The 288,358-nt window shown below is 43.0% G+C and overlaps 7 protein-coding genes across 8 annotated transcripts; 5 read left to right on the forward strand and 2 right to left on the reverse strand.

Moving 5' to 3' along the window:
- Window positions 1–26,753: 26,753 nt before the first annotated feature.
- On the reverse strand, window positions 26,754–101,930 carry LOC115138373 (EARP-interacting protein homolog). 2 transcript variants are annotated; one of them, XM_029675166.2, is made up of 10 exons: window positions 101,811–101,930; window positions 101,621–101,681; window positions 101,352–101,435; window positions 89,510–89,642; window positions 74,686–74,848; window positions 70,420–70,519; window positions 66,946–67,082; window positions 40,602–40,769; window positions 34,724–34,891; window positions 26,754–30,222 (listed from the first exon to the last, which is right to left on the reverse strand). In XM_029675166.2, exons 2-10 carry the CDS (start codon window positions 101,660–101,662, stop codon window positions 30,048–30,050), a joined length of 1,170 nt encoding a protein of 389 aa, XP_029531026.1. In that variant the 5' UTR covers window positions 101,663–101,681; window positions 101,811–101,930; the 3' UTR covers window positions 26,754–30,047. The 2 variants fall into 2 exon arrangements, with proteins under 2 accessions (XP_029531026.1, XP_064881723.1); XM_065025651.1 differs by lacking the exons at window positions 34,724–34,891; window positions 101,811–101,930 and having other exon boundaries at window positions 101,621–101,803.
- Window positions 101,905–120,128, forward strand: trappc12 (trafficking protein particle complex subunit 12). The gene is made up of 12 exons (XM_029675165.2): window positions 101,905–102,001; window positions 102,350–103,695; window positions 103,813–103,929; window positions 111,586–111,699; window positions 112,023–112,161; window positions 113,289–113,401; window positions 113,541–113,613; window positions 114,450–114,523; window positions 115,888–115,986; window positions 116,075–116,175; window positions 116,462–116,549; window positions 119,206–120,128. Exons 2-12 carry the CDS (start codon window positions 102,361–102,363, stop codon window positions 119,446–119,448), a joined length of 2,496 nt encoding a protein of 831 aa, XP_029531025.1. The 5' UTR covers window positions 101,905–102,001; window positions 102,350–102,360; the 3' UTR covers window positions 119,449–120,128.
- Window positions 120,129–120,210: 82 nt separating this feature from the next.
- adi1 (acireductone dioxygenase 1) lies at window positions 120,211–124,124 on the reverse strand. The gene is made up of 4 exons (XM_029675167.2): window positions 123,908–124,124; window positions 123,250–123,369; window positions 122,907–123,086; window positions 120,211–120,675 (listed from the first exon to the last, which is right to left on the reverse strand). Exons 1-4 carry the CDS (start codon window positions 124,031–124,033, stop codon window positions 120,559–120,561), a joined length of 543 nt encoding a protein of 180 aa, XP_029531027.1. The 5' UTR covers window positions 124,034–124,124; the 3' UTR covers window positions 120,211–120,558.
- Window positions 124,125–134,533: 10,409 nt separating this feature from the next.
- Window positions 134,534–162,743, forward strand: LOC115138375 (filamin-A-interacting protein 1-like). The gene is made up of 6 exons (XM_029675168.2): window positions 134,534–134,716; window positions 148,563–148,853; window positions 149,245–149,415; window positions 149,700–149,878; window positions 158,682–161,538; window positions 162,014–162,743. Exons 2-6 carry the CDS (start codon window positions 148,566–148,568, stop codon window positions 162,209–162,211), a joined length of 3,693 nt encoding a protein of 1,230 aa, XP_029531028.2. The 5' UTR covers window positions 134,534–134,716; window positions 148,563–148,565; the 3' UTR covers window positions 162,212–162,743.
- A 6,377-nt stretch (window positions 162,744–169,120) lies between these two features.
- Window positions 169,121–179,279, forward strand: LOC115138377 (cell cycle control protein 50A-like). The gene is made up of 7 exons (XM_029675169.2): window positions 169,121–169,615; window positions 169,780–169,899; window positions 176,576–176,683; window positions 176,803–176,890; window positions 177,216–177,359; window positions 177,444–177,653; window positions 177,962–179,279. Exons 1-7 carry the CDS (start codon window positions 169,367–169,369, stop codon window positions 178,153–178,155), a joined length of 1,113 nt encoding a protein of 370 aa, XP_029531029.1. The 5' UTR covers window positions 169,121–169,366; the 3' UTR covers window positions 178,156–179,279.
- Window positions 179,280–179,738: 459 nt separating this feature from the next.
- On the forward strand, window positions 179,739–186,833 carry LOC115138378 (cytochrome c oxidase subunit 7A2, mitochondrial-like). Its single transcript, XM_029675170.2, has 4 exons — window positions 179,739–179,846; window positions 183,199–183,288; window positions 186,326–186,410; window positions 186,610–186,833. Exons 1-4 carry the CDS (start codon window positions 179,829–179,831, stop codon window positions 186,663–186,665), a joined length of 249 nt encoding a protein of 82 aa, XP_029531030.1. The 5' UTR covers window positions 179,739–179,828; the 3' UTR covers window positions 186,666–186,833.
- A 4,304-nt stretch (window positions 186,834–191,137) lies between these two features.
- On the forward strand, window positions 191,138–259,571 carry LOC115138379 (collagen alpha-1(XII) chain-like). The gene is made up of 66 exons (XM_029675171.2): window positions 191,138–191,316; window positions 192,308–192,416; window positions 196,796–196,912; window positions 197,032–197,175; window positions 197,528–197,584; window positions 198,652–198,915; window positions 199,183–199,347; window positions 199,508–199,681; window positions 199,884–200,174; window positions 200,320–200,922; window positions 201,892–202,170; window positions 202,380–202,655; window positions 202,789–203,064; window positions 215,333–215,602; window positions 218,380–218,646; window positions 218,951–219,143; window positions 220,432–220,553; window positions 224,301–224,450; window positions 224,620–224,739; window positions 225,092–225,256; window positions 225,526–225,672; window positions 226,567–226,706; window positions 227,371–227,500; window positions 228,208–228,353; window positions 228,967–229,096; window positions 229,305–229,441; window positions 231,207–231,336; window positions 231,497–231,636; window positions 231,819–231,951; window positions 232,077–232,100; window positions 232,290–232,429; window positions 234,093–234,222; window positions 234,499–234,638; window positions 234,869–234,998; window positions 236,982–237,124; window positions 238,754–238,883; window positions 238,990–239,132; window positions 239,285–239,414; window positions 239,931–240,050; window positions 240,229–240,375; window positions 240,464–240,580; window positions 241,237–241,389; window positions 241,561–241,635; window positions 241,754–241,893; window positions 242,053–242,176; window positions 242,384–242,527; window positions 242,804–242,968; window positions 243,091–243,129; window positions 243,264–243,402; window positions 244,385–244,527; window positions 245,034–245,143; window positions 250,344–250,502; window positions 250,856–250,933; window positions 251,808–251,894; window positions 252,457–252,510; window positions 253,040–253,135; window positions 253,492–253,545; window positions 254,795–254,848; window positions 255,293–255,346; window positions 255,827–255,898; window positions 256,179–256,214; window positions 256,300–256,366; window positions 256,467–256,649; window positions 257,176–257,253; window positions 258,624–258,794; window positions 259,226–259,571. Exons 2-66 carry the CDS (start codon window positions 192,347–192,349, stop codon window positions 259,234–259,236), a joined length of 9,216 nt encoding a protein of 3,071 aa, XP_029531031.2. The 5' UTR covers window positions 191,138–191,316; window positions 192,308–192,346; the 3' UTR covers window positions 259,237–259,571.
- The last annotated feature ends 28,787 nt before the right edge of the window (window positions 259,572–288,358 follow it).

Raw genomic sequence — 288,358 nt, forward strand, 5'->3', positions numbered from 1 at the left:
TTTAGGATGCCATCAGGTCCGCAATAAGCGAGGGGGTCCAATCCGGCCCGCGAGTGGTTTGACTAAAAAATGTATTTAAAAAAGTAATAATCATCATCATAATCATTTCAAAATTATTATTATTATTATTTATTTTAAATGGGGGGGACTCAATATACATTAAAATGACTAAAACCAAATTGACACTGTGTAGGCATGATAATGGACCCACATTCAGACATTTCTTGACTGAGTCCAGCTGCTAATAATCACTCAAATGAAAGCGTGACAGCCATTTTCAGTGCCGCCCTCCAGACCTCGTTGAAGACTGAATGTAGCCCCCAGCCTTTGTTTTGCATGTTCATACTGCAGAGATTTCCACCTGAGGAAACATATGGAATTATGTTTTCTCCCAATGCACGAGTAGACACACACACACACACACACACACACACACACACACACACACACACACACACACACACACACACACACACACACACACACACACACACACACACACACACACACACACACAGGTCTGAGCAGAACCCAACTGAATATTCACATGATATAAATACTGCAGAGAGAACACTGGTCATGGAGTGCTGCTTTGGTGTAGCTGCATCCATTTTTTGAGTTATTTAACTTAATAGGCTTCATCAATGCTGGTTAGCATATTTTATGGATGAGTGGAAATACATACAAATGTCATGTCATTCATAAGATCTAGAGATGCCAGTACACACACTCACACCACACACATCTGCAGAACAGAGCAGAATGTGCGCAACGAGATACAAATAATGCATGCAGATGCACATAGTGAAACAAAGCCACACTGAGACAGGTGTGAGACTGCTCTTCATAGACTACCATGCTAGGTAGAGGATTCAGCAGTGGTTAGCCAACAGCCATTGAAACAGGTGCAAAGCTTTGCCTTACTTTGAGCTCCATCTGATAAACTGGACTAAAGTACATACTGCTGTCATCCACCTGTATCTCAAAAACACAATGACCTGAGTAGCTCGGTGCTGTCTGTCTGTCTGCCTGTTGTGTTGTGTTGAGAGTGAGGGAGTGAGTGAGTGAGAGTGAGATGTGTACAGTATTGTGTTGCGAGTGAGCACGAGCTGTGTTGTAGTGATGCTCTTCACAGAGCAGAGGGCAGATCAGATAGAACAGAGAGCGGCTGTACCCGTTAATAAGCCATTACAATCCAATTTAGTCCTTGTTAAAATACATCTAAAAACAAAACACATTAAAGCTCAGTCAGAAAGCAAAGAAATTATATATACTCTATGTCAACCTCTGATGTCAGAAAAAACCTTAACATGTACTGTAGAAACACACCCACACAAACAGAGATAAGATAAAGGAACACCTCATACTCAAGGAACACCTCATACTAATCACCGGGTACACACACGCACACACACACACACACACACACACACACACACACACACACACACACACACACATGCACCCGCACACACACACACACACACACACACACACACACACACACACACACACACACACACACACACACACACCACCACCACCACCACCACCACCACCACCACCACGACTCCCCCACCCCATGTAAGAGATGGGTGTGAATCTCCTTGTTTTTCCCCTTGTTTAATTAAACCATGCAGTAAGTGTGAAATTAACTCTCTCCTACACTGTGGCTGACAGCTCTGAGTGGGAGGGAGAATCCGCCACCTTTGTCTGGGCCGTAATTAGTGAGAGGGGAGGTTGAGAGAGCAGGGCAGAAGGGGGGCAACAAAAAAAAGGGTGTGGGAGATAGAGAGAAGGGGGTGATTGGGAGAGGAAGAGAGATGGGGGTGAAGGGGAGAGAAAGAGAGGGGGGCTGTTAGTCATTACCACCTGCAAAAAAAGCCCAGCCTCTCACAGCCTCGGGATAATTTGACGATCCACTGCCACTCTGTCTCCTGCAGAAAGAGGGAGAGAGAGAGAGGACAGGAGGGAGAGGAAGGGAAGAGAAGGGGAGCTGGCTGATAGATGGTACAATTTGGAGAGTGAGAGAGGCAAGGAGTCTTATGAGTTTAAGAATTGATGAAGATGAATGTCGGCCTGACTGCGGTAATAACGTGTGTAGGCTCATCCTGATCCTTATGAGCGGTGTCTCTGTGTTTCTGTCTGCTGCAACGTTCTGATGCACTGCTTCCCCTTGCAGACTCACCCTGCCATCCAACACAACCTGACTGACTACTGTAGGAGGGACTGAATAGGCAATCTACTGTACCCCAAAACACATCGTCATGATATATTCATCTCAATGACCTCGGCTAGAACTGGGATAATCAAGCCGACCTGATTCCAATTTTGATGCCTGAAAAGGAGGGAAAATTGTAAATGAATGTGATTTTCATTAAACACGTTTAACCCATTAGAGTCTAAGCCCTGTCTATACCAGGGGAGGGGGAGGGGGGTTCTACGAAGGAATTGTGTAAATGTAAAAAATGTAAATGTAAATGTAAATTGTATTAAGAAGGTCATACCAATGATAATTCAGCTATTTAATTTACAATTTTAAGACCCCTTGAAGTATTCACTACATGGAACAACAGTCCCTACAGAAAATCAAAAGGAAGTTTGTTCTGAAGTGTCCTATATCTGAGAGATATAAGAAAGATCAAGAGACATTTGTATATTTCTTTTTTACATATATTTAACTGCTTATTTTTTGCACTAAACAAAGTCCATATATACTTCCATACATTCTTTCAACTGGTACCGGGGGACCTACAGACAAGTCTTGTGAGGCCTGTGGGCGTCCTAGAGAAAAATATCTAGGTGCTCGTGAGAGTCTCGTTTTAACAGGGGGGGGTCACTGAGGTGTGTAGCCCAAACTGTTCAGACTCTACGGACAGAAGTTGGCAGATCGGCTGTACTGACTTCAGATGAGTCCCAAGATGCTCGTGGGGGTCGTAGAGAGAAATGGGGAACACCATCGTGTTCGTGAGAGTGTCCTCATTCGGACGCTACAGACGAATTTGTGTGGGCCACCTCATGGTCTGACAAACACCACTCTAGCTTGTCACCTTTCACGGCTGATGTAGAATTGCGACATAGGCAGGTGTGGTGGATTGAGACGAGTCCAATGCTTTTTTGAAATATATCTGTAACTTAATCTGACAGATTGTTATGGGGATGATTTTATTATGCTAATTATATTTCCACGATGGGGGTGGACATCGACCTTAGGTTAACAGGTAAATCACCAGGTTCCAAAACTACGGGAGGCACCAGCATGAGATTTGCTGAAAGATATGAGTCTTAGGAATCTCAATGTAAATGAGATGAGAACTGTTTTTCAATTCAGCATTTGAATACCTCTCTACTCAACGTCATCTATAAAAGGCTTTTAGTCTTAACCTTAACCCTAACTTTGTCCTCATCTGCAAAACCCTTTGTTTCTTATCTACTGCAGCATTTAACTACAACACCACGCAGTGTAGCCTCTCTCAGGTCCCATTAACTTTCAGCTGTTCAATTTTTTTTCTGCATCCATCTCACAACTATTGTCCAGTACATTGGCAATAACAGTATGTTGAGGGAAATGGATGCGTTATATTTATAGGTATTTTACAATACAAATTCAAGTCATTCAGCCATCGTTCAATACCTCATTAGGGACTTGGTACAGCGCAGAGCCATCACTATCGACCTAAAGTATGCCACAAGAATCTATTTGACTCTTTGAGGTTGTCCTCAGGTCTACTAGGAGAGAATTCTTAGGTAACGGTTTGCTTTTACAATCTTAAAAATGCAGCAGGTTCAAGTGATGTATTCGACTTAAGAAGAAGAAAAGAGTTTACTGTACATCCAATATACGCAGAGTATTCAAAACATTAGGAACACCTGCTCTTTCCATGACATAGACTGACCAGGTGAATCCAGGTGAAAGCTATGATCCCTTATTGATGTCACCTCTCAAATCCACTTCAATCGGTGTAGACGAAGTGGAGGAGACAGTTTAAAGAAGGATTTTAAGGCTTTGAGACAATTGAGACGCGGATTGTGTATGTGTGCCATTCAGAGGGTGAACGGGCAAGACAAACATATTTAAGTGCCTTTGAACTGAACATGGTATCAGGTGCCAGGCACATCGGTTTGAGTGTGTCAAGAGCTGCAATGCTGCTGGGTTTTTCATGCTCAACAGTTTCCCGTGTGTATCAAGAATGGTCCACCAGCCAAAGGACATCCAGCCAACTTGACACAACTGTGGGAAGCATTGGAGTCAACATGGGCCAGCATCCCTGTGGAACACTTTTGACACCTTGTAGTCCATGCCCCTGATGAATTGAGGCTGTTCTGAGGACTAAAGGGGGTACACTCAATGTATTATCTATAATGCTGCAGCACAGTTAAATGTTCCAGCTTACAAGGACACTCTGCTTCACATACTGAGGTATTGATGTGACCTTGAGTAGGGACATGGTCTTTTGTCAGGCTACAACTACAGTAGATACGTCCACAGCATATATAAGATACAACCAATAGAATTGTGCTCATACTACAGGCATAAACATGGGAAGGGCTGGAGAGAGAGAGGGAGAGGGAGAGAGAGAGAGAGAGAGAGAGAGAGAGAGAGAGGGGCAGAGAGTGAAAGACAGAAAGAGAAAGATGTTGAGTGATGAATAATGATGAATGGGGGGGTGTCCGGGAGATAATACCGTGCAATAAGGACCCCGGGGCACCAGTTTTTAAAAAATGATCTATTCGGACATGATTAAATTAATAGAAATACAATGAATCTAACGAGAATCCCCATACAATCAATTGATTCATCCAATCTATACATTCTATTTAATCCTATCCGATATGCGAAATCCAGATAGATAACTTTTGAAAAACTGGGCACAGAGGGCAATAACCTGCGGCAAGTAGAGAAACCCTCCTTCCACTGTCTGTCTGGCCAGAGAGGTGCCGGATCCCTAAACCATTTCCTTGTCCACATCAACTGTCACAAGTATCAACAACCAGTATTCATGATGTACAGCCTCCTGAAAAATACCCACAAACATTAAACAAAACTGAAAGTGAAACATTTAAAACAAGAGCTTCGCTATTTTCTGATTGAGGCAGTAAAGACTCCCATGGCGATCATCTCACCACCACAACGGTTGTCACATTTACAATCTTCAAGGTGAAACCTTTTAATCCTGACGTCCTGTAACCATATTTATCTGACGGGTCAGTCTATCTGTCCGTCAAAGAAGAGCGGTGAGCCCGCCCCCCTCCATTAGAACCCATGTAACCCCTAGTGGCACAGGGGCAGACATTAAGTCTCTCTGACTCCGGCTATTGATTGGCCCTTATGGTAATGGACATCTTTCTCGCTATCTCGTAATTGGCTAAGTGAAGTGATTGATCCTGAGATTGTTCCGTAAATTCATTTGCTGGGCTGGCTGAGACTGTGGCCACCAGTGAGCACATCACATAGTCCCCATGTTTGACCCACGGGAGCGGTGGGAGACACAGCCTGCTGTAATGGCCCTGTTATTTATTAGTCTAACTGGGAAGCAGGAGGAGGGGCTGGATTAGTGTTGAGGAAACGTTGAGGGAGTGTTGATTATGGGTTATTACAGCGATCACAATGTGATCACACTTTACACAGAACACTCTAAGATTGTGTTTTCCTTCTCGGTGTAGCAGTCAATGACCTAAAGCGCCCTCTTTCACCTCATGGGTAGAATGTACTAATCATTTTTATCATTAAATCATTAATAAAGATGTTTAAATAAAACTGTGTTTCAATGTCAAATAGTTGTGTTATATTTCTTCTGTGATGTAAAGTGTAATATTTGGATGCAAACTCCAAATTGAACACGTCTACTCTATATCCGACATGGTACAGGTACAGTGCCTTGCGAAAGTATTCGGCCCCCTTGAACTTTGCAACCTTTTGCCACATTTCAGGCTTCAACCATAAAGATATAAAACTGTATTTTTTTGTGAAGAATCAACAACAAGTGGGACACAATCATCAAGTGGAACAACATTTATTGGATATTTCAAACTTTTTTTAACAAATCAAAAACTGAAAAATTGGGCGTGCAAAATTATTCAGCCCCTTTACTTTCAGTGCAGCAAACTCTCTCCAGAAGTTCAGTGAGGATCTCTGAATGATCCAATGTTGACCTAAATGACTAATGATGATAAATACAATCCACCTGTGTGTAATCAAGTCTCCGTATAAATGCACCTGCACTGTGATAGTCTCAGAGGTCCGTTAAAAGTGCAGAGAGCATCATGAAGAACAAGGAACACACCAGGCAGGTCCGAGATACTGTTGTGAAGAAGTTTAAAGCCGGATTTGGATACAAAAAGATTTCCCAAGCTTTAAACATCCCAAGGAGCACTGTGCAAGTGATAATATTGAAATGGAAGGAGTATCAGACCACTGCAAATCTACCAAGACCTGGCCGTCCCTCTAAACTTTCAGCTCATACAAGGAGAAGACTGATCAGAGATGCAGCCAAGAGGCCCATGATCACTCTGGATGAACTGCAGAGATCTACAGCTGAGGTGGGAGACTCTGTCCATAGGACAACAATCAGTCGTATATTGCACAAATCTGGCCTTTATGGAAGAGTGGCAAGAAGAAAGCCATGTCTTAAAGATATCTATAAAAAGTGTTGTTTAAAGTTTGCCACAAGCCACCTGGGAGACACACCAAACATGTGGAAGAAGGTGCTCTGGTCAGATGAAACCAAAATTGAACTTTTTGGCAACAATGCAAAACGTTATGTTTGGCGTAAAAGCAACACAGCTCATCACCCTAAACACACCATCCCCACTGTCAAACATGGTGGTGGCAGCATCATGGTTTGGGCCTGCTTTTCTTCAGCAGGGACAGGGAAGATGGTTAAAATTGATGGGAAGATGGATGGAGCCAAATACAGGACCATTCTGGAAGAAAACCTGATGGAGTCTGCAAAAGACCTGAGACTGGGACGGAGATTTGTCTTCCAACAAGACAATGATCCAAAACATAAAGCAACATCTACAATGGAATGGTTCAAAAATTAACATATCCAGGTGTTAGAATGGCCAAGTCAAAGTCCAGACCTGAATCCAATCGAGAATCTGTGGAAAGAACTGAAAACTGATGTTCACAAATGCTCTCCATCCAACCTCACTGAGTTCGAGCTGTTTTGCAAGGAGGAATGGGAAAAAATGTCAGTCTCTCGATGTGCAAAACTGATAGAATGGGAAAAAATGTCAGTCTCTCGATGTGCAAAACTGATAGAGACATACCCCAAGCGACTTACAGCTGTAATCGCAGCAAAAGGTGGCGCTACAAAGTATTAACTTAAGGGGGCTGAATAATTTTGCACGCCCAATTTTTCAGTTTTTGAATTGTTAAAAAAGTTTGAAATATCCAATAAATGTCGTTCCACTTCATGATTGTGTCCCACTTGTTGTTGATTCTTCACAAAAATACAGTTTTATATCTTTATGTTTGAAGCCTGAAATCTGGCAAAAGGTCGCAAAGTTCAAGGGGGCAGAATACTTTCGCAAGGCACTGTATCTTCTTTTTAAGCCCTTTTGTTTCAAAGTAAATTTGTTTAAGACTACCAAGAATCACCCTATGTGACCCTGATTTAGACCACTGCAGTAAAAGGTTAAAAACACAGAATGTGAACCAAGAGAGCCAGCTTATCAAACCCTGCAAACTGAAGGCCAAGAAGACCGTCAGAAGCAATATAATGTACTGTCCATTCTGCTACAAATGCTGAATATTGATTAAAAAAATCCCCAATACAGTCTCTGTAGTATTCACCGAATATCTATTTCTATTCATACAAATATTCACATCACACTCCTCCTCTCTCTCTCCTGTGTGTAGTAGAGGTTATAGTAGGCTGAAGGGTTGCAGGGTCTGTGAGAGAGAGTGTCTGTCCGGAAGGTTCTGCACAGCGCAGAGTGTTATCTCCTTCCCATATGTTTACCCCAGGGCCATTCCACTCCTTGTAATTGACTGTCTAGCATGGAGCCTGGGCCCAAGCCTCAGCCTGCACTGGAAGGAATACTTTAGTCCACTTGTTTCTCCTGTCTGTCACTCTGATCAAACAATTAAAACACTACCGTAGTGCCCCGCAGTGCCCCACAGTGACAGCATAGCTGCAACCCAGCTCTAGGAAGAGGCCAGAGTTCCCGATTTGGAATTCCAAATTGGATGACCGTTCAAAATATATTTTCCCAGTCAGAGCTAGTTTTTTTTCCCAGAGTTCCCAGTTATCTTGAACTCACTTAAGTCTGAGATTCCCCAGTTCCGAGTTTACAGTCGTTTTGAACGCGGCAGATGTCATGCTGGATTGACAGCATGGCCAATCTATTCAACCTTTTCTGGCCCATGGTGTTGTGTGTGAGTGTTTATTCTTTCAAGATTGGAAAATATACCCTTAATCCCAGACTTGTACCACACACTCTCTCCACTGAATAGCAGGGGAAGCAAAATAGTGATGGCTTTGCAACACTTGCAATTAGCCACTGATTCCATCAAACCACTGATTTTTGAACTTGTTGTGTGATGTTTATGTTCAATGGCTGATCATTTATCTTCATATGACTTTTTGAAAAGGATTTGCCAGTAGATTGTTGATGTGATTCATGATGATGACTGCTTGTCAGCTTGCTAGGTAAGATTTTGAAAGTATGACGTTGACACCAGTCCAATCAAAGCTACGTTAGATATATTTTGTGTCATTTTATCTGTGGTCAATGACCTTGAGCCTTCTTGGATTGGCACTTCTAATGTAAATCTATGGCAGCACCCAAGGAGGCTTGAATTTTCAAGCTCTTCCTGTAAATTTGGCGGTGATGTGGTGTCCCCATGAGTGACAGAACACTGAGCCAATCATGGCACAAATAGAGAAGATTACCAACCCCTATGCTCTGTATTTTCCGCTGGCTGACCCTCCACATGTGAAACACCTGCATTTCTGAGCCGCTTTACTCAAGAAAACAAAAAAGAGACCATGTTTGTATGCGGCTTTATTAAGTCAAAAAAATTTAAATTGTTTTTAAAGGTTGATTTTAAACTGATATGTGACATGTATTAATGTCAAAATAACACGCAAGACAGGCAACAAAACAACAAATACATCCATGTGTATTTTATTTTTATAATGTTTTTGCTAAACAGGTAAGGCTCAAAACAGGTGGGTCTCTCATCGTGGTTCTTACTTTGCCTGTAATGTGGTAGCCTCTGACTCTTGAGTATCAGACTACCAAAGGTTGCATCTTTGCACAAAACTGCATGTCCGGCAGCTCCCAGGCTGTCAATGATAGCTCGCAATTGAGAAATGATCAGTAGGCCTAAAATGACATCATTATATCTGTTGAATGACTGTTAGTTACAAAACGAACAGTCCTGGGTAGCCCCATATGCAAGCGGACCTTGGCCGCTTTGCGGTTACAATCCAGCCAAGCTGTGTACAGTATGTGCACCAAATTAAAAAGCACAGGATCATTTGTATCCCAATTAAACAAACAGCTCTGCTTGGCTTGGTAAGTCATATCGACAAAATAAGTCATTTCTACCCTTTTTGAATCAAATACGTATGCTGTCTTTTACATTGGCATTTACTGTGTTTCAATATTAACAAAGTAAGCATTTACATTTGTCAGGAGTTATAATATGATGTAGAGGAAATGAAATATACAAGTCAATTAAAAAAATAAAATAATAATGGTGACAGTGCTTCAAAACAATGGCGCCAATAAAAGTCCATGTTGGAGGAAAAGCAGAATGGTCCATTGGTGTGCTTGTTGAGAATACACTTTTTTTCATTCATCTTTTGTTATTCCTCATACTTTTGATGATTATTCTGTTTCTTCACAATTTGTTGTCAGATACGTAGCCCACTCACTTTGGTTGTTGTTCAAAATGACAATCATTTATGGTAGCCTAGCTGCATGCTACATATTTGTTCAAATGAAAAAAAAAAATCTCAAGGTAGAGTACAGTCAAATAATTTTTTGTTCCAAATGTGTGGTTTTAAGAACCAAAACTCAATGACATTATATATGTAGTGCTGTTCTTTGTTTCTATTGATCAAATTAGGCCTAAACAATAACAACATATGCAGGCTGTATATGAGTAGCTCACAATTATTGTTGTTGTTGTATGAAGTAGCCTTTATGAAAGAAATGGTAGGAGACAGGGTTCATGTTGAAATATGACCCACATTACTGTTATTATTTCTATTGCATATTCGGGGCCGCATTTATCATATGTTTGCAACATCATTTTTATGTGAACATAATCAATGACCAAATTTAAAAGCAAAACTCCAATTTGCTTTTTCAAGTTGAGAGTTCTTGTTCATTGCCCTTCCAGATAACACTGTCGTATTGAGAAAGAAAATTGTTCAAAGATAAAGTTAATTTGAAAATTGTACTACATTATTGTGGAAGGAGAAGGATGTTTGTCAGTCACAGGGTTGGTAGGGGTTCAGACCTGTCAATAAATAGACGGAAGGGAGTAGATTAGTAATCTAGTCACTAAAACACTTTTTCAGTGTCATTTATTGTGTCAAAACCTAAGAAAAATAGCTGCGTTCTGTAAATATGGATTCCCCCTGTTAAGAAACAGCACAGCATTGCAGGAAAACTTACCCCCCAGCGTTTGCACCCCCATTTTCAGACAAAGTCAGGCGCACATGGGGGTGGGAGGAGGTGTGTGTGTGTGTTGACATTATTATGATTTTCCACTATCAGCCTCAACGAACCATGAATCATAACTACTACACAGTATGCGGAACTGCCTCAGTAGCTTCCATTCAGATAAAACGTGTGTTTTTCAGGTGAACATATCTAGCCTCTATGTCTCTATGTCAAACAAGAAGCTATAAGTCACATCTAATGACAGCTAAATCCTATGTGTTACCGAGGCTCAGATGAAACCATTGGCCTTCTATGACACCTGATACAGCAGATGAACAAACAACAATACAATGCTCTACGTTACAGCCATCCATATCAGTCCCATCAGGTAGCTAGTGTACATACGGAGCCTGAAGGATCGACAGTCCCATAGGAATCACTGCGGAGAGGCAGAAAGAGCAGGAATGATACCGTGCCTCCCAGTTAAAAAGGTTAATCCGTTTATCATTGTACATTCAGAACCATCCTGTGAGTCAGTGTATGGTGCTATGGAATGCCGTAGCCTTTGGGCTCGTCTTTCCCCATTGGCTTATAGCATTGTTATACTGTATAACGTTGTCAAGGCCACAGGATGTTCAACTGTCATTATAAATGAATGCATAGATTGAATATACACTGCTCAAAAAAATAAAGGGGACACTAAAATAACACATCCTAGATCTGAATGAATGAAATATTCTTATTAAGTACTTTTTTCTTTACATAGTTGAATGTGCTGACAACAAAATCACACAAAAATTATCAATTGAAATCAAACTTATCAACCCATGGAGGTCTGGATTTGGAGTCACACTCAAAATTAAAGTGGAAAACCACACTACAGGCTGATCCAACTTTGATGTAATGTCCTTAAAACAAGTGAAAATGAGGCTCAGTAGTGTGTGTGGCCTCCACGTGCCTGTATGACCTCCCTAAAACGCCTGGGCATGCTCCTGATGAGGTGGCGGATGGTCTTCTGAGGGATCTCCTCCCAGACCTGGACTAAAGCATCCGCCAACTCCTGGACAGTCTGTGGTGCAACGTGGCGTTGGTGGATGGAGCGAGACATGATGTCCCAGATGTGCTCAATTGGATTCAGGTCTGGGGAACGGGCGGGCCAGTCCATAGCATCAATGCTGTCCTCTTGCAGGAACTGCTGACACACTCCAGCCACATGAGGTCTAGCATTGTCTTGCATTAGGAAGAACCCAGGGCCAACCGCACCAGCATATGGTCTCACAAGGGGTCTGAGGATCTCATCTCGGTACCTAATGGCAGTCAGGCTACCTCTGGCGAGCACATGGAGGGCTGTGCGGCCCCCCAAAGAAATGCCACAACCACACCATGACTGACCCACCGCCAAACCGGTCATGTTGGAGGATGTTGCAGGCAGCAGAACGTTCTCCACGGCATCTCCAGACTCTGTCACGTCTGTCACATGTGCTCAGTGTGAACCTGCTTTCATCTGTGAAGAGCAAAGGGCGCCAGTGGCGAATTTGCCAATCTTGGTGTTCTCTGGCAAATGCCAAACGTCCTGCACGGTGTTGGGCTGTAAGCACAACCCCCACCTGTGGAAGTCGGGCCCTCATACCAAATCAAATCAAATTTTATTTGTCACATACACATGGTTAGCAGATGTTAATGCGAGTGTAGCGAAATGCTTGTGCTTCTAGTTCCGACAATGCAGTAATAACCAACAAGTAATCTAGGTAACAATTCCAAAACTACTACCTTATAGACACTAGTGTAAGGGGATAAAGAATATGTACATAAAGATATATGAATGGGTGATGGTACAGAGCGGCATAGGCAAGATACAGTAGATGGTATTGAGTGCAGTATATACATATGAGATGAGTATGTAAACAAAGTGGCATAGTTAAAGTGGCTAGTGATACATGTGTTACATAAAGATGCAGTAGATGATATAGAGTACAGTATATACATATACATATGAGATGAATAATGTAAGGTATGTAAACATTATATTAGGTAGCATTGTTTAAAGTGGCTAGTGATATATTTTACATAATTTCCCATCAATTCCCATTATTAAAGTGGCTGGAGTTGAGTCAGTGTGTTGGCAGCAGCCACTCAATGTTAGTGGTGGCTGTTTAACAGTCTGATGGCCTTGAGATAGAAGCTGTTTTTCAGTCTCTCGGTCCCAGCTTTGATGCACCTGTACTGACCTCGCCTTCTGGATGATAGCGGGGTGAACAGGCAGTGGCTCGGGTGGTTGTTGTCCTTGATGATCTTTATGGCCTTCCTGTGACATCGGGTGGTGTAGGTGTCCTGGAGGGCAGGTAGTTTGCCCCCGGTGATGCGTTGTGCAGACCTCACTACCCTCTGGAGAGCCTTACGGTTGTGGGCGGAGCAGTTGCCATACCAGGCGGTGATACAGCCCGACAGGATGCTCTCGATTGTGCATCTGTAGAAGTTTGTGAGTGCTTTTGGTGACAAGCCAAATTTCTTCAGCCTCCTGAGGTTGAAGAGGCGCTGCTGCGCCTTCTTCACGATGCTGTCTGTGTGGGTGGATCAATTCAGTTTGTCTGTGATGTGTACGCCGAGGAACTTAAAACTTACTACCCTCTCCACTACTGTTCCATCAATGTGGATAGGGGGGTGTTCCCTCTGCTGTTTCCTGAAGTCCACAATCATCTCCTTAGTTTTGTTGACGTTGAGTGTGAGGTTATTTTCCTGACACCACACTCCGAGGGCCCTCACCTCCTCCCTGTAGGCCGTCTCGTCGTTGTTGGTAATCAAGCCTACCACTGTTGTGTCGTCTGCAAACTTGATGATTGAGTTGGAGGCGTGCGTGGCCACGCAGTCGTGGGTGAACAGGGAGTACAGGAGAGGGCTCAGAACGCACCCTTGTGGGACCCCAGTATTGAGGATCAGCGGGGTGGAAATGTTGTTGCCTACCCTCACCACCTGGGGGCGGCCCGTCAGGAAGTCCAGTACCCAGTTGCACAGGGTGGGGTCGAGACCCAGGGTCTCGAGCTTGATGACGAGCTTGGAGGGCACTATGGTGTTAAATGCCGAGCTGTAGTCGATGAACAGCATTCTCACATAGGTATTCCTCTTGTCCAGATGGGTTAGGGCAGTGTGCAGTGTGGTTGAGATTGCATCGTCTGTGGACCTATTTGGGCGGTAAGCAAATTGGAGTGGGTCTAGGGTTTCAGGTAGGGTGGAGGTGATATGGTCCTTGACTAGTCTCTCAAAGCACTTCATGATGACGGAAGTGAGTGCTGGGCGGTAGTCGTTTAGCTCAGTTACCTTAGCTTTCTTGGGAACAGGAACAATGGTGGCCCTCTTGAAGCATGTGGGAACAACAGACTGGGATAGGGATTGATTGAATATGTTCGTAAACACACCAGCCAGCTGGTCTGCGGATGCTCTGAGGGCGCGGCTGGGGATGCCGTCTGGGCCTGCAGCCTTGCGAGGGTTGACATGTTTAAATGTTTTCCTCACGTCGGCTGCAGTGAAGGAGAGTCCGCATGTTTTAGTTGCTGGCCGTGTCAGTGGCACTGTATTGTCCTCAAAGCGGGCAAAAAAGTTATTTAGTCTGCCTGGGAGCAAGACATCCTGGTCCGTGATGGGGCTGGTTTTCTTTTTGTAATCCGTGATTGACTGTAGACCCTGCCACATACCTCTTGTGTCTGAGCCGTTGAATTGAGATTCTACTTTGTCTCTATACTGACGCTTAGCTTGTTTGATTGCCTTGCGGAGGGAATAGTTACACTGTTTGTATTCGGTCATGTTTCCGGTCACCTTGTCCTGATTAAACGCAGTGGTTCGGGCTTTCAGTTTCACGCGAATGCTGCCATCAATCCACGGTTTCTGGTTTGGGAATGTTTTAATCGTTGCTATGGGAACGACATCTTCAATGCACGTTCCAATGAACTAGCTCACCGAATCAGCGTATTCGTCAATGTTGTTGTCTGACGCAATATGAAACATATCCCAGTCCACGTGATGGAAGCAGTCTTGGAGTGTGGAATCAGATTGGTCGGACCAGCGTTGAACAGACCTCAGCGCGGGAGCTTCTTGTTTTAGTTTCTGTCTGTAGGCAGGGATCAACAAAATGGAGTCGTGGTCAGCTTTTCCGAAAGGAGGGCGGGGCAGGGCCTTATATGCGTCGCGGAAGTTAGAATAGCAGTGATCCAAGGTTTTTCCAGCCCTGGTTGCGCAATCGATATGCTGATAAAATTTAGGGAGTCTTCTTTTCAGATTAGCCTTGTTAAAATCCCCAGCTACAATGAATGCAGCCTCCGGATAAATGGATTCCAGTTTGCAAAGAGTCAAATAAAGTTCGTTCAGAGCCATCAATGTGTCTGCTTGGGGGGGAATATATACGGCTGTGATTATAAATCGAAGAGAATTCTCTTGGTAGATAATGCGGTCGATATTTGATTGTGAGGAATTCTAAATCAGGTGAACAGAAGGACTTGAGTACCTGTATGTTGTTATGATCACACAACGTCACGTTAACCATGAAGCATACGCCCCCGCCACTCTTCTTACCAGAAATATTTTGTTATGTTTGTTTCTGTCTGCGCGATGCGTGGAGAAACCAGTTGGCTGCACCGACTCCGATAGCGTCTCTCCAGTGAGCCATGTTTCCGTGAAGCAAAGAACGTTACAGTCTCTGATGTCCCTCTGGAATGCTACCCTTGCTCGGATTTCATCAACCTTGTTGTCTAGAGACTGGACATTGGCGAGAAGAATGCTAGGGAGTGGTGCACGATGTGCCCGTCTCCGGAGTCTGACCAGAAGACCGCTCCGTTTCCCCCTTTTACGAAGTCGTTTTTTTGGGTCGCCGGCTGGGATCCATTCCGTTGTCCTGGGTGAAAGGCAGAACACAGGATCCGCTTCGCGAAAGTCATATTCTTGGTCGTACTGATGGTGAGTTGACGCTGCTCTTATGTTCAGTAGTTCTTCTCGACTGTATGTAATGAAACCTAAGATGACCTGGGGTACCACTGTAAGAAATAACACGTAAAAAACAAAAAACTGCATAGTTTCCTAGGAACGCGAAGCGAGGCGGCCATCTCTGTCGGTGCCGGAAGTGGGTTTACCACCCTCATGGAGTCTGTTTCTGACCGTTTGAGCAGACACATGCACATTTGTGGCCTGCTGGAGGTCATTTTGTAGGGCTCTGGCAGTGCTCCTCCTGCTCCTCCTTGCACAAAGGCGGAGGTAGCGGTCCTGCTGCTGGGTTGTTGCCCTCCTACGGCCTCCTCCACGTCTCCTGATGTACTGGCCTGTCTCCTGGTAGCGCCTCCATGCTCTGGACACTACGCTGACAGACACAGCAAACCTTCTTGCCACATCTCGCATTGATGTGCCATCCTGGAAGAGCTGCACTACCTGAGCCACTTGTGTGGGTTGTAGACTCCGTCTCATGCTACCACTAGAGTGAAAGAACCGCCAGCATTCAAAAGTGACCAAAACATCAGCCAGGAAGCATAGGAACTGAGAAGTGGTCTGTGGTCCCCACCTGCAGAACCACTCCTTTATTGGGGGTGTCTTGCTAAATGCCTATAATTTCCACCTGTTGTCTATTCCATTTGCACTACAGCATGTGAAATGTATTGTCAATCAGTGTTGCTTCCTAAGTGGACAGTTTGATTTCACAGAAGTGTGATTGACTTGGAGTTACATTGTGTTGATTAAGTGTTCCCTTTATTTTTTTGAGCAGTGTATATGTAGGCTATTGTCTGGGCTATAAGGGTTCTCTGTTGTCATCTGAGATCAAAAGATAATTGAATGAATATCCCATAATGATCCATGTCTCGTTATGATCTTGTATGTCTTGTTATAAAGGCTCCTATCCTGCATTCCAGTAAAACATCCATTCGGGCCTGGGCTTGGTTCACCGAGCAGGGTGAGGTTAAATAGCAGGAGTAGCAGGGAGATGCGGTGAGAACGTCAACACATTGCAGTGACCTCTCCCACTTTCCTCCAGCACATACAGTGAGTCTCCAGGGAGGAAACATCACATGCATCACCACAAATGCAAGCCAGTATGACTACTATGGGGTGTGAGGATAGGGTCAAGGGTTGGAGTGTGACCCATTACTACAGCAAGCAGCCCAGACTTGGTCCAATTATAGTGAGAGAACCACCATGCACAGGTCAACGATGGTATGATAGCAGTGGCCATCTCCACACTGGATGTTATGTGTGTAGCTCATTAGAGTGGTGTTCTACCATTACTACTCATTCCCCTATAAAGGGGTCTCACATCATGTCATCCAGCCCGGCAAACATCATTACAGTGTGTGTGTGTGTGTGTGTGTGGTAGAGGGAGCTGTTGCTGTTGCTGTTCCCAGTCCATGATAAAAGCTGCAAATTGACACCACCTTCGCTGGAGAAGCAGGGGTCATTTTAGATTGCCTAATGGATGGGAATATCCATAACAGTATGGGGGATACCATTTCCCATTATGTCCAGGGCCTACCATTAATGCCTCCAATCTTTTTCATATGGTGGGAGATGAGGAAACATATTCTGAGTTAAAGGTGGATGAGATTGCCAATATTGAAGATGCACTTCTGAAAATACTTGACTTGTTCTTCAAAGAAAGGTTGAATTCACTTACTGTGAGAGGTGGGGGACCACTCAATTGCCAGGTAAAACGTACAGTCATTGACATAGAGATAAATTCACACATCTTTTATGACTGCGTACACTCACCAAATAGGATGGCCTACCTCTTTGAAAGCTAATTTACGAGAGTCCTTCTTGTTCCAAGTCCAGCTTTTAATAAGACGACTTAGGAGGGATAAATAACTATGGGCGTTCCCTAAATCATCAGCCATTAGCAAGTTAGTATGCAGTGTTAACAAGGCACTGTCTATAGGAGCTTTATGTCTGTTTATAGGTCCCTGTCTTAAAGAGGCCCTTAGAAAGTGGAGTCAATCAATAGCTTTTCCTTACCGGTTGTTTACTTCTGCCTTAAATCATCGAACATCTCAGTCAAGTAAAACTTCTTCTCAAACCTACACAAAACAATATGGACGCCTGAATAAAAACATCGCTCCAAGTTGTGAAATAGTGGCCATTGTTATGGGGGATATGAGTAAATGTCACAGACACGATTAATGACTGGCGTCTGGCTGCCATTTCCGCAGGTGTTAAGGATTGGGTAGCCTATCCACAGCGGGTGAGATCCTGTTGTCCCGCTTGTTTAAAAGTCATTACCACCTTGTGTCTGCCTGACCAGTCTGGTGACTCATCTCCATACTTTTCCCAGCTCAGTGTGGACCCTGGTTATAGTTATTACTGTGTCTGCAGCTGGATGTAATGTGAACGAGCCCTAGTCTGACCACAGTCTTGGAGACGAATGTAGATAGACATGTCACATGGTAGACTATTGTAGGTGCTTCTGCTGATCACAGACGCTGTTCTTCGGGGGAGGAGGGGAGAGAACTCTAAGTCTGTGTGTCTTATCTCCTCAGCACCAAGCAGCTTTAACCAGACTAGATTTTCAGAGTGCTTGTGAGCAAACTATTCACCCAGAGATTGACAGGGTGGAGGGCTTTTCCCTCCCTTTCTTATCCAAAAGGCTGAGTGAGCGAGGGGGGCTGAGGAACGAGGCTGAGCGAGGGAGGCTGAGCGAGCAAAGGAGTGTAGACAGAGCGAAGATATAGGGACAGTGCAAACGGTGTGGGCAGTAAGCCATGAGAAACACTCCAATCTCCATCTATTCTCTAATTACCATGGTGTTTGCAAGGCAATGCAATTTGTATAGGAGACGACTAACATTAGAACACCATCATATCCACATTCAGCTCCACGGTTAGAGCAGTAAAAAGAAGAGATTGAATATATAGGTTATTCTTTAAATGTAATCCGTTACAGTAGTGCAATCCAAAATTATAATCAGTAAGGTCATTTTGGATTACCCAAACTCAGTAACGTAGTCTGATTACTTTCAGTTACTGTTGGATTTATTAGGCATTAGAAGAGGACAAAAGGATCCATCTAATGCATTTGGTGTGTCATCATAATGGTCTCTGACTTGTGGTCAGACTCGCTCTGGTGTAACAAACTTAAACTTCAATGCTGAATTGAATATCATTGAGAAAAGAGAAAGGTCTCATAATGTATCTTTCTAATGTGACATACTTTCTGAAATGAAAAGTAATCCAAGAAGTAATATAGTTTTCAAATGAATTTGTAATCTGATTACAATATTTTAGCTGGTAACGTAGATTGCAGCTACATTTTATAAAATCAGATTACTTATAAATGATTACATTTAATCAATAACTCCCCGACCCTCGTCATGACATATCCTCAGTGATGCCTGCTCAACACCAGTGGTTTACTAAATCAAGACAAATGTTCATGTTGTTGACATGTTACTGCCTGAAACAAGGCCTTCCCCCTGAGCAGAGCATTTAAAATGACCCCCTCCCCCTCCCCCTAGCCCCTTTTGCCATTCCAATTCTCAGTCATTTTCTGATTTGAATAATCATTCAACTAAGCTGTCAGTCACAAACCCTCCTTATTTGGGGAAAGTCGAGATATTGTTAGATCACAAACTAGATGGACCCAACTTCCCTTATTTACCATTTAAATATCCCCCATAAACTCTGCATGCTTGAGACCAGCAACACTACGCACATGTGCAGTCCATATTCAGCAGTCTAAATACATCTGCATCTCATATTACTACGTCTATCAAAGCCTGTGCTGTACGGTGGGCTGAGCCTCAGTCGTAAGATCATTCTGTCCTCTGAACCTTGTATGAAAACCCAGTCTTTGGCACAGTGAACATCATGCAGCACAGAAACCTCAACAGAAATGTGCCCAGATGCACACAGTGTACAAAGACACACAGACATACAGGCTCCTGTTGAAATAGCTCCAGTATACCTATCATTTAACCCTGCAAATCTGACTGTATACAATACCTAACAGGCACTACCTATTCTCCACATCTACATACTTTCCAGATAACCCAGTTGTTGTCCCTACTCCTCATACCTAACCTATCACCAGAACTGATACTTCAGTGTTGGTCCAGAAGTTGTGTGAGCTACTGTGGCTGGCTGGTATGATGGTGGACATGCTGTGGCCGTTCATCATAGCCAGGGATATGGCAGACAGCCTGTCAGGCCAGTGACTCGTGTGTGCCAGTTGTGGCCCCTACGGGGTGGGTGTCTCTGGGTAGGGTGAGACTGAGCATCCATCAATGTCCAACACACTGGGACTGAACCGCACAATATGGAGCTCTCTGTAGGCTGGGATTGGGTTGGAATGATTGTAGCCTGGGAGAATATTATCTGGAAGTTCAAAAAGCTTCCAAAAGAAAGTAAGCCAACAAAATACACAGCATTTACTACTGACTGTAACCAAAAAAACTCCTGCCATGGCACGGTCAAACTCACAACCCCCCTGAAAAATGTATTAGTGTATTCTCCACACAATAACACCCCCAGGTCTCCCGTACATACTAGGTATGGCTGTCAGTTCTCTGCAGTTCCTAGAGCTTTCATGTACTTTTCAAAGTTTCATTTATCACCTAGGGCAACCTTGCCTTTGCCCAGGGCAATGGCATTGCTCTGTGCCACCGCACACCTCATACACACAGACACACAGACACACACGCACGTACATCCTCTTCGATTGTCTCAGCGCCTCACTGTCATTAACACTCATTGAGGATGGGTTTATTGAAGGCAGCGGTGTTGAGGCATCCTCTGTGTTATTCATAGGAGCAGGCAGCTGGAGCTGGATGGGGCTGGGGACAGCTTCCTATTTAGGTCACTTCCTCCTTCTCCCTCTCGCTCACTCTCTCTCTCCACCCGCATGGCAGGAAAGTGAAAGTGAAGGAGGAAGGGAAGGAGATGGAGGGAGGGAGGGGAAGGGAGGGAGGGAGGGAGGGGAAGGCTTATTTTATCAGGTGCACACATGCAGATATACACACATTCACAAACACACACACACTGTACAGTCACACGCCACAGCAGATAAAGCAGCATACGCTACAGAGTAGATTTTTGCAGTCATGATTGGAGGGGGGGAGGCTGGATGTACTGTATTAATAGATACAAAATTATATGCAATTACACAATTTTGATAATGCCTTCAATCAAATATTCATAACATATAATTAGGGTTAAATATGCATGATGGTAGAAACAATGGTAATCAAGAGCGAACCCAAGCACTGGGGGTAAGTACACAATGTATGAAAAGGTAATGTAAACATATTCCCTGGAGTGAAAATATAAATATGAAGGAACTAAGACAAAAAAACAAGTAGAATACTACTGCAGAATAATGATGATGTTCATGACAAGGATGATGATGATGATGAAGGTGATACTGAGCTTTCTGCTAAGGACTGACTGTTATAATGGTAATAATGTTTCCTCTCAAAGTCTCTTCCTGTTCTTTCAACCAATGAGAGTCATTCCTTACTACTGTCTCTGTCAATCCTGGTCTTTCTATTGGAGGGTTAAGTTCCAGGCTTCCTCTCAAGAGTACATTTAACATTTACATTTAAGTCATTTAGCAGACGCTCTTATCCAGAGCGACTTACAAATTGGTGCGTTCACCTTAAGACATCCAGTGGAACAGCCACTTTACAATAGTGCATCTAAATCTTTTAAGGGGGGGGGGGGGGGGGTGAGAAGGATTACTTTATCCTATCCTAGGTATTCCTGAAAGAGGTGGGGTTTCAGGTGTCTCCGGAAGGTGGTGATTGACTCCGCTGTCCTGGCGTCGTGAGGGAGTTTGTTCCACCATTGGGGGGCCAGAGCAACTTGAGCAATGACTTTGTGAAAATAACTACACAAATTGAACTACATTGAGACAAGTTGTATTGACTTTAAAAGCTTTCGAAAGCCGGTGAAGAAATCGTATGTCCTTCTCTATCATTCAGACCACAGAAATCACAAAACAGCATGGAAAGAAGAGTGTGTGTGTGTGTGTGTGTGTGATCCAACCTTGTTTCCCAACAGCCTCCTGTCTAGAGGTGAATGCCACAGTGACGGTTCACTGCCCCTTTGTATGACCTAGGTCATACAGTCCTCACCTAACGTCTTGTCAATGACCCACATCTCAGGCGTGTGTGTGTTTGTCTGCCGCTCGGCTGGGTGGGAGGAGGAGACAGATCTGGGTCAGGGAGTTCCCATGAGCCTGTCTGAGACAAGTGTTCTATTCAATCACACATCTGACATGGACGAGGGAGCAGAGAGCAGAGAACACTGTGGACACACACACACACCCACTAGAACAACACACACATGTACAGTATACAGTGCCTTCAGAAAGTATTCAGACCCCTTGACTTTTTCCACATTTTGTTACGTTACAGCCTCAATCTAAAATTGCTTAAATTAAAAATGTTCCACAGCAATCTACACACAATACCAAAACATGACAAAGCGAAAACAGGTTAAGACACTTTTGCAAATGTATTAAAATAAAAAAAACAGAAATACCTTATTTATATAAGTATTCAGACCCTTTGCTATGAGACTTGAAAATGACCTCATTTCCATTGATCATTCTTGAGATGTTTCTACAACTTGATTGGAGTCCACCTGTGGTAAATTAATTTGATTGGACATGATCTGGAAAGGCATACACAGTTGAGAGTGCATGTCAGAGCAAAAGCCAAGCCATGAGGTCAAAGGAAGACAGGATTGTGTCGAGGCATAGATCTGGTCACTCTGACAGAGCTCTAGAGTTCCTCTGTGGAGATGGGAGAACTTTCCAGAAGGACAAACATCTCTGCAGCACTCCACCAATCAGGCCTTCATGGTAGAGTGGCCAGACGGAAGCCACTCCTCAGTAAAAGACACGTGACAGCCTGTTTGGAGTTTTCCAAAAGACAACTAAAGGACTCTCAGACCCAGAGAAACAAGATTCTCTGGTCTAATGAAACCACGATTTAACTCTTTGGTGTGAATGCCAAGCATCACGTCTGGAGGAAACCTGGCACCATCCCTACAGTGAAGCATGGTGGTGGCAGCATTATGCTGTGGGGATGTTTTTCAGGGGCAGGGACTGGGAGACTAGTCAGGATCGAGGCAAAGATGAACAGAGCAAAGTACAGAGAGATCCTTGATGTAAACCTGCTCCAGAGCGCTCAGGACCTCAGACTGGGGCGAAGTTTCACCTTCCAACGGGACAATGACCCAAAGCACACTGCCAAGACAATGCAGGAGTAGCTTCCGTCTCTGAATGTCCTTGAGTGGCTCAGCCAGAGCCCAGACTTGAACCCGATTGAGCATCTCTTGAGAGACCTGAAAATAGCTGTGCAGCTACGCTCCCCATCTCAACTGACAGAGCTTGCGAGGATCTGCAGAGAGGAATGGGAGAAACTCCCCAAATACAGGTGTGCCAAGCATGTAGTGTCAAGAAGACTTGAGGCTATAATCGCTCACAAAGGTGCTTCATCAAAGTACTGAGTAAAGGGTCTGAATAATGATGTAATTTTAGCATGTAAATCTTGGTGGGGCAACCGAAGTTAGTTTGCAGGAGCCCGGCCCGCCACAAGTAGTGACTAGAACAGAATGAGAGAAGGACATCCCAATCGGCCAAACCCTCCCCTAACTTGGACGACGCTGGGCCAATTGTGTGCCGCATCATGGGTCTCCCGGTCACAGCTGGCTGTGACACAGCCTGGGTTCGAACCAGGGGCAGCAGTGGCGCTTTAGTACTCATTGTTAAATTTGTGATTTCCAACTTGTTGTGAAATGTTTATGTCCAATGGCTGATGAGCACTGATACGTTTTATCTATATCTTGTCTGCATGTGACAAGGATTGAAAAGGATTTGCCAGTAGATTGCCGACTTTATGCATGATGATGACTGCTTGTCTAGCTTGCTAGCTGATGTTGTATGATGTTGACATGATCAGTCCAATCAAAGCTACGTTTGATATAGCATATAGATATAGCATTTGACATCATTTTATCTGTGGCCAATGATCTTGAGCCTTCTTGGATGGTCACTTCTAATGTAAAACTCTATGCCAGTACCCAAGGGGCTTGAATATTCGAGCTCTACCCGTAGGTTTTACGGTGACGTAGTGTCCCAATGAGTGACAGAGCACTGAGCCAATCACAGCGCAACTAGAGAACATTACCAACCCCTATGCGCCATATTTTCTGCTGTCTGCACCACCACCACAGAAAGGTCTCTAGGTTTCTTCCTAGGTTTTGGCCTTTCTAGGGAGTTTTTCCTAGCCACCGTGCTTCTACACCTGCATTGCTTGCTGTTTGGGGTTTTAGGCTGGGTTTCTGTACAGCACTTTGAGATATCAGCTGATGTACGAAGGGCTATATAAATACATTTGATTTGAAAGTACTGAGCTAGGCTGAAACACCTGCATTTTGGAACTGCCTTACTCAAAAAAGCAAAAGAGACCATGTTTGTATGCAGCTTTATTAACTCAATGATTATAATTTTTTTTTACATTGTTTGCAAACTGTAATGTGACACGTAACAATGCCCAAATACGTATGTATATATCAAATACGTATGTATATATATATATATACATACGTATTTGGGCATTGTTACGTGTCACATATACGTGTTATATATATATATATATATATATAATTTTAGCTAAACTGAATGACGCGTCACCCATGTGTAAATGTGAGGGGGGGTTGCAAAAATGTATAAAGAACAGTTTTCGCTGTGTCCTTGTGGAGTACTGTGTGTAGTACTGTGTGTAGATTGAAGAAGGGGGAAAAAACATTTAATCAATTTTAGAATAAGGCTGTAACATAACACAATGTGGAAAAAGTCATGCACTGTATTTGATAACATTTGCGGTGATGACTCAAATCCATCCTTTAATTTCTCCCCCTACAGTAATGGACACAGTATAATAAACTTTAATTACAATCAAATATTGTATTTCTAACAATGACAAATGGCAACCAGAGTTGAAAACAACAGTTTAGAAATAACTTTGATGACCAAAGTTTTGAAAATCTATTTACTAATTCAATCCTTATTGATTGAAATGCTCAAATATCTGGGAGGCGTTTGGGGAGGAACTAAATTGGTTTTAATGGATTTCATGGTGTGACAGTTTCTAGCCAGACTGTGTGACTGACACACAAGTTGTGAGTGGCTGTAACCTCTGCCTCTGTCATGTTCTTAAGTTGTGCTCCATTGATCGAACATACTCAAGCTGCCACATCACATTGCCATAAGACTAGTGACGAACTCAGCATAAACTCTAATCATATCAATCAGCCCTCTATGAAATTCCACCATCATGGGACCTATACCCATTCAATAGAAGCTATTGTTTGACAGACTGTGTTTCATTTACGTTATCAGCACAAATAAAGCTTGCCACTGTAGGCTTTATTCAGAATAGGAATGAGTCACAAATAATATGTATTCATGTACCTTAAAATCAGCACTGTACAACCAACATCGCAAATGTCAAATAGTATAGTACAGTTTCTACACACACACAAAGCAACCACAACATACCCACACTCCTCTCCAGTGTGGGCAACCTCATGACTTCAACGTCCCTCATCAAGCATGGCCACTCCATCTCCATGGAGACACAGACGGCAGTGCGGGAGTTTGCCACTGGACATGAGAGACGAACGCAATTACAGCTTTTGAGAAGCAATTATATATATTGCCATGTTGTAGCAAAGCCCCATAAATAACAGCACATCCACTGGTGCTTGTTCTGTGACGGAGGAATAATATGGTTGAGAAAAGCTGTTGACTGTGTGGAAGGTCGCACGCTCCACGTGACCTTCTGTGATGTCCAGGGCCATTGTGCTCTGTTGTTCCATAAGAAAGAGGGTCAATCTGTTTGACAAAGGCTTAATGATATCAAACATGAGGACTATTTCTCTGGATTTGACACTGAGCTACAATACCGAAGCATGGAGATATATATATTTTTTTTAACAAGTCTGCTAAGAAGAGCATGTTGGGCCTTTTGTCTGGTTTTTGTAAGACATACAGAAAATCGTATAAATGTAAATCTGCCAGCACTGGTGCTTGACTGTGTGAAGTCCCTATATCCATGAGAGACCGGTGAGGGGTGGGGGGCACATTTAAATCAGAGATTCAGAAATGGTACAAGAAGACAAAGGGATAAATAATCATTTCCTAAATATAGACTGTGCCTGTGATTTCAGTGAGGGCTTGATAGTCTCGTTCGCCCCAGCTAAAGCACTTGATCTGCTGAGAAGGATGCTAAATAAGCAGCTTATGACACAAGCGCTAGCTAGCTTCCCCGGTCTATGGGGTGTTTGTCAGCGTAAGTAGTTATGCGAGTTAAGCATCAAAGAGCTCGGACCACGTTTCAATGTGGCAACACCACTTCCACCACCATCTAGCTAAAAAGCCTAGGAAATTCCTTTAGTGTACGCAATGCCGGGACACAGAGACAGCATAGATGTATGCATGTATGAATACGGTTTGTCCTGTATTTTTCCTGCATGATTGATGGATCAGAGACTTTACAATTACAAGAACACGCATATAAACACGTGAACGTTGGATGTGATGCTGCCTGCAGGCAAGCCAGGCTCCGGCATTCAGTAAGAGCTTCCTGAGGATAGACCATCCCTGGGGTTTTCCCATTAATGTCAGGCATAATTCCCTCCACATATCCAACCACCTCCCAACCCTCAGGACAACCTCTCGCAGGTTCCACAATGGTCTCAGTCTTTGCCAGTTGTTCACTCCTTCCGCAACATTCCCAACCTTTTCCAAATGCTCAGACAACCTACCACGGGTCCTTCCAATGTCTCTCTGATGTTTTTCCCGGAGAAAGTGTCCGTTTCTCTCTCCACCCTTCTTGGATCGCCTGCCTGGTGTTTGCGCATTGTTTGTTTTTCAAGGGATTGTGATCATTTTCTGAATGCAAATGAGGGGGCCTCTTGAAGGTAATAATCACCTGGGTTGCTCTCTTGCTCCGAACACATGAATAAGTCATTAAATGAAATCTAATTTAATTTACTTCATTTACAGAGCAGCTGAATCCAATTCCGCCTGCGTCCTCGGAGGAGGGCATCCGTATGACCCTCAGGTTTTTTAGGACTATTTAAAACATCACACAGAAATTAATATTTATTTTACCTTTATTTAACTTGCAAGTCAGTTAAAGAACAAATTCTTACTTTCAATGACGGCCTATGAATAGTTGGTTAGCTGCCTTGTTCAGTGGGCAGAACGACAGATTTTTACCTTGTCAGCTCGGGATTCAATCTTGCAACCTTTGGTTACTAGTCCAACGCTCTAACCACTGGGCTACCTGCATATGTGAAGAAATTTAGGGTATTTTGAATTCATGCCAAGATAACAAAGGAGAAATCGAGGCAATGGAGATGAAAGCAGGAAACATAGTGAGGCATGACTCCATGGGGGGGTTTAGACAAGCAGCTGCCATTCTGCATAATATTTAGATTGCATAGGACACACAATAAAGGCTCAGGCTTTACTTGAAGTGTTCTTCCTCTACTCTGTACGTCTCTTGCTAGGATTTAAGTTCAGTACATATTTGAACTTGAACCAACTTTCAAATATACAGTGTAGACTGACACATCTCAATGACATGTAAACTGGGGACACCGTAAGAAATGTATCTTGATTCATCCAGGTTATTTTCAAGAGATACTTGACCCTTTTAACCAACAACAAACCTCAGAGGTTAAGTACAGTAACATAACGCATCTAGAGTTCACATGTAAAGTGTGTAATTGACTATTTGCTGTTCTCAATAAAACACTGAAGACAACTCTTTTTAAAACCGTTTGTAAATCTCAGCCTTGCCCATCCAGTGGATACAGTATCTGCCAGTCACATGTGATATCAACCATGACGCCATCTGGGTTTGGAGATCCGGGTTCTTGACTTGAAGATGCTCGTCACCACCGCTGACAGGTACACTGCACTAGGGGTCATGTGACTGTGTGACACAGACGATAGTTGTCAGTCGTGCCGGGCAAAACAGTTGAACTCTGGGAGCTCGACGTGAGAATAAGACCTTTCCCTCGGCTGTTTCCCCAGATATTTAAAGCACAGTCAACAGCCCAAAAAACACCCCCACCGCTCCTGATTCACACTGGAATCACATGTTTTTACAGTAGAGCAGAGCTGGGGCCAGGGCTGGATGGTAATGTGGTGTAGCCTGTGGATATCAGTGGTACAGAGCACAGCAGCAGAGTATTTCAGTCATCTGCATTGTCAGCAGTCCTCTTCTGTCTCCAGAGGTGAACATTGTACACGGAATATCAATGCATCATGCTTAGTTTAATCCGCTAATATTCAATCAGATCAAATTTTATTTGTCACATGCGCCGAATACAACCGTTGTAGACCGTACAGTGAAATGCTTACTTAGAAGCTTTTAACCAACTGTGCAGTTTTAAGAAAAATAAGAGTTAAGAAAAGATTGACTAAATAAGCTGAAGTAGAAAAAGAAAAGAGTAACAATAAAATAAAACAACGAGGGTATATACAGGGGGCACCGGTACGAGTCAATGTGCTGAGGCACAGGTTAGTTGTCGAGGTAATTGAGGTAATATTACATGTAGGTAGGGGTAAAGTGACTATAGATAAGAAACAGCGAGGAGCATTACTGTGAATGTATTCATAGGAAGGCAACTGAGCAGGCGAAGGCGTCAATCAGGACTAACACATCTGCAGTTGTGATGGAGATAGTTGAATTATTCTAATATTGATCTCATCCAACTATCAATGCCGATCCAACCATCTGGCCATCCACGTTTTACCCATCTATATTTGTGTCTTTCTGTCCCTAGCATGCAGCCTTCCACACAGTCAACAGCATACACAGAGACCGTGCGCACGCACGCACGCACACACACGCGTAGTGAGTCCTAAAGGAATACAACGAACATGCAACATGCCACATGGCTGCAAGCTTGTCACACCACCAGCATCTTAGTCAAAAGAGGGAACAGAGGGATGTGGTGTGTGTCTCTGGGACATGGCATGTGTGCGTTTCTAATTGGGTGACAACTGACAAGCATCACAATCTCAAATTAAAGACAGGATAGAGGGACAGGTTTGGGGAAGATTATGTTTTCAGCTTCTAAACCACATTAGACCCACGCCCCAATCCCCTTTTCAATAATTCACTGAGCTATAATGAGGGTTGTGGATGTGAGCTGCCTTCTAGAGGAGGGGAAGGGTGCTAGTCTGCATTCAAGCCCTGGGCGCCAACCTGGGCATGGTTAATGAAGACCCACAGTCTCTCAGGGTTCTCCTGGCACCATGGAGCTCTGCCTGGAGAAGGAGCCCTGAGCAGAGTCAAGCTGCAATTAAAAAGGCTGTCAGTGGATCTAAAGAAGGCTACCATTGTCACTACAGACCAACGTCAACACACACTGTACAGAAAGACAGGGACGGAGGAGACAGAGGGTATGGGAGGAGGAGAACAGAGGGGATGATATATGAGGAAGTGGAAAAAGGGTATTAGTGAGGAGGGAGGTGTAGGAAGAGAAAAAAATATCAGGAGAGGGTTTGGGGGGGGGGTGATTTTCCGAGCTACCTCTTGGCTTCAACCTGTCATCTAGGAACCATAGTGCCCTGGATACACCTCCTGTCATTCCCCAGGGTGAGGCTGCCATTGAGGCATGCAAGGAACCCCCAGTCTCTGACTAGACTACCTATGGGCTCCCAGTCTCTGACTAGAATACCTATGGGCTCCCAGTCTCTGACTAGACTACCTATGGGCTCCCAGTCTCTGACTAGACTACCTATGGGCTCCCAGTCTCTGACTAGACTACCTATGGGCTCCCAGTCTCTGACTAGACTACCTATGGGCTCCCAGTCTCTGACTAGGCTACCTATGGGCTCCCAGTCTCTGACTAGGCTACCTATGGGCTCCCAGTCTCTGACTAGAATACCTATGGGCTCCCAGTCTCTGACTAGACTACCTTTGGGCTCCCAGTCAAGAGAAAATCCTTCAGAAGATCCCCAAAAGCTCAGTAAAGTAACTGTTCACCAAAAATAATAAACAAAATCTAGTTGACATAAATAGCATTTACTTGACAATATACAGAATAGATTACCGGCAGTTTTGTATTTTCTCTGTCTTAGCAAACAGAGTCAGATGCATCATTAAGGGGAATGTGTAACGTAATCAGTTATTTTGTAGAAAGGGTGAGGGAGAGAAAAATAAAATGAGAGAGACAGAGAGAGAGAGAGAGAGAGAGAGAGAGAGGGATGGATGGAAAGTGAGAAAAAAAGAGAGAAAGAGAGAGTTTGTGTGCAGGGTCTGCCGACGGGTGTCGGACACGGTCGGCTCCCCTCCTCATCGCTCCTCCTTCCTCGCCCTCTTCTCCGTCACTCTATGATGAGTCCAGTCGTCGGTCCAGTGTGTAGTCTGTCTAGAGCAGGATATGGTATTTGAGTGCACGGGGGACCCTGTTGATGACTAGTCTGCCATCGTAGCTGAGAGAGGCAAAGAGCCATGGGTCTGCTGAGGACCACTCTACTGCGTACACACTGTCCTCATGCTCCTCGTAGGTAGAGATGATACTGTCCTGCAGGGGCTCCTTGCTCCTAGAAAACACACATGTACACAAACACACAGCGATTCACACACACAAATTCATGCACACGCGTGCGAACGCACACACAGTGTGAAAAGGGAGTTGAACATGGAGAGTTTCTATTTTTGAGACGGTAGATCAGCTTTAATACTGCAGACAGATAGTCACTTCCATCAACGTAATTGTCTGCATCATTTCCAATCCCCCATATACAGTGCATTCGGAAAGTTTTCAGACCCATTCACTTTTGCCAAATTTTGTTCAATTACAGCCTTATTCAAAATAGATGAAATATAATTTGTTTTCATCATCCCACACACAATACCCCATAATGACAAAGCGAAAACTTTTTTGTTGTTGTATTTTTTGCTAATTGAGCTCAGGTGCATCCTGTTTCCATTGATCATCCTTGAGATGTTTCTACAACTTGATTGGAGTCCACCTGTGGTAAATTCAATTGATTGGACATGATTTGGAAAGGAACACACCTGTCTATATAAGGTTACAGTTGACAGTGCAGGTCAGAGCAGAAACCAAACACAGGATTGTGTCGAGGCACAGATCTGGGGAAGGGTACCAAAAAAATTTCTGCAGCATTGAAGGTCCCCAAGAACACAGTGGCCTCCATCATTCTTAAATGGGAGAAGTTTGGAACCAACAAGACTCTTCCTAGAGCTGGCCGCCCAGCCATACTGAGCAAATTGGGGGTAAGGACCTTGATCGGGGAGGTGACAAAGAACCCAATGGCCACTCTGACAGAGCTCCAGAGTTACTCTGTGTAGATGGGAGAACCTTCCAAAAGGACAACCATCTCTGCAGCACTCCACCAATCAGGCATTTAGGGTAGAGTGGCCAGACAGAAGCCACTACTCAGTAATAGGCACATGTCAGCCAGCTTGGCGTTTGCCAAAAGGCACCTAAAGGACTCTCAGACCATGAGAAACAAGATTCTCCGGTCTGATGAAACCAAGAATGAACTCTTAAGCCTGAATGCCAAGCGTCACGTCTGGAGGAAACCTGGCAGCATCATGCTGTGGGGATGTTTTGATGAAAACCTGCTGCAGAGCGCTCAGGACCTTAGATCGGGTGAAATTTCACCTTCCAACAGGGCAAAGACCCCAACCACATAGAAAAGACAACGCAGGAGTGGCTTCGGGACAAGTCTCTGAATGTCCTTGAGCGGCTCAGCCAGAGCCCGGACTTGAACCCGATCGAACATCTCTGGAAAGACCTGAAAATAGCTGTGCAGTGATGCTCCCAATTCAACCTGACAGAGCTTGAGAGGATCTGCAGAGAAGAATGGGAGAAACTCCCCAAATACAGGTGTGCCAAGCTTGTAGTGTCATACTCAATTCCTCGCAGGGAACAGCCTTAATTTCTCAGAACAAGAATAGACTGATGAGTTTCAGTAGAAAGGTCTTTGTTTCGGGACATTTTGAGCCTGTAATCGAACCCACAAATGCTGATGCTCCAGATACTCAACTAGTCTAAAGAAGGCCAATTGTATTGCTTCTTTAAACAGAACAACAGTTTTCAGCTATGCTAACATAATTGCAAAAGGGCTTTCAAATGATCAATTAGCCTTTTAAAATGACAAACTTGGATTAGCTAACACAACGTGCCGTTGGAACACAGGAGTGATGGTTGCTGATTCCATTAAAAGTCAGCCGTTTCCAGCTACAATAGTCATTTACAACATTAACAATGTCTACACTGTATTTCTGATCAATTTGATGTTATTAAAAATGTGCTATTCTTTCAAAAACAAAGACATTTCTAAGTGACCCAAACTTTTGAACGGAAGTGTATTTTTATACATTTTCTTTTATTATTTTCCCCTAACCCTACCACCCCTCCCCTAATTGGAGTAAACGAATGTACAACAACACTTAGGCTTCTACATCCAGCGTATACACACAGCTGAAGTCGGAAGTTTACATACACCTTAGCCAAATACATTTAAACTCAGTTTTTCACAATTCCTGACATTGAATCCTAGTAAAAATTATCTGTCTTCGGTCCGTTAGAATCACCATTTTATTTTAAGAATGTGAAATGTCAAAATAATAGTAGAGAATTATTTATTTCAGCTTTTATTTATTTCATCACATTCCCAGTGGGTCAGAAGTTTACATACACTCAATTAGTATTTGGTAGCATTGCCTTTTAAATTGTTTACTTGGGTTAAATGTTTCAGGTAGCCTCCACAAGCAATACCTTGACTTGCAAGCCTCCCCCTTTTTCCTCCAAACATAACGACGGTCATTATGGCCAAACAGTTCTATTTTTGTTTCATCAGACCAGAGGACATTTCTCCAAAAAGTATGATCTTTGTCCCCATGTGCAGTTGCAAACTGTAGTCTGGCTTTTTGTATGGCGGTTTTGGAGCAGTGGCTTCTTCCTTGCTGAGCGGCCTTTCAGGTTATGTCGATAAAGGACTCGTTTTACTGTGGATATAGATACTTTTGTACCTGTTTCCCCCAGAAACTTCACAAGGTCCTTTGCTGTTGTTCTGGGATTGATTTGCACTTTTCTCACCAATGTACATTCATCTCTAGGAGACAGAACGCGTCTCCTTCCTGAGTGGTACGATGGCTGCGTGGTCCCATGGTGTTTATACTTGTGTACTATTGTTTGTACAGATGAACGTGTTACTTTCAGGCGTTTTGGAAATTGCTCCCAAGGATGAACCAAACTTGTGGAGGTCTACAATTTTTTTCCTGAGGTCTTGGCTGATTTCTTTTGATGTTCCCATGATGTCAAGCGAAGAGGCACTGAGTTTGAAGGTAGGCCTTGAAATACATCCACAGGTACACATCCAACTGACTAAAATTATGTCAATTAGCCTATCAGAAGCTTCTAAAGCCATGACATAATTTTCTGGAATTGTCTAAGCTGTTTAAAGGCACAGTCAACTTAGTGTATGTACACTTCTGAACCACTGGAATTATGATACAGTGAATTATAAATGAAATAATCTGTCTGTAAACAATTGTTGGGAAAATTATTCCGGTCATGCACAAAGTAGATGTCCTAACCGACTTGCCACAGACCACACACTGGACTCATCATAGAGTGACGGAGAAATTTGTGGAGTGGTTGAAAAATGTGTTTTAACGACTCCAACCTAAGTGTATGTAAATGTCTGACTTCAACTGTTGTACACACATTTTACGGGCTAACTATATTTGACATTAGTTATCTTGTTGTTTTTAGTCCACCCTTCAGCTACATTAAACCCCTCCCTTCTATCTCTGGACACCATCCAATTTTGATTTCTATTTGGACAAGGCTACAGACAAACACACACAAAAGGTCTAGTTACATTACTCATGACCTCCACTCATAGTCTCTGGCCTGGTTGTGATAACACTCCTCTACCCTGGCTTCCTTTACATACAATAGGCTATTTACTGCACTCTCTGAAAAAAAGGGTTTGGCTACAGTATTGTTCCCTGGGGTAGAAAAATATCTAAATACACAATGTACCTTCATAGGTGGACATAAGGATCTCACATGATACTGTTCGGTACGTTTCAGGGTACATGTGTGAATAGTATAATGGTACTAATTATTTTTGTACTCAATATTTCATATATGAAGGTACAATCATTGGAGGTGTGGCTTAGTGGGGGTGTGGCTTTCAGTTAGTTATTTTTGGCCACCTGGGAGGGGAAGTGTTGGACCAGTTTAAGTGGTCTATGGCAGTGTTAATTAAAGTTTGATCATGTCCGCTGCCAGTTCTGGAGTCTTTATAAAGGCTTGCATAAGAGTATATGACAATAAAGAGCTGTAATTAATATTGCAGTGCGCTTAATACAACACTGGGGGACCTAGTCAAGAGGTTGGCGTAATGGTTAAGGTGTTTGACTGTCGCTGGACCCTGGTTCCAGTCCCGGTCGGGGCTACTGAAATTGCTACACTGGTGTCAGAAGTGAGATGGCGAAGAGGTGTGTACAAGTGAGGGACTTTTTATAGAGAAAAGGAAAACATTTTGCCACTTAAAAGGAACAAACGGTGGTACCCTAAAAAGGTAAACACGTTTGGCTCTTTTAAGGTACAAACTGCAAGAGGACAATGATGCACTTCTAACTAATGGTACAATGGACGTAACTACTACAGTGACAAGCGTTTGTACCCCTTTAAGTACAATTTGGTTACTTTTTTTCTGAGAGAGTGCATGCTGTTCATAATGTGTAGTGACAGTTATTTGGCACAGAAATTGAACCATCACAAAATAGGGCATGGCAAAGAGTTGGTGAAGTTCAAGGCCAGAGAACTAGAATCAGAGCACGAACTCTAGATTGAATTGATAAAATAATCATAATGATTAGTAACTGTTGCATTGAAAATCTGATGAAAGATTGACAGTGGACAGTTATGGTTGAGATTGGTCCAGTATGGCTATAAGTGGGGACAGGTCTGGACAAATATGTCAGAAAGTGGACCGTGTTGACAGTCATGAGTAAGTGGACAGATATGTCATAGAGGTTTTGACTTAGTGTCCATACTTGTCGTACTGGTGGTTGTCCTCTCCGTCGCTGAGGTCATCGTCGTCCACCAGGTGACCGAAGGGCTCGGAGGAGATGGACACCATGTTGGACAGAATCACCCTGCTGTCACTGCTGCCGGTCAGCACCAGCTGATCATGAGAGTGGTTGTAGCGAACGCTCCACACCCTGGGTGGTGGGCACACACACATGCACACACACACACACAAAGAGAATCAGTGAATGGGTGTTTTTAATCCATCTGTATATCCTCTTTCCTTTTGTCTCTTATCCTTTTGGCTCCTCAATCCATGTACGTGTGTGGTAATTGAGATGGATCTGGGCTTTGTTTCCCTGCTGCTTAGTTTGTACTGCCGTGAGGTGTTGTGTAATTATGGTTAGCTAATAAAGGTAATCATTCTGTAAACTCCTAAGCCGTCTCTCTCCTGCACTCTCTTTTCCTTCTTTCACTTGCTGTCCTTCCCTCCCAATCACTATATCCTCTCTCTATATCACGGTCTCTCTCAAAGCCTAGGGCAGAGCTCAGTGGTGGAGCTCCTCATAGAGAGGGATTGAAGGATAACTGGGCTGTTGACATAAAATCTGGCTCAGCGCACCCTTTCCCTGCGTTCGGCTAATCTTCTTCCCTCCTGAAAAATAGTTCCTAATACCCAGAGCCCCAAGGCCCTCGGAGCACTGCTCAGAAATCACACACTGTAGACTACTATCAGAATGGGATCACATCTACACTGCTCTGGATACATTTGGCCAGTCTACTGTGTGTGTGTGTGTGTGTGTGTGTGTGTGTGTGTGTGTGTGTGTGGGTGGGTTGGGGGAGTGAGAGGGGTTGTAGGGTGTATGTACAGTAATGCAATGTACTTAATCTCAGAACGTATGTTGGTAGCAGCAACAAACTTCTCCACAGTCATTATCTATTCAGCTCACACCAGAGAGAGAAAGAGAGCCAGAGCGTGTCTCCACACACACACACACACACACACACACACGCCTGAATACTGCAGTGCACTGTGTTCAGCTACTTACATAGCCCTGAGCACTGCAGCTCATCACAGAATAGCTACAGTAACCCACACCTGAACACGGCAGTGCAATGTAATTAACCATCACAGAATGTATGTTTGTAGCAGCAACAAGCTTCTCGTCATACAGTAACAACACACACATTGTGACAGGGTCAGTATAAAATAAGCTAAAAGCACACGTATATCAGCGGAATATGACTGTTTTGCAAACTGATGCTAATTGGTAGGAATGTTGTTCATGTTCTCAAATCAAATTTTATTGGTCACATATACATGGTTAGCAGATGTTAATGTGAGTGTAGTGAAATGCTTGTGCTTCTAGTTCCGACCATGCAGTAATATCTAACAAGTAATCTAACCTAACAATTTCACAACAACTAGCTTATACACACACACAAGTGTAAAGGAATGAATAAGAATATGTACATAAAAGTATATGAATGAGTGATGGCCAACGGCATAGGCAAGATGCAGTAGATGGTATAGAGTACAGTACATACATATGAGATGAGTAATGTAGGGTATGTAAAGATTACATAAAGTGGCATTGTTTAAAGGGGCTAGTGATACATTTATTACTTCAATTTTTCCATTATTAAAGTGGCTAGAGTTGAGTCAGTATGTTGGCAGCAGCCACTCAATGTTAGTGATGGCTGTTTAACAGTCTGATGGCCTTGAGATTGAAAAACAGCTTCTGTCTCTCGGTCCCCGCTTTGATGCACCTGTACTGACCTCACCTTCTGGATGATTGTAGGGTGAACAGGCAGTGGTTCGGGTGGTTGATGTCCTTGATGATCTTTTTGGCCTTCCTGTGACATCAGGTGGTGTAGGTGTCCTGGGGGGCAGGTAGTTTGCTCCCGGTGATGCGTTGTGCAGACCTCACTACCCTCTGGAGAGCCTTATGGTTATGGGCGGAGCAGTTGCCGTACCAGGCGGTGATACAGCCCGACAGGATGCTCTCGATTGTGCATCTGTAAAAGCTTGTGAGTGTTTTTGGTGACAAGCCAAATTTCTTCAGCCTCCTGAGGTTGAAGAGGCGCCGCTGCGCCTTCTTCACCATGCTGTCTGTGTGGGTGAACCATTTCAGTATGTCCGTGATGTGTACTCCGAGAAATTTAAAACTTTCAAACCTCTCCACTACTGTCCCGTCGATGTGGATAGGGGGCTGCTCCCTCTGCTGTTTCCTGAAGTCCACAATCATCTCCTTTGTTTTGTTGACATTGAGTGTGAGGTGATTTTCCTGACACCACACTCCGAGGACCCTCACCTCCTCCCTGTAGACCGTCTCCTCGTTGTTGGTAATCAAGCCTACCACTGTAGTGTTGTCTGCAAACTTGATGATTGAGTTGGAGGAATGCATGGCCACGCAGTCATGGGTGAACAGGGAGTACAGGAGAGGGCTGAGAACGCACCCTTGTGGGGCCCCAGTGTTGAGGGTCAGCGGGGTGGAGATGTTGTTACCTACACTCACCACCTGGTTGCACATGGCGTTAAATGCTGAGCTGTAGTCGATTAACAGCATTCTTACAAAGGTATTCCTCTTGTCCAGATGGGTTAGGGCAGTGTGCAGTGTGATTGCGTCGTCTGTGGACCTATTGGGGCGAAAAGCTAATTGGAGTGGGTCTATGGTGTCAGGTAGGGTGGAGGTGATATGGTCCTTCACTAGTCTCTCAAAGCACTTCATGATGTCGGAAGTGAGTGCTATGGGGCGGTAGTCATTTAGCTCAATTACCTTAGCTTTCTTGGGAACGGGAGCAATGGTGGCCCTCTTGAAGCATGTGGGAACAGCAGACTGGGATAGGGATTGATTGAATATGTCCAAAAACACACCAGCCAGCTGGTCTGCGCATGCTATGAGGACGCGGCCGGGAAAGCTGTCTGGGCCTGCAGCCTTGTGAGGGTTAACATGTTTAAATGTTTTACTCATGTTGGCTGCAGTGAAGGAGAGCCCGCAGGTTTTGGTAGCTGGCCGTGTCAGTGCCACTGTATTGCCCTCAAAGCGAGCAAAGAAGTTGTCTGTCTGGGAGCAAGACATGGTGGTCCGCGACGGGGCAGGTTTTTCTTTTGTAGTCCGTGATTGACTGTAGACCCTGCCACATACCTCTCATGTCTGAGCCGCTGAATTGCGACTCTACTTTGTCTCTATACTGACGCTTAGCTTGTTTGATTGCCATGCGGAGGGAATAGCTACACTGTTTGTATTCGGTCATGTTTCCGGTCACCTTGCCCTGATTAAAACAGTGGTTCGCACTTTCAGTTTTGCGCAAATGCTGCCATCAATCCACGGTTTCTGGTTGGGGAATGTTTTAATAGACGCTGTGGGTACAACATTACCGATGCACTTGCTAATAAACTCACTCACCGAATCAGTGTATTCATCAGTGTTGTTGTTCGATGCTATGTGGGAAACATATCCCAGTCCACGTCATCGAAGCAATCTTGAAGCGTGGAAACCGATTGGTCGGACCAGCGTTGAACAGATCTGAGCTTGGGTGCTTCCTGTTTTAGTTTCTGTCTATGGGCTGGGAGCAACAAAATGGAGTCGTGGTCAGCTTTTCTGCAAGGATGGCGGGGGAGGGCCTTATATGCGTCGCAGAAGTTAGAATAACAATGATCCAGGGTTTTGCCAGCCCGGGTTGCGCAATCGATATGCTGATAGAATTTAGGAAGCCTTGTTTTCAGATTAGCCTTGTTAAAATCCCCAGCTTCAATGAATGTAGCCTCAGGATATGTGGTTTCCAGTTTACATAGAGTCAAATGAAGTTCGTTCAGGGCCGTCGATGTGTCTGCTTGGGGGGGAATATACACGACTGTGATTATGATCAAAGAGAATTCTCTTGGTAGAAAATGCGGTCGGCATTTGATTGTGAGGAATTCTAAGTCAGGTGAACAAAAGGACTTGAGTTCCTGTATGTTGTTATGATCACACCACGTTTCGTTAATCATAAGGCATACCCCCCCCCGCCCTTCTTCTTACCAGAGAGATGCTTGTTTCTGTCGGCGCAATGCGTGAAGAAGCCAGGTGGCTGTACCGACTCCGAAAGCGTGTTTCGAGTGAGCCATGTTTCCGTGAAACAAAGAACGTTACAGTCTCTGATGTCTCTCTGGAAGGCATCCCTTGCTCGGATTTTGTCTACCTTGTCAAGAGACTGAACATTGGCGAGTAGTATGCTCGGGAGCGGTGCGTGATGTGCCCGTCTACAGCACATCCCCCAGATTTCCTGGGGGTAACAATGTAAGAAATAACACATAAAAAAATAAATACTGCATAGTTTCCTAGGAACGCAAAGTGAGGCGGCCATCTCTGTCAGCGCCGGAAGTATAGCTGTTCTGTTGGTTGTGCAAAGATGGGGTTTGAGGCTATAAGTACAATGGTACAGTTGAACTCGGAAGTTTACATACACTTAGGTTGGAGTCATTAAAACTCATTTTTCAACTACACAAATGTCTTGTCAACAAACTAGTTTTGGCAAGTCGGTTGGAACATCTACTTTGTGCATGACACAAGTAATTTTTACAACAATTGTTGACAGACAGATTATTTCACTTATAATTCATGGTATCACAATTCCAGTGGGTCAGAAGTTTACATACACTAAGTTGACTGTGCCTTTAAACAACTTGGAAAATTCCAGAAAATTATGTCATGGCTTTAGAAGCTTCTGATAGGCTAATTGACATCATGTGAGTCAATTGGAGGTGTATCTGTGGAAGTATTTCAAGGCCTACCTTCAAACTCAGTGCCTCTTCGCTTGACATCATGGGAAAATCAAAAGAAATCAGTCAAGACCTCAGAAAAAAATTGTAGCCCTCCACAAGTCTGGTTCATCCTTGGGAGCAATATCCAAATGCCTGAAGGTACCACGTTCATCTGTACAAAAAATAGTACGCAAGTATAAACACCATGGGACCACGCAGCCATCATACCGCTCAGGACGGAGTTGCGTTCTGTCTCCTAGAGATGAACGTATTCTGGTGCGAAAAGTGCAAATCAATCCCAGAACAACAGCAAAGGACCTTGAGAAAATTCAGGAGGAAACATGTACAAAAGTATCTATATCCACAGTAAAACGAGTTCTATATCGACATAACATGAAAGGCCGCTCAGCAAGGAAGAAGCCACTGCTCCAAAACTGCCAGAAAAAAGTCAGACTACGGTTTGCAACTGCACTTGGGGACAAAGATCATACTTTTTGGAGAAATGTCCTCTGGTCTGATGAAACAAAAATAGAACTGTTTGGCCATAATGACCATCGTTATGTTTGGAGGAAAAAGGGGGATGCTTGCAAGCCGAAGAACACCATCCCAACCGTGAAGCACGGGGTGGAAGCATAATGTTGTGGGGTGCTTTGCTGTAGGAGAGACTGGTGAACTCCACAAAATAGATGGCAACATGAGGAAGGAAAATTGTGGATATATTGAAGCAACATCTCAAGACATCAGTCAGGAAGCTAAAGCTTGGTCGCAAATGTGTCTTCCAAATGGACAATGACCCCAAGCATAATTTCAAAATGTGTCAAAATGGCTTAAGGACAACAAAGTCAAGGTATTGGAGTGGCCATCACAAAGCCCTGACCTCAAGAACTAAAAAAGCATGTGCGAGCAAGGAGGCCAACAAACCTGACTCACTGGGAATGTGTTGAAATAATGAAATCTCTCCACTATTATTCTGACATATCACATTCTTAAAATAAAGTGGTGATCCTAATTGACCTAAGACAGGACATTTTTACTAGGATTAAATGTCAGGAATTGTGAAAAACTGAGTTTAAATGTACTTGGCTAAGGTGTATGTAAACATCCGACTTCAACTGTATATCTGCTATGTGTGTGTCTAAAGTGTGACAGGTGCCCACCAGTGAGAGTGCTCCTCCAGGATCTTGACTGGCTCGTTGATGTTTCTCACGTCCCAAAATTTGACCTTGCAGTCGTCCCCACAGCTGGCCAGGTAGTACTGTTTGTTGGGATTGAAGTCAAGGTCTCGAACCAGTTGCCCATGAGCATTCTCTATGCAGTAGATCTGACTGGAAAAGAGAGAGAGAGAGCGAGCGAGAGCGAGAGAGAGAGAGAAAGAGAGAGAGAGTAAGTAAACGCCACAGCAACCCTGATGACATAAATCAGGAGAAGCCTGTAGTGGTTCTCTACACTAGGTGAAGGCCAGACCTTATTTCCTGCCCTATAAAAGCCTGACGTGTAATAAAGCCAGGAGTCACAACCACACACGGCCTTGGCTTCCTGGTCCTGCTCGTCCCGGGTGGGAAGAGGTCAGTGTTAAGGCACGAGGAAAGATATGAGAGAGCAAAGAAGAGAGGAGAGACTTTTCCGCTTCAGATTATGTTCATGTTGTAAACCTACTCTCTTCTCTACTCCTCTCCACAGGACCCTGTACCCTTCCTCTCATCTCCTCTTCTGTCCTCTCCTCCCCTTCCCCAGTCATTCCTACCTCTCATCCGCTCTTTTCCCCCACTCCACCCCTCCGATCATCTTCCCTCCCTCTCCTGCTGTGATGACTGAAGAGGAACCAGGGCGGTCTATTGAAACAGCGTTAGACCCAATGTTCTCTGCTCCCCTCTCTCCTCCACCAGACACCATCTACCCTGCTGATCTCATTATACAAATAACATGCTAATTAAAAATCTCATTAAAAAGGGAGGGAAAAGAAAATAACCTGAGGGATTCAATGAGATCAGGATGACGGTCTGTATGGCTCTATGACTATATGGTTTGTAAGATTCTGCCACTGGACCTCAGCAAACTGGATGAGACCACACTTGGACTTCACAGAGGGCCCAGACACTGGCAGCAGCTCCTTCTTCTAACCAAACAAAATTACAACACTCTTTAATCTTGTGACTTTAAAATGACTTGAGTGTGTGGAGTCACTTTGCTATCAAGTGCACAATCTGCTCACCATTGACTGCCTCGGCATGACCTCTGGCCAGGTGTTTGACAGTGTGTGTGTGTTTGTGCTGTGTCGTAAACTCTGTCCTCCATGGAATAGGACGCACGGGGGAAATGGAGCAGGAAATTGGGTTAGTTTCGGTGCTTCCAGAATGCTTCTGAGCACCCCACTCCACTCGGCAAATATGAAATGGGGATCCTGAGCAAAGCCTGGCTGGAACCCTCCTCACAAAGTATTAAGGATTATATGCCTTCCTAGCCTAAGCCTGCGGACACAGTGAAACCAAATCGAAACTCATCCTCCTTTACGTCAGTGAGGGCCAGAACAATCTACAACACACACACACAGTAAAGGGGTTACCATGAATTTGACAGTAATTTACAGGCAGCTCTGTGGCAAGTAAAATTCTGTATTTAATATTTGTGCACAAGGGCAAAACTTTCACTGGGGACGGGGCAGGGGTCATGTCACGCCCACATTCTGAAAATGCATTTTTGTCACCCCCGGTTTTATCATTGCCCTGTGATACAAAAATAAGTGTCATCGGTGTGTGTAAGGACCATGCGGACGCCTCAGAGCAGAGCGGTCAGGTAGGCTGTCTGGCTGTGTCAGCCGGCTAGATTTAGGACCGCCCGGGCACCACCACAGAGCGTTTGGACAAGCTGTGGGAAGGCAACGCTTCTGAAAGGCTGGCTTAGAACTGGCAAGGGACAGTTGAACAGATGTAGCTGCTGACGGTGTGTGTGTGTTGCACTCCTTCTCTGAGTTGTAAAAGTAAGCAGTGCAGATACTGGCTACCCTTTAGTTAACTGATATTAGCTAATGTTTCATCCCCTCTCAAATGAGTCAAATGAATTTAGCCAGTTCAGCTCTAGCCATCTGTCAGATGGCGATATGAGGTGGCTATTATTATAGCACTATCTAACACCTGTTGTGTGTATGGAAATGTTGTTTTGTAACCTTTTGTTTTGTCCCGTTTCAACAGTAAATTAATTTGGCTAGCTTTCGCCAGTTGATGTACCGGCATGCGAGAGCTTGCCAAAATTATTATTTTTGCCTCAATCACACTAGACCTGCATCAAACAAGACAAAACCAGCGGCCAAACGATTGAAGACCGATATTCTGATGTTTTTTCAGTGCAATGTGAGATTTTATTATTCAGTATAGCAATGTAACGTTATTGATCTGTAAGTTTCCCTAGCTAATTCTCTACTTTTCACCCTGATATAGTAATAAACAGCTCTACGGGCTTCACTGTCAAGCTGCTCAGTCAGTTCACAACACTATGCTCATCATGTCTTAACAGGATCAGATGGTGACAGGTGTCCCTGAAGGGTCAGACAGCCAGGGAAGACCAGTCTACGGAGCTCAGGTGAATTTCACAGTATATTATAACAATATCAGTGAATGGACAAAAAGTTCCATCTTGAGTTGATCGGTAGGTCTACAGTAGCTACACGACAGAAGCTTAGGTTTAAAGCCACAGTCTGGGATCTGGGAATAATTGCAATTTCAACTATTGAACCATTGATTCTATGCTTGAATAATATTCATGTGTACACCAAGGTAATTCTTTGTCATGCCTGCCTCATCTTAGCAGGATCAGATGGTGACAGGGGTCTGTACATAAGTGGCAATGAGAGTGGTTATGGTAGACATGTTGGTCCTCAATGGCTAGTGGTAAAATACATACAATTAACAATTATGGAATTGCACTACCTTTTCCATTGTAGCTACCCTACCCATTCACTATAACTTGTACTTGCAAAATATCACCTAAATACAACCACTGAACCATTATATTATCAAAGAATAGAATCAATGTATAAATGCCCCACAAGCATAGCACAACTGTCTTACACTATCATAACCCCAAATATGATGCAGTTTATTTAAAACTAATCATGTGTGTGAATTGGACTCTCAGTCTTGCATCTAGAATGCAGTCTATGGTTTTGAGGGGTTATATTTGAAGTACTTTATATTGGGGGGGTTGTGGGCTTCACTGTTATGGCACACAGACAGTACACCAGACAGTAATCATTTGTCATGCCTCATCTGAGGATGGTGACCAGATGATGACAGGGCTCCCAGCAGGGTCAGGTAGCCAGGGAAGATAAGTCCCTTACGGAGCAGAGGTGAATATAATAATATGATTAGTATCCGTGAATTAAACTACTCTCCTTAGTGTTTTCAGTAGTTTCTGATAATCAAACATACAGTACCACTTGATTGTAAGGTATATAACTTGTGAAGACATCACTGGGAAGACATCAGTGGTGTAGTGGAAACCTTACCCACCCATTTGGATTATTAGATGCATGTACAAAGTTATTAGAAAGGTTCAGAATGTGTGTGAAACATCACAACACAGTTAATAAATATATGTCACATGGAAATCATAAAAGAGCGGTTTACAGAGATTGTTGGGATGAGAGTAGCTGACGGGTGGGTTTACAGAGATTGTTGGGATGAGAGTAGCTGACGGGTGGGTTTACGGAGATTGTTGGGATGAGAGTAGCTGACGGGTGGGTTTACAGAGATTGTTGGGATGAGAGTAGCTGACGGGTGGGTTTACGGAGATTGTTGGGATGAGAGTAGCTGACGGGTGGGTTTACGGAGATTGTTGGGATGAGAGTAGCTGACGGGTGGGTTTACGGAGATTGTTGGGATGAGAGTAGCTGACGGGTGGGTTTACGGAGATTGTTGGGATGAGAGTAGCTGACGGGTGGGTTTACAGAGATTGTTGGGATGAGAGTAGCTGACGGGTGGGTTTACGGAGATTGTTGGGATGAGAGTAGCTGACGGGTGGGTTTACGGAGATTGTTGGGATGAGAGTAGCTGACGGGTGGGTTTACGGAGATTGTTGGGATGAGAGTAGCTGACGGGTGGGTTTACGGAGATTGTTGGGATGAGAGTAGCTGACGGGTGGGTTTACGGAGATTGTTGGGATGAGAGTAGCTGACGGGTGGGTTTACGGAGATTGTTGGGATGAGAGTAGCTGACGGGTGGGTTTACGGAGATTGTTGGGATGAGAGTAGCTGACGGGTGGGTTTACGGAGATTGTTGGGATGAGAGTAGCTGACGGGTGGGTTTACGGAGATTGTTGGGATGAGAGTAGCTGACGGGTGGGTTTACGGAGATTGTTGGGATGAGAGTAGCTGACGGGTGGGTTTACGGAGATTGTTGGGATGAGAGTAGCTGACGGGTGGGTTTACGGAGATTGTTGGGATGAGAGTAGCTGACGGGTGGGTTTACGGAGATTGTTGGGATGAGAGTAGCTGACGGGTGGGTTTACGGAGATTGTTGGGATGAGAGTAGCTGACGGGTGGGTTTACGGAGATTGTTGGGATGAGAGTAGCTGGCGGGTGGGTTTACGGAGATTGTTGGGATGAGAGTAGCTGACGGGTGGGTTTACGGAGATTGTTGGGATGAGAGTAGCTGACGGGTGGGTTTACGGAGATTGTTGGGATGAGAGTAGCTGACGGGTGGGTTTACGGAGATTGTTGGGATGAGAGTAGCTGACGGGTGGGTTTACGGAGATTGTTGGGATGAGAGTAGCTGACGGGTGGGTTTACGGAGATTGTTGGGATGAGAGTAGCTGACGGGTGGGTTTACGGAGATTGTTGGGATGAGAGTAGCTGACGGGTGGGTTTACGGAGATTGTTGGGATGAGAGTAGCTGACGGGTGGGTTTACGGAGATTGTTGGGATGAGAGTAGCTGACGGGTGGGTTTACGGAGATTGTTGGGATGAGAGTAGCTGACGGGTGGGTTTACGGAGATTGTTGGGATGAGAGTAGCTGACGGGTGGGTTTACGGAGATTGTTGGGATGAGAGTAGCTGACGGGTGGGTTTACGGAGATTGTTGGGATGAGAGTAGCTGACGGGTGGGTTTACGGAGATTGTTGGGATGAGAGTAGCTGACGGGTGGGTTTACGGAGATTGTTGGGATGAGAGTAGCTGACGGGTGGGTTTACGGAGATTGTTGGGATGAGAGTAGCTGACGGGTGGGTTTACGGAGATTGTTGGGATGAGAGTAGCTGACGGGTGGGTTTACGGAGATTGTTGGGATGAGAGTAGCTGACGGGTGGGTTTACGGAGATTGTTGGGATGAGAGTAGCTGACGGGTGGGTTTACGGAGATTGTTGGGATGAGAGTAGCTGGCGGGTGGGTTTACGGAGATTGTTGGGATGAGAGTAGCTGACGGGTGGGTTTACAGAGATTGTTGGGATGAGAGTAGCTGACGGGTGGGTTTACGGAGATTGTTGGGATGAGAGTAGCTGACGGATGGGTTTATGTTCATGTTCTATAATAATTACGACAACAAAAACCCGATATATAATGTATACCATATCTGTACTATCTATCCAGATGTAATTTATATAAAATAACTACATTCTTTCTATGTAACACCTGTAAAAAAAAAAATGCCATGTACAGTTCTTCAGAAAGTATTCAATCATACCCCTTGACATATTCTACATTTTCTTTTGTGCTACAACCTAAATTCAAAATGGATTAAATTAATTTTTTGACCTACACACAATACCCCATAATGACAAAGTGAAAACATGTTTTTAGAAAAGTTAGCAAATGTATTGAAAATGAACTACAAAAAGATCTAATTTACATAAGTATTCACACCCCTGAGTCAATACATGTTAGAATCACTTTTGGCAGTGATTAGAGATGTGAGTCTTTCTGGTTCAGTCACTAAGAGGTTGTTCAATATTTGCAAATTATTCTTAAAGAAATGACAGCTTATTGCATTTGTGTTCATTCTAGGGAGGCCAGCAGCAGGCAGTAGTTAGTGCTGGGATACCCATAGACCCAATACAATCAGATACGAAATGGTTGCACAACGTAGACAAAATTAGCATGAATTTGAACAGCAGGTCAGCACAGGAGGAGCTGAGGCAGTAGGCTCTCCAGGAGAGGTTTAGAAGTAGGCTCTCTGGGAGAAGTTGAGGCAGTAGGCTCTCTGGGAGAGGTTGAGGCATTAGGCTCTCTGGGAGAGATTGAGGCATTAGGCTCTCTGTGAGAGGTTGAGGCATTAGGCTCTCTGTGAGAGGTTGAGGCAGTAGGCTCTCCGGGAGAGGTTGAGGCAGTAGGCTCTCCGGGTGAGGTTGAGGCAGTAGGCTCTCCGGGAGAGGTTGAGGCAGTAGGCTCTCCGGGAGAGGTTGAGGCATTAGGCTCTCCGGGAGAGGTTGAGGCAGTAGGCTCTCCGGGAGAGGTTGAGGCAGTAGGCTCTCCGGGAGAGGTTGAGGCAGTAGGCTCTCCGGGAGAGGTTGAGGCAGTAGGCTCCTCATGGGAATTTGAAGAAAAAAAAACTCCCCAGGCGAGGTTGAGGCAGTAGACTCTCCAGGTGAAGTTGAAGAAATAGACCCCATAGGAGAGGCTGAGGAAGTAGACCCCAATGTTCACGTCACAACATATCAGCCAAACCCAAAACTAGTGGTAGACCAGAAGCTGTCAAACAAGACACTTCGGTTTCTGGATAGGTGGTACAAATAATTCCAGTGGCTCCTCTATGTTCCCACTGTGAAAGGAGTGTTGTGATTTTATTGCACAAAAGTGATTAAAAGCCAGAAATCATCTCTTGCAAAAAAATGCAGATCCTGCATTTGTGCACTCTGGATTCCTAAACGTATCCGTTGCCTTAATCCAGTTTCCTTCACATGCATGCAGCCATGCACACAAGGTTGCCGTTACCACTCGCTGTCACCAACCAAAGCCAGTAGATACCCAACTTTCCACAGTAAGAGCTGTATAGCTAAACAAAGCAAGGTCTTGCCTTAGGAAAGTAGCAGGTTCGGTCCATCTTCTAGCACGTCAGGTATCAGGTCTTAGGGGCCATGAAGCTACCGAATATAATCTGTACCAGTTACTGAAAGTTAGAGCTGAAGATGGTCCAGTACTCACTACATGGCTGAAACTCAGTCAGGATCATACAAGCTCACAAATCCAAAACAAAATCCTGAGCATATTGGCCAACAGCATTGTGAGAGACATCACAACGAGAATCCACCATCTACCACTGCTCCAGTACTCCATATTTATTGATGGTACACAAGATGTCGGGGGAGTAGAACAAGAGTCATTCTGTTACCGTTACATGGTTCACGATCTAGTGCCTGTTGAGGACTTTGTAGGTTTTTATGAAGTCTCCCTTACAACTAAAGAGAACCTGGCAGAAGTTGCCACAGATGTGCTACTCCACCTGAATTTGCCTCTTTCAGGTCTGAGTGTGCAAACGTATGATGGTGCAGCGAACATGTCAGGGAAAATCAAAGGAACACAGGCTAGGCTGAGAGCAGTGCAGCCACTGGCTCTGTATGTGCATTGTGGCCCTGCTTATCTTCCACTGTGATATGTGATGGCCTGAAGTGGCTCCACAAGTTGGGCTGCCTGCACAACCAGTCAGGCAAATACAAAACAACATTTAAGGAAATAGCGACATCTGAGTGTGGGTCATTCACAAGCCTAAAGCTCTTGTGTCCAACAAGGTGGACTGTTAGGACTCCAGCACTGAGCTCTTTGCTAGGTCAGTACGAGTCTGTGCTGTTCAGCTTGGAGGAAATGAGCACATCTGATTCATCAGACACAGCAACAACAGCAAGGGGATTGCTGAGAGATTTGAGAAGGGGACCACAGTCCTAGGACTCCTTGCAGCAGCTGAAGTAATGGAAGAGTTGGAGTGCCTCATTCGCACCTTACAAATGTGAATAGAGACATTTGCTGGGATGCTCGCTGCAGTGGACTGTGTTAAGACCACCCTGAAGGCAAAGAGATCTGAGGTCCAATTTCAACAGATCTATAGGCGAGGAGCAGAGTTGATTGCCAAGATCAAAATCCAGCCCATTCAGATGCCCCACATCTGTAAACCACCAAAGCGCTTCACTGGAAATGCTGCTTCATACTCACCCACATCCCCAGAGGATTTCTACAGGGCTGAGCTCTTCAATGTGCTTGACACAGTTGATGTGCAGCTAACAGAGAGGTTCAAACAGGGTGGCCTGGAAACTCAGACTAAGCTGGAGGAAGTTCTTCTCTCTGGGGAGATGGATGCTGCAGTGGTGGACCAGTATCCAAAGGAACAGGAGATCAGTTGAGGTGCAGCTGGCCATGTTCAAGATGCAATACCAGTACAAAACAAGTACAGAAGCTGAATCTGTTCTCGGGGATCAGCTGCCTGAGGTCCACCGGTCTCCTTTGACCAGGTAGAAGCCCTCATTCGCATACTAATGTTTGTCCCTGCATCCTCTGCTGAAGTCGAGAGGAGTTTCCGTGGTCTAAGAAGGCAGTCTGTCACATTCATCAGGACAGAGTTGATGAAATAGACATGGAAAAAGTCTGCCAGCTGTTTGACTTGGCAAATGACCACAGGAAACATGTTTGGAGCTTTTTATTAGGTTGAAAAGACAGAAGTAAGAACAGATGTCTTGATAAATGTCTTGATAAAGACAATCAAGTTAAGTCTTTGTACTTTTTTTTAGTTGTTCATTTGTTAGGCTATTAGTTCTAGTTGCAACACAACGTTAATGGTAACTCTAGCTGAATTAGAACATAAAGAAGTACAGAAGAAATGACAGAGGATGAAGGGAGAAAGGATGGATGCATAAAGAAACATAGACGAAGGAAGTATTTATAAAGAAATAGGATAAAGAAAGGAAACAGTGTTAAAGGAAAATAGATATGGTGTGTTGGCTATGTGTGCTGATTTAGAAATGTTATATATAGGATCTTAATAAAAGACAATCAAAGTTGTCTTTGTATTTTTTGTCTTTGTACTTAAGTGCTGGTTAACTGTTATTTTAGAGGGTTTTTTATTTGGGGGTGCAAGGTGAGGAGGAGGATAATTCAAGATACTGTTTGAAGAGGTAGGGTTTCAGATGTTTTTGGAAGATGGGCAGGGACTCTGCTGTCCTAGCTTCAGGGGGAAGCTGATTCCACCATTGGGGTGCCAGGACAGGGAAGGGCTGAGCGGCAGCTGTCCTCCCATAGGGGTGTGAGGGCCAAGAGACCTGAGGTGGCAGAACGGAGTGCTCGGGTTGGGGTGTAGGGTTTGAGCATAGCCTGAAGGTAGGGAGGGGCAGTTCCGCTTGCTATCCCATAGGTAAGCACCATGGTCTTGTAGTGGATGCAAGCTTCAACTGGAAGCCAGTGGAGTGTGTGGAGGAGCAGGGTGACATGAGAGAACTTGGGAAGTTTGAAAACCAGGTGGGCTAATGCGTTCTGGATAGTTGCAGGGGTTTGATGGCACAAGTGGGGAGCCCAGCCAACAGCTAATTGCAGTAGTCCAGACGGGAGAGGACAAGTGCCTGGATTAGGACCTGAGCCATTTCCTGTGTGAAGTACTAGGGTCGTACTCTACGGATGTTGTAGAGCATGAACCTGCAGGAGAGGCTCACTGCTTTGATGTTTGCTGAGAATGACAGGATCACGCCATGTTTCTTTGCACTCTGGGAGGGCGAAACTGGGGCGGGCAGGCCTTCCCCGGGAGGAAGAGCAATTTTGTCTTGTTCCATCACTTCTGGTAGTACACCTACTGTAATATATATACAGTATCAAAGCAAGTACTTTGTAATGACACATTACAATACTGTACGATTGACTATATTATACAGTAAAAAAAAGTAAACGCTACCGTAATCAGAATGAATGACTGGATGAATAAATTAAATAAATTAAGGGCAGGGGTTTGTGTTTCACAATTACAAGGGATCGGTGCAAGCAGGTTGATTGCTAGGTAAAGTGTTTACACATGAAGTGTTTACACATTTATTTCACTTGCACTTAGAGGCCTTACAGTGGAGCTGACAGCATTTTAGCAACATGAAATCTTATTCAAATCTGTTCATATACATCCCCAGGAAGAATATTACGTACACTAAGGAATTTGGGAAGATTCTATAGCAATATATTGTTGGAAAGCAGTCGTGCGTTTGGATAATTAATAGACACTGCAGGAAATAAAATGGAATAAAAACATCTGTCTCGTCCAGGACCAGAGTCTATGCAGACCGGGTGCGTCATTGCCAATCAGAACTACATTAGGCCTTTATTTGCATCACAGGCTTACCATCATTCACTTTGAACAAGCCTGTGTGTTTACAGGCAGTTGCAACAGTGCAACTTTAGATCATTAGAAAGCATTCTCCAAAAGCCACAAAATACACCTGAATGGATTTCTGCAAATATGTCAATACCACTTGGGAGTCCTCTTACATTTGGGAACATTACAGTCCTATTGATCAAACAACCATGAAAAGGTATGCTCTCTCTCAACAACAAAAAGATAAACAACTAATGTTAGCCAGAGAAAGATGAGCTCAAAACTAACGAAAGAACATTAGATAAACCCTCTCAAACTTTTCCAGCTAGTTGGCCGTCAAAATTGCACCGATAAACAATGAGATTTATGTTACCTAGAGTGTTCGAGACTAACTATTACTTTCTTTGCCTAAGTCTACTGACACAGGTAATATTCAGTAGGTGTTGCACGTTCGTAAATTAATAAGTTATTCTGCACTCTGGCACACTCAGATGAGAGTACTCTGAAATTGGAATAAATAGCCAGAGTGAATTTGCGAACGCAAGAGAAATGCTACAGTGCATTCGGAAAGTATTCAGACCCCTTCACACTTTGTTACATTACAGCCTTATTCTAAAATTGATTGGGAGACTAGTCAGGAGAGGGAAAGATGAATGAAGCAAGGTACAGAGATATCCTTGATGAAAACCTGCTCCAGAGTGCTTAGGACATCAGACTGGGGGCGAAGGTTCACCTTCCAACAGGACAACAACGCTAAGCACACAGCCAAGACAACGCAGGAGTAGCTTCGGCACAAGTCTCAATGTCCTTGAGTGGCCCCATCCAGAACCCGATCGAACATCTCCAGAGAGAGCTAGCTTGCTAATGTTAGGCTCTGCTTTTCCTTCACTCTTCGGTCCAACTCATCCCAAACCATCTCAATTGGGTTGAGGTAAGGTGACTGTGGAGGCCAGGTCATATGATACAGCACTCTATCACTCTCCTTCTTGGTCAAATAGCCCTTACACAGCCTGGGTGTGTGTTTTGGATCATTGTCCTGTTGAAAAACAAATGATAGTCCCACTAACCCCAAACCAGATGGGATTGCGTATCACTGTGGTAGCCATGCTGGTTAAAATTCTAAATAAATCAGTGTCACCAGCAAAGCACCCCCACACCTCCTCCTCCATGCTTAACGGTGGGAACCACACATGCGGAGATCATCTGTTCACCTACTCTGCGTCTCACAAAAACACAGCGGTTGGAACCAAAAATCTCAAATTTGGACACATCCGACCAAAGAACAGATTTCCACCGGTCTAATGTCCATTGATTGTGTTTCTTGGCCCGAGCAAGTTTCTTCTTATAATTGGTGTCCTTTAGTATTGGTTTCTTTGCAGCAATTCCACCATGAAGGCCTGATTTACGTAGTCTCCTCTGAACAGTTGATGTTGAGATGTGTATGGTACTTGAACTCCGTGAAGCTTTTATTTGGCCTGCAATTTCTGAGGCTGGTAACTCTAATGAACTTAACTCTGGGTCTTCCTTTCCTGTGGAGGTCCTCATGAGAGCCAGTTTCATCATAGCACTTGAGGGTTTTTGCATAGGCACTTAAATAAAAGTTCTTGACATTTTCCGCATTGACTGACCTTCATGTCTTAAAGTAATGATGGACTGTTGTTTCTATTTGCTTATTTGAGCTGTTCTTGCCATAATATGGACTTGGTCTTTTACCAAATAGGGCTATCTTCTGTATACCACCACTACCTTCTCACAACACAACTGATTGGAACAAATTCATTAAGAAGGAATGAAATTCCACAAATTAACTTAACAAGGCACACCTTTTAATTGAAATGCATTCCAGGTGACTACCTCATGAAGCTGGTTGAGAGAATGCCAAGAGTGTGCAAAGCTGTCATCAAGACAAAGAGTGGCTACTTTGAAGAATATCAAATATCAAATATATTTTGATTTGAACACTTTTTTGGTTACTACATAATTCCATATGTGTTGTTTCATAGTTTTCATGTCTTCACTATTATTCTACAATGTAGAAAATAGAAAAAACGTTTGACTGGTACTGTAAATAGATACGCTAGCCTATTAGCCATGTTATGATTGACTTGTGATCATTGCCCAGTTGGATTGTATTGACATTCCCAGCCTTAGTTACATTTGTCAGTTGCTGTCCAAAATAATGAGCCATTGAAACTGAAACAGTGCATCCCGAATGGAGGCAGCAAACAATGTACCAGGACAGCTGTGATTTACAAACTGATTGCAATATTTTTTGGACTATCAACTAATAAATTGGTGAATTATAAAAATAAAAAAAATAAAGGGAACACTTAAACAACACAATGTAACTCCAAGTCAACCACACTTCTGTGAAATCAAACTGTCCCCTTAGGAAGCAAAACTGACAATAAATTTCACATGCTGTTGTGCAAATGGAATAGACAACAGGTGGAAATTATAGGCAATTAGCAAGACACCTCCAATAAAGGACTGGTTCTGCAGGTGGTGACCACAGACCACTTCTCAGTTCCTATGCTTCCTGGCTGATGTTTTGGTCACTTTTGAATGCTGGCGGTTCTTTCACTCTAGTGGTAGCATGAGACGGAGTCTACAACCCACACAAGTGGCTCAGGTAGTGCAGCTCATCCAGGATGGCACATCAATGCGAGCTGTGGCAAGAAGGTTTGCTGTGTCTGTCAGCGTAGTGTCCAGAGCATGGAGGCGCTACCAGGAGACAGGCCAGTACATCAGGAGACGTGGAGGAGGCCGTAGGAGGGCAACAACCCAGCAGCAGGACCGCTACCTCCGCCTTTGTGCAAGGAGGAGCACTGCCAGAGCCCTGCAAAATGACCTCCAGCAGGCCACAAATGTGCATGTGTCTGCTCAAACGGTCAGAAACAGACTCCATGAGGGTGGTATGAGGGCCCGACGTCCACAGGTGGGGGTTGTGCTTACAGCCCAACACCGTGCAGGACGTTTGGCATTTGCCAGAGAACACCAAGAATGGCAAATTCGCCACTGGCGCCCTGTGCTCTTCACAGATGAAAGCAGGTTCACACTGAGCACATGTGACAGAGTCTGGAGATGCCGTGGAGAACGTTCTGCTGCCTGCAACATCCTCCAGCATGACCGGTTTGGCGGTGGGTCAGTCATGGTGTGGGGTGGCATTTCTTTGGGGGGCCGCACAGCCCTCCATGTGCTCGCCAGAGGTAGCCTGACTGCCATTAGGTACCGAGATGAGATCCTCAGACCCCTTGTGAGACCATATGCTGGTGCGGTTGGCCCTGGGTTCTTCCTAATGCAAGACAATGCTAGACCTCATGTGGCTGGAGTGTGTCAGCAGTTCCTGCAAGAGGACAGCATTGATGCTATGGACTGGCCCGCCCATTCCCCAGACCTGAATCCAATTGAGCACATCTGGGACATCATGTCTCGCTCCATCCACCAACGCCACGTTGCACCACAGAGTGTCCAGGAGTTGGCGGATGCTTTAGTCCAGGTCTGGGAGGAGATCCCTCAGGAGATCATCCGCCACCTCATCAGGAGCATGCCCAGGCGTTGTAGGGATGTCATACAAGGACGTGGAGGCCACACACACTACTGAGCCTCATTTTGACTTGTTTTAAGGACATTACATCAAAGTTGGATCAGCCTGTAGTGTGGTTTTCCACTTTAATTTTGAGTGCGACTCCAAATCCAGACCTCCATGGGTTGATAAATTTGATTTCCATTGATAATTTTTGTGTGATTTTGTTGTCAGCACATTCAACTATGTAAAGAAAAAAGTATTTAATAAGAATATTTCATTCATTCAGATCTAGGATGTGTTATTTTAGTGTTCCCTTTATTTTTTTGAGCAGTGTAGTAATCATGCATTGAACTGCATCCATCTATTCTGCCAACAATGCCTTAGTATATGTCATGGAATGGTGAGGTAAATAGAAGCTATTTTTCAAAACTCTCATAAAGTTGGTTTTGTAGCCTAGTGGTTAGAGCGTTTGGCCTGTAACCGAAAGGTTGTGGATCGAATCCCCGAGCTGACAAGGTAAACATCTGTCGTTCTGCCCCTGAACAAGGCAGTTAACCCATTGTTAGGCCATCATTGAAAATAATAATTTGTTCTTAACTGACTTTCCTAGTTAAACAAAGGTTAAATAAACTAAAATAAACTGGGAGTTGTATATTTTAGACTGATATTATGAATGTTTCATATCTGCAAAGACTTCAAACCGGCAGTGCCTACAGGGCAAAACAGATCAAAAGGACTTGGAAAAATGCTCAACCATTTAAGACTAGCTGCTAATTCAATCTGTCCCCTATACATGTTAAATTGACGTGGCACTATTACCATATAGGAGTAAAAATGGTACAGCTATCTCACTCACGGGTTCAACAAATATAGCCTCTTACAAGGCACGCCTCAAAATATGTTAATTAGCCAGACACAGCAATACCATGCCCCCACTAGTGGTCAAAAGGTTTTCGGCGCTCCAAAGATACGATACTGTATTCTGTTGAGTAGAATTACAGTTCGAAATACAGCAATTTTCTCACAACGCACCATAACATAGTACGCTGCAGTAAAACATTTCAAAGTTTTTTTTGTTGATGCTAATACCTAAAATGACCGTATAAATTACAGATTTCCATTACAGTACACACACACACACACACACACCGCCCCCTCTAACCTCAGTCTGGGTGATAAATCGCTATGCTAAGGGGATAGACTGGATATCTCACACTATCACTACAGGTCTCTGTTTCTATGACAACTGCAGTGGGGGAGAAAAAAAAAAAAGAAGAGAGAGAAATAATTGAATTGCTTATCAAAATTAAAGCCCAGCTTTGTGAGTGGTTGGGAAGGAAGGAGTGACAGTCCATGCATAAAAGTAAGATATCATCACATCAATAGTGTGGGTTGATTGAGATATATCTTTATGGACATTAATATAAAGCAATGCTTGAGGCTTAAAAGTCTCAGAGCAACAAAGTTTTTACTCATGTTACTGTGTTAATATAGGACAAATCGTGAGAAAGAGAAGCTTTGCCAATTCTAAATAAGCCCATAGTTTATTTAGTAGAGAGGTATATTATTTCCCATAGCATCCAAGCATGGCTGAGGAGCTCCAGTAATATTGTGAACGTTGCACCATCCAAGCCTTCCTGGGGGCAGCATCAGATGAAAAGGTCATGGATGATTGATTTGACAGAAAGTTCAGGAGGTTAATGTCAAATAGGCTTAACAAACGCGTCACTCACAGTCGACAACACCTTTGATAAATTGTTAATATCCAACTGCCGAGGGCTGAAGGAAATACAGTAGGCTAAATCATAGGAAAAAGGGCAAATCAGTTTGTTTTAGATGTGAGCAGTACCTGTGCGCTGTAGTGTCTATATATATGTCTGGGTGAGAATGCTGTCCTGTCCTGTTTCCCACTGTTATCTGACGCCAGTGTGACCATTTCAGTCCCTGCTGTGAGTCTCCTCTCAACCCACAGTGTGATGGAGCAAATAGCAATCACACCACTGCTAGTCTCTACTCTACCTCCACTCCAACACACACCTGGATACTGGAGATAAAACGCTTCATTCAAATCATTTCTGCTTTAAAGACCAAGTAGAGGATACTGTGGTTGGTAAACAAGTTATACACAACAATATTAAACTGAATGTAAAACATACTATACACACTCGCTAAGGCATGCAGAGACACACAGTGCTGTGTGCTACTGTACTGTACAGGGAGCTAGAGGGGCCAGTTTGACTGCAGCACTGCACTGCGTTTCTGTATGCATCCTGCGGTGCATGCTGAGTAGGCAGGCCCGGCAGCTATCGCACATCTGACGGTGTGTGTGCGCTGCCCTCTCACTGTGGATTGTGGGTCCAAATTAGGGATGTGACGGTCATGGAGTTATGGATGACGGTTATTGACCGCGGTCACTGTAATAACCGTTTGAATAGCAAACCGTCCGAATAGGGTTTAGGAGTGATGAACTGAGAGAACATCCCAAGTGACAGCCCCAGCCAGCAACAGAGCAGAACACACACACACACACTCCAGTGTACCCGTTAGCAAGAGCAGCGCACAGAGCAGAACACACAAAATACACAGAGGAGCACAACACCCGCACATGTCACACAAACACACACACACACACACACACACACACACACACACACACACACACACACACACAACATGCCTGTGTAACTACATCTCCTGTGTCTCCTGTGTATACTGTGTCTTGGAGGGAGCAGTAGACCCAGCAAACCGGGAAACATTCCACAAACATTAGCTACGTTTCCAATTAAATCTATTTATCAACAGTGTTTTAGATTAAATATCTTGTAATGTTCTCCTAACATTCAAAAATGTTGTGCAACAACCACCACAGAACATTCCCCAAAAGTGTGTATGGTTGTATAAAACATTTGCCTGATGTTGTAAGAACGTTCCTATAACACATATGTTCTTTAAAAGGTTCCCAGAGTGTTTCATTATGTTATGGGAACAGTCTGGTGGAAACATCACAAAAGATATGCTCCCAAAACACCAAAACTGTCCAGTTGTGCAGATGATTCAACTGTGCCTCTTCAACATCAGGAGGCTGAAGAAATTTGGCTTGGGCCCTAAAACCCTTACAAACTTTGACAGATGCACAATTGAGAGCATCCTGTCGGGCTGTATTACCGTCTGGTACGGCAACTGCACCATTCACAACCGCAGGGCTCTCCAGAGGGTGGTGCGGTCTGCCCAACGCATCACCGGGGGCAAACTACCTGCCCTCCAGGACACCTACAGCACCCGATGTCACAGGAAGGCCAAAAGGATTATCAAGGACACCAACCACCCGAGCCACGGCCTGTTCACCCCGCTATCATCCAGAATGCGAAGTCAGTACAGGTGCATCAAAGCTGGTACCAAGAGACTGAAAAACAGCTTCTATCTCAAGGCCATCAGACTGATAAATAGCCATCACTAGCCGGCTTCCACCCGGTTACGCAACCCTATATATATATATATATATATTCCTATATACTGTACTTGGAATCACTGGCCACTTTAATAATGAACACTAGTCACTAATGTTTAAATAATGTTTACATACTGCTTTACTCATCTCATATGTATATACTGTATTCTATTCTACTGTATTTTAGTCAATGTCACTCAGACATTACTCAATCTAATATTTATATATTTCTTAATTCATTCCTTTACTTTTAGAGTTGTGTGCATTGTTGTGAAATGTTTTAGATACTACTGCACTGTTGGACCTAGGAACACAAGCATTTCGCTACACCAGCAATAACATCTGCTAAATATGTGTATGTGACCAATACAATTTGATTTGATTCTACAATGTTTATTTTAGGGAGCAAAAAAACATTCACCTGACGTTCCAAGAACACATTTTGTCTGATCTTTAAAAAGATTCCCGTGACGTTTCATTGTGTTGTGGTAACATTGTGGGGACATGACAAGAGATATGTTCTCAAAATGCAAAAACAACTGTCCAGCTGTGCTGACATTCAGATGTTTGTATCAGGTTGCACAAAACATTTATTTGACATTGCAAGAATGTTGACAACATAGCCTGTGAGTCCTTTAAAAAGGTTCCCAGAACATTTCATTAGGTTGTGGGAACATCGCAAGAGATACGTTCCCATAACACACTAAATATGCTCAGCTGTGATGACATTCATACAATGTTTAAGTTAGGTTACACAGGACATGCCCTTCATGCTGTTAGATAGAAATAAGTCAGTTTCTACTACTTTCATAGCGTATTTGTTTTAGGTTGAACATAATACTCCATTGATGTTCACGCAATATACATGTATATGCTGCATACTTCTGGGGCCCATATTTAGAAGGTACCGAAGACTATGAGTGCTGGTCTAGGATCACTTTTTCTTTTCAGATCATGAAAAATAAGACCATATCAAGCATCTTTTATTTTTTTTTACAGTTGCTCTAAATTCTGCAATTCTGAACGAAATGGACGAAATAAAGACAACCTCGCTTTTAGTAGAGTATATCTGAGCTTCAACTTCAGTTCTGAAATATGGCTTCAGAATATGTGGGATTGGACCTGCAATGTCTGGAACTGCAGCCAGATAATTAACCCTCTGCGTGGCCTTGTATATTTTTTCCCTCAGTTAAATATGGTCAATCAGGACACAGAACTCAATTTCTGAGTCATTAAAATGTTCCCATTCTCTTCTAACGCTGTGCACTTTTATGATTTTCTTTCTTCATCATGTGATTTTAGTTGGATATAGCTTCCTTTAAATAACTTGTATTCTAGTGTATTTTTTTTTATACCATTTCTCAATTTCAAGATCACATTTCATAAGACTTTCAACACGTGATGAAGAAAGAGAATCATAAAATACAGTGTTACAAGTACACAGCATATGAAGAGGATGGGAACATTTGAATAATTGTTCTGTGTCCTGTTTAACCATATTTGACAACAACAAAAACAAAAACAAAAATAACACACGGCCACAGCTTTCCCCTAATGGCACAGAGGGTTAATGATCTGGCTAGGGAACCAAACACTGCAAGTTCAAACCCCACATGTGCAGCCTGTCAACATACAAAGTATAACAAATATGGTTGTGTTCGTATGTTCAAATGTCCTGTGAATGAAAGTGAAATGCCATGTCTCTCTATAATCACCTAAAATAAAGTCCTCAAATGTGAATTGCCATTACTGTACACCTGGAGAGAAATGTATTCCAATCTGCTTTAAGGAACTACAAATTTGCACACTGAGAATGTTGTGGCAATATTAGGTAAAACTTCAATTTAACATGTTCTTGAAATGTTCTGAGGACCTCAAAGACAAGGTAAAATGACGTCATTCTTACAACATTAAGAGAATATCCTGTTTAACCTAACTTTAACCTAACAATGTTCCCACCAGAATGTTTCCATAACCTAATGAAACATTCCGGGAACACTTAAAGAATTGATTAAATATGTTCTGGGAACATTCTTGTAACTTCAGGTGAATGTTTTTTTGCACCCTAAAAGTACGATAGTAGAATCATCCAGAGAACTTTTTGTGTTTGGAACTCGGTGTGTTGCAACCAAGGACAGACAATTTTTACATGCTACGCGCTTCTGCACTCAGCGGTCTCGTTCTGTGAGCTTGTGTGGCCTACCACTTCGCGGCGGAGCCGTTGTTGCTCCTAGACGTTTCCACTTCACAAAAACAGCACTAACAGTTCACTGGGGCAGCTCTAGCAGGACAGAAGTTTGACGTACTGACTTGTTGGTAAGGTGGCATCCTGTGACGGTGCCACGTTGAAAGTCCTTGAGCTCTTCAGTAAGGCCATTCTACTGCCAATGTTTGTCTATGGAGATTGCATCGCGGTGTCCTCGATTTTATACACCTGTCAGCAACGGCTGTGGCTGAAATCGCCAAATCCACTAAATGGAAGGGGTTTCCACATACTTTTGTATATATAGTGTATATTTTGTGATGTCCCCACAATGTTTGCAACAGACTGTTCCCACAACCCAATGAAACATTCTGGGAACCTTTAAAGAATATATGAAATGTGTTCTGAGAACCTTCTTGTAACATCAGTTGAATGTTTTATACAAACATTCTATAATCATCACCACGACTTGACAGTTTTTGTGTCATGAGAACAATTTCTGCAACCTAAGGAATAATCTGGGAACTTTCACAGAACCAATTTTGGTTTTCTGGGGAGAGTGTTCTCCTCTAGAGTCCCTTAGCGGGGCAGAGCGGGCAGGCCGGTTTGGGCTGGCACACAGTGTGACGAGCCAGAGAAGACACCAACTGAGGAGCCACTGGACCGTGTTCACAGACTGCCATCACACAGCTGCCGCACCAACTGGACACTAACACACACAGTCTCACAAACCCTGTAATACACACACCCACGCACCTAGCTCAAATCCAACACACTCTGCCTGCTCACAGACTCTGCTCACGAGCACACACTAAGCGCTACTCACACAGACACAGACTCAGCCTGTGTCCTTGGCTTCCTAAAGGCCCCTGTGTACCCTCAAAGTCCCTGAAGGGTGAATCACACTACTTTTACTGGTTAGGAATAAGAACTAGCTGGAATGTGACTAAAAAGATGGAATCAAATGCAGGATACTACAGTACTGCAACGGTTTTTATATTTGCATGAAATACATTGTTTCTTTTCTTGGCTATTATCATGTCTCCTGTATTTTTCTAATATTTTCTCTGCATCCCTCTATTCCTTCTCTCCCTCATTCTTGTTCCACCTCTCTCTCTCTCTCTCCAGCACTCTGTCTTTATAGGAACGGTCGAGAGAGAGGTGATTATTATTCCTTTAGCAGTGCCCACACACAGCCTGACCTCAACTCAATATCTCTCTCCCTCCCTCTATATCTCTCTCTCTATCTTTCTCTTTCCCCACCGCACTTGCCACAGCCTCACACCTCAGGGCTGAGCCGGCAGGCAGTACAGGTTGTCTACTGTAAAGACACGCTGTTCATCAGTTGTTATACAGGTAATTGCTCAAATAAAGTAAACACCAACATAGTGTCTTAGTAGGGCGTTTGGGCCACCACGAGCCAGAACAACTTCGATGCACCTTGGCATGAATTCTGCAAGTGTCTGGAACTCTATTGGAAGGATGCGACACCAATCTTCCACGAGAAATTCCACAATTTGGTGTTTTGATGGTGGTGGAAACTGAATTGCTTAATTAACTAACGAACCACACCTGTGTGGAAGCACCTGCTTTTTATTTACTTTGTACCCCTCATTTACTCAAGTGTTTCTTTTATTGGGGAAGTTACCTGGTAAGGACCACATTTAATACTAGAACCCTTAAGTTTCTAATATTAATGACGACAAATTAGAGTTACTATACGAAATAGTTCAGTACTACTAGACTATAAAGAAGTACTTTTGTAGAACATAGCTGAATAATATATGGTTAGTGTATTTTTTTATTTAACCTTTATTTAACCAGGTAGGCTAGTTGAGAACAAGTTCTCATTTACAACTGCGACCTGGCCAAGATAAAGCATAGCAGTTAGACACATACAACAACACAGAGTTACACATGGAATAAGCAAACATACAGTCAATAATACAGTAGAAAAAAAATAAACAAAAAGTCTATATACAGTGTGTGCAAATGAGGTAGGATAAGGGAGTTAAGACAATAAATAGGCCATAGTAGTGAAGTAATTTGCCACACCCTGACCATAGTTTGCTTTGTATGTTTCTATGTTTGGTTTGGTCAGGGTCTGATCTGAGTGGGCATTCTATGTTGGATGTCTTGTTTGTCTGTTTCTGTGTTTGGGCCTGATATGGTTCTCAATCAGAGGCAGGTGTTAGTCGTTGTCTCTGATTGGGAACCATATTTAGGTAGCCTGTTTGGTGTTGGGTTTTGTGGGTGATTGTTCCTGTCTTTGTGTTTGTTACACCAGATAGGGCTGTTTTCGTATATTGTTCTATTGTCATCTTTATTAAAGATGTATCAAAATAACCACGCTGCGTTTTGGTCCGCCTCTCCTTCAACAGAAGAAAGCCGTGACATAATTACAATATAGCAATTAAACATTGGAATGGTAGGATGTGCAGAAGATGAATGTGCAAGTAGAGATACTGGGGTGCAAAGGAGCAAGATAAATAAATCAACACAGTATGGGGATGAGGTAGTTGGATGGGCTGTTTACAGATTGGCTATGTACAGGTGCAGTGATCTGCTCTAACAGCTGGTGCTTAAAGCTAGTGAGGGAGATATGAGTCTCCAGCTTCAGTGATTTTTGCAGTTCGTTCCAGTCATTATCAGCAGAGAACTGGAAGGAAAAAGAGGCTAAAAGATTAACTGTCTTTTGGGATGACCAGTGAGATATACCTGCTGGAGCGCGTGCTACGAGTGGGTGCTGCTATGGTGACCAGTGAGCTGAGATAAGGCGGGGCTTTACCTAGCAGAGACTTGTAGATGACCTGGAGCCAGTGGGTTTGGGGACGAGAGTGAAGCAAGGGCCAGCCAACGAGAGCGTACACGTCGCAGTGGTGGGTAGTATTATGGGGATTTGGTGACAAAACAGATGGCCTTGTGATAGTGTCACGTTCTGACCGTTATTTCCTTTGTTTTGTCATTATTTAGTATGGTCAGGGCGTGAGTTGGGGTGGGCAGTCTATGTTTGTTTTTCTATGATTTGGGGATTTCTATGTTTCGGCCTAATATGGTTCTCAATCAGAGGCAGGTGTCATTAGTTGTCTCTGATTGAGAATCATACTTAGGTAGCCTGGGTTGCACTGTTTGTTGGTGGGTGATTGTCTATGTTGATTGCTTGTTTCAGCGCAGTTCGCATTAGCTTCACGGTTGTTATTTCGTTTATTGTTTTTGTATAGGGTTTCAGTGTTCAATGTTTTCTTTATTAAAATTAATGATGAACACATACCACGCCGCATTTTGGTCCTCCGATCCATCTCGCCTCTCCTCTTCAGATGAAGAGGAGGACGATTGTGACAGATAGACTGCATCCAATTTGTTGTGTAGAGTGTTGGAGGCTATTTTATAAATGACTCACCGAAGTCGAGGATCGGTAGGATAGTCAGTTTTTCGAGGGTATGTTTGGCAGCATGAGTGAAGGATGCTTTGTTGCGAAATAGGAAGCCGATTCTAGATTTAATTTTGGATTGGAGATGCTTAATGTGAGTCTGGAAGGAGAGTTTACGGTCTAACCAGACACCTAGATATGTGTAGCTATACACATATTCTAAGTCAGAACTGTTCAGAGTAGAGGTCGACCGATTATGATTTTTCAACGCCGATACCGATTATTGGAGGACCCAAAAAAGGACCCTGTGCTTGCGAAGAGCTGCTGGCAAAACGCACAAAAGTGCTGTTTGAATGAATGCTTACGAGCCTGCTGCTGCTTACCATCGCTCAGTCAGACTGCTCTATCAAATCATAGACTTAATTATAACATAACACACAGGAATACGAGCCTTTGGTCATTAATATGGTCGAATCCGTAAACTATAATTTCGAAAACAAAACGTTTATTATTTCAGTGAAATACGGAACCGTTCGGTATTTTATCTAACGGGTGGCATCCCTAAGTCTAAATATTCTTGTTACATTGTACAACCTTCAATGTTATGTCATAATTACGTAAAATTCTGGCAAGTTCGCAATGAGCCAGACTGCCCAAACTGTTGCATATACCCTGACTCTGCGTGCAATGAATGCAAGAAGTGACACAATTTCACCTGGTTAATATTGCCTGCTAACCTGGATTTCTTTTAGCTATATGCAGGTTTAAAAATATTTACTTCTGTGTATTGATTTTAAGAAAGGCATTGGTGTTTATGGTTAGGTACAGTCGTGCAACGATTGTGCTTTTTTCGCAAATGCGCTTTTGTTAAATCATCCCCCAGCGTTGCATCGATTATATGCAATGCAGGACACACTAGATAAACTAGTAATATCATCAACCATGTGTAGTTATAACTAGTGATTATGATTGATTGATTGTTTTTTATAAGATAAATTTAATGCTAGTAAGCAACTTACCTTGGCTTCTACTGCATTCGCGTAACAGGCAGGCTCCTCGTGGAGTGCAATGAGAGGCAGGTGGCTAGAGCGTTAGACTAGTTAACCGTAAGGTTGCAAGATTGAATTCCAGAGCTAACAAGGTAAAAATCTGTCGTTCTGCCCCTGAACAAGGCAGTTAACCCACCGTTCCTAGGCCGTCATTGAAAATTAGAATGTGTTCTTAACTGACTTGCCTAATTAAATAAAGGTATAAAAAATACATTTATTATTATTATATATATATTTTTTAATCGGCGCCAAAAAATACCGATTTCAGATTGTTATGAAAACTTGAAATTGGCCCTAATTAATCGGCCATTCCGATTAATCGGTCAACCTCTAGTCCAGAGTAGTGATGCTGGACGGGCGGGCAGGTGTGGGCAGTGATCGGTTGAAGAACATGCATTTAGTTTTACTTGCATTTAACAGCAGTTAGAGGCCACGGAAGGAGAGTTGTATGGCATTGAAGCTCTTCTGGAGGTTAGTTAACACAGTGTCCAACAAAGGGCCAGAAGTATACAGAATGGTGTCATCTGCGTAGAGGTGGATCAGAGAATCACCAGCAGCAAGAGCGACATCATTGATGTATACAGAGAAGAGAGTCGGCCCGAGAATTGAACCCTGTGGCACCCCCCATAGAGACTGTCAGAGGTCCGGACAACAGGCCCTCCGATTTGACACACTGAACTCTATCAGAGAAGTAGTTGGTAAACAAGGCGAGGCAATCATATGAGAAACCAAGGCTGTTGAGTCTGCCAATAAGAATGTGGTGATTGACAGAGTCGAAAGCCTTGGCCAGGTCAATGAATACGGCTGCACAGTAATGTCTCTTATCGATGGCGGTTATGATATAATTTAGGACCTTGAGCGTGGCTGAGGTGCACCCATGACCAGCTCTGAAACCAGATTGCATAGCGGAGAAGGTACGGTGAGATTCTAAACGGTCGGTAATCTGTTTGTTAGCTTGACTTTCTAAGACCTTAGAAAGGCAGGGTAGGATAGACATAGGTCTGTAACAGTTTGCAGAAATCGAGGAGGCTTAGGCGAGCTTCTGTGGGGAGTGCAGAGCTGTTGACCGGTGTAGGGGTAGCCAGGTGGAAAGCATGGCCAGCTGTAGAAAAATGCTTATTGAAATTCTCAATTATAGTGGATTTATCGGTGGTGACAGTGTTTCCTAGCCTCAGTGCAGTAGGCAGCTATTCTCCATTGACTTTACAGTGTCCCAAAATGTTTTTGAGTTAGTGCTACAGGATGCACATTTCTGCTTGAAAAAGCTAGCCTTAGCTTTCCTAACTGCCTGTGTATATTGGTTCCGAACTTCCCTGAAAAGTTGGATATAACGGGGGCTATTCGATGCCAATGCAGAACGCCACAGGATGTTTTTGTGCTGGTCAAGGGCAGTCAGGTCTGGAGAGAACCAAGGGCTATATCTGTTCCTGGTTCTACAATTTTTGAAAGGGGCATGCTTATTTATGATCGTGAGGAAGGCATTTTTAAAGAATGACCAGGCATCCTCTACTGATGGGATGAGGTCAATATCCTTCCAGGATACCCGGGCCAAGTGGATTAGAAAGGCCTGCTCGCTGAAGTGTTTTAGTGAGCGTTTGACAGTGATGAGGGGTGGTCGTTTGACCGCAGACCCATTACGGATGCAGGCAATGAGGCAGTTATCGCTGGTTGAAAACAGTAGAGGTATATTTGGAGGGCAAGTTGGTTAGGATGATATCTATGAGGGTGCCCGTGTGTACAGATTTGGGGTTGTACCTGGTGGGTTCATTGATAATTTGTGTGAGATTGAGGGCATCAAGCTTAGATTGTAGGATGGCCGGGGTGTTAAGCATGTTCCAGTTTAGGTCACCTAGCAGCACGAGCTCTGAAGATAGATGGGGGGTAATCAGTTCATGGTGTCCAGGGCACAGCTGGGGGCAGAAGGTGGTCTTTACCAAGCGGCAACGGTGAGAGACTTGTTTCTGGACTTGTTTCTAGCTAGCTGTGGTGATCCAGGTGAAAAGGTTCAGAGCTTGCAGTAGGAATCTGGGGATATGGAGAGAAAATAGGTCCGGTATGCTCTGTTTTGAATCGCGTTGTGCAAACTGGCGAGAGCTTTCCGAGCTAAAGGTTAGCTGATGACCGCTAGCAGTGGTTAGCTGACTAATAGCTAGTTAGCTGGCTAGCTTCTATTGGGGAATACCGGTTCGGAGGTGGATAAGAATACTTTAGAAGAGACAGATCCACACCACATTGGGTGAGGCGGGTTGCAGGAGAGTATTTTGAAGTTGAGGTTTAGAAAAGTATTAGAGATATGCAAAGAAAAAATATCTAAAAAGACATATACATGGGACATATACAAGACGAAGAACAAAGATGTCTGACTGCTACGCCATCTTGGAACCAGTATATGGTTAACATATGGTTAGTATATGGTTAATATGTTAGCATATGGTTAACATAACATATGGTTAGTATATGGTTAATATATGGTTAGTATATGGTTAATACTATATGGTTAGTATATGGTTCACATATGGTTAATATTTGGATAGTATATGGTTAATATATGGTTAGTACTATATGGTTAACATATGGTTAGTATATGGTTAACATATGGTTAGTATATGGTTAATACTATATGGTTAGTATGTCAGTCTTACCTCATGGTGCGGAGGTCCCAGCCTCTGATGGCTGTGTCGTTGGCTGTGGCCAGCTGGGTACAGTTGTGATGAGGACTCCACTTCCCAGAGGTGAATTTCAGTTGACCTTTACCCTCTAGGGTGGCACTGCTGGAGATCTGGAGGGGCAGGGGTTAATGATCAATACACCTGATCATACACCTGTCAATCATGGGGTATGGCGAGGGAGGCTAAGATAAGGGTAAGAGTTAATGCATTGATGGACCTGTATGGGCAGGCCTCCCCTAGTGTGAAGCTGACCTCAACCTCCCTCAGACAGCAAAGTCAATGACAGGTTCAATGACTCCTGAAGGACCTTGTTGCCATTGTGAATATCTATATACTGTTACTCATGGATCACCAGTTTGACCAGTAAGGACCCTCTGAGTCTGTACTGACATAATCAACAGAGATACAATCATTTCATACTTCTGCATCTCTAAAATCCAACCTGATAACATTACTCTCTATCTCGTCTCTCTCCACACACACACACACACACACACACACACACACACACACACACACACACACACACACACACACACACACACACACACACACACACACACACACACACACACAGTATAGTTTCATTATTTCGAGGAGAGAGGGAGAAGAAGATAAGGGAGCGTGGGAGAAGGGAAGTGAAGGAGGGGGACGAGGTAGGGTAGGGGATAGGAGAGAAAGAGAGGGCGGCTGTCTTCAAGTATAATCTCTCCTGTCTAGCGCGTGGCACATTGGCACAGCCTCATGCCCTGCCTAGCTCCCAGCTTTGTTAGCGCTAAACACATTAGCAGGCCTAATGGCAAAGCATATAAAACACAGAAGTACAGCTACCTTTAGCAATCGCTGTCCAATAAAACAACGCTATCTGCCAAACTTTCACGCATTTAGGGAGAGCGTGAATTGTGTGTGAGTGAACGGCCACGGTGGACAAGGTGTGTGAACGTACCGTGAGCCGGAGAAGATGTTCTGACTCAGTTTCAGCAGTGTTTGTAATTGATCACACACACACACACACACACACACACACACACACACACACACCTTTAATCTACCGTACACTCAGACAAATCCATGGTGCAGCTGGACGGACAGACAGACAGGCCTGTGATGAACACATCAGCCTGAGAGCCTCTGATAGAGGGAGGGGATGTGGGTAAGGAAGGAGGGAGGGGGGCTGTAAAGGGATCGAGTGGAGAAGATTAGCATTCTCAACAGCGCTGGAAGAATCTGTCTAGGCTGGCAGGCTCCCTCTCTCTATCCTAGTTCTCTCACTTCATCTCTCGCCATCTACTTCTCTCTCATTCTCTCACCCTCTCTTTTTCCTCTGACCCTGCTCTACTCTTCTCTCGCTCCATTTTTAATGGCTGCAATGCCCAGGGCAGGCTGTGTCACTCAATAGCTCCCTGCTCTGCTGCTCTGCAGCCAAGCCTGACATCAATGTCACTACACGAGGGGACGACGACACACAGAGTGCCTTCCTCTGGGGACGCCGCCACACACATAGAACAGGAGAAAATGTGTGTGTGTTCGTCTGTGTCCCTCTGTGAGTGTGCATGTCTGATTGCAATCTCTGGACAAGGCGATTCTTCACAGATTTACATTATGACACACACATCCACACGCGCACACACACCAATATCAAGTCCTTGGTTGTGTCCTGTTGGGCCTGTGGCCTGGCTGGCCCTGTGAAGATCTCTGTATGAGCACATTAATTACTAATGACTTAGCCCCATTATTCATGAAGCACCTCCCTGCTAAAGTATGCCCAGGCAGCTAGTAGCTAATGGAACATTAACTGACCAGCCTACACACTACAGAGTACACACACACACACACACACTTCATCTCCACTATAGAACTATGGACGTTTTAATTGCAGAGGCAGTAGAGTGGAGAATCAGAAGAACAAAACAGTAAATAACAAAGGAGGAGACCGGGACGCCTCCTCCTCACCTCACTGCATTAGTGGGGATGGAACAGCACTGTCAGAGGAGAGAGTTTCCACTAAACAGTATGGCCACAAACTAGTCCTGACTAGACCAACTGTGTGACAACAATTAGTATTCCGGCCATTCAACTGTGAAATGGGTAAAGTTCAACATACACGGAGTACACAAAACATGCTCTTTCCATGACATAGACTGACCAGGTGAAGCCAGGTGAAAGCTATGATCCCTCACTTGTTAAATCCACTTCAATCCGTGTAGATGAAGGGTAGGAGACGGGTCAGAGAAGGATTGAGACAAATGAGGCATGCGGTCCAAACACTTAAACAGACACACCCTATCCCCTCAGGTCTCAGATTAAGTGGACACTTCTGATGACGCATCATGACGTCTGACGAGTATACACTTGCAGGGCGAGGGAGGAAGGAATGATTTTTTAAATGGACTGCCCTTGGCTGGAAATTTGTCACTCGTTTATCCCGCGATGATTGCGCTACAGTCAATTTTGATTGCATGTCTACTTATATTAAATAGATCATTACTAATATACACCTACTGTATGATAGCTAGCAAATTAATTAGCTCACTAACGTTGGCCTGCCTAGCTGGTTTTATTTCTACAATTTCCAGAAGATAACCAAACAAAAACATATTTACGTTTTACGAGACGTGTTTGTGCCGTCATGTGCATTAGTAGCACAATTTCAAACTTATTTGCATTCGTTTTTACCTACACTAGTATGTTGACTTCTCCATTGATGTTGTTTAAGTTTTCACAGACTTTTCTTAGTTGATGTACTATCGTCGCGAATTGAATAATGGGGTGTTTCAGGCCCCGAAGTGAACATAATTGTACACTCGCAAACTCTACTAAAAATGTTGGCTGAGGGGCTTACGTTACAAACTTCCTTTGCTTGGCTAGTCATTTGGACCGCCCTCCGAGATGGTGACGGGGTTCCCCCAAGGGCAAATGGCGAGGGTGAGTGGACGAGGGTGTGTCTTTTATAAGTTTGAACCGCAGAGACATGGATTGTGTATGTGTGCCATTCAGACGCTGAATGGGCAAGGGTATGGTAGTAGGTGGGGGTGGGGGGGGGTTGTGTAGCTCAATATTAGGAAGGTGTTCCTAATGTGTGGTGTACTCAATGTATATCTAGCTTGAATGGGGGTCGTTAAAACAGCGAACGGTTTTCTTGACACAAGTTACCTATTTTAGGTGGATGACAGCAGAAGAGAATTGGGGCACCAGTGAACCAGCTCTGAAAGTCCACAAAACACCCACAGGAGCCACTGCTCTGGACACTAAAGCTAGCCCAGATACAGTGTGTTTCAGTAAGGAATCATGTGATCTTGGTGAGCCAAGCAGAGTACACCCCTAGACAGTTCTTATAACACCGTTGTTGGGAAGGGAGGGCAAGATAAGACCGGTCTGATACCGTGGTTATCAAATAATGAGCATGGGGTATGGGGAGACGTATGGTGGTGTGTGTGTGTGTCTCACCGTGGCCTGGGTAGAGCTCTCCGTCAAGTCCCAGAGCAGAGCGTGGTTATCAGCCAGAGAGATCACACGCGTCCCATCTCCCATGGGCTCCCACAGGACACTGCAGCAGAGAGAGAGTGAGACAGCGAGATGGAGAGAAAGAGAGTGAGGGGAGAGAGACTCAGTTCACAGGACACACACATCAGTGAGAGAAAAAAAAAGAAGGTAAACGCTCTTCTACACAACCACAGTACAATGCACACACACATCCAATGGCGGCAGTTTATGACCAAAGTTTATTACCATGGTATATAGTCAAATGAGCACTATGTAGTATTTAGTGCGTGTGACACATACACAGTGCATGATAAGAGCTGCCTGTGTCTGCTATAGACTGATGTCATTAGTTCTAGTGGTGATAAATGAGACTGGCCCGTCTCCTCTGAGTCATTCATCAGTGTGGAGCAACACAACATGAAGCCTCCACTGTGCTGTGTGTGGGGGAGAGATAAAGGGATGGAAGGAGGAGGAGGGACGGACAAAGTTACAGTCTTCCTCAGGATTTCATCCAACTCAGTAATTTGCATATCTTGTGAGGGGAGAGCGGGACAGGGGAAGGAGAGGAAGAAAGGGAACAGAGAAGAGGAGTTTATGGAAGTTGTAAATCCAGGGACGATGGGGGACAGTTTTTACTGCCCTCCCAAGGTGCTGGGAGTCACACACACACACACACACACACACACACACACACACACACATACACAGTGTAGGAGGCAGCACTGTCTGTCCTTCTCTTACCTGTCTCTCTCGCTCTTTCTTTCTCTTTCTCTCTCGTTGTCTGTCATTCATTTATTCCATAACAGCTCCAATCTGAAGTCAATATATTCACCACCCCCAGATGTATAAAAGTAGCCCTCCCAATAGTATTAATTAATTCATAAAAGAGAGAGAAAGAGAGAGATCCTCTTCCCCTTTATGGCAACAGCCAGCCGCTCTTATTAAAGAAAATAAGTTATGTGCATTTGACCTTGAGCTCTGCGGCGGCTTGGCATCCTGGTAGGGACTGAATATGTAAATACATGGAGGACTGCCTCGGAGGAGAGCTTTACAGGCCCATATATCTCAGACCCGCCTCTGTCCTTCTCATCAAACTGTTTCTCCGTCTGCTTTGTATTCACATGAGTTTAATTCAATAGCAACATATGCACATGCTCATGGTATTGGGGGGGGGGGGAATCAGATTGGGCTGCTTTGGGGAATAGAGACAAAACAGATAAATAGTTAAATAGTTTTTTCCCCTTCATCAATCTACACACAATACCCCATAATGACAAAGCAAAAACAGTTGGGGGGGTTCTCCCATTCTTCTCTGCAGATGCTCTCAAGCTCTGTCAGGTTAGATGGGGAGTGTAGCTGCACAACTATTTTCAGGTCACTCCAGAGATGTTCGATCGGGTTCAAGTCCGGGCTCTGGCTGGGCAACAAGGACATTCAGTGGCTTGTCCCGAAGCCACTCCTGCATTGTCTTGGCTGTGTGCTTAGGGTCATTGTCCTGTAGGAAGGTGAACCTTCGCCCCAGTCTGATGTCCTGAGCGCTCTAGAGCAGGTTTTCATCAAAGATCTCTCTGTAATTTGTTCCATCATCTTTCGGTCCTGACTATAATCCCAGTCCCTGCCCCTGAAAAATATCCCCACGGCATGATGCTGCCACCACAATACTTCACCGTAGGGATGGTGTCAGGTTTCCTCCAGACGTGACTCTTGGCATTCAGGCCAGCTCTAGGAAGAGTCTTGGTGATTACAAACTTCTTCCATTTAAGAATGGAGGCCACTAAGTTCTTGGGGACCTTCAATGCTGCATAAATGTTTGGGTAACCTTCCCCAGATCTATGCCTGGACACAATCTTGTCTCAGAGCTCTACAGACAATTCCTTTGACCTCATGGCTTGGTTTTTGCTCTGACATGCACTGTCAACTGTGGGACCTTATATAGACAGGTGTGCGCCTTTCCAAATAATTTCCAATCAATTGAATTTACCACAGGTGGACTCCAATCAAGTTGTAGAAACCTCTCAAGGATGATCAATGGAAGCAGGATGGACCTGAGCTCAATTTCGAGTCTCATAGCAAAGGCTCTGAATACTTATATAAATAAGGTATCTGATTTTTGTTTTCAATACATTTGCTAAAATTTCAAAAAATCTGTTTTCAAGGGGTCTGAATACTGTAGGTCCAAGGCAAGGCCTGGGAAAGACACAGTGGATGAGAGAGAGATAAAAAAAGATTAGTGTGAGAGAGAGATAGAAAGGAAGGGAGACGGAGATGGGAACAGAGATAGTAGAAGAGGGAGAGAGATTGAAGAGAGAAAGGAACTAAGAAGGACAAAATATGGGCAATTTAAATAGTGTGTGTGTGTGTGTGTAGAGACTGTGTGTGTGTAGGATTATTCAGCCAAGCAGAGTTTGTGTCCAATTGAAGGTGTGTTAGAATACTGATCTCCACGGCCCCTAACATTACTGACAGTATTGACTGGCTTGCATATGACTGTGTGGCTGACTGAGATCCCATTGGGCTAACATTGATTGACTAACAGTCCCTTTGAGTGCAAATCATACTCTGTGCACTGTGATCACCAGGACCCCCCCCCCCCCCAACACACATACAGGCATACACACACCCCTTTACACAAAGGCTACACACACGCTCACAGACACACACGCTTACCCCCCTCCCGTCACACCCTCCCGTGAAGAAATACAACAGTGTGCCTGTTGAGCTTCATGATTCCTCATGGTGCCCAGCCAAGCCATGATTAGTCCTAATCGCTCAATGGGAATTGATTCCTGAGCCTGGTGCTGCTCCAAATCGAAATGAGGCGCTTGGCTCCCCAAAGCATGGGGAGAGAAATGTAGCCATGCCGGAGTACTACTGTTTGTGGGTTTGCTTCTTCATTCCAGCCACGCTTCACAACACGACACTATCCCAAATGTTAGTCCGGCAAGGTTGAGGAGGGACTGAGGTACAGCCATAAAGGACGTACATACATACATACATACAGGAAGGAAGGTAATAAGTGATCTGAACCCACTCAGACTCTCATACAGCACATTAAAAACAGCTTCCTGTGCTCCTTCTGAGTCTATTTCTCCTTGAAATACACTACATTTGGCAGTATATCCTCACCGCTGAGAGCCCTGTTGATAATATACAGTATGTGCATACAGACACTCTCATGTACTCCTTCTCTCACACACTTAAACAAGCACATAGTCGCACACACACAAACACACCCTCTGCTGGTTGCTGTGCTCCTGCCAGCGTAGTCAGAGACGGCGGGGGTTGCAGCCTGAAAGAGATGGACGAGGTGGGCACCAAACCAAAGCCATCCATCTCTCAGAGCCAATACAACAAAGCGAAGGCTGCAAGACTCACAGAACACACACACAGACACACTATCATGCCCTTGAGAGTGTTGCAGCTCTGGAGGTGTCAGAATGGCAGACAGCAGAACCATCAATCTCCACCACAGAGCCCCACCTCACTCACTCAACTGAAGTCTATTGCACACACACACATGCACAAAGTCAATTGCAGCCTCTAAAATATATATTTTTCAAATACTGCTCAGGGAAGTTTTTTTAAAATGGAAATGGGGAATTTAATTTACAATGCCAAAATGCAATCTTCCTTCCAAAGGGATGAGGCAGCTACTGAAGTCTAAAAAGGGACGAGTATTGATGTTATCTTCCTGCACCATAAATGGATGATGAATGTAGTGTATACAGCTAAGTATAAGACAAAGGCCTGAGCAGTGGCTGAGCCCTGGGATATGTAGGTCACTCAACACAGTATTGTAAAGTATAGACCAGGATATACTTCAGCAGTACATGAGAAAGAGAGAGACGGGGCAAGTGACAGAGGGAGATAACAATGAGATGAAGAGGGCGAATGAGAGATAGAAAGATTTAAAGATAGAGGAAGATAAGCGGGTATAGGGGTATAAATGGTGAGAGGCAGGACCATAGATTTAGAAAGACAAAATACACAGAGATGGAGTCAAATGGAGAAGGGGAGAGAGACAGAGGGGGGGAAGGAGAGAAGATGAGATAGAGGAACAGAGAACGAGGGGAAAGAGAGGGGAAAAAGGACACAGGAGGAGAAAAGAGCAGAGAAAAGTATCGAAACAGGGGGTCGTGGAAGCCCTATAGTTTCAGGTTTGAATTGATATGACTGTGTTGTGTTGTATACAGTATTGTAGCTGTAGGCGACAGTCTGAGAGCAGCCTACCTGGAGGCGTTGCCATGGGCGCTGTTGTCAAGGTGACAGAGGAGTTCCAGGTTCTGGGGGTTGTGGGAGTTGTGGGGATCGTCTGGGGACTCGTGGCTCCCTGACTCCCACTCTGGGGGCATCCTCCATACAGCCCCACACGTCACTACGCGACTCTCACTGGCTGCAGTGGAGAGGAGACAAAGTCAGTGTTAGACACCTGAGGTGGGTGGGGACTCACTCATGATATGGATTTGAGAATGAAAACCAGAATGTACAGAGGGACCAGGTCTGTGGGACCGCATCAGGGACCAGGTTATGAAGGTTTAAAAAAAACTGCTGCAGCTAGATCCCTGTAGGTACTTTCATTCAAATACATTTCCTTAGTGTCCTGTGATATACGTAAGGAATCATCAACCTGTGCGTTCTATGGAAAATAATCCATGACGTGGAAGGTGTGTTGCACGATGCGCCAGCGGGGTGGCACTAACCTTCTACGGAGTTTCCTTATTTTCCAGAGAACACATGGAGCCCAGAGTTAATTATCACACAAGCCATGGGGTATAATTTAACGGATATACCACTAGAAATGTGCCGCTAGAAATGTGTTCAATATCCACTGAAGTAGCTAGTAAGTTTACTATATTGAACAAAAATATAAAACGCAACATGTAAAGTGTTGGTCCCATGTTTCATGAGCTGAAATAAAAGATCCCAGAAATGTTCCATATGCACATAACGCTTCATTTGTTTCCATCCCTGTTAGTCTGCAATTCTCCTTTGCCAAGATAATCCATCCACCTGACAGCTGCTTAAACAGCATGATCATTACACAGGTGCACCTTGTGCTGGGGACAACAAAAGGCCACTCTAAAATGTGCAGTTTTGTCACACAACACAATGCCACATGCTGACTGCAGGAATATCCACCAGAGCTGTTGCAAGATAATGTAATGTTAATTTTTCTACCATAAGCCTCCTCCAACTTTGTTTTAGAGAATTTGGTAGTAGGTCCAACCGGCCTCACAACTGCACACCACGTGTAACCACACCAGCCCAGGACCTCCACATCTGGCTTCTTTATCTGCAGATTGTCTGAGATCAGCTACCCGGACAGCTGATGAAACTGAGGAGTATTTAGGTCTGTAATAAAGCCCTTTTGTGGTGAAAAACAAATTCTGAATGCCTGGGCCTGACTCCCAAGTGGGTGGGCCTATGCCCTCCCAGGCCCACCCATGGCTGCACCGCTTGCCCAGTCATCTGAAATCCATAGATTAGGGCCTAATTAATTTTTTTCAATTGACTGCTTTCCTTATATGAACTGTAGCTCAGTAAAACCATTGAAATTGTTGCATGTCGCGTTTATATTTTTGTTCAGCATAGATAGCTACAATAGTTACCTTGGTAACCAACCAAACAGACTTGCTATCTTAGCCCCCCAACCATCAGTCCTTGCATGCTATTATGAAAATCGAATTCAACAACACCAGTAAAGTTTTCAATTCTCAAACAAAGAACATATAAGAATTAATTTCCTAGCCATTGAATAATACTGTGCATTACACAACGAGTGGGTCTAATCCTGAATGCTGATTGGTTAAAACTGCTTTCCAGCCAGTGTCTATTTCACAAGTTACCACTGGCTAAATCCATTGTCTCAGCCAGGCAATGTACATACTAGATCTACACTGTAAAAAGCATCTAGACATGATCACCCATTTGTTTTAGACTAACATTTAGTTTTCAATGGCGGAGATTTGTAATAACCTTGCTGTCTGTCTCTCAGACATTTTCAACATTGTTTCAATATTGCAGTTCAATATCCAGCTGTCCCATAGTAATGAATGTGTCGGGAGTCAGGACGAGACAGGCTGGCAGCTCTTCTCAGCCAGTCAAAATCATGAATTAGCATCATTTTAATGGATCTATACAAAGAAATGTGAATATAAAAAACACAGAAATACAGATAGTTTGCGGTCATTCCAGCTTCAGTTTGAAGTCATTATGTTAGCTGTGTAGTTGGCCATCTCTTCTGAACAGTGGCCTGGCAAGAGAGCAAATGTTCTATGCCATGCAAAATTGCGCATCATTAGCTCGTTATGGATGTATCCCACCCAAAATCACTAGAAAATGCAAATGAAGCTACTTTGCTGTTATTCTGGCTGCACTGTTTGCCGTGACTGTGTTTGCTTGGTAGCTAGCCGTGACTGTGTTTGCTTGGTAGCTAGCCAACTGTGGCTAAGCCAACATGGAAACGGAACATTTAGAATGAACGCGTCCATAGACTTGCAACAAAAATACTTAACAACTGGGTCGCATCTTTGGCAACCGAACCGAGAGAACGCATGACGGCCAGAATATATTGGTAACCCAGTTGTATAAAAGTGAACGCCTTCGAAGCCGGTGTTCGGAGGATATATTAGACACTGGCTTCTCGGGCAATATCACTTAAATATTGCACGCTCTAGTGTGCCCTTCAAGGAAATTAGAAACGAGCATTCAACAATGCCACGGTATAAATGCCTATCTCACTTGACTCGCTCCTGCTCTAACTACTCACTATTATTTTCAAGCTTCAAGTTTTTATGTCACGTGCACAAGTAGAGTGAAATGCATTTCTTGCAAGCTTAAAACCCAACAATGCAGTAATCAATATCAATGTAGTACTACAAATAACATAAGGTAGAACAAAAACACAAATAAAAATAAGAAATAATAACACGAGAAGTAAGTAAGCTACACAAAATACTCTGCGGGCTGTCATGTGCCTTTTACGGAGGAGTGGCTTCCGTCTGGCCACTCTACCATAAAGACCTAATTGGTGGAGCGCTGCAGAGATGGTTGTCCTTCTGGAAGGTTCTCCCATCTCCACAAACGAACTCTGGAGCTCTGTCAGTGACAGTCAGGTTCTGGGTCACCTCCCTGATCAAGGCCCTCTCCCCCGATTGCTCAGGTTGGCAGGATGGCCAGCTCTATGTAGTTCTTGGTGCTTATTTTCCACCATAATTTGCAAATAATTTCATTAAAAATCCTACAATGTGATTTTCTGGATTTGTTTCTCATTTTGTCTGTCATAGTTGAAATGTACCTATGATGAAAATTACAGGCCTCTCTCATCTTTTTAAGTGGGAGAACTTGCACAATTGGTGGCTGACTAAATACTTTTTTGCCCCACTGTATACAGTACTAGTCAAAAGTTTGGACACACCTACTCATTCAAGGGTTTTTCTTTATTTTTTAAACTATTTTCTACCTTGTAGAATTATAGTGAAGACATCAAAACTATGCAATAACACATATGGGATCATGTAGTAACCAAATCAAAATATATTTTAGATTGTTCAAATTAGCCACCCTTTGCCTTGATGACAGCTTTGCACAGTCGTTGTATTCGCCCAACCAGCTTTACCTGGAATGCTTTTCCAACAGTCTTGAAGGAGTTCCCACATATGCAGCACTCCATCACTCTCCTTCTTGGCCAAATAGCCCTTACACAACCTGGAGGTGTGTTAGGTCATTGTCCTGTTGAAAAACAAATGATAGTCCCACTAAGCCCAAACCAGATGGGATGGCGTAGCGCTGCAGATTGCTGTGGTAGCCATGCTGGTTAAGTAAGTGTGCCTTGAATTAAAAAATAAGAATCACTGACAGTGTCACCAGCAAAGCACCCCCACACCATCACACCTCCTCCTCCATGCTTCACGGTGGGAACCACACGCGGAGATCCTCCATTCACCCACTCTGCGTCTCAAATTTGGACTCATCAGACCAAAAGGACAGATTTCCACCAGTCTAATGTCCATTGCTCGTGTTTCTTGGCGCAAGAAAGTCTCTTCTTATTATTTGTGTCCTTTAGTAGTGGTTTCTTGGCAGGAAATCCACCATGAAGGCCTGATTCACGCAGTCTCCTCTGAACAGTTGATGTTGAGATGTGTCTTACCTGAACTCTGAAGCATTTATTTGGGTTGCAATTTCTGAGGCTGGTAACTCTAATGAACTTATCCTCTGCAAGAGAGGTGGGCCTTCCTTTCCTGTGGCGGTCCTCATGAGAGCCAGTTTCATAATAGCACTTTATGGTTTTTGCAACAGCACTTGAAGAAACTTGAACAATTATTTACATTTTCCGGATTGACTGACCTTCATATCTTAAAGTAATGATGGACTGTCGTTTCTCTTTGCTTATTTGAGCTGTTCTTGCCATAATACGGACTTGGTCTTTTACCAAATAGGGCTATATTCTGTATATCAACCCTACCTTGCTACAACACAAGTGATTGGCTCAAACGCATTAAGAAGGAAAGAAATTCCACAAATTGACTTCAAACAAGGCACACCTTTTAGTCAAAATGCATTCCAGGTGACTACCTCATGAAGCTGGTTGAGAGAATGCCAAGTGTGCAAAGCTGTCATCACGATAAAGGGTGGCTACTTTGAAGAATGTCAAATAAATCTCGATTTGTTGCTACATGATTCCACGTGTTATTTCATAGTTCGATATCTTCACTATCATACTACAAAAAATAGTAGAAATAAAGAAAAACCTTGGAATGTAGGTAGGTGTGAATGTAGTAGGTGTGTTCAAACTTTTGACTGGTACTGTATATATTTGCGCCCATCTCATTGAACTAATCCATTGCGGAGGCCTAGTCTAAAAACCAATGTATGCTTGATTCAAAAATGTGGTAGGAGGCCTCATATGGAGGGTGTGAAGCAATTGCGGAGAATCCAGAGGAATGCAGAGGCCAAATCGAGCATATCCATGCCCCTCCCGAATTGGTTGACGGTAGGTGGGGGCGGTCCATAAACACAAACTCAAAATCACTTTCTTGACAACAGCTCTGCACTGCTCCGCGAAGCGCAATAAGTAGGAAGGCCCTGCCTTCTGCTGGGGCCATATCACCGTAAATGCTGTACGGCCAATGCACACGTCAGATTGACCATGCGCCCAGATGCACTTCTCACTCCAGAATGCGCTCTCTCCCGCAAATTTGTGCACATTCATTGTTTCATAACTTAATTGTGTGATTTTTGGGGGGTTTGATTGTGAGTGTATATCAATTCCCTAATACATATATCACCAGTAGTACATGACCGTTAACTCCTATACATTGTTTTATCTACAATGTTTGTTACTTTGGTTACGGTAATTTATTTTAATGCATTCAATATTACTATTCCAGTCTTCCTGTTCTCATTGTCGGAGTGGACACATTGTTTGCAGAGCGCACAACCTATTCTAAACTTTTGGTTTATTTAATTCCATTTACGAGTTCTGCCAACTTAGTTATTGTATTTTGTTTGGAGCGCTCCTGTCAATGTTGAGTAAGGACGCGCACGCATAGAAGTAGGCCTGCGCGTAAATGTAGGCGTATAAATGTGCCTATTTGGGGATCTGATAGTCTTTGTGATTGCCTTAACCGACCACCACTAATGACGTGTTGAGCTTCTCAAAGTAATGTTTTCTTCACCTCAAAACAGCAAGCAAACAGTCTGTTTGTACGTCCATTGAGAATTATAATAGTTTACAATAGTGCCGAAACGCTTCGGATTTTTAAAATGATGTTTCTATTGAACATTCCATACAAATAAAGGCATTTTAATTAATTATATGAACAGTGCCTTGGTCCTCCTTTCTTTTTGGATGTCCAATTCACCCCTTTTACCAAAGAGCACCTTCTGGCTACCAAATTGTACTATTGTGTACCGTAGTAGCGCTTCTCTTCCTCCTATTTCTACTAGTTCCTCTCCCTTTCGATAACCACAGCGTGTAAGGGAAAAATGTTATGCTCTGATCCAGTGGAAACTTCATAAAGTAGGCTTCTTATCAGTGCTCGACATGGACTGAAATGGGTTCCGGTACTAATTTTGGGTGCTGGCAGGTACGGTTTAAACCCGCTAAACACCAGTCTCAACGTCAACAGCGAAAAGGCGACTCCGGGATGCTGGCCTTCTAGGCAGAGTTCCCCTGTCCAGTGTCAGTGTTATTTTGCCCATCTTAATCTTTTCTTTTTATTGGCCAGTCTGAGATATGGCTTTTTCTTTGCAACTCTGCCTAGAATGCCAGCATCCCAGAGTCGCCTCTTCACTATTGACGACGAGACTGGTATTTTGCAGCACCCGATGTCACAGGAAGGCCAAAAAGATCAAGGACAAAAACTACCCCAGCCACTGCCTGTTCACCCGCTATCATCCAGAAGGTGAGGTCAGTACAGGTGCATCAAAGCTGGGACCGAGAGACTGAAAAACAGCTTCTATCTCAAGGCCATCAGACTGTTAAACAGTACAGACTCAAATCTCTTACCACTTATTAAATTTAATATGAGGATTTAATAAAGGTATCACTAATCACTTTAAATAACGCCACTTTAATAATGTCTACATATCCTACATTACTAATCTCATATGTATATACTGTATTCTATACCATCTACTACTGCATCTTGCCTATGCCGCACAGCCATTGCTCATCCATCTATGTATATGTACATATTATTATTCATCCCTTTACATGTGTGTATAAGGTAGTTGTTGTGAATTTGTTAGATTACTTTGTTAGATATTACTGTACTGTCGGAACTAGAAGCACAAGCATTTCGCTACACTCGCATTAACATCTGCTAACCATGGGCTCGTAAGTAAGCATTTCACGGTAAAGTGAAATTAAATTGGATTTGAGTTTGTCTCCCAGTGTCTGCTGGAAAGCAGATAACCAGGTTTTCCTTTAGGAATTTCCCTGTGCTTAGCTCTACTGACAAACATACCCATAACATGATGCAGCCACTACAATGCTCGAAAAGGAGGATCTGAGGGCCCATGACAATTATTTTCAGCCTCCTTAGGGGGAAGAGGCATTGTCGTGCCCTCTTCACGACTGTGTTGATGCGTTTGTTCGGTCACAGACTAAAAAAAATCTTGGCCGACCAAAAGTCTGTTCTTTCTGCCAATCGACTACTGAACATTTTTAAATGTGTATTTTTCCCATATATAGACACCCTATGTGTTTAAATAAAATCAACTATGTGCAGTATTGTTTTGGTGCCTTATTGCAAACAGGATGCATGTTTTGGAATTATTTACTTATAATTCAATGGCTATGAAATTAATTCTTACATGTTCTATGCTTGAGCTGCTTTTGAAAGCAAAAGTTGAATTGAAAGCATTATCGGCAATAGCAAGCTGATGGTTTGGTTAGTTAACTGTGAGCTAAACTAGCAAGTCTGTTTGTTTGTTTATCAAGTAAACTTGCTAGCTAACTCCCGAGTGGCGCCGTGGTCTAAGCAGAGATCCTGGTTCGAGTCTGGGTTGTGTTTCGGAGTACGCACGGCTCTCGACCTTCGCCTCTCCCGAGTCCGTACGGGAGTTGCAGCGATGGGACAATTGGATACCACGAAATTGGGGAGAAAAAGGGCAAAAAAAATATAGAATAATAAAATTGCTAGCTACTTTTTAATTTTACCTTTATTTAACCAGGTAGACTAGTTGAGAACACGTTCTCATTTACAACTGCGACCTGGCCATGATAAAGCAAAGCAGTGTGACACAGACAACAACACAGAGTTACACATGGAGTAACATAGAATAAACAATAAACAAGCCAATAACACAATAAACAAGTCAATGACACAGTAGAAAAAAGAAAGTCTATATACAGTGTTTGCAAAAGGCATGAGGAGGTAGGCAATACATAGGCCATAGTAGCGTAGAATTGCAATTTTAGCAGATTAACACTGGAGTGATAAATGAGCAGATGATGTGCAAGTAGAGATACTGGTGTGCAAAAGAGCAGAAAAGTAAATAAAAACAGTACGGGGAGGAGGTAGGTAGATTGGGTGGGCTATTTACAGATGGACTATATACAGCTGCAGCGATCGGTTAGCTGCTCACCAAGGCTATTGAGCCTGCCGATAAGAATACGGTGATTGACAGAGTCGAAAGCCTTGGCCAGGTCTATGAAGACGGCTGCACAGTACCTTCTTTTATCGATGGTGGTTATGATATTGTTTAGTACCTTAAGGGTGGCTGAGGTGCATCCGTGACCGGCTCGGAAACTGGATTGCACAGCGGAGAAGGTACGGTGGGATTAGAAATAGGGAGGCAGGGCAGGATAGATATAGGACTATAGCAGTTTGGGTCTAGAGTGTCACCCCCTTTGAAGAGGGAGATGACTGCAGCAGCTTTCCAATCTTTAGGGATCTCGGACGATACGAAAGAGGTTGAACAAATCAAATCAAATTTTATTTGTCACATACACATGGTTAGCAGATGTTAATGCGAGTGTAGCGAAATGCTTGTGCTTCTAGTTCCGACAATGCAGTAATAATCAACAAGTAATCTAACTAACAATTCCAAAACTACTGTCTTATACACAGTGTAAGGGGATAAAGAATATGAACATAAAGATATATGAATGAGTGATGGTACAGAGCAGCATAGGCAAGATACAGTAGATGGTATCGAGTACAGTATATACATATGATATGAGTATGTAAACAAAGTGGCATAGTTAAAGTGGCTAGTGATACATGTATTACATAAGGATGCAGTCGATGATAGAGTACAGTATATACGTATGCATATGAGATTAATAATGTAGGGTAACATTATATAAGGTAGCATTGTTTAAAGTGGCTAGTGATATATTTTACATCATTTCCCATCAATTCCCATTATTAAAGTGGCTGGAGTTGAGTCAGTGTCAGTGTGTTGGCAGCAGCCACTCAATGTTAGTGGTGGCTGTTTAACAGTCTGATGGCCTTGAGATAGAAGCTGTTTTTCAGTCTCTCGGTCCCAGCTTTCATGCACCTGTACTGACCTCGCCTTCTGGATGATAGCGGGGTGAACAGGCAGTGGCTCGGGTGGTTGTTGTCCTTGATGATCTTTATGGCCTTCCTGTAACATCGGGTGGTGTAGGTGTCCATCACCTCCTCCCTGTAGACCGTCTTGTCGTTGTTGGTAATCAAGCCTACCACAGTTGTGTCGTCCGCAAACTTGATGATTGAGTTGGAGGCGTGCGTGGCCACGCAGTCGTGGGTGAACAGGGAGTACAGGAGAGGGCTCAGAACGCACCCTTGTGGGGCCCCAGTGTTGAGGATCAGCGGGGTGGAGATGTTGTTGCCTACCCTCACCACCTGGGGGGCGGCCCGTCAGGAAGTCCAGTACCCAGTTGCACAGGGCGGGGTCGAGACCCAGGGTCTCGAGCTTGATGACGAGCTTGGAGGGTACTATGGTGTTGAATGCCGAGCTGTAGTCGATGAACAGCATTCTCACATAGGTATTCCTCTTGTCCAGATGGGTTAGGGCAATGTGCAGTGTGGTTGAGATTGCATCGTCTGTGGACCTATTTGGGCGGTAAGCAAATTGGAGTGGGTCTAGGGTGTCAGGTAGGGTGGAGGTGATATGGTCCTTGACTAGTCTCTCAAAGCACTTCATGATGACGGAAGTGAGTGCTACGGGGCGGTAGTCGTTTAGCTCAGTTACCTTAGCTTTCTTGGGAACATGAACAATGGTGGCCCTCTTGAAGCATGTGGGAACAGCAGACTGGTATAGGGATTGATTGAATATGTCCGGAAACACACCGGCCAGCTGGTCTGCGCATGCTCTGAGGGCGCGGCTGGGGATGCCGTCTGGGCCTGCAGCCCTGCGAGGGTTGGTAATAGGGGTTGCAACAATGGCAGCGGAATAATTTTAGAAATAGAGGGTCCAGGTTGTCTAGCCCAGCTGAGTTGTACGGGTCCAGGTTTTGCAGCTCTTTCAGAATATCTGCTATCTGGATTTCAGTGAAAGAGAAGCTGGGGAGGCTCGGGCGAGTAGATGCGGGGGGTTGGAGCTGTTGGCCGGGATAGGAGTAGCCAGGAGGAAGGCATGGCCAGCCGTAGAGAAATGCTTATTGAAATTTTCGATTATCATGGATTTATCGGTGGTGACCATGTTACCTAGCCTCAGTGCAGTGGGCAGCTGGGAGGAGATGCTCTTGTTCTCCATGGACTTTACAGTGTCCCAAAACTTTAGTTAGAGATACAAGATGAAAATTTCTGCTTGAAAAAGCTAGTCTTTGCTTTCCTGACTGACTGCGTGTATTGGTTCCTGACTTCCCTGAACAGTTGCATATCGCAGGGACTATTCAATTCTATTGCAGTCCGCCACAGGATGTTTTTGTGCTGGTCAAGGGCAGTCAGGTCTGGAGTGAACCAAGGGCTATATCTGTTCTTAGTTCTGCATTTTTTGAAAGGGGCATGCTTATCTAAGATGGCGAGGAAATTACTTTTAAAGAACAACCAGGCATCCTCGACTGACGGGATGAGATCAATATCCTTCCAGATTACCCGGGCCAGGTCGATTAGAAAGGCCTGCTCGCAGAAATACACAATGCAAATAGTCCGGGTAATCATTGGTTACCTGTTCAGGAGTCTTATGGCTTGGGTGTAAAAACTGTTGAGAAGCCTTTTTGTCCTAGACTTGGCACTCCGGTACCGCTTGCCATGCGGTAGTCGAGAGAACAGTCTATGACTGGGGTGGCTGGGGGTCTTTGCCAATTTTTAGGGCATTCCTCTAACACCGCCTTGTGTAGAGTTCCTGGATGGCAGGCAGCTTTTACCCATATGCACTACCCTCTGAAGTGCCTTGCGGTCGGAGGCCGAGCAATTGCCGTACCAGGCAGTGATGCGACCGATTAGGATGCTCTCGATGTTGCAGCTGTAGAACCTTTTGAGGACCCATGCCAAACCCACCCATTTTAGTTTCCTGAGGGGGAATAGGCTTTGTCGTGCCCTCTTTACGACTGTCTTGGTGTGTTTGGACCAATCTAGTTTGTTGTTGATGTGGACACCAAGAAATTTGAAGCTCTCAACCTGCTCCACTATAGCCCTGTCGATGAGAATGGGGCCGTTCTCGGTGCTCCTTTTCCTGTAGTCCACAATCATCTCCTTTGTCTTGGTTACATTGAGGGATAGGTTGTTATTCTGGCACCAGCCGGCAATGTCTCGGACCTCCTCCCTATAGGCTGTCTCATCGTTGTCGGTGATCAGGCCTACCACTGTTGTGTCGTCAGCAAACTTAATGATGGTGTTGGAGTCGTGCCTGGCCAGAAGTGTTTTAGGGAGTGTTTGACAGTGATGAGGGGTGGTCATTTGACCACAGACCCATAGAGGATACAGGCAATGAGGAAGTGATCGTTGAGATCCTGATTGAAAACAGCAGAGGTGTATTTGGAGGGCAAGTTGGTCAGGATAATGTCTATGAGGGTGCCCATGTTTATGGATTTAGGATTGTACCTGGTGGGTTCCTTGATGATTTGTGTGAGATTGAGGGCATCTAGCTTAGATTGTAGGACTGCCGGGGTGTTAAGCATATCCCAGTTTAGGTCACCTAACAGAACAAACTCTGAAACTAGATTGGGGGCCAGGGCACAGCTGGGAGCGGAGGGGAGGTCGATAACAGGCGGCAACAGTGAGAGACTTATTTCTGGAAATATATATTTTTTTTAATTAGAAGTTGAACTGTTTGGGCATTGACCTGGAAAGTATGACAGAACTTTGCAGACTAACTCCTCCCCCTTTGGCAGTTCCATCTTGATGGAAAATGTTGTAGAGATGCGCCTGGCTCACGGCTAACTGGTGCTAGCGTCGGGGCAGGGGCGTTAGCCTCTATAGCCACTTGGTAGCACCGGTGATCCATTGCCAAGGTCCAGAGCTTACGGCAAGGATCCGGTGGAGTAGTGGATTCTAGCCGTGTTTGGGTGGAGTCCGGGTGAACAACTGATTAGGCCAGGAGGTAGGCCTGGCCTGGCTCAGGGCTAGCTTCGGTACTGGGTCACTCGGTGGCAGCTAGCTAGCTGTGAAGATCAGGAGTAATCGTCCAGGGTTTACGGCTGGAATCCGGCGTTGTAGTGGAGAAACAGTCCGATACTGGTAGGCTTGCAAGTATTATCTAGGCAAAAAAAGGGCAGGTATCTGTGCAGAAGGTAAAGGCTGCTGGCAGTGGCTAACAATGACTAAATAGCTTGTAGCTAATTAGCTGGTTAGCTACTGATGGCTAGGTGGTTCTGGCTATAAGGTCTAAAAAAATAGCGGTCCCGTATCACATTGGGTGAGGCAGGTTACCGGAAGGTATAATTGTTTTAAAATGGATGTTGAACACATTTCGACAATGAAATATGTTAAATTATATGAATGCTGATTGGCTGAAAGCCGTGGTATATAAGACCGTGTACCACAGGTATGAGCATTTTCAGGGTTCTAATTACGTTGGCAATAGCAATAGGGGACCTCAGGGGTTTGTGTTATATGGCCAATATACCACGGCTAATGGCTGTATCCAGGCACTCCGTGTTGCGTCGTGCGAAAGAACAGCCCTTAGCTGTGGTACATTGGCCATATACCACACTCCCTCATGCTTTATTGCTTAATTATAGCCCTGGTATAAGTGGGATAATTAACTCGGGGCTAGTGCGTCGTGGAACCTTCTACGTCATACATTATTTTCCAGAGAACGCATAACCCCTTGTTGATTATCTCTTGTATAATAGCGAGTAGTTAGAGAAGGAGCTAGTCAAGTGACAGAAATAATATTCATAAATATACATTTTGTGTGTGACATGCATGTGTCTGTCTACAGTGGGGTGGTCTGGTCTCTGTGCTCTAACGGGAGCTGTCATCGTGTGAGCTGAAGCATGTAGAGCCCAGCTGACAAGAGAGACAGAGAGAGAGACAGACAGAGACAGAGAGAGAGAGAGAGAGAGGGAGGGAGAAAGAGAGAGGGAGAAAGAAAGAGAGAATAAGAAAGACAGAATGAGAGACTGTGGCCCTCTCTCCCTCTGGTGTCTGCTGCCCCTAGAGGCCTACCCTGGCCTCCAAACCTCCCTGTTATCGCAGTCTCTCACTCTTTCATCGCTGTCTACCACTGCACCCTATGCCACATTCACACCCCAACCACACCACCTTCACAAGAGACAGCCTATCTTCTCAGATCAGATAGTGGATAGAAATGAATTTGCCTCAGCAGCAGCAGTAGTGACTTAGTAGGTAAAATTGGGGCATATGATCTTCACTCCTCCACTGCGCTTCTCTTTGACTGGGGCTGCTCCATTAGATTGGATGTAATGGCAATTACATTTCTCTTTTGAACTGCACACTGACATATCGTGTATCACAGCCTTGTTTTCAATGCCTCTCTCCCTGTCTCTCTCTTCAAAATGGCAGTACATCCAGAGGTGATTCAGATTGTCACCAAGGCCAAAGGCATTCATCTAATGAACTCAGAAATTTAATTACATTTTTTTTCTTCTCTCTCTCGTCCAAATAGTCGTGTTCCTTTAGATTTTTAATTGCCTCGTGGCAACTGTTGGCAGAAGTGTGAGGGAAATGTGACATGTTACTTTAGCATAATTGCTAGCGTGAAATTGTTGGGAGATGGTGTGAGTCTGGCCTTGTATGTCGTGTGTGTCCTATCTAGTCCATGGACAGGGGTGGACATGGCTGGCTAACAGTGTTCTTACTGTCTTGCCTAGATGGCTACCTTAAATAACATCCTTTCAGGTCAAGACAGAATTCAGTAGCTATACCTTATGGGACCCTTAGTTTTTCCTTTACACATGACTTCACCAGCAAAAACTCTGGCCCCTATTTGTGAGAGAGACTAGTGACATAAAGACAGGAAAAAAAGACTGAAAAAAGAAGGGAGAGAGTGAGATAGAAAGGCAGACAGATGGAGACAGACGGAGATAAAGAAAAGGAGAAGGATAAGAGAGGCAGACAGAATGAGAGAAAGAGAAGGAGGGAAAGAAGGAGAGATGCAGACAGACGGAGAGAAAGAAAAGGAGGAGGAGAGAAAGAGAGAGAGATGCAGACAGACAGAGAAAGAAAAGAAGAAAGAGAGAGAGGCAGACAGACAGAGAGAAAGAAAGAAAAGGAGAAGGATAAGAGAGGCAGACAGACGGAGAGAAAGAAAAGGAGAAGGATAAGAGATGCAGACAGACGGAGAGAAAGAAAAGAAGGAGAGAAAGAGAGAGATGCAGACAGACAGAGAGAAAGAAAAGAAGAAGGAGAGAAAGAGAGAGAGATGCAGACAGACGGAGAGAAAGAAAAGAAGAAAGAGAGAAAGAGAGAAAGAGAGAGAGATGCAGACAGACGGAGAGAAAGAAAAGAAGAAAGAGAGAGAGGCAGACAGACAGAGAAAGAAAGAAAAGGAGAAGGATAAGAGAGGCAGACAGACGGAGAGAAAGAAAAGGAGAAGGATAAGAGAGGCAGACAGACGGAGAGAAAGAAGAGAAAGAGAGAGAGAGGCAGACAGACGGAGAGAAAGACAAGGAGAAGGAGAGAGAGGCAGACAGACAGATGGAGAGAAAGAGGCAGACAGACAGACGGAGAAAAATAAAAGGAGAGAGAGAGGCAGACAGACAGACAGATGGAGAGAAAGAAAAGGAGATGGAGATAAAGAGAGAGAGACAGGCAGAGAGAAAGAAAAGGAGAAGAGAAGAAAGGGACAAGATGCAATGGGAGAGTGTGAGTGTGTTAGTGAGAGAAGAAAGGAACTAGATACAACGGGAGTGTGTGAGTGTGTTAGTGAGAGAAGAAAGGAACTAGATACAACGGGAGTGTGTGAGTGTGTTAGTGAGAGAAGAAAGGAACTAGATACAACGGGAGAGTGTGAGTGTGTTAGTGAGAGAAGAAAGGGACGAGATGCAACGGGAGAGTGTGAGTGTGTTAGTGAGAGAAGAAAGGGACGAGATGCAACGGGAGAGTGTGAGTGTGTTAGCGAGAGAAGAAAGGAACTAGATACAACGGGAGAGTGTGAGTGTGTTAGTGAGAGAAGAAAGGGACGAGATGCAACGGGAGTGTGGAAGCCTCACTTTTGTTGTAGCAGGTCGACAGCACGGCTTTATCTGCAGGACTGGCGCTGATGTGCCATATCTCCCCTGCCTGGTGCAGCAGGACGCTCTTACTAATGATGTTATTCTCATCATCAAAGTCAATGATGTGGATCTGTGGGAAGGAGAGAGGAGGAGAGAGAAAGAGAGGTGGGGAGGGGAGAGGGAGGGAGAGCGAGAGAGAGAAACAGAGAGAGGTCGACAGCACGGAAACAGAGAGAACGAGAGCAGTGAGGAAGAGGTTGGAATGAGCTCCTCTTCCGTCATCTCTCACCAGTCACCCTAACCCTCAACAATTCAAAGCACCCCTCACTTCTCACAGAAAAAAGTTTAATATGACAGTAAATGCATTCTTAACTTCACACACCCACTGTGTTTTTTTTTGTATTGATTTCCCCTTCAAAGCAGTGATTAAACACCCCTTCAGAACTTGGGTTAGATTCATAGGAGTTACAGAGAGATTCACATGTCTAATAAAGGTCCGATAGACGAAGATCGAGCAAATCTAGCTCACCACACTTCACAGCATATGATAACTAATATGTGAAACATGAAAGCAGGGAGGGGTCACTCTCTGTGAAATCAGTAAAACATGACTGCAGTAGTGATGGTCATGTGACATCCTTTTGCTCCAAGGTAGGCCTTTTAGTGAGACAGGCTACAAGGAGAGTTAAAAGCATTGAAACTCAGATATGGTGGATATTGGACAATGGTTGACAGGTGTTGTGAAGCCAAAGCTTCCTGTTTAATTGATTCCAGATTGTCTAACAGCCATGAAGTTACACCATATATACAAAAGTATGTGGACATCACTTCAAATTAGTGGATTCGGCTATTTCAGTCATACCTATTGTTGACAGGTGTATAAATTCAAGCACACCGCCATGCAATCTCATTAGACAAACATTAGCAGTAGATTGAAAGTCACTGAGCTCTTCAGTAAGGCCAATGTGGCACTATCATAGGATGACGCCTTTCCAACAAGTCAGTTCATCAAATTTCTGACCTGCTAGAGTTGACTTGATTAACTGTAAGTGCTGTTATTGTTGCTTCTAGACGTTTCCACTTCACAACGGCTCAGCCGCAAAGTGGTAGGCCACACAAGCTCATAGAACGGGACCACTGATGGCTGAAGTGCGTAAAAATCGGCTGTCCTCGGTTGCAACACTCACTACCGAGTTCCAAACTGCCTCTGGAAGCAAATCATCTGGAGCTTCATGAAATGGGTCTCCATGGCCGAGCACCCGCACACAAGTATAAGATCACCATGAGCAATGCCAAGCGTCGGCTGGAGTGGTGTAAAGCTCGCTGCCATTGGACCCCGGAGCAGTGGAAACGCGTTCTCTGGACTGATGAATCACGCTTCACCATCTGGCAGTCCAACGGACTAATCTGGGTTTGGCGGATGCCAGGAGAACGCTACCTGCCACAACGCATAGTACCAACTATAAAGTTTGGTGGAGGAGGAATAATGGTCTGGGGCTGTTCTTCATGGTTCGGGCCCTTCCAGTGAAGGGAAATCTTAACGCTACAGCATACAATGACATTCTAGACAATGACTTCTAACTTTGTGGCAACAATTTGGGGAAGGCCTTTTCCTGTATCAACACGACAATGCCCCAGTGAACAAAGCGAGGTCCATACAGAAATGGTTTGATGAGATCGGTGTGGAAGAACCTGACTGGCCTGCAGAGCCCTGACCTCAACCCCATCGAGCACCTTTAGGCTGAATTGGAACGCGTGCCAGTCCTAATCGTCCAACATCAGTGCCCGACCTCACTAATGCTCGTGGATGAATGAATTCAAGTCCCTGCAGCAATGTTCCAACATCTAGTGGAAAGCCTTCCCAGAAGAGTGGAGGCTCTTATAGCAGCAAAGGGGGGACCAACTCCATATTAATGCCCATGATTATGGAATGAGATGTTCGATGAACAGGTGTCCACATAGTTTTGGTCATGTAGTGCATCTTGGCAACCTCTTAAAGGTCAGCAGAACACAATGTTAGCATCACAATTGAAAACGTTGGCCCAATTTATGTAAGCAAGCAGTGTGCAGGAAGTTGGGACCTCTTGATTTGACTTAGGCTTATTTGAATTTACCATTCTGGAAATCTTTGATTTACGGATGTCGGATCTTAACTTGATCACTCTTTTGTCGTAGAGAATGTTCCTGCTGCATCAGTAATTTCAAATGAGCCTTGAGAGTCCCTAAAAAAGAGCAGTTGTCTTTCTCTCCATGCGGGGGCAGTCGAGTCATTGGGATCAGGGTTTGCTATCAAAATCATTTTCTCTCTCGCTCGCTCAAACACTATAGACCTTAAAACATTAAACATGGATCTGAAATGCAGCCACACGCATCAACAACCACCATTTTATACAGCTTAATAACACAAGATAGATATTGGTCTCCACTGGGCCATGACATAGAAGTGTCAAGTGTATGGGTAAGGTCAAAATTGCCTTCAAATCGTGGCATGCAGTAGTATAGCGGTTCGGGCTGCGGCCTTCACTGTAGCTGAGCACATACAATACAAGCCTACCGTGTCAGCAATGGTTGCAATTGAGATCAGCTGTGCGTGTGAATTTAGCACGTGTTGATGGTTTAACGAGACATCTGGCGATAATATAGTGCCATCGATGGTTTCAATAGGCCCCTTGTTGTCAATTAATGAAAAGGTGTGAAAAGCCATAATAGGCTACTGGGTTTCCCTGGCTGAGTTTATCAGCTGATTTGGGCCATCAGTTGATTGGCAGATGTAGGCCTTCCGTGTGGATGTCGTTCACGTTTTATAGATAGGCTATGCATAGTTTGTCAGTATATACACTCACAAATATAAATGCAATATGTAAAGTGTTTTATTTCATAAGCTGAAATAAAAGATCAATGAAATTTTCCATATGCAAATTTTTTTCACACATTTGTTTATACCCGTTAGTGATCATTTCTCCTTTGCCAAGATATCCATCCACCTGACAGGTGTGGCATATCAAGAAGCTGATTAAACAGCATGAACATTGCATAGGTGCACCTTGTGCTAGTGACAAAAGGCCACTCTAAAATGTGCAGTTTTGTCACATAACACAATGCCACACATCTCAAGTTAAGGGAGAGTGAAATTGGCATGCTGACTCCAGGAATGTTCACCAGAGCTGTTGTCAGATAATTTAAAGTTAATTTCTCTACCACAAGCTGCTTCCAACCTCGTTTTAGAGAATTTGGTAGTACGTCCAACTGGCTTCATAACCGCAGACCATGTGTACATGTAGGGCGTTGTGCGGGCGAGCGGTTTGCTGTCAACATTGTGAACAGAGTGTCCCATGGTGGCAGTGGGGTTATGGTATGGGCAGACATAAGCCATGCACAACGAAGACAATGGCATTTTATCAATGGCAATTTGAATGCACAGAGATACGGTCATGAGATCCTGGGGCCCATTGTCGTGCCATTCATCCGCTACCATCACCTCATGTTTCATCATGATAATGCACGGCCCCATGTCACAAGGATTTGTACACAATTCCTATAAACTGAAAATGTTTCAGGTCTTCCATGGCCTGCATACTAATCAGACATTGTCACCCATTGAGCATGTTTGTGATGCTCTTGATCAACATCCTCAACAACATTCCACAATCAACAGCCTGATCAACTCTATGTGAAGGAGATGTGTCGCGGTCCATGAGGCAAATGGTGGTCACACCAGATGTGGACTGGTTTTCTGATCCAAGCCCCACATTTTTTAAATAAAGGTATCTGTAACCAACAGATGCATTTCAGTATTCCCAGTCATTTGAAATCCATAGATTAGGACCTAATTTATTTATTTCAATTGACTGACATCCTTATATGAACTGTAACTCTGTAAAATCTTTGAAATTGTTGCATGTTGAGTTTATATTTTTGTTCAGCATAGTTGTGGTCTTCGATGTGGATCCAAAGACTATTTAGATTGAGCTGAGACACTTTTCTTTGATGCGTAAATTATCAGACTATAAATGCAATTAAACTTCTGGACCTAAGTAGGCTCAGGCTGGTTACAATATAGCCCAGCACTGGGCACTAACTCGTGAGGCTTGTAGCCGGAGCGTGCTGCTTAGACCACTGCGCTACGGCAGTTCACAGCACTAACAAAACCAATGATACATAGGCACGTCGTTTTTTAAATTATTTTGTTTTAAGCCTTCCCCAAACCATAGTCCCAACCTTAACCACTCTGAAGTATTGCCTAAACTGTTAACCTTTGAGTCAAATCAAATTTATTTGTCACATACACATGTTTAGCAGATGTTAATGCGAGTTTAGCGAAATGCTTGTGCTCCTAGTTCCGACAATGCAGTAATAACCAACGAGTACTCTAACCTAACAATTTCACAACAACTACCTTATACACACAAGTGTAAAGGAATGAAGAATATGTACATATGTATATGTATGTATAGGTACACTTCAACTATGACAGACAAAATTAGGGAAAAAAAATCCAGAAAATCACATTGTAGGATTTGTAATGAATTTATTTGCAAATTATGGTGGAAAATAAGTAGGGGCTCAGAACACACCCTTGTGGGGCCCCAGTGTTGAGGATCAGCGGGATAGAGATGTTGTTACCTACCCTCACCACCTGGGGGGCGGCCCGTCAGGATGTCTAGTACCCAGTTGCACAGGGCGGGGTCGAGACCCAGGGTTTCGAGCTTGATGACGAGTTTGGAGGGTACTATGGTGTTAAATGCTGAGCTGGAGTCAATGAACATTTACATTACATTTAAGTCATTTAGCAGACGCTCTTATCCAGAGCGACTTACAAATTGGTGCATTCACCTTATGACATCCAGTGGAACAGTAGTGCATCTAAATCTTTTAAGGGGGGGGGGGGTGAGAGGGATTACTTTATCCTATCCTAGGTATTCCTTAAAGAGGTGGGGTTTCAGGTTTCTCCGGAAGGTGGTGATTGACTCCGCTGTCCTGGCGTCGTGAGGGAGTTTGTTCCACCATTGGGGGGCCAGAGCAGCGAACAGTTTTGACTGGGCTGAGCGGGAACTGTACTTCCTCAGTGGTAGGGAGGCGAGCAGGCCAGAGGTGGATGAACGCAGTGCCCTTGTTTGGGTGTAGGGCCTGATCAGAGCCTGGAGCATTCTCACATAGGTATTTCTCATGTCCAGATGTGTTAGGGCAGTGTGCAATGTGGTGTCGATTGCGTCGTCTGTGGACCTATTGGGGCGGTAAGCAAATTGGAGTGGGTCTAGGGTGTCGTGTCGGGTAGGGTGGAGGTGACGTGGTCCTTGACTAGTCTCTCAAGCACTTCATGATGACGGAAGTGAGTGCTACGGGCAGTAGTCATATAGCTCAGTTACCTTAGCTTTCTTGGGAACAGGAACAATGGTGGCCCTCTTGAAGCATGTGGGAACAGCAGACTGGATTGATTGAATATGTCCGTAAACACACCAGCCAACTGGTCTGCACATGCTCTGAGGACGCGGCCGGGGATGCCATCTGGGCCTGCAGCCTTGCGAGGGTTAACACGTTCGTTAAGTGTTTTACTCACATTGGCTGCAGTGAAGGAGAGTCCGCAGGTTTTGGTAGCGGGCCGTGTCAGTGGCACTGTATTGTCCTCAAAGCGAGCAAAGAAGTTGTTTAGTCTGTCTGGGAGCAAGACATCCTGGCCCGCGACGGGGCTGGTTTTTCTTTTTGTAATCCATGATTGACTGTAGACCCTGCCACATACCTCATGTCTGAGCCGTTGAATTGCGACTCTACTTTGTCTCTATAATGACGCTTTACGGAGTCGTTGTTTTGGTTCACCGGCTGGGATCCGATTCATTGTCCTGGGAGGTGGGCAAAACAGAGGATCCGTTTCGGGAAAGTCGTATTCCTGATCGTAATGATGGTGAGTTGATGTTACTCTTATATCCAATAGTTCCTCCCGACTGTATGTAATAAAACCTTATATTACCTGGGGTACCAATGTAAGAAATAACATGTAAAAAAAAAAAAAAAAAATACTGCATAGTTTTGAAGGAACGCGAAGCGAGGCAGCCATCTCTATCGGTGACAGAAGTTGTTTCTGTTTTAACCCTGTTTTAACCCTGTAACCATGCAGAATTAATGCAGCAATAGACATTCATCCATGAGTCAAAAGGCAGCTGGATTCAAACTCATGCCGACTCTGGCATAGGGCCTGTGTGTACCGGGGTCAGTAGTGTAAACACTGGGCCATGCGGTCACTGAGGAAACTAATCATTTATCCTGCCTATTGCTTTCCTTCAACATATAAAAAAAATACATGTAGCCCCTACAAATATAGTGCCTTGATATAGTGTTCATACCCCTATTCATACCCCCATTGTGTTGTGTTACAGACTGAATTCAAAATGCATTAAATAAATGTTTTTTTCTCACCCATCTACAGACAACACCCCATAATGAAAGTGAAAACATGTTTTTAGAAATGTTTGCAAATTTATTGAAATACAGAAATATCTCATTTACATAAGTAATCAAACCCCTAAATCAATACTTTGAAGAAGCACCTTTGGCTGCAAATATTTGTCCATTATTCTTAAAAGTTCTTCAAGCTCTGTCAAGTTGATAGTTGAACATTGCTAGAAAGCCATTTTCAAATCTTGCCACAGATTTCTAAGCCTATTTAAGTCAAGACTGTAACTAGGCCACTCGGGAACATTCAATGTCGTCTTGGTAAGCAACTCCAGTGTTGATTTGGCCTTGTCCTGCTGAAAGGTGAATTCATCTCCCAGTGTCTGTGGAAAGCAGATTGAACCAGGTTTTCCTCTAGAATTTAGCCTGTGCTTATAGCTGTATTCCGTTTCTTTTTAGCAATAAAAGAAAACTCCCTAGTTCTTGCCGATGACAAATATGAAGAGTGTTACTCCATGATGTGTTGGATTTGCCCCAAACATAACACTTCGCATTCAGGACAAAAAGTTACCTTCTTTGACACATTATTTGCAGTAAGTGCCTTGTTGGAAACAGGATGCATGTTTTGGAACATTTGTATTCGGTACAGGTTTCCTTCTTTTCACTTTGTCATTTAGGTTAGTATTGTGGAGTAACTACAATGTTGTTGATCCATCCTCAGTTATCATAGCACAGCCATTAAACTCTTAACTGTTTTAAAGTCACCATTGGCCTCATGGTAAAATCCCTGAGCAGTTTCCTTCCTCTCGAACAACTGAGGTAGGAAGGACGCCTGACATTTTGTAATGACTGGGTGTATTAATACATCTTCCAAGGTGTAATTAATAACTTCACCATGCTCAAAGGGATATTCAGTGTCTGCTTTTTATTTTATTTTTTACACCTCTGCCAATCGGTGCCCTTATTTTCGAGCCATTGAAAAACCGCCCTGGTCTTCTCTGTGGTTGAATCTGTGCTTGAAATTCACTGCTCAATTGAGGGACCTTACAGATAACTGTATGTGTGGGTTACAGAGATGAGGTAGTCATTCAAAAAATAATGTTAACCACTATTATTGAAAACAGAATGAGTCCACGCAACTTATTATGCGATTTGTTAAGCACTTACTTAGGCTTGCCATAACAAAGGGGTTGAATACTTATTGCCTCAAGACATTTCAGCTTTACATTTTGTATTCATTTCTAAAATGTTCTATAAACAAAATTCCACTTTGACATTATGGGGTATTGTGTGTAGATCAGTGACACAAAATCTCAATTGAATACATTTTTAATTCAGCCTGTCACACAACAAAATGTGGAAAAGGTCAATCCTTTCGAAAGGTACTCTATGTCCATTTATTATAATCCACATAAGAATTCACACGAGACGAACTGTAACCTGCATGTAGCCTACATAAGGTACAATGTAGGTACGATGTGCATTGTCTACAAACACCGCTTCAAGCTGACCCCTGGTGGCGATTCTATTTTCGATATTCAAATTCTCCTGCTGCAGGATTATTTTCCTCCTGCGACGAAAGTGGTCAAATTAAGATCTGACATCTGTAGGTTGTAAAGCAGTGACAATCATCTGGTTTGATGTGGTTAATAACACACATCATTCTAATAAGGCTGAGTCTCACTGCACCGTGGGAACCATTCATCTGGTGGCACCGGACAATAACTCCTGGCACTCCTCTCCCCTGTTCATTTTTTACAGGCAGGGAGGAGAAGCGCAGAGCATTGGAACAGCAGCATAGAGCATCCTTTAGCCGCCTCAAAGCCACATTGCCTGCCATTAACCTTGGGCTGGAACCCATTGAGCCAAAATTATTACGCAAAGTTCTAATTTTATAGAAGGGAACCATACAAATAAATTCTGGTGCTGGTGGGACAGGGTAATTGGAAGGAGGGCCGGTAACAGGGCCCCTGAATGAACCCAGGTCTGGAGGAGAATTCCCATGGGTAATTTATTCTGTGTTATTCTCCAACTGGAGCCTGTTGAGTAACTTCATCCCTCCATCCCTCTCTCAGAGGGATAAAAACGAGCTGGCCGGTGGTCTCCACTTTTGGGCCTCTTAGTTAAAGCTCTTTAGTGGTGCAGATGACAGTAAGTGGGGCAGGGGAGTAAAGAGATGGCAGAGGTGGTACGGCAAATATCCTTTATCTTTTTAGTACCCTTTAATGCCACACACACCGGAGGATCCCCAACAATGTGCCATTCATATTGCCCTGCCCTCTCAGGGCTGAAGTGGCACTTGAGGTGAGAGGAGAGGGTAAATTAGATATCTGGGCCACACATTATAGAGACAATGAAAGGATAAAAAGCCAGGAGGCTTATTGACATGTCCAAAGGTACAGGATAAGTGCCTCTGAAGCCAGAGCCAATCAGGTGGGGTCTTTATGTGATCAATTCTTGAGGATGGGACTGAAGTCATCTTCAAGGAAGAACACTTTCTGGAACATCCAATAATTGTACGTGAAATAGCATTTCAATAATGATTGGCTGAAATTATTGCTGTCTTTGTTATAACTGTAGTGCATTCTGAAATGCTGGTACAAAACACTCCCTTTTTTCCCTCAACATCACCTGTCAGTGTTTGGTGCAGGAATCACAGCAGTACGATCATTATGAGTATTTGCCTCTCAAAAACATGGTGTGGGTGAGTCAAACATAAGTACCGTCTGTCTGTCCAACCACAGGGATATGTTCAAAGTGGGCTCCAGCTACATCTTAACACCCATAGACTTGTAAACAACAGCCAATCCCAGAATCAAAAAAAAGAATTGGCAATTTCTCACCAAAGGATGCCAAAAACATTTCAACACAGACATCAGTCTCTCCTCTCTCTAAAATCACTAATTATCTCGCCCTCGTTTATGGCCAACTGTTTCTGTCGGTTGTCTATCTGCATGATGACCTAGAAAAGACCACATACACACACACTAAATTGGAGTCAGCCCAATACCCAGTGACAGGCGCCAAGGCTAAGCCTGTCCTCACAGCAATACCTGGTCCACACAGGCCTATACGGCTAGCATGATCCCAGGCTTGTTTGCTAGGACTACAACTCTCAAAGCCACACAGCTGCTGGACAAGGCTTGAGGTAACCAACTTTACTGAAAGTACTGTACCACTAAACCCAGTTGGGTAGGTTACTTTATAAATGTAATATGTTACAATTTCTAGTTACCTGTCCAAAATTGTAATCAGTAACAAGATTTGTGGATTACCAAAACTCAGTAACGTAATCTGATTATTTTCAGTTTACCTTCCCCTTAAGAGGCATTAGAAGAGGACAAAAAGCCATTTGGTGTTCCATCGTAGTCATCACTGACTTGTGATCAGATTCGCTCAGGCAACTTAAACGTGCACCTTTTTCAATGCAGAATTGAGTGACAATTGAGAAAACCAAAAGGTGTTATTTTCCCCCGCAAACATCCTTTCTGAATTTAAAAGTAATTATTTTGTTTTTCAAAAGTATCCAATTACAATATTTGTTGCAGGTAACGTATTTATAATCAGATTACATGTAATCAGTTACTCCCCAATAAATTAAAATAAGCTGAACATGGCATGGACAGTCATAGCACAGGAAATGAGATATTGCATTACAACCCAGTCTTGCTGAAACCCAGGAGGAACTAGTTGTGAGATATCTGTCCCAAACCCTGCAACAACATGTGGGCCAATCCTGGGTGGAATCACTGAGGTATAGTATATAATTAGAGTGGAAGTGGAATACCCCCTTGGGAATACTAGATAGGGAAAACACACATACCTTTAAGATATTTTCTAATAATGAAAGTTCACAGGAGTAAGAAGTAAAAGGTAGCCCTACAAATTATATATATTTTTTTACTGATATCCATTTGGTTTATGATTTATTAAGTTATTGCACCTTTGAAATCCTGTTACCAAATTGGTAGCAGAATTTCCGAAAAATCTGTAACAGAATTACTGCAATTGAATTGGCTGCAATGGTAAAGCATAGTAGTCACAAACTACAGTTGGGTCACCTGCTACATTTCTCCCTTCCACTGGCATACTGTAATATTCAACTCATAACTGTTTTCTTTCTCTTTAGTGAGATAAAAATAAATCTCAGTTAGTAAAGCATAGTGTTTGCAATGTCAGGGTTGTGGCTTCGATTCCCGCGGGGGAACAGTATAAAAAAAGGATAAATGTATGCACTCACTACTGTAAGTGACTCTGGATAAGATTGCCTGCTAAATTACGTAAATGTCAAATGAAAACAGTCTGGGCAACCCTTCCCTCTCGCTCTCTCCAGTTACTATACCTCTCCTAGCTCTTACTGACACAATGAGCCCCCTCTTTTTACATTTTCTATCCTAAATATTAGGACTATGTAAAGGCTTTGATTTCTGATCAAACAGATGGAAAAATAGGTCTTAGAAAACATCTACCAGAAAAGGTCTTAAAAGGTATGAGAAAGCAAAAGGCTTTGATTTCTGAGAGACTCCTTTCCTTAACCAGCATCCTTACCCACTGAGTACCAACCGAAGTTGAAACATTTAACATTTAAGTCATTTAGCAGACGCTCTTATCCAGAGCGACTTACAAATTGGGAAAAAGTAGTAGAAATTTGGTCAGTCTGCCTTGTCTTTAATTTTAATGTCCACAGACATTGTTTTTCATTTTTGGTACAGTCCGGAATGGCCAGTACACAGTTGAGCACACTAGAGTTGAGTACACTAATGTGTTGTACTGTACTGAACTCTACTGTACTGTGTTTTTCTGTACTCTACTGAGCTCTACTGTGCTGTACTTTGATGTCCAAACTTGTGAAACATAGACATCTATGACTGGTTCAGATTTGGTCAGGTCTGGACCAACCAAATCTTGTCTTGTTTGCCAGTGTGTAGATTAACACCCAAATATGCAAAGGAGGATATTGCATATTTAAACCTTTGTGTACCTGTTTAGGATAAATCACCATGAAGAGAATGACATTCATATCCACAATTATGCATTTCTGTGTCGTACACAGTTCTGTTACCGCAATTCTGTTCCCGGGTGTGAATACACGTCACTTTCTGTAGTTCAAAAACTAAAATCTATTCAAGGTCATAGTTGACATCCAATTCTTTTCGGCAGACATATTTGAAACTTAATAAATTCGGAACAGATGTTTAACAGTTTTTGGAAAAACTGGTCACAACAATCGGAGGTAAATTTGACCGAAAATCCATGACCAAATTTTGCGTTTGCACAGATCTTTCAGGAAATGTGTTTTTGTAAACATTTCTGTATACATTCTTACATGTAGTCCTGGTGCATGGAGTTGTATGGTTTGCTGAACTTTGTTTTTTGTTTGGCAAACATTTTAAGGTGAAAAAAACATTACCATGGAATTGCCCATATACAACTGTGTAGTAGGTTGACTCACCTGATTGTCAAATTTGAGGGACTGGGTGCCCACAAGGAATCGAATGGCATCTGATTCAGCTATCTGGGAAGTAAGTGCACGAGCCTGGAGAAGCAAAACAACAAGATAGATACAATTGACACATTGTAAAAATGAATGATATAATTGCAAAGCAACAATGTTGACATACATTGAATACAGCTCAGCTGTCACTGAGGTTAAATTCTTAGCTAGGGGGTTGTCTGACATAGCATTAACGTTATCAAGCAAATGCATGGAACTGACTGTACCTGAAATTCGAGGCCATATATGACAGGTGCATCGTCCTCCATTTCCCACGTCTGATGCAAGCTTATGATTATTGATAGAAAGCGTAACGTTTAATTTGAGGATTCACAAATAAGCTGCTTGTACTGGTTATCCATCACCTCACTGGACGTTATTATAGTTCCGCAAACGTAAAAATGAATACTTACGTACCGTATAGTAAATGCCCGTAAATATGTTTGGAAAAAGCTGATATTTATGTTTTAAAATGCGTAAAATCTTCAAGAATACCCATTTGACAGTTGTGTATGAAATGTCAACCCTCTAGGACACCGTACATTTCCCTTCCTGGAAAACTAACGCAGGCGCACTATTGCCGTAACTGTCATCGTTCCTAAGCAAAGGTAACGTAAAGCTCCCTTTTTTGTTAACATGTATTCGTTTACAGCTTGACAGGAAATTCTGATGCATCGCTACATGTGATTTCTGTAAACAAGTGTTTGGTATTAATACTGTTATGAAACTAGCTAATGTCCCGTTTCGCCATTTGAAGCACTGTTAACTTAGCTTAACAAGCTATTTAAATAGCTTGCTAGCTAGCCAAGCAGTTAGCCTATCGTCATCACGCAACAACCACAACAATATTCTGCTATAGCCCAGTTTAAGAAATACCAAATGCATTACCTATACTTTAACGCACATACTTACAAATCCATGTAATTTTTATTTCCCCGTGCTATGCTATTCCTCAGGGCAAAGAATCATGGACAACAACAAGACTCCTGCCCAGAGGCCAGTCACTCTTGACATCACAGGGGCAGTGGAGGTTAAACCCAGCCTGAGTGAAGCCCCTATCTCTCCTCAGCCATCCCTCCTTCCCTCCTCTGATGTCCATTTCCAGGAGGAGAGCATCGACCTGGGGGGCGAGTCCTTCATCACTCCCGAGGAGGACAGCCACAGCACGCCCTCAGAGAGCCTGATGGACAAGCTCAATGACCAGATGATGGAGAGTGTCATGATCTCTGACTCCCCCAACAACAGTGAGGAGGATGATGTGGTTCCCATGGACAACCTGCTGGAGCAGTTTGAGGAGAGGGAGGAGGAGCCAGCAGCAGCAGTGGTTAAAGAAACCTTAGTGGAGGAGGTGGAGGAGAAAATGGATGATCTGATTGGACAAGACACTACTGAGATCAAGATAGAGGCAGCGATGATGCAGACAAGTCCAGTAGCCTCTAGTCCTGAGGAACCATTGGAGAATGTGAAACAGAAGCTAACCACTGATGACCAGGACGTTATCACTGTCTCTGTCTCTGCTGTAACCCCAGAGGACAGCACCCCCAGCTCAGGCAGCCCCAAGCCTGAGGCAGCAGCCCTGGAAGCTAGCAGCAAAGAGACCACATCTAAGGATGAATCCATCCCTGTGTGCACCATATTCAGCCAGGGCAGCCAGCCCAAAGCCCAGGCCCTGGTGCCGGATGGCTTCCAACCTACCCTCATTAAATCTCCCAGCTTCAGTAGTGGCACCGGGGGGAGCACAGAGATTACCCCCAGTCAACTGGCTCCCCTGGTCTGCCAGCCCAGCCCCAGCCTCAGCAAGTTTTTCTCTGACAGTGGCCATGTCAACCCGGCTACTGACTTCTTTGACTCCTTCACTACTTCCTCCTTCATCTCTATCAGCAACCCCAACGCAGAGTCCCCAAAGTCAGCCGCCCCACCCGAACGCCAGCTCTCTGCTTCCTCTGGGTCCTCTCTGTCCACCTCTGGGCTTACGGAGTCCGGCATCCTCACCCCTAGCTCCTTCATTGGGCCTACCCAGACTGAAGCCACCCCCAGGCCTCTTCAACAGGCTCCAGTAGAGCCAGCCCCGGCCACAGCCCCTCCTCAGCCCTTCACCCAGCTGCAGGCTGTGTTTTCGGGGGGAGATGACCCGTTTGCCACGGCACTGAACATGAGTGAGGCTGATAAGAGGTACGATGCCTGGCTGCCTTCTGAGGAGACCAGGAAGGTGCTGATCTCCATGGCAACGCAGCACTACAGCCAGGTGTTTGTGGAGAGGGAGAGACTGGCCATGCCCGGACTCAAGTTTGACAACCTGCAGGTGGGTTAGCTTGCCATTTGCCCATAGAGCTGGGGTTCCATACATGTTGAGATCTAGTCATTTTCTCCTGGCCCTAACTGATTGTGACCACTGACCAGTTCTGTGTGTGCGTTTCAGGGTGATGCTGTGAAGGATCTGATGGTGCGTTTAATGGGGGAGCAGGCGGCTATGAAGAGACAGGTCCTTACAGCGAACTCTGTAGAACAGTCCTTCCTGGGCCTCAAACAACTCATTGTGAGTCACTGTGCGTGCATGTTAATGTGTTTGTGTGAACAGGTATTTTATACATCTATATGTAACAGCCTTGTTGGAAACGACTTTCATGGCAGCTTGGTTTACCCATACTTAAAAATATATATAATAATTCGCCTTTGCATTCCCCTCCATTTGAAAGAACTAGGATGCACAGAAAGCGCTTGCACTTCTACTTAGTCAGTGAGTGAAGACAGCGTAAATTGCTGTTTGTATGTAGCAGATACGCTTGTGACATTCTATGATGACTACCTAGAGTATGCCTCACCTCCCTCATTGAATGGTTGTTAATAGCACAGCCCCATAAAATTGCCTACAATTTCTCTGGTTCACCTGACTCCCCTATCCCTCCATAAAGCATGTCAATTAGTCTGCATAGTGACCTCTCCTCCTCCATGACCTCATTCTCCTCTTTCCTCCCCTTCCCCTGTTTTAGCAAATGCCCCTGACCTGCACTTGGTATTTATATATATATATATATATATATGAGAGAGAGAGAGACCTCCAGGCTTTGAGTTCTCTCTCCTGCTGTGCTGATGTCTAATGCATGGGAGCTGTTTGCATATTTCAAAGCCTTCTGCTCACACACCCACCTGGCACTGGGCTGTGGTCCTCCAGGAATACACACACACACACACAGAGATTGTGAGTGAGGCAGGTCTGTTGAAATGTCAATGGGTTTTGCTCCTCCACTGTGGCCCTCACAGCTCCAGCCGGCCCAGCCTATCAACCTGACACTGATCAATAGTTATGATTGATTGCACCGAATTTGAGGCAGTTGGGTGGTCTGTTTCTTCATTCACTTGGTGTATGTTGGCATGGTGTGTGTTAGTGTTAATGGCCTACTTTTGCATGTTTCTTGGGAGGGAAGGCTTCTATATTATGCCCTATGTATAATTATACACATTTTACAATTGTATAACATTGAGATTCTTTAAAATATCAATTAAGTGCTTGGGAAAAGTCCTTGAATTTGTCTATGAGTCATGCTTAATAAAAATATATATTGTCCGAGGGCTATGTCGTTATGGGCCAATTTTCATATATTCACTTTCATACATTCGGAGCTGCGTGAAAATCTTTATTTTTGTTTGAAACTATTTTGAAATGTTTATCCCAATGTCACACATTGGCCCCATTTGTTTATAGAAAGACTCATTTATAGATTATGGTAATTCCTCTTAACATAATTTACTGAATTCCCATGTTCACTTTGAAGATGGTAGAATAACTGTCGACATTTCCTTTTCCTCAGCCCACAAGATGAGTAATGAACAGCAAAATCACTAGCCTATGTCAATTTACTATCCCCCATAGTAGAAAAGTTGACCTATTCTTTTGGTCAGCTTGTCGTTCTGTGCGAGAAAGAAATAGAGTACTCCAAACCGACTCTGGGACAGTTGCAGGACGATAGAGCACAAATTCATACGACCAGTACATAAAAATTAAAAAGCAATGAGGCTGATGCAACAGAACAGAATGTTTACCTTAAAATGTTGACCAAATATTATTTCTTCACATAATAAGCGCAGCGATGTGCACACGGCAGTAGGCTACGCACAAATGTTCGTTCCATAATGCAATAAGCGGGAAAATGACAGATATGAGAATATCTGTTAGAAATGTTGAACAATTGGAGATCTAAAGATGCAACAACTAGCTTGCCTACCGTTGCCTATGCACTTGAATGGTGAGTGGGAAGTGAGCTTCAAATTCCAGTTGAGAAATAAAAATAGCCGCTCTTTTTAATCATGGCCACGCAATGCAGTTGCATTTAGAATTGTGCAATGATTTGGCTTTTAAAGCACATGTTCAATCCAGCAGCAGCTCTTGTGCTGTCTTGACAGATTTCCCGCTCTGTATCTATATGCTCTGAACGTGTGATAAATAAGAATCATAACAACGAACAAAAATACACACTCACCAATGTCATTCCACAAAATTATGCAAATGAATCTATAGACGACAAGCATGACCGGTCAAATGTATTTACGTCGACTGGTATTCGACTGGTACTCGACTGGTATTTCCATCAATGAAAAGGCTAAAAAGCATCTTGCAATGGGATTTTTTTCTTCTTCTCCCAGACAATTGGCCTGCACCAATTCTATTTATTGGCTATTAGAAACCCTGGTGTGTGTGTGTGCGCTCACACAGAGCTATGTTTACCTTGGGGTTGTAGTGACTAATTAGATGTGCCCTATGGCTGTATAGAGATGTGTGTGAGTCTTCCCTCTGGCTTGTGTGTGTGTGTGTGTGTGTGTGTGTGTGTGTGTGTGTGTGTACTCCCTCCTGATTCTGGGGGCTGCTGGGAGCTGGCAGTGACTCATGCTGCAGTGCCAGAGTATGACTGCACCCACTGCCACCACACTCCCTCTGAGAGAACACACAAACGCTGGCTATCACAGATAGATGGAGGGAGGAGCACAGAGATTATGGATGGGAAGAACAGAGGAGAGGGAGAGGAAGGACGAGAGAGAAGAGATGGGAAGGGAGGAAGAGAGCTATTAGGCTGGGAAAGAAGAGAGATGAGGGGAGGGGAAGCGAGGGATGAAAAGGAGGAAATGGCCTCTGTGGAGAAGAGCGAGGCTTTGAGAACAGATGCTGCGTTCTCTTTCTCTCGCTCTCTCCCCATCCCCCGCTGATACAGACAGACAGTGGTGATATACACCACTGAGAGAACATTATTCATAGGCGAGCTCAGATAATATTATTAACACCACCTGAACATACAGTAACTGAGTCCAAATATCATAGCTCCACACTTTGACTTGAAATAGGACTGACCCAAACCCTGTTGAATGTTGGTGTTGTAGAGGGAGAGCCAGATCCTCTCTCTCTGCTTGGTTAACTGTCCTCTATCCCTCAGGATGTCTCTCTCTCCCTCCCATCCCTCTCTCTACCCTTCCTTTGAGAGCTAGTGACCCGTCTGTCCTCTCCCCTGAGTCGGCCCGTCAGCATTTCCCCTCTTGCTCAGCAGGGCTCAGGGACTTTATTTTTTTCTCTCTCTCTCTCTTCCCTCCCTCTCATCCCTTCCTCATTTCCTCTGAGGCTTGTGTTGTGACCCGTCTCTTGTCTCTTGTGGCCAATGTCAGCTGGCCAATGCCTCCTCTTGCTCAGTATTACCCATGGCCCCTCTCCTTCCCCCTCTGGTGACCTGCCCCCCCTCCCTCTCTCTCTCCCCATAGTGATATTGGCCTAGGGCTTATATTTCTCTCATCTCTCCCTCCGGTGACCTGTCTCCTCTCTCTCCCTGTGGCTGGTCAGCGTCCCCGCTCTCTCAGCAGGGCCCTGGGCTGGTTAATCTGTCACTCTGATTAACCACCTCTCTCCTTCATTCTCTCCATCCCTCTCTTCCTCTGGGGCTGATGACCTCCCTCTCTCCCTAGTGTGCTGGTGTCTGGGCCTGGGGCCAGGCCCGTCTGTGCCGGGGCCATATGTCCAGTGGAGGAAGGGGAGGGGAGGTATGATTAGCATCATCCCCACCTTCCTCCCACCTTGGCTGGGTCAGCCTTGGCCTTGACGCTCCCTCCCATCTGTAACCACAATGACCTGCATTATACAGTAGCTACCTGGAGGTGTGCAGCAGAGTTGTCATTACCTCAACCCATTACAACATTGAGATCTGGACTAGCTGTGCCAGCTGTTTGTCCTATGCTATGGCAGTCAGTGCTCTTCAGCACTGGTCCTGGGCATAAGCACAGAGCGAGGCAATGTAGCTACAGCTAGGTACTGAGTTTTGTAAAGGGAGAATGAGGCCTTTAAATCCATCTGTGGACAACGTCATCAAACACGGTCACCCAAAGGAAAGCTGTTCAGAACTGTCCCAGAGACAGCCATTACAGGGTCATACAGAGTTGCTATAGCAATCCCTACTAAACTAGTTACTTCAAAATGCCTTCATATCAGTCATGTGATCTATACCATTGTCCCAGGGCTATAGATGTCTGGATCCCTTCAAACAGCAACTACGGTGGTCTTTAGAACAGTCAGCCAGTCAGTCCATCCTCTTGGCCTGGAGGCAAAGCCCTGGACTGGCACTCAGGGCCACTGATACAGAGCCTACAGCCCTTCACCAAACCATCAAAGACAAGTTAGCCACTAGCAAGGCCTTAGAGAGGCTAGTGTGTTTTGCATACTACCTTTCTTTTGTCTCTCCCCTCTATTCATTCAAAATTCTGGGGCTAAATTGAAGTGGCACAGGAGCTTTAGTTTGTTAGGCAGAGCAGGGCGAGTAGCCTTTCTACTGTGTTTGGCTGGAGGCTGGCGTCTCACGAGAACCCTGGCAGTGGGTGTGCAGTGAGCTTCGCTTCAGGGAGTTTCCACTTCACAAAAGGAAAATCTCTCAAACTTGTGATCTTCAACACAATTTGAGAATCCTCGCCCCTTTTAAACACGTGACGCTGCTAATTGCAAACACAGCCTGGTGTTTGTTTCTGTGTGTTTTGTATGAGTAGGGAATCCAGTGGTATTCTATTGAAGTAGTGAAGTCTCTCTGTTCTTCTCCTATTATGGGGTGGGGATGGAGCTCCCTGGCGGGGGCCCAAGGCCTGATTGGTTTTACTGGCTCTGGAGTCTCTCGCTGTTGCCCCGTCAGAACTGTGGCTAGTCAAGCAGACACTAGCTGGCTTGTAATCCTATTGGTTCTCTCTCCCCCAGCTGTGTGTGTGCGTGTGTGCCACGCCACGCGTCTGTAGTACTCACAAGGGCTTCTGTTGAACCTTATTTTTTAAAATCAGGTGAATAAAAAGGGATGAGCTGAAAGGAAGCTCATACCCCTGCCTCCCCGGTGGCTGTGCGTGAACACTATGCATGCAAACTGTGGCTAATCCACTTCCTTCCCCAGTGTGAGAGACAGGAGTTTTCATTTAGGCCTGCACTGTGGCCCTGCTCAGTACACATTCTGCGTTCATCCGCATTTCCTCATTAAATATCACTCAATATAATCAGCAACTTCTCTGTCTTAATGCATCCTCACTTGATTTAGGAGGATCCGATTGGCTCTTATTGCAGAGTAATATGAGCGGAGGTAAATTTATACTGAAAACATATATTAACACAACATGTAAAGTGTTGGTCCCATGTGTCATGTGCTGAAATAAAAGATCCCAGAAATGTTCCATACGCACAAAATAAAATTGTTTACATCCCTGTTAGGGAGCATATCTGCATTCCCAGTCATGTGAAATCCATAGATTAGAGCCTAATGCATTTATTTCAATGAACTGATTTCCTTCTATGAACTGTAACTCGGTAAAAATCTTTGACATTTTTGCGTGTTGCGTTTTTATATTTTTGTTCAGTGTATTAGTCATGTTCATCTACTGTTCTCTCTCTCACCTCTTCTAATAGACCTTTCTCACACCTGGGATTATTGATGCTGTTGGGTGTTTGGGTATGCATGATGGCACTAACTAACATCGGTCTTGATGGGTCATTCCATGCCATTTCAGCAAGCCATGACACCCACCATCTCTGATGGCTCTGAAATCATTTCTGTTGTTAGAAACAGAAGATTAGCATTCCTGCAACATTATTTTTGTTGGGAAATAATTTGATTTTGATCATTAGATTTGCACCCAAATTAGCCATTTTAATTTATACGATTCATATAATATCCAATGAATATAGTACCTCACATATGATTTGTACCTAACTTTTTGTTCTAGCAATGAGATTGTAAAAAGCCACCCATAGATCCCACACCAAACCCACCCCAACGAGTATCAGTTGTAGGAATGCTAATCTTTTGTTTCTAACAACAGAATAGATTTAGGAACAATCTAGATGGTGGGTGTCGATCCTCTTTCTTGTACTTTTTGAGATGGAATGACCCCTTGTTGAAAACCCTTACTGTCCCTCTCCTGAACACTAACTCACAGCCATCTAATTCCGGAAACAAGTAGCTTACCTGCCCTCAACTCTGCCTACCCCAGGTGCAGGGAACAGAGGTGTGGACACCATTGTTTACAGGCTCCTCTGTTAGCACTTCTGGAGCTTTCCAGTTGCATCACCAACAGTTCCCTCCTCTGTGAAGTTGTGTGTGTGCCTGTATTGAGTGTGAAATAACGTTTGAATTGCAGGCTATCCCTGTATTCTGCTGGTTGTTATCAGTCTCTTACCAGGACTATGGAAAAGTTGTGCCTATACTAAACCGGCACCCCTTTCGGAGACCACCCACCGAGCCAACAGGTGGCGCTCTTTTTCAAGCCTACTTGCGACTTGGTGCCACTACATTATGGGATATGGTTGATTTCATAAGGGCCGTGCGAGTGTATGCGTGTACAGTATAGGGTCGTGCGAGTGTATGCGTGTACAGTATAGGGTCGTGCGAGTGTATGCGTGTACAGTATAGGGTCGTGCGAGTGTATGCGTGTACAGTATAGGGTCGTGCGAGTGTATGCGTGTACAGTATAGGGTCGTCGTATAGGGTCGAGTGTATGCGTGTACAGTATAGGGTCGTGCGAGTGTATGCGTGTACAGTATAGGGTCGTGCGAGTGTATGCGTGTACAGTATAGGGTCGTGCGAGTGTATGCGTGTACAGTATAGGGTCGTGCGAGTGTATGCGTGTACAGTATAGGGTCGTGCGAGTGTATGCGTGTACAGTATAGGGTCGTGCGAGTGTATGCGTGTACAGTATAGGGTCGTGCCAGTGTATGCGTGTACAGTATAGGGTCGTGCCAGTGTATGCGTGTACAGTATAGGGTCGTGCGAGTGTATGCGTGTACAGTATAGGGTTGTAAACTCAGGTAACTTTCCCCAAACTCCCCGGGGACTGCCGTGGGTTCTGTCTCAGTGGCTGCAGCTGCTTTTGGCCATCTCCATGTCTCTCGTTTTCAGCTTCATTTCACCCCCTAATGAAGATTTAGAGGCACCAGGGACACTGGCATGGGGGAGAGGGAGGGAGGGAGGGAGTGTGTGTGTGGAAGAGTGAGAGGGGGGAGAAAGGATGTCTTTCATTGTCCCAGTGAAATTGTCATCACAAATTAACACAGCCAAAAAGTCCAAATTGGCTACAAAAATGTAGGCATAAGGTTCAGTGTTCCTGCAGTTAGGTTTAAAATACAATTTTAAGTCTAGAAGTTGTAGAAATGGGTGGGGTTTAGTCATAATTAGGACTTCGTGGGTGTGTTTAACTAATGATAACCCAGTGAAATCTCCCATGATGGAACCCCACCTGTGCTCCAGTATAGAAAGAAAGCTGTCTGTTGTGACTGGGCTCTCCCTCCTCTATTCACTCAACAGATCTAGCTTGCATTCCTCTCCTCTCTGTTCTTCTATTCTCCTTTCACCCCCCCTCCCCTTCTGTTTCATGTGTAATCCTCTGCTGCCTAATTAGCTGGCTGGCTGTGATGAATGGCCGTGCAGTGAAAACCCAATCTCTGGGCTGACCTTGTCATCCTTACTGATTGGGAGGCTCGACTCCACACACCCTCTTATGCCCCTCTGTCCCCTGTCTTTGGCTGCCCTGGCTCCTTACCACTAATACCACCAGTCATAAACTCACTTGACAATGCTATGGTTGGCATCTCTGGTTGGTTCAATTTAGCGGTCACCGTGTCCTGTGTGTGTGTGTGTGTGCCTATCCTCTCACCTTGTCTGTTGGTTTTGTTGTAACGGCTCTTCTGTCCCTGTAGAGCACGAAGAACTGGCGTGCTGCGGTGGACCTGACAGGCAGACTGCTGACAGCTCATGGTCAGGGATACGGTAAGGCTGGCCAGCCCTCCAGCCACAACACTGACTCACTACAGGTACCTGTGTGTCTGTCTGTAAATGTTTGTTTGTCTTTGGCAATACTGGTGCACATGCCTGTATGTATGAGAGTGGTTTATGTGTGTGAGTCACGTATCTGATCACGTATGTAGCTAAGGGTCGGTACAGTGTGTCTGGGGAATAGAGGTAAGACGAACGTGTGTGTGTGTGTGTGGTAGAGGAGAGGATGGGGGTGAAAGCCAGGAGCTGCCTGCATGAATTAGACTCAGGATGACAAGAGTGGGCTGACACACACACACCCACAGAGTGGGTGGGTGGGGGTGGGGACAGGCTAGGATGACAGGAGTGTGTGTTGTTGCAGCTGTGGTTTGTTCGCCTGGCCCTGCTCACCAAGCTGAGCCTGTTCCAGAACGCTGAGATGGAACTGGAGCCGTTTGGAAACCTGGACCAACCTGACCTCTACTATGAATACTATCCTACCGTATACCCTGGGAGGAGAGGTACACACCATCTATACTTAAAATACTAACCAAACGTTCTGACACCCCCCGATCAAACCATAGAAATCCCCAGCCCTGCTAACAACCAAAGACAACACTTTATTTCACAGCCACTGTTGTTTTTCCCTTTTAACTCTGCATGAGCAGCTCTCTGATGTAGTGCCATTGCTTTAGTCTTTACAGCCCTAGGGTTTACTATAGTAGAGGCAATCGCTGTAGAGTCATGGCCGCGGACACACAGACAGCGAGAGAACCGAGGTGAACGCTTGAAGCGACACCACACAGCAGTCCAAGGGGAGAGCAGATTGAATTTCCATTCCTCAATATTAAATGCTTTGTGCTGCCCTAGGTGGCTACAGATACTGGCAACAGTTTCCTGCCTGGCATCAAAGATTGACATCTGAAGGTCTGCTGCCCCCATCCAATATCTATTATCCATGATCTAACTCTTAGAAGGAACATTAGCGAGCGCCAAGCATATCTTCTCAAACAACCAGCAGGATATACTGTTTAAAAAAACAGAATCGGTTATTCATTTGTTTACAAAGTGAGAGGGAAAAGTTTAATGTTTTTTTAAAGGAAACTTGAATAGTTTTATTTTCTATCTGCATCAACAAGTCATAGTTTCACTAAATGATGGGATGTACTTTCATTTAGTTCACTCTTTCTACACGAAGCCGACAAGTCCGATGTTTCTTTAGGTCAACAGGGTGAAACGAGTTTAACCCCTGACCCTTAGTACTCCCGAACATGGCTGTTCTCTCTGTGACGTCACTGTAAAGCTGTAGATAGGAGTCGTGGGTGTTTTCATGGGTGCTGCTGATTACCAGAGAATCTCTACACAGACAGCGACAGACAGACCGAGACGGTGCTTCCTCTGTAGCTATCAAAGAGCCAGAGATCAAAGGCTCAAAGCTCAGGCACATGACTCACTGCTCACCTCTAGGTAGGGCCTTCGTTCCTCAGGAGAGAGGGGCAAGAGGAAGAGAGCTGGAGGAAGAGAGTGTTGGGTAAAGAGAGAGAGGAGGCTTCCTGCTTTTGCAACACACGTTTCTCAACGCCATCTGTATGTCTGTGGGAGTTTGTGAATGACATATGTGTGAAGATTCTCTCTCTCGTTCTTTCAGGCTCCATGGTTCCGTTCTCGATGCGGGTGCTGCATGCAGAGCTGCCTCAGTACCTGGGGAAACCACAGGAGTCTCTGGACAGACTACACAGCATGAGGACCGTCTGTCAGACCGTGAGTTCACACACTGACTTTCTCTCGTGTCCTCCCTCGCTTTAGTTTTCTTCCAATAAAGTCAGTAATGGGTTTGAAAAAGAATGACTACCTTGTTTACAACGTGTCCCCTGTTCTGAAACGCTGTCTCTCCTGATAGATCCTGGATAACCTTGAGCAGGGCTTGGCTGAGGACGGCAGCATGATCAACCTCACCCAGGAGAACAGACAAGGTGCGGTACAGAACAGTGTCTCGTCCCCACCTGTCCCACACTATCTGAGAGAGTGGCGTAAAACCCACACTCTATACCCCGGTGTTATTCAACCTCCGCCATCCTCTTCCCAGTGAAGCCACTATTTTGCTGTTTGTCTTATATTAAAGGAACTTATTAAATGGGCATAGACCATTTGAGACAGTTGGTTTTGAGTCGTGAGAAAGCAATCAATACATAAGACATGGCCAACTTTTCAATAATTGGTTCGTCGTACTGTTCAGATGCAGAGGGATCTGGTAGTTGCACCTCACTCCTTTGTCAGTCTCTCTCTGCTTCTCTTCCTACGCACTCAATAACAAAGACTAGCACATCTCAATAGACCCCCACTGAGTGATGGCCTCAGTCAGCAGAACACACACACACACACAGGTTCACTACACACACACAATATGACTGTACACACAATCCAGTCCATACATATTCACGCATATGAGAACACATCTTGCTGCAGCTGAGCGCAAACAAGCCCACTGACAGCCTATACAATCAGCCTGAGGATAGAAAGAGTTAGTGTGTGGGAGAGGGAGTTGCAGCGTCTTCCCTCCCTTCTCAGACAAACGATGATGGTGAGTGGAATACTAGTGTGATGAGGGGAGGGGGTAGTTGGATAGAGAGATGGGAGAGAAAGGGAAGGAGGTGCTGAATTTGCTCTCTCGTGCTTCTGTTGTGTGTTATATTTAACTCTGTTTTTGTACAGTGAAATGTCGATTCAATTGGTCCCACAATGCTAAAATTGTCCCGGTAAATAAATCAACAGGTCTGAAATGAAACCAATGTGTCCTCCTTTGTTGCAGCATCTCTTCAGCTGTGGAAGTCTCGTCTGAGTCGGGTCATGTACGCCATGGCGAACTGTCTGCTCATGATGAAGGTATGTGTTCCGCGTGTGTGGGTGGTGGAGGGATTATAACGGCAGCACAGAGCTACCAGAGTGCCCTGTGGGTGTATGCGCACACACACACACACCAACTGTAACACACACATTCATTGACGTACTTGCCCAGTCACATATTCACACACATGCCTGCCCATGGCTGTCAGGAAGCTAGCGGAGGAATGGATAACAACTAGCAAGCCACGTACACACACACACACACAATGGCTAATAAAGGCTTATTGGGGTTAACAGCATTGTTTTGGTGCATATGAGTAAACGTGTTGGAGGTCTTGTCGGGTGTGTGTGTTTCGTTATACAAGGAGATATGCCGTTTGTCTGGTTCGGTCCTCTTCATTCTGCCTTCCCCTCATTCCAGAACTCTGTCTAGAGACCCATGCTGACAGTGGAACAGCCAGGCGGACGCTAGCCTGAGCATATCCTGCACCAAGACACTGTCTGTCCACCCAGAGTCTGTCCACCCAGAGTCTAGACCAAATGAGGGAACAGTGAAACACAAAGCTATCATGTAACAGAACCACCATTCTGGATGATCTGACTATCATGGCTTGGAGTCGCAATGTAATTGGCAGATGCAGAGTGACAGTGTTCACCTGACACCCACAATACATTTGACAAGTTCCATCGATGAAGACGGCATTCATCATGTTTAATGGCCCTCTATACCAGGGTTATTCAACTCTTACTCTACGAGGTCCGGAGCCTCCTGTTTGTCTGTTCTACCTGATAATTAATTGCACCCACCTGGTGTCCCAGGTCTAAATCAGTCCCTGATTAGAGGGGAACAATGAAAAAATGCAGTAGAACTGGCGTTGAGGTTCAAAGTTGAGTTTGAGGGCTCTATACTTTACTAGAGAATGCTTTCTAACAATGTTGCTTGTTCTTTCCTAGTGACAGTTGTGTGTAAAATGTTGTTTGTGTTGGTCTGTAGATGTATGATGGCAGACCACAGGCTTCCCAGTAATATCCCATAGGATCACCCTGATTGGATTCTTTGTTAGTGGGAGATGGAGAAAGAGGGACAGAGAGAAAGTGGGGAGTCGTTCTGTACATAGGTCCATAGAAAGAGACACAGCGCCATCTGCTGGTGGTAGCATGAATGTAAACACACACACACACTGCACCAACTCACTGACCTCTCTCCCATTCCCAGATACATAGCAGCCATGCTCAGCAGTTCAGTCAGCATGTGAGCGATGTGATGTGTGGTAGAGAACAGCCATGGCTGGGGAAAGGTGTGACCAGGGACACCTCGCCCTACTAATGGTCAATACACTTGATTAATTCTCACTCTGTCCGTCTCTCTCTCTCTCTTTCTGTCTCCCTCTCTCTTTATCTAGGACTATGTTCTGGCTGTAGAGACATATCACTCCATCGTCCAGTACGAGCCTCAGCAGAAAGTACAGCTGCTGAGTGGGATAGGACGCATATTCCTGCAGGTGAACACACACACCTTTTTCTCTTTCAATTTCAACTACTTTTTCCACAACATAATGCGTTTTGGTTTGAATTGTTATTTTTGACCAGATTGGAGACATTAAAACAGCCGAGAAGTATTTCCTAGATGTGGAGAAAGCCTCTCTGGAGAAGGGAAGTGGAACTACAGACACATGCGTTTTGATGAACAGGTACGAATCAGTGTGTGTCATAAATGAAACTATTTCCTGATTCATTTATCTGTACTTCTGTCAGACTTCCCTTACAGTTGTAGGGTGTGAGCAGGCACAGGGGTCACTTTGTGATGCTTTGCTAGGAGACAAAATGGTGCCATTCACACTGTGTTGATTCACATTAGCTGTTAATTGCTGTCAGTTGGCCGACTGACACATCTTCACACAGAATCACTGAAGTGACATTGTCATGTGATAGGTCTCTGTAGTAACCCAGCTGACCTGTGTGTGTTGTGTGGTTCAGGGCCTTCATCTACCTCAGTCAGAACAACTACTCAGAGGCACACTCCTCGTTCGCAGAGGTCCTAAAGATCGACCCCAAAAACCCTGTGGTAGGTGATCACGCAATCTACGACAACTATACGTGATTAAGACCTAACACATTTTATAGGATACAATCGGAAGTTTTACCTTCCTAGAAGACTGTAAATAAATGAGTGCACTGTAGTTTGAGGCAGATCTCACCCTTCGACTTCATGATATTTCCCCTCAAGCAAGAAAACAGCCGCCCTCTCTCCCCCTAAGGCAACATTATCTTCTCCCTAGACAAATAACGCCTTTCTTCCCTCTCCTCTGTGCAGAGCTCTTCTCCTTTCTTCCTCAGGCAAATGACTCTCCTCTCCTTCTCTGTAGATGAATAATTATTATTGTCCTACTCTTCTCAAGCCTTTGTCCCCTCTCCTCTCTTTACACACGTGCATTTATTTATTTACAGTCTTCTAGTAAAACTTCCGATGTATCTTATAAAATGTGTTGTCTTAATCACGTATAGTTGTCGTAGATTGCCCTCTTTCCTCTCCCTGCAGGCAAAAAACTCCTTTCTGCGTTCTCTCCCCTGTCGACATACTACAGTATATTTTCATATGGGTATTACTATATTTATTCACTGTAGTGTTTTTGCGGAAGTACACTAGTATTCATTGCAGTGTTTATGTACATGTCTGTAGTAAAGTTTACTGTAGTAAAATCTATAGCATATACTGTATTTACTATTTGTTTTATCTTTGTCATAAAAGTGGGGGCTTTCTCCTTGAGGAAACCTACTGGGCAAATACTAAGAGCAAATGTTGCATAACATGTATAGTACCGGTCAAAAGTTTGGACACAACTCATGCAAGGGTTTTTCTTTATTTTCTACATTGTAGAATAGTGATGACAAAATTATGAAATAACACATATGGAATCATGTAGTAACCAAAAATGTGATGGGATGGCGTATCGCTGCAGAAGGCTGTGGTAGCCATGCTGGTTAAGTGTGCCTTGAATTCTAAATAAATCACTGACAGTGTCACCAGCAAAGCACCATCACACCACCTCCTCCATGCTTCACGGTGGGAACCACATGCGGAGATCATCCGTCCACCTACTCTACGTCTCGCAGACACGGCGGTCAGAAATCTCAAATTTGGACTCAGACCAAAGGACAGATTTCCACCGGTCTAATGTCCATTGCTTGTGTTTCTTGGCCCAAGCAAGTCTCTTCTTATTGGTGTCCTTTAGTAGTGGTTTCTTTGCAGCAATTTGATCATGTTGGCCTGATTCACGCAGTCTCCTTTGAACAGTTGATTGCTGAGATGGATCTTACTTGAACTCTGAAGCATTTATTTGGGCTGTAATTTCTGAGGCTGGTAACTCTAATGAACTTCTCTGCCGCAGAAGTAACTCTGGGTATTCCTTTCCTGTGGCGGTCCTCATGAGAGCCAGTTTCATCATGGCACTTGGTTTTTGCATCTGCAGTTCTTGACATTTTCTGGATCGACTGACCTTCATGTCTTAAAGTAATGATGGACTATGGACTTGGTCTTTTACCAAATAGGGCTATCTTCTGTATACCATCCTACTAGCTACTTTGAAGAATATTTTGATTTGTTTAACACTTTTTTGGTTACTACATGATTCCATATGTGTTATTTCATAGTTTGTCTTCACTATTATTATACAATGTAGAAAATTGTAAAAAAAATAATAAAGAAAAACTCTGGAATGAGTCCAAACTTTTGACTGGTACTGTAGGTAGGACTCGAGTCTGAACTGATAGTTCAGAGCTTCTGCTCTTTTCTAAAACCTGTAGCGAACACAATATACAATCTATACTTGGATTAGGATTCTCACTCATGGGTGGCACAAATTGGGGAATGGGTGAAGCATACGTTAAAACATTTATTTTTATTTTTTATGTAGTATTACTATAGTTACGGATTTTTTGCTGACATTAATGTAGTATAGACAGGTTGGTTGTTTAGCAACAAAAATGACGCGTGTGCAACTATGGGCCAAAAAAGACTAGGTTGGCTTAGATTGTTGACAAAATGGAAACTATATTTGATCTCCAATGTTTATTGAAAACAAATACATTTGCACAATGAGCACTTGTCTCTCAAATACATTGTTACAGTTGTTGGTTGGCTAGTGAATTTTCCATATTAGCATTGACTGGAAATCAGTCAACATGGTATCAAGAACCAGATGAAACGAGTCACGTAAGATTCCCTACATGGCAGTTTCTTGTCATTGTTGATAGCTGTCTGGCAATCCAGAATCACAACTACTCACGGACTTCTGATCCATTTGAAGAGTGTGCATCGGTAACATGACGTCGTCAACCAACCCATCTATTTACTACAGTTTTTTTTTGCAGATAATACTGTAGTATTACATAGTATACTACAACATTCTGAAGTATGCACTACATTATCAAACTATACTAGTGTGAAGTATAGTATTCTACAGTATACTACAAAATTCTATAGTAAGCACTTCACGGTCGAGGGTTACCACCGTGTATAGTATTCTACAAAATTATATAGTAAGTACTACACATGATTGAGGGATACTACAGTGTGCAGTATACTGTATTCTACAATATTACACATGATCAAGGGATACTACAGTAGTAGAGTAATACCACTGCTTTCCCTTCACTTCTGAGACCTTTCTGACCTCTCTTCTTCCTGCGGGCCAACAACCTCTCTCTCCTCTCCCCTACAGGCGAATAACAATGCCGCAGTGTGCCTGTTGTACCTGGGCCGTCTGAAGGAGTCGCTGAGACAGCTGGAGGGCCTGGTGCAACAGGACCCGGCCCTGTACCTCCACGAGAGCGTCCTTTTCAACCTGACCACCATGTACGAGCTGGAGTCGTCCCGCTCCACCCAGAAGAAACAGGCCCTGCTGGAGTCAGTGGCCTGCCGAGAGGGAGACAGCTTCAACACACAGTGCCTCAAACTGGTGTAGAGGGAACCAGGGGGGTATGGGACCCTTGTAGGTCACAAGATTAGAGCAAAACATTTGCAAGAACAGGGGGCCATCAGGAGTGTGACCTAGGCTTGAGTGTCATTACACTCCACTAAACAACATGGGCATTACCCTGCCTGAACTCCAGAGCAGGCACACACAACTGTCCTCACAGCGCAGGCAAATCCACTCCCCATATTATACTAGTAGTGATGGAAATGATGATGATTGTGTAACTCACAAGTGAATGCTGATAGGATATCTATGTGAATACATACAGTAGTGTTTTTAGACAAGGCAGACATTTTGTATTCCTGTGTGATTAAGACCTGAGTAAATCATGTTATTTTGTCCTGTAAAATCAACCACACTTAAAGGGTCTTCTGTAACTTTTTGAATTTGAGGGTCAATGATTGACTTGGCTCAGGATCCACCCCTCTCCACAAAAGGAATGTAAAATAGATATGGAATAATTCAACTGTACATATTATTATTCGTAGGGAAAATATATTAATGGAAAGTGTTAAATTACTTCACTTATTGAATTATCCTAATGATCTCTTAAGTATAACTGTTTGTTTACATGTTGTGGTGTTTACCTGATTTTGTTGAAGTGTACTGTATTGCTCTGGATGTGAGAAAAGGAATCTTGTTTATCCAAATAAACTGAACATGGTGTAGACCTTTTACAATGGTTATTGATTGAGACCAGACTTGTGACAATCAATTACTTTGGAAGAATGAAAAGTTAAGACAACTAAATGATTGAAGAGTGATTTTTTAATGTGATAGCTTACTGGCATTTTAGCTCACCGTAGGTAACAAACAGCTTACTAGACTTGATTCTCACTGACTTCGTGTTACAAAAATAGAATGTGACCTTGAGTGGTGCAATACAACAGACAAAATCATAGAAAGTGGCATTTTAATTAGTATAATTGCTTACAATGTAGGCACTGCATGAGTTGAAATACCTGATAATACAAAAGCCTTTGTCATGAGTCTTTGATTATCCAACTCCACTAAATTGGTTCCTAGAAGATTGGTTGGTCATAGAAATGGTGTAATTCTATGGACACTGCATCCATTCAGTACCACCTGTTGCTCGTCTTAAGCACATTGGAGAGCGCTCACATACTTCTGGCGAATATCAAACTCATCTGCTGGACGATTGTAGGCCTTCCATACAGGCTCCCCCACGAACAGTCTCATGGCTTGAGTGTAGTTCTGTAAAATGCATGAGGAAAAACAATCAACATTTTACTTGAAATGTAAAAATCTTACTTTTGACTTGGACATGCAGTATGGCTCTAGACCTAGACATTCTCATATTCATATAGGTCAACTGCTGGCAGTGTGTGCATATCCTATCCTAATGACCTGGCGGAAGACATTGAGGGAGTTCGATTAAGCTGAGCCGCAGTGCACCGGTCTACAATGCCTTCAGAAATTATACACACCCCTCAACTTTTTCCACAGAGATTGTCACAGGCCTACACACAATACCCCATAATGTAAATTCCATTGTTTCTATCGTTTACAAATTAATTAAACAAAAAGCTTGAGTCTAAGTATTCAACCCCTTTTATGGCAAGCCTAAATAAAGTTCAGCAGTAAAAATGTGCATAAGTCAGAAGTTGCATGGACTCAATGTGCAATAGTGTTTTACATTACTTTCCAATGACTACCTCATCTCTGTACCCCACACATACAGATAATTGTAAGGTCCCTCAGTCAAGCAGGGAATTTCAAACAGATTCAACCACAAGACCAGGGAGGTGTTCCAATGCCTTTCAAAGGGCACCTATTGGTAGATGGGTAAAAAAAATACATGTAAAAAAGCAGACATTAAATATCCCTTTGAGCATGGTGAAGTTATTATACTTTGGATGGTGTATCAATATACCAAGTCACCACAAAGATACAGGCGTCCTTCCTATCTCAGTTGACGGAGAGGAAGGAAACCGCTCAAGGATTTCATCATGACTTTAAAGCCAATGGTGACTTTAAAACAGTTACATAGCTTAATGGCTGTGGTAAGAGAACTGAGGATGTATCAACAACATTGTAGTTACTCCACAATACTAACCTAAATGACAGAGTGAAAAGGAGGAAGGAAGCCTGTAAGGAATACAAATATTTGTTTGCAATAAGGCACTAAAGAAAAACAGCTAAAAATGTGGCAAAGAAATTAATGCTTTGTATTCAGGACAAAGTAATGTTGGATTTGCCCTAAACATAACTAAGTACCACTTCATATTTTCAAACATGGTGCTGGCTGCATCATGTTATGGGTATGCTTGTCATGGACAAGGACTAGGGAGTTGTTTAGGATACAAAGAAATGGAATAGAGCTAAGTACAGGCAAAATCCTAGTGGAAAACCTGGTTGAGTCTGCTTTCCAACAAACACTGGGAGACAAAACTCACCTTTCAGCAGGACAATAACCTAAGGCCAAATCAACACTGGAGTTGCTTACCAAGACGACATTGAATGTTTCCTGCTAACTTGGCAGAGCTTGAATCATTTTTTAAGAATAACGTACAAATATTGTCCAATCCAGGTGTGTAAAGCTCTTAGACTTACCCAGAAAGACTCACAGCTGTAATTGTTGCCAAAGGTGATTCTAACATTTATTGAATACTTATGTAAATAAGATATTTTTGTACTTTATTTAAGAAATGTGCAAATATTTCTTAAAACATGTTTTCAATTTGTCATTATGGGGTATTATGTGTAGATGGGTGAGGAAAAAGAAGATTTAATCCATTTGGAATTCAAGCAGTAACAAAAACATAAGTCAAGGGGGTATGAATGCTTTCTGAAGGCACTGTATGGCCAGTGATATCAACAGGAAAAAGCAGTGAGGGAGCCACCCATCCCATGAGAGTGAATGCCATTCCAGTGCACTGCACTGCCCGCTATAAATTCTAATCAGATAGTGTTTGCATGTTTAGGTAAAAAGACAAATAATGTCCTGTTTGGAACACTGGGTGGATTCGATTAGGCTGAGTACCGGTCTGTTGCCCGTGACGTGAAAAAGCATAAGTGATGAGGGATCAGGGCCCTTCTCAATTGGAACAGTAATCTGCACCGCTTAGTCTTGTCAACAAGGCAGCATGGTGCTTCATTCAGAAACATACATATTTTTCCCCATCAAATATAGGTTCAAGTTTTCATTAGGAAGGTAGATATAGCATCTTTATCAAAAGTAATCACTTCTGCATGTGAAAACACATACCTACTCATTACTCCACGTACTTAACCTACGTCACTTAAAACCATCGGCCACGAGCGGGGAACCTGGCTCACGCCTGGGAGGAAGCCTGGTTCCAAAACTAATGCAATTGCTTTTCGCCTTCTACCAGGGCAACCCGGGCCAGATAATCGAATGCCCTCCATGTTGGACAGTTTTACTGTAGGTGTTGTAAACAGCCAAATGACAAATGGAGCCATACGGTCTCAGTCAGAGTGAATCTGTGGTAGATGCCTGCAGGCAGAGTGATCAGGTCTCCCTTGGTCATGGCGATGCGGATCCAGCGGTCCTCTCTGTCCCTCACATCAAAGTAGGCCCTGCCATCCAGGATGTAGCGGATCTCATCATCCAGGTGAAGGTGCTCCTCAAAAAACATCTTCAGCTTGGGACAAGAGTGCACAAATGGCAGGACACTTTTAATTAATGTGCTTTTATAAAGTATCATTATAACAAGTCTAATATTGGCATACAAAATAACAAGTGAAACAATTGGAATTTGACTCCGAGCACCCTCAAATGTGTTCTTGTCACTACGCAGGCATTACCTTGTCCTCGTAGTTAGGTAGTTTGTCCTTGTCGATAGTGATGATGTCGGAGTAGGAGTAGCCTCTGTCTTTACGGATCTTTTCCAGCACAGGGTCTGTTTCATAAATATCAGCATCTAACTGGAAGACATGGACAGTACAGAATCAACCAGTCTGTCTCTAGTCTCATAAAATCTAGTCTGTCTCTAGTCTCATAAAGAAATTCATTTTTTTGTGGCTAACATTAGCTAGGTTACGAGTTAGGTTAAATGGTTAAAGTTAGCTTACATGCTAAGTAGTTGCAAATTAGCTAAAATGCTAAAGCTGTCAGTGATGAGATTCGAACACGCAACCTTTGGATTGATAGATGTTCGCGTTATAAGAATACCCATACACCTTATTTTGGCCTAAGTAACCCGTTTTATGTAACTATGCCAAACGTAAAATATACTAATTTGACGTCCCGGGAATAACGTTTACTATGTTACGTCTAGTCTATGAGACAAGGCTGGCGACTCAGACGCTACTGTTATGCAATCCAATTTAGCCAGTCACATTTATTTGTGTACAATTGCATTCACAGACGTGATAACCTAACCAGCTAAACGTTGACAACTTGTCCTTGATAACTGAAGTTACCAAGTTGTTATCCCGCCTTGCTCGCTAGTTAGCTAACTACCTTCCAGTAGAAAACCCCAATATTTTCTAACTCCTTCAAAGACACGGGTTCGTTTGGGTTTAGTTTATGTGGCATCCTATGATCTTCGTCAGAATCGTCCATAAACCAAGCCTCAATCGACGCCATGGTACAGCACTGAATAAATATTAAAACAAAGGTAAATCTTCTTATTATTTTTGTTCTTCTATGATGTAATGGCGGTCCGCAAACGTTAAAGTTGCATTCTGCCACCTACTGTGCTGGAGCTCCACATTTCTAAATCCTGCTACCTAACCCAGTACTTCTGAGAAAATATAAATAAATACCCCTACTAGCTTCTAATAGATCCCACCTCATCCCTAAAGAGAAATGTGTAGATAGATAAGTAAGAACATGCACGTGATAAAAACAAACGATAACGTCGCTTTGGAATGGTAATGTGGAAACGTTACAAATAATAGTTCGCATTTCAACTCATTGCAATGTCAATAACTAATTCAACATGATTTCAGCAGTCTGTTAGAGCAGTGATTGAGGAGGGACAACCTGAGGGGGACTTGAACCAGCAACCCTTTAATTTTTTTGTCAAAGATCCCTACTTTCAACTACCTCATCAGAACATTGGAACAAAGGTGGGAGCACTTGTATTGTCTATCCCGCTGAATATCCCATTACAAATAAATCATTAGTGTTCTACCATAAGAGGAGGGATTCACTTAAAGGTCCAATGCAGCCGTTTGTTAAAATCTAAAATTCAAATCATTTCTGGGTAACAATTAAGTGCCTTATTGTGATTGTTTACAATTAAAATTGTAAAAAAAAAAAAAAGAAACAAAAATAGCTTCTTTGCAAAGAGCAATTTCTCAAGCAAGCAATTTTGTCAGGGCTGCCCTGGGAGTGTTCAGAGTGGAAAGAGGAAAACTGAAAGCAAGCTGTTAATAGTGTTTTGCCAGTAACCAAAATGTTGCTGGTTTGAATTCCTGAGCCGAATATGTGAAAAATCTGTTGATGTGCGTTTAAAAAAGGCACTTAACCCTAATTGTTCTGGAAAAGAGTGCCTGCTAAATATGACCCAAATGTAAATGTTATTTCTAACCTCATAGGTGGAGATCCACTGTATATTTTCACTAAACAAAAACAAAAACGCAACCATTTCAAAGATCTTAAGTTAAAGTTTATATAAGGAAATCAGTCGATTGATATAAATTAATTAGGCCCTAATCTATGGATTTCTCATGACTGGGAACACACATATGCATATGTTGGTCACAGATACATACTTTTTTTTTAAACAGTCAGTATTTGGTGTGACCACCATTTGCCTCATGCAGCGCGACACATCTCCTTGGCATAGAGTTGATTGTGGCCTGTGGAATGTTGCCTCACTGTTGCAGCTTCACTGTACTATCCACAGCTCCCCACAAGGTGGCGGCCATGTAGTTGACACACAACATTCCTGTCTTAATCATTCATATCTGTAGTTGAGGTGATGAAACAGTCGGGATTGTGTGATCCTGTGTTTTCTCATATCAGTGATATTTAAATAGGAATTTAGCTGTAGCATGAATCACATGAATTGAAAATGACACGCTCTTTGTATGCATGCTTCTTGAAGATGCAACACAGGAAATATTGACTACTGTATATATATGACAAACCCAACGCAACAGAATTGTTTTCTACCCGTGTCACCAAAATGTTGTTCTGGAGCAGTCACATACACTCTGTGTTCCAGGTTCATTGCATTACACTACGATGTTGGATCAAACGAAGCTTCTGACGTCACTGATGACGTTCTTCTGATACTGTGACACTCATTGGCACACAGCTTCGAAGTCAGCAATGCCTCAGAGTTTTGGTATCACACGTAACATCACTAGTAAATGCTATAGTATAGCTTGCTACAGTCCACAAAAACACTATAGTAAATACTACAGTATAATACCGTCCCTAAAAACACTGCCTTTAATACTACAGTCTGCAAAAACACTACAATAATTACTATAGTATATATACACTACTCTTTTTTTTACTACTTTATGTATACTATAGTATTCCTTCCATAGTATACATTATAGGCTCTTTTTATGTCAGTAGCTTGAAGGTGACTTTGTTGACTTCTCACAAATAGTTCAAATGCAATGCAGTATATACTGTGTGCATAAGGACAATAACTCGGTCTATAAGAATGACAGCATTTTGATCCTTTTTTAATCTGATATCAATAAGAAAAAAAAATATTGCATCATTATGTAAACTCTGTTGGTGGGATATTTGGTCGGTCATCTTGTATTTGTTCGGTGTGATTTCTATTCACACTGATTATCTGAGACAAGTTAGTGTGAGGTAATGAGGGCTACTTTACGTTAGTAAGCCACATCAATGTGAATCATATTAACCAACGTGCTGATTCTCTGAAATAAGACCACCATCTCAAGGGTAAATACAGACTGAAAAAATAACAAACCTCCTTCCTTCTACTGGAACTGACCACATGACCTCATCTGGGTGTGGGAAATATGACATTCAATCCAAATATACTTATGATGCCCTCAGCTTGGATAGATCTACTCCGTGATACCACATGTTCATATGGGGTGACATAATGCGTAGAAAGGAAAGAGGCTGTCAAACAACTGTGTTTTGCGTTTCACAATGATTCACATGGAGTGGCACAGGACAACAGAGGCAAGACCGCAGAGTGTATTAACCCTTGGATTATCTGTATTTTTAGGTATCAAGAGCTGCAATGAACTTTGATGTCAAAAACAAAACGGGTCAAGACCAAGTAAGAGCACTATGTTGCCACCTGAGCGCATCTCGACAATATAGTGCATTCGGAAAATAGTCAGACCCCTTTCTTTTTTTACATTTTGTTATGTTACAGCCTTATTCTAGAAAATGATTACATTGTTCATCCCCCATTAATCTACACACATTACCCCTTAATGAGAAAGCAAAATCAGGGTTTTAGAAATTGTAGCAAATGTATTAAAATTTAAATAAATAAATATCACATTTAAGTATTCATACCCTTTACTCAGTACTTTGTTGAAGCACCTTTGGCAGCGATTAAAGCCTAGAGTCTTCTTGGGTATGATGCTACAAGCTTCTCACACCTGCATTTGGGGAGTTTCTCCCATTCTTCTCTGCAGATCCTCTCAAGCTCTGTCTGGTTGTATGGGGAGCGTTGCTGCACAGCTATTTTCAGGTCTCTCCGGAGATGTTCAATCGGGTTCAAGTCCCGGCTTTGGCTGGGCCACTCAAGGACAGAGTGGCCCAGCGACTTGTCCCGAAGCCACTCCTGCGTTGTCTTTGCTGTGTGCTTAGAGTCGTTGTCCTGTTGGAAGGTGAACTGTCGCACCAGTCTGACTTCCTGAGCACTCTGGAGCAGGTCTTCATCAAGGATCTCTCTGTACTTTATCACTCCAGTGTTAATCGCTAAATTGTAATTATTTCGCCACTATGGCCTATTTATTGCCTTTACCTCCCTAATCCTACTACATTTGCACACACTGCATATAGATTTTTCTATTGTGTTATTGACTGTACGTTTGTTTATCCCATGTGTAACTCTGTGATGTTTTTGTTGCACTGCTTTGCTTCATCTTGGCCAGGTCGCAGTTGTCAATGAGAACTTGTTCTCAACTGGCCTACCTGGTTAAATAAAGGTGAAATAAAATAAATACAACTTTTCCCTCGATCCTGACTAGTGTCCCAATCCCTGCTGCTGACAAATCCCAACAGCATGATGCTGCCACCAACATGCTTCACCGTAGGGATGGTGCCAGGTTTTCACTCAACGTGATGCTTGGCATTCAGGCCAAATAATTCAATCTTGGTTTCATCAGAGAATCTTGTTTCTAATGGTCTGAGAGTCTTTAGGTGCCTTTTGGCAAACTCCAACCGGGCTGTCATGTGCCTTTTACTGAGGAGTGGCTTCTACCATAAAGACCTGATCGGTGGAGTGCTGCAGAGATGGTTGTCCTTCTGGAAGGTTTTTCCATCTTCAGAGGAACTCTGTCAGGTCTTTCTCCCTCGATGCTCAGTTTGGCCGGGCGGCCAGCTCTAAGAAGAGTCTCGGTGGTTCCAAACGTCTTCCATTTAAGAATGATGGAGGCCACTGTGTTCTTGGAGACCTTCAATTCTGCAGAAATGTTGTGGTACCTTTCCCCAGATCTGTGCCTCGACACAATCCTTCCTTGGAGCTCTATGGACAATTCCTTCGACCTCATGGCTTGGTTTTTGTTCTGACATGCACTCTGAACTGTGGGACCTTATATAGACAGGTGTGTCTCAAGGATGATCATTGGAAACAGGACGCACCTGAGCTCAATTTCAAGTCTCATAGTAAAGGGTCTGAATTCTTATGTAAATAAGGGATTTCTGTTTGGGCGATCATCAAATCAAATGTATTTATATAGCCCTTCTTACATCAGCGGATATCTCAAAGTGCTGTACAGAAACCCAGCCTAAAATGTGTGGATGATGAGGGGAAAATGTATTGAATTAATTTTAGAATAAGGCTGTAATGTAATAAAATGTGGAAATAGGGAAGGGGTCTGAATACTTTCCGAATGCACTGTATAAGCACCATGCAGTGGGTTTCTCTCTCTCTCGCTCTCTTTCTTTGTGTGTGTGTGTGTGCTTGTTCTTTGATTGTGCAAAGTATTACATCAGCACACTACACCCACATAAGTGACGGGTATGTGTGAACAGAAGTGTTTTTGAGGAGAATCAGTGGCCTAACACAGCACAGGAAAAAGTTGAGGATTGGATGGCTATTCCTGTGAAATAATTGTGAAGTAACTGTTATTTTTTTGTTTTTGTTTCTGCTTAGTGATTAGACAACATTGAGAAATGTGCATCACACTCTTGTTATGTCCTCATTGGACTCTTTACCTCTCACCCATTGTAGGCTGTGCTCCAGATCCCACAAGTGTCACGCCTTGGTCTTAGTATTTTGTGTTTTCTTTCTTTATTTGGTCAGGCCAGGGTGTGACATGGGTTATTGTGGTGTGTTTTTGTCTTAGGAGTTTTGTGGGGTGTCTACGTAGTCTATGGCTGCCTGAGGCGGTTCTCAATCAGAGTCAGGTGATTATCGTTGTCTCTGATTGGGAACCATATTTAGGCAGCCATATTCTGTGAGTGTTTCGTGGGTGATTGTTCCTGTCTTTGTGTTTGCACCAGATAGGGCTGTTTCGGTTTTCATTATTTCATTTAGTTATTTTTGTAGTTTCTGTATGTATAGGTTTTCCTTCATTAAAATATATCATGAATCATCATCACGCTGCATTTTGGTCCGATCCTTGTTCTACCTCTTCGTCAGAGGAGGAGATAGAAGAGAGCCGTTACAGAATCACCCACCACACCCGGACCAAGTGGCGTGGTAACAGGCAACAGCGGCAGCAGGAGCAGCGCGATAAGAATTTCTGGACTTGGGAGGAAATCCTCGACGGGAGAGGACCCTGGGCTAAACCAGGGGAGTGTAGCCGCACCAAGCAGCAACGAAAAGAGGACTGGACATGGGAGGACGAACTGGACGGTGAAGGACCTTGGGCTCAGCCTGGAGAATATCGCCGCCCCAAGGAAGAACTGGAGGCGGGGAAAGCGGAGAGGCGCTGGTATGAGGAGGCAGCACGGCGACGTGGATGGAAGCCTGAGAGTCAGCCCCAAAAATGTATTGGGGGGGTGGCTCACAGGGAGTATGGCTATGCCAGGTAGGAGACCTGCGCAAACTCCCTGTGCTTACCGGGGGGCTAGTGAGACCGGGCAGGCACCGTGTTATGCTATGGAGCGCACAGTGTTTCCAGTGCGGGTGCATAGCCCGGTGCGGTTCATACCAGCTCTTCGTATTGGCCGGGCTAGAGTGGGCATTGAGCCAGGTAAGGTTGGGCAGGCTTGGTGCTCAAGAGCTCCAGTGCGCCTGCACGGTCCGGTCTATCCAGAGCCACCTCTACACACCAGTCCTCCGGTGGCAGCTCCCCGCACCAGGCTTCCTGTGCGTGTTCTCTATCCAGTTCCACCAGTGCCAGCAACACGCATCAGGCCTACAGTGCGCCTCGCCTCTCCAGCGCTGCCGGAGTCTCCCGCCTGTTCAGCGCAGTCTGAGCCTTTCTCCTTTCCTGCGCTGCCGGAGTCTCCCGCCTGTTTAGCGCAGCCAGAGCCTTCCTTCTCTCCAGCGCTGCCGGAGTCTCCTGCCTGTTCAGCGCAGCCTGAGCTGCCAGTCTGCATGGAGCAGCCTGAGCTGCCAGACTGCATGGAGCAGCCAGAGCTGTCAGTCTGCATGGAGCAGCCAGAGCTGTCAGGTTGCATGGAGCAGCCAGAGCTGCCAGTCTGCATAGAGCTGCCAGTCTGCATAGAGCAGCCAGAGTTGCCAGTCTGCATGGAGCTGCCAGTCTGCATAGAGCAGCCAGAGCTGTCAGTCTGCATGGAGCAGCCAGAGCTGCCAGGTTGCATGGAGCAGCCAGAGCTGCCAGTCTGCATAGAGCTGCCAGTCTGCATAGAGCAGCCAGAGCTGCCTGCATGGAGTCTGCATGGTCTGCATAGAGCAGCCAGAGCTGCCAGTCTGCATGGAGCAGCCAGAGCTGCCAGTCTGCAGGAGCAGCCAGAGCAGCTAGTCAGCCAGACTCTTCCAGATATGCCAGTCAGCCAGACTCTTCCAGATCTGCCAGTCAGCCAGACTCTTCCAGATCTGCCAGTCAACCAGACTCTTCCAGATCTGCCAGTCAACCAGACTCTTCCAGATCTGCCAGTCAACCAGACTCTTCCAGATCTGCCAGCAACAGACTCTTCCAGATCCGCCAGCCAGTCAGGATCTGCCAGACTACCTGCCTGAGCTTCCTCTCAGTGCTGAGCTTCCTCTCAGTGCTGGGCTTTCCCTCAGTGCTGGGCTTCCCCTCAGTGCTGGGCTTCCCCTCAGTGCTGGGCTTCCCCTCAGTGCTGAGCTGCCCCTCAGTCCCGAGCTTCCCCTCAGTCCCGAGCTACCCCTCAGTCCCGAGCTGCCCCTCAGTCCCGAGCTGCCCCTCAGTCCCGAGCTGCCCCTCAGTCCAGTGGGGTTCTGGGTGAGGACTATTAGGCCATGGTCGGCGGAGAGGGTGGATTATCCCAGGACGCGAGGGGGAGGAACTATGACATTTATGGAGTGGGGTCCACGTCCCGAGCCGGAGCCGCCACCATGGACAGACGCCCACCCGGACCCTCCCTATGGTTTTGAGGTGCGTCCGGGAGTCCGCACCTTAGGGGGGGGTTCTGTCACGCCTTGGTCTTAGTATTTTGTGTTTTCTTTATTTATTTGGTCAGGCCAGGGTGTGACATGGGTTATTGTGGTGTGTTTTTGTCTTAGGAGTTTTGTGGGGTGTCTACGTAGTCTATGGCTGCCTGAGGCGGTTCTCAATCAGAGTCAGGTGATTATCGTTGTCTCTGATTGGGAACCATATTTAGGCAGCCATATTCTGTGAGTGTTTCGTGGGTGATTGTTCCTGTCTTTGTGTTTGCACCAGATAGGGCTGTTTCGGTTTTCATTATTTCATTTCGTTATTTTTGTAGTTTCTGTATGTATAGGTTTTCCTTCATTAAAATATATAATGAATCATCATCACGCTGCATTTGGTCCGATCCTTGTTCTACCTCTTCGTCAGAGGAGGAGATAGAAGAGAGCCGTTACAACAAGTCCATTTCACATGTCCAACAACACCCACGTTGACCTCACAACGATGCCAACCATGCCCATTGACACTGTAAACAATATACTGTACACATTTAGCTCAGCAAACTAATTTAGTTTATTTTTATGTAAGCGGTCTGGATTGTAAGCTGTCTAACTGCCAAAGTCCTGAAGAACCTGGCAGCCCCAGCCCTCGCTAGCTCAGCAACTGGCAGTGTCTTGGACTGCCTCTGGGATGGGTTGGGGTGGCTGGCCGTGCTGGACTTTCCCAGCATGGGAGAGAGAAAAGTGGCATATCACTGGGCACAAACTGGTTGAATCAATGTTGTTTCAAAGTAATTTGAATATTGTGTCCATGGGAACCAGGGCTATAATTCATTTTGATCTACGGTGTCCACAGATTTATAAGTGAAAATGTCAGTCGGAACCGGTACCAGGACTACGCAGATCCCCTAAACAGGTTATTCCGCCTGAAATGTATGCTTGTCATAACAAAGGGGTTGAATACTTATTGACATTTCAGCTTTCAGCTTTCCATTTGTATATTAATTTGTAAACAAATTCTGAAAAACATAATTCCACTTTGACATTGTGGGGTATTGTGTTTAGGCCAGTGACAAAACAAATCACAATTGAATCCATTTTAAATTCAGGCTGTAACACAACAAAATTATGAAAAAGTCAAGGGGTGTGAATATATTCTGAAGGCACTGTACTCAACCTTAAAATGAGTAACACATCCATGGCCACATTGTGAGGTGACTGTAACTATAAATGTCTTCTTATGTAATGATAGAAAGCGTGCATGTTCAAGATAGCCTGCAAAGGTTGCAGGTCTGTGGAGATCTTCACCATTGTTATAATAATATGTCCCAAATCTCGAACAGCATTGATCACTTGCACTACAGTATGTACTTCTAATGTAATCACAACTGCAATCCAGGTCATTTTGGTTGTGATATTAGATGAAGCACTGTAACAACACATGAAGTTGTTGTATAAATACTAAATATCTCACATTTTATTCCCATTTTAACCTTGGACTAGATTCCATCAGATTCACGTTTGCCGATTCACGCTTGTTTTGCGGGTGTCTGAGATGGACTTGCGTTAGAGCTGTCAAATCCACAAGCGGCTCTCGGCATTATACTTTTTGTAAAAAAAAAAAAAAAAAACTTTATTTTTATTTAACTAGGCAAGTCAGTTAAAAACAAATTCTTATTTTCAATGACAGCCTAGGAACAGTGGGTTAACTAACTGCCTGTTCAGGGGTAGAACGACAGATTTGTACCTTGTCGGCTTGGGGGTTTGAACTTGCAACCTTCCGATTACTAGCCCAACACTCTAACCACTAGGCTACCCTGCCACCTCATACTTAAAGTGGACATTGCCAATGGCTGCACAGAGTTGCATTAAGACAAATAAGACAAACCACAAATGTGGTATATCAGACCATATACCACAGGTATGACAAAAAATATATTTTTACTGCCCTAATTATGTTGGTAACCAGTTTATAATAGCAATAGGCACCTCTAGGGTTTGTGATATATGGCCAATATACCACAGCTAAGGGCTGTGTCCAGGTACACCGTGCTGCTGCTCCAGTTTCAACTGTTCTGCCTGCGGCTATGGAACCCTGACCTGTTCACCGGACGTGCTACCTGTCCCAGGCCTGCTGTTTTCAACTCTCTAGAGTTGGAGCGGTAGAGATACTCCTAATGATCGGCTATGAAAAGTCAACTGACATTTACTCCTGAGGTGCTGACCTGCTGCACCCTCGACAACTACTGTGATTATTATTATTTGACCATGCTGGTCATTTATGAACATTTGAACATCTTGGCCATGTTCTGTTATAATCTCCACCCGGCACAGCCAGAACAGGACTGGCCACCCCTCATAGCCTGGTTCCTCTCTAGGTTTCTTCCTAGGTTTTGGCCTTTCCAGGGAGTTTTTCCTACACCTGCATCCTCTACACCTGCATTGCTTGCTGTTTGGGGTTTTAGGCTGGGTTTCTGTACAGCACTTTGAGATATCAGCTGATGTAAGAAGGGCTATATAAATACATTTGATTTGATTTGATGCGTCTTGCCTAAGAACAGCCCTTAGCCGTGGTATATTGGCCATATACCACACCACCTCGTGCCTTATTTCTATTTAGTCTACACATTCTCATTCTGAACTTCTCACAAAAGTGAGACGGGTGTGACTTTGTGACAATGACCACACGAGCAGCCTATCTGATTTCACAGGTCTACCTCAGACACCACCAAAGCACCAGCTATGCGGGTGTCGGCTATCGCTGGTTAACGTGTGATCTGATCTAGGCCTTTTCTGTGCTTTTAAATGGTTGATGACAACTAAACCAAAAATCATATTTTTTTTGTTGGGATTTGTTTGTGCTTTTAGTTGTAACACATTAGGAATTCAACAAACTTCTGGCTGTCTTTTTGAGTGGGTGAATAAAGGTTGAAATGTCACTGATCAACGTCTCAACCAAATATTACCCACATTTCCATGTTGAAATGACATGGTGTGCCCAGTGGGATATCTCCGCTGTCAAGAGTGGAGAGGGGAGCCAGGGGGCCAGCTAACCCGGCAGCGAGCCTCCAAACAAACGGCTTCAACTGCTAACAACTCCTAGTGACTGCAGCAGAGTAGTTAAATATACACCCATGCTTTAGCCTCCGTCTACACACTGAAAGACTGGGGACAAACGAAGAGTAGATGAAAAGACCTGGACATGTGACAAAGGACATCATACTGCTGCACCTCTCTCTCCCTGCTGAGCAATGGCTCCTTTCAAACACAGACTTCCTCACCCTTACTCCCTTCCATTCTCTCTCTGTCACAAGCACTCCCTCACTGACTCCTCAAAGAGTGTATTTCCTTGGCTGACTTACAGAGAAAGAGAGAGGGAGAGAGAGGGAGAGAGAGAGAGGGAGAGAGAGAGGAGAGTGTAAAGAGAATGTGTGTATGAGAGAGGGGAGTAGGGAGTAGAGCGAGAGAGAGAGACCCAGATCTCTTTGCTGTAGCATTTTCTTCTTGACCTGGAATCCTAGAGGAGGAGAAATGAGAGAGCAGAGCTGGACAGACTGAGTCTCCTGTAGGATTAACTTCAGCCCCACTCCAAACCTAACCCTGGGGACCAGAAAGAACAGGTAAGAAAGTACAGGTCTTCTACATAGTGCGCATTAAGTAGTGAAAGCATGCGTCTCTCCTCTCTAAACAGTTAAACCATTTGCCAGTGCCGTGGCAGGAGCTAAGCTTATCAGCTGAAATGCTCTAGTATTATGAGTTTGAAATGCAGAGAGGACTACTACTGTTGCTGGACTTTGCCAGTGCTGTTCTGCACTGATATACTGTAGGTTAGGGAGTAATGTGTGTCGGAATACCATCTATTTCAGTGGACTGTGGCTGCCTGCTTTGTGCAGTATGAATGGGTTAAAATCCATGATGTCCACGTGTATTAAAACACTTTGAGTTGATGACATGTTTTTTAAGAGAGTAAATGTGTTTAGACTGTTCTCAGGAGGTAGAATGGTCATTAGCAAGGAGCTAGACACAGGCACTGTGACAGCACACACCGGAAAGAGAGAGTCATTAATCTAGCATTTCCTATAAACCACTACTTGTTCCTCTGTCATTGTTATGTAAAAGCAGTGTGAGAAGCCCTTCTGGCGTTTAACTAGGGAGAAGAACTTTCTGAGGACAAATTATGTTCTCCTGAGATATTTAGGCTGGAAGATAAGGAACCGCTAATCCAGATTCCTCTGTTTAGACCTCTTCCCTGGACCTTGTCTAGAGGGGCTCAACTTTCTACCTGGTCATTAATTCATTTGAGTGATGTTCAATTATTTCATTTATCACCATGCCATAAATCACAGAGCATTCGTGTACATTTGGTTCTCACGAACTGTAATCCATTTGTCAAGGCATACATCACACTGTCTAGCTGAGCCAAAACGAAATGTGCAACATATCTATCTTTTTAAGGGTTAAAGGGAGTGCAGTACAGGCATACTTTAGGTTAACTGTCATTCATCTCCTCAGCACCTATCTGTCTTTGTCGTGCTCCTAATCCAGACCAGCTCCGGGAGAGAGAGAGGAGAGATACTTGAGCTTTTCCCACTCGAGCTGATGTGGTCCTCCAGCACTTAATGACATCATGGTAGATACATGGAGGAGGGGAGAGAGAGAGATATCCGCCATTAACATTTTTGGCACTTTGTCCAGGTCAGGGATAAGGAGATCCTTTCCAAATGTTTGTGTCAGTAGTTTACTTTACACACGTGAGCGTTTTGCTTCCAGGGGTCACCACAGTTCATTCAGATACCTGTGTGAATCAGACACAGTATTAAAACTGGCCCGGTGTGTTACAATGTTTGAAGAGTTATTAAGTCAGACAGACCAAGCTATATCATATAAGTGCCACAGGTGCAGAGAGGGCACTTGCTTACTCAAACTGCTTCCCTTTCCACTGAGTATGCCGTTGTCACAGAGCATCTCACGTCACCACCCCATGGCTAAGCTGTGAGGTAATGTAGCTCTATCAGCAGTGGAAGACAACGCAGCACAATAGTGAATGTACATCCAGTACTGATACTGCAGGGTACATCATGCCCTAGGCTTTGGAATGTCTAGATTGTTGGATAGAACATATCCAATATTCTACTTATAGAGAGTGCATAAGGGGTGATTATATCCCCTGGGCATGTGTCCTCTGTCCAGTGCACTGCCATCAGCAAGAGACCTGGGATAACTACAGTTTTAACTACGCTTTGGGGAAAGTAACTATTCCAGGGGAATAAATAGTTACTTTGGAGGTGACTACAACTATTTGAATTCAGATCCCAAAAAGTACTACTTTTTAAAATTATTTGAATACAGATCTCAGAAAATGACTACTTTTCAAAACTATTTTAATGCAGATCTGAGAAAGCAACTACTTAAAAACCATTTTTGAATACAGATCTCAGGAAGTGGATAATTTTCTGAAACTATAGGATTGGCCGCTTTCAACTAATGACAGGGCTGTATCTGGAACTGCATGTTGTAGATAGAAATAGAATGAATAGAGCACACACAATCTCCTGCACTATTCCAATATATCTCACAGTCATATTTGAGTTTTGTTCCAAAGCGCTATATACCCTCTGTGACTTCTAGGAAGATTTTAACCCACTCATCCCCAAAAATTCTCCAAGTTTACACCATCATTGTAAAGTTTGTTGCTTGATTGTTATTTCTGAAGATAATTATTTATTTCAGGTGATTAGTGATTCATTTACAGGTCAACCCTGTTATATGAACTGAACTCTCGTTTTAATGTGGTGCAACTATTCCTTAAAAATAAATCCAATACATCTCTGGAATGTATTTTAAGGCTTTACATGCATTTTAGCAAAGCTGCAAATGTACAGTATCTATATGTATTTGAAATAGATTTTTTGCCATTGACATTGAAAAAATATATATAAATGCAACATGCAACAATTTCAAGGTTTTACTGAGTTAAAATTCATATAAGGAAATCAGTCAATTGAAATTAATTCATTTGGCCCTGATCTATGGATTTCACATGACTGGGAAAACAGATATGCATCTGTGTATCAGAAAACCAGTCAGTATCTGGTGTGACCACCGTTTGCCTCATGCAGCGTCACACATCTCCTTCGCGTAGAGTTGATCAGGCTGTTGATTGTGAACTGTGGAATATTGTCCTACTCTTCTTCAATGGCTATGCGAAGTTGCTGGATATTGGCGGGAACTGGAACATGCTGTCGTACATGTCGATCCAGAGCATCCCAAACATGGGTGACATGTCTGGTGAGTATGTAGGCCATGGAAGAACTGGGACATTTTCAGCTTCCAGGAATTGTGTACAGATCCTTGCGATATGGGGCTGTGCATTATCATGCTGAAACATGAGGTGATGGCAGCGGATGAATGGCATGACAATAGGCCTCAGGATCTCGTCATGGTATCTCTGCGGATTCAAATTGCCATCGATAAAATGCAATTGTGTTCGTTGCCCGTAGTTTATACCTGCCCATACCATAACACCATCGCCACCATGGTGGCACTCTGTTCACAACATTGACATCAGCAAACCGTTCGCCCACACGACGCCATACACGCTGTTTGCCCGGTACAGTTGAAACCGGGATTCATCCGTGAAGAGCACACTGCTCCAGCGTGCCAGTGGCCATCGAAGTTGAACATTTGACCACTGAAGTCAGTTACAACGCCGAACTGCAGTCAGGTCAAGACCCTGGTGTGGAAGACTAGCATGCAGATGTACTTCCCTGAGATGGTTTCTGACAGTTTCTGCAGACAGTTTTTGGTTGTGCAAACCCACAGTTTCATCAGCTGTCCGGGTGGCTGGTTTCAGGTGTTCCCGCAGGTGAATAAGCCGGATGTGGAAGACCTGGGCTGGCGTGGTTATATGGGGTCTGCGGATGTGAAGCCAATTGGACGTACTGCCAAATTCTCTAAAACGATGTTGGCGGCGGCTTATGGTAGAGAAATTAACATTACATTCTATGGCAACAGCTCTGGTGGATATTCCTGCAATCAGCATGCCAATTGCCCACTGTCAAAACTTGAGACGTGTAGCATTGTTGTGATTGTTTATTGTCCCCAGCACAAGGTGCACCTTGTTCATGCTGTTTAATCAGCTTCTTGATATGCCACACCTGTCAGATGGATAGATTATCTTGGCAAAGGAGAAATGCTCACTAACAAGGATGTAAACACATTTTGCACAACATTTGACAGAAGTAAGCTTTTTGTGCATACAGAACATTTCTGGGATGTTTTATTTCAGCTCATGAAACATTGGAACAACACTTTACATGTTGCATTAATATTTTTGTCCAGTGTATATTGAAATGTATTTTTTTCCTCATATGGATGGAAACAGAGGTCTGCTTCACGTGGCTAACTCAATGATCCAACTCATCACTCCTGTGACATTTAGAAGGCATGTTTCTGCCTATAGTGTGTTGTGGGTGTGGGCCAGAGGAAGAAGGGGAGGACCATCCTCCTCAGTGAATTTCATAAAAATGTCCATTTTAAAACATTTAAAAAGCAATTATTTTAGATAAAACTATACTAAATATAATCACGTCACCAAATATTTGATTAAAACACACTATTTTGCAAAGAAGGTCTACAGTAGCCTCAACAGCACTATGTAGGGTAGCACCATGGTGTAGCCGGATGACAGCTAGCTTCTGTCCTCCTCTGGGTATATTGACTTCAGTACAAAACCTAGGAGGCTCACGGATCTCACTACCCATCCATAGACTTAAACAGTGACTATGACAACTTCCGGAGGATGTCCTCCAGCCTATCAGAGCTCTTGCAGCATAAACTGACATGTTGTGCACCCAATCAAAGTATCAGAGAATTACTGAAAGCATAAGCTACAGATAGCTAGCACTGCAGTTTATAAAATGTGGTGGGTAGTTGACTCAAAGAGAGAGAAAGACAATAGTTGAACAGTTTTGAACAAATTAATTTCTTCCAAAATGAAGGAGAAGCAAGAGCGAAATAGAGAGAGTTTGTCTTTTTTTAAACTTTCAGTTTCACTTACTTCGCTAGCAAATGCAGCTAGCTAGTTTAGCCTACTGAAACACTCTGCTCCAACAGAGGGATGCTTACTGACAGTACACTGTAACTAACGTTACTGCATGATTGTAGCGGGTTTACTAACGCGTCAGTTCTATTAGCTTTGCTGACTATGACGTTACTTTAGCTAATATGGTGACAACGATGTAGGCTGTGTGTATACGTTTGGCTTGGAAAGGCTTTTTCACATGGTCACATAGAGCTGATTTGCTGTGCGTTGAAGTCCACAAGCGAAGGGAGGAAAAGGAATACAATGTGGCTGTTTTGAAAGTGAACTCTGTTCACGCATGATCAGGGTGTATTAATTTAGCCGATTCTGTTGAGAAACATTTCTTAAACAGAAGCAAACAGAACAAAACAGGGATAAACATACCTGAAATTGTCCAATAGAAATTCTCGTTTGCAACTGTTGGACTAATGTCACCTGAAATTTGTCTCTCGACCTGTGTGCACCTAAGTTGTACATTTTCATTTATAGGCAAGGTTGTAGCAACCTCATGATGGGTATAGGGAAAATTTGAGAATCATGTAGTACCCTAAACTTATCACGGTTACATTGAACTGGGTGAATGGAATATGAATGAGAGTCATCCAATATGCTGTAAAGGAAATAAAGCCATGCTCATAAAAAAAAGGTCCTCCCTCATCTTAAACTGCACTGACCGCCACTGGGCCAGACTGCCTATAGTGTGTTGTGGGAGTGGCACCAGACTGCCTATATTTTATTTTTTATTTTTTAAACTTTTATTTAACTAAACAAGTCAGATAACCTCTACAGGATCGGTGGGTCCCCACAGGACTGTTGAGCTAACGTAGGATAATGTGATTAGAATGAGGTTGTAAGTAACAAGAACATTTCCCAGGACATAGACATATCTGATATTGGCAGAAAGCCTAAATTCTTATCAATCTAACTGCACTGTCCAATTTACAGTAGCTATTACAGTAAAATAATACCATGCTATTGTTTGAGGAGAGCACACTGTTATGAACTTGAAAATGTATTAATAAACCAATAAGGCACATTTGCCCAGTGTTGATACAACATTTTGAACAGAAATACAATGGTTCATTGGCTCAGTCTAAAATGTTGCACATACACTGATGTCATCTGCTGGCTAAAATCACAGTCTCTTCTAGCTAGAAATAGTAGTCATGCAAAGAAACTGGCTGCTGAACCTTTGAACGGTTCATGTATTGAGACTTCGAATTCCCCTGAAGAGAGACTTACTGTAGTAATCAGTGATCTCAACCAGGCTGCTCCTCTCTTCCTCCCTCATTCAGGTTGAGGGAGTGACATCATGATGGACTTCTGGAGAATTCCGTTTGTTCTCTGATGTCATCGATTTGGACGGTTTTGCACATTGTTGACTGCACCATTCTGAAATAGGTTTCTGGGTTATCAGTGTCTGCACTGGCTGACTGCCGGGGCTCTTGAGTTGGACAGAGTCAAGAGACTAAATGTGTACCGCTTTCTTCCAGCAGTGTGAAACGATCATGTAATGTCATGTAATATTATGTCATGTCATGTTGTACATGGACAGATCAGTGCAGACCATTTGAACTGTATGGAATTTCATGCAGAGACCACCTGACTGGGCCTGTGGAATTCCGGAGTGGTTCAGTGGAATTCTAATTTTAGACTTCAGAGAAATAACTGACTTCATGATTTAGTGTGTAAGTCTACTGTATCTGAGTGTGCTTCACCCATGTCTAATTTGCAGACTCGATGGCCTTAAGTGCAACATCCTGAACATGACCCATGATCCACGCCTCTCAGAATCTCCTTTTAAACGTTATATCCAATCATGTCACATTACTCAAGGAATTTGGTTCTTGATTGGTTGGTGTTCATTTACAGATTCTGTAAACCTACTCCATGTTGCTCCCTAAATAGATCATATGAATTGGGTTGCTACCCAGCACAGTAGAGTTGTGAAGATCACATCTGCTGTGAGATGCAACACATGCAAACCTCAAATCAATCCAATCACATGTGCCAAATACAACAGGTGAAGACCTTACTGTGAAGTGCTTACTTACAAGCCCTTAACCAACAGTACAGTTCTTTGTTCAGAACATATGGAGATACTTATATGTGCACATTTAGGCCTATGTGAATTGCATATGATTTGATAGGCCTACTGCGTACAGTAATAGGGCATACTAGCTGACACATCTTCATCTACTGAAGGTCCTTCCCTGTACAACTTCTGTCACTCATGAATCCATACAGTGCATGTCTTCCTTTTGTCATACGGTGCCTTCGAGAAAGTATTCAGACCACTTGACTTTTTCCACATTTTGTTACGTTACAGCCTTATTCTAGAATTGATTAAATTCAAATTTTCCCTCATCAATTTACACACAACACCCTATAATGACAAAACAAAAACATATTTTTATACATTTTTGCAAATGTATTCAAAATAAAATACCTTATTACCTTATTTACATAAGTATTCAGACCTTTTGCCTAGAGACCTGAAATTGGGCTCAGGTGTGTCCGGTTTCCATGGCTCGTACCTTGAGATGTTTCTACAACTTCATTGGAGTCCACCTGCGGTAAATTCAACTGATTGAACATCATTTGGAAAGGCACACACCTGTCTATATAAGGTCCCACAGTTGACAGTGCATGTCAGAGAAAAACCAAGGCATGAGGTCGAAGGAATTGTCCGACAGGATTTTGTCGAAGCACAGATCTGGGGAAGGGTACCAAAAAATGTCTGCAGCATTTAAGGTCCCCAAAAACACAGTGGCCTCCATTATTCTTCAATGGAAGAAGTTTGGAACCAAGACTCCTCATAGAGCTGGCTGCTCGGCCAAACTGAGAAGTCGGTGGAGAAAGGCCTTGATCAGGGAGGTGACCAAGAATCCGATGGTCACTCTGACAGAGCTCCAGAGTTCCTTTGTGGAGATGGGAGAACCTTCCATAAGGACAACCATCTCTGCAGCACTCCACCAGGTCTTTATGGTAGAGTGTCCAGACAGAAGCCACTCCTCAGTAAAAGGTGGCAGCATCATGCTGTGGGGTTGTTTTCAGCAGCAGGGACTGGGAGACTAGTCAGGATCGAGGAAAAGATGAATGGAGCAGAGAGATCCTTGATGAAAACAGAACGATTAGACAGAACGATCTACAGAACGATTAGACCTCAGACTGGGGCGAACGTACACCTTCCAACAGGCCAACGACCCTAAGCACACTTGTGTAAATGTGATTTTTCCAGGGTTTTTAAACAGGTTTTGCTTTGTCATTATAGGGTATTGTGTGTAGATTTATGAAGGAGAAAAAACGATTTAATCCATTTTAGAATAAGGCTGTAATTTAGCAAAATGTGGGAGAAATCAAGGGGTCTGTATACTTGCCAAAGGCACTGCAAATGGCACTGTTGAGACACTGTGGTCCTCATGTTGAAGAGACCGTGTTTGCTAATGGTGGAAACTCTAAATTTAACCAATGCAATCAGAAGACTGTGATGATGAAGGGCATACTATGAGTTGAAACCTGGTCGGGAAATTACATTGCTCTGGCAGGATGACATGTCAGGTGTAAGAAATATTGATGCAGAGTATAAACAGAAGTAGATCACTAGATGTACCATTTCAAAATGTATGTAAAGTAGCCAACAAGACAGGGACGATGACTACAATGAACTCTATTCCACATCATGTAACTCAAGCGAGCAGTAAAATCTGATTTTAAAAACATAAAACTACATGTTATGGAACAACGCGGACTGTGAAGAGACACACACACACACACACACAGGCACACACACATACGCACACACGCTCACACACGCACTCTACACAAACATACATTGTAATGTTGCAATATTGCTGTATTGTGGTATTATACATGTTGTATTGTCGACATGTAGTGGTATAGTAGTGGTGAAATAATGTGTTCTATTATATACACATTAAGGGGGATCCTTAATAAATACAAATACAAAATGTCAGCAGGGGCCATCATCTCGGAAGGTTTAAGAAATTCCAAGTGAAATAAACAGAATTTCCTCGTGTAATGTAATGCTATGACATCAATCAACGAGGAATGTGTGTAATGTAAGTGTGATCGGCTGTCTCAACCGACAACAGACGTCATCGCTCTTCGGTTTAACTACATTTGTCTCTGGAATACGTCTGTTAGGACCTCAAAGGTCATTGTTTGTCTGCAAAAGAATGTGTCTGCAGAAAGCCGAGACAGACCAATTTGTACCACTACATGGGAAATAGGGAGTGGGACTTGTAAAAACTGCAACACTAATATTTGATTCTAGACCATTTCTTCCACATTCATGAGTCAAGTTTGATTGAAATATCCGATCATTGAAATACTGGTATTTTCTGGCGAGGTCATGTTTTCCTTGTTAAGATGGAAGAGCCTTGGGATCTCATTTTATAAGTGTCTGCAGGCGTGGTACATTGCCAAACTCCTTTGTGCTGAGGCACAGTTCCCAGCCCATATTTAGTCACGTTGGATTCATAGCGTGGATATATCAAACTCCCCAAATCAAACTATTGATTTTTCCAAAGACTTTGGAGGGTCCCTGGAATCCCAGCAGCTGTTGGCACTAGTGTCTCAGGGATTAGGAGCTATCTATTTACCATTGCTGACATTACAGGCCTAATAAGGACCATTCGGCTATGCTGTCTGCGAAGAACGCTGGCCCTGGCACTGGCAGAGTGGCAGTATCCACGCCATGAAGACAGGCCTCACACAAACAACACCAATGCTAGAGAGGTCTGGGAAAGAGATCATATCCATTGGCTCAATCAGGCTCTCCAACTCAGTTTATATTTCATGGCATGTCCACACACGTTGTGGTCGAAATTTGGATTGTATGTACAGTATGAGGTGGAGCTGTAGCTAAACTTTGTAACTTTTTTAATGATCATTTGACCAGTATGTTGTGTCCCAACCTAAAGTGGTGGGACTCCCCCTAAGTCTGCTGCACGCACCGCAGATAAAACACAAGTGTTAATTTGCTGATCACGGCTATAGCGATGCGGATCATTTTTGCAGCATGCAGGAATGGAATGTGAAGCTTTGAGGCCAGGTGGCTTTAGAATCCCTATTTGCCCGCTAAGAATCTACTTTAATCACAACAGTTGCAAACCATTGCGCTGACATTTAGGGTCATCCTGTAAGAATCTGATAGAAATGTTTATAGAAAACACACTGTTGGAGGAAGTTAAGGGTATAGAGAAGGTCTTGTTATCATTACGCCTTGGTGAGGTTGGAGCAATAGATCAATATCCTGATCCTGGTCTGTTTCAATCAACAGTGTCCAGCCTGTTATCTATCTAACCTCAGTTCCTTGTGAATGTTGGGCTTTTCACGGCTCAATCAGCTCATTACTACTGAATCAAAGTAATGCATGTCCCATGTGACAGTATTACACAATACCCACGGAAATGTGGGAATAAGAAACGGTTTAATTAAACTGTGCTGGAGGAAAAATAATAGTGTTCTTGGAGTTTGGAATCATAGGTGGAAGCCAAAGGAGCCAGAAGTTGGAGCTGAAGTGTTTATCCAAAGTTAAATGGAAGATGAACGCCAGAGAGAAGTGATACTTTACTCTAAAAAGCTGTTGCATAGTTACGTAACTGGAAGTATGCATGTACTTCAATAACAAATGCAAGTGACACATTGAGTTCATGTCCTGAGCAAGAGTTCAAAACATTATCCAGCGTTATGTTTCGAAATTTATGGTAGAAGTATGAGCACTCAAGATATGCTCAGCATTGATTGTGTCTGATTCCCCTCTGACCTTTTACACCCTCTCTTAACTCTATTTTGTAGGCCAACTACTGTAGGCCAACTACTGGTAGCCAACTACTGGTGGCCATCTACTGTAGGCCAACTACTGTAGGCCAACTACTGTAGTCCAACTTCATTTTCCACTACCACTCATGTTCGCACGGCAGTGCTGATCACTATTTGCGTGTGTTAGAAGTGTTGGTCAGAAGCTGTGTGACTCAACAAGGCAGGGCATCTCACCCCAGTGTTTGGATAGAGAGGCTTTACTTTACAAATGATAGTCCCACTAAGCCCAAACCAGATGGGATGGCGTATAGCTGCAGAATGCTGTGGTAGCCATGCTGGTTAAGTGTGCCTTGAATTTTAAATAAATCACATACAGTGTCACCAGCAAAGCACCCCCATACCATCACACCTCCTCCTTCTTTATTAGTGGTTTCTTTGCAGCAATTTGACCATGAAGGCCTGATTCACGCAGTCTCCTCTGAACAGTTGATGTTGAGATGTGTCTGTTACTTGAACTCTGTGAAGCATTTATTTGGCCTGTAATTTTTGAGGCTGGTAACTCTAATGAACTTATCCTTTGCAGCAGAGTCTTCCTTTCCTGTGGCGGTCCTCATGAGAGACAGTCCTCATCATAGCACTTGATGGTTTTTGTGACTGCACTTGAAGAAACTTTCAAAGTTCTTGAAATGTTCCGTATTGACTGACCTTCATGTCTTAAAGTAATGATGGACAGTTGTTTCTCTTTTCTTATTCGAGATGTTCTTGCCATAATTGTCACACCCTGATCTGTTTCACCTGTCTTTGTGCTTGTCTCCACCCCCCTCCAGGCATCTCCCATCTTCCCCCATTACTCCCTGTGTATTTATACCTGTGTCTTCTGTTTCTCTGTTGCCAGTATGCCTTGTCCCGTCAAGTCCTACCAGCTTGTTCCCGTGATTTCTGGCTCTACTTTTTGTGTTACCTAGTCTTCCCAGTTCTGACCTTTCTGCCTGTCCTGACCCTAATCCTGCCTGCCGTCCTGTACCTGCCTGACTCTGATTTGGATTACGACTCTTTGCCTGCTTTGACTTACCTTTTGCCTGCACCTTGTACTATAATGAACTCTGAGACTCGTACTATCCACCTCCTGTGTCTGCATCTGGGTCTTTTACCAAATAGGGCTATCTTCTGTATACCACCCCTACCTTGTCACAACACAACTGATTGGCTCAAACGCATTAAGAAGGAAAGAAATTCCACAAATTAACTTTTAACAAGGCACACCTTTTAATTGAAATGCATTCCAGGTGACTACTTCATGAAGCTGGTTGAGAGAATGCAGAGAGTGTGCAAAGCTGTCATCAAGGCAAAGGGTGACTACTTTGAAGAATCTCAAATATAACATATATTTTGATTTAACACTTTTTTTGTCACATGGGATGACGCTGGAGAGACGAAGCAGGTACGGGGAGTCAAACATTTAATATAGAACGGACATGGAACGAGACAGGAACAGCGTCAGCAAATGAGTAACACAAACAAAAAACAATTAATACAGCAGTGGGGAACAGAGCAGGGAACTGACACATATAGGAGAGGTAATAAACAGGTGATGAGTGAGTTCAGGTGAGTCCATTATCGCTGATGCGCGTGACGAGGGAAAGCCGGTGTGCGTAATGGACGATAGGAGTGCGTGATGCAGGACAGCCTGGCGCCCTCAAGCGCCAGGGGAGGGAAGAGCGGGAGCAGACGTGACATTTTTGGTGTCTACTTGATTCCATATGTGTTATTTCATAGTTTTGATGTCTTCACTATTCTTCTACAATGTAGAAAATAGTCAAAATAAAGAAAAACCCTTGAATGAGTAGGTGTGTCCAAACTTTTGACTGGTACTGTACAGACAGTCATTGGTGCAGGCCTGGTTTGCTCCCAGTCTCATAACTTTCCTATCGAACATCTTGTTTTCATCGAGGTTACAACGAGTTAGACTGTTCTTTCTTGATGTTCACAGTCCCACTGTTGTGCTGTTCTGGTGCCGGGTTGCGTTGTTTCAAAGGTCCCAGGGAGGTGGTTAAGGTCTGCAGTCTGCAGATGTAAGCGGGTCGCACATCTAATTGAATCTCTAACTGATCTCAGAGCAGAGACAGCAGTGGAGCGGGTGAGGGAAGAGAGAATGAGTGTCAGTTCTGTGATCTCACTCAGCTCAGGACGGCTCAGAGCATGAGTCATGGGTCAGGGGTCGTATGACATCACCTGGGAGGTACAGGGGATTTGTTCCTTATCTGTAAATAATTAAAAGTACTGATGTCATACTGTACCAGAACTTGATTACAGAAAGAACACTATCTCAATATCAGGGGCCTGTAGTTGTTCCATTAATCACAACTCCTTCAGGGGCGAGGAGAGAAGCTCTATGAAGTTTTAACAAGTTTTAACACACACAAGTTTTAACGCACACGCATACATACACATGCACTGATTACCTATATTGTGTGCAGTGCACTTGACCCCAATGGACACAGAGATGACTCAACAGAACATGAATGCAATGTAACTCTAAAGATGACCCTACTGGTCTTACTGCATAATATGATGCATATGCCAACATAGTTTATAGGCCTGTATTTCTTTTTGAGTTGGGATCCCAGATTTTGTTCTGATTTGCATGACAAAACAGGCCAAACACCCAGGGGTGTTGCATATTTTCCAGTGTCCTCCCATCCAAAGTGTCACCACCCAGCATGAGATACGGCCTCTGTGAAAGAACAGGGCTTGTCAGAAACACACACACCCTGTTGAGTGATTTTGCATGTTGAATATTTGTCTGAGCTCGTATAGATTAGAGGAATGACAGATGAAGGACATGCTGCCTTGGAGTATTGTTTTGGTTGACTTTACACCTGATAATCTCAAGTACAGACTACATGAACATAAATGATACCATAGATCTGTCTTTATACTATCTGCACTGATAGCTGAAGAGCAGCAATAGTTCCGGCACTTGAGTTTTTCGTCACTGGTTATATGAATAAATCCCGATTTCGCAGGTGTATAGATTCTGAAGAATTTCGGAAGGGGAGAGGGCCTTTGGCCTATAGACTTTACCCATAACTTGTAAAGAGTGAGGGTGGAGTGCCTCGTTCCGGTTCCGCTCCTGGTTGCAGCATCTCTTCATCTCTTCTCTTAACATGTATGGGCGCAGAACTTCATAGAGCAGCTGACCAATTACATGAGACTTTAGCTCTGGGTTAACCGAGATATTACACCTGATAATACTGTACACTTCCTCATGTAGCTCTAATTCAGCCTGTGTGCCTCCTGTCATTGAATAGAAGTGAGGGGGAAAGGTAGAGGAAGGGGAGGAGGGGTATGAAGATGAGTTTTCAAGGCCAAGGCCCTTAAACTAAAGTGATGTGGTAAGTGATGTGTCAACAATCGGAGTAGAATGTAGTCCAGGATCTCTCTCTCTCTCTCTAAGTTTGCACTGATTCTGTTGACATTAAGTTCATTGATTATTTAGTTGACATTTTCCTTCATTTGTATTCATTGCTGCACAGGTAGAGCAAAGCACAGGATTAAAATATGATTTCCTCTGTTATTTTTCTCTGCACGGGTAGAGGATGAGATCCAAGAGCAGTGGGGTGGAAAGCCCAGCCAATGGAGTACTGAGGGTTCCCCAGGCAATGCATGACATAAACCAAGAAGAGGAAGTAAATCTGCATGCACCTATAAAGAGCCTAAAGGTCAAAGTTCAACCAAACAATGAGGAAGTGGAGGGGTTGGTGGTCTCTGACATAGATAAGTCAACTGAGGACAGCTCAGGGACTAGTGGCCAAAGACTGGGAATCATCAACTTTACTAAAGAGGACCTTCTGAGGCTGCTAGGTGTCATGGAATGTGAGGTTCAGGTGAGTCTCACTCATTTTGATAAACTACCATACGCTCATATTGTACATAGATTTATAGCTACATGTGGGTTGGACCACAAATCTTGTCAGCTGGGATGTTGTTTACTTGTATTATCCACTAGGTGGAACGTATTGCCATGATTTTATTGTAAACCCTCACAATACTATAGTCCAAAATTACAATTTATTTACAATTTCTCTACATACAGCTCTCTCTAGTGGCTGATATTGGTACTAACACAGAGAAAACCTGTCTAAATGCTGTTTTATAACATGCAATTAAGGACTTGGAAGAGTTGTCCTTTGGTGGGCTAAAGGAGTTCCTAATAAACAATTGCACGTTTTTTCCAGAGTACTAACATTGTTCGTTTTTTATTTGTGCAACCCCCAGGCGATGGAGGATGTTATCTGTGTGCTGAAGACTGAGAAGACACAGAAGACTCTGGAGTCCCACTATGGTTCTGCAGTTCCTACCACAGCCCTCCAGGCCTTACAGAGAGACAGCCTTCTCACCACCATCCGGACACACAATGACAATGTCTACCCGAGGCCAATGGCTGAAGTTAGTCACCTACTGACAGATACTTATTAACCTTAGGAAGTGCTTATAACATTTATTGACTGTAGTATTGTTTCTTTCTTCATACAGACAAATCTGGTTGAAGATTATTATTTATTTCATATTTTTTTTGCATTATTCTAACAATTTCTTAGTTTTAAAGTTAAAGGATGCATAGGTCAGCAAGACTTAAGTGCAGTGGCTGACTCTCAGAGTAACAGTCTCTCAGAGTAACAGTCTCTCAGAGTAACAGTCTCATAAGATTCTGTGTTGTGTGTGTGTCTCAGCTGGATCATCTACAGGAGAAACACAAGGACACGTACCGGCGCATGCTGGAACAGCTTCTATTGGTTGAGAAGTGTCACCGGCGCACCGTGCACGAGCTGGACAATGAGAAACGCAAACACACTGACTACATGAGCAAGAGTGACGACTTCACTAACCTACTGGAGCAGGAGAGAGAGAGGTGAGAGGATGAGAAAAGGGGATGGGCTCTGTAGACAGGATATTGGCTTCAATTCCCGCACCACCCGTAAGTCAAATGTATGCACGCATGATTGTAATTCGCTCTGGATAAAAGCGTCAGCCAAATGGCCTATATTATTATATATAAGTACATTTTTGGGGGGACCCAAAACTGAAAGAATGGAAGTAAGAAAAGGTTTTAGGCATAAGTGGCAGCAGGTAGCCTAGTGGTTAGAGTGTTGGCCTAGTAACCGAAAGGTTGCAAGATCGAATCCCTGAGCTGACAAGGTAAAAATCTGTCGTTCTGAATAAGGCAAGTTAGCCCGCTGATCCTAGGCTGTCATTGAAAATAAGAATTTATTCTTATCTGACTTGCCTTGTTAAATAAAGGTAAAAAACGGAGTTAGTGATGAGGCAACATTGCCCATCACCAAGGGATCAAACATGCATGAGAGAGAGAGAGGCCCCATCCCTGTGAGACCTGCTAGCTGATTAAACTACTCACACAGAGGGATGAGTGAGTTCATCTGACCAGTGTGTGCTAGGCAGTACCTCACCATGACCCAACTCTGTGACTCCCATTGACACTGATCATCATGGTCTATACTGTATGACACCTATCATATGGCCAGGACCTGTAAAGACAGAGGGCCAGCTCACTTTAGCAGACTTGTTGCTTCCCAGTGCAGCGACTTGCTCAATGGACGCATGGAAAACCTGTATGCCCATAAATCCACGCAGTTCCTTTGGCTCCAGCAGCAGTATAAAGGGCCCTTGCACAGTGTTAACTGTTCTCTTGTGCTAAGGGTTACTGTGCAGTACCAGCCGCCGCTGGACACGGACCATTTACTCAGGTTTATAAATGATGTGCTAGAACTAAGCTGTGTTTTTGCGTGAGTGTGTGTGTGTGTGCAAGTGTGTACTGTATACAGTCAACCTGTGTGCGTGCACGTGTGTGTGTGCGTGCACCAGTGTGTGTATATGTTCCCCACACCAAGTCATCTGCAGGCCACAGGCCAGAGTGGAGCCCCAGCTGCGTTTCATAAGCTATAAAACATCAAACAGCATCTCCCAGACCACTGTACTCTCACTGCTCCACAGCCCCTTTCACAGCCCTTTCTCCTTCGCCTCTATTGGACAACTCAGGAGACATACCGTGAAGGCTACATCACAGTCAGAAGAGCCGCCATCAGACAGTGGAAGAAGCCCCAGAGAAGGAGGGAGAAAGAGGAGAAAAGGAGATGGCGATGAAGTACTGTACATTGATTGTGTTCATTACAACGGACTTGAACCTGACATTTGCCCATGTTGTGTTTGATTGACACCTGACTGAGGTTGACCCTAAGCATGCATAACCCCAGACAACAGGTTCCATTCTCAGTTGGAGAGAGATAACAACCCCAGGATCTCCCTTTAATGAACCTTCAGACGGTCTGATGAAAGCCTTACTGTAAGGCCCTTACACATTACCCACCCTTAGGGAAGCAGATAAAGTCAGCGGGGGGGGGCTTCATCGGGTACTAGCTATGTACAGTTTGCACAGTATGAGTGAACAGAGACTTTCATTCTAAAAGCATGGAAGGCGTATATGAACTATAACGGTTTAATCCAAACCTGAGATGGTTGTTGGAGTTAACAGGTTTACAGGTTTCACTAGGTAGGTCTACTGTACCTCCAGTTTATCTTACTGTAGGTGTTAGCGGTGGCCTCCTCTGCCAGGTTGTTTCGCTGTCCTGGTTGGCCAGTGTTCAGCCTGCCCTCCACAACCTCCTCTTAGTGCCAACAGCTGTGTGTTTTAACTCTCCTATCAGCACTGGCTGAGCCCACATTCCTCTGGCCTTGAGTCGCACACACTCCCATGCCAGGTAGAGGGTCATCACTGTTTTGATGTTTCTGTCTGTCAGTGCGAGGTGGGAGGAATGTCCATCCATCTCACACCTGTTCATTCAGATATCTCACTAAATTGTGTGAGTGTGAAAGGAGAAAAAACGAAAACACCTATCGGGTCATACACCAGACTACTGAAGGAATTTGGAGAGAAGGGGTTACGAACTATACTCACGACTTATAGCCAACAGCCCTAATCACTCACTCAGAGGGGAAGAGAAAATCTTTATTTGGCATAGAAAAGTATGTGCATGATTAAAGGAAGAAATATCTCCGATTCTCGAGTGTTATCTTTATATAAAACCACAGATTTTCAGTGATACAGTGCACTATATTTACACTCACTCTATTACACATATAGTATGTGGTGAATGAAGAAATAGAAGCCAGTTGCTGTGGTTGACACATTATTCATAAGATAGGCATTTAATACCACTAGCCGCCATTGTGATCAAAACGACACCGCCTTGTGTTCCACACATTGGGTGCTCTAAAATTAAAGTAGCTCAACCTTGCTTAGCCTCACTCCTAGTGCCCTTCTGTTAACACAATGCCAATGAGAAGTATGCCCAATCCCAAATCAATCTCTAGACCCTACGGCATATTCACCTGTGGATATCTTAGAGGATTTGATAGGTGTAAGCAATTTGCTAAGACCCATCAAGTCCTCTCCGATATCCACAAGTGCATAGGGCCTAGGGCCTAGGGGTTGATTTGGGATTGGGCCATACTGTATAGATCCTGCTGAGCACTTACTGTAATGCTTTTCCCCCTCAAGAGCAGGGATTACAGTCGAAGGCTTTGTTTTGACAGGCAGCGTCAGCTTCAATCTACAGGCCCCTGACACATACAGGCTGTTGCGCCTCCAACTACATTCCTCAGGGAAACACGGGATGATTGAAATGTTGTTCCACCGTGAAAATCTGTTTTCTTAGGGACCGACTGTTGATTGCTCCTGAAGAAGTGGTCAAGCGAGTTCAGGAGTTTCTCCTGTTTAGGTTGTGAGGACAAATGCTATAGTATATACACCCATTTTTCAGATTTGAGTTTTTCATCAGAAATGATTGCTTATGGGTACCTTCATGTGTGTGTGTAAAATATGACTGTTCTCAGATTTCTTATTAATAGAAGTTAGATGTATATGAAAATGTATATTTTTTTGTCCGAGGCTTTATATCCATTTTTAGCTGGAATTGAATGTTCGTATCTAGTAGTTTATTTAACTGTGATATGTGGTTGTCTCTCCTACTGTAGCTACTGTATCTTTCGATGAATGCACTTACTGTAAGTCACTCTGGATAAGAGCATCTGCTAAATGACTAAAATGTCAAATGTAAATGTGTTAAATACAGATCTCATTCTTTTTTGTCAATCATTTATGAACATGTTAATACAGTATGTATGAAGATCAGGTGGAGGCTGGGTGATCCTCTGTACAGTAGCCAGCCATGGTGGTAATCTGACTTTGCAGCAGGTTTTGAGGGGAACAGATGCTCATAAACTCACAGCATAAACTAAGGATCTTCACTATTGTAATCTTGAATTCAGCGCATCCTCTGTATTGAGGTCAACTATGATCCGCTGTTTAAGGGATAGTGAATTACATTGCCCTTAATTGTGTTTGTTGTGGTGAAGATAGACGTTTGTTTGTCTGTAAGGTTTAGAGTACTAGGCCTACTGTCTATATCCCAGGGATCATCAACTAGATGCAGCCACGTTTTTTTCTTGAGCAGATGATCGGGGACCAGAACATAATTACAAATTATTTGTAGCCTGCAAATTGACCGCAAGAAGCCCAAACAGATATAATATTTGACAAAAACAATCATTTCCAACCTGGCTACATTTGCATACAATTTCTATACGATCACGTTTCTCTTTATTATGCGCGGGAATATTTGGCAACAGATTTAGAAAATTAAGATCACTTGGGCCTGATTTCCTGGTGTTTTTACAGTCTTTTATGTGCACCCCCCCAAAAATCCCCCAAATAAATACAATTGCTCAGAAAATTTGGCGGCTGGAACAAAACCGCCCGTGGGCCAAATTCAGTTGGGGAACCATGCTCTGTACTGATCCACTTGGTCACCATATCGTTCAGCACCTCAGAAAAGCATTTTCAGGGTTCCTGTCTGTCTGTACATCTGACTCGTTACAGAGTCTCCTCCAGGGAGCGGAACTGGCTCATCCCTATCTGTTTTCCCCATTATACGTCAGTTTACACCGAGCAGACCACTGATCCACTTCTCCCAAGGTGACACTACAGCAGACAGACTCACCGTCCTCTCTCCTATACCACTGAGTTTATAGCTTCCTGTCTGACCAGATCATTTCCTGTCTATAGGGAGGGGTATTAGGAGATTGACCACAGGCTACCCACATAAAATATTAAATACTAGAGTACTTACTCTAGATTTCTATAGAATTCTGTAGTAAACTGTAATATACTGTAGAATCCTGTATTCCACACTGTAGTATCCTTTGATCGTTTAGTGCTTACTATAGACTTTTGTAGTATACTGTAGAATTCTATACTATACACTGTAGTATCCCTCGATTGATTAGAGCTTACTAAAGAATTTTGTGGAAATACTGGAGTATACTGGGGCCTCCCGAGTGGCACAGCAGTCTAAGGCGCTACATTGCAGTGCTTGAAGTTTTATATTATAATAATAACACTGGAGAATTCTATACTAGACACTGTAATATCCCTCAATAGTGTAGTGCTTACTATAGGATGTTGTAGTATACTGGAGAATTCTATACTAGACACTGTAATATCCCTCGATGGTGTAGTGATTACTATAGAATGTTGTAGTATACTGGAGAATTCTATACTAGACACTGTAATATCCCTCAATAGTGTAGTGCTTACTATAGGATGTTGTAGTATACTGGAGAATTCTATACTAGACACTGTAATATCCCTCGATCGTGTAGTGCTTACTATAGAATGTTGTAGTATACTGGAGAATTCTATACTAGACACTGTAATATCCCTCGATGGTGTAGTGATTACTATAGAATGTTGTAGTATACTGGAGAATTCTATACTAGACACTGTAATTTCCCTCGATCGTGTAGTGCTTACTATAGAATGTTGTAGTATACTGGAGAATTCTATACTAGACACTGTAATATCCCTCGATGGTGTAGTGCTTACTATAGAATGTTGTAGTATACTGGAGAATTCTATACTAGACACTGTAATATCTCTCGATCGTGTAGTGCTTACTATAGAATGTTGAAGTATACTGGAGAATTCTATACTAGACACTGTAATATCCCTCGATCGTGTAGTGCTTACTATAGAATGTTGTAGTATAATGGAGAATTTTATACTACACACTGTAATATCCCTAGATCTTGTAATACTTACTATAATATTTTGTGCTGTAGAATACTATACACTAGTATCCTTGACCATGTAGTGCTTACATTAAAATGTTCTAGTGTACTGTGTAGAATACTATACTACAGAATTGGGTTGTCTGTGTAAACGCAGCTATGTTTGAAACAGGACCACAATGGAAATACACTGAACAAAAATATGAACACAACATGTAAAGTGTTGGTCCCATGTTTCATGAGCTGAAATAAAAGATCCCAGAAATGTTCCATATGCACAAAAAGATTATTTCACAAATTGTGTTTAGATCCTTGTTAGTGAGCATTTCTCCTTTGGTGTGGTGTGACAGGTGTGACATATCAAGAAGCTGATTAAAAAATACATGATCATTACACAGGTTTACCTTGTGCTGGGGACAATAAAAGGCCACTCTTAAATGTGCAGTCTTGTCATACAGTAATGCCACACGTCTCAAGTTGAGGGAGCGTACAATTGGCATGCTGACTGCAGGAATGTCCACCAGAGCTGTTGCCAGATAATTTAATGATAATTTCAGTCACACAATATTCTTCAGTTACAAGACTAACTGATTGAGCGGCAGGTAGACTAGTGGTTAGAGTGTTGGGCCAGTAACCAAAAGGTTGCTAGATCAAATCCCTGAGCTGACAATGTAAAAATCTGTTGTTCTACCCCTGAACGAGGCAGTGTTCCTAGGCTGTCATTGTAAATAAGAATTTGTTCTTAACTGACTTGCCTGGTTAAATGTAAAAAATTGAGGTTTGAGTGAGGGTTATGGTGATGTGCATCTACTGTGGGACTCCAGTTAACCATAAAGTCAAATGATGCTCTTCAGCGTCATTTTGAATAGCATCCTGTGTGTTTATGCTAGAGACTTACCGTTTCTTGTAGAGTCAGCAGCTCAATCCCCTCTTTCTACTTGCACCCATTCCATAACATGGGGTTTGCGAAAGCTGACTTTTTCTACACATGAGGATCCGGACAAGAAAATGGACATGAAATTGGTCTGTAAAACCCAAATCAATATCGAATAATATATCACCAATATGAAAAGGGGAGACTCTCAGGAACGTGACGGAATCGGTTGTTTGACTCTTCGACATCCACACGCTTTACGGCAGTCGTCTGGACTCTGTCGTGGACGTCCTGACTCCGAAGAGGTCTTCTCACAAAACCAACTGTCCAGACTGAACCGTTACAAAGCAATATGTCACCAAAAACTAAAAGGGAGACTGATGAACACGAAGATGTCGGTTGATCTGCTGTACAACGCACACAGACAAGCTTCAGGGGATTCCAGGACCGGCTGTACAAATAGCAAAAAGTGAATATGGGATCAAATGAGCCAAAAATAACATGACAAAACATGGGACTAGAAAAAATAAATGTAGGGCAATTGCCCAGGGTCCCTAACCTCCACGGGGCCCCCATTGATTTTGTTATTCACTATTGCTCATATTGTATATCATTAACATTGCATAAGTCATGGTAAAATGTGTAGAACCGGAAAAAAAACCTGCTTAAAACTTTCTCTGGTAGAATTGCAGGAAATTAACTTTAAAATGTGCATTTTTCTCTCCGCCGTCAACCAAATCTCGCTTAGGGCCACCAAAAGGCTAAAGCCGGCCCTGACAATATACTACAACCATGTCCGCAAAAAAATGACATTCAATACTACAGTAAAGTGTGCAAAAACACTACAGTAAATACTAAAATATATTGCAGTCATGTCTGCAAACACACTTCAGTGAATACTATAGTATACTACAGTCATGTATGCAAAAATATTGAATACTATAGTACAGTCAAGTCTGCAAAAACACTATAGTGAATACTATAGTATTCTACAGTCATGTCCAAGAAGACAACAGTGAATACCACAGTAAAGTCTGCAGAAACAGTGTACTATAGTGTATAAATATAGTAATACTACAGTATTTTGACCATAGTATACTATAGTATTTTTTTTCATGTGGGTACTTTGCATTGTTTTCCATGAACATAATTTGGCTTAGCCAAAACAGCGCTGTCTCTATAGAAACCACCTTAATTAATAGAAGAAGTAACTTCAATAATGGAGACATGACTGAGTAAGATGTACTGTGAGTCTGAATTACTTGTGTAAATAGGCTATTGTGACAGCCTGTGTGTAGGAGCCCTTTCCCTTGAAACAAGCTCCGCAATGCATGTAAGTGAACACAAAAAAGGGGGAAACAAATTGAGGAGGAGTGTAGAGAACGCCCTCCTCTGGCCAGGGTCCCTCCTACCCTCTGGCCAGGGTCCCTCCCACCCTCTCACAGTCCAAACCAGAACCCCACAGAGCTCTGCCTGCCGAATATGGGCGAGGTGACTAGCTGAAGGTCCGGTGCTACACACCATTTTCATTCACCTTTCATTGTGTCCTGATGACAGGCTTGGAATGTGATGGTAGAGTTCCAGTGTAAAAGGGGGTCTATGCCAACTCTGAACTTGGAGTTGATCATCTACTATGGCAAACATGTTAGACATGGACTCTCCTGTAATGCATCAAGAATAGTGGGTAAGTTTTGAATGGTGTTTAAGTTGTTTAGATTTCAGCTGTTTCTGCTGACATGATATGTACTGTCGTCGGAACGTGTTACTCGCTTGATATTGCAGCTCAGTGTGAGATGTACTGTATTTTTATATAAAGTGTGCACTTCAGGCAAAAGATGGAATGTTCCCAAGACAACTATGCAGTGTATTTTGTATGTAACTTGTTACTGGCTTTCTCTGTCTGCTGAGATTCCTCATATGGACATGCACAGCAGAAAAAGAAGCAGAGAGAAAAAGAGATTGCTCACTGGCGGTTTAGTCAAAATCTCAGTTCTCAGTCTTAATTCCAGAAGCAAGGATGGAAAACAGTGAGGGAGTTTTTGGCAATTTTTCCTAGTGTACTACCTCTTTCAGTGTGCTGCAGTTATTTGCCAAATGAAGTGTGAGAGGCATGGTGAGCTGAACCAAAGAGAATCAGGATAAAGCAGGATACATTTAAAAAATGTTCACAGGGAACCACAATGATGGATCCGATCAGAGACTGAACAGATCAGAGACGTTATCCTGACCATCCATTATGCAGTAATAGAGCTTGATTTCCTCTGTGTTCAGTTAACATCTACCAGGTTCATTATTTGGGAGCATGAGAAAAGAATGTATATCTTTCGATTGATGTATGCATGCATTCATCACAAAGAGTGTGTTGCAGCAGTGAATACCAGTAGTTATATATTGCAAATAAATTGTATCTTAAACACTGTACCTTTCATGGCAATTTACTGTATGATGAGTTCAATCACTTCTGTCATGTGAATCAAATGTTCTATGGTTTGACGTTTCTGTAGAAATTCAAAACATGCTTGTGATACAAAGTATCAAGCTCGGCTAAAGTGAAACATTTAGAAATGATATTTTTCTTTGTGATACAGTATGATACACCATATGAAACACTGCTACTTCCAGGATGTACAGTGCAACAAAACATTACACACATCCTTACTTATCCTTCATCTATTGTTTTGTTCTCTCTTCACAGATTGAAGAGGTTGCTGGAGGATGAGAAAGCCTGCCAGGTGCGTAAAGAGAAGGAGCACGCCAAGCGTCTGGAGAAGGTAAGAGAGGAGCTGGTCAAACTGAAGTCCTTTGCCCTGATGCTGGTGGATGAGCGGCAACTCCACCTGGAGCAGATGGACCAGCAGAGCCAGAGGGTCCAGGAGCTGAACCAGCAGCTGCAGGAGAGGGAGCAGACCCTGAACGACACCAGCTGCCGAGCACAGGAGGACTGCCAGAGGGCCCTGAGCTTGGAGGGCAAGCTGAAGGAACACCAGGCCAAGTTCATCCAGGAGCAAGAGGAGATGACAGCCAAGATGGTCAGCCAGGAGTTCCAGAACCGCCAGCTGGATGCCAAGCTGTCTGGACTCACCCACAAACTGGAGGAGCTGGAGGAGAGCAACGTAGCACTGAGGAGGCCAGAAAAGGAGCTGCACGAGTTGAGGGATGAGACCAGCAAAGGGAAGTGTGGGAACTCTAACCTAATGACAGAACTGGAGAACTTCCGCAAACAGGTATTTGAGATGAAAGGGCAAGACGAGGAAATCACCAAGACAGAGGTCCAGTACAGAGAGATGAGGAAGAGGCTGCAGGAAGAGGAGAGCCAAAGGAAAGAACTCAAACTGCAGGTGGAGAAGCTCCAGAGAAGGATGGTGAAGCTGGAGAGACTAGAGGGGGAGTTCGACGCCAGCAAGGCAGAGTACTCCCAGTTACACTCCACTCTGGAGAGAGGGAAGGGCATGTCGAAGGAGCTCACCGATGAACTGGTAGCAGTTAAGATACGCATGAAAGAGATGGAATCTTCTGAGCTGAGACTGGAAAAGACTGAGCAGAGCCTTAAAGATGACCTGGCGAAGATGAAGTCATTCACTGTGGTAATGGTTGATGAGAGGAACAATTTGATGGAGAGAATGAAGTTAGAGGACAATAATTGTGATTTGAGTAAGATGTTCAAGGCTGAGCAGGGCAAGGTTATGGAAGTGACTGAGAGATTAATAGAGGAGAGTAAAAAGCTCCTGAAGTTGAAATCAGAGATGGAAGCCAAGGTAGGGACCCTCACCAGAGAGAAAGGAGAGCTTAGTACTAGGCTTGCTTGTGAAATGGAAAAGAGCAAGGATCTTAGCTACAAAGTCAGCCAAATGAACAAGAGGTTGGATGGATTGGAGGAGGAAGGAAATATAGGCAAACATAACATAGCAAGGAGGGACCTGGGAAGATTGTCAGATGGGGGTTTGAAAGAGTACAACAGGGTGAAGGAGCTAACATTTGAAATAGAGCAATTAAAAAACCGCCTCAAGCAGCTGGAGGTTGTGGAGGGAGATTTGATAAAGACAGAGGATCAGTATGACCTGCTGGAGAAAAAGTTCCTGACAGAACAAAACAAGGCCCATATTCTCTCTCAGCAGGTGGAGGAGATGAAGAGTCAGATTGCCCTGAATAAAGGCATAGAGAAAGGAGAGGTGGAGAGACAAGAAGTAGACCTACGACAGCGCTACAAGACAGAAGAGGCCAAAACCAGAGACTTGCAGAATGACATAGTAGCCCTCAATGAGAAGATCCATGAGCTGATGAACAAAAAAGACCAGCTCTCTCAGCTCGAAGTGAACTACTCCTTCCTCCAGCAGAGGTTCCTAGAGGAAAAGGAGAAGAAGAACAAGATGAGCATTGAGGTCCTCCACCTCACCAAAGAGCTGGAGGTGACCAAGCGCTACAGCCGCACTCTACAACCCAGCCTGAATGGGAGGAGGATGGTGGACATCGCAATGGCGTCCACTGGAGTGCAGACTGATGCACTCGCCACTGAGATGGCAGAAGAGGACACCCCAGCTGTGTTCATCAGGAAGTCTGTCCAGGAAGAGAATCACATCATGAGTAACCTTCAACAGAAGTGCCTCAAGAAACCCACAGAGAAAGCTGGTGGTCAAGAGCACTTCTCACTGTCTGCTGCAACTGACCTCAGCATGAAGAAGTCTTGGATTCCCTCGATGCGGAAGAGGGAAAATATTCCTCAGGGTGGTAATGTGGACAGGTCTGTGGGTATCAACAGTGAATCCATGCATTCTGAGCTAACCATGTCCCAAAAGGAAGGGCAGCCTTTACGCATCAGAGTGACCCCAGACCACCAGAACAGCATGGCTACCCTGGAGATCAGCAGTCCCACTGCTGAGGACCTTTACTCCAGCTCCACCCTACAGGTCCACCAGAAGTCTCGGATTACCATCATTCCCACCCACACCACCACCTCTTCAAGGGGCAGAGCCAGTGCCAGGCCAGGGGGACCAGAGATGGCCAAGTCCCCAGTCAGCATCACCACCATCTCCAGGGCCAAGTCACCAGAGTGCAGCAGGGCCTCCTCATCTTCCTCCTCCTCTTCCTCCTCAGGCAGGCCCATGTCACCTATATCCATCATGACGGTCAGCACATCCATGCTGTCCAACATGTCCGCCTCCCCAGAGCTCCATGAGATGACCATGGCCCGGGCAATGTTCAAGGTCACCCCTGAGAAACAGATGGTCCCCACGCAGATCAGGAAGTACAACTCCAACACCAGTATCATCACCACCACAGAGGACAATAAGATCCACATCCACCTGCATGGCTCCCAGTTCCATAAGAGCCCCTCTGAGGGCCACAACAACAACGACAACACAGGCCCCAAGGTGGTGGTTAGGCCTGTCAGCGTGGCAACGGAGTGTAACAGAGAAATTACGTTATCCACGGGCACAGTGTTGCGCTCCCCTCGCCACAGCACTACAGCCCTCAAAACCACACCCAGTAAAGTGATGAGCAGCATCACTATCACTCCAGTCACGTCCACCCCTGCCAGACCAACACAAGCTGTGGTGAGTCTCCTCAGAACACAAATTCCCCTGGGTGTTATGTTAACCTGTAACTCACTCATTCAAGCTTATACATTTTGATGTTGTATTAACCCTCTTCACCCCCAATTAAAGGAAATGTATGAAATGATTATGTTTATGAACTGGCAAAATAATAATTTTGAAAGATTGTGGATATGTACTTTCCTTTCTGTTACATAGCGTATTGATGGGAGACACAGTGGCGTCTCACTGAGCAGTCCCGTCTTTGTTGGGCGGATGGATAGTCTGACAGAAACAGTACTCCTTCACTTGGTCTTGAAAGAAGGACTAAATATTTACAGGTCATATAGTAAATGTTCTTGAAGGGAAATGTTGTCATATATTTTCCCCCTTAGTAATTGCTAATTTTCTTCTACCCTTTTCTCTGTTGTGGCCTCCTCTCCTCTCATCCTTGCCACTTTCTATCCTCTCTCTATCCTATCCCTGTATATCCCAGCCTGGGCATGATGCCCACCCATCCCGGGCAGGGCTCACCCGTATCCCCATCTTCAAGAGCCTGAAGACGGGCAAAACCATGCTGGGAGTTCTGGGGATGTTTGGAGGAATGAGAGCAGAGAGCCAGTCCATGAGGATAGAGCTTAAGAAATCCACAATCAGCAGCACAACAGCCTTTCAAAATGGAGGGAAAAGCTGATAGAGCCAGAGACACTAACAGGGAACATTAATCAAACAAGCTGCCAACCATGGTAGTGTTCTATGGGTCAGAGGTGCTCAGTGTAAAAGTTCAAATGAGGTACCCTGAGGCGGAAAGAGAGAGGGGGGATATTCAGACAAGAGAAAGTCATTTGGCTCCTCTCTATTGAGCAGGAGGCTGAGTTGACCATTGTGTTTTCGTCCAACTGAAACAATATACATATCTAAACATTATACGATAAAATGTTGTACTTGAAATTATGTATATATATTTTTTAAATAAATTCTATTCTGTTTTCATGTCGATGAAATCAACTTCACTGCTTTCTTAGATAACAATTGGCATGTGTGCATTTTTAAGGGAATATAGCCCATGTGGATTGTTAGGTAATGCTGCTACTAACTGCTTTATGTATTATATATGTACTGCTTGTTACAGCATTTAGTACTGAGGCCAAATCATATGTGTCCTTTTTATGTCAAGGTTTTTGTAATGACATGTCTTTTAAATAAAATACTTTTTTGAAAGATGACCAACTTCAGCATATTAAACAGATAATATTGCTATGAGCAAACATGCATTGAGTTCATAATATTTGTCACACCCTGATCAGTTTCACCTGTCTTTGTGCTTGTCTCCACCCTCCTCCAGGTGTCGCCCATCTTCCCCATTATCCCCAGTGTACTTATGCCTGTGTTCTCTGTTTGTTTGTTGACAGTTCATTTTGTTTCGTCAAGCCTACCAGCGGTCTTCTCGTGCGTGTCTGTCGCTAGTGCCTGGTTTCTAGCTTTTCTGGTTTTTGACCATTCTGCCTGCCGTTCTGTACCTTTCGAACTCTGTTCTGGACTACTGACCTATGCCTGCCCTTCGTTTGCCTGACCCCCCCGTTTCTGTAATTGTTACGTTCCCCCGTTTCTGTGTTGTAGTTAGTTTATTTGAGTGTGTATTTCAGGAAATGGCTTCCTGAAATCCCCCAAGCAGCTGGTTGGTTGACACCATGGCTAATTGGAGAACTGACCCCACCCCCTCGTCAGGACGCAGCTGTCTTCAATTAGATTCCTTCTGAAGCTAAATAAGCTAGTGTTCTGTTGCTCAGAGGAGAGCTTGATTGTGATATCCAGAGAGAGATGATTGTGATATCTAGAGAGAGATGATTGTGGTATCTAGAGAGAGATGATTGTGGTATCTAGAGAGAGATGATTGTGATATCCAGAGAGAGATGATTGTGGTATCTAGAGAGAGATGATTGTGGTATCTAGAGAGATGATTGTGGTATCTAGAGAGATGATTGTGGTATCTAGAGAGAGATGATTGTGATATCTAGAGAGAGATGATTGTGGTATCTAGAGAGATGATTGTGATATCCAGAGAGAGATGATTGTGATATCTAGAGAGAGATGATTGTGGTAGCTAGAGAGAGATGATTGTGGTATCTAGAGAGACATGATTCTGGTATCTAGAGAGAGATGATTGTGATATCCAGAGAGAGATGATTGTGATATCCAGAGAGAGATGATTGTGATATCTAGAGAGAGATGATTGCAGAGAGATGGCTGTGGGTTATTTACTGTGTTGGTTGTTCTCAGAGGGAGATGATTAGTATGTCCTATGTTTCCGTTGTTGCGCAGAGGTATAATTTGTTGCCAGTATTTTTGTAGCTGGTCCTACTAAGGTATGTCCATGACAAAAGGCCTGTGTTTTTGATTGTGAAATTGTTTGTAAAATTCTGTTTCATTTGTGAAGCGAACATGTCTCACTGCCCCCTACTGGCCAACAGTAGTATAAATGCATCTCAATGGCAAAACCTTGGAGGACTGACCTTTCAGTAAAAGCATTCTTCCAAAATAAAAATAAACAATACATAAACACAAATGCGACCATACATTTTGTGTGCATCACATTTCCATACACCCCCATCGGTGGAGGTGGTGGTACAAGCTTGTTCTGTAAAACACCTCAACACATTTTCAAAATTGTTAGTAACATTATCACAGTTTAAATACATTGGTCATTCACTCATTTAGATTTAATTGAACATCTCAGCCTTGGGCTCAGTTTTGTCAACCCACTTGTGCAAAGTTGGATCTCAGACAATCTTTTTTTTGTTTTGTATTTATTTTACCCCTTTTCCTCCCCAATTGGTAGTTACAGTCTTGTCCCATCACTGCAACTCCCCTACGGACTTGGGAGAGGCGAAGGTCGAGAGCCATTCGTCCTTCAAAACACGACCCTGCCAAGACGCACTGCTTCTTTACACACTGCTCAGTTAACCCGGAAGCCAGCTGCACCAATGTGTCGGAGGAAACACCGTCCAGCTGGCGACCAAAGTCAGCTTGCAGGCGCCTGGCCTGCCACAAATCATGTCCAATCATTATCATTTACCCCAGGTGGACTCCAATCAAGTTGTAGAAACATCTCAAGAATGATCAATGGAAACAGGATGCACCTGATCTCAATTTCGAGTCTCATAGCAAAGGGTCTGAATACTGATGTAAATAAGGTATTTCTAAAATCCTGTTTTTACTTTGTCATTATGGGCTATTGTGTGTAGGTTGATTTAATATTTAATCCATTTTAGAATAAGGCTATAGCGTAATTTGGGGGGGGGGGTCAATGGGTCTGAATACTTTTTGAATGCACTGTATTTGCATATGTTGTGGTCTTGTGAAGGCTGGAGGAATTCTGGCAAAGAGTATTTTCTTTAATCTCATTATGTCTACAGATTCTCCATTCTCCCTGTTTTTGTTTGCTTGGAAATGTTGATACTGGTGACTGTTATCAGAAGAAACTGTGTAACCTAGCATTTATAGTGGCTAATAAATGCATTGCCATTAATTGGAAGGATGGCTATCCTCCCACAATGTATGGAAGAAATGTCAAGTTATGTACAGTATCGCTAGATTTGTTATAAGAATAAGGGTATACTGTGCATCTTTCATAAGGTCTGGATGCCTTATATGGAATTCTGCATGACAAAAGGAGTCTGTATTGAAAACATGCCGACGTCAGGGGAGATACCTATTTAGACAATCCCTAGCTGCTGGGCTTCTCAGTCCTGGCCTTGGGGGTCTGCTGTAGTCTTGTCACTCTGGCCTTGGTCTAACACACCTGAAACCAATAATGAATGTTTCACTAAGATCCTAAAGATGAGTTGGGTTGTCTTGGGTTGGGGCGCTACAGGGCTGTGGACCCCTAAGGGCAAGACGGGGCGACCCAGCTATATTGTGTGCAAATTAAGAGGTCTACAGTACTATTAGGCCTATGATATGAATTATTTGGATGGTGTACTGTTCCTGTGTGTTAATGTGTAGATGCATGTGTGTTTTCATTCAACTTTTGTTTTCCAAACCTTTCCATTGAGACTGAGACATAAAAGAAAATGGTAAGGATGTTGGTGAGAGAGTTCAGTTATTGACTAGACTGGTGGGGGTTGGCGTGAAGGCGGCTCAGGTTGGCTGGGTGGTCTGGCTGAAATTTGATATAGAGGATGTCTTAAAAACCATCAAAAGTTAAGTATTTTTACTTTATTTGTAAGAGTTGTTCATTTGTTAGGCTATTGTTAGGCTATTGGTTAAAGGTTAAAGGTCTCTTACCTAGCTTGATGACTGTGGGCATTTTTGCTTACTTTTTGCTGTTAAAGATGGCTAGAAGGGCCATGGGTCATATTCAATTGTGTAGAAATGCAGGAAATGTGCTTTACATGCCCCCAAAAATGGGAGGAACCCCAGACCCTCTTCTTGTTATGTACACCTTTGCAAATGATGTACACATTTGCAAATAGCACTGCTGGGTGATTTAAAAAGTCATAGTCAATCGATCAATAATATAATAATAATCTGAGCAAATTTTTAAAATTTAAATTAACAATATGTAGAATCTATGAGAATAGAAAGGTTTAGAACTTCTGTGAAACATCACAGCACAGTTGAAAAATATATGGCAAATAGAAATCAAAACTGGATGGTGTTCAGAGAAAGATGGGAGGGGTTGAGTGGAGCTGGGACTAAAAACAAACAAAAGATAACTATTATAAAATATACTGTGGCTGTAAAATGTATATAGTATGCATAAGCTGTAAATAGAGGCTTAAGTGTTGTTAGTTTACTCCAATTAGGGGAGAGATGGTATTAGGGGAAAAGGAAAATATATATTTTTAAATATATTTACAAAGAAATATATAGGGGATTGGAAGTGATGCAGACAATTACATTGATTGAAGCCACCATCTATCTGCAATATTGCCCCCTAAAATTTTAAATAAATATTAATAATAATTATGTCCCCATCACTTCTAAAACCAAAGTTATGCCCCTGGGACAAGGTACCTGTATGACAGAAATCCATGCCTTGGTTTTGTTGTCCACTGTTTCAAATGCTAACTTTTTAGCATTTGCGGCACAAATCCAATGTAAATCAATGATACCTATATTAGCATTTCCGTGCTTCATATCCATATTCATATAAGTAATATCATTGAGTTACAAAATACATTTTTATCAGTGGAGGCTGCTGAGGGAAGTACTGCACATAATAATGGCTGGAACGAAGCGAATGGAATGGCTTCAAACACATGGAAACCCTGTTTGATGTACTGTATTTGACACCATTCCACGTATTCCGCTTTGTGCCTCAAATGCTAAAAAGATTTCATTTGAAACAGTGGACAAAAAAACCAAAGCGTGGATTTATTTCTCTAATACCTCGTCCATAGATTAAATCACCTGGAACAGCGCCATCTAGTGGTAATATCAGGATGTAGAATGGGACATAAACCCAACAACTTCAATGACTAATTTATCTGAACAGGGGGAAAAAATCATCACCAAATTCACTGAGAATACATTGCATAGGTTGAAGAAACACATACCCTGAGCCATAGCTCCATACTACTTTTCAGACATATAAAACTGATACTATATAGTTGTTGTTGGGGTGTGATTGGCGTGGAGTCTGAAGGGTCCGTGGGGGGCTTTTGAACATTTATTTGGATTCCTCATGTCTAACTCACTGTTCGAAAAAAAAGTCTGATCCAAATCAGATGTTAGGTACTATATTTATTGAATATTATATGAATCCCATAAATTAAAATGGGTGCAATCAAATAGCTTAATTTCTCAGTGATCAAATTATATTTCAACAAAAGAATGTTGCAGGAATGCTAATCTTAGCCGTTTCTAACAACAGAAATTTCATAACAATTTATCTGAGATGGTGGGTGTCAAAATCCTCTTTCTTGTCCCTTTTGAGTGATTTCCTGCCATGAAAATATTGTCCCCTGTTATTTTGAACAACATTCTCCCACGTTTGCCCAATAGTTTCCGATTGTGATGCGCTGGCCTTAATGAAACAGTCAGGTAAACATTTCAGAGAAAGAACAATAACAATTCGACATGAGACAGTGCTCCCAGATATTCCAGAGTCAATCTCAGGGGTCCTTCTGAGGTAAGTAAATAATCTGGTGACTGACTAAATACAGGAAAGGTATCCATGATTCCAGATTAAGCTAATCCTTTATGTGATGCCCATCCTATCTGGGTCAGCAATGTAATGACTGCTACATCAGAAAAGACACGTCTCCAGGCTACAATAAGTTTTGGGTCTGGAAAACATAGAAAAATAATAACCATTGTGATGTATTATTGCCATGGTCATTTGTAATGTTCAGTCAATGATCATTCCAATGGCCAAAGCTGATTTTGGACTATGATACCCTGGGCTATTTTAGAATGAGCCAGTAATAGGCATAGATATCATTAGGCTATGTATAATGCATGAGTCAGTGTCTGGGTAAATGTACCTGTCCAATGTACCTGTCCAGGTCGGCATGTAAAGTTGCAATTATGTTCAACTCAAGTAACTCAAGTCAAGTGATTGCAAAAGTTTGTTGTTTTGACTGAGCCTTTTGAACTAAAACATTAAAAGTAGTAATTATAGCTTAACCCATATGCCTACCTTGCACACGCTTATACAAAAGGCCTGTCCAATCCTGAATGAAGATACCGTTGGGCAGATAAAAGCACAGGGCCATTTACCTCAGACACTCTGTAAAGTGAATCATACTGATGATATCAAAGCAAACCCTTATTTATAATGTAAACTCTAAAATGCCTTTCAAGCCAATCAGAATCAAGTATTTAACAATACCGTGGGTTCCATATAATGCCACAATCATATTAGGCCACTTTACTTCACAAATTACAATCAGTGAACATGGGTAAATAGAATGGAATGTAATAAAATATGGACTTCAGGGAAGTCTGATTAGGCTACATGTATATGCACATCATATACATTTAATTGAGATTACATGTAATTCGGGGGCAGACTGACCATCTTGGCTGGTCCATTTTTTTGCCAAGTGGGCCTGTCTAATTTGTTTATTTTTGGCAAAATGATAATTATCTGGATAATAATGGGGGCTTCAGGGAATAAAATGGGCCTCAGGGGAATTTTTGTTTGTTAGATATGCCAGAGGCGATTTCTGGTCCCAGTCAGCCCCTGCATGTCCTGCATCACTGAAATCATATGAGGATAATCATGACAATAGTAATGTATACATCATCATGAGTAGCCTAGCTTTAGTTAGGTCAAAAAATAGAGGCCAAGTCTTTGAGTGCATGTATCCTCCAAAGATGGCGAGGGACAGTTCATATGATATGATGACATGTCCTGAAACACGGAGAGACACAATGAAGTGATCAATTCAAAATGATTGATTACACTGTTGTATAGGATTTATACAATCCTTGAACATTTTCTGTTCGAATGACTTCATAGTTTCGAACCTCTGCCTCACACGGGGAAAACATTTTTTCTGATGAATTTATATGGCCTCATTGGCTAGTGAGTGTCTTTTTAAAACATTTAGCATAAAAAGGACGTGCTACTCAACTGATCACGTGCAACACCATTGGTTTAGGAGCTTCCTGATTCCATCTCATCCTTAGCTGCCTACTTTCGCATTAGATCGAAATCCTCTCCAAAGCGGATCCAAAATGTTTGTATGTTTTAAGTGATTACATTTAATGTTACGTAACATTATAGAGAATATAACTTTCGTTTCTAAGGGAATCAATCAATCCGCTTTCTCGCGACATAGCCAGCTGTCACTATTGTTGACAGTGTGGATTATTTTGCTCGACGAGAACTGCAGCCATGATGGCGTCTAACTACAACGCTAAGGAAGAGGACGGGCACCAGCCTGCTGCTATTGGCCATGGAGGAGCAGGAACTGTCAAAAATAAAAAGCCGGACAACACTGCGTTCAAACAACAAAGACTGCCCGCTTGGCAACCTATTTTGACAGCCGGCACTGTTCTTCCTGCTTTCTTTGTCATTGGTCTCATCTTTATCCCAATCGGCATTGGCCTATTCGTGACATCAAACAACATCAAAGAGTTAGAGGTAACGTTAACCAACTAGCAAGCCAACACAACAGGAAGTAGCCAATTGATTGTGTATGTATGTGTTAGCTCGGTTTGGCTAGCTATCTTTCAGTTCTTGTCTGTATTTAGTGTATAACACTTATTTATATACACATAAGTGTCATTGATCATTTTACTTTACAGATCGATTACACTGGTGTTGACATGTCAAGTCCGTGCTATAACTGCTCTCAAAGCTACAGCTGGAACAGCACAAAGCCATGTACCTGCTCTGTTCCCTTCTCTCTGGATCAACCATTTGAGGTAAGCTGAGCAGAGCCTGCAACCTTTACGGTCCCCAAACTACTGTATAATCACAGTTAAAAGTGTAGGCTAATCATTCAATAATTGATGTTAGTGTTTGCAGAGCAAATTAAAGTTTATTTGTCCCATGCGCTGAATACAACTGGTGTAGACCTTACAGTGAAATGCTTACTTACAGGCCCTAACCAACAGTGTGATTTTTAAGTAAGAAATGGGTATTAGGTGAACAATAGATAAGTAAAGAAATAAAAATAACAGCAAAAAGACAGTGAAAAATAACAGTAGCAATGCTATATACAGGCACCGGTTAGTCGGGCTAATTTAGGTAGTATGTACATGTAGGTATGGTTAAAGTGACTATGTATATATGATAGACAGAGTAGCAGCAGTGTAAAAGAGGGGGGTGGGGGGGCGGGACAATGCAAATATTCCAGGCAGCCATTTGATTACTTGTTCAGGAGTCTTATGTTTTAGGGGTAAAAACTGTCGAAGACTTTTGGTCCTAGACTTGGCGCTCCGGTACCGCTTGCCATGTGGTAGTAGAAAGAACATTCTATAGGCTGTCTCGTCGTTGTCGGTGGTCAGGCCTACTACTGTTGTGTCTTTTGCAAACTTAATGATGGTGTTGGAGTTGTACCTGACCACGCAGTTGTGGGTTAACAGGGAGTACAGGAGGGGAATGAGCACGCACCCCTGAGGGGCTCCAGTGATGAGGATCAGAGTGGCAGATGTTTTGCTCCCTACCCTCACCACCTGGGGTCGGCCCGTCAGGAAGTCTAGGATCCTGTTGCAGAGGGAGGTGTTTAGTCCCAGGATCCTTAGCTTAGTGATGAGCTTTGAGGGTCCTATGGTGTTGAACACTGAGCTGTAGTCAATGAATAGCATTCTCACGTAGGTGTTCCTTTTGTCCAGGTGGGAAAGGGCAGTGTGGATGCAATAGATTGCATCATCTGGATCTGTTTGGGCGGTATGCAAATTGGAGTGAGTCTAGGGTTTCTGGGGTAATGGTGTTAATGTGAGCCATTACCAGACTTTCAAAGCACTTCATGGCTGTGGACTTTAGTGCTATGGGTTTGTAGTCATTTAGGCAGGTTGCGTTAGTGTTTTTGGGCACAGGGACTATGGTGGTCTGCTTGAAACATGTTGGTATTACAGACTTAATCAGTGACATGAAAATGTCAGTGAGGACACCTGCCAGTTGGTCAGCATATGGCCGGAGCACATGTCCTGGTAATCCGTCTGGCCCCACGGCCTTGTGAATGTTGACCTGTTTAAAGGTCTTACTCGCGTCGGCTACGGAGAGCGTGATCACAGTCGTCCAGAACAGCTGATGCTCTCATGCATGCCTCAGTATAGCGAGCATAGAAGGGATTTAGCTCGTCTGGTAGGCTCGTTTCACTGGGCGTTTCACTTTGCAAGCCCTGCCACCAATGTCCAGCCATTGTTGTTCCAAACACTCACTACCCATTGGGCAGAAGACCTGATGAAGTCGTCTTTACTGGTTGAAAACTGGTCAGGATGTCTTATAACCAGATCCCGTTGTTGCAGATTTCAAAGTGCTATGTGTTCTCTTCTGCAAAATTCTCTATAGGGCAGAATTGGAAAACCTTACTGATCACTCACAAATAAGGGGGGAGGAGGACTGATTTCCCCCAGTCCACAACAATGCATAAACCACATCAGGGAACCATTTTTGAGAGAATCTGAGAAATGTAGTTTTTTTTTGTATAGTTATCCTTTAATTCAGGTGTGTACCAGCCACACAGTGCACTAGTGATGATGTTCTCAAAACAAATGGCTACTGGATTTCTGCAAATAATTATGAATCTGTCAGGTAGGCAAATCTACTTTTAATTGCCATCTACCTGAAAATGCTAAGGCCATCATTAGCATTGCTAACGACTACACAGTGGTAGACGTATAGGCCTTATACGCACCTTACACAGCAGGGTTCGATATTCAGGTATATTTGCCAGTGGCACACTGGGCCAGTGCCAACTGAAAGCTACTGGCCCGGAAGGAAAAAACAAAATATATATTCTTGACCCATCCTGCCATGGGTCAAGATCTGACAGGAAAGTGAATGATATGTGCAGCATTTCAATAGCAGGTGGTTTATCTTTAATTTGCGGGCTGATCAAGTAGCCTATACAGGGCTACCGTTTATTTTTTTATATACATTTTATATTTGTTTTAATAGCAAACCACATTCCGAACCACATTCCGTACAAATTTGCGCAACCGCGGCATTCAAACGAGGCTGCAATGAAAACGAATGGGACTCTAGCAACTGTGTTGGCATCAAAATCTGGGGTGTGAACTACATTTCTATTCAAGCATTAATCGACATGGTAATGGCCCGATAGTATTGGAGAAAAGTAGAATAAACTGACCCCTCCGACGCTATACATGAAATTGTGACGTGTCATGACGTAACATATAACTCATTCTGTGTCGTACAGCCTCTCTCCACCAGGTGTAGCACGTCTCTCGCAGTTTAAAAATAAGAAAGTGACAGGGTGAGGGGGGGGATACCTAGTCACTTGTACAACTGAATGCAGTCATTTTTTGCATCATCACTGCAAGCCATCATGACTCTCAAAAAGCCGCAACAGCCGCTGTTTACTTCTGAAGATAACTTTAGCGCCGCCCCAAAAATCGCACTCAAATTTGACAACTTCAAATAGGTATGTAATGACACATTATATAAACTCTTTATAGTGTTTTATTTACTTTTTAGACGTGAAATAGTTGGACGGATCGGGAGGAAAAAAGCTCTTTCCCCACACGGCTTATCTCCCTCTTTCTCTATCACGCAGCAGGTTTCGCTTCCCCACCCGCCATTTTGAAAAAGACCCTACGGAGCGCATTGCCTTCTTCAATCATGCAGAGGCGGGCAGCGTCAAGGTCTCCTCATTGATTTTGCTGGGAAGGGGAGAAGTTGTGCTTTACAATGGTAATCATATTACAGTTGGCCTGAAAGCATTACGTTTTCTTGGGCGCGAAAACAGCGCAATGTACAGAAATACGTTAGCTCACAGTAGAAGGAACCCCCCCCCCCAAATGTATGCAACAAAAAAGTATGTGTTGTGTTACCACTTTAAGAGTAATGTATCTTTTAATAAGCCTACACAATGGCAATTATGTATTGACATTATTTTACATTCTAAACATTATTTTTACATTACAAAAATGTGGGCAATGCCGGACTACATGCTCCCGACACACATCATCAATCAAATGTATTTATTAAGCCCTTTTTACATCAGCAGATGTCAAAGTGAAAAACACACTAATAAAGTCTGTCCTTGTGGTAGCGAATCCGTCTCCCTAATTTGAGATGTTGAGTTTAGGGCTGTCCCCGATCAACAACAAAAAACCTTGGCCGATCGAAAAGAAGCCATCCACTCTTGACGTCAATGTCAGATTTTTCTTTTCACTGAATATCCTTCAGGATATTGGTTAGGCTACAATGAGGCTGTGGAATAATGTAGCCTAAATAAATAAGGAGTAAGCCTACTTTGCTCAATTGCGTACAGTATAGGCAGCAACTCCAAACACCCGCAGAGGTTGTGAAATACAGTATGAACAGAACACTCACATGTTGCGGTTCATTTATTGTTTAATTATTCAAGGGCCCCCTTCATTTATTTTTAATGTTATAAGTAAAATGCTTGAACTAATTTAATTATTTAGAGCGAGATCGATATAGAAGTAGCAATTGAAGAGAACTCTTTGGAGATTATGGGGCAATTATCAGACCAAATGTGGACACAACAGTTCACCTGATACAAGACTAAAGTTGGAAATGTATCAATATCACAGGCCTGCGCTTTGCCCTAATAAAAAGAATACATCAAATGTATTATAATCCACATTATAGGTAATGATTTACAGTGGAGCAAAAAAGTATTTAGTCAGCCACCAATTGTGCAAGTTCTCCCACTTAAAAAGATGAGAGAGGCCTGTCATTTTCATCATAGGTACACTTCAACTATGACAGACAAAATGAGAAAAAAAATCCAAAAATCACATTGTAGGATTTTTAATGAATTTATTAGCAAATTATGGTAGAAAATAAGTATTTGGTCACCTACAAACAAGCAAGATTTCTGGCTCTCACAGACCTGTAACTTCTTCTTTAAGAGGCTCCTCTGTCCTCCACTCGTTACCTGTATTGATGGCATCTGTTTGAACTTGTTATCAGTATAAAAGACACCTGTCCACAACCTCAAACAGTCACACTCATTGGAGGTGCTGAAGATGCATTTTCTCAGGTTGTAATTTTTTATTTATTTAGACCTTTTGGGGATGTACATACCGGGTGTAATGGGAGTAAATTTAAGATGGTTGCTCAGTGAAATGCCATATTTGGTGAGTAACGAATGCATTTTCACATTTATAATGCTTGCAGAGCTGTCTAATGGGAGTTTGAATCGGGGATTCCATACTCCTCATCGTTGACATCTCTAACACTCAGACTGGGCAACTAACATTTATTGTCCATTTAGTTACTCTTTATCGGCTCGGTTTAGAAATACTTGAAAGGTTCACCCATTTGAATGTTATTGTTTTTGTGCATCTCTCAGCAATATTCTGTTGATTCCCTGGGTCATTTCATGTGTGTCTGAGTTATTGGCGTTCAAGCAGGCAGAAAACTGCCCGGTATGACGTAGCACCGTGATAAAGTTACTCACTACACTGGAAGTTAAAAGGAATAGGAATTTTAGATCACAAAAATGTGTATAATACATGTCAGATTCTAATACTGCCTGATGTCATAACTCGGGAGGATGTCTTCTCTTGAATGAGCCTATTGATCATATTTTTTGCAATATTCCTACCTTGAGAAATGGGTCATTTAACAGAGGGTCTAGCACATTTTTCCTATCATCTGCCTCTTTAGTCCAGGGTGAATTGCATGGTGCCATTGCCAAAGATATTATTGAAAGGAGATAATGATGGAATCCAATGAATTAACATATAACGCCCCACCCAGCACTGTTAACCAGTCGCGTTCATGTTGTCATTATGCATCACATGGTTGCTAAGATAATCGTCACGCAATCCCTTCAAAGTGCCTTAGGGAAGTATTCAGACCCCTTGACTTTATCCACGATTTGTTATGTTACAGCCTTAACCTAAATTAAATAACAAAAAAATTATCAGCGATCTACAGTGGTACACACAGTACCCCATAATGACAAAACGAAAAAAGGTTTTTAGAAATGTTTGCAAATCTATTAAAAAGAAAAAAACGATGCCTTATTTACAAAAGTATTCAGACCCTTTGCTATGAGACTTGAAATTGAGCTCATGTGCATCCTGTGTTCTATTGATCATCCTTGAAACATTTCTAGAACTTCATTGGCGTTCACCTGTGATAAATTCAATTGATTGGACATGATTTGGAAAGGCACACACCGGTCTATATAAGGTCTCACAGTTGACAGTGCATGTCAGAGCAAAAACCAAGCCATGAGGTCGAAGGATTTGTCCGTAGAGCTCATACAGGATTGTGTCGAGGAACAGATCTGGGGAAGGGTACCAAAAAATGTACGCAGCATTGAAAGTCCCCAAGAACACAATAGCCTCCATCATTCTTAAATGGAAGAAGTTTTGAACCACCCGACCTGGAAAATAGCTGTGTAGCTATGCTCCCCATCCAACCTGGTGGAGCTTGAGAGGAGAGGAGAAGGAGAAACTCCCCAAGTACAGGTGTGCCAAGCTTGTAGGGTCATACCCAAGAAGGTGGTTCAACAAAGTATTGATTAAAGGGTCTGAAATTTTATGTAAATGTAATGTTTCGTTAAAAAATATATATATATATATATAATAATTGTAAAATAAGGCTGTAACCTAACAAAATGTGGAGAAGGTCAAGAGGTCTGAATACTGAGGCGCTGTATGTCAAGCGACGCGTATTTAAAAAATAAAAACGTTATGTCACGATTCCAAAGCTATACGATACTACAGATGGCAATTTAATTATCTCATATCTTGAGAAATATTTGTAATGTTGTACTTCTTCTTGATGAGATTTGTGCTAATAGACTCCTATTCACTCTTTAAAAGGGGAGTGCTCTTTGTCCCAGAATCGTTCAGAATGCACTCCTCTGTTAGGCACATCGGTCTGCAGGTTGAACAGGGTGAGAGCGTTGTAAAAATCACCTAAACAAACTGCATTAACTAGCTTCGTTACATGCTTATATTGTCTTTGGTATTATTGTGTGTAGCTATGTTTGCTTGCTAGCCAGCCAGCCCATAGAGAGAGCATTGTATTGTGGATGTTGTAGTCGACTAGAGCTGCAACAGATTATTTTTTATTTTTTTCCCCCAACGCTAAAATGAGAAAAAAAGTTTTATTTTTTTAAATTTTTTTTAAACACAATAAATTAAAAATAATGGGTGTTTTTTTTCTTCCTTTTATTAGTCAGGCTGTTTCCTCAGAATTGATCATTACTATTTAAAACATTGTGTTGAAAGTTATTTCACAAACACAGCTTTTATAGGAGGATGTTATTGATTGCAGGAATTCCTTTAGACTCACCCAACCCCCTGCTCTTTCATCTTAGGGTTGCAATGTTGTTGCATTGTCTTATGAAGTCCTACTCTCTCATCCGATGAAGAACTAAACTAATTCATTGGTCCTTAATCTGCAATTCTTCTCCTCTAGAGCAACGTGTTCATGTACTACGGATTGTCAAACTTCTATCAGAATCACAGACGCTATGTGAAGTCCAGAGATGACAGCCAGTTGAATGGAGACAAAGCTTCTCTGAAGGTATGTTTACAGGTGCACTTAGTAGAGAGAACATAGGCCTACATCCATTCAATGTAATGGTTAATTGTTTGATTTCAACAACGTGCAGTTGCACTGAAACTTCTTGACACTCTTTACAGAGCCCCAGCAAGGAATGTGAGCCGTACCGCACCAGTGGCGAAAAGCCTATCGCTCCATGTGGCGCAATCGCCAACAGCCTCTTCAATGGTAAGACCAGAGGGATACATTTTCTCTTAGCAAATAGTTGTCCCATTTCCAGTACAGGAGTCAAGTAAAAATAATACATACTAATGCTCAACCACAATCTTATCATATTTTCCTGTACTTACTTACAATGCTATTTAGATACGTGTCTGCCAATTTGGGCCAACCCTTGTATATGGAGTCTTGTCTGCTTTTTTTTTTTTTTTTTTTTTTTTTTCAGGTTGAAGTGGTTTTGCTTTAGTTTACCATGTAGCACATCACTGTTGGTCTACTACTTAAGAGACCTGTCTTGCTGTTGATTGCCGTGTGGTACTGTTTTCCTCATCAGACACTCTGGAGCTGTATTACATTGACCCCAATGGCTCCAGAACTGCGATTCCTCTGGTGAAGAAGGGTATTGCATGGTGGACAGACAAGCATGTGAAGTTTAGGAACCCCGGTGGAAACGACAACCTCACTGTAGTTTTCCAAGGTGATTTGCATACCATGCAAAATGATACAACTGCCTAGTAGCAATCAAATTATCATGACTAACTAGGCCTTTTTCCTCCTTCAGGTACCAGCAAACCTGTCAACTGGAGGAAATCTGTCTATGAGCTGGACCCTTCAGACCCTGACAACAATGGCTTCATCAATGAGGATTTCATTGTGTGGATGAGGACAGCTGCCCTGCCCACCTTCCGCAAGCTGTACCGCATCATCCATAAGAAGCCCAACATGACCCCGACTCTGCCCCTAGGACAATACATCCTGGAGGTCACCTACAGTATCCTTTTGAGAACGATCGCAATAAATCACAACAGAGGTTCATGGCAGGCATATAGGTTTGTATTGAGAGAACATTGCACATGGAAGGCATAGAGACATGAGTTTGTGTTCAGTTATACACTTATTCCATTTAGGTTTACTCAATTGTAATTATATCTATGTCCAACTCCATCTTTGGCAATGTTCACTATAGTTGATCTGTATAGTTTTTTTTTAATAGATCACAAGTTCTACACATGATACAAAACATTCACTGACCCATCTGTATCATTCTAGATTTCCTTTCCTTTAACCATATGTACTCAGATTATCCCGTGCGGAGCTTCGAGGGCAGGAAGCGTATGATCCTGAGCACCATCTCCTGGATGGGTGGCAAGAACCCCTTCCTGGGCATTGCTTACATCACCGTGGGCTCAGTCTGCTTCTTCCTGGGCATCGTCCTCCTCATCATCCACCACAAATATGGCAACCGTAACCACAGTGCAGACATTCACAGCTAAGTCTTCCTAGTATGGAGACCGTACCTCCTCCTCCCTCTGCATGCCTGGGTATAGCCACCACTGGTCTGGCCCTGCTCTGCTCTGGACTGCTTGCTGATTTAGCCTGGATGCACTTGTCTTTGTTTGTTCAAATGTTTGTGTTTTGTGTTGTAATGTTAGCTCACTCATCCCCACCTCCAGGGGAAGGCTGCAGTCTGGTGTTTGTTCAGAAGGTTGATACATTCAGCACATTCCAGATAGATATATTTTGTGTAGAACTGACACAATTGCTGATTCTGAGACTATAGTCTGTTCTACAAAATATATTTCTAACGTTGTGCCCTCCTGAATAAGCTCAAGGTGTGTGTTGTAGAGTGAGTGACACCCTGTAAACTAATGGGATGAGACACAAGAAGGCTCTGGGAGCTTAGGATACTGTGTCTTTGTATGACATGACTGCTGAAATGGTTGCCTGTGTACCTTAAGTACATTGTGTATTTCTATTTATCCATATGTTGTCTCAAAGGAGAACATGTATATTATTTGAGCAATGCTTGTCATGATGCTTGTCATAAATGTCTCGATACTGAAGGATGTTTATATTTTTAACTAAGTTCCACACTCATTATGTAATATGTCCTGCTGGTGAACGTACTAATGTATTTCATTTACATACATCTGAGGCTTAAATGGGGAACAAAAGCTCATAGCCATGTTGCTCTGCTTTGTTCGTAATGAGGGCCAACCATTTTAAGGGATAAAAGCAGTCATAGATTTTACCAAATGTTCACATACAGATTGTATTGACTCTCAACAATTTGTTTGTCAATGTCTAATAGTTCAATATATAATCAAAAACATTTTCTACAAATTTTATTTGAAAGTTTTTTTATGGACCAATGCTACTGACTTTGTCTCTACGATGATGCTTGACTATCAAAATCTAATTCAAAACAAATGTATCATTTCAATGTTGACCAAATGCTATGCATTTTACAAGTGTCACATTTTGTTATGCAGTTCCTACATTTTTCATTTGGTCATTATTTCTTTCAAAGCTAATTCTGCCTTTTTATTCTTTAATATGGTGTTGGATAATTTACTGATATTACAGATGTTAATAAAATAAAATGTTATTGTTTTGATTTTGTTTCCCTCAATGGTTGTTCAAAGGCAATTAAATGTAAGGTCTAGTCCTTGGTCTTGCCCTATAACAAAGTGTAATTTCCCACACACAGGGCTGCTCTCACAATTTACACATTTTAGATGGTACTGCCAGCCAGCAGCCTACTGAATGTCGGGCCAGGCTTTTCTACATCTGCACGTAGAACACACAAATGCACACAGACACATGATGGACCCAATATTGATATCTGATAGATGGGAACCGATTGGTGGAGATTTCACTTCAGGACCAATGGATGGCTTAAATATACAAACTCCGCTACCCGGGGCACCGGACCATGCAAAACGAGCTCGCCCATTGTCACTCAATGTAAAATGTTTGCGAGCCTTGTGCTATCGAATAAAGATCAGAGTCCAGCCTTCGCACACCAACCAATGAGCAGCCAGTGAACAAAACCGGAAATGTAGCAATTTTCTCGCCGCAAAGAATTTTGGGATATCACCGGAAGCAGTGGCTAGGTTTTCGAAGTGTCCTTGCGCACTCACCTCGAAATAAACACGTTTCCAAAATGTACAAGCAACTTATGGTAAGTGTTCAATATTATTTGTTCGAAGTTTTCATGGCTAACGTTACTGCAATTACATGACATCTCAATTAACTAGCTAGCCTAGCTAGTTGCATCAGGGTAGTTGGCTAACTAGCTAGCATTCTTAGGCTGCTAATGCTAGCTCTCACCGGTTAATTTAAAATGTCTTGGTAAAATCAAGGTAGACTTCTGATCTAAACACACCGTATTTTATTGTTAGTTTGATTTGCTACTAACGTTAGTAGCAAATCAATCAGGTCGACATAGTAAAAGCGTGCCCCTCAATCTCAACTACAGTGAACAAGTATTTACAGAAGTGAAAAACAGTGAGGGCAAGTGTAGAGGTCGCATAGGGGGCTACTAAAAGTCACAACATGAGAATAGTCACATTTCCTTGTTTTTTTTTAACAACACGTTTTATTTGATCACAAGGTCATAAAGGTACAATCACTATGTATGCAATATCCACATAAATAGTTAGATACATCGGTACCCCAATTCTGATTATACCTTCCACCAATCGGTCCCCATCCACTCCACCAATCGGTCCCCATCCACACCAGATCTTTTTCAGAACGTTTCTTATTGGTCCAAAGACCAGAACTGGGCCACTATTTTTTTTGAAAGTGAAAAACTGACAAGCTCGTCAAAAACAACTGCATCGAAGTAGAGCGTTTGATATGACGGCCTGCATATGCGCAGTTTGGGGCGTGACGAACGTTAGACGTTATACGCTTGAGTTTCGCTCGCCGACGTTGCCATGACATCGCCTACAAGCGTGATGAGGGATTTTTTTTTTTTAAGTTCTCACACACATTTATCAAGACATTTACATTTACATTTAAGTCATTTAGCAGACTCTCTTATCCAGAGCGACTTACAAATTGGTGCATTCACCTTAAGACATCCAGTGGAACAGCCACTTTACAATAGTGCATCTAAATCTTTTAAGGGGGGGGGTGAGAAGGATTACTTTATCCTATCCTAGGTATTCCTGAAAGAGGTGGGGTTTCAGGTGTCACCGGAAGACAACAGGCCTGGTCCTCCCTACTGCCTCTGATCTGCGGACTCACTAAATACAAATGCTTTGTTTGTAAATTATGTCTGAGTGTTGGAGTGTGCTCCTGGCTATCCGTAAAAAAATATATAAATTAATGGTGCCGTGTGGTTTGCTTAATATAAGGTGAAATTATTTATACTTGTACTTAAGTATCAAAAGTCGAAGTAAATTTGAGCAATTACATTTAATTGAGTACCTTTTCCACCACTGAGCAAAAGTAACACCTTTGTAGAGGTCATAGTAATTTCACACCATTTTGTCTCCATATATAATTTTGTCTGTAGAGGATGGTGGAAATAGATGGTTACAAACCTAAGGGGAGTAGGGAAGAATCTCTAAGTTCAGCCTTACATGCTGACTTCACCGGGCACGTGGATGGGGATTTTTGTCCATCCACACTAGATGCGATCAGGACACGCAGGCTGAAATATCAAAATGAACTCTGAACCAACTATACTGAACAAAAATCTAAATGCAACATGCAACAATTTCAAAGATCATATGAGGAAATCAGTCAATTGAAATATTAATTTGCCCCTAATCTACGGATTTCATGACTGGGAATACAGATATGCATCTGTTGGTCACATATACCTTTAAAAAGATGGGCCTCAGGATCTCGTCATGTTATTTCTGTGCATTCAAATTGCTATAGATTAAAATGCAGTTGTGTTTGTTGTAGCTTATGCCTGCCCATACCACGCAAGGCGGCCGGTGAGGTCAGCATGTTAGGTTATTCAATATCTTCAGAGTTTGTCTGCCCAGGTAATTCTTTCCAAAGGCAGTTGCAAGGGGAGAGCATACGATAGCTCTTAACGATGTGGCCATACAGGATTTGGATTCTACGATTGCCCACTCTGGAGTTAGTCATGAGGATGAATCCAAAACATATTACAAATGTTTGCAGCCCCATAATATTTCTGAAAATTAAGGAGCCCCAAACCCCCTCGTTCTTTTGGTTTTTGCAGTATGGCTTTACGGATTTGTGGCTTTTTATTATTCCATATAAGCTCGGAGCTCATTGTGTCCAGCACCCTTAAAAATAGTTTTGGGTATAGCAATTGGGATACACCGTGAAAATGTAGGAATTCGAGTTGGATTTTTATAAAATGTATTCGACCCATAACTGATATTGGTAGGGTTGACCATTGTGTCAGGTCTTTCTTAGTCATTTCCAATTGCTGCATGATATTTTCCTTGAGGTATGACGAGGTTGGCTTAACAGTAATTCCTAAGCATCTAAAATTATCTGTAACGATTTTAAACGGGACATTTAAGAGTAGTATTAGACAGTAGTCTTTTGTAATTGGATTCAGTTAACTTTTGCTTTAATTTAGTTTGTATCCTGAGATTAAGTAAAAATGTTAAGGACCAGTGGAATGGAAGCAACCGGTTCTGAAATTTATAAAAGCAAGTCTTCTGCACATACACTGCCTGTTTTGTCCTCTCTTTTCACTCCACTAATATTTTAATTGGCCCGGATTGAGATGGCCAGAGGTTCTATCGCAATGGCAAATAGGAGCCCCAAAAGTGGGCACACTAGCCTAGTTCCACGTTTTAGTGAGGAAATATTGTGATTGGTGGCCATTCATTCTTACTGAAGCACATGGTAAAGCATACAATACTTTTACCAAAGGAAATGAAATTGCAGCCAAATCCACATTTTCATAACGTTGCAAAGTGTGGTAATACCATTTTTTTGTTGTTTAAGTTCGATGGGAACCAGTCAGGTCCAGGTGACTTATTAGTTTGCGTTGATTTAATAGCTTTTCTTTTTTTTCATTGGCACTTAGAGAGACACTTTCAAAGAGCTATCTCGAGAATCAAGAGTGTGTAATGAGTTTTTTTTTTTTTTTAAGAATTATTCAATTAAGGGAGTGTTTCCAATAGATTCTGATATAAATTAATGTTTTTAAACACTCGGTTTATTTCATTGTCACATTTATTTGTGCAATTGTATGCGATGCGGCTTATCGATGTAGTTGTTGAGCTAGTATTTCACTGGCTTTTTCTACCTGATTCGTAATGTTAATGGGTCTTTCTATAAGTAATGGGGACATTGTGTGACATTGGGGTCAATGTTTCAAAATGTTTTGAAACAAAATAAGTGGAATATATATACAAATGAACCCATAACAACAACATAAGTCTAGGACTATACATCCTTTAAGCAGGGCTCATCTACTGTATCTAGCAGAAGAAGTAGCTATAGGCCACTAGTTGGTCCACATATTATTTCAGTAATCATTGACAAATATTTGTATCTTTTCCTGATCACCTGTTTTTTTCCAGGGTCTTCAGCAGCTGTCCAGGCGGACTATCTCCAGTAGTGCCCGCAGACAGGTGGACAACATGGTCAAAGAGAAGCAGAAGCTGTTCCAGGTAAGGCCTGGGTCGAGGCAAACAGGTGACGATGCAGCCGAAAGTTCCCCTGAAGAGCAGTAGAAATGTGGAACTGAACACCTGTCTCCCAAAGCTGAAATACTGTTTTCAGAAGTTAACAATTCTATCCTGGTTTAGTTTTATTTACTTAATTTGACAGTCAATATGTGTTGAATCTTGTTTGACCAGTATTGGTACGGTAATGCTAAGGTTGGCACTTTATTCCCAGGTTCTGGAAACAGAATCTTGTTTCCCCCCTTTGTAGCCTGAAAGATAAGTATGTGGTTGCTCATAACGTTCACTCATAGTTTGGGCTGGACTAACACATTTTTGCATGCAGTATGATACGTAAACAGGCATCAGCCAAATCAGACAAAATCAGACTTATGATATTGAATGCTTTTCTGATTCTTGTCTAACCTCTATGGTGTCCACAGCTGGCACTCACTCTGCCTTAAAAATCGTAGAACTAAAGCAATGACTGCTTCTCTGCAATTTGTTGTTGAAATGCATTTTAGCCTAAGAAATTCCTGACCCTTTTAAGGGCACATGTTTATGGTATGTGTTTCCGTTTGTATTAGGTTCAGTTATAACATCTCCCAAGCAGCACCTTGCTCTCCAAGAAGTAGCTAAAACCCATTTTAGTTGTTTTAATAGGGGTTATATACAGTGGCTTTCACCCCCTTAGCATATTTCCTATTTTGTTGCTTTACAACCTGGAATTCAAATTAATTTGGGGGGTTGTATCGTTTATTTTACACAACATGCCTACCACTTTGAAGATGCAAAATATTTTTCCTGAAACAAACAAGAAATAAGAGAAAACTATTAATACTGTTAATACTTTGTAGAGCCACCTTTTGCAGCAATTACAGCTGCAAGTCTCTTGGGGTAAGCTTGGCACATCTAGCCACTGGGGTTTTTGCCCATTCTTCAAGGCAAAACTACTCCAGCTCCTTCAAGGTGGATGAGTTCCTTTTGGTGTACAGTAATCTTTATGTCGTACCACAGATTTTCAATTGGATTGAGGTCTGGGCCATTCCAAGACATTCAAATGTTTCCCCTTAAACCACTCGAGTGTTGCTTCAGCACTATGCTTAGGGTCATTATCCTGCTGGAAGGTGAACCTCCGTCCCAGTCTCAAATCTCTGGAAGGCTGAAACAGGTTTCCCTCAGGAATCTCCCTGTATTTAGCAACAGAGTCCTGTGGTTTAGCATTTGCTTCATCTGACCACTTTTTTATAGACCGAGCCACTGGTGCTTCCTGCTTTAATTTTTGCTTGTTAGCAGGAATCAGGAGGATAGAGTTGTGGTCAGATTTACCAAATGGATGGCGAGTGATAGCTTTGTACGCGTCTCTGTGTGTGGAGTACAGGTGATCTAGAATGTTTTTCCCTCTGGTTGCACATTTAACATGTTGATAGAAATTAGGTAGAACTGATTTAAGTTTCCTGGCATTAAAGTCTCCAGCCACTAGGAGTGCTGCCTCTGGGTGAGTGATTTCCTGTTTGCTTATTTCCTTATACAGCTGACTGAGTGCGGTCTTAGTGCCAGCATCTGTCTGTGGTGGTAAATAAACAGCCACGAAAAGTGTAGCTGAAAACTCTAGGCAAGTAGTGGCCTGCAATTTATCACAATATGCTCTACTTCAGGCGAGCAAAATCTAGAGACTTCCTTCGATTTCTTGCACCAGCTGTTGTTTACAAATATGTGTGTGCTGTTCAATCTTGCCGGTGCAGCGTATATCCCGCTAGTTGAATATCCATGTCGTCATTCAGCAGCGATTCCATGAAACATGGGACATCAAAAACTGTAATATCCTGTTGGTAGGATATTCGTGATCATACCTCGTCTAATTTATTGTCCAATGATTACACGTTTGCGAGTAGTATTGATGGTAGCGGCAGCTTTCCCTCTCGCCTTCTCCCGGTCCTGACCAGGCATCCGGCTCTTTGTCCTCTGTATCTGCGTCGCTTCCTCTTGCAAATAACGGGGATGTCGGCCCTGTGGGGTGTTTGGAGAATGTCTTGTGCGTCCTCCTTGTTGTAGAAAAAATGTTAATCTAATCCGAGGTGAGTGATCTCTGTCCTGATATCCAGAAGCTTTTTTCTGCCGTAAGATACGGTTGCAGAAACATTATCTACAAAATAAGTTACAAATAACGCGAAAACAACCCACATAATAGCACAATTAGTTGGGTGCCCATAAAACTACTGCCTTTTCTTCCGGCACCATTTTACTGCCACCACTAACAGACCTGTACCCAGGTGCCATATTCTTTCCATTTTTAAAAATAATGGATTTAATGGTGCTCCGTGGGCTGTTCAAAGTTTCTGATATTTTTTTATAACCCAACCCTGATCTGTACTTCTCCACAACTTTGTTCCTGACCTGTTTGGAGAGCTCCTTGGTCTTCATGGTGCTGCTTGCTTAGTAGTGTTGCAGTCTCTGGGGCCTTTCAGAGCAGTTGTTCTGTAATATACTGAGATCATGTGACAGATCATGTGAAACTTAATGTCCACCTGTGTGCAATCTATTTGACTAATTATGTGACTTCTGAAGGTAATTGTTTGCGCCAGATCTTATTTAGGGGCTTCATAGCAAAGGTGAATACATATGCACTCACCACTTTCCTGTTTTTAATTTTCTAGAATTTTTTAAAACAAGTTATTTTTTTCATTTCACTTCGCCAATTTGGACTATTTTGTGTATGTCCATTACATGAAATCCAAATAAAAATCCATTTAAATTACAAGTTGTAATGCAACAAAATAGGAAAAATGCCAAGGGGGATGAATACTTTTGCAAGGCATTGTATGTCCCACTGAATATTTGGGGCTTTGCCAGGACTAATTATAGTGCTGATGAATGAAATGCATCAACAAACATATTCAGGTGGTGCCATTTTTAAAATACCACTGCCACCACCAACAGACCTTGTACCCAGGCAGAATCATTTATCTTTTGGTTCATTTATGTTGCTCTAAAGGGCTTGTCAGTTTTCTGAATGCCGGATGATAATTTCCTCTTTGTGCAGGCAGATAACGGGATTCCAGTCCATCTGAAGGGAGGAGCCAAGGATGCTATTCTGTACAGGCTAACAATGGCCCTTACAGTCTTTGGTAAGTGCATGAACCTGAAATTGGGTATGTGAAATTGTACAGCCCTGATTTAACCCACTTTAATTGTATCTTTACGGCAGTTGATCAAGTAATCTTGACTAGAGTCATGTCTAACCACAAACAGTGGAGTCCAATGCCAGTTTCACACACATTTCTTGCTTTGCCTGTTATTTTAAAAATCTTTCCTATCTCTTCACAGGAAGTGGATTTGTCGTGTATGAACTCCTCAGTGCAGCCATGCCCAAGAAGGCATGAGTGCCCATGTCCATTCCTACATTAATGTTCTCTGTTGTGCAGATATGTATGATCTGGGAGATTATTTGTCCTGTCAATAATGCCAATATGTTTCATGCCTGGGATCAATATTTATTGATTGTACAATTAATGTACCATAGATAATAAAACAACTACAATACGAAGTCATATCCATGTGTATGTCTTCATTTTAAAATCTCAATACATCTGATGTTGTCAAACAGACAGCTTTAAAAAAAATATATATATATATATATATATATATATATATATATATACACTGCTCAAAAAGATGAAGGGAACATTAAAATAACACATCCTAGATCTGAATGAATGAAATATTCTTATTAAATACTTTTTTCTTTACATAGTTGAATGTGCTGACAGCAAAATCACACAAATTATCAATGGAAATTAAATTTATCAACCCATGGAGGTCTGGATTTGGAGTCACATTCAAAATTAAACAAGTCAAAATGAGGCTCAGTAGTGTGTGTGGCCTCCACGTACCTGTATGACCTCCCTACAACGCCTGGGCATGCTCCTGATGAGGTGGCGGATGGTCGCCTGAGGGATCTCCTCCCAGACCTGGACTAAAGCATCCGCCAACTCCTGGACAGTCTGTGGTGCAACGTGGCGTTGGTGGATGGAGCGAGACATGATGTCCCAGATGTGCTCAATTGGATTCAGGTCTGGGGAACGGGCGGGCCAGTCCATAGCATCAATGCCGTCCTCTTGCAGGAACTGCTGACACACTCCAGCCACATGAGGTCTAGCATTGTCTTGCATTAGGAGGAACCCAGGGCCAACCGCACCAGCATATGGTCTCACAAGGGGTCTGAGGATCTCATCTCGGTACCTAATGGCAGTCAGGCTACCTCTGGCGAGCGCATGGAGGGCTGTGCGTCCCCCCAAAGAAATGCCACCCCACACCATGACTGACCCACCACCAAACCGTTCATGCTGGAGGATGTTGCAGGCAGCAGAACGTTCTCCACGGCGTCTCCAAACTCTGTCACATGTGCTCAGTGTGAACCTGCTTTCATCTGTGAAGAGCACAGGGCGCCAGTGGCGAATTCTCTGGCAAATGCCAAACGTCCTGCACGGTGTTGGGCTGCAAGCACAACCCCCACCTGTGGACGTCGGGCCCTCATACCACCCTCATGGAGTCTGTTTCAGACCGTTTGAGCAGACACATGCACATTTGTGGCCTGCTGGAGGTCATTTTGCAGGGCTCTGGCAGTGCTCCTCCTTGCACAAAGGCGGAGGTAGCGGTCCTGCTGCTGGGTTGTTGCCCTCCTATGGCCTCCTCCACGTCTCCTGATGTACTGGCCTGTCTCCTGGTAGCGCCTCCATGCTCTGGACACTACGCTGACAGACACAGCAAACCATCTTGCCACAGCTCGCATTGATGTGCCATCCTGGATGAGCTGCACTACCTGAGCCACTTGTGTGGGTTGTAGACTCCGTCTCATGCTACCACTAGAGTGAAAACACCGCCAGCATTCAAAAGTGACCAAAACATCAGCCAGGAAGCATAGGAACTGAGAAGTGGTCTGTGGTTATCACCTGCAGAACCACTCCTTTAGTGGGGGTGTCTTGCTAATTGCCTATAATTTCCACCTGTTGTCTATTCCATTTGCACAACAGCATGTGACATTTTTTGTCAATCAGTGTTGCTTCCTAAGTGGACAGTTTGATTGACTTGGAGTTACATTGTGTTGTTCAAGGGTTCCCTTTATTTTTTTGAGCAGTGTGTGTGTATGTATATATATGTATATGTGTATGTAGCTTTGTATATGACAATAATGTTTTTAGCTTTGATTGTGCACATGAACCAATAAATTAACTGTTCTATGGGGAAAACCCCTGGGCCTGTAGCCTAGTGGTCACTTCTGCACGTGGATGACTTTCAATGTGCTGTCCTATATGTATGTTCTGCTTTTAAACACTAGAGGGCCTCACTGACCATGAAATGAGTGACAATCTAGATTTGGTTTAAGGAAACTGGACTGACCATTTCTACTCCGCGAAGATCCATTCAAAACGTTTACAATGAAAGGCAACACTGCCTCAATAATACCCAAACTGTTCAAGGCTGTTCACATGGCCTACCTGACCTGTAATTACTTAATCAAGCAAAATGGTACTAAATAAGTAATATATTTTATTGTTTGTAATTTTCATTAAATGTTGGACTGTTAGTGTGTTTTAACATCAGTGGCTCAACTTGGTTTACTACCATTTTCAATGCGTAAAAGTTGCCTGAGTGAGCACACCTCGAGATCCACAAGAAAATCCACGGACGGATCTTTGGATGGTAAATTCAACAGATTTTTATTGATTGAACAAATACTTCAAATTAAATACAAAAATATAGTTGACACCTTTTTGACCATTATTTATTTATGTATGCACTAACGTTCAAAAGTTTGGGGTCACTTAGAAATGTCCTTGTTTTTTAAAGAAAAACACATTTTTGTCCATTTAAAATAACATCAAATTGATCAGAAATACAATGCAGACATTGTTAATGTTGTAAATGACTATTGTAGCTGCAATCTGCTATTGCAGCAGATTTTTTAAATGGAATATCTACATAGCCGTACAGAGGCCCATTATCAGCAACCGTCACTCCTGTGTTCCAATGACACGTTGTTAGCTAATCCAAGTTTATCATTTTAAAAAGCTAACTGATCATTAGAAAACCCTTTTGCAATTATGTTATTATGAAAACTGTTCTGGTTAAAGAAGCAATGAAACTGGTCTCGTACAATGCTGTGTACAACTCCCTTCACAGAACAGCGCAAACTGGCTCTAACCAGAATAGAAAGAGGAGTGGGAGTCCCCAGTGCGCAACTGAGCAAGAGGACAAGTACATTAGTGTCTAGTTTGAGAAACAGATGCCTCACAAGTCCTCAACTGGCAGCTTCATTAAATAATACCCGCAAATTACCAGTTTCAATGTCAACAGTGAAGAGGTGACTCCGGGATGCTAGCCTTCTATACAGAGTTGCAAAAAAAAGGCCATATCTCAAACTGGCCAATAAAAAGAAAAGATTAAGATGAGCACAATAACAGACTCTGGACAGAGGAACTCTGCCTAGAAGGCCAGCATCCCGGAGTTGCCTCTTCACTGTTGATAGTCCCACTAAGCGCAAACCAGATTGGATGGCATATCGCTGCAGAATGCTGTGGTAGACATCCTGGTGAAGTGTGCCTTGAATTCTAAATAAATCACTGACAGTGTCACCAGCAAAGCACCATCACACCTCCTCTATTCTTCACGGTGGGAACCACACATGCGGCGATCATCCGTTCACCTACTCTGCTTCTCACAAAGACACTGCGGTTGGAACCAAAAATCTAAAATGTAGACTTGTCAAATCAAAGGACAGATGTCCACCGGTCTAATTTCCAATGCTCGTGTTTCTTGGCCCAAGCAAGTATTTTCTTCTTATTGGTGTCCTTTAGTAGCAGTTTCTTTGCAGCAATTCGACTATGGCCTGATTCACGCAGTCTCCACTGAACAGTTGGTGTCCGTTACTTGAACTCTGTGAAGCATTAGTTTGGTCTGCAATTTTCTGAGGCTGGTAACTCTAATGAACTTATCCTCTGCAGTAGATGTAACTCTGGGTCTTCCTTTCCTGTGGCGGTCCTCAAGAGAGCCAGTGCTTGATGGTTTTTGCGACTGCACTTGAAGAAACTTTCAAAGTTCTTGAAACATTCTGCATTGACTGACCTTCATGTCTTAAAGTAATGACGGACTGTCATTTCTCTTTGCTTATTTGAGCTGGTCTTGCCATAATATTGACTTGGTCTTTTACAAAATAGGGCTATCTTCTGTATACCAACCCTACCTTGTCACAACACAATCAAATGCATTAACAAGGAAAGAAATTCCACAAATTAACTTTTTAAAAGGCACACCCGTTAATTGAAATGCATTCCAGGTGCCTACCTCATGAAGCTGTTTGAGAGAATGCCAAGAGTGTGAAAAGCTGTCATCAAGGAAAAGTGACAACTTTGAAGAATTTCAAATATAAAATATATTTTGATTTGTTTGACACTTTTTTCGTTACTACATGATTCCATATGTGTTATTTCATAGTTTTGATGTCTTCACTATTATTCTACAATTTAGAAAATAGTAAAAATAAAAACCCTTAAATGAGTAGGTGTCCAAGCTTTATACTGATGCTGTATATATAGTATGTATGTATGTAAATATATATGTATATATAGCCTACATGTTAAGTTCTTTAGGGTTGCACATTAGGCACTTGTAACTCATAAGATCAATGTGCCAAATGAATTCAGAGAAGAATGCAGTTTCCAGAAGTGTATTCCCACTTTGGGGGATGTTTCATATATCAAACCATTGCGAGGTTTACCAGTGAAGTTTCGTAAGAGCTTATTGTAAAATGAGAGTTGGGAACAGCCCCCTATTAAGTAGCAGATTGTGGAAAGATTCTTCCCACTTGGAAAGAGACTTTCTTTCTGGAACACATGCTGTTGGATCTTCCAGTAGCCAGCTAGAGAGAAGTGTCCACCCAGAGCTCCTGAAAGTTCTCTATCAGTTTCTAGAAGGGGGAGTCTTCAAGGCGGGTGCACCTACATTTTTTGATTTTATTCTGTTAAGATTGACCAGGTGAGCAACATATTTTATTTTCTTCTATCTTGCTGTGGGTTAGAAATAATATAAGATTTATACAAAATAAATGGTTTTCAATTAATCAAACATTGTGCTTAGCTCTATGTGCTATATTTATGAGCTTTTTCTAATGAAAGAACTGATTTATTATTTTTCTGTGAATAACTGCCAGACAGGTGAAATATTTTTTTTGTGCTTGGTTAGTTCTTCAGCCTGTTTTTTTCCCATAAAGGAACATATATGTTGGATTATGACGGTACCCCTGTGTGGAATCAATAAGTATACTGTATTAGAGTATGAACATTGAATTAGAATAGCCTAGCCAAAGTAACAAATAAATTAGTTGATCATTAGTAATTTGCTAATAGGTTTTGGCAAAAGTAATTTATACTACATATACATTTTTTTTTTTATTTATCTATGGGCCTGATGTATATTAAGTTGGCATTCATGATAGGATATATAAGGGCCAATTCTGAGGGTCTTGGGAGCTAAATGGGATAACTGAATGAAATGTCCTTCCAGTTTCAGTAGCCCTATATGAGCTTCTGTGCCACTAGGCGGGGGTGCACAACCTGTAGGACCAGTAGCCTATTTCTGATATTCCAGGCAGGTTTGCTTTTGACGAAATTCTCAACCGTTTTCAATGTCGAGCCTATACGACAGGTCGAATTATGATTAAATGATTTACTAAAAGTACGTGATTTTTAAAAAAACGAATGGTTATTAACGAATATAGTTATGATAATTCTTGAGACCGTCATTGTAAATAAGAAAGTGTTATTAACTGACTTGCTTAGAGGATAAATGAAAAAATGTAAAAGACAACGCATGCATGAGGTGACAAAAATTAGCTCGTTACTTTTCACTCCTTTGAACCAAATGTTGCCTCTTCAGTCAATATATTCCCTTTCAAAGGCTCGTGACTTTTTGCCCATTCTCTTCTCAAAGCTAAACCTAATGGGTTTGAACTCAACTCTCTCCTCAGATTCATTAATGTGCTGCTGCTGACCCATAACTTCTAAAAATGAAGATAAGGCTGTCATTGGCCGTGTCGGCTTTCGTTGCAGTGTTATTCGCCTCCGTTGAAGCGCAAGGTAAATGTGCCTCCCTCCTGCCCTTTTCACATACCCCCATCCCCAACTCTGGCTCGCTTTCTCTCTCTCTCTCTAGTTGTTTGATATAAACCTACAGGATTTAGGGTATATATTGTGTGAGAACCATCACATGGAACAACCATAATGCATTGTACAGTATGATTAATAAAATGATACCCAGTTGTGTGTATTTTACTTGATATGACTTGCCCTGCACCCAGGGGCACCATGCACCCCCAAAATCTGAGGGCACAAAGTACATGTTGTAGGGGGTGGTCGGGAGAATTTAGCTGAAACAGCTTCTTCCTGGAATCAAGAGACATAATCATTATGCCTAATTTGATGTAAAAAAGAGAAAGGAATAAAGCTATTGTTGACATGTAAACTATATTTAGTCTCCAATGTTTGTTGAAAACACAAATAAATTTGCACAATGAGCACTTGTCTCTGAAATACATCGTTACAGTTGTTGGTTAGCTAGCTAGCATTTATTTTTGCCATATTAGCGTTGACATGAAATCAGTCAAAACACCTCAAAACAAGACATGACATCAAGAACAAGACTGAAACATCTGAAACAAGTCACGATTCCCCACATGGTAGTTTCTTGTCATTGTTGGTAGCTATCTGGCCATCCAGAATCACAACAACTTGCAGACTTCTGGCCGAATGAAGCGCCCGCATTGCTTTCGTGACGTTGTCAGCTAACCCATCTATAGAGAATGATAGAGAAAACATCTCTATATAGTTCCCATTGTGGTGTATGTGAGCACATGGGCAGAGCCATTGAGGCAATCTTCATTTTTAATGATTAGGTGATCCCTCCTAATGACCTGGTTGGGCATGACTCCAACAGGGTCATCAGGAGGGATCAGCCAATAAAGTTGGAAGTCCCACCCAGTTGACTACATTAAAATGGTGGAAGCCCTCAATGTCGCTGCCCATGCTAAAACTGCCTTTTGGCCACTAGATGGTAAATCTTTATTAAGTTTAGTAATTCATTTATGTTTTTTTAGCAGGACAAATCTGAGAGGGAACGTGCCCCTGGGCGTGACGCTTCTGTCTACACCCCATTCTAGGAGTCCCATTCTAGGAGTCCCATTCTAGGGGTCCCATTCTAGAAGTTATTTCAGGATAATTACAATTTGATTAATTTAATTGACATTTAGTCCATCTTGGTATATATATATATATATATATACACATATACTGTGTGTGTATGTATATATATATTCTCAATTCGTTTTTTAAAATGTAATATCCCAAATTTTGGAAATGTTTCCAACTTTACCAATGAGAAAACTCATGTTCTCGCTGGACTGAATCATAACTTGAGAAAACTCAAGTGACTCATGTTGTCAACTGTAACAGTTGGATCTGACTCTTACATTGATTTCAGTGTCTTCACAAGGCCAGGTAACAATGTGTTCCCTTAGTCTTATTGACGTTATTGTTTAGTAGAAGAATCCAGGACCCAATAGTCGGTCCTTTAAAAATTGGATAGGACATTTTTTTTTTCTTTCAATTTTGTTTTCTCAAACAAAAATTAAGTGAAGTAAAACTACAATTATTTAATGGTTTAGCTATTCCCCTCTGTAATTATGTTGTTACATTGACATTACGGTAGCTGTTCTAGATTTGATTGTTTCTCATATTTCAATATCCAAACAAAATTAGTGGTCTTGATCATTTGTAGAAATGTGACATCATAGTTTCAAAAGCCTTGATGTTCAAAAACTGGAGCATTCAATTGTTCCCTTTTTTGCCCTGAAAACTTTTTGGGGGAGTCCAATGTCTACTCCCATATATCTTCACTAACGGAATGGAAAGATGTAATATGAGAATCGCTAATTAATGCTCAGACAGGGCAAAGACAAAGAGCCTTTTTAGGCTTTTTACGGACATTCTCAAAAACGCTGAGTTGCAATCCATATAGAAAGTTAATATGCAGAAATGTTTAATGTCAGCACATGTTGCGTAATTACTTTGGCATCTGTTCTGCCTTTTTGGGAGAGTCAGAGCTCTTTCTTTGACTGGCTGGCCTGGCAGTAGAGCAGGCCAGGATGAATGGCTGACTGACCGCAGACTGAGGTTACTGACAGTAGCCAAAGTCTGGCCATGGGTAAGGCAGAGGTGTCCTCTGGTCGGGCAGGGTGCTGTGATATGCTTCCACACCCGGCAGAGGGAACGAGTCTGAAAAGATATCTGCTAATGTTTATTCTGATGATTTTATATCTTCAATGTATTTTTTTTCAATGTCTTGTTTTAGAAAATGACATTAAAACGCAACATGAGAAGACTGAAAAGAAAATGTGTGAAGTAACAACTCTGTCATGAATGATTCCAACTATTTGCGACTTTTTGTACAACGATGATCAAACACCTTGAGTGAGGTGACACAGCTCTTTGCTCTTGTGAGTGAAGACAATCTCCCTACCCAACTTTCCTCCCCACTGCCCCTCCCAACCCCCAAGTGGGTATATTGATTCTTGTTCGAGAGACTTTGTTGGAGAGGAGGGCAGCTTACCCGGGCCCCCTAAATTGATGTGGCAGGTTGGTGATCCTCCTTTACCGTGTACCAATACCAGCTTGGCTCAGGTCCTAGATGTTGTCTGCCTGTACATTCAGTGTGTCCTGAGCTGTGGCTTGTCTCAGCAGGTATTTTACAGTGATATTCTTGCATCCCATCCTAATGCCCCTCCTCAGCAGCTTGCATGCCGTCCACTCGCTGACATAGTCTGAAAGGCCAGCCTTTGTATGTATGTCTTTATCACATCCTCATCATCATCCTGGACTATAGTATGTAGCCTATGAGAAGTACATATACAGCCATAGGCTACAGGAAGAATAGAAACTCATACATCACCTCATAGATATGAGGGCTTTCTTATATTCTACGCAGTTAAAAGCTTGTTATGCTGTTTACCCTTAAGTACAAACTTGCCTGTCCAAAACCAAAAATAGTACTTTTTAAACACTTTGTTTCCACTCTCCTTTAACTGCACTCACATAAAGGTGAAAGGTCAGCCAACACTCTGATCTAAATAGGTTGCATGTGAAACCCCAGTGAGGAAGAATATCATTGTAAAATACATTTATTGTCTCTCTGTGTGGTCCCTCGTGTACATGGAAACACTTTCACCCAATTTGTCAAGTTGTTCTGAACAACTTTCTCATGTACACATGCATGGTGCCGTGGCAACCTGCTCAATGTGGACACGCGTGTTGTCGGACTGCATCTGTCGCAGTTTTTGTTTGTTTATTTTGAATGTGTACACTATTTTTCCTCTGTATCTTAACTCTCTCTTCATTTTGACTGTGTACGCAGTGTGCCTTCACCTCATGCCATCTTGTGCACTCTGTCAATGAAAAGAACATACACAACAGTCTCCTGTGACACATTGTGTATTCTTTTTGCAAGGTTTGCAATGGATCTATGCCAAAGACTTGTGCTTGAGTCTCGCTCTCTCTCTCCCTCTCTCTCGCTCTCTCTCTATATATATAAATATACATAAACACTTCATTTTGTCAAAATATGTATAAATACTCTGTATTTTTATTTATTTAAACAGGGAAATCCCATTGAGGCCTCTTTTACAAGGGTGCCCCACACACAATCATACAAATTCACAATATTTTTCAATTCCAACACAATAAAAGCATACAATATTTACAAGTAATTTAAGATAAGTAACTTACAAAACACCATCATGAAAAACAAACACATTCCTCAGTAAAAAAAGTAATCAACCAGCTGTCTGAACTGCTCTAGCAAAACATCCAACTTTAGAGTATATATATATAACATTGGGTGTTAAATTCAGCAAATGCCACCCTCAACATTACCTGGCAATCTTGACTCCATTGTATAATCAATAACGTTGGAAGGAAAATGTTGCTGTAATTATGTGTTGTTCATGTCAACGTGTTGGTGCTGGTTGGTTGGGCATGCGTGGTAAGGACTGCACTCAGCATGTATTGGATGGTTCACTCAATGTTTGCACTCATTGGAGTTTTGTGTGGAGTTGGTCTGTATTAATGTTGTGTACTCCAGACTTCCGGTGCTTGAGTTGCTGACTAGGGTTACCTGGTTGTGCAACTCAAACAAATGCCATTTTGTTTTCCAAAATGGCTACTCACACTTTTTAAATGTTGTCGTGTGCTTCTTTTTTTGTCACTTTTACCATGGATGTTGGTTCTTCTTGTCTCCCTCAACAATGAACGTCTCAACTTCAGTCATGAAGTGTTTATCGTTGGGCTAAATGTGAATGCTTGATATAAAATGTCTTGCTGAAATACTTGATCAACATTTTTAAACTCATACACACGTTTTCTTTTTCATGTATGTAAGATAACATCAGTTCCTCTTTTGTTTGCAGTGGAGCCCCCCTCAGACTTGAAATTTACAATTCTAAATGAGAACACAGTGCAAATGTCATGGAGAAAGCCATCGCATAGGATACAGGGCTACAAAATACAAGTTGTGTCGGATACAGGTTTGTATTTATTGATCTCATTAGTTCATTGATGTTTGCCTGACTAGTTATAGCTTTTCACGCCAACCCGAATGATCATTTGCACCAATTCTAATAGCAACCCATTCTCTATATCCCAGATGAACCAGCCAAAGAGTTTAACCTCCCAGCCACTGCTACAAAGACGTCTATTACAGACCTAACTCCTGATCTGGACTACTCAGTGTCCATCAACTCCTATGATGACACAGAGGAGAGTATACCCATCTTTGGCCAGCTCACTAGTAAGTGTTCAAGATTCTGATTACAAGGTTAAATAACTTTGGGAAAAGGCTGATATGGACTGATATGAAAAGGGTTTAATCTCAGATCAGATTCTTCTGTCATAAGGAACAAAGGACCCATTACATGGTTTCAAACCTCCAGCTTGTCTGTTAGCTTCTAGCGACATTAGAATCAAATAAATCTGTTTTTAAAACTCGAATCACACTCTGTTTATCGCCGATTAACTAGGACAAATATGTTTATATGTATGTGATTGAAGAGGCTTGATGATTTGTTGAATGTCTTGGATTTATTCCCCATACATGGCACACAGGATGTCATGGTAACAGTCCAAATTATTTTGTGTTTCAGTTCAGTCCAGTAACACAAGTGAAACAGAAAGGAGGCCGCAGACTTCAGATGCAATCAGTAAGTATGTTTTACGTCAATGTCAACCAATCTGCGCTATGCCCATTGCCTGTCCACATAGCTTTATGATCTTACCAGTCCATTTTTTTGTGTTTTTCCAATCCAATCATAATATTGTTCACTGGAATCATTTCCTCAGACTCAAATACCCCATCTGTACTGCTGAGTTGTTCATATTTGAGCAGACAGGGGGTTCCGACAGTGGCTGAGAATTAGTTTGTGATTGAAAACAGTCTTCACATCAAAATCTAAGAGTGAGAGTCTTCTGTTATGCGTATAATCCAAGGAGAGTGATGATGTCACTGTCGTGCCAGCTCTGTGCATTTCCGTCTTTTTAAATGTTGAAAGAAGTGGAAAGGATTACTGCTCTGACCAGAAGTCCTTTTACTGGAGTTCTGTGCCTCTCTCTGTGAGTTCAGTCTGTGGATTGACAGGGAGACATGCTCACTTTTTTCCTCACCATGTCCGTTTTGGGTGGAAATTCAACCCAAAGTTCCTGATGGTCCAAAAACCTTTGCTCCTAGAAGCTATTTCTGGTGGAACGCTCATAACACTCTTTCACAATTGACCCAATTGGCCAGATAAATCCATAGAACTTGATATTTGATGTTTTGTCAAAAAATGCTCAAAAGGCGTAATAACAAGATGTAGCATGGAAGGATATTCAGTCAAGTGGACCTACGAGATTTGAGACATTCACAGAAGTCCGGCCAATCATCTTGGATGTTCCAGAGAATCTGAACTATCCACGATAAACAAACAAAAAACCACGGGGGTTTGAAAACACAAAACCAAACTATGCCGCTGAAAGTTTTATTGATTATTTGGTCTATAAAAACACATTTTTGTCATCATGTCTTTTGAAATACCATCTGTCAGAGACCGTCTGTCAGATATACAGTATTCATTAGAGTACCGAAAAGTTGTGCCAATCTGCCAGATTGTGTCCAGACAGTTGATTGTGTTCCTGCTCTACCCCATCCCCCAGTTGATTGTGTTCCTGCTCTACCCCATCCCCCAGTTGATTGTGTTCCTGCTCTACCCCATCCCCCTCTCCACCCCTCCAGGGTGTTCAGTCAATGCCTTAGCAGACCTGGTCTTCCTGGTGGATGGCTCCTGGAGCGTCGGCAGGGAAAACTTCAAGCACATCCGCAGCTTCATCAGTGCTATGGCTGGGGCCTTTGACATCGGAGAGGATAAGACCAGGGTGGCTGTGGTCCAGTACAGCACAGACACCCGCACTGAGTTCCTCCTCAACCGCCACTCCAAACGAGGAGAGCTGCTCAGAGCCATCAACACCCTGCCCTACAAGGGAGGAAACACCATGACAGGTATACATGATAGGTGGGACTAGACAGCATGGATATACAGTACTGCCGATATTTTGTCAAATCTCGCTGGACTGAATCCTAACTTGAGATCTGTGTGTGTAACTAGAACATTGGTGCAAGTCTTCCGTTGATTGAGGTACATGTTTTGGTTACGCGCTTGTTCTCAAGGTAGGCTTTTGCCCACAGACATTAAATGTTATAATAAGCTAAAATGTTTTAAGAAAAGCTATTTTCTTAAAGGTTTAATATGTTACACTCTGTGTGTAGGGGACGCCTTGGACTACCTGCTGAAAAACATCTTTACGGAGGCGGCCGGCACCAGGAAAGGCTTTCCGAAGATAGCCATGATCATCACAGATGGAAAATCCCAGGACCCAGTGGAGGAGTACGCTAAACGACTCAGGAACATTGGAGTGGAAGTATTTGCTTTAGGTACTGTGTGTTTTTACCTCTGAATGCTACTCTCTCTTCAGAACATCTCTATAATGCTTTTAGTTTTTGAATGCCTGGAAATCCTGGAGATTCCGTAGTGGCTGATTTCCACAGTACTCCATTTCTCAGGCTAACTTCTGAGATGTATTTCACCATTTAGGCATCAAAGGAGCAGATGAGGATGAACTGAAGGAAATGGCCTCAACTCCCCACAGCACACATGTCTACAACGTACCTAACTTTGATATGATCAAGGCAGTGCAGCAGAAGCTCATCATGCAGGTGTGCTCCGGTGTGGAAGACCAGCTCAACTCTCTAGTGAGTGGAGATGATGGTAAGACATTATAGATGATTCATTACATCACATTTCCGTTGATTGATTTAAATCGTCACATATTTCAAGTACATTGTCTATGGGCGGTCAGTGTAACGAATCGACAACAACTATGTAACTGTAAATGTATTGTTAGTGTGTGTTTTCCAACCATACTACAGTACATTCCAACCTCAACATTGTTTATTTGTTGTGTCTCTAGTGGTGGAACCGGCCTCTAACCTCCAGGTGCTTGAGATCTCCTCAAAGTCCATGAGGGTGACTTGGGATGCCTCTCTAGGGGAGATCACGGGCTACAAGCTGACCCTGATGCCCATGATGACTGGGATGAAGCGCCAGGTTGTATACGTGGGGCCCACCCAGACCACTGTCAACATCCGGGACCTGTCCCCAGAGACCGAGTACGAGATCAGCCTGTTTGCCCTGAATGGCCTGACCCCCAGCGACGCTGTCCTGGCCATGGAGAAGACTCAGCCCGTCAAGGTGTCATTGGGTGAGATAAAGCTCTGTAACAGCATATCAGTGATCCAGTCCCTCGCTCACTCGCTCAGTGAAACATTACATTGTTGCTATAAAAACAAAAACAAATCACGATGTAGACCATATAAAGATGGTATCTAATGTCCTTCCCTCCCCAGAATGCTCTCTTGGAGTGGACGTACAGGCTGACGTGGTCCTGCTGGTTGATGGCTCCTACAGTATCGGATTACAAAACTTTGCCAAGGTCAGAGCTTTCCTGGAGGTCCTGGTCAACTCCTTCGACGTCGGGCTCGACAAGATCCGGCTCAGCTTAGTCCAGTACAGCAGAGACCCCCACACAGAGTTCGCCCTGAACACTTATAATGACATTGCTTCAGTGGTCAAGGCTGTCCGGACGTTCCCCTACCGAGGAGGCTCCACCAACACGGGCAAGGCCATGAACTACGTCAGAGAGAAGATCTTTATCTCCACCCGAGGATCTCGCAACAGTGTCCCCCGTGTCATGGTCCTCATCACTGACGGGAAGTCCTCTGACTCCTTCAAGGACGCTGCAACCAACCTGAGGAATATAGATGTGGAGATCTTTGCTGTGGGTGTGAAGGACGCTGTGAGGTCCGAGTTGGAAGCCATTGCTAACACCCCGGCGGCCACCCATGTGTACACTGTGGAGGACTTTGATGCTTTCCAGAGGATCTCCAAGGAGCTCACCCAGTCCATCTGCCTGAGGATCGAACAGGAGCTCCTCAACATCAAGAAGAGGAGTGAGTAGCCATTTAACATACCCTTATAACAAAAGGCCAGGGTTTTCTTAGTCTTCAAACCCTGTTTGAAGTTGAGCATGTTGACCATGGGCCATACATGTGCCTGTAACTATAGCTATATAACCATACATTCTGGTTAACTTTAGTGGCAGCCGCTAAATGACCTCAAACTCCAGACAGTCTATTTGTGATGTGGTACAGCAGGTCAAACTGAGCGGTGCTACTGAAATAGTGATGTCACGATGTAACTACATCTGCACAACACAAAAAGGCTGTGTAATTGTCTTCATCTATTATTTCCCAATGCCTTGGATCTGTTTCAGGCAGGCACAAGCGAGACATATTCATTGTTTTAACTTTCCCTGACTGATCACGCTGACTCAAATACCACAGAACCATATGCCTGCATCTCAGGGGAGCCCGTTACACCATTTGTTATTGTTTACTGTTTTTAAACACTATAGTATCTGACTGGATACTTTTATTCTGACCTAATTGTCCTGCTAAGTCAAAGGCCACCTGTCTCTGAAAGTCAGCGGGACTGTGGATGGTTTTCAACACCATGGTAGCATGACATGAGTTTCTCCGCTGCACATATTGGTAATGATCCCCCCTGTCACAAGAACACAGAACATTTAGGCATTGGCCATGTCCAGGAGTTTGTAATATAAATGTGTTGCAACCCTGTCGACTGAATGCATACTGAATGCATACTGAATGCATACTGAATGCATACTGCTAGCATACGAGGAGTGTTTCCTATGGCTAAGACACTCATGAAAAATAAATGTTCAGTGATGGAACTGTGAACAAAGTTGAATGAGTTCAACTAGTTGGTTCCATTCCAGCTTTTCTGAAGGAATGAGATATACAGCTCGGCTTAATGTTACCAAAAGCCATTATGATGACATTGTCTATGAGGACAAAACACAAACCAGCCATTTCATTGTGTTTTATCCCGCTCGTCAGGTCTGATTGCACCCAGGGACCTGGAGTTCTCTGAGGTGACGTCTAGAAGCTTCCGTGCCACCTGGGCCACCGATGCCACCAACGTCATGTCCTACCTGGTGCGTTTCCGTAAGGCCGAGGACATCACTGAGGATTACATCTCCCTGGCTGTGCCAGCCGACACCACCAGCACAATCTTGCCACACCTCACTCCCCTCACCACCTACGAGGTCAACGTGTTCGCCCAGTACGACAAAGGAGACAGTTTCCCTCTGTCGGGGGAGGAGACCACTCTGGAAGGTAAGGGGTTGAAGGCGTACATGTTCAGGGGTTTCACAGCATAAGCAAGTGAAGAGATTTATGTTTTAGTGCTTTTGTTTTTTCCCCAAGAAACCTACATGGCTTCTTTAGATGCAAAATCATTCAATCCAGGTTATCCAGAATATTTATTCTTAAAAGTTATATTGACAAGCTACTGCTAAACAAAACCTAAACATTCTCCATTCCAGAGCAAGGGACTGTGCGGGGACTGAGTGTGTCTGAAGAGACCACGGACAGTTTCCGGGTGTCATGGCTGGCGGCGCCAGGGCCCGTGGTGAGGTACCGGTTGTCCTATGTCCCCTTGACGGGGGGAGGAGAGAGGCTGGAGGCCCAGACCAACGGACCTGACACCACCATCGTGCTCCAGGAGCTGTTCCCTATCACCACCTACCGCGTGTCTGTGTCTGCAGAGTACACCTCCGGCCTGGGAGACGAGATGCAGGTGGACGGAACCACCAAGGAAGGTCAGTAAGTTAGCCAGCATGGCTGCTAACATTTCAATACCTTACCTGTAGCTAATGCAGTTTTTTGATTTACTATACAGTAAATAAGTGAAGATGCAGTAATTGGTTGACCCCTATGTCTTTTCCCCCTCAGTCCGTGGTTCTCCCCGTGATCTCCGCGTCTTCAACGAGACCGTGTCCAGCATGATGGTGTCATGGCGGGCCGCTCCCGGGAACGTCCTCCAGTACCGCGTGGCCTTCAAACCAGCCGACGGCACCGGGGAGAGGAAGGAAATTGCTGTGAAGGGAGACACCACCGTAGCCCTGCTGAAGAACCTCCAGCCTGCTACTGAATATGAGCTGTTTGTCAGTGCCCACTACACTTCTGGGCTGGGAGACCCCCTCCTGGGTACAGGCACCACCCTGGAAGGTACAGGAACAACCTTCTTGTGTCTGTCTTTATTACGACGGTCTGCTCTTTGGCTGCTTTGAAGAATGGGGTTGTGTTTCTTTGACAGCTGATGTGAGCGAGAGCGTGAAAAATAGCTTGAGGCCATCTTCAAAGTGAGTGTCTATACTGGCCATCTCTGTGTACTGCATAGTGTCCTGCTCCACTTTTAAAGACTGAAAGAAGTATAGTGCCATTAATTGTGTATGCCTCTGTTTCTTAACCTTCCATTTTTGTAAAGGGAAAATTGTCTTCTTTTTAAAAAAAAAAGTTATTTGTTTTCGGAGTGCGATGTGAAAGTCTTTAGAAAAACATACTGCCCTAGAAATCCTTCCTAGATATCTCAGGATCCCTCTTCTCAGACTCAGTGTATAAGGGAAACTGTGCAAAATCTGGAATGTGAAGCTTTATGTCATTCCTGTGGCACAGACAGACTGTAGGTTAGTTCTGCTTTTACCGCCCATGAAGCTGGAAGAGATGGAAATGAGTGGGGGTACTCTCGTAAACCTATCAAATCTGGAACAGCCAACACATGCCATGCTAGGCTAGCTCATGCAGTTTTATACACTCCGGGGACATAAGGTTTATTCAAGATTATTTTATTTGGCACATGGGGAGTTGTTTAACAATTCTTCGATATCACTTTAACGATTTGTAAACCATTTGGATTAGCAATGCTGCTGAGCAGAGACAGCTACCTCAGCTATTCTGTTAACTAAGATCCTCAACCATAGAGTTTGATGCATGCGTAGGCCTACGTCTTCAAGAATCTAAATGAGCAACATTAGCCAACATTTACCAAACCCTTTGAAGACTATACCCCTCTCTCTAACCCTAGGGGATAGTGTTAGAAAACGGACCATTATTCAGGACTGACATGTAGTGAATTAGTGTGGGGGGACATCTGTTAGTGCTATATAGGCTTTTCAGTAGGCAGCTCTGCCTAGAGGAAAACCTTCAAGCCATGGCAGCAGGAGGTTATGGTCCGGGTCACGCTAGCTTGGTTCCCAGGGCGCCCAACAACCACAAAGACCCCTGTATCCTACAAGCCAGAACTTACACGCCTCCACAATCCATTCTGCTCACTGCAGCCCAATCACAGGTCTCTGGATAGCTTCATGACATTAGAGGAGTTCCATCCTGAGGGTGGTCTAGGAGAGAAAGCTCTGGGGAGGGGGCTCAAATAGGACTGGGGTCAGGCACTCACGAGGCTGTATGTGCTGTGCTTTAGTTTGGTTTGGGGGTCAGTAGTATGTAATGTTTGGACTAGAGATATATAGTCCTTGTCACTGGACGAATTAAAGATCACTCGAATGGAAATTAATTGAGGGCAGAGAGGAAAAAAAGATTTAGCAGTGATAGAACATCAACCCTAACTGGCTCTGAGCAGAATCCAGCCTTCTCCCTTTAGTGTCCCCTATCTCATTCAGAGGCCAAGTTGAAAGCATTTAGTGGATACCAAATGTGAACCATTTCAGGAAACTAGGTGTATGTCGTAGGTCACTACTTTACAGGAGAGCCGCTTGAACATAAACTTGATTTTTTTAATAAAGGTGCATTTTTTTTTGGCAGAAATGCCTTCTTGAACATGTGAACTCTCATGTGCCTTAAAAAACTTCTTAGGGCTGAGATCCCGCTAATGGGATCGATATGACAACAGCCAGTGAAAGTGCAGGGCACCAAATTCAAAACAACAGAAATCCCATAATCACAATTCCTCAAACATAGAAGTATTTCACACCATTTTAAAGATACACTACTTGTTAATCCCACCACAGTGTCCGATTTCAAATAGGCTTTACGGCGAAAGCACCACAAACTGACCTAACAAAAATGATGTTAGATCAGAGCCAAGTCACAGAAAAACACAGCCATTTTTCTAGCCAAAGAGAGGAGTCACAAAAATCCGAAATAGAGATAGAATTAATCACTAACCTTTGATGATCTTCATCAGATGACACTCATAGGACTTCATGTTTCAAAATACATGTATATTTTGTTCGATAAAGTTCATATTTATATAAAAACAATCTCAGTATACATTGGCACGTTATGTTCAGTAGTTCCAAATACATCCGGTGATTTTGCAGAGAGCCACATCAATTTACAGAAATTCTCATAATAAATGTTGATGAAAATACAAGTGTTATGCATGGAACTTTAAATACACTTCTCCTTAATGCAACCGCTGTGTCAGATTTCAAAATAGCTTTACGGAAACAGCAAACCATGCAATAATCTGTATGGCGCTCAGAGACCAATCAAGCCAAAAAGATATCCACCATATTCTGCAGTCAACAGAAGTAAAAAATAACGTTATAAATATTCACTTACCTTGATGATCTTCATCAGAATGCACTCCCAGGAATCCCAGCTTCTTAATAAATGTTTGTTTTGTTCGATAATGTCCATCATTTATGTCCAAATAGCTACTTTTGTTAGCTGGTTTTGTAAACATATCCAAAGTCACGAAGCGCGTTCACTAAGAGCAAACTAAATATCAAAAAGTTTCGTTACAGTCCATAGAAACATGTCAAACGATGTATAGAACCAGTCTTTAGGATGTTTTTAACATAAATCTTCAATAATGTTCCAACCAGAGAATTCCTTTGTCTGTAGAAAAGCAATGGAATGCGAGCTAACTCTCACGTGAATGAGCATCACGAGCTTGTGGCACTCTGCCAGACCACTGTGACCCTAATGAGCCCCTCCTTTACAGTAGAAGCCTCAAACAAGTTTCTAAAGACTGTTGACATCGAGTGGAAGCCTTAGGAAGTGCAACATTACCAATATCCCACTGTATCTTCAATAGGGAATGAGTTGAAAAACGACCAACCTCAGATTTCCCACTTCCTGTTTGGATTGTTTCTCAGGTTTTTGCCTGCCATATTAGTTCTGTTATACTCACAAACATCATTCAAACGGTTTCAGAAACTTCAGAGTGTTTTCTATCCAAATATACTATGCGTATATTAGCAACTGGGACTAAGTAGCAGGCAGTTTACTCTGGGCACCTCTGGGCACCTTATTCATCCAAGCTACTCAATACTGCCCCCAGCCATAAGAAGTTTTAATAACAAACTTGTATGCCGTTTGTAAACATAACTAACATTGTTAAATTACGAGCCTAGTTGGTTTAGCCAAAGAAAAATCAGCAACCTTTCTGCTAGCCATGATTGGCTGAGATAATGAGTGGGCTGGACATGCCGAAAGATGAGTTTGGATTGGTCCGCCATATAGGATGCTTCTGTCTATTTGAGCTGGTCAGTATGTCTAGGTAATTCTCTCTAATGCGGCTTTTTTAAATGTATCGCGTAGGAAAACTGCTCAAGTCTAATGTCAAGTTAAGGTGTACCGTTAGCTAGCTAATGTTATGTGTATGTTCTCCACTTTCTGGAGGACTGAGTTTTGAAATCAGTGGAATTCAAGTATGATAGCTAAGGAGATGGGTGCTAGCTTGGGTGCTTGACTGCCGTTGTGAGGTCAGAACACTTGGATCAACCCTACTCCTCGGCCAGAGCATCCAGTGTGCGTGTAATGTTCAATGAGCTCTTCTTTCATTTGTGTCTGGAAGTAGCTAGCAAGTTAGCTTGAGTGCCTGACTGCTTTTTAATTTTTTTGTTATTATTATTATGAACAAAACAAATACAAAACAGAAATATACAAACAAGAGTACATAAACCTAACAGACAGGGGTAGATCAGATCGAGATCCGTTTTCAATTTGTTAAAATGTTTAATGGTACGTATGGCTTTTTAATTGTTTTTGCACTTTTGAATTGTTTTACACTTACTGATTATTTCAAAAATAATATTTCAATTTTATCTTAAACAATGTGAAGAGGGGTTTGTTCTCCACCCACTTCATTTTATGGATAAAGAATCTGCCATGAAAAATAAACAAATTAACAATGAAAGTTAAATCGGGGTCCATTTCATTTGGATCAAAATAAAACATAATATCGGATTCTTTCAAATGAACATTAATAGTAGTTCATTTTAAAATAAAATCTTCTAACTCACTTACATCTTCTTGCATAAGAAAAGTCCCAAAATAAATAGTCAAGAGTCTCTGGGTCACAACCACAAAATACACATTTGTCAATAGCTATTTTGAATCTGTGTATAATAAAGGTCTTTACAGGGGTGCTTGACTGCTGTTGTTAGTACAGAACGCTCGGATCAACCCTTAAAGTGATGGGTGGGGCAAAAGCTTAAGATGGTGTGAACGATGCTGAATGGGTGTAGACGAAGAAGGGCTCTCCAGTAGTAGTACCAAAACATTCAAAGGCCATTTTCTCAAAAGTGAGTTTATCAACTTTCAAAGCAAAACTACTTTCCAATTGTTCCTCAGCTGTAGTGTATGATATACTATTTTGTAGCTCTGAGTCTCTAATTTTATCCAATGTAAAAAAACACCATTTCAAATTTTGTTACATTAAGACCGATTTGAGCCTGTCACAAATGGTCTCTCCTCTTAAAAGCAGTTTGACCCCTCTACACATCAAAGCTTATATCATTCATCATGACCAAACTGTGGAGTCCTTGTCTCTCAATGTCACCTCCTACCTAAATGACAACATGTCTAGCAGATCAAATGGCTTCTACACAAGGGAATATCAGAAGCCTTCTCGTGCACTAGAGGACAATGGAGAGGTGTCCTGCTATGAAGTATCATGTAGCTATTTTCAGTTCACATGCTGAATGGTGCACATTCATTCTTTCCCCATGGGACTCTCCTGCCTGAGGCAACCTTCTCCCCCTTCTTTGACAACAAAACTGACCTCATGTGTCCACCTCTGGACCTCCAGCCTGGGAATGGTCAGAAGGTCAGAAGTCAGATGCTGAGATTCCAAGACATGGTCCGTTATGCTGACTCATTAGCCTTAGCCTCCCACCAGAATAGAACCAGTGTCTGGGCTCCATGACAAAGCATTTGGTCTGGTTACAGCAACACAGCTTGACGTCAGAAAAACAGGCCAACACTGATCTCGTTGTTTAGGGGGCCACAGACTTCCAGTCATCCACTGTGTGAGTTAGCCTATGTAGGCGGACCTGGAGAACCCGGAGGCACAGTCAGGCTGTATGGTAGAGAATGCTAACAGGATGTTGGAGACAATATAGCGCCCCCTGTGGAAAGCTTACTGTATGTTGAGCCTACCATATCCTGATTCCTGACCAATAAAGATTGGCTTGATTAAAGGCGTCAACTCTGGCCCCGAATCATGTAAAGTGGAGCTGAGTAAATGCTGAGATTCATATTCCAAATGTGAGCCTTTAGAAAACAATATGGTGAGAATATGTATCGAAGTGAGGAGTCTTTCTCAACATGTGTTAGGTTTTACCTAGGAGGTACTGTACTTCAAAGCTGTGAGCGGTCGAGTACTGGCTGGTTCCTCCAGCAGATAACTGACGGTTCACTTCCTCCCAGGCCAGTGAGGGGCCCAAAGAGCATGGGGAGAGAAAGAGCAGATAGAACCCACGCCACACTAAGCGAAGCCCAGTTTGAAGAACAAAGAATAAAGTCGGAAGTTTACATAAACTTTGGTTGGAGTCCCTAAAACTCATTTTTCAACCACTCCACACATTTCTTGTTAACAAACTATAGTTTTGGCAAGTCGGTTAGGACATCTACTTTGTGCATGACAAGTCATTTTTCCAACAATTGTTTACCGACAGATTATTTCATTAAGAATTCACTGTATCACAATTCCAGTGGGTCAGAAGTTTACATACACTAAGTTGACTGTGCCTTTAAACAGCTTGGAAAATTCCAGACAATGATGTGATTGCTTTAGAAGCTTCTGACAGGCTAATTGACATAATGTGAGCCAGTTGGAGGTGTACCTGTGGATGTATTTCAAGACCTACCTTCAAACTCAGTGCCTCTTTGCTTGACATCATGGGAAAATCAAAATAAATCAGCCAAGACCTCCACACACAGACAAAAAATTGTAGAACTCCACAAGTCTGGTTCACCCTTGCGAGCAATTTCCAAACACCTAAAGGTACAACGTTCATCTGTACAAACAATAGTACGCAATTATAAACACCAAGGGACCATGCAGCCATTATAACGCTCAGGAAGGAGACGCGTTCTGTCTCCTAGAGATGAATGTACATTGGGGCGAAAAGTGCAAATTAATCCCAGAACAACAGCAAAGGACCTTGTGAAGATGCTGGAGGAAACAGGTACAAAAGTATCTATATCCACAGTAAAACGAGTCCTATATCGACATAACCTGAAAGGCCGCTCAGCAAGGTCGAAGCCACTGCTCCAAAACCGCCATAAAAAAAGCCAGACTACGGTTTGCAACTGCACATGGGGACAAAAATCGTACTACTTGGAGAAATGTCCTTTGGTCTGATGAAACAAAAATAGAACTGTTTGGCCATAATGCCCATCGTTATGTTTAGAGGAAAAATGGGGATGCTTGCAAGCCGAAGAACACCATCCCAACCGTGAAGCATGGGGGTGGCAGCATCATGTTGTGGGGGCGCTTTGCTGCAGGAGGGACTGGTGCACTTCACAAAATAGATGGCATCATGAGGAAATACAATTATGTGGATATATTGAAGCAACATCTCAAGACATCAATCAGGAAGTTAAAGCTCGGTTGCAAATGGATCTTCCAAATGGACAATGACCCCAAGCATACTTCCAAAGTTGTGGCAAAATGGCTTAAGGACAACAGAGTCAATATATTGGAGTGGCCATCACAAAGCCCTGACCTCAATCCTATAGAACATTTGTGGGCAGAACTGAAAAAGCGTGTGCGAGCAAGGAGGCCTACAAACCTGACTTAGTTACACCAGCTCTGTCAGGAGGAATGGGCCAAAATTCACCCAACTTGTTGTGGGAAGCTTGTGGAAGGCTACCCGAAATGTTTGACCCAAGTTAAACAATTTAAAGGCAATGCTACCAAAAACGAATTGAGTGTATGTAAACTTCTGGTAATGTGATGAAAGAAATAAAAGCTGAAATAAATAATTCTCTCTACTATTATTCTGACATTTCACATTCTTAAAATAAAGTGGTGATCCTAACTGACCTAAGACACATAATTATTACTAGGATTCAGTGTCAGGAATTGTGAAAAACTGAGTTTAAATGTATTTGGCTAAGGTGTATGTAAACTTCCGACTTCAACTGTAAACTTTTACTTATGTTTTGGGTAGGATGGCGAAAATATTTTTTCGATAAAATTGTTGAAAACATGCCCTTTTAGTGTAAGAGCTGTTTGAAAAGACTGCCTGAAGTTTCAGACTGTTGAGGTGGGATGTTTTGGCCTGCCTGGTGACATCCCCAGGTGCTAAATTAGTTCATAGTCCAAGAAAAAAGAGAGTCCCTAACCTCTCTACCAATAACAGTAAGTTTAACATTTTCCTGTCCCCACTCAGACAACTCCCAGACAGTTTTCGCTAAATTATTGCTTGAGAAATTGCACTATATACAGTGAGCTCCAAAAGTATTGGGAGAGTGACAATAACTTTATTTTGGCTCTGTACTCCAGAACGTTGAATATGAAGTGAGACAATGAGGTTAAAGCGCAGAATGTCAGCTTTAATTTTAGGGTATTTTCATCCATATCGGGTGAACCTTTAGAAAATACAGCACCTTTTGTACATAGTGCCCCCATCTTATGGGACCAAAATTATTGGGACAAATTCACATACAGTGCATTCAGAAAGTATTCAAACCCCTTTGACATTTTCAACATTTTGTTACATTACAGCCTTATTCTAAAATGGATTAAAATAAACAATTTTACTCATCAATCTACACACAATACCCCATAATGACAAAGTGAAAACAGGTCTTTAGAAACTTTTCAAAATAAAAAATAAAAATACATATTTACACAAGTATTCAGACCCTTTGCTATGAAACTCGAAATTGAGCTCAGGTGCATCCTGTTTTCCATTGATCATCCCCGAGATGTTTCTACGACTTGATTGGAGTCCACCTGTGGTAAATTCAATTGATTGGACATGATTTGGGAAAGGCACACACCTGTCTATATAAGGTCCCACAGCTGACAGTGCATGTACGTGCAAAAACTAAGCCATGAGGTCGAAGGAATTGTCCGTACAAATCTGGGGAAGGCTACCAAAACATTTCAGCAGCATTGAAGGTCCCCAAGAACACAGTGGCCTCCATCATTCTTAAATGGAAGAAGTTTGGAACCACCAATACTATTCCTAGAGGTGGCTGGCCAAACTGAGCAATCGTGGGAGAAGGGCATTGGTCAGGGAGGTGACCAAGAACTCGATGGTCACTCTGACAGAGCTCCAGAGATTCTTTGTGGAGATGGGAGAAGCTTCCAGTAAAGTCACATGACAGCCCGCTTGGAGTTTGCCAAAAGGCACCTTAAGGACTCTCCGAACATGAGAAATAAGATTATCTGGTCTAATGAAATGAAGATTGAACTATTTGGCCTGAATGTCAAGGGTCACGTTGAGAGGAACCCTGGCACCATCCCTACAGTGAAGAATGGTGGTGGCAGCATCATGCTGTGGGGATGTTTTTCAGGGGAAGGGACTGGGAGACTAGTCAGGATCAAGGGAAAGATGAATGGAGCAAAGTACAGTGAGATCCTTGATGAAAACCTAGTTTTCAACGCTCCCCATCCAACCTGACAGAGGTTGAAAGGATCTACAGAGAAGAATGGGAGAAACTCCCCAAATACAGGTGTGCCAAGCTTGTAGTGTCATACCCAAGAATACTTGTGGCTGTAATCGCTGCCAAAGGTGCTTCAACAAAGTATTGAGTAAAGGGTCTGAATACTTATATAAATGTGATATTTAAATGTGAAATTAGCAAAAATGTCTAATAACCTGTTTTTGCTTTGTCATTATGGGGTATTGTGTGTAGACTATTTAATACATTTTAGAATAAGGCTGTAATGAAACACAATGTGGAAAAACTCAAGGTGTCTGAATACTTTCCGAATGCACTGTATGTGTGTTAAGTCAAAAGTTTAATATTTGGTCACATATTCCTAGCACACAGTGATTTCATCAAGCCTTTTACTCTATAAACTTGTTGGATGCATTTGCTGTTTGCTTTGGTTGTGTTTCAGATTATTTGGTGCCCAAACTTTAATGGTAAATAATGTATTGTGTCATTTTGGAGTCACTTTTTTTGTAAACAAGACTAGAATATGTTTCTAAACACTTCTACATTAATGTGGATGCTACCATGATTACAGATAGTCCTGAATAAATCGTGAATAATGAGGAGTGAGAAAGTTGCAGATGCACACATATAAAACATGCTAACCTCTCAAGATTACAATAACAGGGGAGGTTAGCATTTTTTTTTGGGGGGGGGGTATGGTATTTGTGCGTCACTCATCATTATTCACGATTCATTCAGGACTATCGGTAATCATGGTAGCATCCATATTAATGTAGAAGTGTTTAGAAACATATTCTGTTCTTATTTACAATAAACGTCACTCTAAAATGACACAATACATTATTTACCATTCATTTCTGTTTGGGTACCAAATCATCTGAAACACAACCAAAACAAACAGCAAATGCTTCCAACAACTTTTTACAGTCACAAGCTTGATGTAGTCATCATTAAAGCTGACAGTCTTCCCTTTAACCTCATCATCATCGTATCATTTCACATCCAAAGTGTTGGAGAACAGAGCCAAAACAACAAAAATGTGTCACTCTCCCAATACTTTTGGAGCTCACTATAGGTTACACAAGCTTCAAAGCACAGCCATGAAAGGACATAGCTAGCTGGTGTGCAAGTAGCTGGAGAAGTAGTAAGCATTTGCAAGTAGTACGCATTTCATGGGCCACAGAGTGTGGCGTGAAACCCGGTGAATTCCAAGCCATTTGAGTTGATTTCCTTTCATGACGATCCCTTTGGAAACTGGGCTCTTGGCGGAGCGGTGGTTTGCCAGGCTCAGTGTCGCAGTGGAGCCAGTAGCGACTGTTTTCCTCCAGACGGAAGGTCCTTCGAGGCGAAAGGGCAGAGCAGGGCATCCCTCACACGCAGGCGAACCCTGTGTCTTTACCATGGTCTGGCCTAGACAAATTCAAGGTGGACCAGGCTCCAGGGCAGTTACATGAAGGAACTGTAAATGGGAGTGCCAGGCCTATAATGGCACTTTGGAGGGAGAGTGGGTTTGATGGATCCTCTTTAGACCAGCCATCTGGAAAGAGCTGATCTCAAACCAGACGGAACTAAACTGCTGATCTGTACATTTAAGTGAATATCTCCATTTCCAGTGGCGTTTCTTCTTCACCTGTGTGCTCAAGAAATAGAACAGTCTGTAGGCCGTTTGTCGGGCAATAAATCATGTACTGTATGAATGCAGTCAATGCATGCTATTATGTTACATTGACAAGACCGCTATTTGTGTCCACGTGTGAGCGGAGAGGGTGAGCTTTTTATGAATGCTCAGCCTCATAGCAGGTAGCACACATGGTGTACTTTTCCTAGCACCTGACTCATCCTCTTGACACATTCCAATTCAAGCCCAAACTCACAAGTCTTTTGGCAGTCAATTTGAAGGTTAGGTACATCAACAAACATGCCTTGGTTACAGGAAGCCCCTGGCTTGTCTACTCCTATACGTCAGTTAGTGAAGTATACAGATCAGGCTCTGTGTCTGAGTGATATAGTGAAGACCGATTGTGTTTGTCAGATCCGTTTCCTTATCGGGCTATTGGAGATTTGGGAGATTACCATGACAAATGTTTAGCCAAATTGCTGATGAATATGTGCTCTAAGTCATCCCTGGTTGATGGCTCCTTCCTCAGTACTCCCTTAATGCTTTTCTTTGGTTCGCTACACAGAGGCTAGGCCCCATTATGTAGTTACAAATCCTGCTAGCAATTGTTGGTTTCAAATGCAAGTTTAGCTAATTCCGACTGATTCAACTTTGATGATGAACTCAAAATGGCGCCAGCTAGCTGTCTAAGTCTGTGTTCCATGTGTGTGCTTTAGTGCTTGGTCAGACAGGGCCCTGTGACTGTGCTGTTCTCAAAGTACTGAGGGAAAGTGGGCCATTGTCTGCAGAAGTGATTATTGTGTGATGCGGTCCGGTCCCTCTTGTGCAGCAGCACAGCCGGGAAAGTCAGTGTCCTCGCTCCTCAGCGCTTGACAGCAGCTCGCTGCACCCTGGATAGAGGGGACTTGGCATCTACAGGGGCCACAGCACATTATCCTGGACAAAATCTGTAATTCTCCGTTCATTCCTTGTTGAATTCATTACTCCTCATATCTGGAGCAGCTCTTTCTCTCTCTGTGCAACCCAAACTGCCTCGTTGGTGAATAGTGGTTGAATAGTGAACCCTGGATTATTCATTTAGATTGATGACGTTTGATAACACAGAGAATCATGCTAGCTTCATAGCCAAACCATTGTCTGAGGTGTCTCTTTACTGGCACACATTAACTACCTGATTGATATATGATTTGATATCTCTAGCTGTTCCCTCATTAGCAGTGTTAGGTCCAGGCTCTGTGCAGTTTACAGCAACAGCTTGGTCCTCTCCTGTCCTGTCCTGAGGTTGTGTGGGAGAGAGATGTGAGGTGGTCTTTCTCCCTGTGGTGAGTGAAACTTGTCTGCGCAGCCAGCCTGTGTTGAAGGAGTCCATCTCAGTAGGGGCGCCCAAAACAGCCAAAGATCTGTTGGCAGACAGCTGACACAGCTAACGCCACCGCAAATCCTTCTCCCGTAACTCAGCGTCTGCTACTTCCCACCCACCCAAATAGTCTCTCAGGAAAGAGAGAGATGTAGAGAGACAGAGAGCGAGAGAGAGCAACATCTGCGATTGTAGCAAACACACTTTAATGGATCAAGTTTCTTCTGTTTCGATGGAAAATGAAAGTGCTGCTAGACACCCTAAACTGAGCTGAGGGCTGGAATCGGGTGATTGGTTTCGCAGAGCTTTTTCCAAACCCTCAGATTATGAACAATGTAAATCACTGGTTTTAAAAACACCCCAAGGGGTTAAACAGAAACAGATCAGTGATTGTTGGTGGTTTATCGCTATACCAGCTCATGTATCCTGCTCAATAGAACACAGTCCCCCAGACTGCATCTGTCTGCCTTGAAATCATCAGCACCCACATGCAGACAAGCAACCACATCAACTAGCACCCCTGACACAAACTCTGCTGTGGTTCATTTGTCAAAGACTATATGCACTAACACTGATATGTGAGATGAAGTTTCCCAGCTTCCTAAGGTTTTAACTCTGTCCCTTTCCCTTCACAGTCCTTGGCTCCCCTAAAGACCTGGTCACCAAAGACGTCACAGACAACAGCTTCGCTGTCTCTTGGACGGCGGCGCCCGGTAACGTGCGCTCATACCGGTTGAAGTGGAAGTCGCTGTACACGGAGGAGACAGGGGAGAAGTCCGTCCCCGGGGACGTAACGACCACTGTGCTTGAGGGGCTCACTCCGGAGACGCGCTACCAGGTCTCTGTGTACGCAGCCTACGGCAGGGGAGAGGGAGAGCCGCTCGTGGGTGCTGAGACCACAGATAGTAAGTCACTCCCTAATGTTTCCACCATACACACACTTTCTCTCTGTCTATCCCCTTCTCTCTCTCGCTGTCTCTCGGTCTCTCTCTCTCTCTCTCTCTCTCTACTCTCTCTCTCCCTGCCTCTGTAGCTCTCCCTCTCTCTTTCTGCCTGAGAAGATGCATTTCCGGATTTCTCGTCCCCAGGTGAACTCAGAGCATGGAGTATAAAAATACTCCATGACTGCATACCCCTTGACTTATTCCACATTTTGTTGTTACAGCATGAATTCAAAATTGATTAAATATAATTTTTTCTCTCAACACAATACCCCATAACAACAGTGAGAACATGTTTTTAGAAATTTGTGCAAATGTATTACAATATAGATACGGAAATATCTAATTTACATAAGTATTCACACCCCCGAGTCAATACTTTGTAGAAGCACCTTTGGTAGCGATTACAGCTATGAGTCTTTCTGGGTAAATCTCTAAGTGCTTTCCACACCTGAATTGTGCAACATTTGTGCATTATTCTTTAAAAAAATTGAAATTGTGAAATTGTTTGTTCATCATTGCTATAGACAACCATAACATGATTTAGCCACCATTATGCTTGAAAATATGGAGAGTGGTACTCAGTAATGTGTTGTATTGGATTTGCCCCAAACATAGCAACACTTCTTTGTTTTCAGGACAAAAAGTTAATTTCTTTGCCACATTTTTTGCAGTATTACATTAATGCCTTATTACATGATGCATGTTTTGGAGTATTTGTATTCTGTACAAGCTTCCTTCTTTTCACTCTGTCAATTAGGTTAGTATTGTGGAGTAACTATAATGTTGTTGATCCATCCTCAGTTTTCTCCTATCACAGCCATTCAACTCTGTAACTGTTTTAAAGTCACCATTGACCTCATGGTGAAATCCCTGAGTGGTTTCCCTCCTCTTCGGGCAACTGAGTTAGGAAGGACAGCTGTATCTTTGTACTGACTGGGTGTATTGATACACCATTCAAAGTGTAGTTAATAACTTCGCCGGTCATTGGAAAACCTCCCTGGTCTTTGTGGTTGAACCTGTTTGAAATGTACTGCTCGACTGAGGGACCTTACAGATGATTGTATGTGTGGGGTACAGAGATGAGGTAGTCATTCAAAGATTATGTTAAACACTTATTGCACACAGAGTGAGTCCATTCAACTTATTATGTGACTTGTTAAGCACATTTTTACTCCTGAACTTATTTAGGTTTGCCATAACAAAGGCGTTGAATACTTATTGACTCAAGACATTTCCGTTTTTCATTTGTAATTGATTTGTACAATGACATTTGACATTATGGTGTATTGTGTGTAGGCCAGTGACAGAAAAATCTGAATCGTATGAATTAATTTGAAGTTCAGCCTGTAACACAACAACATGTGGAAAAGGTGTGTGAATACTCTCTGAAGGCACTGTAGGTCATTATATAACTGGAATGTGCCTATGTAGAGCACCGGGAATGAAGACGAGGACCAGAGTGGGTCATATTTGTCTCATGACAATAAAGAGCGATAGCAAGATAGCTTTGGGGTTCACGAAGTTGGATTTGGGTACAGACCTTATTTCCTTAAATAAACCATGAACGTGTAGCTTTCATAGCCCGTATAATCCACAAATAGAACCGAGACATGGTAAGAAAAAAAGCATTAAATGACTTCACTCCTATCAGCCTTCAAAAGGAGTGACGCAGGCTTTAGAGTTATGCCGGAAACAAGGGTTTTGAAGGCCCAAACTTGAGCCCCATTCTTGGGCGTAATGTGGAAAAAGTGAGATAGGGTGACAGTTACGGCTCATTCTTTGAGCTTGTAGATAACGTCACCGCTTCGGGCAGTCACCTGATCCACCTAAAAGGCCACTGAAATGCTTTTGTAATCAGGGTGACGACGTGTGTATTATATAGTATATGGCCATGACGCAATACGCCACACCTGCTACCAGTTATCAGGGGAGGTTGTGGATTCAGATAGACACAGGAGTAGACAGTGCTTCCCCTCTCCTTGTAATACAGCAACCCACTGAAGTGAGAAAAGCACATTGACGGAAACTTACCCCGATTGGGGAATTTATCCGCTGCTTTGCGAGACAAAATGTGCTAATGGAAAACTGTGTCGCTCCATCGTTTTGCTTATTGATTCTGGCAAGCAGGACATGTGCAATTTACACCAAAAACAACCTTCAGGCACCTCCAGAGGCTTGTATGGTTTTTATCCGTGGTCACTTCGTCCTGCTGGTCCCTCCACCAGAACCACAGGCTCTTTCTCTGTCTGTGCTAACAGGAGAGGTCCATTTGGGTTGAGCCACACACTGAAAACTTGGACAGGCTGCTTTTTTTCCATCCATAAAACTCCTCCCTCTGAAGTCTAGCTGTCTGAATATTTTCCTGATCTCGTTAAGGTTTTGACAATTCACACTTGTCCTTCCTGCACCAAAGACATACTGGGGTCATAGTATGGAAATCTGCACAGTGGGTCTGGTCAGTATATGTTCTGACTGGGATATAAAACAATGTTTGGGTGGATCTGTGTTCATAAGCGTATGAAAACTGAACCGATACCTCAGTAAAAATCTCAGAGCTAACCAAGCATGCCAATGTTTAGATTGACAACAAGCCGTTATGGCTTTGTACCATTTGGAAATGTAGGCAGCAATTTGACATGCATTTCAATTCTGCTCTCTGCTCAAACTCAAACACACCATAATACCGTTATCAATCCATCAAGCATTGGTGTTTAATTTTCCTTCTTTTGCGCTCCCAGTGTCTGCAGCCGGAAAAGTTGTGGTGGTTTCCGAGGAGACGGAGAAAAGCATGAAGGTGACTTGGCAGCCTGCACCCGGAAACGTTGTCAACTACCGGGTGACGTACAAGCCAGCGTCGGGAGGGCGACAGCTGGCTACCAAGGTGCCTGGTGGTACCACCAACACCATCTTGAGACGCTTAACGCCCATGACCACCTACGACATCACGGTGCTGCCTGTGTACAAGCAGGGAGAAGGAAAAGCAAGGCAAGGAGTAGGAACCACACGTACGTTGGTCTATCATTAACCACAACTGAACTGTGCTCTGTGCTGCTTGCATTAGCTTAGGGGAGTCCTGTGCAGTAGCTAGTTGCTGGAGGGTTATGCAGACTTGTATCATCAATCATCATCAACTACTAAATCTACGATAGGCCAGTAGAAAATGGGTCTCCAGAGGACACTAAGAACTAGCATTTTACCTGTAATAATCTAATATTTAGCCTAATGTTTAGCCTAATTTTACTTCCACTTTATAGTCATCTGCTTATATAGTCATCTGCTTATATCAAATCTTCATGTTCTCTGTTCCAGTGTCACCGTACAAAGCCCCTAGAAACCTGCAGACCTCCGAGCCTGCTAGGACCAGTTTCAGAGTGACCTGGGACCCTGCTCCAGGGGAAGTCAAGGGCTACAAAGTCACTTTCCACCCCATTGGAAATGATATAGACCTGGGAGAGCTGCTGGTAGGACCCTATGACAACACTGTGGTTCTGGAGGAGCTCAGGTTGGTCTATCCTTGGAATGTAAAGTACAGTGCATTCGGAAAGTATTCAGACCCCTTGACTTTTTCCAAATTGTGTTAGGTTACAGCCTTATTCTAAAATGGATTAAATTAAACAGGTTTCGCAAATTTGAGCTAGTTATATAAATAGAAAACTGAAATAGCACATTTGCATAAGTATTCAGACCCTTTCCTCAGTACCTTTTTGAAGCACCATTGCCAGCGATTACAGTCTTGTTGGGTATGACGCTACAAGCTTGGCACACCTGTATTTGGGGAGTTTCTCCCATTCTTCCCTGCAGATCCTCTCAAAATCTTGTTTCTCATGGTCTGAGAGTCCTTTAGGTGCCTTTTGGCAAACTCCAAGCAGACTGTCATGTGCCTTTTACTGAGGAGTGGCTTCCTTCTGGTCATTCTACCGTAAAGGCCTGTTTGGTGGTGTGCTGCAGAGGTGGTTGTCCTTCTGGAAGGTTCTCCCATCTCCACAAAGGAACTCTAGAGCTCTGTCAGAGTGACCATTGGTTATTGGTCACCTCCCCGACCAAGGCCCTTCTCGCCTGATTGCTCAGTTTGACTGGGCGGCTAGCTCTAGGAAGAATCTTGGTGGTTCCAAACTTCTTCCATTGAAGAAGCACGGAGGCCACTGTGTTCTTGGGGACCTTCAATTTGGGCACCCTTCCCCAGATCTGTGCCTTGACACAATCCTGTCTCGGAGCTCTACGAACAATTCCTTCGACCTCGTTGCTTGGTTTTTACTCCGACATGCACTATCAACTGTGGGAGCTTGTATAGGCAGGTGTGTGGCTTTCCAAATCATGTCCAATCAATTGAATTTACCACAGGTGGACTCCAATGAAGTTGTAGAAACATTTCAAGGATGATCAATGGAAACAGGATGAACCTGAGATCAATTTCGAGTCTTATAGCAAAGGGTCTGAATACTTATGTAAATAAGATATTTCTGTTTTTCTAAAATGTGTTTTTGCTTTGTCATTATGGGGTATTCTGTGTAGATTGCTGAGGAATTATTTTTATTTAATCCATTTTAGAATAAGGCTGTAAATGTAACAAAATGTGAAAAAATTGAAGGGGTCTGAATACTTTCCGAATGCACTGTATATCAGATGGTTTGTCACAGTTACTGTATTGCCTTGCAAAGATAGAATGAACTGTGCTGCTTTTTCATTATTTCACCAGTTTGTTGGGTCCGTCTATCAGTAATTTCTCTCAGACAAACTGACAAACTTGTTGAGATGAATGAAGTGTAACTGATTTAGTTGTTTTCTCACAGGGCTGGTACCAAGTACACAGTGAGTGTGTTTGGAATGTTCGAGGGGGGAGAGAGCCAACCATTGGCTGGTGAGGAGAAGACCACTCTCTCTGACGCCCCTGAACCACCACTGTATGATGGAGGTAATGCCTCCTCTCAAACTCCTCCTACATGATTAATCATATAGCCAGCAACACCAGCCACACAGCACAAGAGACTACACTGTAAAGTACTGTATTCACTTTATGCCCAGCAAATTAATAGGCACGGCGGCCATGTTGAAAAGTAAAAGGTCATGCATAAGGTGAATATTAGTCTGTAGGAATTGTATAAACAAGCTGTGATCCATTTTATAGAGGCAAAAGTGAAACAACACATTTTCCTCAAAGAACTCAACAGCCCTACCCACTGGGCACACACTGGTTGAATCAACGTTGTTTCACCGAAATGTGTCAATGTTTTGTGATGTGGAGTAAATGTGGAAAATACATTGGATTTGAAAAAAAGTCATCAACCAGCATTGTAAACATTGAGGCTTACCTTCAACTTAAATACATTGACTCAACCTGACTAACAGGTTTGAACATCAATCTAATTTCAACATAATCATTAAAACTATGTATATGTTGAAATTGAGTTGAAAATTCCTCAAAGAAATGTAATTTTTTCCCCCTATATCCTATATTCAATATACTGTATATTGGGTGGTTGAAATTATGTCAAATTTTATAGTTGGTTAGACATTTTATTTGGCCCTGTTTCAATGTTGATAGTAAAATGGTAGGTTTGATTCAACGATACAGTTTTGCCTAACAGTGACTCCTACTGGTATATGAAGGGTAATGCACTTCACTGCGAACAAGTCTACCATCCAGATGCCTATCCTCTATGTACCCTGCTATGCTTTGGAAACAAGCCATGTTCAATTCAGCTGAACTATCATGTCAACACTTATCATGTCAGGCACCGATCAGCTCCGTACTCATTAGCGTAGACAACCTAAATAACATTGAATAGTTTAAAGTAACTCCTCTAACTTTTCTTACACAAGCTGTATGTGAAAGTACACTGACACGGAATCCAAACCGGCTGTGCACGTGCGCCATCGTGCATACATTTATTTTGTCCCCCCACACCAAACGCGATCACGACACGCAGGTTAAAATATCAAAACAAACTCTGAACCAATTACATTAATTTGGGGACAGGTCGAAAAGCATTTAACATGCATGGCAATTTAGCTAGTTAGCTTGCACTTGCTAGCTAATTTGTCCTATTTAGCTGACTTGCTGTTGCTAGCTAATTTAAGATGGGAGCCCTTGGCAGCGCAGACGCTCGTTGAGCTCGTTGGAGCAATAATTGAATAACATGGATTTCTAAATGTACGACGCTCGTGCACGCGACGTGTCCAGTCTGGTCAGCATGTGAGTGTACAAAACATCAGGAACACCTTCCTAAAATTGAGTTGCACCCACTTTTGCACTCAGAGCAGCCTTAATTTGTCGGTGCAGGGACTCTACAAGGTGTCGAAAGTTTTGCTGGCCCATGTTGACTTCAATGCTTCCCACAGTTGTGTCAAGTTGGCTAGATGTCCTTTGGGTGGTGGACCATTCTTGATACATACGGGAAGCTGTTGAGCGTGAACAACCCAGCACCATTGCAGTTCTTGACACACTCAAACTGGTGCGCCTGGCACCTACTACCATTCTCCATTCAAAGGCACTTACATTTTTTGCCTTGCCCATTCACCCTCTGAATGGCACGCATACTGTACACAATCCGTGTCTCAATTGTCTCACAGCTTTTTACTTGTCTCCTCCCCTTCATCTATACTGATTGAAGTGGATTTACCAGGCTATATCAGTAGGGGATCATAGCTTTCACCTGGATTCACCTGGTTAGTCTTTGTCATGGAAAGAGCTTTGTTTTGTATATTTGGAGTGAGTTTGGGGTTATGTTGGTTACATTGACATCTGATTTGCCCAACAAAGGACCCCATCGTTTCGAACCCAATGTATTTTCCACGTTAATTCCACGTCACAACACGTTGACAAATTACATTGAAACAATGTTGATTCAACCAGTGTATGTGCCCAATGGGTAATGACCAATATGATTTGAAATTCCTTTTCTAATCTCCCTCATCATACTTAAGAACTTATACAGCACATATATTATATGCTGTGACTTCTGCGGCCATAACCGAAGTGTGGGACATATATCACACTGTCCATTTTTCGTTAGGAAAATACGTTCTAATCCCTCTCCCCATAAAAACAGACGAGTTGCCCTAAATGCCTTTCCTCAAAGCTAATTGTCTCACCAAATAACAGATGTAACTACTATTCCATCTGTTGGCTGCTCGCTTTTTCATCATTTCGTCACTTTGGGTTCCTTTTTATTTTTCTGGATCCAGCAGCAGCTAAAAGCAGCAGAATTGACCCAAAAATATATAATCTGTTTGCAATTATAAATGTTTTACAACCTCACGGGTGTGAGCGCGCGTCACGGCACAGGGCAGTGAGTGTTAGGAGAGGAACGAGAGAGAGGAAAATGTTATGTGTTTTAAGGAAGGCTCCAGAGGCCAGTCCTGACCCTCAGCTGCCTGGAAGGCCTCCTCTAATAGAGAGCAGATTCAGTGACAAGACTCTGTCAGTCAGTCGCCCACAATAATAACGCCCACAGAAAACCCCTTCTCCACCCCATAACCCCCTTCTCCTCACCCAGTACTCCTCCATTGAATCCCCCATCCTGATCCTGAGGGAGGACTGAGAGTAAGAGAGAAGAGGGGATTAGGTGCACTAAAAGTGCCTAAAGTAATATGTACATCAGCCTCCCTCTCCTTTGAACACATTTTTACAAGAGACAGTAATGAACATTTTTGTCTCCCGGTTTCCACTTTTAAAGTTTCTTTCTTCTCCCTGTAAATAAAAGATAACCTTCTCTTGAGTGACAGATACGTATGTGCTGCAATGCACAAGTTGTAAAGCTAACTTTGAATTTATAGTGCCATTAACAGGGACTGGACGTGAATTTATTGACTTGGCGAAATGCACATTGCAGTCAAAGGGCAAACATCTGGCGTGGCCAATAAATCTTCCCCTCTTGTCTCTGTCCGATAGCCTTAGATCATTTTCTTTATTACGACTAACGAAAACAGACTGTAGTCTGAACGGCCGGCGGTTCAGACACTCTCGGACCCTCACACTCTGCTGGGCATCTGTTTATCTGTGGGTCGCATGGGGAGGGAAAGAGAAGTCTGTAAATAAAACATGTAACAGTGGCAGATTGCGCAATCTGTGCGTTGCTGCCACACCTGCGGTCTTAACAGACTGCGGACTAGTCCTTCTTCTCATCATGCAGGTGTCCAGGAACACAGCGAAGAGCTGTGCCAGTGAGGAATGCACAGTAGCTCTCACCAAGGAGGCCCTCGTATATATCACATCAGGAGGGCTTCTTTTTTGTTGTTCCCCCGGGAGAGGCTGAGGAGTGGCCAGAGAAGAACACTCCTCAGACATAGGGAGCGAGAGATCATCTCGGAAGAAAAGAAGACAACCATTATATTGACACCTGGAAATGAAATGTGTGATGATGAAAATGGCTCGTAACCCTGAAAATGGAATGGAAATGTGTTTTTACTGCTTGCTTGTAAAGAAACAGATATAGATGTGTTTGGGAATTCTGTGTGATGTTCTGTGAATCCATGTCAACAATGTCATGTCAATGATCTATTTTCTTTCCTACTCCTTCACTTCCCTTCTCACTCATGCATTTTGAACACCTTTGCCCTCATACCTCCAGCTGTGTTATATCTGAAACTGCATGATAATAACTAGTGCCCCATCACTGTTCTGTACTGTCTCTCTGACCTGTAACCTCTGACCTCTCAGATGTGGTGTGTAAGACCAAAGCCCGGGCTGATATTGTCCTGCTGGTCGATGGCTCCTGGAGTATCGGCCGTCTGAACTTTAAGACCATCCGCTCCTTCATCTCTCGCATGGTGGGAGTCTTCGACATCAGCCCTGACAGGGTCCAGATTGGTAGGTTAAACCTCAGTGTGCCTGAAGTCTCACAGGACATGCGCATTCCTGCAACCTGCTGCAGATAACACTATTGTGTCTCCACTCTTTAGTCATTTTCTAGGCATGATCATGTTGGAGGGTTATACAGGGCATCTGATCTGACAGAGGCGCCGTGTGTTTCTCTTAGGTCTGGCCCAGTACAGTGGTGACCCCAAGACTGAGTGGCACCTGAACGCCCACAGGACCAGGGCTTCCCTGCTGGAAGCTGTAGCCAACCTGCCCTACAAAGGAGGCAACACCCTCACTGGTACTGTACTCAATCTACAACCACAACCTCCATTCAGAGACTGTTGTTTACCGTCAGTCCTATTTAAAGGTCTATCATGTTCAAGCTTCTATTGGCTATTTAGACGGCTACTGAAGGAAGTTCCAGTTCGTAAACTTCCAAACGAAAACTGTGCCTCTGCTTTGGTTGTTGGCGGTTGGGCTGTTTGTGTGATAGCCAGAAGGTGAAGGAAACTGAATTGTATGCTCCATTATGCGAATAAAACTGAGTTGTTCCTAATCTCCTTGCTCTTTAGCTGCCTTGTTGGAAAGGCCTCTGAGAAATGATTAAACCATATAATCAGTGTGAATAATTGTTTTGTCCCTCGTTGCAGGTCTCGCTTTAAACTACATCCTCCAGAACAATTTCAAGGAAAATGTTGGGATGAGACCCAACGCTCGTAAGATCGGAGTGCTGGTCACTGATGGCAAGTCTCAGGATGACATCATTGCCAACTCCCAGAACCTGCGTGACCAGGGCATTGAGCTGTATGCCATTGGTGAGTCTCAGCCATCGCCACTAGGCAGTTTTACTTTTGCTCTATTTTGAGTAGATAGGACGTCTGAAGCTCCTTGTATCTGTCTTAACTCAAATAATGGCAGTTATCTTTGTCATCTTGAAGTACAGTGTGAATGCTCAAGTTGCCCCAGAATAATTCCTTACACACCTGCCATTCTCCACTTATCTTCCTCATTAAATATCTGTAATGTATCCTCAACCTGCTCTGAGGGGATAGCTGACTTGATGTCCCTGTTTGACTCCTCCTAGGTGTGAAGAACGCTGATGAGAATGAGCTGAGGTCCATCGCCACTGACCCGGATGAGATCCACATGTACAACGTGGCTGACTTCTCCTTCCTGCTGGACATAGTGGACGACCTGACCAACAACCTCTGTAACAGCGTCAAGGGACCAGGTACATTCAGGCCGGCATTACTGTACATTCCCTGCCGTGACATTTATTTTTTATTTTTTATTTTTTTAACCTTTGTTTAACTAGGCAAGTCAGTTAAGAACAAATTCTTATTTTCAATGACGGCCTAGGAACAGTGGGTTAACTGCCTGTTCAGGGGCAGAACGACAGATTTGTACCTTGTCAGCTCGGGGGTTTGAACTTGCAACCTTCCGGTAGTTAAGGTGGCAGTCTAAATAGGCTATGTAGGTTATCCCTCAAGGCTCATATTCACAGTGTCTCAGAGTAAAAGTTCTGATCTAGGATCAGTTTTGCATTTAAAGTCATAATGAATAAGGGGGGGGGGGGCTGGGCCCATATTCTCAAACCATTTTAGAGTAGGAGAGCTGATCTAGGATCTGTCCATATAATCTTAATCATTATGATCTAAAAGGCTAAACTGAGCCTAGATCAGCACTTTTACTTTGAGACTCTTTGTGTATACGGGGGATGATCTCTGTAGCCAGCTGTGTTGTGTTGTGTGAGGCTGTAGTTATGTAAACAGGGTTTAGGTCATGGCTAGAGGAGACCCTCAGTAGAGTAGCATGTCTGGTGCACCAGGGGAGACAACACAAGGAGCTGAAGGTCAGCCAACCACTGGAAATAATTTAGAATCTAAAGCCCTCTTTCCCCCACCGATAGTTTATTTTTCCTCTCTAAAATGAGAAATAGTCTGCTCCTTAATCAAATTCAAAAGATGTAACTGAATACTATGTAGGGTACATTTTTTAGGAAAGGCTTAGACTGTCTATATGTCTGTCTCCTGGATTTTCTACTAGGGAGCTGTTTCCAGATCTGCGAAAGATGCAATGAGATCCTATGCTTAGGGTTGTTTTGACCCCCCCCTTTCCCTGATAGGTGGTGGCCCCGATGCGCCCACTGACCTGGTGACCTCGGAGGTGACCCACTACTCGTTCCGTGCCAGCTGGACAGGCCCTGAAGGTCCGGTGGAGAAGTACCGTGTGGAGTACATGACCTTGTCTGGACGCCCTCAGAAGGTTAGTACCCCTAACGTCCACCCGAGCGGTAACCACGACCAACCCCAAACTCCTCTGCCAATCCCCCTCTATCAGCCTCCCAGACCCCTCTGTCACTCCAACCCTGGGCCTGAGGATGGAAGCAAGTTGTAGTAAAGCCTATGTTCTGTGACTTACTTGGCTGAATAAAGATGAAAGAGATTACATTAGAATTCATCGTTACCCCACACCTAACTTTGACTGCAGTGTATTGGCTCCAGTGTACCAGCATGGGGTAGGCTAGCTGCTAGATCCACTTCCAACTCCTGGGACTCCAATTTCATTTAAAAAGTGTTTTAGTCCAGCTCTCATGGTTTGGTGAGGCAGTGGTCTAGTATGTGATCTAAGTTGTTTTTGTGTTTGGCTCTTATAGAAACGCACACTGGGTTGAAAACGGTAGAGTTTGGTCAGAGTTCTACAACTTAATTTGTGGTTCAATTGAAACCAGATGCATCAACCCAGGAAACACTTATAGCTGTAGTTTGTTGTCTTGTTTGTCTTGTTTGTCCGCCAATAGAAACAAACCTTTCCAATGCAAGTGAATGGGTGACGTAAAATAGACATTTCAAGTCATTCTCCATATTCATGCTGTGTTCGCCTGGTTGCACTCTTGTTGCCTGGTTGCACTCTTGTTGCCTGGTTGTAGATGTTTGTTGATGGCTCAGTGACCACAGCCATGCTGCCCAACCTGAACCCTCTGACTGAGTATCTGGTCAACGTCTACTCTGTCATTGGAGAGGAGAGCAGTGATCCACTGAAGGGGACTGAAACCACCTGTGAGTCCTAATCTGTTTTTCTGTGTTCTTCTTTGATCCTCTATACCCCCCAGCACTACACAGCTGATTCAAATAACTAACTCATCATTAAGTTTTGATTATTTGAATCAGCTGTATAGTGCTCGGGCAAAAAAACAGCCCTGGGTTGCCCCAGGACTGAGTTTGAGAAGCCCTGCACTATACTGTACCTGTCCATTACTGTGCTTCAACATACCTGTGTTCCAAACGTAATCCCTGTGGGATCAACTAATGGACATCTTTGGGACTGTAAAACAAACGTTCTTCCTGTATATTAAGCACACCCTGTTCCTGTGATGCCTGTGTGGTCCCTGTGTTCAACATTAAAGAAAAAACAAAACTGTTTTGTTTATGATACCATGTGAGGCTTAAAGACAGCATCATTGTAATAACAAATATATATATGCGCCCACTCACTCTCTGCAGCGAGAATTAAGTGTTTCTTTTAACATTGTTCCTCAGCTTTACTTTATTTGTACTCTAGAATAGCGTGATTTTATGAAGCAAGTCATTTCTCCATAAAAGCGGCCATAAAATAACTCATTGTTTAGTTCTCACCATATGAAATCTGCATGACTGCGTCTCACTGCGAACATGCCGTTTTGGATGGTATTGTGGGCGCGTGTGTGTTTTTGTGCATGTGTGTTTAGAATCTCACAGTGTTCACCTCTCCCTGTTTCCCTGTCCAGTGCCCCTCAGCGCGGTGAGGAAGATGACCATCTACGAGGAGCGTCCCACCACCATGAGGGTGAAGTGGGAGGAGGCAGTCGGCGCCACGGGCTACATGCTGCTCTACAGTGCCATCAATGCCACCGAGCCCTCTGTGGACAAAGAGGTGAGAAGGCCGGGCCAGAGAGAGAGAGAGAGAGAGAGAGAGAGAGAGGTCTGGCTGGGACTCCAGGCCAGACCAGCTGTGGAACTGACACAGTCAAAGTCTCTACTACACACACACACACACACACACACACACACACACACACACACACACACACACACACACGTACACACACACGTACACACACACGTACACACACACACACACACACACACACACACACACACACACACACACACACACACACACATGCTGCCAATGACCAAATACACCGGTCCCCTGCCAATGTCTCGTGACAGCATGCAGATGTCAGTTACAAAGTGAGCCGTGTTTTAACTCTCATTTTACGGACACCGAGTCAACAAAACAAACAATTATTGAGACTCAGAGGGATGCGAGGATTTATTTGCTTACTGTGACAGGATATTAGTCCCGGAGGTGTCAAGTCCAGAGGGTAAGATTGTCTGTAGTATTGGCAACACTTAGATCGTTTCAGCACACTGGACACCACCAAAGATTTGTAATCTGTTCATCTAAACTGCCTGTCTGAATGACAGGAAGCCTTGTAAAGGTTTGTTCCTAAGGTTTGTTCCGTTATGGTCCTCCCCTGCAGATAAGAGTTGGAGAGGACACGACTGATGTCCAGCTGATGCAGCTGATCCCCAACACAGCTTATACTCTGTCCATCTTCGCCCTGCATGGAGAGTCAGCCAGCGACCCCCTCACCAAGCAAGGAGTCACACGTACGTGCAGTGAAGAATTCCTCTACATTCACATTCATGTTCATGTTTTACTATCTGTGCTTCATGGACGGTAAAGGACGAAAGGTCCTTACTCCTACAGAGTAAACCAGGGCTCCTCACTCCCAAGTTTATGGAACTGAAGTGATTAAAGGAATAAAATATGGAATTTAGTAATCCTCATCTTTCTGTCCCTCTGTCCCCTCCATAGTGCCCATGCCCCCTGCTGGAGAGCTGAGGGTCAGAGACGTTACCCACAGCGCCCTGAAGATAAACTGGGACGCAGCACCTGGAGCCGTCCTCAAATATATCATCACCTACAAGCCTGACGAGGGAGAAGCCAAAGAGGTGAGACTCAATGGTCACAATTCATCTGTTGGATACAGACGGTAGTGAAAGCAATACTCAGCACCCTAGATAGATACTCCCCCTGGGATTGAGGTATAGGCCTAGCTAGCCCACCTACTGGTGACAGCAGAATCCAGCTCCTGTGCTTAGCCCGTTCTCTGTTTATGCCATAATAAGCCATGATAGTGATCCTGGATAGAGAGCTAGATACTTTTTACAGATAATTTGAGGTATGACATTAGACAGCATAATGTGAAAGGCAGCTGGTGAGAGGGGTATGCAGGGGACCTCTGGGGCTTTGCTTTTGGACCAGGTACCTGGTGGAATGATCACACCACTGTCGGCAGGAGATGGGGAGAGCAGGTCCCTGCCCCGCATCCTGGGGTATAAATCACATGGTGGTACGCAAATCACATGTCCCTCCATTGGACTTAAGAGATGAAAAGCACATATACGCGTCTGATTGGGATGCCGTGGTGGTGGTGGAGGGGAGGGGAGCGGTGGCTAACCTCATGCCCAGAAAGTGGCAGCGGTCTGGGCTAGCTGATGGATGATGACGCAGGCCTGGATTAGCAGCTCCAGCACTGTTCCTGACACTGAGAAAACAGGAAGGGCTCTTCTTCTGCATCCAAGAAAGAACATTTGCTGTGGCTTTATGATCCAGAGCCCCTCGCAAAGAAGTTTCTCCCCAAACAACTCTGAATGCAAAAACAATAAGCCAAAAGAAAGACAGAGATTCCGGACTAAGGAACATTAGGAATGGTGTTGGTCATGAGATTCCAGCAGTGGTGGAAAAAGTACTCAATTCTCAATTGTCATCTTAATAGAAAATGACTCAAGTAAAAGTGAAAGTCACCCAGTAAAATACTACTTGAGTTAAAGTCTAAAATTATTTGGTTTTAAATATACTTAAGTATCAAAAGTAAAACTATGAATAATTTAAAATTCCTTATATTAAGCAAACCAGACTGCACAATAATGTTTTTTAATTTTTTTATTTACAGATAGCCAGGGTCACACTCCAACACTCAGACATCATTTAAAAACAAAGCATTTGTGTTTAGTGAGTCTGCCAGATCAGAGGCAGTAGGGATGACCAGGGATATTCTCTTGATAAGTGTGCGAATTGGACCATTTTCTATCCTGCTAAGCATTCAAAATGTAATGAGTACGTTTGGGTGTCAGGGAAAATGTATAGAGTAAAAAGTACATACTTTTCTTTACCAATGCAGTGAAGTAAAAGATGTCAAAATATAAATACTAAAGTAAAGTACAAATGCCCCCAAAAAGTTGTACTTTAATGTATTTTTATTTAAGTACTTTACACCACTGGATTCCAGAGGCATGAAAAGCAATGGAGAAGTCAATGGTGCATTTTGAAGAAACAAAAACATACTACTGCTTCTACTTTGACAGAATATTTGTTTTGTTCATTGTTTATCCCTCTCCACCTCTGGATGTGTTGAGGATTTAAACATTTCCTGTGAAGGAAGTGAAGTTTACAGACTGTCTCGCCGGATGTTTACAAGGTCGCCCAGAGTTCTCTCACAGATTCTTTGGAACTCATCATCGAGACCAGAATGAGACTTTGGAAGCCATTCAACGTGGCCTTGATGATGACATTATTACTCATTATTACTAACCCTAACCCTTCATTTACAAAAAAAAAGTAGTCATTCAGCTGTTGATACAAGCACGCTTTAAAACCTAATATCTGTCACACAAAGAAGCTTGATTTTAACAAGGATGATTTCTTGGTCTGCAGCTTGAAGTGGGCGGAGGCGTGACCGCCAAAGCCCTGGACAACCTCATCTCTCAGACTGAGTATGACCTTGCTGTTACACCCATCTACGACGAGGGAGCTGGCAACCCCATGCTCAACACAGCCATCACAGGTACAGTACAGTTACATAGCTTAGTACAGGGTTAACACACTGGGTTTACACTCCATGGAAGTCACACTCACTACTATATAGTAGGTAAGGCCTGACCAGGAAAAACATCATTGATGGCATGGCAATCTCACCAATATCATTTTCCCTTTCTTCTGTCTAGATGTTGTTCCTGCTCCCAAGAACCTGCGTTTCTCTGAGGTGACCCAGACCAGCTTCAGAGCTCACTGGGACTATGGTGCCCCTGATGTGGCCCTCTACCGTATCGGCTGGACCAAGAAGGGAGAAACCAACTTCCAATATGTAAGAGCACTAGTATTACTGGTTCTCATCTTTTAATATACAACAAAACCTGTCGAATGAGGCAAAACATTTGGCCAAAAATGTCAACAAACCCTTACAAGCAAAGCAATTGATGGCTTTGGGTAGTTTAAAGTCTTACGGGTGTTCTAGCTCCTTAAGGTCCATTGTGTTGTGTCTCCCAGGCCATCCTGAACAGTGATGAGACCAGTAATGTGTTGGAGAACCTAGAGCCAGACACTCTGTACGACGTGTCCGTCACCGCCATCTACCCTGACGAGTCTGAGAGTGAAGACCTGCTTGGCAGCCAGAGAACATGTAAGTCCATCATCTAATCTAAGGCCACCGCAACATATCAATCAAGATACATAGGTGTAGATTCCCATCAATGCCTGATGAGATTTACTAATAAGAGCTCATCATATTTCTGTTTCTCTCTCCAGTGTCCAAGGTCATCATCACGCCTGGTAAGTTTGTTTTTTTGCAATCAAGCAAAACCCATACAGCACTCCGAGAGAGCATGCATTTGAATCAAATACACTTGTTCAGCAAATTTTACACAGGTTATCACAATCCAGAAGGTAAAATGTGAAGATGATCTGTTTTGGTTGGATGTGTGTTTAAGTGGTTGTTTATGTTTTTGTGTTTGTTCCCAGCCCCCACAGGCCCTCCCCAGAACCTGCAGGTGTTCAATGCCACCACCACCACTCTGAACGTCAAGTGGGACCACGCCCCTGGTCGTGTCCAGAACTACAAGATCACATACGTCCCAACCGCCGGAGGCAAGACCCAGTCGGTAAGAACCAGCCAGTAGCCACATGGCTCAGCTTAAGCATCACAGTCCCAAGTCCCAAGCCTTTCATGGTGCTAATTGTTTAATTCTAACCATCCTCTGGATGATGAAAGGAAAAGGAACTCTTTGAGGATCATGTCCACATGGAGGCCTTGTAGCACGACACACAATCACATTGTTCGTGTGATAGACAGATCATATAAGAGTATGAGAGTCTCCCACTGAAATCCCCCAGTAAAACATCAAGATGACAGGGTACATTGTAGGAGCACATGTGGGTCAGGGACATTGACCAGAGCCTCAGGGGAGTGAGTGTTATCAGTGAGGAAAGAGGGAGAGGTGGAGATGGAAAGCCTGGGCTCAGCTGGGTTGTGTGTTTGTGTTTCTCTGTGTGTGTGTGTTTATGTAACAGGACGGGAGTGTGGTACCAGGGGTCGTTGACCTCAGACTGTTACAGGGTTACACAATGCTGTCTGGCCTTGCTGCTCCACTCTAGAACTGGATAGTAGTTTAGTCAGACAGGCTTTTTTCATCAGGCCAGATGTTTAGGCGCTTAGAGTTTGCGTGATGCAAAGGCACACAAAGAGAGAGAGAGATACAGCAAATGGATGGAGGCCGTTTGAGATGTTTTCTCTCTCTTATCAGACTTGTCTGTAATGTATGATAGGTCTGACATGTTGGAGTTCAAGGGTAGCTAGCGTAATGTGAGTTTTTTGTCCATTCAGAGTTTCCATTGCAATGCGAGACGGAATGTTTTCCATTTTTTAATTAGAGGAGGGGAAACCTAGTTCTGTCCAGCGGCCATCCGTCCACCGGTTTCTGCGATGATGTCAGGCGCTAAACGTTGAGGCATTGTTGAAAAGCTGGAAGCTAATGAGCCAAGCTTAGCCAAGTGTTTCTGGTTCACTGACAGCTTTTCAACAAGTATGGAGAGCTCAGGAGGCCTCGTTTTGTTTCATTTGTGACAACCGGTCTGTGTAGGAAATGGGAGACACACGCTCCATGCTTGTGTACAAGGAAAATTGTCTTGGTGCCAAATAACATGACTTCCATCATACGGTTTCCCATTGCCTGCTGATAAGCGTTTTCCCCAGGCAACACAAAGCATAACTTGAAAACCCACACTCACGCACACACACACAGAGTTTACTGAGTCAGCCGTCTCTGTGAGGCGAAGCAACCCAGAAGTGTTCCTTTCAATACAGTGTCTCCCTGGTAAAAAAAAAACTTTAAAAAAAACGATGCACTAAATTCCCACTCATACCTCTAAGACAACACATCCCACTGGAGAATAGATTTACCTTGGCTCTTACAATAACAAAGTGCAAAAATGCTCGCTGCATCCTGGGACAAAGATGTTGACGGTCTGCTATTGCTCAACCCGAATTCTTTCGATCAAGTTGCCGACACTGACAGAAAACTGTCAAGGGAGAGAGGATAGAATCATAGGCATCCACATCTAATGAGAAAATAAATATATTTTTTCCTGTTCATGTCTTCTGAGGCCACGCTGAAGAAATGATTTGATGCACTTGTAATCTGAAGGGAATATAAGAACCATTCATGTTTGATCCAATAATTTAAAAATGAATCAGCCCTTAGGTCCTTAGTGCAATCATTGACCAGGTGAGAACAGTCATTTTAATCTGTCTTCATCCCCCAACAGACGCAGATCGGAGGGAAGAAGAACACGGTGCTTCTCCCCAAGCTGACCCCTGACACTCCCTACTCCATCACCGTGGCAGCCATCTACGGCAGCGGGGAGAGCAAGGACATCTCTGGCATCGGAAAGACAAGTGAGTGACCTTGCTGTGGCCTGTCGAAGGCCTTCGCGATTACATCATGTTCCCTTTTGGCTTCTCAGCTGCACCTCCCCTCCCTCAGGGAACCAGGGTTACATTTGATGCCTAGAGGAAGATGTTAAAGGGTCCCTAAATACTGTCTTAGTAAAACATAGATTCACACCTACCATATGCCACGTCTGTACCTCCACGTGCATTTGAACATCAGAACCTCAGGGTTCTCATTCCACATAGTATGAATCCTACGGCCTCCCTTCTCTCTCTCTCCAGAGCCTCTGGGAGGAGTGAGGAACCTCCAGGTCACTGACCCCACCACCAGCACCCTGAACGTCCAATGGGAGGCTGCCGAGGGCAACGTCCGCCAGTACAAGATCTACTATGTACCTGCTGCTGGAGGAGCTGAGGATGTGGTAGGCTGAGCCACCTCTAACCAATCACTACTGGATTTCACGATGGAATGCAGACACATCCGTTATCAAATCCATGATCTACTGCTAAAAGAATACTACACTGATATTTGGCATATTCACTCAGACAGTCAAACACACAGGCAGAAATACTGTTCCTTTAACCAGACGTTTTATATCAGATCAGCTCTGTATAGCTAATATGGCTGTTGTGTGGGTATGTGTATTCACAGGCCCAGGTCTCTGGTACTACCACCAACACTGTGCTGAAGAACCTGATGTCTGACACCCTCTACACCGTCACTGTGGTCCCTGTCTACCCCCCTGGAGAGGGCAAACGCATGTCTGAGAATGGCAAGACACGTGAGTCCACGTACAGGTTTACTGTGAGGATGGATAATGTTCTGTAGTACAGCTTCAACAACCCTTTTCTCATGGTAATTGTCACGCTATACCATGGTCACTCTGGAATGTAACGAAGAACCGGTGTTCAATACGACATGATTGTATTTCTACCATTATTAGTTCAGAATTTCCTGAGGAGAAGATTGTACAGTATGCTAAGGCTACAATATCAGATTACGAGTTGGGAGTCGTTTCGTCGTTCTTTGAGAGCTGGCTTATCTGTGGAGCATACACTCCCGGGCCTTGTATTGGCTTATCTGTAGAGCATACACTCCCGGGCCTTGTATTGGCTTATCTGTAGAGCATACACTCCCAGGCCTTGTATTGGCTTATCTGTAGAGCATACACTCCCGGGCCTTGTATTGGCTTATCTGTAGAGCATACACTCCCGGGCCTTGTATTGGCTTATCTGTAGAGCATACACTCCCAGGCCTTGTATTGGCTTATCTGTAGAGCATACACTCCCGGGCCTTGTATTGGCTTATCTGTAGAGCATACACTCCCGGGCCTTGTATTGGCTTATCTGTAGAGCATACACTCCCGGGCCTTGTATTGGCTTATCTGTAGAGCATACACTCCCGGGCCTTGTATTGGCTTATCTGTAGAGCATACACTCCCGGGCCTTGTATTGACTTGCTTATTCCTTATGCCAGTAAAGTCTTGGATATGCCCAAAATATGTCCCAGTCTTATTGTACCTGAATTTTCCTCATAAAATAAGCCTAACCCCTTTCATATCTGAAGGCAATGCCAAAAATATCTAACATGGTTTGCTTCTCATGTGTTTACAGCTGAAATATCCACTTCAATGCTTGATAGAGGGATTCACTGTAGACACTATATTTAGTTTATTAGCTGTTTTCACTTTCCCACAGTTATAAGGCTGGGCCTCCCCTCAGTATGACTCAGTCCTTAGGGGTCTGATTGCACAGCAAAGGAATTCCTCTGCGTTGGCAACACTAGTGGTGTCTCCAGCCTTACCGTAACGGGGTCCATTTATGGGGTGTAATGCCTGGTTGTGGTGGTGGTAGAACCACGGGGGGGAGAGGGCTGGCATGACATCTTTTTTCGACATTCAACTCAGCAGTCTTCTCTAGACTGGTTATATTTATGTCATTACTGTTACTGGAAACCTTATCCCCCCCATCAGAACGTACCCCAGGGGACACCGAGCAATGACAGCGTTGAAGTTTTTGATCTCTATCAGAAGTGTGGGACTCTACATCTGCTTTCTCCATTCTCAGTGGAATCTATGTCTCTTCAGGCAGTCTGACAAACGTTGTTAATCAAACTTAACAGATACATTTTACCGTGGCCTTGGGTCATCTCGTTCAATTTCAGAGATTGATGTATTGCTCTGACGGAGGCCATCGATATGGGCTACCTGTTGATGATGTGCTTTCATGGTGAAGTCCTTTCCTTCTTTGTCCCTGGCCAATACTGTCCGGTCTCTACGTAAAGAGGCTCACCATGTACTTCCCACTCTGTCTTTATGAGGGTACATTGCTGAGTGGTACAAAGACTGGAAACATCTGCTTTAGTTTTAAAGGCAATTCTCAGGGGGCTTCAGACCTACTCTCCTCTTCTTCTGAGCAACCGTTAGCTACTGTAGGTATTTTAGTGTTGTTTACTGAAGGTGTACAGTGTAAAGCTGATGTATGTTTAGAGCAGAGTCTGTGTGGTATTGAAGACTGGCCAACTATGTTGTGTTTTGCTGCAGTTTTAATGGTTGAGTCAACTAGTATGTATTGTACACAGGCCCAGTGAAAGCTTTGATGGCTTCAAGGCGAACATTCCCTAGTGTCTCATTCAGGCACCAATAAATCTTTAGTCAGACTCTCTAATTTATATTTTCAGCTGCTGTTCTCAACCCAACTCTCTTATTTTCCCCCTCTCCCCTGTCCCTCTATCCGTCCCTCCATCTCTGTGTCTCTCTCTATAGTGGAGCGTATTCCAGTGAGGAACATCCAAGTCTTCGGTCCCACCACTAACACCCTGAACGTACGCTGGGAGCCCGCCTCTGGCGAGGTCGTGCAGTACAGGGTTGTCTACGCCCCCCTGAGCGGCACCAAGCCCTCCGAGTCGGTGAGTCACCACCAAGGAGACCCACAGGGCCTCTGATTGACCCCGCCCCAGGTCAGAGGTCAAATGTCAGAGTCCAGGGACTTGGGGTGTGTGCAAGGGTGGCCGAGTCCAACGCTTCAGTTAATTTGCAGCACTACAGCTCTTTGTGAAGGGACCGAACGGAGAAACATCAACCTCGCCCCTGACTTAATGTTACTTAAAGAATGCTCTGTCTGTCTGTGCTCCACATGGACTCTCTCTCTGGTGGCAGTTTTATTTAAGAGTCTAGTACTGGTTTAAGGCGAGATGTTCATGTTTGTTCATTAAAACAGGAAATCCCATCTGGGCTTTTTCCCTCCTTATCTGGCATGGCTGTGCCCACCTCTCTGGAGTTATGAAGTATGTATGGAGAAGCCCCACAAACAACTAGTAGAGCTTTACTTGACACTGTGCAAACAGCCACATCTGTGAGAAGCATTGAGACACTGAGACCCTGTTTTTATTTAAAGTCAAAGAACATTAGTTCTTTGAAGAGTGATGCCGTTCCATTTGATTGATAGCTAGAGGTGCTCTCGTTTTTTAAATAAATTCATCACATTTTGTTTCTTGGGGAATATTATGATGGACTCAGGGCTGGGCTTTTCCAGTGCCAGAGCCAGCTTTCCATGTCAGCATGTGGCCAGTGTCACGGCCTACCATCAAATTAAACACTGGGAGATTTGGTGTATGCTTTAACCAGATTAGGAAAGCAGCTTTGTAATATTGGGTTTACCTCTTGAGAGGAATATGTTGCTATTAAACCCAGAGCAGAGACTGAAGAAAGGGTTTGATGATGCTCGTCAGAAACAGTCATGTGAAACAGAGAGATAAAAAAAAGCACACATTGAGCATGATGCAATGGTGCTTTGGGTCAGAAGTGAGAGTGAAACCAGATGGCTGTGGACAGGACTCCTGTATATTTTGTATAGTATGTGACTCTAGGTGACTAGGACATGGCAGGTAGATGAGAAGAGACTAGTTTCCCTTTGAGATCATGTTGGCAAGACACAGGCAAGTGGTGTCTGGTATCCAGTATGGGTGAGCTAACACAGACACATACAGACGACGGATAGTCAGTCAGATAGGTCATAAGAGCCAGGCGGCTGTAAGGAACTGTCAGCACATTACGTTAGTTACTCAGTGTGTTATTTCCCTGACTGTCTGGATGGGTCCTACATCATTGACATCAAAGCATCATTTTGTTCCCCCTTTCAGTGAGCACTGAGCAGTGACAAACACAAGAGGTTGTTGAGTGAGGTGAGGAAGAGCTTGTCAGGGTTGTCACATGAAACAGCTGTCAGGCTGGGAGGGTCATAGCTGCTAGGACCATGCGGGTCATAACAGCATAATGGCATGCTTGTTGTTTTCCCCATACAGCTGACACATTTTTAAAACAGGAAGTACTCCTTCCCGATCTGGATGTTGCAGTGAAGGCTAGCCTAACTGTTCTTCTACAGATCTCCTTGATATTACTGTTCATTCTGTGGGTATGAGGGTAGTAGTTTGATTGAATCCATCCCCCTGTAAGGCCTGCTGTTTGCTTCATCCTCCCATTGGGCCCAGTCCTTCATCATTGACCCCTGTGTCTCTCTCCTCTCTGTCCCTATTCAGATCCTGGTCCCTGGGACATCCACCACCACCCTGCTAGAGCAGCTGGTCCCAGACACGTCCTACAACGTGGGAGTGGTCGCCATCTATACTGACGGAGAAGGACCGCCGGCCGAAGACAAGGGCAAAACACGTAAGATCCACTAAATCACACATAAGATCCTGTGGCCTTTACAGGTTTATCCACGTCCACCTATTCACTTGATATCGTGCTAACTTCCTTACTATCCCGGTCCCAGTTCCCCGCAGTGGCCCAAGGAACATGCGTGTGTATGATGCCACCACCAGCTCTCTGACCGTGGCATGGGAACATGCTGAAGGTCCAGTGCAGCAGTACAAGATCACCTATGCCCCCACCACTGGAGACCCCATTGAGGAGCACGTAAGCACCCATATTGCTGATATGTCTCAGGAAATTCTCATCAAACACCACCAAAGTTTTATGTGGCCCAGGGCACGATTTTTAGTCCTTATTTATTTGAAGTACCTGTAGTTTCAAATAGTCATGCAGTGTCCTGCCTGTATGTCCTGTAGACTATGGTTCCTGGGAACAGAAATACTGTCATCCTGCCCAACCTGGATCCAGACACTCCCTATAAGATCAACGTGCAGGCCATCTACCTTGACGGACCAGGAGGAGATCTGGATGGAGACGGACACACAGGTATGCTAGCACATTGTATGCTTGGTCCTCTATGCAACATGATAGAATAACAGACCCACACGGTGCTCCACAAATGCACAGCTATTACATACTGGAAGTCATAGTCGCATGCACGCACGCGCACACACACACACACACACACACACACACACACACACACACACACACACACACACACACACACAAAAACACAAAGTTAATGGAGACAAAGAATTACCAGTAGAGGGGTTTTATAAACTCAGCCACTGATTATTATCCTAGACCTAAGAAACAATAGAAACTGCATGACTTGGCTTCAGCTCAGTCTGCCTGTTTATGCCAGAGACGTGAACTGGCTGTCCTCCAATGGGAGAACTCATACGGGAGCTGCCCAATACTCAGTCTCATTTCCCCTAACAAATTACACCACATCAAAGCAAATACATAGCGTAGGATCGCATGGCTATGATATTCATGTTCAAAGCGTTTAAATATGTTGTTAATATGTTTTGAATGTCTGTGTTTCCTTCCCCACAGTTGGCATGCTGGGGCCTCAGAACCTGAGAGTGTCAGATGAGTGGTACACTCGCTTCAGAGTGTCCTGGGACCCCGCCCCCTCCAGAGTGGTGGGCTACAAACTGGTCTACTCACCTGCAGGTCAGATAGCTACTGTTCTATTCTATTCAGCCGTGAAAGAGCATTGTCTGACGACAAATCACTTGACTTGCTTAATATACAGTACCTATCCTGCTAAAGAAGAAAGTCACAGATCTTTTGAAGATGTGATTGCTTGCCTGCTGTTATTGACCTGGAGTGTTCCTGTCTGTGCTTGAAGGTACTGATCAGACCATGGAGACTTTCGTTGGAGATGTGACCACCTACCAGCTGCACAACCTGCAGCCAGGAACCACCTATGACCTCAAGGTGTTGGCCCAGTATGACGCTGGCCTTAGCGGACCTCTCATTGGACAAGGAACCACACGTAAGTGATTGATTGGTTGTTTGATTGTTTTGGTTGATCAAATGGATGATTGATTGGTTAGATGATTGACTGTTCCTGTCTTTCACAGTGTACCTGAACATCACTGACCTGACCACCTACAATGTTGGTTATGACACCTTCTGCATGCGATGGACCCCGCATAGGGCTGCCACTTCCTATAGACTCAAACTGAATCCCTTCGACTGTAAGTACTATTCCTGGCTGGGAGCCAGACGAGGCTGGTGGGAGGAGCTATAGGAGGACAGGTTTATTGTAATGGCTGGTATGGAATGAATGGAACAGAGTCAAACATGTGGTTTCCATATGTTTATGTGTTTGATACCGTTCCATTATTCCGCTCCAGCCATTACAACAAGCCCGTCCTCCTGTAGCTCCTCCCACCAGGCGGATTGTTTCTATACATTGGCTCTCGTTTTATATTTATTTCAGAATGTCTAGTGTCGATCAGATATGTAGCCAAAGTTACCAACCTATCACAAAGGTGTAGTTGATAAAATGACTTATTCCCACTGATCCATCTGTTTCTTATTAACTCTCCGACACTAGAGTTATGTAAGAGGAAAAAAGATGTGAAGAAATGTTGGAGTATTTAAGTCTGTTTACAGTATGGCAGCCATTACTGATGGAAGCAGTGCACTTTGCCACATTAAGTAAATTCTTGTTTATTTGAAAGGGTATCTGTTGAATAACAGAAATCACTGTGTAAGCCCACTGCTGCCTCAGTCCAAGCGCTACAGTACCACTGGCTGTAACCCCTCTGAGGGAATACGTTTAGAGTGTATGGGGATAAATCACCTGATCCACTACCGATGTGGGTAACTCTTTCCTCTTTACCTGCAGCCTCTAACAAGGGAGCTCAGGAGACCACCATTACTGGGTCTGAGAGCCACTACTGCTGGGACGGCCTGACTCCTGACGCCCTCTACAACGCCACAGTGTACACACAGACCCCCAACATGGAGGGGCCCGGAGTCAGCGTCAAGGAGAGGACGCGTAAGAAACCCCACTAACCATCAGTCCTGTAACATGTCACTTCCATTGTGTTCACACGCATGTATACCCCCCCCCCCCCACCACACTCAGGGTGTAAGAAAACACATCAGTGTCTTTGCAGGGGGATAACATGGCATGCTAGTAAAGCTTATGTTCTGGTCTTTGTTACAGTGATCAAGCCCACAGAGGCCCCAACTGAGCCCCCCACCCCTCCTCCACCTGCCACCATCCCCCCTGCTTTGGACGGTAAGGAGAGGCTTCAAGTCAGCAGGCTGTGGAGTGACGTGAAGCTAACACAGAGGAGAAACTCTTTAAACGTCTCCTAGCTGACATGTCCGTTGACTTTGCTCTATGCGCTCCACAGTGTGCAGAGGAGCCAAGGCTGACCTGGTGTTCCTGATTGATGGCTCCTGGAGTATCGGAGACGAGAGCTTCAATAAAGTGATCCAGTTTGTCTTCAGCATGATCGGCGCCTTCGACATCATCCACCCTGGCGGCATGCAGGTACATCGCCTCAAAACGAAAGTGATGAGTCTTCTGGTTGTTTACAGCATATTCTGTTCTCCTTTCCTTTTTTAGAGTGGATTCATGTAAATGCTTTATGTTCTCTTACTCTCACTCTCCCTCTCTCTCTCTCTCCCCTCTCTCTTCTTCTGGAAACAGGTGTCTTTTGTGCAATACAGTGACAGTGCCAAGACAGAGTTCAAACTGAACACTTACCAAGACAAGGGAAGGACCTTGGCTGCGCTGCAGCTCGTCCGCTACATGGGAGGAAACACCAAAACAGGTACGCCCACTGACCACTCTGACTGGCTGCCAGTCTCAATGTGACTGACTGACATCCTTAACCCTCAATGCATAATGTTGAGTTAATAGAAAAGTCGAGAGACATTCACTCAGCGACAATGTCATCATAGTGTCTTCATCGTGCTGGTGGAGTTGAATGAGTCCAGAGTTAAAGGTTGAGACTGATGTCCGACCCCTCTGTGTACAGGTGCTGCTCTGAAGCACGTTGGCGAGAAGGTGTTCACCTCAGACAACGGCATGAGGAAGCACGTGCCTAAGGTTCTGGTGGTCGTCACCGACGGTCGCTCCCAAGACGAGGTCCAGAAGAGTGCCTCCAACCTGATACACTCTGGTAAGTGTTCAAAGTTGGGATTTGTCCTTATAGAAGTCAGAAACTGGATATTTTCAGACTTTAAACGTCAATTTAGCGTAGCTAGCTACGTAACTTGTTTTGAAGTATAGCATTGTTTACCTCTTTTTGGGGGGGGGGGCTCGTTTTTTTCAAATTGGAGTGCTGTACTGGCAGATCTAATCAGCTACTGTGAAATAGATGTGAACAGCCACTAAGGCTTGATTAGGCCATGGCGTATGGATTCTAAAGGTTGTCTTTGCACTCATCTCACTCCAGGTTACAGCGTGTTTGTGGTCGGTGTGGCCGATGTGGACATGACAGAGTTGAGGAACATCGGCAGCAAGCCAAGCGAAAGACACGTCTTTGTTGTGGACGACTTTGACGCGTTCGCCAAGATCCAGGACAACCTCATCACATTCATCTGTGAAACGGCCACATCCAGTAAGAGTAGCATCGGCATGACGCAGTGCCTTAAGACACAAGTTAAACCAGATTGACGTTTGCTGTCTGTTGTCCTCTAGCCTTTAACAGCCTGTCATGTTGTTTCATTTCTCCGTCTTCAGCTTGTCCTTTGATCTACATCAACGGGTTTACGTCCCCTGGTAAGTATATATTCTGAATACACTGACAGATACTGAGAGAACCTACGGGCCAGTCAGTACTGTACATAATCTTCCTTTGTATTGACTTGTAATTTTCTCATGATTGTGTATTTGACCTGATGTGTATTCTCCAGGCTTCAGAATGCTTGAGGGCTTCAACATCACAGACAGGACCTTTGCTGCCATGAATGGCGTGTCCATGGAATCTGGCTCCTTCAACAGTTTTATAACCTACAGGCTTCACAAGGACGCATTCCTCACTGCGCCCACAAAGTAAGTGTGTGTCCGTGCTTGCAGCCGGTTTCCTTCGTGCGCGGCCTGCTCCTCTCCTGCGTACTGTAATGCTGGCCTGTGTAATTATTTTTAAAGACCTTCAAAGGCTCGGCAGCCTGCGGTCCCCCCAGCGCCCATCCAGCATCTACAGAGCCCCTTGCCAGTTCTGTTTGTTGTTGCAGCTTGTAGAATATGAAGTGTTAGTAAGAGAAAATAATTTTGTTCGGAGTGTGAAGCTCCCGGGGTAGGGCCCTCTTCCACATATGTCATAGAGGGAGCAACCAAAGCAGCCACAGGTCAAAAGCCCAGGTCTTTATTGAGCCCATTAAAATGTCTTCAAGCAATTGCTGAGCTGCTCAAGAATTCTGTTCTAACCTCTAAGGCACGAGCATGCTTTGTTAATTTGTCCATAATGGTTTGTATTTGTGCGTGGGTTAGCCATTGACTCAATGTGCACATGTGAAAACACTTCCAGCCGTAAAGTAGGGACAGAAAAATATTTCAATATGTCAGTCATTTTTCAAGGCTGGGCTCAAACTGGCAACCATTTTCAGGTTGTGTGGCCAACGTGACAGGGTGGATATTGTGTGTCTTTTTAGTTTATGGTGTGGTTTTTAAGGTGCCAACATTGTTGCTCTGTGTCTTTGGTCTTCCAGGAGTTACAAAGAATCTAGTTTTTCATCCTGGCCAAAGGCTCTATAGGTTACGATTTGCCATCTTAATCCAAACAGGTTTTTTGTTAACTCTCTCATGTTGCTCAAATATTTATACTGATGATCTATACCCACTGGGCACACACTGGTTGAGTCAACGTTTCCATGTCATTTCAATGAAATTACGTTGGGTAAACTGGGTAAACTAGTGATCAGATATTCTCAAGGCTGGTGTCTATGAAGTTGACCATCTTACAAAAGTAGAATCCTTTAGCTCCATGAAAGAGGTCTGCCATGACACCTGTATCCTGTATTTTTGTTCCTGCCAGGGAGATCCACCCAGAGGGTCTTCCTCCATCCTACACCATAATCCTGCTCTTCCGTCTCCTCCCCGACACCCCCAACCAGGCATTTGATATCTGGCAGATTGCTGACAGCAACAACAACCCTGAGGTTGGGATCACCGTCAACCGTAAGCCCCCACTATGCTTTGTTTCTCTTATGGGGTAAAGCTGTGGCTGCCCAACAGCTGTGGTCTGATTCCCCTCCTTACTGCATCAGATAACAGTGTTTAGAAACGTAGACCAGTGTAATGACCTGTAGGCCACTACGGTCCATTGATCCTCTGTTGGTAAATGAAGGATAAAGGAGATTTAGACCTCTGAATGCAAAAGCATCAACCCCCAGACTTGGCTGTATCAAGTTCTCTCTCATAGGAAAGTGTTTTGATTTGACACAGACTTTTACGCTCTGTGCATATTTCCAAGTCCATAAGTGTTCCCTTGTGTGCCTAAGTTTGTGATCAAGTATTGTACCTAAGTATTCGCTAGTTACGTAAGTGTTTAGTTGTTTATAAGTGTTTACTTGTGAGGGCTATCTCCCCTGTAGCTCACTCTCTGTGTCTGTTTCCATGTGTGTTGCGTGACGTCTCCCTGTAATGTATGGGGGCCATCTGAAACCATCATTCCCTCTTTTCAGCTTCCAGCAAAACAATCACTTTCTACAACAAGGACACCAGAGGGGAGGTCCAGAGAGCCACGTTTAATGAGGATCAAGTGAAGAGAGTTTTCCACGGAAGCTTCCACAAGGTAAACACCATTCTGGCTTGGCAAAGGAATCACATATCTTGTCTTATTTTTCTGGTTGAATTTCCTGAGGACATACAGATCAGCAATAATCTACAATAATTTGGGATAATTACTTCCAAAACACCAGGGTCCAAAGAAGCTTTTTCACATGAATAATGGATTTCTGTGGTAATTTTTTTTAGATTAATATTCAGGGGAGATTATCCCTGTCTGGGATGTGTACAGTTGATATGGTCACCACCTATGATAGATGTATTTGTCTGTTTCCAGTCTTTATGAGCGGTTATGTCTGTTCATAGTTGATGTTTCTGTGGATTAGTGTTTTGCCTCATTGAGTTCACCTACTGAGGTGATAATCAATGCCAAGACTAAGGTCTAGCTAGGATCTGGTTACCTACCTCTCACGACATTGAATGCGATATGGATTCGGTGCCAAAGTGGAGTTCAGGCCTTTTTTACAATCTGGCGTTTAGCTTTGTTTTCTGAGACTTTAGGCAGTTATTTTGATGAATGGTTTGGAAGGACTATAAATATCTTTCCAAAGGTTGGAGGAGACTTTGGTGACCCATGGTCACCTTGCACAATGTGCAACCAGTTAGCCTAGCGATGGAGGCTTACAGTGTGCTGATTGGCCATTATCCTGGCGGCGGTCAGGTGGGAATTCCTGAACATTCTGAGGAAGTGGGCTGTTATTGGATCAGTGTTTGTTGTGGTTTACCTCGTTTACAATAAATAAAACATGATACATTGGGAAAATCACCAGGTCGTACTTTTACCACGCAAAACAGAAAGCTAGCTGCGTGTGCCCTATGAAGTATTTTCAAGACTACTTGCTGCTTGAATCAAATTATATGTTAATAACATTAATTTCCAGCTTCAACAAATGGTTTGTAAAAGTCAGAGAAAATCCTCTCAAAGTATTATCACACGCCATGTTTGCAGCCTGTGGAATAAACTGATGTAATCGACCAAAAAATTCAACAAGCCCAAAGAGACTTACAAACATCTGTAAACATGAATGGAGATATTTGGACATATATTGCATCTCCTATACTTCACATCTTCCTGCCTCTGAGTCTGGATTCCCATTGCCGCCCTGTTACTTTCCTATGGTGGGACTACAATGTCAAGTCTGAGTGGGGGTCATTGAGTACATACCTACAGTCATTAACCACTCAAGGCTTTTCAACCCTGTTGAAATAACACTACAGAAAATGCTGTAATTCATTTTTAAAAGCCCTTGTTTCTATATAATGATTTTGTCACATGCCAAGTTTTAAATTCTGTCACATTCTGGGTACCGCAAAGTCACAGCAGGACTAGAGGAGCTCACATGGGACATCAAAACACTAGGCCCAACTCAAAGCAGGGCACAATGTAAAACATCCTCTGTTATGCTCAGCTATCAACAGATGTGAAGGATTTAAACAATGAACGTCAGTATATTTTCATATTATTTTATGAACGGTTCAAGATGTAAGATACATGTAAGATGTAGATGTTATTGTTTCCAATGGACTTGAAGAATGTTTCAAGTGTATCCATGTTTCTGAGGGTCCTCCAAAATCATGAGGACCCTCTAGTGTAGTCTACTCTGATCTGACATCAAATGTACTTCCTAAGGTCAATGAGTCCACTCTGAACACTTAAAAGTTATGAGGGAGAATGGTTTGCCCATAGAACCTCAAATGAATGTAGTTTCAGTCAGACCACTAAGCAGCAAAGCTAATTACAGGACAGTGTTATGAATGGGACCCTGGAAAATGTTGGGTCAGGGCTATATCCGATGACGTCAGTGACATCAGCACAATGACATCATCAGAGCTCTAGTTGGGTACCAGCCTACATGTCTGTGTTTCTTGTCTATTGCTGTGGTGGTGCCTGCAGTCTGAGTGTTCTGAGTGGCTAGTATGTGGTGCTGCGGTTACTGCGCTGAGGGAATAGGAATCTATAGCAGTCTACCTACCAGATTAATTGCTGGACTGGTGCATGTGTATACTGTAGTTACTGACTGGAGTTTTTGTGTGTATTGTGGTTTCCCAATGGTTCATCCATGGGTGGTTTGGAGTGACCTCAGCGTGTGGCGCTGGAACCTATCTGACTAGTGAAGTCAGAAAGGACAGCTGGACTTAAATACAGCTGTTCCACAAATGCTCAAATGTAGCCCGTAGCATGGATAGTGTTCCCTACCTCAGAGCACTTCATATCTTTTGATATGAACTCAGAATAGATTGTTATGAGACTCATAATGCAGTTGAGGTTTTCCCCTCCTCTCGACTATTTCACTCACAAAATGAATTGTTAATTCTAAGATTAGACATGTCCATGGGAAAATATGAGACAATAATCCAAACCAACCCTCATCTTTATTTCTAGTCTGACCCATGCTCTCATTTGAACTATGGTCCTGAGGTTTGCCAAGTGTAGTAAAATGTGTAGGGTGTAGCTACTTCATATAGTTTAATAGCAGGGTAAACGTTTTTTCATCAACTCATATATTGTATGTCTCATTGGTGCCATTGGGGGGTTTTGCATTTTGTTGCGATCAAGTGGAAATATTAACGTTTTTAGTGGTTTTTGTCATAGCTAGATGTATTCAGTCCACCCACTCTGCAGTTTGCCCATACTTAAAGCTTCACAAATGCAGCTATTATTCTCTGAGAGGACCCAAACTCTCTCAAACTTTCCATTCAGGGATTGGGTGGTTAGGTTTTGCCAGTATTTGCATGCACTCATTGAGAATGAGTGGGAGAAGAGAATGCTCCAAAGAACCCAAGTTGTTTAAAACGTTGGTCTTTGGTCAATCTCTAACTGATACTTTGCCATAGCCCTGACTGCCCTCTTTGTACTCTCGTTACTACAGTGTTTTCTCTGATGACTTCTTTTAAAAGCCTTCCATTCCGTGAGGTAGTCAAGCAGATTTAATGAAGCATACTACCATTCCAGTCCCAGAGGAAGCCACTCGGAAATGAAATGGTGACTTTACAACCAATCCTAAGCAAGCTCCTTCGGAAGCCTGGATGGGTATATGCCATTGTCCTCCAGGACTGGACATGGAAGCATAGATGTCTGGAATGATCTGGTGGCAGTAGTATAGCTAAACTAGGATTTTGTCTCTTCCTGAAAAAAGTTGAGACCTGTGAATGCAATTTAGCTTTGCATCAAAACATTTCAGATATGTCAATCTAATTAAGGAATCCTATTTTAGGTAGTGAGGCTGGATGTGAACTGTGATTTCATGGCGATCAGGGCTCAAGGCGGAGAAAAAGGAGGAGCCGTGAAGACACAGCCAATACTAAGACAATGGAGTCCGATAGAAATCATGAACGTATGTCAGGGGAATCAGGGGGAAAGAAGGCAACAGAAGCCAATATATGACTATATGAACTGTTTCTGTACTATGTCTGTAGACTGGACACCTAGCTCTGATACAGCCTACAGTATGGTGTCTACAGTAGACCAATGGGAGAATGGAGTGCTGTGAAAGAGATGTGTCCAAGATGTGTCAATGTCCAGAAGAGCTACGGGCAGAGGAAGGGAGGATTAATTGAGTGTAATTGTGACTTGGCTGGTCACGGTGGAAGTCGAGGTCTGGTCTGACTTGACTCCTGTGGTTTTTGATCCATTCAGAAGATGTTAATCATCTGTGTCAGTGTGATAGTTTTCTCAGGCTTTTGTTAGAGAATGGGCCATTGTGCGATTCAATGATTGGGTCCCAATTGAATAAGCTTCCTGTTCACCAACATCAGCCTATTTCAGTTGATGGAATTCTATTTTGCTTTCAAATGGTGAGAGAAAACACTGACCGTTTTATGGTGAATCCTAATTTTCCAGTAATATTGTCCAGTAATGTATAAGTTCGCATTCTTTGCACTTGCAGTACATCATTGAGCGTTATTTTTGGTAAGCCCACAAGTGCATCATAGTATCTATGTCCATGCCAGTATCCTGAGGTATCAGACCCCTCTCCTGTGGTTGGTCAGATAGTCTGTTCTCTTGCCAAGAAAGTCCACTGTAATTATGAGGGTGGTTGCCAAGTGCAGTTGTTATTGCTCTATAGGACAGTAATGTTAGCCTGCTCTCTCTGTCAGGGTGAAAGCTTGTCAGACTGTTAAAAGAAAATGCAACTGCACAGGAAAGTGTGTAAAAGTGTAGCGCTTTTGATGGGTTACCGCAAACAACATCATTTCAAAGGCCCATATTCTGACAGTGTGTGTGGTTTCATATATAGCCATATCTTGTTTAATCTTTTCAATTTTTTTATGTTCTGACATCAACTTTCTTCCAAGGGACCTACAACCAGAATGTTCTTACGTGATTCTAAGCCATTGCCTCACCTCCTTACTCCATTTGCACACACTGTATATAGATGTTTCTATTTTGTTATAGACTGTACTTTTGTTGATCCCACGTGTAACTCTGTGTTGTTGTTTTTTGTCGCACTGCTTTTCTTTACCTTGGCCAGGTCTCAGTTGTAAATGAGAACTTGTTCTCAACTGGCCTACCTGGTTAAATAAAGGTGAAATAAAATATATATATAATAACTTAATTATAAGGAGGACTGAATAACAAATCATGTTAATAGTGGTGATTTAGTGAAATACAGTATCAGCATCTTAATAAACATCAGTTTCGACTCCACATGGGTTCAACTGGGTTCTTAGTTTCAAATCAAATCAAAACAACAACAAAAAAGTAGTTTATGTTACGAGTCTATCGAATCGTGTTCCTTATTAGGTCTTTCCATTGTAGAGAGAGGCTCTTTTTTTAATAAGGAAATGGCATGTGAAAAACTCTGGACATTCTCAGTATCTTACGCAAGCCTGGATGTCCAAACATTGTAATGAGATAATAATAATAACATGGTGGGTGCTTATATTTGACCTGCTTCACTTTGGAAATGTGTTTTTTTTTTTTTACATATCCCAACTCCCCCTGAGACGCCCTCTGAGAGTATAGGGTCACGGCCAGGGTCTGCCATTATCAAGGTGACCCTGGAGCAATTAGGGTTAAGTGCCTTGCTCAAGGGCACATCGACTGATTTTTCACCTTGTCGGCTCGGGGATTCAAACTAGCGTTTTTGGTTACTGGCCCAACGCTCTAACCGCTAGACTACTTGCCACCCGTTGCTGTCGTAGTTCATATTGAGATTAGAGTGGTCTTGACTAATAATCCTCTCCTCTTCCTCCTCCTGCTACAGCTTCACATCAGTGTTTCTCCCGAGAGGGTCAAACTGAACGTGGACTGCCAGGAGGTGGCAGAGAAACCCATCAAGGAGGCCAACAACATCTCCACAGACGGCTATGAGGTGCTGGGAAAGATGGCCAAGTCAGGAGGATCAAAAAGGGAGTCGGCAACGGTGAGTGGAAAATGTACAACACTTATTCAAACTGGAAAACCCCTAAGGAAATGCATCCGTCACTCACACACAAGCTATTGGTGTTAAGTGTGAAGTGCAAAGTGCCCAGGTTTTACACCTAGCTCCTCATCTGCTGATGCTCAAGTAAGAGCTACAACTCAGCCATTGCTGGAGGAATGAAAGACGCTGCTCTCTCTCATCTCACCTGTGCTCCAGCTCTCTGTGGGTGCTGGTCTGTGTCTGGAGCCGTGCCGTGTTGAGTCCTCAGCGCTGGAGCTCAATGGAAGCCATGTGTAACGCCCATCTGTGTTCTAATCTCTCTTTTTCTCCTCTCTCTCTGTTCTGTTGTGCAGTTCCAGCTCCAGATGTTTGACATTGTGTGCAGCTTGAGCTGGACCAGCAGAGACAAATGTTGTGACCTCCCGGCCACGGTAAGAGCAGTTTCGCCGTGGACGGCCTTCTAGTAAAGGCCTCATACCTGTACAGTACCATCAAACCTTTGGCACTTTGACTCGCCCTCTAGCACGTACTATAAGTTAAGAGAGCCATTACATTCTTCCGTGCATGCATGTGTCAGAGGTTATGTGTTATTTCTAAAGTGTGCACGTGCTGTATAGACTTTGTCTGAAGCCTAGCTGGGGAAACGTTTCAAATGAAATGATTGCGTTGGCAGGCCTGAATAGACCATTGTATTCCTCTTTAACTGGATTAATCTGTGTACAGTTTTACAATTCCAGTCCCACCAAAACAACTGGTCCTTTTGATCATGTGGTGAACAGATGAATCATAGTACTCATCTGTGATATGTTTATTACCAGATGCATGTGCACTTACTTACTTGACTGTAGCCAATTACCCTTCTCTCCCTCTCTGTGTAATTTGCATGATATATTCATATATCGTGGCAAAGAAGGCTGCGTTGTGTAAGATGTCACATATTTCCTTCCACAAAACAGTTGGGTTTCAGTTGTCAAAGAGTATTTGTGTGTAGGCCATGCATTCCACTAGTCATATTTTAGTATGCACACCAGTTTTATAAAAACTTGATCAGCTTTTCTAATGGGTTTCCTTAAGGAAAACTTCAAGGCACCATTTTATGGTTTGGGTTGTCAGAGCAGTGGCACTCATTTTCAATACAGATACTCCTATCTGCACTTATCTGTATTTTGTGGGTTATCAGAAAGGCCCACAGATGTCACGTGATGCCCAATGGGTCATACTATTAATATTGTATTTTAGTAAAGTATTTTTTACATTCTCATTATCTTCCTCTCCCTCCCCCTCTCCTTCCTTTCTGTATTGCAGAGAGATGAGCTCAAGTGCCCAGCTCTTCCCCACGCGTGCACGTGTGCACAGGACAGTGTCGGCCCTCCGGGGCCACCCGGCCCCTCGGTAAAGACATTAACCATCCCTCCATACCTCCATTTCGCCTTGTCTTGGGGCAGGGTTCTCTCAACTTCGGTCTGTCCTCGCCTGGCAGCAAAGCTCTCTGTCTACTCTCTTATATAATGATGATGATGATACCACTCTGTCTCCACTACGATGATGTGGACATATAGGAATAGTGTTACAGGGGTATTCTTTTTTCTTCATAATTGTTGCCGTGCTCTAACGTTTAAGCATGTGGATATTAGAGTGGGGACATCCCTCATGTGAGTGTCTGTGTTTTTCCCATGGAAAACGAAAGAGAGGGGGATGAGATGAATGGCGTGAGATGAGGTGTGGGCTATCAGGCTTAGAGATGTGTCAAAAGATAAATGCCCATCTGACAAAATAAAAACACAGGAAAAACCTTGAAGAGGAGTCTGGAATATGTATGCTTCACTTTGCAACCTCACTACTTCAGGGGATTCCTGAAGGCTTGGGGTTTAGGTCTGGAAGCAGCTCCTGTTGTGGGGATGGCTCTGATTCTCCGTCTCTGACTCTGTCTTTCATTCTGTCTTGACTTTCCCAGGGTGGACCAGGTACTAAAGGACCCAGAGGAGAAAGGGGAGACTCAGGCCCAACTGTAAGTCAAGATTTTTGGATCATTATCAAGCCATTTAACACACACTTGGATCCAGAGCGATTAATGAGTCTGATTCATTGGATATTATGGTGTTGTGTGGTCCGAGCCACAATCAAACGTTGAATCAAGCCATATCCAACTGAGCTAACTCGGCTACAGTCCAAGGCCCAACTCATTTACAGTAAAGCAGAGTTCAGCATAATGCAGTAGGGATCTCAAAGCAGTTACCACTGAACAGTACAGTCCACCATTTGCATGCCCCATCAGACAAAACAGATTGCTCACATCTGAACTCACTTATTGAATGTACTGTATATTCTTCAGCTTGATTTGTACTGTGTATTTCTCCCCAGTTTGATTTACGGAGGCCAGTGTCGAGAGGTCTGATGAGAAATAGAACTTGTTTCTCACCAACAGTTCATTCTCATTCTCTCAGCCCTGTTGTGGAGAGGTCTACAGGGAGATATGGTGTGAATAGTTTAAAAGTAATGGGACTATGTTTGGTTTTGTCATTCCGCTTCTACCATAGGGTTCAATGGGCCCCCGTGGAGAACAAGGACTTCCAGGACAATCCGGACCTCCAGGTCCACAAGGCCCTAATGGCTTGTCTCTGCCAGGAGAACCTGTAAGTAACACCCCCTTAGATTACGAGGAAAACTAAACTATGTTTAGTGAACATAAAAATACAATTGCAACCGTCACTGCAGCTATCCTTCATCTGGAATGTTCTGTTGGATTCACAGTGTGTGGGGACTGTACGACGTCCTCCCTGACTTATGATTTACACACACAGTCACCGAGTGTTAAGATCCTATTTATTCTAGAACGTTCTTCCTTTAGAAATTCCACTAAAGCTGGGCTATAAATTCACTCTCAGTTACAGACTACATGACAAAGAGAAACACCAGATCCCTGTAGTTGTTCAGCGTTGGACTTACCTTTGTACTCATAGTTCTAATCCTCCCCTCTTCGTCTTCTCAGGGACGCCCCGGACCAAAGGGAGATCCCGGAGACTCAGGCCTGACTGGGCTGAAAGTGAGTACCGCTCTCTTTTTCATTAGCTGTGGTTTGGAACAGGAAACCGGAGGCGATTCACTGAGAGAAACATTGCTACTGGAGCCTGGAATCTGTCCACATGGCAACGCTGCAACCACTTTCAAAGTAGGAGGTAGGCCATACAGTCCCCAGAGTGGGGTATACTCTCTAATCAACCTGCCGTTTGACACTCAGTGGACGGCCACCAGTTAAGATATTATGGGAAACAGAATGGTCTTGCCAATGGGAGTGGAGGATTGATATGAACTGTACATGTTGGTGTATGCCGCCATTGTAAGTAAGAATTTGTTCTTAACTGACTTTCCTAGTTAAATAAAGAAATAAAAAATGTTTAAAAACAAATTACACTACTGTCCTGCAACTGCACTTACTCTAAACCCTGTAGTCAGGGCCAAAAATAGGTATTTGCAGACTATTCGTGGCTCTACTTGGGTACCACTAATTGGATTTAAATAGCTGGGAAAGAATGTGTTGAGAAGACGAACAACCTCAGCATTGGATGAGTAAATCCTTCAAGGTTGCCAATGACCACATGATTATGTTCTCAAAGTGTATGTGGAGCCTACATTGCATCAAAAGCCCAAAGAGCGATTTCTGGAGACAATGGGACTAAAGATCATGAGTTTTCTTGGAAGATATCCTTCTTCTTCTCATAGATGGACTCCTTGCCCATCTTAGAAGGGGACCACAACATACTGTGATAATACTTTGGTACTGGTCCTCCGCACAACATCCACCATGGCCAGGGACTTTACAAACTGAAAACTCCAGTGCTGAATGATCGGAGGGATTATTCTGTAACGTCAGTAATGAGCATCATTTACGTAGTCATTCGCGTCCCATCAAGGACGGCTTTACGTTGGGAATATGAGAGTCCCCTGAACCCTAACAATTACCCTGCGAAGTTATTAATACTAAAGAAACATTTTGTTGAGAGTTTCTCATTGCGTTATGATTATGGCTATAGCAGCCTTGTCTGTCAAAAGCTCCTGTTAACAACATGCATTTCAACAGCCAATACACGTATCCTAAGGTACTGGCACTAAGATGCATCAGCTAAGTGCATCATGTTCTCACTAAATCACAGGGAACCTAGAGAGAAACAGAGAGAAAACGAGTACATTTCTGGCAATATGAAAATGCAATTATGGGCCATTTGGGAGAAGTCCGATGTGGGTGTGTTATTACTGGTTATCACAGTTTGATTGAGTGTGTTGTGTTCCTGCAGGGTCCTGCTGGTGCCGCTGGTCCTATGGGTTCTGTTGGACCAGGTGGAGTGAGGGTAAGATCTGCCTCTCTGGACCTCTACACAGAGCATGCTTAGTGTACCCGACCCGTTGAAAGGCCATGAATCGAGCCAGCACCTACTTAAGCATGTGATCACCTATTTAACTCAAAGTGTGCAGTTAAAATGTTGTGTGCTCATAGTATTCTGTTGCATGTTAATGATGTTACTACCCTTGTCAGATGACGTAGTTTGGCTCCGTAGGATGGGTGCAGTAAAATACACAACAGAGATTGGTCGCTAAGGGAGATCAGAGAGGTCCTGGTTTATTTCACTAAATCTTTATGTACTCATCTCTTGGAACGACAACATAACTTGGAAACAACAACAACTTTATACCAACAACTTAAGGACCGCAACTAAAACTTATTGCCAACTTCTTTATAATGAAGTGTAACTTTTATTGTTGCCTGTTTGTGATTGGCCATCTTTTTTCCCCAGGGACCACCAGGGAAGGAAGGACCCTCGGGACCTAGAGGCCCAACGGGACCGATGGTGAGTACTGGATTTCAGTCAAGAGAAGTAAAACCTCCTGGGGGTGTCTTTTAATACCTGATAGTTAGCCTGTTAGTTAGCCTGCAGCACGTGGTCAAAACACAGACAAACTCAGTCCTTCAGTAAGTATTGACGATCAAGCATGCATCTCATTCCCTATACTCTGGTGGAGGCCTGCCTCCAGTTAATGAATGGCAACACCATTCCAATAGGAAGAGGGCCTACTTTACCATAAGGACTGATCTGAGGACCGTTAAGCATCCTATCCCTGTTGGCAGTGTTTCCACCCATTTTAGTGTTATTGGCACAATATACTGTATGGTGCCTTGACTGTGGATATACAACACAATATAAGGCTGAACCGTATTATACAGCATGTTATATAACAGAGACCGGGAGTGGTTGTTGTTCTTGTATTTACTCCTTGGTAACGTTGGTAAGTGGATGTAACAATAACGCTGTTATCTTTCCATCATCCAGGGAAGCCCAGGATCTCCAGGAAACACAGGAAACACAGGCAACCAAGGAAAACCAGGAGACACAGGAAACCCAGTATGTACAAATACAAGTGGTCATATGGTGATTTGCATGGGTCCTCAAGGAGGCAATGGCCAAGATGTGCCAAAATAGTGCAGAATTTCCTCCCACTCCTGAAATGAAGTTCTAAACTTCATTTGTGGAAGGAAGGATTTTACTCTGGTTCTGAATGGATGACCTTATTCGGAACATTTACCCCTGATTGCATTCGATTCAGTTGGAAAACGTTGCAAATCTCAATCAAATGAATGCCATTCCTGTTATTGAGAAAATCCATGTTTCCTCTCTTTCACAGGGATTGGCTGGAATAAAGGGAGAAAAGGGAGAGAGGGTATGTACAGTACTGTATCTTTGGACACTTCATAACGTTTCAGAGTAGCATTACCTTGTCTCACCAAAATGTGTCTGTTTTCCAGGGAGACTTTGCATCTCAAAATCTGATGCGCTCCATTGCCAGACAAGTTTGCGAACAGCTTGTGAACAGTGAGTGGCCGTTTCGAACTTCATAAGCCAGCATTGGTTGGGTACACAAACACGCACTGGATTCATTGTCTGACGTCATATCTTTATTCATTCCTCTCAGGTCAGATGAGCAGAATTGATAATATGATCAACCAGATCCCCACTGGTTACCGTAGCAACAACCCGGGCCCTGCCGGCCCTGCTGGTCCTGCCGGCAACACGGGTCCCCCTGGAGAACCTGGACAGACTGGCCGAAACGGTTTCCCTGGAAACTCCGGCTTACCTGGAAACCAAGGAGAGAGAGGTGAGTGTGATATGTGTTGTTTTTTGTTTGCCTGTTGTATTACTTCCTGTCTGTTTTTGGATGGCTAGAAAGTAAATGACAAGTTCTGCAGAGATGCAGAACTTCCAGTTTTGACTTACATGTAGGACACAGTCTGTGCTCTTGTTCATCCCATGTAACCTCATAGCAAATCATCTGGAGTAGCATTGAAACTTTTACAATGATGGTATAATTAAATAATGACGAGCTCAAAGATCAAATGGCAGTTTTGATTGCAAGCGATTGTGCAAAACCCCCATCTACAGTAGGCTGAACATATAGAGTCGAAGTTGGAACCTGATATCATGCTAAGACCTGAGGGTCATCTGCCATCATGCTTCACTTCCTACAGTAAATCTGATCTATGCTACAATTTCCTCCATCCTCAAACGTGCTCATTTGTGGTTTCAAGAGCAGTTATTTTCTGTTACAGATACATTGTACCGTACAATGGGACATTTTGTCATTGCTAATAACCCGTTCTCTGTGTCTGATTGTGTTGTTGCAGGGACGCCAGGAGAGAAGGGCGAGAGAGGATCCCCTGGAACAGGACAGAGAGGACAGAGAGGACTCAGTGGTCCGCCTGGTAAGACCTCGGACATCACTTCTCATGTACAATAACCTATTGCACAACTATGCCTCTTCCAAGGCCCCCCCCCATCTCACTAGAAGTCATGGACCATTAATGCAAGGCCCTGACTCTGTAATTCAGCTCATGTACCTTAACAACGAGGCATGGAACATAAGAATATTCACACATATTTACTCTAAACGGTCATTTTCAACAGCTGGAGACAATATGTTCCCATTCATTAGTTCCTGATCTACAGTTTGAACCTAGTTTCACCATGGCAGCCATTTGTTCTACATCCTTTACTTGGACCTCTCTTTGTGCCCTTTAGAACTCCTCCCAGTGCGATCTAAATGACAGACCTGAGGGGCAGGCCAAGATTTGCCTAGCTGTGTGTCTCAAGAACCTTCGTTGGGGCTGCTGTGCTTCATAAATTCTTAGTGAACGATCAAATGTATTTCCAGCAAAACACTTCTCCTTTCTAGAGATAATGTGTGTTTCTTCTTCATGGGATCGGTCCGCACAGATGTGTTCACACGTTTTCCAAGGGAATTAAAGTTCCTCTTGATCAACATACCACAAGTCTGACGATGCAAGATCGACACACAGTAATATACATCAAATGACTGAGGGCCTGGGTCTATTTCTGAATGAAGGATTTAACATGTGCTGATGCATTATAGCTGCTATTTTCTATAATCAAAACAATCTTACTCCTACCTCTAATCATTCACCAGTGATCCCAAACCCATTCTAGAAATGGCTGAGGATTAGTCTCTAATAGCCGTCTTATTCAATGTTGATATTATTCTGTCTTCATAGAGGCCCCTTTAACATAGCATTCCCCTTTAATTGAAATTCAGCATGTGAAGGCCCTGAGTCCCCAGGAGCTTTCCTATCACGGGCTAGTGGAGATATCAGGCCAGTCATTGATGTCTACTTTTCCCCTTCAGTCGAACACTGCCAAGTCTGTTTCTGTGAATGAAGTGAGACACGACCTAGCAGCAGAGGGAGGAAGGTAGCTAGCCATGATGACTCATTGTTGAGTATGGAGAATCTGATTTTTGTACATTGAGCATTGCTTTGGTGGCTCCTTCATTGACAACACATGTGCTCACTTAAGAGAGCGAGAGAGAGTGGGGGGAAATTCCATCCTTGGTTTGTACTGTCTAGACAGACTGGGGCAGGGGGTAACTCCACAGTCTGACTGGCTTGCTTTTTTCAGACTTTTAATTGAGCTGTCTAAATATCTAAATTACAGTGGTAAGAAACCAATCCCCCCCACTTCCAGTTGCGATTTAAGGGTAATGTCAGTGGGGTTTCGCTCTGAGTCTGAGTATTCGTTATTTAATTCCCATACCCTACCTTCCTTTATCTAATCCCAGGGCCACCAGGTGAGGCTCGGACTGGCCCCACAGGTACTACGGGCTCTGCTGGGCCTCGTGGCCCTCCTGGTCGCCAGGGAACCCCAGGAGTGAGGGGACCACCCGGGCCCCCTGGCTACTGTGACTCCTCCCAGTGTGTTGGCATTCCTTACAATGGACAAGGCTACCCAGGTATGTCCACGACTGACTGAATCTCTATCTGCATGGCAGGATAGCTGAATACATAGTGAATGTACGAATGTAATGTATGCACACAAATGTATATACAACTTACAGAGAGATACTGTACTCAACAGCTAACTTTCTGCTCTGGTTCAATGTATGGAGACCATGGGTTTCAAGGGTTTTTAACAAAAGTGCAATGTTGATATTCAGTATAAGTACCAAGTTCCTTTTGATCCAACCAATTTTATGCAAATGGAACAGTGGATTTATCTTAGTGCCCACAACAGGCTTTTCACAACATTATAAACCCTTTACTTCCAAGGTCTCAATATGTTTGTCATAGAGTTAATTTTCATAATAGCATGTAAAACAAATAGAAATGGCAAATAACTTTCTCCAAACAGAGAGATCTAACCCCCTGTTTGAACTGTTTCCAGGTCGGTCCTAGTAAACTTTCTAAGCCGCCTTACACTTTGAAGTCCTGTTTCTGAGATGTTAGCTCACTGGCTAATGACCCCGTAAGGATAACCATCGTGGACATAACGAATGAACAACATTAAAAACCTAAAAACGAGAAAGAAAGGAGTGGACTGGCACTAACACCACTTTACAGCTTCTATCAGACAAGCTGCAGAGATGGCAACCCTACTGGCCTGTTTGCATCTTGAGCAAAAACCCCAGCAAACCGAGAAAGAGAGAGAGCTTCTCTGCGCAGGAAGGAGCATGTAAAAAAAACCACTCAAAAAAAAAAAAACTACTCATAAATTGGATCTCATAACAAAAGAACAACAGTGTTAACATGGAGACGTGATATCTGTAAATAAACTAATTGTGCCTTGTAAATTATGTTTGAACCACACAATCCACTAAAATCAGTTGACATCTGTATTGAGCTCGTGCCTTATAACCCCGCTTCCTACTGACTTACTTCCAGCATAACCCTCTGTTTTATTATGATGCCTGAGTGATTTACACAGCTTGTACTCCCATCCAAACTGAAGCATGTGCCATTTGTACATTTAATAATGATGTTCTTTGTATGTTTGCCTAATCTATGCTAAATGTGATTTTCTTGCCATTTTCCTCAATTAAAACAAAAAACATATATATATATACATCATATTAGTTCCTTTGCTGTAGAACATGTGTTTTCTAATACCTCAGTGGGTTTTAGGACTGGCAAAGGGATATAGGCAAGAGCTAGACACTAGTGGCAGTGTCGTCTTAGTGTTTTGATGCAAATTCCATCCCAGCTTTATTACTCTTTATTTGGGGTATGTGTTAAATATGGCTGATAGTTGTCAATAACATTAAGTGCTAGAGTGCATGGAATCACTAACATTCTTAGAAACAGAGAATTTAACAGATAAATAACAGTTCTTAGGTCCAGTTCTTCGGTCCATATTTAGGAGATGTTTCGGTTGTACATTGTGCATATCAAGTCTCAGACTGCCAACTAAAGTCCTGTTTGATTGGCCAAACAAATATTTCTAGCCAACGGCTACGAGCTCGATCCTGAAACCTACATAGTCCCTATACTCGAGGAAGAATCGGAAGACGGATCTGAGGCTATGCAGTCGCCTGGTTACTCACGAACCCAGAGAGGAAAGAGGTCACTAATCAAGAGATGATGCAGAGAGGATATCACAATAAACAAAAACAAAACAAATAATTCTTATCTTGAATTGATCTACGTTTTTACATGAGCGAGTATCAGTGAAACTCAGATAATAAAATCTATGGGTTTGATACCCCTAGCTTTATTGTGCATATCTTTACGCATAAACAAGCTAAGTTTAGGAAGATTAAGTGAAAAATATAAAGAATCTAGACATTACTTCATTACAAATCTGTGTGCTTGCTAACTTTTCCCTTGAGTGTCTCTGCTTGTAATATAACTGCATTAAGTGTTTATTAGAGTCCAATGTTTAATGCAATAATCATGTCAAAGTCGGCAAATACATTGGTTGGAAGTATACAGTGGCAAGAAAAAGTATGTGAACCCTTTGGAATGAACTGGATTTCTGCATAAATTGGTCATCAAATGTGATCTGATCTTCATCTAAGTCACAACAATAGACAAACACAGTCGACTTAAACTAGTAACACACAAACAACTATACGTTTTCATGTCTTTATTGAACACACCATATAAACATTCACGGTGCAGGGTGGAAAAGGATGTGAACCTTTGGATTTAATAACTGGTTGACCCTCCTTTGGCAGCAATAACCTCAACCAAAGTTTTCTGTAGTTGCGGATCAGACCTGCACAACGGTCAGGAGGAATTTTGGACCATTCATCTTTACAAAACTGTTTCAGATCAGCAATATTCTTGGGATGTCTGGTGTGAACTGTTCTTTTGAGGTCATGCCACAGCATCTCAATTGGGTTGAGGTCAGGACTCTGACTGGGCCACTCCAGAAGGCATATTTTCTTCTGTTGTTGCCCTTCTGTTGTTGATTTACTTCTGTGTTTTGGGTCGTTGTCCTGTTGCATCACCCAACTTCTGTTGAGGTTCAATTGGTGAACATTCTCCTGAAAAAATGTCTTGATAAACCTGGGAATTCATTTTTCTGTTGATGATAGCAAGCTGTCCCAAACTATGACACTCCCTCCACCATACTTTACAGTTGGGATGAGGTTTTGATGCTGATGTGCTGTGCCTTTTTTCTCCACACATAGTGTTTTGTGTTCCTTCCAAACAACTCAACTTTAGTTTAATCTGTCCACAGAATATTTTGCCAGTAGCTCTGTGGAACATCCAGATGCTCTTTTGAGAACTTCAGACGTGCAGCAATGGTTTTTTTGGACAGCAGTGGCTTCTTCCGTGGTGTCCTCCCATGAACACCATTCTTGTTTAGTGTTAACGTATGGTATACTCGTCAACAGAGATGTTAGCATGTTCCAGGGATTTCTTTAAGTCTAGCTGACTCTCTAAGATTCTTCTTAACCTCATTGAGCATTATGCGCTGTGGTCTAGCAGTCATCTTTGCAGGACAGCCACTCCTAGGGAGAGTGGTAACAGTGCTGAACTTTCTCCATTTATAGACAATTTGTCTTACCGTGGACTGATGGACATCAATGCTTTTAGAGATACTTGTGTAACCCTTTCCAGCTTTATGCAAGTCAACCATTCTTAATATTAGGTCTTCTGAGATCTCTTTTGTTCGAGGCATGGTTCACATCAGGCAATGCTTTGAGTGTTTTTTTTTAGGGCAGGGCAGCTCTAACCAACATCTCCAATCTTGTCTTGATGATTGTACTCCAGGTTAGCTGACTCCTGACTCCAATTAGCTTTTGGAAGTGGTTAGCCCAGGGGTTCACATACTTTTTCCAACCTACACTGTGAGCGTTTAAATTATGTATTCAATATAGACAAGAAAAATACAATAATTTGTCTGTTATTAGCCGACTGTTTGTTTAAGCAGACTGTTTGTCTGTTGCTGGGACTTAGATGAAGATCAGATCAAATCTTTTGACCAATTTATGCAGAAATCCGGATAATTCCAAAGGGTTCACATACTTTTTCTTGCCACTGTATGTATGTTTCTGTACTCATCCACATTACCCCTGTCCCTCACAATTCATTGTAAATTTCACAATGTCAAGCAGTCTGTTCTATTGAAATCATATAGTTTGCCACCCTCCTCATCAGAAAGAGGGTTACTGGTTCCAGCTCCATTAAGGATCTCAACGAATGGTAAATCCGGCTTTCAATTAGTTACTTTAGACCGAATGTGTGTCTGTTTTTATAATACCAACTCACAGCTGATTTTTTTACCAAAGGTGGAATTGCATGTCTGTGTTGTATATTTAGTAAAGAAAAAAAAAGAAAAAAATATATAGTTGTTTTGTATCAGTACCAAATGCAGTTGGAATTTGTTTGCAAGACTATGGACATAGAATTGCTTTTCTCATGTTTTAACTGCACATTGTGAACTCCACAGCCTTATTTTCTTATTTATTTCTGAAACAGAAGAGGCATTTTTCAATAAAACTACTGAAAATGTATATTTTGTTTCAGTCTCATGTCTGTGGTGTGCACTGTAGCTGCAAACATTAGATACAGTATGATCACATGGCAGATGCCAATCCCTCCCAAAATGTATTTAGTAGAGTGAGTATTAATATGCAGGTATAAGAGCAGACCCAAATACAGGTTATAGCTACACATAGGCCTATAGGTACAGGAACACTTAGTATGAAAAGATCACATGGAACATGCAATTGAAGGAGAAGGTCCACAACTGTACAATATTAACTGCACTATTAAGATTGGCACACATACTGTACAAGAACAGGCATACCATACCGTACCACATGAGTAGAAAATGTAATGACCATATTATAATAGCTATATCCAGAAAAGTTCCCAAGGCCAGGCCGAAAATAGTTTATAAGAAATCATACAAAACGTTTTGTAATGACTCCTATGTTCAAGATGTAAAAAATATTTATTAGTCAGATGTGTGTAATGAGGAGTGTGCAGTGGCTGCACTTGATGCCTTTATGAAATTGCTTCTTCCCAGTTATTGATAAACATGCACCTATTAAGAAAATGACTGTTAGAACTGTTACAGCACCATGGATTGATGAGGAATTTAAAACATTTGTGGTTGAGAGAGATGAAGCAAATGGAGTGGCTAATAAGTCTGGCTGTACAGCTGATTGGCAAACTTACTGTACATTGAGAAATTATGTGACTAAACTGAGGAAAAAATAAATAAGAAACTGGATTATGAAACTAAAATAAATGCTATATTGTATGATGGAAAAAAGCTTTGGAGTGCTTTAAATTAACTCTGTGAAGCATTTATTTGGGCTGCAATTTCTGAGGCTGGTAACTTATCCTGGGCAGCAGAAGTAACTCCGTGTCTTCCTTTTCTTGTGGCGGTCTTCATGAGAGACAGTTTCATCATAGCATTTGATGGTTTTTGCAACTGCACTTGAAGAAACTTGACATTTTCCAGATTGACTGACCTTCATGTCTTAAAGTAATGATGGACTATCATTTCTCCTTGCTTATTTGAGCTGTTCTTGCCATAATATGGACTTGGTCTTTTACCAAATCGGGCTGTCTTCTGTATACCACCCCTACTTTGTTACAACACAACTGATTGTCTCAAACGCATTAAGAAGGAAATAAATTCCACAAATAACATATTAAGAAGGCACACCTGTTAATTTAAATCCATTCCAGGTGACTACCTCATGAAACTGGTTGAGAGAATGCCAAAAGTGTGCAAAGCTGTCATCAAGGCAAAGGGTGGCTATTTGAAGAATCTCAAATACAAAATATGTTTTGATTTGTTTAACACTTTTTTGGTTACTACATGATTCCATATGTGTTATTTCATAGTTTTGATGTATTCACTATTATTCTACAATGTATAAAATAGTAAAAAATTAAGAAAAACCTTTAAATGAGTAGGTGTTCTAAAACTTTTGACCGGTAGTGTATATAAATATATTGATTATATTGATTAGAAATGATGAAGACATTTACATTGATTGAAGCTACAATCCATCTGCAATATTAAAGCTGATCTACCCCCTAAAAAAAAACTAAAACAAAACATGCAGACTTGGAACAGGGATGTACCCGTCAAAGATGCTTAGAATTGAAAGCAAAGTTATGAGCAGTGCTTGGGTGTGTGTTTAAACAAGGTGCTCTTTGGAGTTATTAGAGATTACTTCAGTTTTCAAAACATTTCCCCGGCACTCTTTAAATTGTGGAACGTTTAAAAGCCTTTATCATATTGGCATGAACATAAGGTTCAGGTTAAAAACTTCAAACATGGTACACTAAGAAAAACACTCTGAAATGCAACATGGGAGGCCACCAAAGGGGGCTGTCTAAAGCTTAGAATGTTCAGAATGCAAGATGACCTCATTTTCTCTTAACTTAAAACGGAGGCTCTTTCAGAGTACAGCAATGGTTGATGAGTTTAATTATCAAAAATTGATTTACGTGTAGCTTAATAATAACTATTTGATAGTGATCTGGCTGTTACTCCTATGAATTTTTGGCTCAAAGAGCACCTGGCAAATTCCTGCAGATCCCTATCCAAAGAAACCAACTCCATGTGAGTGCCTGAATAAGGTCAGAACTGTGACGTAAGGAACAACTGAGATTATTTATATTTATCATGATGAAGAGAAAATCCCTTACAGGGGGTTCTGTAGAAGAAAGGCCTGGAGAAAGAGTGGGAGAAGAGGCATTTGGAGGTCAATACTGCTACCCCAGTAGACATGGGAAACTGTTAAAAACACTCGATCAAAGGATCCAAGTGTTTTCACATTCTCCGCCTGGATGCAAACATTAACGACTGTAAAACGGCTTATTAAAAACATTTTATTTGCTTCTTGGATCTTCAAATAAATTTGATACAAGCTTTTTATTTGATAGAGCCCTGCATATAACAGTGAGTGCTAAACTGCCTGCAGGTATGGTTTTGTGACCAGATGATATGTGTTAACCATGAACAATTTGAGAAAACCATATCCACTAATGTACGTAGCCTAACCCTTTAGGGGTTTTGATCTTTAGCTATCAAAGGAAATATGAGAATCAGAATAGTGAAACTAAAATACCTTTGTTTATAAGATATTGTTAAGTGCAGGAAAAACTAATCCTCTCTGCTTTTAAGATGTTAAACCGCAGTATAAACATACAGATTTGTGTCAAAACCAACTCTTCTTTGAAGCCGATATGTACTACTGTTCTGATTAGGAAGGGAGTATACTATGGAGATAAGTAAAACAATCTATAAAAAACCACCACATTCCATTCACTTCAAAGCCTGACCCCTCAGCATTTCTGAATCATGACTACTAATAGTAGACTAAACAATGACTATTTCATTATTCTTTATAAAACCATCATAACCAACCATAGCCCTAAATCATGAAATTCGATTGTCTATACACCAATAAGTCCAACTCAGTTGTGGCAACATCCTGGTACTAGTCACCATGTCTGGTTACTGTCTTTTTGTTTGTCAGAATTTGCCATAACCCAACGTGCCTCTGTGATCAATTTGTGGCAAGTGTTTAAAGTGAGTTATGTCTCAGAGACTCTGGTTGGGAGAGATCTTTACTGGCTCCTTAATTCATTTCCAGTTGTCTCCCTCATTGTCAGACAATGTACAAGCTTCATATGGCTCAGACCTGCAATTATGTCAAATTTTCTCTGTAGACTACAACACAGATTTTATTGATTATACTGTATTTGTTCTGCCGGATGGGATGGCTTGTCTGCCGTGCTTCCTAATGACATGGACTGTTTTATGTTCAGAAAATAGAATTCCTTTAAAAAAAAAACTATTGTCCTCGTTGCACTTTTAAATTCCATTCAAAAAAGTGTATTGTCCAACAACATGTACATACGTTGGAAAATTGTCTTTTGATTTGACTCATAACACTGAACACAAATTGACACTTGACCCCCGAAGATCTGACTGGGTGACCTTTCCTTCTTCTTTTTTTTCACAGAGGACAACCATATGAGGACTGATAGGTACAGTATGTGGTTAGATGAACTTTCTATTGAATAAGTAACTTGATATTACATTTGATTCCAAACAGTCTACCACACTGCTTTGATGTGCCCTCTTACAATAATAATACCATCACTAAGATGCTGCCTTTGCATGTATCAAAGGCTTTTCTCCCTGGTGTGATATGACAGTACTAAATTCACATCGACCCCCTGAGGACAGATCCTAGTGGAGACATAATGTCAGACACATTGGCAAGTCAAAACACCCTGCCTGTCTGTGTGTATGGAGGTTCAAAGAGAGGGAACCATAACCACAGTGGTTCCCACAAGTTTCTGATTTACAATCGAACCACAGAGCTGAGTATAAGTTTAAAGAACGCTTGAGAACTTGTCTTTGTATCTTTGTTTAACAATTTACAATTAATTGTAAGCTATTAATCAAATGGTCAGATTTATAGTGATTCGTTGCATAAATCACCAGACATAGTTTTAAGCCAAAACAGGCTAAAATAATTGGAACATGCATGGACATTGGACAGTCAATGAGCGAAATATACCAAGTATTGAACAATTCATTAAAAGTGATTGAGAAGCAAACTCTATCTTTAAGAGGTCACTGAAAAGGCTAGTATGAGGAGTTGTTGGAATTAAGGCTCAGAAAAGGAAATGACTCATAAAAACGAACATGAGAACATACATGTGGAAAATCTTTATATTTGAATGAAACCGTGTTAATGGTCGGTGTCTTTTGATGATATACTGTAACGTTGTAGGTTGTTGTAGGGTAAAAGAACCACAACAGATAAGAAGTGGAGAACTCTTGATTGTTTTGTTGTAAGTTGGAAAATGATGAACACTGCTCTTGTCAAAGACGTGTGGTTGGAGCTAACCACCTTAATATCACCATTGCTCTCTGAATGACTGTATTAAGAAGTCTGTAGTTACGTCTGTCCATTTGTAGCACCCATATTACGCTATATGCCTTAGTCAACTCTGCTTTTGGTCTTGATCACTATGTGGATATCAATACGTCGTTTTCTGTATCCTTATTACGTTACCACCCAGACAGCAGCTCCAAGTATCGGACTGTGTTTGTGTTTTGCTCTAGGATAGACTGACAGGATCCAGATTTATCAAGGTTTTATATCAAATCTTTTGTCTTTTGTATTGAACCGTGCCATTTATAATTTCATAGTCCGAAAACACTCTGTAAACTACAGCATATCTAACTCATGTTAGTTTTCCTCTACAATTTAGATACTAAATACGTTAGTTTTAATTCAAGAATTTGGTTTGGCATTTATTTTAAAAACAAGACTCAAGACTGTTTCAAGACTGTGGAAATGTGAAGAAATACCCAGTAATGCATCAAATATTGGATATTGAAAGGATTCAATCTTTACAGAACACCATTTTCCCAGAGTAGGACAATGGAAGCACTTATTAAATTCACTTGATACCTTTGGAATGGAGGAACCAGAATGAAGTTACTGAACCGGAATTCCTCATCCACTTATACTGAGGTTACTGCTTTGTGTAAAATCTCCTTACAATCGCATTCTTTCTGCAGCCTTACATCCGATGCGTTCCTGATGTCGTAACCTTTTCCATGTGTACTGTTCATCTCGACACAAATACTGTTTCTGGAAAGTTTTCAATGTAAAAAAATAAATGGTCAGAACCACCAAAAACCAAAAACACACAAATGGCTTGACTTCATTGAAAATGGCGCAGAAAGTCTTTAATTCATAATCTGCCAAGCAACACTTCAGGAAGGAATGAAGTGGTCTTTCAGAACTAGAAGGGGGTTGTCCTCAAAGGTCAAGCATTCAGCATTCAGACACTAGTTTTCCACTGAGGTTCCAAAACCAACAGGAGAGCAGCAACACCAATTGAATGAGTACTAGGAGGACGGCCAAGAGCTCTCCAACTGACTCATTAAAGTGAAGCAGTCGGGGTCCGCAGTCATGAATTAAAGCCTGTCCTCATCTGCTCCTGTCATTACCTGTCCCTCCCATGTACCAGACACTGGAAAATAAAAACAGGAGAATACTGTACAGTGTACAGTATATGGTAATACAGTATGCAGATAACAGTAGTTCCAAGTAATTGAATGATCATTTCCTACTTTTAGTTTCCCATGTGAATAGTCACTATAATCCAGTAATAGTATCTGAGTATAGATCGTCTGTAATGTCAAGTGTTGTTTTGCCATGCTGTGGGAGGCTTAGTAACACAGATTACACTTACAGGAAGCCATGGAATTGACAACTGATTTTAATTGACCTTTGTCATAAAAGTGTACCTCATTAGTCTAGCAGTCTGTTAATTCTCTCAGTCTTAAATCATTAGAGTGTTTTACTCTCTTGCGTACACCCGTCTTGCTCCTGCAGGTAAAGGAGGAGAGGAGTCTCCCTGTGTCCTCCATCTAGGCTCAAACAGATTCCTCTCCAGCAGGATGCACCACATGGAGTCTGAGAGACACAGCTGTGCAGATAGCTGATACTGAGCCAGCCGCTGTTTAGATTCTTCTTTCCCATAGAGGAACTGTTTATATTTGTGATACAAACGACTGATCTTGTCTAAGTGTGTTTTCCCTGAAGTGAAAGTCTTCCTTGTTTTTTCGCTATTTGTCCAGTGTTGTGTCTGGAGGGTTTTTGAGGTGAATTGTCTTGGATGGTTGTCTGTTGCAGGTATCAGCGGCTATTTTTAGGAGGGGTCAGATTTCAAATGATTGTTCATAATTCAGATTTTTGCACTACATGAACAACATACATTTGAAGAACTCTATACATTTGAAGAACTCATAAACCATCAAATCCTTGGCGTAAATGGTCAGCATCTTAGTTTTTGTCCAAAATATGAAATAGTCAAACCCCATCCATTTCAATAGTCCTCCTTGTTATCCAAAATGTTAACACGTTTATGTGTTTATTATTCTTTTGTTGGAGCCTCCAAATTCCACCAGGCAGCTGTGGAATATTTTATTACTTCAAGTTATCTCCAATGTTTGCAGTGGCGGACTGGGATAAAAAATCGTCCCTGGCATTGCTAACACACAGGCCCATTATTTTCCTTGAGGCCCCCACACCGGCCCATTCTTTTCCTTCAAGCCCCCACACTGGCTCATTATTTTCCTTCAAGCCCCCACACCGGCCCATTCTTTTCCTTCAAGCCCCCACACTGACTCATTATTTTCCTTGAGGCCCCCATTATTAACCAGATAATGACAATTCTGCGCAAAAAAAATGAAATTATACAGGCCCACTGGGCAAGAAAATGGACCAGCCCATCTGGCAAATGTGCAAAATGCCAGATGGCCAGTCCGCCCTTGAATGTTTTTGGCATGGTCCATCAGCTTCCATTAAAACATGCTAATTTCATCCCAACTTCTTACTTAGCCCATTTCACGTGTTAATAATAAATTATATACATTTTGCTTGGCAGATGCCTTTCAGGACACTTAAGGAAATGTTACATTAAAGTATGTCTAAATTAAATCAAGTGCAGGTCTATTCAACAGATTTTTTAAAAACAATACATTGTTGGCATTATTATTATTATTTTTTAAATATAATGTTTAAAGGGTCTATTTTATATATGTGCCTTCATTTTCAATACATTGAATCCATGATGCTTGTGTTATAAGAAAATATCTTAGCGGTCACATTTGGAAAATGCAGTGGATCTAATTTATTATATGCATTTTATCATAGTAGATGAATTCTTACTTCAGTAGATTGAAGTTGAGTTGGGTTATGGATATACTTGATCAAGATGATCTTACAGATGATTTTACCATTATCCATTAGCCTTTAGATATGTCTTAATCGAAATTACGGAATGCCTCTTATCCGCTCATCGTTCTTTTAGTTTAGTAGCCTAAACCGATCGATGTTGCATTGAACTGGGTGAATGAATATGAATGACAGTCAACCAATATGTTGTAACTCCCCAAAAATAATCGTACTCCCTCATCTTAAGCCCGCCACTGATCTGAACGTGTGTGAAACGATAATAAGGCCGGACCACTGAGGTGACTTCTTGATATACAGGTAACTGCCAAACTAATGGAAACACTTGAGTAAATGAGGGATGCAAAGTATATTGATAGCAGGTGCTTCCACACAGTTGTGGTTCCTGAGTTTATTAAGCAATTAAAATCCCATCATGCTTTGGGTAATGTATAAAAATGCTAGGCAGGCCATTATTTTGGCTACCATGGCTGTGCCCCCATCAGATGACAATGCCCCCAGCCACAGGGCACGAGTGGTCACTGAATGGTTTGGTTAGCATGAAAATTATGTCAACCATATGCCATGGCCATCTAAGTCACCAGCCTGTGTCAGAGATGAAGGCTGTGTCTAGAGGGAAACACTGAAAAGAGAATGGATGCCTCTTCATGGATGTATTATTTTGAGGAATAAATACCATAGATTTCCATCCTGAAAGTCATTCTTCTCAATGTGTACAAGACAATGAAATATATTAGAAAATACACATTCATATTCAAATCACCTTGATCCAAGTAAAAAATATGATTCATGGAGCGCATGAAAAAAATGCAAGAAAATCTCCAGGAAGGTTAGTTAGGTCTGAGGGAAGCTTTTACAGTGGCTCGCGAAAGTATTCACCCCTCCTTGGCATTTTTCCTATTTTGTTGCCTGACAACCTGGAATTAATAAAATAGATTTTTGGGGGTTTGTATCATTTGATTTACACAACATGCCTACCACTTTGAAGATGCGAATTAATTTTTATTGTGAAACAAACAACAAATAAGACAACAAAACTGAAAACTTGAGTGTTTAAGTCATTCCACAGATTCTCAATTGGATTGAGGTCTGGGCTTTGACTAGGCCATTCCAAGACATTTAAATGTTTCCCCTTAAACCACTTGAGTGTTGCTTTAGCAGTATGCTTAGGGTCATTGTCCTGCTGGAAGGTGAACCTCCGTCCCAGTCTCAAATCTCTGGAACAGGTTTCCATCAAGAATTTCCATGTATTTAGCACCATCCATCATTCCTTCTATTCTGACCAGTTTCCCAGTCCCTTCCAATGAAAAACATCCCCATAGCATGATGCTGCCACCACTATGCTTCATTGTGGGGATGACCAAAAAGCTACATTTTAGTCTCATCTGACCAGAGTACCTTCTTCCATATGTTTGGGAAGTCTCCCACATGCCAAACGTATTTGCTTATTTTCTTCTTTAAGCAATGGCTTTTTCTGGTCACTCTTCTGTGGAGTGTATGGCTTAAAGTGGTCCTATGGACAGATACTCCAATCTCCGCTGTGGAGCTTTGCAGCTCCTTCAGGGTTATCTTTGGTCTCTTTGTTGCCTCTCTGGTTAATGCCCTCCTTGCCTGGTCCGTGAGGGCGGACCTTTTGGTGGGCGACCTTTTGGTTGCACCAGATCTTATTTAGGGGCTTCATATGCACACACCACTTTTACATTTTGAATTTTTTGTAACAAGTAATTATTTTCATTTCACTTCACCAATTTGGACTATTTTGTGTATGTCCATTGCATGATATCCAAATAAAAATCTATTTAAATTAAATGTTGCAATGCAACAAAATAGGAAAAACGCCAAGGAGGATGAATACTTTTGCAAGGCACCGTAGTATTTGCACTGGCACCATTCTGGGACTAAGGGAGAACATTTCAGTTGGTTATTTCAAACTGGGCTCATTTAGATGTAGCTGAGCTTAGTATGGGTGGTGGTGAGGGGGCCTAGAAAGTTCATGTCCGGCCAAATAAGTTAAAATGCCTCTCTCTCGAGGGCAATGAGGAGAAACACTCACTACAGTCTGGAACCAACACACCCTGAACAGCTTAACCCCAAGCTATATGATTGCTAAATAATTAGTTAAATCGTTAACCAATAGCTACCCGGACTCTCACGGCTGCTCCCGCTCTTCCTCCCCCTTGCGCTCGGGGGCATCAGTACGCACACCTGCCTTCCCCCCGTCACGCACATCAGCGATTATCGGACTCACGTGGACTCAATTACTTGTGTCATTACCTTCCCTATATCGATCTGTTCCCAAGCTCTGTTCCCTGCTTCGGGATGAATTGTCTCTTGTCCGTGTTAACGGTGTTCTGACGCTGTTCCTGTCTTGTTTCCTTGTCTGTTCCCGAATAAAGGTCTGACTCCCCTTATCTGCTTCTCCTGTCCGGCGTCGGCCCTTACACCGGACTATCTGCATTGACCCTTTTTGCACTCTTTTGACACATCACATACGCTGCTGCTACTGTTTATTATCTATCCTGTTGCCTAGTCACTTAATCCATACCTACAGTGTACAAAACATTAGGAACACCTGGTCTTTATATGACATAGACTGACCAGGTGAATTCAGCTGAACGCTATGATCCTGGAGACAGGTTAAAGAAGGATTTTTAAGCCTTGAGACAACTGAGGCATGGATCGTGTATGTGTGCCATTCACAAGGTGAATCGGCAAGACAAAATATTTAAGCGCCTTTGAACAGGGTAGGTGCTATGTGTACCAGTTTGAGTGCTGGGTTTATCACGCTCAACAGTTTCCTGTGAGGATCAAGAATGGTCCACCACCCAAAGGACATCCAGGCAACTTGACACAACTGTGGGACACATTGGAGTCAACATGGGAATGTGGAACGCTTTCGACACCTTGTAGAGTCCATGCCCAGACGAATTGAGGCTGTTCAAAGGGCAAAATGGGGTGCAACTCAATATTAGGAAGGTATTCAGTGTATGTACATATCTACCGCAATTACCTCGTACCCCTGCACATCGACTGCAACCCCGTGTATATAGCCAAGTTATGGTTACTTACTGGGTATTCCATCCTTGTGTTATTATTTTTCTATTATTTCTCTATTTTCTTTCTCTCTGCATTGTTGGGAAGGGCACGTAAGTAAGCATTTCACTGTTAGTCTACACCTGTTGTTTACGAAGTACGTGACAAATCTTTTCTACAGAATACTATTGTCATGTGTCAAAATCCTTTCTCATTTCTCCATGATAGGCATCTAGTTCCGAGCAGCTGGTAGACTGTTGGTCATCATGTCCTGGGACCATTTGGGATGTGGTAAGCAGGGGGAAACCCCCAACAGAGGAAGAGAACCATGATTACAAAGCTCCCATGAGTGTCTGTCTGGGTGAGGGGGAGGCAGTGTGGGGCTGATGAGAAACACCTGCCTGTTGTTCAATGGAAAACGAGGACTGGTCATGATGAAGAATGTTGTGTGGTGTTTTCATTCATTCTTTGCCAAAGAAATAGTGAGCTTTCCCAGATGAAGACATGTGGGTGGATGTAAATAAGATTTAAAGATTTAGGATGCAATAAACATGCTCACATGGAGTGAATTGTGTTTGTTTTTGGTATGAAATGATCTGTATTTTGTATCTCCACTTGTATGGAGTTCTGGTAGAATGTGATATGCATACATTTTATTTAGCAAACTGTGAATTAATTAGATAATAGACATGATTGTCAAATGAGACCTCACATTGTTTTTCTAAGAACATGTACTCTACTGCCAATGTGAACATGTGTATGAAAACAGTTACATGTATCCCTTGCTAGTCATTCTAGGGCCTTTTCATGCTGAAATTCCTCTTGTCCTCGAGGTAATGCGAGCCAGTCACTATTTTATGGTGAGAGCACGGCTTGAAGGCACGAACACCCTCGTAACCCTTCTAGTTTTTACACTGACATCGTCACCAAACGTCCCCATGGAACATATGTAGGTTTTAGGTTACGGAACATACATCAAGGTTAGGTTCCACCACTTGGTCTTTCACTCACTGCCATAAAGTAGTCAGTTATGTGGAATCCTATTATGTGGCAGAGATGGGATGTTATACCGTCTACCAGTGTGTCCCACCTTAGTGAATTTCCTCAAATACAAGGTAGTATGTCTCATGCAGTTCCCAGCATGCATTTCATAATAGATTATATGATGCGATGGCTGGTATGTGTGGTTCCATAGACTATACTTATATGGCTGTTTATATGAGCTGTATGTGTGAATAAAGTTGTCCTCATAATAAATAAATAATATGCCCTTCACAATATGACCATGTATAAAATATCATGTGTGGGTGGGATATTACAAAGGGATGATAACGGGCCTTTAATAATCCCAGTTCTTGTCATTGACGATCTTCACAGATGTCTGTTTTGGTTAGTGTACACCGTGCAGGTCCCATGCTACAGCCTAAGGTGAAAAAAAAAACATTTCCCAAAGAACTGTTGTATCCTACTGTAGTAATGTGTATGGGCAACACATGGAGCGCCACAGAAGTGATGGTCCTGTTTTTCATTTGAGGGTGATTGAGAACATTTCAGCACGTTTGCTTTACCGTAAGTCAGAGAACTGTACACGTGAGACACTGTATGCCGTGCAGCCTCCGAATACAGCACCAGTCTTCACGCTGAGATCAAAGAGGATCAAATATAAACTAGTCATGCTATTTATTGCACATAAACAATATCTTCATGACATCTAATGTCGTCCATTGTTATGTTTACAGCAAATTAACATTTCGGTTTGATTGAAAAATTGCTGTTGGTGAAGAAATTGTTAAGATATTTTTTGAACTAAACAATCATAGTGGCAGTATATTATATATGGTGCAGCACCGTATATCCTGTACTGTTGTATTTGGCTCTACACGTGTGAGCGTGAGTCATGTGTTGTAATGCATTTTCTCCTGAAATGAATGTTGATACATTGGATTCAGACCTAAAGCCTGTTACTAACTGTAACTAATGAAGGCCAATATATATTTCAGCTCTAGGGTATTTGACCAGGTTTCCAAAATAAATTGCAAACATTTGTCTTCTTCCTCATGTCTGTTTGGATTAATGTACTCTGCAAAAAAAGTGTTTATGATACCAAAAGTAAACCAACTGAATATTAACTTGAATAGCCAGACATTGCATCATAAGTGTTATTTCTGACATTTCCCGGGTTTGATTGAAAAGGGTCTCATATCATATTAGGGGAAAAGCAGATTGAGTGTCTACTGTCTAGCCATGGCAAAGTTGATAAAACATTTCTTTATAAGTTTAACAGTGGAGCTAAACAAAAAGGTCTAATCGTCTCTCCACATATTGGTTTCAACAGGAGTGATGGAGGAAAGTTTGTCGCACTCGATAGAAGTTGTAACGTTCTGCAACGTTTACCCAGAGAAGACAGCTGATAGACAGTCATTGGGTTCCCCCAATTGTCCACCATGTCAGGGAACAAGATATTTGAAAGTCTAGGTTCGAAATAAAATAAGTCACCAAATACTGTTCCAAAATGTTTATTTTATTTTTTATTAAGACCTTATGGTGGCACTCTAAACATATGCAAATTCCCATAGGAACTCAGCCATTTTAAAAGCTCGGGGCTTGTGCAATGTGTCATGCCTTCATTTTTCGTTTTACAGGAATGATATACCCTTGACTTTTACACATGTTGTTGTGTTACAGCCTGAATTTAAAAGGGATTCAATAGAGATTTTGTGTCACTGGCCTATGGGCCTACGGGCCTACGGGCCTACACATAATGTCCAAGTGGAATTACTGTATGTTTTACAAAACAACAAAATCTTCAAATTAACAAGTCACATAATAAGTTGCAGGGTCTCACTGTGTGCAATAATAGTGATTAACATGATTTTTGAATGACTACCTCTTCTCTGTATCCCACACTTACAATTATCTGTGAGGTCCCTCAGTTGAGCAGTGAATTACAAACACAGATTCAACCATAAAGAGCAGGGAGGTTTTCCAATGCCTCACAAAGAAGAGCTCCTATTGGTAGATGGGTAAATTAATTTGCCGGAGAAGAAGGAAAACACTCGGTTACAGAGTTTGGCTGTGATAGGAGAAAACTGAGGATGAACAAACAATATTAACTTAATTGTAAAGGTTTTCCTCCTCTTCGTCTGAAGAGGAGGTGTAGCAAGGATCGACCAAGATGCGGCGTGGTAAGTGTCCATGGTTGTTTATTTAAAAACATGAACTGAACACTCAATGAATACAAAACAATAAACGTGAACAAAACCAAAACAATAAACGTGAACAAAACCAAAACAATAAACGTGAACAAAACCGAAACAGTACCGTGTGGCGAACAAACACAGACACGGAAACAATCACCCACAAACACACAGTGAAACCCAGGCTACCTAAGTATGATTCTCAATCAGAGACAACTAATGACACCTGCCTCTGATTGAGAACCATACTAGGCCGAAACATAGAAATTCCCAAAACCTAGAAAAACAAACATAGACAACCCACCCAACTCACGCCCTGACCATACTAAATAAATACAAAACAAAGGAAATTAAGGTCAGAACGTGACATTAATTGACAGAGTGAAAACAAGGAAACCTGTACAGAATAAAACATATTTTTTTAAAAGCATCCTGTTTGCAATAAGACACTTAAGTAAAATTGCAAACAAATTACTTTATTTCCTGAAAACAAAGCATTATGTCCAACACAACTCAGCACTGAGAACCACTCTTCATTATTATGGGTATGCTTGTCATCTTTAAGGACTGCAGAGTTTCTCAGGATGAAAAAGAAACCTAGTGGAACTAAGCACAGGCAAAATCCTAGAGGAAAACCTGGTTCAGTCTGCTTTCCACCAGACACTGGGAGACGAATCCACCCAGCAGTGAATGTTCCTGAGTGGCCAAGTTACAGTTTTGACTTAAATCTGCTTGAAAATCTATGGCAAGACCTGAAAATGAATGTCTAGCAGAGATAAACAACCATTTTGACAGAGCTTGAAGAATTTTGAAAAGAATAATGGGCAAATGTTGCACAATCCAGGTGTGGAAGCTCTTAGAGACTTACCCAGAAAGACTCACAGCTGTAATCGCTGCTGTATTGACTAAGGGGGTTGAATACTTATCACTTTTGGTAACTTGACCTACATTGCATACTCTATATGACCATAGCGCATGATTTATGGAGGTGGGGGGAAGATTCTTATGACAGTGCCAGCAGTAAGATTTGAGTTCAATTTCCAAAAACATAATGGTTGTAGATTTCAAATGATATGTCACGTTCTGTACTTGCCGGGCCCTGTACATGGCCCAAAACAACCGCTCAGAGTTTGTTGAAGTGGCAGCACTCAAACCTCCTTTCACACTGAGTCACTGACATTTTGTGGCCGTTACTGGGCTTTGCCCAAACTGGCAAACATGACAACACTGCCCATGTAAACTATGGGGATCAGGCATGCTTTCAGTAATTACATTGACAAAACAGTGTCAGACCATGTGGGGTTGGGTGGCAGAAATGGTTTAGATCCCTTGACAAGTCACATAAAAGCAGACAATGCATCAGTGTCTACAGCAAGGCTTTAGTAACTGTGCAATTGCCTTGTTATTACATTTAGCATTTGACATAAGCAGAGATGGGACCAAGTTACAATTTTGCAAGTCCTAAGCAAGCCACAACCTTCGTGTCTCGAGTCAAGTCCCAAGTAATAATGAGCTAGTCTCAAGTTCCCCAGCTTAGGTCGAGTCAAGCCACACGTCCCAAAATTCGAGGTTTCGAGTCCTCAAGTCAATGTTTAAGTGTTTTATGCCAATTTCATAGCAATTGCAATGATTCAGTGATTTTGGACCCACGTGTTTTACAAACTGCATCCCTTTTTCCCCCCCACTACCACATACTGTAGTCCTTGAAACCAAACTCAAATATTTTTGGGGTGTCTAGCAGTGATCAACAACAAGAGTTGTGGGTCAAAAAAAATAATCCCTAGGGCCCGGAGGTTTTCCTAACTCTATAGGGTCTGACAGCGATTCATTCGATGTAAAAAGATATTTATATGGGCAATCAGACCAGATTTACATTTGAATCATTAAGCAGACACTCTTATCCAGAGTGATTTACAGGAGCAATTAGGATGATGTGTCTTGCTCAAGGGCACACCAAAAGCTTTTTCACCTAGTAGGCTCTGGAATTCAAACCATCAACCTTTGGTTACTAGCCCAACTCTCTTAATCACTAGGCTACCTGCTGCCTAGGTATACAGATATTTTCTAAACAGGTCACATGGTTTTTAAGATATTCTGGGAAAACTCCTGGCCCTAGGGAGGATGAAAACCCTGTCAAACTGCAGCAACCTTGTACTGAATTATATTTTAAAACGTTCCTTTACACAGACACGCCCACTGCAATTGGACAATAAAGCGCACAGGGCTGAGCTTGCTTTATGCAGTTTTGCACTGTGTAGACCTATGCAATTGCAATTAAAAAGTAACTCACACAGTCTATTTATGTAATCTGTGTTGTGTTATTTGATTAATTTCAGTTAATCATTTTGGGTTGAAGAGGTAAAGGTAGCCTAGCCAGCCTGCCCAAGTTTGAATATAGCCTAAACCAAATTTGATCACATTCACATTTTCTCCTAACAGAAATTCATGGGCTCTAAATAGGCAGAAAAATATGTATTTTCCAGATGTTGAAATCAGTTTCATTTTTTGTTCTGACTGAAAGTTGAAAAGACGTCATTTATAGACGTCTATGTTAGGCACAAAAAGCAAGGCAGGTCCAGATCGGACAACATCTGAATCAAACATAAACCTCTATGATTGGTTCCGATTTAGTCCAGACCGGATCAAAAATCAATGTCGGTGGACGTTGAAATAAAATTTGGTCTGGACTGCACCAAAAAAAGACGTCCAAAAGGTGTCGTGTCGGTCCATGCTTACTGAGATGTAGCCTACACTGTTGCCTGAAATGTTATTTCATGAAGGCCCATCTATGTGGTAAGCTTACCTTTTGTAAAACACAAAACAAAGACGTCCAGTCCAAAGAAAGTCTTCCAAAAGCAGTTGACTCGTGCTTACTGGGGTGTAGCCTACCATGTCGGCCCCCAATGGATTTTTTTTCTGAATGCCCATCCATGTGGTTGGCCCACCATTTGTAAAACAGGCCATTGCATTGGCATTATTAGTCCTGATTCCTGTGACTAATCAATTTGGCGATTTTAAGCTCTGAATATCAGCTACCCAACTTTATCAGGAGTTATCAGTGAGCCTATTTGCAATGTGTTTACACAGCAGGAAATGCAGAAGTATTTTTCACTATGATCGGCTTTTCAAAAATTGACGGATACAAACTTGAAACCACTGATCATGACAATGGGGTGAAACTCCTGGACAAACAGTTGTGATGATGGTCCATTCCATATTGTCCATTTAACTTTGACCTGTCCTGTTTTTAGGATGTTTGTTAACATGACAGTGCATTTTTTATTTGAATGATCGCCATTTAGGTTAGGCTATTTGATCAGAGAAACTTAAATGACATAAAAAGTGTCTGTCTCATTACATTGTCATACATTTTATCTCTAGCCGGTAGCTACAGAAAAGGCCACGTACTCTTTCTACAATATACGATATCTGCTACATGATTTATGTTAGATTATTTTCTTTGATGGAATGTTGGTGGAGCACGGCAGCGATACGTCTCTCCAAAAGCACCCTGGAGAGGCGTGCTGGGAATGGACAAGCAAAATATTTTGCGCCCCTGACTTTGACAAAGTAGGCACTGCTTATCACAGGGCAGCATCAACTCTCACCTAAAAAAACCTTATGCCACTGGTTGAGAGAAATTGTCATTGTTTTGGGGCAGAATTATGTGAGGTTTTAGGTGTTGTTGTTGGAGGGGCGTCTTGGTCAGTTTAGCTCAGAAAACGCTGCCCTCGTCAATCTGCCGCCACAAGCGTCCACCTAATCCTGCCTAATGAGCAGGCTGGCCCTTTTTCTTCCTATACAGTTTAAGTGTAGGCTGCTGCAACATTTCTGTGAAGAGTTCTTGCTTGTGTCTTTACGGTGTGATGTGTTATCACATTTGCTAAATATATACCGGAGGACAGTGGAGCAGATCGCTAGATGACATGCATTGTGCCCAGCCTGCACAACCTGTGACTTTCGTGAATCTGATTGGTCAAGAAACAGAACACACAGAACCTGCAGCACTCCGTTATAAAAACAACAACAGTGGCGACCCGTAATTCAGGGCAGAGCCCCCCACCTGTTTGGGGCCCCACATGTCTTTTTTTGTGTGCCTGTTTTGCATGTTATTTTTGGCATTAATACGTGTCACATATCAGTTTGCAAACAATGTAAAAAAAAAAGAAAAAAATAATTGAGTTAATAAAGCCGCATACAAACTTGGTCTCGTTTTTGCTTTCTTGAGTAAAGCAGCTCCAAAATGCAGGTGTTTCAGCCCAGCTCAGTGCTTTCTGTGGTGGTGGGACAGCCAGCAGAAAATATGGATCACAGGGTTTGGTAATGTTCTCTAGTTGTGCTGTGATTGGTTCAGTGCTCTGTCACTCATGGGGACACCCCTTGGGTGTTACCAAAGAGTTACATTAGATGTGCCCATCCAAGAAGGCTCTAGGTCATTAGCCACAGATAAAATAACATCAAATCCCGTTATATCAACAGTAGCTTTGATTGGATTGTCAACATCATACTTTCAAAATCTTAGCTAGCAAACTAGAAGTCATCATCATGAATCAAGTTGACCATCTACTGGCATATCCTGTTCAATCCTTGTCATATGAAGAGAAATAGTGAATATAAATTATAGATAAAATGTATCGGTGCTCATTGGCCATTGGACATAAACATTACACAACCAGTTGGAAATCGCAAATTCAACAATGAGTGGTTTGGAAGGAATCAGCGGCTCACGGTCATCCAACTTGGAATTGCAAGTCAGGAACTCTGGGCTCTTTCTAGATCACTGACATCATCATGATTCAACCTTGTTTTTTCCGAGTTACCAGTTGTCTTGAAAGCACCATAAAATCAGAGAATGCCAGACTTTGATGCCAAAGTTTGATGACAAAATTTGCCCATGAAGGACCGCCGCGCCACCTTCCTTTTCATGTGAGCACAGCACAACAAGGTGTCCAAAATGTATTGTATCCTGCTGCATAAATTATGTAATACCAGGGAGATACGTATACTGTCTGTAGCTAAGAAAGTAATACTAAGTGTATGTTGTGTAGTAAGCTGTTAGTAGCCTACAGTATGTGCCTCACCCTAATAATTTGGTCACTTTTCCACATTTTGCCTACTGTTCTGACTTTTTCTTTTTTCTTTATTTTACTAGGCAAGTCAGTTAAGAACAAATTCTTATTTTCAATGTCGGCCTAGGAACAGTGGGTTAACTGCCTGTTCAGGGGCAGAACGACATATTTGTACCTTGTCAGCTCGGGGGTTTGAACTTGCAACCTTCCGGTTACTAGTCCAATGCGCTAACCACTAGGCTACCCTGCCGCACTTGGTGGTGCACATGTAGCCTATAGTCTGTTTTAGAGAAATGTAAATCATTGAATATTATAAGAGCTTACATTGTCTGCTTATATGACCCCATTATTTATCCTATGGTTCTGACTTGGTGTACAGGAAGAATATTGTAAGAACGGCCTATGTTCTGAATTATGTCGTTGTTTCAAAAGTGCTGAACAAATAGTTATATTGACTACGTGCATCCTAGCTCGCTCAATAATGTCCTAATAGAAATTACGAATTGCCTTTCATCCGCTCGTAGTACACTTATGCTGTCACGTCCTGACCTTAGTTCCTTTTTATGTCTCTATTTTAGTTTGGTCAGGGCGTGAGTTTTGGTGGGCATTCTACGTTTTGTGTTCTATGTTTTCTATTTCTATGTGTTTGGCCTGGTATGGTTCCCAATCAGAGGCAGCTGGCAATTGTTGTATCTGATTGAGAACCATACTTAGGCAGTCTGTTTTCCTACTATGGATTGTGGGTAGTTGTTTTCTGTTTAGTGTGTGTTGCACCTGACAGAGCTGTTTCGGTTGTGCCTTTTGTTACTTTGTTATCTAGTGTTCAGTTATATTTAATAAAATGCCGAACACGTACCACACTGCACCTTGGTCCTCACCTTCTTCCACCAACGACAATCGTTACATATGCCATAGTTTGTACATCTCAATTGTCAGTAGAAACTACATTTGTTTACGCAAGTCAGCCATATCAACTTTTTTTAAAGGCAGTACATGAGTCTGAATGAACTGTTTCGCTGCCAGACTGCGCTGATAGCCAGGTGTAGCAGGTGTAAGGTGTTGGGACTGCTGTTAGGACTCTGCTGTTGGGATAGCTTTATGTAGGCTCTAACAGTTTTTGGGCACCATTTGTCACCGTTATAGGGCAATTAATGTATTGTTTAGTGTTGTGTAGTGTAGTGGCTTTGCTGGCATGCACCTTAAAAACAAATCCAAGTTAAGTCACAAGTCATAGAAGCTTAAGTCGAGTGGCAAGTGTTTTTCTTTTTGCCAAGTCAAGTCTCAAGTCTCACATGATTTGAGTCCACATCTCTGGGCATAAGTGACCACAGGTATTGTTTCCTAAAGTGACATGAAATTCAATACTTAGGGTATTATAAGCAATTGAAAGCCAGTTGTGCATATGAGTTGACGAATAGCAGTAATATACTGTAGCTACCCTGGTTTATAAGCACGGATATCGACTGTCAAAGTGAGTAAAAATATTTAACCTCTACGGGATCAGTTAACGTAGGCTAATGTGATTAGCTTGAGGTTGTATGTAAAAAAAATAAAGAATATCCCAGGACATAGACATATCTGATATGGGCAGAAAGCTTACATTCTTGTTAATCTAACTATACTGTCCAATTTACATGAGTTATTACAGTGAAAGAATGCCATGCTATTGTTTGAGGAGAGTGCAGGTGCGCGTAACGATGGTGATAGGTGTGCGCCATAATGAGCAACCTGGTGACCTGGAGGCTGGAGATGGAGCACACGTCACAATTATGAACTTGATAATGTATTAATAAACAAATTAGGTATATTTGGGCAGTCTTAATACAACATTTTGAACAGATAAGATCAGTCTAAAACTTTTAACATACACTGCTGTCATCTAGTGGCCAAAATCTAAATTGCACCCGGGCTGGAATAATACATTATGGCCTTTCTCTTACATTTCAAAGATGATGGTTCAGAAAAAGAAGGAAAAATGTGTTTTTTTCCTTTGTATTATCTTTTACCAGATCTAATGTGTTTTATTCTCCTACACTCATTTCACATTTCCACAAACTTCAAAGTGTTTCCATTGAAATGGTATCAAGAATATGCATATCCTTGCTTCAGGTCCTGACCTACAGGTAGTTCGATTTGGGTATGTTATTTTAGCGAAAATTGAAAAAAAAGGATTGGATCCATAAGAGGTTGCATGCTCAAGTGGTAGAGTCGATATCAGCACTTATAAACCAGGGTCGCTACAATACATTCATGGACTGCATCTATAAAGATATATTTTGCCATATCTCCACTGCCTGATGGGGCAGAAATGATCTGGTGTGGTAGTTAGTCATTTATCAATACTGCAGACCCTCAGCCAGCACCAGCTATAAGCTGAGGAGAGAAACAGAAATAATTCCACAGTGGAGCATCAGTTTTCACTCTACCTTCCCCCCTCCCTCAAAATCCATCACTTTTCACTCTCATTTTCCCAAACATTCCTATGCATTTAAGTGTAGTGGAATTTCAATTTGTGTAACTGTACATCTAATACCAGTTGTCGATAGAATGTTTATGTTGAACATCCCTTGACCAATCAGAATCAATGGAGGCAAATCCTTAATGGAGGCAACTCTTTTTCCCCTCATCAAAAAAGGGACACCGGAGTGCATCCTTCTGCAGTAATACTATTTGTGTAAATCTTCCACTGGCCTTCAGAAGTAGGTAACGTTATATTAGTGTTAACCGATAGGTGAGGACTTCATGAGACACCAGAGACTCCCAGTGGAGAAGGTCATTTTCTCTTCAGTAGACTGGGTCTTTCCCTGGCCATTCCTTAGCTGGGAGGAAATTTCTATCATCCCCTGGGACGGCTCAGTTACATGTCTGCCGTATCCATTCTAGAAGTTTGTTATACCGATTACAAGGAGAAAGTGGTGTGTTTCAGCCGAGAGACAGATTGTTGTGGGACTGGGATTACTACAATACTGACGGTTTGTTTGGAGATGTCGTTGTCATCAGGAGCAAACTGTTAACCAGCGGACACGTCCTCCCTGCTCAGGTCACAGGGTCTGAGACGTTTTATGGGTCTGAGCTGCTTCCTCAGCACAGTTTATTCTGTTGTTTCATTGACCCATTCCTCTTTCTAGAGCCCATGATAAGAGCTTTAAGGACCGCCTCCTACTGTACTGTTCTCACAGATCTCAAAGCGTGAAAAACAATCAGGGACTAAGTTGACTTTGTTGCACCCTTCCAGCTTTTCCTCTGCAAACACATCCCTTCAAAGTTGCTGCACGCTGTATAGGTAATGCAAGGGAATGGGCTCTGTAATGTGAACTTAGAGCACTGGAAGAGGTCCATGACAGGATGAATATGTAAGATGTTTCTGGTTTCATGGTTAAGTTTGATGGGGTTTTAGGAGCTCAGATGCTGCCAACATCTCTGTGCAACACAGCAAATACAGTACAATGAACAAGAGTGCCCCTTGGGTGCCACTTGTGTTGCTGTGTGCAGGCCAAGATGAGCCAGAGCTGGGCCACGGAGTGATGGTGACAGCCATGGTGTTACAGTCCAACTCCCAACCCCACTCTAGCTGATTCCAGGTCCATTTAAGTCTTGGAACGTGGTACTAAAAAGGTAGACATCAAGCACTTACTGCTCATAGTATCCCTTGAGCCTGTCATGTTTGCCTACCCATCTATAAAATCTCCCCCTCGCACCCATGTGGTCCAGATTAGTGCACCATCATTGAAGTATTTCACCGGTATGACTGACTGAGGGTCCGGCCAGGTTTCAACAGATGTCTTCAGTTTCATCCACCTCCCTGTTCCCTTCCCTCCCCCCACTGGCTTTCCTTTCCACAATAGCTTGGATTAGGATAGGAGGAATAGCTATGGATCCGTACAGTATTTCCCCTTCTGTTTTCACTTAGGCCCCGCAAAGCCAGATAATTATCGCTCTCTCCCCCAGATCGGATTAACAATGGGGGAAATACAGAATAATTGAAGGCTTCTAGCGTGATTCAACGTTGGGTCAGAACTAGTCCTTGTGACTTCCCCTGAAGGTAGCCCTCTCTCTCTCTCTCTCTCCTGGTGTGGTGGTTTCAGCTCCAGACCTACTCAGTTCTAACAGCCCCACTCACAGCCCTGTGCACTATGACAAGGTGATGTCTTTTCCTGTTTCCAGACTAGAAACCCATAAAGGCAGAACCGTCTCCCCCCCCACTCTCCCTAATTTCCTTCTCTATTCACAAGAGTTAACTACTTTTTGGTAGAGACTCAAGTAGCTGTCTTTTGTAGAAAGTGTTCAGACATTTAACAGTAGCCTTTCCCTTTCACAAAATGTCCTATTTCTTTGTGCCTTAATAAAGCAAAATGGGGATTATTTCATTGTGGTGTTTTTTTTTTACTATGATGACTGTACTTTGGCAGATACCCAGCAGGGCCCAGCTAGATTCATTGTTCTAGGGTCATTGCATCATTCCAATACACCAATAGTGCCAAAAAAGCCATGATATACTGTGCTGCATGTTTTGAACAGAACTGTTACAACAGGCATGGGTGATTTGTTGGTACAATAGTGATTATTTTACTTGGCTGTCAAGTTCAGAGCACAACTGTTGTTGTGTTTTCCTTTTCTGTCTGACCCATCTTCCCTAGGCTTACACACATGCACATTTTAACACTATCTGTAAACCATGTTTCCCATATACTGTATGTCAAATGTGCTAGTTTGAAAGGCAGCCCAGCTAGCACATTTGGTTCCTTGGAAGTTGTGGGAACGTATGTATTTTGTTTCACATTGGTTGTGGGAATGAAGCCATATGTTTCCTGACCGGTAAAACTTAACATGTTTTAAACGTCCTGAGAACAGAAGTGATGTTCCGGGAACGTTTCACTTTATGTTTCATTAAGACTTTTGAAAACACTACTAGTTTATTTTGGGTTAACTTTTTTGAAGTTCAAGCACACAAACACATTAATATTTCATTGTGACACGGCATCAGTGAGATTCAAACTTACACAGTATACTCTTCTGTCTCTAACCACAGAATTAGTCCACTAGGATGGAGCAAACATGTCATGATTTCTATGCATACAAAGCTGTTCAAAGCTGACCCAATTTCAAAGGAAACTAGTACTCATTAAGATCAGGTGTGGCCAATTAGTGGGCATAGCCAATACACCTGAACACACTTGAGAAAAGAGAGAGTTTTGTTGATGCTGAGAACGGAATGTATATGTTTTTAAATAACATTCTCTGAATGTTACTAAAGTTTTCTTGTGGTTTTTATGGAAAGTTTTAACATTCTCAGAACAATTTGAAACCATGAGTTTAAATGGAACCAAGATGAAAGCCTGTAGGAAACGTTAAGCTGAAGTACTGAAATTCCCAAAGAAAATAGTTTCTTAATGTTCTTGGAACAATTTCAGAACATTACTTTAATTAGAACCATGAGGAAACCTGTAGGACATGTCATGCTGAAGTACTGAAATTCCCACAGAAGAACGTTGTTTCTTAACATTCTTTGAACTATTTGAGGACATTTGCGATGTCAAACCATTTGGAGAACATTCCAAGAACATGCCAATTACGAACGTTCCAAAGCCAAGTAATTATCTTGAACCATTCTCAGAAAGTTGTGGGAAGGATGTATGCAAAATAACCATAGGACAACAACGCTAACATCAAGCTCTAAAAAACGTATGGTTCTCAGAACATTATAGATGCGGTAAAGGAGTCAATGGAAAGCAGATGTTCCATTGAGCAGATTGGTGCACATTCAACAAATCTGATCTAACAAAGTGGATATTTGTCAAATCCGTTATGATTTATGTATTGTAACGGTCCCACAATGTCGTTACTTAAGTCCAATTTGGAAATATTTGTCTGTTTTCGCTGCATAACAGGTAGAAGTTTTATCTTTTCAGGTTAAGAAAAAGTGACTGCCAAATGCTAACTCCCGTTCGTATAAGATGGTTAGCACAGCTAGCATACAAAAATTGGTGGTGGTAGTCAAAGTCTTTCTTTAACTGTAATGCAGGTGATTGGTAACGATGACATCCATATACAAGCATTATGCTCTGATTTTTACCTCAACATCGAGTGAAATACATATGTAGACAGTACCTTAAATGGAGGCTAATTTTGCTGGGGGGTAATGAGTCGACTCGGATTCTTTCCCCCATGGCCCTTTCCACCAAGTATTTCCATGGCAATTCCATTGTTTTTGGTCGAGTTCGATTGACCTCCTTAACACATTTATGTGCTAGCTGGGAGAGCTTTATTAGTTCTCAGGTGTCTGAGTAACACAATGCCCTAGAATATTGCATAATGGGATTATTATTCATAATTGTAATGGGACTCTCATAATTTACCAGAAAAACATATCAAAATATATGAATCATACAATTAAGTTGGATAATTCATAGTCAACGGTCAGTACACTACAGACTGTTTTGTGTAATGAAAGGGTTTTTGGCAAACGTGTTTGTACAAAACAGTAATTCAACTAGATTAGAAGTGAGTAATGACTCACACTATAATCTTTCAGAGGTACATTGTGATCAGGAGTACATGATTGGGTGTACAGCACTATTCAGGAAGTCATGACCTTCGAGAGAGATGCTTTGACTATTACTAATATGGATCTGCTTGCTTTGGCCGTTATCATGGACACAGAGAAAGAGAGAGATCCCCAGTTTGTGTTAGAGATCGTCCAGTGCGTCAGCCGGCCAGGCAGCCTTCCATCAGAGCATGGGGTCCTCTGGCCGTACGCCATGCTGTTTAGGCCACAATGCCAAGTTTACTATCGGATCAACACTGCTCTGCTACGCTATGCCTGGTTGGCTGGCTGACTAGCTATAAGAGGAGCTGCGCTGTGCTGCCTGCCAGCCTTGGGCCTACTTTAAACATCCAGTCAGACAGACAGACTGACAGAGACAGTGAGAGACAATGTGATCTGAGTGTGATCTGATCAAACACCAGACTCCCCACCCATCACCACTGACAGCCCCCTAAGTGAGCAGGACCA

This window comes from Oncorhynchus nerka, linkage group LG12, assembly GCF_034236695.1.
Source record: "Oncorhynchus nerka isolate Pitt River linkage group LG12, Oner_Uvic_2.0, whole genome shotgun sequence".
Classification (NCBI taxonomy): domain Eukaryota; kingdom Metazoa; phylum Chordata; class Actinopteri; order Salmoniformes; family Salmonidae; genus Oncorhynchus; species Oncorhynchus nerka.

Bases quoted from the DNA above. Each gene is read 5' to 3' on its own strand.
- trappc12 (XM_029675165.2), top strand. From the start codon at position 102,361: ATGGACAACAACAAGACTCCTGCCCAGAGGCCAGTCACTCTTGACATC. The intron at 103,930-111,585 runs GTGAGTCACTGT...CTGTCCCTGTAG, and splicing joins TGGGCCTCAAACAACTCATT to AGCACGAAGAACTGGCGTGC. The intron at 116,176-116,461 runs GTACGAATCAGT...TGTGTGGTTCAG, and splicing joins ACATGCGTTTTGATGAACAG to GGCCTTCATCTACCTCAGTC.
- LOC115138378 (XM_029675170.2), top strand. The intron at 183,289-186,325 runs GTAAGGCCTGGG...CTCTTTGTGCAG, and splicing joins AGAAGCAGAAGCTGTTCCAG to GCAGATAACGGGATTCCAGT. The intron at 186,411-186,609 runs GTAAGTGCATGA...ATCTCTTCACAG, and splicing joins AATGGCCCTTACAGTCTTTG to GAAGTGGATTTGTCGTGTAT.
- LOC115138379 (XM_029675171.2), top strand. From the start codon at position 192,347: ATGAAGATAAGGCTGTCATTGGCCGTGTCGGCTTTCGTTGCAGTGTTA. The intron at 203,065-215,332 runs GTACAGGAACAA...TTCCCTTCACAG, and splicing joins TACAGGCACCACCCTGGAAG to TCCTTGGCTCCCCTAAAGAC. The intron at 229,442-231,206 runs GTGAGACTCAAT...CTTGGTCTGCAG, and splicing joins ACGAGGGAGAAGCCAAAGAG to CTTGAAGTGGGCGGAGGCGT.
- LOC115138377 (XM_029675169.2), top strand. From the start codon at position 169,367: ATGATGGCGTCTAACTACAACGCTAAGGAAGAGGACGGGCACCAGCCT. The intron at 176,684-176,802 runs GTATGTTTACAG...CACTCTTTACAG, and splicing joins GAGACAAAGCTTCTCTGAAG to AGCCCCAGCAAGGAATGTGA. The intron at 177,654-177,961 runs GTATCCTTTTGA...ATATGTACTCAG, and splicing joins CATCCTGGAGGTCACCTACA to ATTATCCCGTGCGGAGCTTC.
- LOC115138373 (XM_029675166.2), bottom strand. From the start codon at position 101,662: ATGGAGGACGATGCACCTGTCATATATGGCCTCGAATTTCAG. The intron at 101,436-101,620 runs GTACAGTCAGTT...TTGCTTCTCCAG, and splicing joins TATATGGCCTCGAATTTCAG to GCTCGTGCACTTACTTCCCA. The intron at 74,849-89,509 runs GTGAGGCTTCCA...TCTCCACTGCAG, and splicing joins GTCGACCTGCTACAACAAAA to CCAGTGAGAGTCGCGTAGTG.
- LOC115138375 (XM_029675168.2), top strand. From the start codon at position 148,566: ATGAGATCCAAGAGCAGTGGGGTGGAAAGCCCAGCCAATGGAGTACTG. The intron at 148,854-149,244 runs GTGAGTCTCACT...TGCAACCCCCAG, and splicing joins TCATGGAATGTGAGGTTCAG to GCGATGGAGGATGTTATCTG. The intron at 149,879-158,681 runs GTGAGAGGATGA...CTCTCTTCACAG, and splicing joins CTGGAGCAGGAGAGAGAGAG to ATTGAAGAGGTTGCTGGAGG.
- adi1 (XM_029675167.2), bottom strand. From the start codon at position 124,033: ATGGCGTCGATTGAGGCTTGGTTTATGGACGATTCTGACGAAGATCAT. The intron at 123,087-123,249 runs GTAATGCCTGCG...TCTTGTCCCAAG, and splicing joins TACCTAACTACGAGGACAAG to CTGAAGATGTTTTTTGAGGA. The intron at 120,676-122,906 runs GTATGGCTCCAT...TGCATTTTACAG, and splicing joins GATTCACTCTGACTGAGACC to AACTACACTCAAGCCATGAG.